The sequence below is a fragment of the Megascapheus bottae genome, chromosome 1, assembly GCF_031878675.1.
Source record: "Megascapheus bottae isolate mThoBot1 chromosome 1, mThoBot2.hap1, whole genome shotgun sequence".
Taxonomy (NCBI): Eukaryota; Metazoa; Chordata; class Mammalia; order Rodentia; family Geomyidae; genus Megascapheus; species Megascapheus bottae.
In genome coordinates, this window is record NC_143509.1 from 54321260 (window position 1) to 54539258 (window position 217999).

The window sequence follows — 217999 nt, forward strand, 5'->3', positions numbered from 1 at the left end:
AGTGCTAGAGTTCTAGCCTTGAGAAAAATCCAAGGACAGTCTTCAGGCCCTGAGCTCAAGGTCAGGACTGGCAAAAAAAAAAAAAAAAAAAAAGAAACATCTTGCCGGGCATACCTGTAATCGTAGGAGGCTGAGATCTGAGGATCACAGTTCAAAACCAACCCAGGCACTAAAGTTGGTGAGAGACTTATCTCCAGTTACCCACTAGAAAACCCGAAGTGCAGCTATGGCTCAGGGGTAGGGCAGTAGCCTTGAGGTAAAGAGCTCAGGGACAGCGCCCAGGCCCAGAGTTCAAGTCCCACGACCAAAAACTTACAGGGATGACACTGCTCCCTGGTGCATGCATTTTATCTAATCCCTAAAAATCTCGCAGCAAACCGAAGTGGTAAGAGGGAGAAGGCTGCATTTTAGCTTGGATTTGGTTGTTTTTTCAAGTCTTAGTGACCTACTGGGAATGTCCAGCAGTCAGCTGAACATTGGAGCCTAGGAGGACAGCCACAGGGACATAGCATTCTATCAATGTGGATCTAATTGCTTCAGAAGTAAGGAGTAGAAATGAACTGACTAGGCTGGTGATGGTCCAGGAATGGGCTTGCCTAGGATGATGGTATTTTGGGAACAAAAGTATAGGTAGGGATTGTTCACCATCTACACTATAAACTAGAAAAGTTGAAGGAAAGGAGCAGAAATGAGACTGAAAGGTTACCTTTCCACTTAAGAGATATTTGTTGACTACTAATTTCTACACTCAACTGAGGAAGCTGTATTTTAGAAACAAATGACTTAAGTGAAGAATAAAAGGAACCAGTTGCTTTGAGTTAAGAAATCTTGGGGGTGGGAATGAGGCATCATGATAGTGATTAATTACCTAGCGTGCTTGAAGCCCTAGGTTTGATTCCTCAATACCACATAAAAAAAGCCAGAAGTGGCACTATGGCTCAAGTAGTAGCAGACTAGCCTTGAGCAAAAGAAGCCCCAGGACTGGTTAAAAATATATATTTTTTTGATAGGTCCTAGGGCTTGAACTCTGGGCCTGGGCACTGTCCCTTAAACTCAAGGCTACCACCTTATTGAGCCTCAGCCTCACTTCCCTTTTTCTAGTGCTTAATTGGAGATAAAAGTCTCACAGACTTTAGTGCCCCAACTGGCTTTGAACCGTGATCCTCAGACCTCAGCCTCCTGAGTAACTAGGATTACAGGTGTGAGCCACTGTGCCTGGCTTCAATTTTAAAAAAAAAAATGAAAATATTGATTTCCTTCCTCGAAGGAAATTTAATTGTGTGTGTGTGTGTGTGTGTGTGTGTGTGTGTGTGTGTGTGTGTGTTGCACTCACTGGCTCTTGAATTCAGGCCCTAGAGTCTGTCTCTTACTTTTTTTGCTCAAGGCTGGTAGCCACTTGAGCTACATCACTACTTCTGGCTTTTTGCCGGTTAATTGGATGAACATAAGAGTCTCACAGACCCCAGTCTGGCTTTTAACAGTGATCCTCAAGTCTCAGCATCTGGTGTAGCTAGGGTTATTAGCTTTAAGTTTCTTGGTTATGTGGATTGGGTCATAATCTTAGAAGATCATGCCCAATACTACTGAACACCCAGAAATCTTCTTCACCATTTGTTACCAACCCTAACTCTTCTAAGTGTCCACCAGGGGGCGTCAGAACCTAAGGTTTCATCGCTCTTGGCTTTGAGACGAGCCCTTGGTGACCTCAGAATTTGTAATCACATGGCTCATTTGGCTCTTATCCACTCCTGTTGGGAGAATGGGCAGTCGTGTGGGAGAAGTTGGCAGCAAACAGCTCCTCCCATGCCCTAGTAAGGTTCTGAAAACTGAATTGCCTGGGGGCATATGAGGTGGCTGGCTTAGCAGCTGGAGGCTGGGGACCTCTAACCTCAAGTTAGGGTGAAGGCACAGTCTGTTCTTGGCCCTTAGGGAACATGGATGGGTTGGCAGATATTCCCCACACCTATTTCCTTCAGAAATACTTCCCTTCACCTCCACTAAAAGGCTAGGGACACTTTCCTGACAAATCTTGTCTTTGTCTAATTGGACCATTGGCTCCAATACCAGTCCTGATCCCCTCACCTCACTTTCCCAGGACCTCAGCTTAGGCACATTCCAGGCATTGAGAGTTCACTAGGGAACAATGACCAAAATATCTGGACTCTTCCCCCTCCAGGCCCAAGTCTACACTTAGCCAAATTGTCCATTTCTGGTTGTATTCAGGAATTCCCAGGGTGCTTTTCAAAGCCATTGACACTAAGTCCTATCCCAGAGGTTCCAAATTAGTCTCTCTATATTGGGACCCAGGCATTAGTACAGTATTATTCAAAGCTTTCCATGTAATTCTGAGCCACAATATTGAGAATTTGAGTCTAAGGCCTTATTACTTCAAGTAGTGGTTATAGACCAGAGCTTAAAAGCTCACTAGAATGCCAGATCTGAGAATCCTTACCTAGTTAGTAGCATTCACCTTATTTGTAGTTTGTATGTCCTCTTCCTCTTCTTCCTCTTCCTTCTCCTTCTCTTCCTCCTCCTTCTCCTGTGTGTGTGTTAGTATTGAGCAATGAACTCAGGGTCTCATGCCCTTACTTGGCTTTTTCACTCAAGGCTAGCCCTCTTACCATTTAAGCCACAGTTCTACTTCTGGCTTTATGCAGGTTAATTGAAAATTAAGAATCTCACAGACTTTTCTGCCACTCTGGTTTTAAACTGTGATCTTCAGATTTGCTTCTTGAGTAGCTAGGATTATAGACTAGAGTCACTAGCATGAAAAAGTCATATGACTTTTTAGGTTGTTGTAGAAGCTTTCCTATTATTTTTTAGCTAGAAAACTTTTTCAAGAAGAGATCTTACATAAAGGTGTAGACCACATATATGTACATATAATGAAACAAAAATGCCATAAAACAATACCTGTACTGCCTGCAATGCACTCATTCATTCCACAGATATTTTTGGCATCTGTTTTGTGCTGGGCCTTGTTCCAGTTGCCTGTTCCTAGAACAAATTTTAGTGTTGTGAAGTTTTATATTGGGAGTTGGAGGGGGAAGGAACGGTGTAAGAAAGCCAAAAAGTAGGCAATGAATCCAAAAAGACATACTAGAAGATTAATAAATGTTATTAATCTTAAAGGTTGGTTATAGTCTGGATCCTGATCTGGGAGTTGGATGTATTCGCTTTGTAGCGTTGAAAGTCTTTGTTTTCTCTGGATATAATTTTGTGTTTCAATGACAAGGAAGAAAGGAAGAAGGATAGTTGCTCAAGCCTATAAACCTAACTACTTGGGAGATGGAGATTGAGGGATCATGATTCAAAACCAGCCAGGGGAGGGAATAAAGATGTTAGCAAGACTCCATCTCAACCAATGGCTGGGTGCTATGGGATGTAAATATTATTCCAGCGACAAGAGAAATGCAATGGCTGGGTGCTATGTTATATGGTAGTCGTCCCTTGTGACATAGGGAAGAGTAGGAAGATGACAGACCAGGCCACCCTGGAGTGAAATGAGACCCTACCTCAAAAGTAACTAGTGTTAATGCAAAAAGAGCTGGAAGTGAAGCTCAAGTAGTCAAATGCTTATGTCGAAAGTGCCAGGTCTTTAAATTCAATTTCTAATACTGAAAAAAAAATCTAGTCTGTTATCTTCTTTTCATGGGGTAGTGGTAGTGATATTAAGAGCCAGTAGAAATCCCTTAGAGGGTCAGAAGTATGGCCAAGTGGTAAAGTGCTTGCCTAGAATGCATGAAGCCCTGGTTAAATTCCCTGGTACCATACTGGAAAAGAGCAGGAAGTAGTGCTATGGCTCAAGTGGTAGAGTGCTAGCCTTAGAAAGCTCACGGATGGTGCCCAGACCCTGAATTCAAACCCCAGGACTGGCAAAAAACAAAACCAAAAACACCATTAGAAGCCAGGAGCTGGTGGCTCATGTCTATAATCATAGCTACACAGCAGGCTTAGATCTGAGGGTCTTGATTTTATTAAAGCCATCTCAGGCAGAAAAATCTGTGTGATGCTTATCTCCAATTAGCCAGCAAAAAGCCAAAACTTTTATGAGGTGTGAATCAAATGAAAAAGCAGCAGCTTTGGGGCCAGGAGTTTGGCCTAGTGGTTAAAGTGCTTGCCTAGCATGCACAAAGACCCAGGTTTGATTCCTTGGTACCACATATATAGAAAAAGCCGGAAGTAGTGCTGAGGCTCAAGTGGTAAAGTATTCTAGCCTTGAGAAAGTCCAAGGACAGTGCTCAGGCCCTGAGCTCAAGCCCAGGACTGGCAAAAAAAAAAAAAAAAAAAAAAAAAAAGCAGCAGCTTTGAGCAGAAAATGCCAAGTGAGACCATGAAGCCTGCATATTTGAGCCCTAGTAATGGCACCAAAACAAACAAAAATCTATTTAGATTCAACTTACCTCTACTAATCAGTTGCAACAGTAGTTTAAAATATTTTGCTCTATTTAAAAAGGTAAAGCAGAACGGGGGAAAAAGATCCTTCAAGCGGGACATGGTGGCTCACGCCTGTAACCCTAGCTAATCAGGAGGCTGAGGTATGAGGATCAAGGTTCAAAGCCAGCCCAGCCACAAAAGGACCTGAGACTCTTATCTCCAATTAACCTCTAGAAAATGGGAAGTGGGACTTGGTCAAGGGTAAGGAGATAGCCTTGAGCTGAAGAGCTCAGAGACAGTGCCCAGGCTGAGTTCAAGCCCCACAACCCACAAAAAAAAAAAAAAAAAGATAAGAAAAAAGATCCTTCCACTTAATCCCTTCGTAGTATTCTGTTATTCTCTCTTTTTGGCTAAGTGTGAACCTAGCAGGCAGCCATCTAACCATGGAGATTCTTCACCAAATCCTCCCTCTTTGCTTAGAACTAGGATTGACAAGTCTTCTTATTTGTTTTTGTTCCAAATGGAACTTGAATTTGCTATCTGATACTTCATGCTCATTGGCAAGCACCCTCTCTCCTGAGCCATGCTGCCAATTCTGAAGGGTTGTTTGTTTTTGGTTCCTGGTTTTTATTTTTCCTCAAGTCCTTTTTTTTTTTTTGCAAGTCCTGGGGCTTGAATTCAGGGCATAGGCACTATCCTTGGAGACTTTTTGCTCTTCCATTTGAACCACAGCGCCACTTCTGGCTTTTTCTGTGTATGTGGTTCTGGGGAATCAAACCCAGGGTTTCATGAATGCTAAGTGAGCACCATACCAGTAGACTTCCAGCCCTTTGTTTATTTATTTATTTGCTTACTTACTTATTTACTTATTTTTTTTAAGTCGTGGGGCTTGAACTCTGGGCCTGGACACTGTCCCTGAGCTCTTCAGCTCAAGGCTACTGCCCTACCCCTGAGCCACAGCCCAACTTCCTCAAGTCCTCTTGCTGCCCCTCTCACCTAAAGTTCTAGATCTGAGAAGATGAACATTACAGGGTTATCATTGCAGCTTCCTCTGAAATCTCTGATGCCTCCTGCTTCTGTCTGTTGTAAAGCAATCTCTCTTAGTGTCAGTACACATGATGTGGAATAGAGACAGCCTAGAGACATCAGGTGGTGCAGCCCCCGTGTGCAATAACACCACAGTTGGTGAAAGACAGAGCAGGGTAGAAGAGGAAGGAAAAAGACTTCCTACTTCTCTTGAGTCTGAGGCCCTTTATAACCTTGCAACAGAGGTATGAAAATGGCATGGACCTAGTTGTTGAGGGAAACAAGAAGACTGGGGGTAGGGATGGGAAGCTAGGAGATAGGGAGCTAAGAGAATCACCTAGCAGGACCTTCTGGGAGGGAGCTGTTTTTGACCCCTTGCTTTGTTTGATTTGGACCTTGATTTATTGGAAGAAATATTTGTTACCAATCAATTGTTTGCATCTCCTGCCCACTAAAATCTAGTTAGTCCTGATGCTTCCTGTGGCAGAGCTCCTGGTTTGTCCTTGCTTCATTGCATTTAATGTTTCAGAAGATAGACTATGAAGAAATTGGATTCTATTTCTAGCCTTACTGTCAGTGGGATCCTGACAAAGTCATTTAATCATCTGGCAAGAGTGGAGAACCTTTTTCTTTTTAGAAAAGGGGCCATTTACATATTTATTACAGGGCCGGGAGGGAATATGGCCTACTGCTAGTATGCTTTCCTAGCATGCACAAAACCTTCAGTTCCATTTCTTGGTACCACATACACAGAAAAACCTGGAAATGGTGCTGTGGTTCAAGTGGTAGAGTGTTAGTCTTGAGCAAAAGAAGCTCAGGGACAGTGCCCAGGCCCTCAAGATTGGCAAAATAACTAAGCTGGATGCGGCGGCTCACGCCTGTAATCCTAACTACTCAGGAGGCTGAGATCTGAGGATCAAGGTTCAAAGCTAGCCTGAGCACAAAGGACCTTGAGACTTTTATTTCCAATTAATCACTAGAAAATGGGAAGTGGGGCTGTGGCTCCAGGGGTAAGGCGTAGCCTTGAGCTGAAAAGCTCAAGGACAACATCCAGGCCCAGAGTTCAAGCCCCATGACCCACCAAAAAAAACCCTAAAAAATACTAAAAAAAATTTATTACATCATTGAGGGAGCATACAAAATTATCAATACAGGTAGATAGTAGGCAGCCAAGGATATGCATTGAAGGGTAGGTATCTGCTGTCCTACCAAGTATCAAGTGATTTTGAGAGCTTAATAATATCTTGAGAGGTGGATGTTCTCAAACCTTGATTCTAACTTGAGGGCCATATACAAAAAGACAGTGGACTCCCTCTCCTGACTCTAGAGTTTCAGTTCTTTTTTTTTTTTTTTTTTGCCAATCTTGGATCTTGAATTCAGAGCCTGGGTGCTGTCCCTGAGCTTATTTGTTTAAGGCTAGCGTTCCACTTGAGCCACTTCTTGAGCTCCACTTGTGGTTCTCTTGGCAGTTAATTTGAGATGAAAATCTCACTGACTTCCTCGCCTGGACAAGCTAACTGTGAGCTTCAGAACTCAGCATCCTGAGCAACTAAGATTATAGGCACTTTACACCAGTGCATGGCCTTTCTGTGTTTTTTAAATCTAAACAATCTCGTGAGATTCTTACTGCAAATTAACCAGCAAAAAGCCGCAAGTGGAGCTGTGGCTCAAGTGGAAATAGCTTCAACCTTGAGTGGCCCAGAGCCTGTGGGTTCTAAGCCCTACTGCCCAGACTGCGTCTACTTGGGCTAGGATCCGAGTCTGCTTGCTGCTTTGTCTCTGGGATTCTGACTGAGCTCGGAGTTTTCAGCTCGACAAGAAGTTTTCTGTGTGCAAGAAGGGGGAAGGCTCTCTTTGCTGGGGGCACTTCCTGCCAAGTCTTTAGTGAAAAGTGTGGCAAGCTGCACCCACTCTTCCTTGTGCTGGTGGAAGCCCGGGTTCCTAGGCTTCGGGCAGCTAGGAGGATTACCTTTAGAGTTCCCGGGAAACTCACTGGATGTCATCCTGGAAATCTTCACGTCTGCCCTCCCCATTTTAGGGCAGAAGCAACTGAAGATAGCTGGAAGTGTTCGTTTGTTTGTTTTTAATATTCAATAATCGAGTTGCTACTTAGTACTTCAGCGCTCAACTTCCAGGTTCATTTCGGCTCCTCTTGCGTGAGGGGCGGGGCCCAGAGCTGTAATGGGTTTGGGCCCTTTAAGAGGGCGGAGCGACCTCACAGGGCCACGCCCCCTAGGGCGGCGCAGGCGCGTGCAGGTTTGGGGAGTCCGGCTGAGAGGGCGGGCGCTCCGGGGCTGGCGGCCGGCGCGCGGGGCCGCAGCACCTGCGGGGGCCGGCGCGGTGGAGCGCCGGGCGGCCAACGTCGACGCCCGGAGGCGAGGAAATCGGAGGGGCCCGGGGGGTGGGGGGGTTGAAGGGCCCCCCCCTGGGGCTGAGGCGGAAGGGGCCGGGCGGGGGCCGGCGTAAGCGGGCGCCGCGGGCAGCACCATCTGGAGGGGCGGGAGCGCGCGGCCTCTGGGGGGCGGGCGAGGGCTTAGGGCTGTGGGCGCGGGGGGCCCCCGGCGGGGGACGCGGGAGGAGCGCGGCGGGCTGAGTCCCGCGCTGCCGGAGCAGCAGCCGCAGCGCGTCGGGGTTCTCAGCTGGGGCCCGCAGCAGCTTCGCGGGCTGAAGCTCGGCGTGGAGGAGCAGGGCGGGGTGGGCCCGGCCGTGGAGGAGGAGGGCGGCGTGGGTCTGGGGGTGCAGGAGCGGGGCGGCCGAGGCCACGAGGCCAGCCTGGGGGTGGTGTGGGGGCCGTCGGACGGCGCGGACTGGAGGCTGCCGCCGCGGTGGACGGGCTCGGCCGGGTGGCCCGTGGCGCAGGAGGAGGGGCTGGGGCCCCGCGGGCAGCACCAGGAGAAGGGGGGAGGCAGCCCCGCAGTGCAGGAGCGGGGCGAGGCCCGCGCCGGGGTGCAGGAGCGGGGGGAGGAGGGGAGTCCGCGCGGGCTGCTGCGGCATCCGGAGCCGCAGACGGAGTCCCGAGACGGCTCCTGCGCGCGCGGGGAGGAGCCCGAAAGTTCCGGGGAGCAGAGTTGGGAGAGTTGCGGGCACCCCGGACGGGAGGCGGTGGTCCTGGGAGCGCCAGGGGCGCAGCGGGACCGGCTCGAGGTGGTGGGGAGGGCTCGGCCCGTGGGGCCCCAGGGGCCTGACGGAGAGGGACGTCTGGGGGTGCAGGAAGCTAATTGGCTGCCCGGAGTGCAGGAAGGACAAGTGGTGCGAGCTATCCAGGAAACGTACCTGAACGGGAAGGGGTCTTCGGGGACAGCGGGACCCCCCGAGAGGCCCAGGACCTTCAGGCGCCGGCGAAGGAGGAGGTGGTAACTCACTAGAGGCCGGCTGCTCCCAGGATCCTTCCTGGGCCAGGGTGACACAGGATGTAGGGACCGAAGGTGTAGGGAGCAGTGGCGCGCTGCGAATCTGACAGCTTTGGAAGCTGCTGCCGGAGGGCAGGCAGTGGCCTGCAGAATCGTCTGCTACTTCCGTCTGAGTGTCATCTGCCTGCCAGGGGCTGCTGAAGCGACAGGTAAGGAAGCCCAGTTTTATCCTCATCTAGTAGGGTCTGTGTGTTTCCGAGCACTGGGGAGATGATGGGCTCTGAACAGCCCCTGTGCTCTTTCAGGTTGACCAGCTCGTGGTGCAGGATGCCTCCCTGCAGCCCGCAGTATTGCATGTGGCAGCTGGAGTGATGGAGAATTGTCTCCTTCAAGTCTAGACTGGAGTGAGACCGTCTGGGTGGCTTGCCAGGGCTAAGCAGAGGGATTATAGGGGCAGCCCCAGGGCTGAAGCTGTGGAGGAAGTAGTCAGCCAGCCCTTCACCTGCCTACTGGTGGAATCAGCAGTGGCTCCACACTACTGCTGGCAAGGTGCAGTGAGTACTGTTGCCTCAAGTTCACCAAAGGGAAGTGTTGCATTATCAGAGCCTTATCTTGTAACCCTGTTGGTCACATGAGCCAAGATGTGAGTGTGGCTGCCAGTGGCTTGGGCACGAGCCTGACCTGCTTCTGCCACGGGGTTTTGTCACGGTTAATTTATCTGAGGGCTCAGAGCCAAGGATGGGCAGAGGAGCAGAAAGCAACTGGTAAGGCCTTTGGTCTCTTTAGGAAGGGGCTTTGTGGGCCAGGAGTTTAGCCTAGTGGTAGAGTGTTGGCCTAGCATGCATGAAGACCCGGGTTCCATTCCTCTGTACCACATACTTAGCAAAAAGCCAGAAGTGGTGCTGTGGCTCAAGTGTTAAAGCTCTAGCCTTGAGAAAGTCCAAGGACAGTGCTTAAGCCTTGAGCTCAAGCCCAGGACTGGCAAAAAAAAGGGGGGGGGCTTTGAGACCCCACCCTATACTGCCACACCCTGAATAGTCTCTGTGGCCCCACTGTAGAGGTTGGCAAAGGGGCAGCTGTATGTATTATCAACTCTGTACCTAGTAGGCCTTCTGTTGCCCTAGCCTCAGAGAGGGACTTACAGGGACTAAGAGCTCTCAAATTCTCTCTTAGCTTCTGGGTGTTCTGGCCCAGAGGGGCTTGGTTGACAGCTTACAGTTTCACAAGGTTGTTCATCTCTGCCTGGCACTGTCAGTACTCTTGACCGTTCTACCGTTCTAGCCTTCTGGTAGGGATGGATGGATGTAGTCACTCTGTATCCATCTGTATCTGTAGCCTTAGCTGGGACTTATCTCTGCTTTGGGTCAGATAGTCCTCATACCCTAGTCCTGAACCACACTGGGTGGAGATAGCACTCTCCTGTGGGGGCAGAGGGAGTGGCTGTGGTGGCTGGGACTGCTGGAGGAGCCGGTTAGCCTGCTCCTTAGTGCAAACCTAACCTAAACCTGTCTGTCAGCTTCATCTCGTGCCTGATACCTGTCTCCTAAACACTAGTGCACCCGAAGATCAGTTGCTGTGTCCTTGGTGCCTGACTTTGCTGGGATGACTGAAGAGCTACGTCTGGCTCTCTGAATTCACTGAAGGGCATTGCTTGTTCAAGAGCCTAACTCCCAAGCACCTATCTTCACCCACTAATTTTTAGGTCACCTTTTTTGAATTTATAGAAGATCAAGAGAAAAGTTTTGGCCTCAAGCATATGATCAAGCATATTGTACTAACTGTTGTAACTTAGGCAGGATAACATGTCTAGATGTCAATTTCCCTGTGTGTGCAGTGGCCATAGCTTTCCCTACAGTGTCCTCAGTGCAGAGAACTCATTCAGATCCTTCTTGTCAGCCTGGCTGCCACCTCCCCCAAGAACCCCAGCCTGAAGATGTTGAGAAAGGATCAAGGTTTTCAGGTAGTTTGCTTTGACCCCTAAGCCCAAGATTATTTCCCTGCTCTGTGCTTATTCTGGGAGATAAAGTGTTTTTTATGTGTTTGTTTTGTCTTTTGTTTTTAGTATATTTTACTCAGGAATGACCTGGTAGGTTAAACAAGCTTAAAATATTTAGTTTAATAATACGTGTGCATGCGTGCTTTCGTGTGTGTGTGTGTGTGTGTGTGAAACCACTAGTTATGATAGGAAACAGACTCTTATTTTTCCAAATCTCTCTCTCTCTCTTTTTTTTTTTTTTGTGCCAGTCCTGGGGCTTGAAATCAGGGCCTGAGCACTGTTCCTGAGGTTTTTTTTTTTTTCTCAAGACTAGCTCTCTACCACTTGAGCTACAGCTCCACTTTCAGCTTTTTTGAGGCTTAATTGGAGATGAGAGTCATGGATTTCTGTGCCCAGGATAGCTCCAAACTACATTTCTCAGATCTTAGCCATCTGATTAGCTAGGATTACAGGAGTGAGACAACATTATTGCCTGGTTTCCAAACTCCCCTGGGAATAGGCAGTTTTGCTTTCTGTTGCTATGTCTGAATTGGCAGTACTACTATTTTGTATAAATGAAAATCAAAGCTGGGTAAAGTGGTTCATGCCTATAATCCTAGCTCATCAAGAGACTGAGTTCTGGGAATCTAAGTTTAAAACCAGCCTAGGAAGAAAAGTCTGTGAGATTCTTATTTCCAGTTAACCATAAAAAAAAAAAAAAAAAAAGCCAGAAGTGGAGCTGTGACTCAAGTGGTAGAGCCAAGCCTTGAGCAAAAAAACCAAACAACAACAACAAAAAAACGTAGGAGTAGCACATAGGCCCTGAGTTCAAACCCCAGGACCAGCACAAGGAGAAGGAAAAATATGTCTTTTGGGGATCTGGCTACTTACATTTAGTGTACTTATTTTGGGGTTTCATCCTTGTTGCATAAGTATTCTCTTATATTTGTATGCCTTAGTCTTTATACCCATTTTCTTCTTGATGGCTTTTTAAAATTTTTTTATTTTTATGCCAGTCCTGGCCCCTGAACTCAAGGCCTGGGCACTGTCTCTGAGCACCTTTTGCTCAAGGCTAGCACTTGAGCCACAGTGCTGCTTCCAGCTTTTTCTGTGTATGTGGTATTAAGGAATCAAATTCAGGGTTTCATGCATGCTAGGCATACATGCTACCACTAAGCCACATTCCCAGTTTTCTTGATGGATTGCTTTAAAGTTTTTTTCCCTCCTCCTCCCTTCCGCCTCCTCCCTCTTTCTTCCTTGTTTGCAATAGCAGTAATAGCAGAATAGGGCCTTATGGTTGTTAGGCAAGAAAAAATTTAATTTTTTTTTTTTTTTTTTTTGGCCAGTCGTGGGGCTTGAACATAGGGCCTGAGCACTGTCCTTGGACTTTTCTCAAGGCTAGAGCTCTACCACTTGAGCCATAGCGCCACTTCTAGCTTTTTTCTATATATGTGGTACTGAGGAATCAAACCCAGGGCTTCGTGCATGCTAGGCAAGCACTCTACCACTAGGCCAAACTCCTGGCCCTAACATTTAATTTTTTAAGATCCTTACAGGCCCAGGCATGGTGGTATCACATACCTATAACCCCATACCACCTAGGTGGGTTGGGGGTAGGAGAATCAAGATCTTAGGCAGGCCAAGCAAAAGCTTGAGACTATATCTGAAAGACAAAATACAAACAAAAGGATTGGAAGTATGGCTCAAATATTAAAGCCCTTGATTAACAAGTTCAGTCCCCAGTACTAAAGAGGAAAGAAACTTCCAATCTGACTATACCTTTTCCCATTAATAGATGCAACTTTTTTTTTTTTTTTTTTCTGGTTCTGGGGACAGGGCCTGAGCACTGTCCTTGGGCTTTTTCCTCAAAGCTAGCACTCTGCCACTTGAGCCACAGCACCACTTCCAGCTTTTTCTATGTATGTGGTGCTAAGGAATCAAACCTTGGTCTTTGTGCATGCTAGGCAAGCCTTTTACCACTAGGTCAAACTCCCAGCCCAATAGATTGAACATTTATGCTTTTTCTTTGAGCTAAGCAAAAATAAATTTAACTTAAAAACTTGAACAATAAGCCAGGCCCGAAGGCTCATCCCTATAATCCTAGCTACTCAAGAGGCTGAGATCTGCTGCTCATGGTTCAAAGCCAGCCAGGGCACTAAAGTCTATGAGACTCTTCTCTCCCATTAACCACTAGACAACCGGAAGTGTCACTGTGACTCAAGAGGTAGGATGATAGCCTTGAGCTGAAGAGCTCAGGAACAACCCACAGTCCCAGAGTCTAAGCCCCACAACTGACACACACACACACACACACACATAAAGAAGGAAGAGAGGAAGGGAGGGAAGGAGAGAGAAAAAAAATCTAAATAATGGAATTGGGAGTTTGGCTTAGTAGTAGAGTGCTTACCTAGCATGCAGGAAGACCCAGATTGGATTTCTTAGTACCACATACATAGAAAAAGCTGGAAGTGCCACTGTGGCTCACGTGGGTGAGCTCTAAACTTGAGACAGCCCGAGGACAGTGCTCAGGCCCTGAGTTTAAGCCACAAGACTGGCAAAAAAAAAATCTAAACAAGGTAGCACTTGCCTTATAGCTGCTTAGGAGGCTGAGAAAGGGTTGCTCAGCTTAAATCTGAGCAGGAAGCCAACTTGACAACATAGTATGTTAAAAAAAAAAAGAGAGAGAGAAAGAAAAACAAGAAAGGAAGAAGAAAAAGAAAACTTCCAGACTGTTTTCCAAAGTGGTAGAACAATTTTATTTACCTTTTGACACTTAGTATGGTTAGTCTCTAAAATTTTAGCCTTTCTAATATCTCTGTAGTGGCATCTGATTATAGTTTTAATTTGCATTCCCTTAATGATAATGATGTTGCTGTAACAACACGTTGTTGAGCATCTTTTCATATACTTATTTGCCATCTGTGCATCTTTGGTGATATATCTTTTCACATTATTTACCCATTTCTAATTGTGTGGGAATTTTTCATGTGGTCTTTACATGGTCTGGATATGTGCTCTTTATCAGTATAGGACTGGACTGTTAAATAATTTCTCCCGTTCTGTGATATGCATTTAAATATTCTCACTCCATCTTCTTCCTCTCCTTTCCCCTCCTCCCTTTTGGTGATGCTTTTATTGAACTCCAGATTTCACCCTTGCTAGGCAGGCACTCTGTCTTCTGGGCTGTGTTTCGAATCCTTTTTGCTTTACGTTATTTTTCAGATGAGGTATCTTGTTTTGTCCACAGCTGGCCTCTAGCCTTGATCCATCTGTTTCCCAGGAACCTCTCATCTGACTTGCTTTTTGTTGAGATGGGGTCTTGCTAACTTTTTGTCCTGGCTGGCCTTGAACTGTAGTCCTATCTCCACCTTTCTAATTTTTATTTTTTTGGCTGGTCCTGGGGCTTGAATTCTGGGAGTCAGTTTTGTCCCCCCCCTTTTTTTTTGCCAGTCCTGGGCTGGAGCACTATCCTTGGGCTTTCTTAAGGCTAGAGCTCTACCACTTGAGCCAAAGAACCACTTCCAGCATTTTCTGAGTAGTTTATTGGAGATTAAGTGTCTCAGGATTACAGGCTTGAACTCAGGACCTTGTGCTTGCTAAGCAAATTCTCTTCCACTGAGCCATGTCCCCAGTCTATACATTTCCAATATTATGTAACCATCTGCTACTCAAACATCTCTAGCAATTCCTTTGTCTTGCAGAATTGCAGAATTCTGTACCAGTTAAACAGTGATTCCTCCTTCCCTCCTCTCTGCACAGCCGTCTACTTTCTGCCTCTACTAATCTGTCTACTCAAGATGCCTCACAGGAGTAGAATGATAGTGTTTGTCCTTTTGTGAGGAGCTTATTTCACTTATCATAAGTTTATCTATGGTGAAGCATGTCAGAATCTTCTTTTTAGAGGCTGAAGAATTCTGTGATTCTAGCACATTGTTTATTCTTCTATTTGACAGTTGAATTGCTTCTATTGTCAATAAAACTGCTATGAGATGGTGGTGGTTTTCATTATTATTTGCAGTGCTGGGATTAAACTCAGGATCTTTAGTATCCTAGGTAACTTATTCTACCACTAGCTACATTCCCAGACCTATTTTCTTGTTTTGTTTGTTTTTGTTTTTGAGACAGAATCTCAAATGTAGCCCAAGTTATCTTTGAATTTGAGTTTCTCCTGCTTCAGCCTCCCAAGTGCTGGTGTTACAGGCATGCCCTACCATACCTGGTTTATTCTTGTGCTTGTTTGGGGGTGACAATGGAGATCCAATCCAGGTCTTCTGTCATGCTAGGCAAGTACTCTACCACTGAGCTACACCCCCAGTTCTATATTGTTGTTGCTGTTTTTCAGAGAAGGTCTTGCCGTGTAGTAGCCCATGTAAGCTTCAAACTCAAGATCCTTCTACCTTAGGCTCTTGAGTACTGGAATTATAGGTATGAACTACCACATCTGGCCTGATATTATTTTTTAAAGTTCAATTTCCAGTCATTCCTAATATGTATAAATATTGTTGATTTTTTAAATATAGTACCTGAATCCTGCACCCTTGCTGAACCCACTTATTCTAGAAACTTTTTTTATAGTCTCCACTCAATTTTCTTCATAAACTGATATGTCAACTGCTAAAAAAAATTAGTTTTCTTCTTCCTTTCTGGCCTTTCTTTTTCTTTTTTCTTTTTTTTTGCCAGTCCTGGGCTTGAGCTCAGGGCCTGAGCACTGTCCTTGGATTTTCTCAAGGCTAGAGCTCTACCTTTTGAGCCTCAGCACCACTTCTGGCTTTTTTCTATGTATGTGGTACTGAGGAATCGAACCCGGGTCTTCATGCATGCTAGGCAAGCACTTTAACCACTAGGCCAAACTCCCGGCCCCTTTATTTTTCTTTTGGCATGACTTGGATTTAAATTTAGGCCTTGAGCTGGCTAGGCCTGTGATTTACTACTTGAACTACATTCCCTTTCCCTACGCTTTGCTTTAGGCATTAAGTCTCACTTTTTGCCAAGGCTAGCCTCAGACTATGATCCTCAGACCACACTCTTCCTACATCTCCTGTATAGCTGAGATAGCAGGCATGTATCATTATACCTGGCTTTTTTTATTGAGATGGGAATTTTGCCAACTTTTTACATGGGCTCTTCTGGAACTGTGATCTTCCAGTTCTCTGCCCGCCTCCTGAATAAGCTTGTGATTACAGGCATGAGTCACCACACCTGGCCTGTTTTTGACAGGCCTATAATTTCTTTTTCTTGCCTGATTGCTTTGGCTAGATCTCAGGTACAATGTTGAATAGAAAAAAAGAAACCTTGTTCTCCTCAGTCTTTTTCCATTGAATATGATGATATAGGTTTTTCATACAAACATGAATGCTTTCTGTGCCCTTTGGTTACCTTTAATAAGGATCAAATGGTGGATTTTGTCAAGTGTTCTTCCTGTATCTTTAAAAATCATTATTACGGGGCTGGGAGTTTGGCCTAGTGGTAGAGTGCTTGCCTAGCATGCACGAAGACCTGGGTTCGATTCCTCGGTACCACATACATAGCAAAAAGCCAGAAGTGGTGCTGTGGCTCAAGTGGTAGAGCCCTCCCTTGAGAAAATCCAGGGACAGTGCTCAGGCCCTGAGCCCAAGCCCAGGACTGGCCAAAAAAAAAAAAAAAATCATTATTGAATTTTTCTTGTTTAGGGTTTTTTTTTTTCTTTTGGCCAGTCCTGGGGCCTAAGCACTGTCCTTGGGCTTTCTCAAGGCTAGCACTCTACCACTGGTATAAATCCCACTGGGTTAAACATATGTATGTGTATGTATGTATATCCAGTTAAATTCTGTGAGTTAAGGAATTGTTAAGTGTCTTTTGTTCTTTTTTGAGGTTTGAGGCTGGATTTAGATCTGTAGCCTACAGTGGTCTTGAATCTCGTATCCAGACTGACATCAAACAAGACTCTCGTGCCTCAAGCTCCCAAATACTGCAATTATAGAACCAGCATGCCTTGTTCATAAGAATTTTTTCAGTGGCTGTCTGTAATCCCAGTTACTTGGAGAAAGAGAGGGCAGTATCTTGGTTTGAGGCCGCCTTGAGCAAAAAGCAGAAGACACTATCAGAAAAATAGTAGAACAAATGATAGAACCACTAGGAGGTTTAAGGCCATGAGTTAAATTCCTACCAAAACTTCTAGCATCTGTGGTTATTGGTAGGTGGGTAGTTTTGTTTATTTGTTTTTGTTTTTTGTAAAGTTTATGGCATTCATAGTGTACTTCTTAATCTAGGATAATCTATTATAAGAACCTTAAAAATTACATTATAGGGCTGGGAGTTTAGCCTAGTGGTAGAGTGCTTGCCTTGCATGCACAAAGACCCGGAACCACATACATAGAAAAAAGCCAGAAGTGGTGCTGTGGCTCAAGTGGTAGAGCACTAGCCTTGAGAAAACCCAAGGACAGTTCTAAGGCCCTGAACTCGAGCCCAGGACTGGCAAAAAAAAAACAAAAAAAACAAAAAAAACCCGTTATAAACTACAGGCTGCATTGGTATGATTAATAATCTATTTACTAAGTCATTTTTTTTGGCAGTACTGAATTTGATTATGAATTTACAGCACCTATTAAGCAGGTACTCTTATCATTTGAGCCACACCCTAGTCCTTTGATTAATTAATTAATTAATTGTCAATCATAGGCTTGATTTCTGGGCCTACGCTCTGTCCCTGAGCTCTTCAGCTCATGGCTAAGTTGAGCCATAGCACTACTTCCAGTTTTCTGGTGGTTAATGATGCTAAGAGTATCATAGACTTTCATGCCTGCTCTGGCTTTGAACCAAGATCCTCAGATCTGAGCCTCCCTGAGTAGCTAGGATTACAGGCGTGAGCCACCAGTGCCCAGCTTAATTTACCTTTTAAAGTTATTTAAATATGAGGGGACAAAGTGGATGAATCTAGAGCGAATCATGCTGAGTGAGACAAGTCAAGACCAAAGGAACAAAAGGCGTATGGTATCCTTAAGATGTGGCTATTAGATCCAAACAGTACAAGAGCAAGGACTCAATATTTGCCTACCCAATGCTATGGACATGGTATTGGAAATATAAACATAACTACATAGACATAAAAACCTATGACTCTATAGACATAATGTTTTATTTCATAAATTAATATGCATCTATGATATACAAACCCTTAGCCTAATTTTGATTATGTTCTAAAAACGAAGTGCCAGTGATTGTAAATGAGATTCCCTTCTTGAACACTTGGTTGTTAAGCATGTCATTTGAAATATGGTGTAAAAATCAATGTTAATAAATTCTATAATAAAATATGAGGGGAAAAAACAGAATATTTTGGTTACAATTTCTAGTGCTGCTCATTTCATTGCAGGGATCCATATTTATGTTACCTTTTTTTTTTTCCTAATAGTAGGGTTTTGACTTAGGCCCTGGTACTTGCTAAGGTGATGCCTGTTAACTGTTTTTATTCTGCCTGATATCTTCTTTCTTTCTACATTTATTCTAGTGAGGTTTGCTGGTGATGAAGTTTTTCAGCTTTGGTATGTCTAAAAGGGTTATTGTTTGTAGGGGTTTTTTGCCAGTCGTGGGGCTTGAACTCTGGGCCTGGGCATTGTCCTTGGACACATTTTGCTCAAGGCTAGCACTCTGCCACTTGAGACAGTGCCACTTCAGCTTTTTCTGTGTATGTGGTACAGAAGAATTCAACCCAGTGCTTTGTGCATGATAGGCCTGCACTTTACCACTAGGCTACATTCCTGGCCCTATTGTTTGTTATTTTGTTTTGAAACAGGGTCTCCATGTACCCAGATGGACCTCAGTTCACAGCGTAGTCCATTGCTCTTCTCTCTCTCTCTCTCTTTCTCTCTCTTTCTATTTCCCTTTCTTTTTTTAGATACTTAGAGTAGAACTCAGAGTTCTTGGTTTCTTTCAATAATATGTTAGATTAGTCTCACTTCTGTTGATTTTTGCAAGAAATCTTGTCATCCTTGTCTTTGTTGTTTTGTGCATTATATGTTCCCTTTTTTCCTGCTACTTCTAACATTTGTCTCATCTCCAATTTGAGTAATTAGTGTCAGTTTTATTATGTTTATTGTTGGGGGTTTGAGCTTCATGGATCTGTGGGCTAAAGTTTTGATTATTTTGAAATTTTTTTAGGTATCATTTCTTCTAATAGTTGTCCTTCCAACTCTCTGTCCTCTTCTCAGAAATAGTTATACTGCTTATAGAAAGCCCAAGGACAGTGCTCAGGCCCTGAATTCAAGTCCTGGGACTGGCAAAACAAAAAACAAAAAAAAAACAGACATTTTCTTTTTTTGTTGTTGGTCATGGGACTTGAACTCTGGGCCTGGGCATTGTCCCTGAGTTCTTCAGCTCAAGGCTACCACCCTAACCATTGAGACACAGCACCATTTCCAGTTTTCTGATGGCTAACTGGAGATAAGAGTCTCACAGACTTTAGTGCCTGGGCTGGTTTTGAACCGTGATTCTCAGATCTCAGCCTCCTAAGTAGCTAGGATTACAGGTGTGAGCCACTGTGCCCGGCAAATCAGACATTTTCTATTTTAAGTTTGCTTTGAACCTTTACTTCCTTCTCAGCATTTTTTTTTTTGGGGGGGTCAGTCATAGGGTTTGAGCTTGAGGCCTGTATGCTGTCCCTGAGCTCTTTGCTCAAAGCAAGTGCTCTACCACATTGAGCCACAAGTTCTACTTCTGGTTTTCTGATTGGAGATAAGAGTCTGACTTTCCTGCATGCTGGCTTTGAACTGTGATCCCTAGATCTCAACTTCCTGAGTAGGTGCGATTATAGGCATGAGCTAACAGCACCCAGATCTTTCTCAACTTTTTGAAAATAAAGAATATAGTTATAAAGACTGTTTTAATCAAAACATGCAAAGCAAGTAGTCTACCACTGAGCTATACTCCCAGCTCATGCCTACTAATTCAGACATCTAGTTGATTTGGGCTACTTTTGATTGATTACTTCATCTCCTTGTTGTGAGTCAGTTTTCTGTTATTTTGCATGTCTGGTAATTTTGATCGGATGCCCAGTAATGTGAATTTTGTCTCGTTGATCACTGTATATTTTCAAATTCATGTAAATATTGGTTTTGTTTTGGAACACTCTTTTGGGTCTTGTTTTTAAGAAATTTCAGGTGAGATCAGAGCATACTTGATCTAAGGTTAATAAAATCTCATTGCTAAGACAAGAAGATCTTTTTTTTTTTTTTTTTGCCAGTCCTGTGCTTGAGCTCAGGGCCTGAGCACTGTCCTTGGACTTTCTCAAGGCTAGAGCTCTACCACTTGAGCCTCAGCACCACTTCCAGCTTTTTTCTATGTATGTGGTACCAAGGAATCGAACCCGGGTCTTCATGCATGCTAGGCAAGCACTTTAACCACTAGGCCAAACTCCCGGCCAAGAAGATCTTTTTGTGTATTCTACACAGTGCCTGCTTTTTCCATTGTGGCAGTAAGAACAAGTGCTTTTCCTTGGCCTTGGTTCTTCATGTTTATGTTCATGTTTATGTTTATCTGTTCCGCTGGTCTTATGGGGGTGTGGGGTAGGGGTGGGGAATTCTGTGAATTCTAGCCCCTTGAGTCTCCTAGGTTATTAATCTCATCAGACTGTCCTGAGATCTGGATTCTCTTCCCTGTGCTATAGCTAGTAAACTACCAACTGTCATTGGTACAGTAACTATTTCATTATGTTCTACTATATGATGGCCAACAAACATGTTATGTAATTTTATCTATTTTTGTTAGTGTTTCAGTCAGGAGGGTCCATCTGATTGCTTGTGATTCCGTTGTAGCTAGTATGGCAAGGATTTTAATTTGACTTTTTTTTCCATTTCCACTCCTCCTATCTGTCATCCCTTTCCTTTAGATGTGTCTTTCCTTTATTATTAGGACGTGGCAAACTATGGTACTTTTCCTTTCCCGTACAACTTTTGTTCTTTGAGGTTTTTATTTTATTTTATTTATTTATTTTTTGTGGGTAATGGGGCTTGAACTTGGCCTTGGAGCCTTCCCTGAGCTCTTCAGCTCAAGGCTACCGCCTTACCAATCCCCACTTCCCGTTTTTCTAGAGGTAATTGGAGATAGAGTCTCTGGTTCTTTTGTGCCTGAGTTAGCTTTGATCCTTGATCCTCAGATCTCAGCCTCCTGAGTAGCTAGGATTACAGGCGGGAGCCACCATGCCTAGTGGTTTTTATTTAATTTTATTAATCTTCTCTTTCTTCTCTTCCCTTTCTCCAGCATTGCCTCTCCCCCTTCCATGTTTTTGAGATTCTTGGGGTCAAACCCAGGACCTAGTGTGTGTCCTACCACCAGGCTCTCCTTCAGCCATGCTTATTTTCATAGGAAAATACCTTTTGATTAGTCAGAGTCTTAGGAGCTATCTAAATTTCCAGACTGTTGATTCCTTTAGGTATTCTGTCATCAAATTCACCTTGTTGAGGTCACATCCTTTTGCTCTCTATCACCAGTGCTATCTTCCTAGATCTTCACCATGGACATTATCCTTCACTGCCCTTCTTTGTTAGGTCTTCTGTTTTCTGCATTTCCAGTCTTCCTCTTTGTTGGTTTTTACTTTCTAGTTTTGGCATAGCATATCCTCTGTAGTTTCTTGCAGAGGAATGTGTATGGGTGTAGGCTTTGGGTCCTTGCCAGCTTGATTCGTGATCATCAGTTGATGTTTACATGAATAGAGAAATGTAGGTTAGAAGTTGTTTTCTCAAACACTTGGAGACATGCTTGGCTGCCTTTTAGGCCCTAGAGTTCACATTTGTATCTCATTGGGACAAAATACTTGAGAAAATCATGGTTTCAGTCTGTGGCTGGTTATTCCATTGCTTTGGGGCTTATGGTAAGGCACAGCATTATAGTTGAAAGCCAGAGGCGCTGGTGACAGGAAGCAGAGAGACTGAGAGAGGCAGTGAGAGACAGAGACAGAGCGGGGCAGAGAGATATCCTTCAATGGAATTCTCCAGCAGCCCACTTCCTCCAGCTACGCTCCACCTGTAGTTTCCACCACTTCCCAATATGCCATCCATGTGTGATTCCATCAAAGGATGAATCCATTGGTTAGGTAGGTAGGAGCCTTCACGATCCAGCTAACTCTTAATAGCACACCAACCCAGGACCAACCAATCCTTCAATGTATGAGCTTTTTGGGGGAGATACTTTATATCCAAACCATAACAATGTAGTTATTTCTTTGTGTGTGAAATGAACCTTTGATTCTATTTTATCCCATTAGAGAACTGCACATCTCACTAATCCAGATCTTCCAAAGAAGGGGCTTGATTTACTAAAACTTCAGAGGTTTACTTTTTTAAAAATTGGGAAAGGAGGGCTGGGAGTTTGGCCTTGTGGTTAGAGTGTTTGCCTAGCATGCACAGAGACCCAGGTTCGATTCCTCAGAACCACATACATAGAAAAGCCGGAAGTGGTGGTGTGGCTCAAATGTAGAGCACTATCCCTGAAGGGAAAATATAAGTCCAAGGACAGTGCTCAAGCCTGAGTTCAATCCCCAGGACTGGCAAAAAAAAAAAAATTGGAAAGGAAAAAAAATCTTATATTAAATCTCTTTGGATATTGGTTGGTTTTTTGTTTTAATGGTGGTGGTTGTGTTTGTTTTGGTGCCAGTCCTGGGCTTGAACCCAGGACTTGGGCACTGTCCCTGAACTTTTGTGTTCAAGGCTAGCCTTATACCACTTGAGCCACTGCTCCACTTATGGCCTGGCTTCAAATGCCTATTCTCATATCTCAGCCTCTTAAGCAGTTAGGATAACAGGCTTAAGCCATAGGTCTTGGCTTTTTATGATTTTCTTATCCATTAAGGTGTGGATAGCCTTATGAATTAGCATTTGAATAATAGTCCTTTAAACTGATGATCATTTTCCTTCTAAAAGAGGGCATGCCCAAAAAAGCAGTTCTCCTTGCACAGAGATAATACCTCACACTCTTGGCCGAGATAATATCTGAAAACAGGACTCTTCTCGCTAGGAGAAATTATAGGCTTTTTTCAGAGCTGTGCTTCTCAATCTAGTTTGGATTATTTGAAGAGGTTTCAAGATATGATACCCAAGTCTCTCTTGGACTAAGTTATTTAAAATATTATAGGGGACCCAAACATTAATACTGCCTAAGCTTCCAGGAGATTTCAATGCCCAGCAGAATAAGAACCTCTACTCCAGACTCTGGGAAGGGATTCTTTTCTTTTCTTTTCTTTTTTTTTTTTTTGCCAGTCCTGGGCTTGAGCTCAGAGCCTGAGCACTGTCCTTGGACTTTCTCGAGGCTAGAGCTCTACCACTTGAGCCTCAGCACCACTTCCAGCTTTTTTTCTATGTATGTGGTACCGAGGAATCGAACCCGGGTCTTCATGCATGCTAGGCAAGCACTTTAACCACTAGGCCAAACTCCCGGTCCCGATTCTTTGCTTTTCATATTGCGTTTTATGAACTAGAGCAGCAGCATTACTTAGAAATGCAGATGGTGGGGTGAACACCTGCATTTGTCATTAGTATGTATATGAGAATGTGAAGGACAGTGAACTGTACCTCATGTATCCGTGCAACAAGTATATACACCAGTGCTTGCTTTGGCCAGATTGTGCTAGGTAGTGTGGGGTGGATCCGTTTACTTCTGTCTACTGTCTTGTTTGTAATTTCTTGTTTTCCTCAATTCTAGAAGAAAAAAAAAAAACACCTTATTTTGTGGACATAACATTGAATAGCCCTGAGGATGTCACTGAGGATTTTCCATCTGAATTTTTTTCCTGCAGTCTGTTTCCTGTTGGTATTTTGTATGTTTGCCCTCTCCCCTGTTAGAGGTTTCCTTGGGTGTTTGGGAATTTTAGTTGTCTTACTCTGGCTAAGGGAAGGACTTGTAGGAATGACTGTCTGGTTGGCCTTGTTGACTAAGCTTTGTAGGTGTCCCAGATGGGCCATTGTTGGGAACCTTGAGTGTTGGTATAGTTACATCTTCTTTGGTCTGGTCAGAGTCTCTAGAGAAGACACTGCTTGTCTACTGCCAGAAGATGGAGGCTTTTAGTCAAGAGCTTGTACATGATGTTCTCATGTGGGTCTAGACTATAATTTGTCTTCCTGTACCTTAGAGTGAACACCTAGGAGTGACTGATGGGTTGGGGGGAGGACAGGAGATTTGGCTTGATCTCTCCTTTTGGTAGCTTTGCCTCCTGGGAGCCTCAGCAGAACATGCCAGGTGCATGCAACAGCATGCTTCTTTCTGTCTCTGCCCCCCCACCACCTTTGCCATGTTTCCAAGTGAAGTGGGGTTTCCTTTCCAGGCCCTGAACATCAGCAGTTTCTGACTTTGGCAGTGAACTTTGAGCATTATGCTCTCCCCAGCCTCCAGGGGGTCTACTTGTGATGACAGCTTCATAATGCCTTGGACCAGGCAAGCCCCTTCCCCTTTCAGACTCATGTTCATTGGTCACATGGACAGGCAGAATGCAGTGGGGTTTAGGTACACATCTAGAAACCGTTCACATTTCTCTCACTCCCAGGTTCTCTTCATTGGCTCTTCTACTTCTAGCCTTTTAGTGGTTAACTGGATACCAGAGTCTTGCTGGCGTATCTGCACTGCCTGGCTTACATCCTCCCAGCTCTTGGGAGGTTGATGTATACATTGTCCAAAGTACATGTTGCAGAATAAATGTTCTGCAGTGCGTAGCTCTGATGGATCCTCACCATTCCTCCTTTCCCCACCCCACCTCCAAGGCTGACAATAGGGCTCTTCAGCTTGTGCCTCTTGCTGAGGGAGTGGGGGCTGGGTAAGGCCTGTGCTGAGGGAGCAATGGGCAGTAGGCAGGGTAACAACGGTTTGTCCTCTGCCCAACCCTGGAAGAGCTGGCAGAGGCTGGCTGCTGGGACCCTGACTACATCTTTTCAACTTTTTTTTTTTTTTTTTTTTGCCAGTCTTGGGGCTTGAACTCAGGGCCCGAACACTGTCCTCGGGTTTTCTCAAGGCTAGAGCTCTACCACTTGAGCCACAGCACCACTTCTGGATTTTTCTATGTATGTTTTACTAAGGAATTGAACCCCAGTCTTTGTGTGTGCTAGACAAGAACTCTGCCACTAGGCCAGACTCCCAGCCCACATCTTTTCACCTTTTACTCTCCCTTCTCTGGAGCCATTGCCTTACTCTGGTGCCTTGACGGTGCCTGGGTGGGTTCCAGACTCTGTCTCTTCCCAAAGGAGAGCCTGAATTGTCCTTGGATCTGAAACAACTTTGTGGGCAGCAAAGTGGATTAATGAGTCTGGGACAAGAGTGCTGTAATGGGATTGGCCGTCCTTTTCCATTTGAAGGTGCTGGCTTTTCTGGAGTAGAACTAATGGGGAGTTGCAGACCTGGGTAGAAAGAGGGCAGTCAAATGGCAGTAATTCAGAAGAAAAGAAGCAGGCCATCAGGCTGGGAATGAGACTTGGTGGTAGAGTGCTTACCTATGATGCACGAAGCCCTGCGTACTTAGAACTACATAAATAGAAATGGCTGGCAATGGTGCTGTGGCTCAAGTGGTAGAGTGCTAACCTTGAACAAAAGAAGTTCAGGAACAGTGTCCAGGCCCTTAGTTCAAGCTGCAGGAATAACAAAAAAAGAAGAGGGTGGGGTGGGGGGAGAAAAACAGAGAGAAAGGAAAAGCAGCAGCAGCAGGTCACATTTCTCTACTGTCACAAAATCTGAAGTCCTTTCACCAAATTCTAACCAAGTCCCTTGCCAGATTCTAGTTGCTCTGCAGTATACAAACCATATTAGAGATGTGTACAAATGACTTCCTCTATAAAATTATGTATGGGGGGGATAAAGAAATAGTGATCCTTCAAGATTTGGAACATATGGGGACCAAGACATGAGAAAAAGGGTATCAATGTTTGTGAAGCAATGCACCTTCTATCTGGTGAATATAATGTAACCCTTCTATTAATTACAATAAAATATATGAAAAAAAGAAAAAAATTGGAACATAATAGATAATTTATTTCTGAAGATTTCTTTATATTAAGTATATAAATTTCACAGTACTATGGCATAGTTATATTTAGCTAAAGTCACAAGCACATTTTAATGTTCACAGTGATAAACATCGTACATAGCTTATGAATAATGAAAAAATAGAAAAACCTAAAATTTTACGAAAGAAAAATGTTTAACTCTATGAACATTAACAATCTATAAAAAAACTATTTCTTCCAGATCAGGTGATATGTACATTTCTTTTGCTTAGTATCAGCTGTTCTCTCTCATTCCCTCCCTCCCATAAAAAAAATCAAAAAATGATTTTTTTTTTGGTTGGTAGTGGGTCTTGGCCTGGGTGCTGCCCTGAGCTTTTCAGCTCAAGGTTAGGATTCTACTACTTAAACCACAGTGCCACTTCCCATTTTCTGGAGATTAATTGGAGATAAGCATCTCATGGACTTTAGTGCCAGGGCTGGCTTTGAACTGTGATCCTCAAATCTCAGCCTCCTGAGTAGCTAGGATTACAGGCATGAGCCACCAGTGCCCTGCAAAAAACGGTTCTGATTGCCTTCTACATGTGCCGTGTGTTTATACCACTGTTATTTATCAGTATTCCTTTACTGGAACATCATTGGAGTTTGATAGTTTTTCTATTCCCATTTAAGGATAGGAAAAGGGAATTTACAGAAGAAGTGACATTTGATTAGGTTCTTGGAGTGTATATAGGAGTTTGTCTTATAGACAGAGACCATTACAAGAGTAGCTCAGAGACATTAAAATTAAGGTATAGCTAGAGAAAGTCAAGCATTTGATGTGATTGGGACAGAAACATTAGAAAGGAATGGTAAGAGGTGGAGGATGGAGAAATAAGCAAGTAGTGGACCCTAAGGATGTTGTATGCCAGCAGGGGTTTGGTTTGGGAGTTACTGAAGGATTCATGCAGGATAGGGAATGTTCAGGTGACAAAACAATAGACACATGCCTGTTGCTGAGCTGAGTGAGCTAGTCATTATCTGGCTTTCTATAATTGCTCTGTGAAGGAGATTCTGCATATCCAGATGAGGAAATGGAAGCTTAGAAGTTGGTGATTTACCCTGATGTTGCCTAACTCGAAAGTGAGGAAGCCCCTTCAGCCATGACTGTCTGATTCCTGATCCTGATGGTATGGGTGAGCTGAGTGCTGAGGTGGTTGAAGCAAGGGACTTGGTGGCAAGCCCAATGGAGCAAGCCATGGGTGGGTGGGCATGTAGTTTCTGGCCCCAGTCAGCTTGTGGTGTTTGCATTCTGGTGCAGGAACACAAGGTAGCAGAGTTTTAAGGAGCTAGAGATGAGCTCCCTTTGGGCATCTCTTAGTGGAGTAGCCCTGTCTGGAACGTGAGTCAAGAGCTGTTGGAGCTCAGGAATGGGGACAGCACAGAGTGGGAGTAGAGGCCTGAGAGGAGAGGAGGTGACCCCCAGGAAATTGAATGTCCTGTGAGAAGGAAGGATGAGGTCAAAAGTCTTAGGAAATACAGTTAGAGAGGGGCTTTAGGGCTGGCCTGGGCCTGTGAGCCCCTACCTCAGCCATACACAGCTCAGCCTTTCTAGTCCTAGCCTAGCCTGTCCCAGGCTAGCAGGCTTCTTTGAGCATAGAGAAGGAAGGGGGAGGGGAGAGGAGGGCAGCCCTGTGTCCTGGAGATGGAGAGGGTGTGGACAGTGGTAATGTGTCTAAATCACACCCTTCTTTTCATTGGACCCTGGCCAGCCTCCTCAGACCAGTGTGATGTCAGAGCAGGCTGACCTGAAGGTGCCAGGTTGCCTGCTACAGTTCCTTTTGGGATGACAGTCTGAGAAGAACCGGCATGGCCTTGATCCAGAAGCTTCCATCCTGTACAGAGATGAGTTGAAGAGGCAAAATAATCCCCTGGCTGGGAGAAGGAGCTCTAAGTCCTCATCTTTTCCCCAATAGATTTATTCCTACAGAGCCTAGAGAAGTGGGGAGCAGAAATGGAGAGGATAATCTTGTAGGTAGAGTTAACATCTATTCCCAAGAATACGGTAGATTGTTTTGGGGAGGGAGAACATCCTCTTGACCGGAAATTGCATGCCATATCTATTCCTCTGTGGGTTTGTCACTTCAATGATGCTGTGGGAGGGGCTGAGAAGGGGGGGGCCGGTGTAGTGGAGGTAGGCTGTCCCCAACCACCCCTGGCTCCTTTTAGCTACATAGTGTAGAGTTAAAGGGGCAAGTGAAGACCAAAGGGGGTAACATGTAGGTGAATTCCCCAAGTCCCAAAGGTAGTTTTCATCCTGAGGGTGTCACTCAGAGTGTTGGGAGGGGGGATGTCTGGGAGCACAACCCAGGTTGAAATGGGGAGGAGGAATGTTTTAGGTCAGTGAGATACTTCATCCAGGGCAAGGAGGAGTGGGCCTGGCATTTTCAGCCTTGTTTTTCCCTAAACCCCTCTGACTTTTTAATTCTTGAAGCCGCTCCCAATGATTTTTGCCATTGCCACAGCAATTTTAAGCTTTTGCTTAAAATAGAACCAAGTGTCCCAGACTCCGCCACCCTAATGTCTTCAAACTTGTCTGAGAGCTACGAAGAATCTGGGATCTGTGCTTACTTAGCTTTAAGGCCTAGTGGGGAGAAGGTATTTCAGTGTCTCTCTCTGCTTTGCTCTCGCCCAGGGATGATGAAGGTACCTGGAGCTCAGCCCTAACTAAACACATTGCAGGATGGAGTCAGTGGATGCTTCAGATGCCATCAGAATGAGAGGTTGTGCCCGGCACATGGGAGCCCTGGGGGCTGGAGAGAGAAGAGGAGCTGGCTGGCTGTAACCTCACCCCCAGCTGAGGGAGGTCCACTTATGTGGGCACATATTGTAGCCACCCTTCCTGAAAAGCATGGGCTCTAGTCACTCTGAAATCACAAAGGCCAGACCCTGGTCACTGGCCTGCCCCACTTCCAGGCTTCTGTTGTGCTGTCTGGTGAGGAAGGAGAGATCCAGGCCTGTTGAGAGGTGAGGGTGAGCTGGGGTGGGACTGGGGTGGGCCAATGGGCAGACTAGCCAGCGAGGGAGGCGTGGCTTCCACCACTGCTCAGGAGTGGTGCTGGCTGCTGGGCAGGTGGGCCCCCCGACGTTGTTGGAGCAGAGGAGTAGAAACCCGAGCAAGCAAGCAGGTGGAGGAAGAGAATTCAAGCCCGGAGATGGTGAGATTTGTGAGATCGCTCAAGTCGAGTGGGACAGAGCCTTGTCTGTGGCTTTTTAGGTGAGGAGTATAGAGGCGTTGGGATCCCAGAGGACCCAATCGGTGGTGGCTCTGGAGGCTGCCGAGGGCTAAGAGCAGCAGTGGACCCGTGGTCAGCAAGGTGGGGCTGCTCTGAGGGCCACCGCCTGCCAGCCGGCTGGTGGGGGCAGCGCTGCGCAGGCCAGCGCGGGCCCGGAGGGGGTGGGGGAGGGGCCGCACAGGCCTGATCAGGCCGCGGGGTGTGGGCGCGTGGATTGGAGCCGCCTCCCTGCCCTCCGGGAGGATGCTCAGAGCTTCCCCAGCCCTCCCCTCCCTTCACCCCCCCTTCCCGCACAGGGACGCAGGGCAGCGACGCCGGTGCCGCCCGCCAAAGGGCGGGGGCTGCTGGCAGGCACTGCTTCCCTCCCTGTGGTTGCCGGGACTTAAGACTGCATGGGAGAGAGACCCACTTACAAGCGCCTGGCTGGGGGCGAGGAGGGACAGCAGGTAATAAGGACAAATAGAGGGTAGCCAGGCACCTGGGGCCCAGGTCTCACCCTCTGCCCGTGAGCAAGGGGCCCCGCCTCGCCCTCTGGAGCAGCCTCCTAGAAGTCCGGGGTGACTGTGCTGCTGGGCCCGGGTCTGATCTTGGGTACAGGCAGGGTGAATGTAGAATGGTGTGTTTGCTGGGACTCACCAAGCCGACCTTAGGACTTTCTGCATCTCTCCCTAGGAGCTTAGGAAATACTACTTAGTATTCAGGTTGTCTCCTAGGGGAACTGAATCTTTGTTTGTGGCCATTTCCATTTACTGGTCTATTGAGTATATATATATACCAAGCAAAACGTTCCTTTATGCTTTGGCAAATATGGTCACATTTGCTTTCTTTCCCTTTGGAGAGCAAGCACTTCCTTTGCTAGCCAGCAGATGGCAGTAGCTGACAAGAGAAAAGGTGTCTACTGGGGAGTTTTGAAGCAGAAAGGTCAGGTGAGTGAGAAAGGGGTTCAGGAACAGACCTAGCTCTACCCTTACCCCCTGTCTCCTCAAATATACATTATTTCTCCTCACAGCCTCTGATAGCTGAATTTTTAGGTAAGCTGTTAGGTTTGTTCTTGCATAAAAGTCAAGGTCAGACAGAGCTCTTGGGGATTCTGGTCACGTCTTTCTGGGGTAGCTAGAATTTCAGTCTGTCCATTCTAATCAGGTTCATCTTACAGCATAAAGAATATTCCTGCTAAAGTTATTTCCTAACCTCAGGTCCCTGGGTCTGTTTTGGGGAGATGCCTAATGGAGGTGAGAAGGTCAGTAGTCTTCCTTGATTTGATTTATGCAGCTTCAGCATGGCCTTGTCCATTAGCTTTGACTTGACCCTTAGACTAAAGCCAGGCTGCACCTGGCTGTCGCTACAAGCTTGTGTGATGGATGATGACAATGGAGAAAAGAAACTGATTGCTCAGTGCCTGCCTCACCCCCCCCCACACACACACCCCAGGTCAGACTAAGATATGGCTATTCTTTCAGGCAAGGAGGTTAATAGCTACAAGAGACTTGAAAAGAGAGCCTGGGATACTGTCTCCCCAAAATTCTGAATGCTTACCCACAAGCCATCTGAAGTTCTGTACTGGTGGCCAGCTACATAGGGACAAGAGAGCAGTGTGCAAGAAACAGGGGCTCTTTAGGCATGACCAAGAGGAGGGGTTAGGGAGCAGGAGGAGACTTCCTGCAGCTGTCAGGTGTGTCTGGGGGCTGCATAAGGGGGGGGGTATTAGAGCAGCTGGCATCCTTTGAAGAGGGGCAGAGGGACCATTTGTTAGCTCTCGGAATGTGGGGGCCCTTGGGGACTTGATGGAGTAGCTCTAGCCCTCTTAAGCTGAGTTTGTTATCTGGGGGGAGGTGCTATTGAAGAGATATCCTGCAGCTTTGGGATGGGGCATCCCAGCAGAGGTCTTGGGCATACTTTTTTCCCCCCTTTTTTAGGAGGTCTTGGACTTTTGCCAGCTAATCTGGGGAGAAGGCACACAAGCAATCCTAGGGAGGAGGTGGAGATTCTCATCCCCCCCGCCCCTGCTCTTGGCTGGACTGCCCCACACTGGCAGGCCGCCGGCCTCCTATTTCCGTCGGGCACCAGGGTAACAGGGCCACATTAGGGTCTGAGCCAGGAGACGTCCAGCCAAGGCTTGGATTTGGGGTGGGGGAAGGTCCCTGAAGGATTTGTCTGCAGGGTTCAGGAAATACTCTGGCATCCAAGCCCTCAATACAGGCTATATTTTAGCACCCGTAGCCCCTTTGGATGCATGTTGTTGGATTCATACCCCCTCCACACACACACCCTAAAATCCTAGGAATTGTCTGTAACTATTGAGAGCTGCAGTAGAAGCCACAGACAGGAGGCTTTGTGTATGGGGAAGCAGGGGGGCCAGTGAGGGTGACTGGGAGGAAGAGTCCCCCCCATTTCTGCCGTCCTCTTGGCAGTGTTTCAGAAAGGTCCTTTTTCATCCAGTGTCAGAGCTGCTCAGCTGGGGAGGGAGGGACAGAGGGAAGAAGGGAGGGCGGGCCAGCGAGCAGTCCGGTCGGGTGGGGGAGCCCGGGAGTAGGGATAGGGTTGTGACCACTGCACTGGAGAGAAGACAGAAACAGGACGGAAGACTGAAGCTGTGGCCAGCTGTGAAAACCTAGCCAGGCTTGCCACAGAGCAAAGGGACCACCCATTCTTCTACCCTGTTTCCCACAACAGTGGGGCTTTGGAGCAGAAAACTCTGGGAGCTGAGGCTCTTGCTTGCCATTTAGTAGGCCATAGTGACCTGCTCAGGGGTTTGGTTCCGTGGAGATGCCGGTAGTCCGTCGGTTCCCTGGCTTAGAGCTCTCCTTCCCTCTCCTGGCCAGACTGCGGCGACGTTTGTACACAGTGAGTGTGGAGCCGGGGTTGGGATCAGCTCCTCTGCCTTGGTGTTTTAGTGAAGGCCAGAGCTTGCTGGGGATGACCATTGAGGGCTTGATTGGATAGTAAGGGCTCACTGGCCTTCCTTTCCCTGTGTTTTATTCATTTTTGACCATGTGTGTGTTAGAAAGGTGTATGCAAGGGTCAGGAGTTTGCTTGTCTAGCATGCATGAAGACCCGGGTTCGATTCTTCCATACCACATACATAGAAAAGACTGGAAATGGTGCTGTGGTTCAGGTGGTAGAGCTCTAGCCTTCAGAAAGTATAAGGACAGTGCTCAGGCCCTAAGCAAAAACATCAAACAAACAAAAGTGTATGTAAGAGCCAGGTTATCTGTGTGTCCACACTAGCCACAGAACCACATAGTCAGACACTGGTGTGCCCTGTGCTGTGCTGGGGTTTAGACACATGGAAATTGATGACTGAGCTGAGGAAGCTACAGCAATGCTCTGTACTTTGTGGACAAAGAAACAGGCTGGAGAGGAGATCTTCTGGGGTCTCCCTGGCCTAGACATGCTGGCAGGTCTGGGCCCATGACCCCTTTTCCTCACCACGAGACCAGTGTTCTTCCCATTCTTTCCCCACATACCCCGAGCTTGTGTGCTGTGCTTTCTAAGTAGCTTCTGGGAAGGGTCCTCTGGGTTTTCCTAGCCTTCACCATCCAGGGCCTACATGGCTTTAAGCTGCTTTCTAGAGCCCAGAGGAGGGTAAAAATGGGGACCTGAAACACAGGGATTGGAGTCAGTAGGGGAGAAGAAGACCTATAGTCTACTTGAGCCCTCCCTTTAGAGCAAGCATCCCATCTGGAAGTGGAGCCCTATGTAGCCAGTGGGGTCCCTGCTCCAGAGGCATGGCAGAGATGGTGATGAAGCTGGCTGCCTCTTCCTGGCCAGGCTGAGGGGAGGAGCTGCTCACGGCTAGTGGTTTTCACACAGTGCTCCTTTGGGTTTTATTCTGGAAAGCAGTGGTCCCCCTTCTTCACCTAAGTTTTTGTTTTTTGATAATTGAGGGAATGCAGGGAATGTTTAGAACAGGCATAGAACACAGTTTTGAAGTGTTTTATTTTCGCTGTTATTTCACAAGTAAAATTAATGGAAATGTCCACATTAACTGGGTATAGTGAAAAAGTCGTTGAAACACCAGCTGCAATATATTGGAGAAATAAAAGATCTTCTAATGTGTTAGATACCTTATGAAAGAAGTGAGGTTCTAAAACCTCAGGCAGTATCTTTGAGGAATGTTTTCAAACAAGGGTGGATTGTCTCCATTGACATCTACCCAAATAGTAGACTTGTGTTGTGTTCTAAACGCCAAGTCTAGTTTCTCTCCAATGTATATATGCATAGTTCTATTCCAGGAAAATTTGGTTTATTTTAAAACTACAAAAATATTGCCTTGTTCATATGTGAAATGGAAATTGATTCGAGGTTTGAATGATTACAAACAAGTTTTTCACCTACATAAGTTAAATTGGGTGGGATTTGGGATAGTGGTTGAGACTGTCCCATGGATTACAGGATAATTCACGTTTTCCTCCAACCATCCATTCAGTGTGATTCCTATGACAATCAAAACTTCCCAAGTGAGATATGTAGCCCTCATGTAACTCAAAGAAAGCGTTATATCTCAAAGTTGGGCAGCAGGCCTAACTGCCTAGCCTAGCCCTTGGGGGCAAATGGCAGGCTTCTTGTTCCCATTTGTCACTCTTTGTACAGCCGCGAGCTGTCTGAAAACGCTGAGCTCCTGACACTGTGTTGGCTGTGTTGGCTGCCTGTAGGAACTCATGTTGGCCCTGGCCTCTTAGTGCCTATTCCTTTTAGAACATCTTATACTGAATTAGGAGCTGAGGATGAGACCATATTTAGGTGGGGAGAAGGTTGCTTGGCCCATAGCCTAATTAAGCTGGCTTTTTCCCAACATCTTTCCTCCTCCTTGGAAATAAAGGCAGGATCAGAGATGTAAAATTTGCATTGAACTAGGACCAGGAATTTGGCCTACTGGTAGAGTGCTTGCCTAGCATGCACGATGACCTGAGTTCGATTCCTCGACACCACATACATAGAAAAAAAAAGCTGGAAGTGGTGCTCTGGCTCTAGTGGTAGAACTAGCCTTGAGAAAGCCCAAGGGCAGTGCTTAAGCCCTTAGTTCAAGCCCCAGGACTGTCAAAAAAATTTTGCATTGAACTAGATGTTGGTGTGTCATATCTGTAATCCTAGTTATTCAGTATGCTAAGACTTAAGGATTGAGATTCAAAGTCAGTGCAGGCAGACAAATCTTAGAATTATTGTGGTGATATAGAATTAGCAGGAAGCTAGAAGTAGAGGCATGGTAGAGTTCTGGCTATTAGCAAAAAGAGTCAAAAGAAAGCTCAAGACCCTGATTTGAAGTCCTAGTATTACCACCAAAAAAAAAAAAAGCCCCAAACAACAACAAAAAATAGTTATACAAAGGAGTTTCATTCTGGCATATCCTTCATCCATTTAGAGTATCTTGATAAAATGACCCCCCCCCCCCCGTGTGTGTATTATTTCAAACTGGAATTTGTTGCTATCAAGAGGAAGATGAAAATGAGAAGCAGAGCAGTATGGGTAACATGTGACTATTTGTGTGAGATTAAAAACCAGGTCTCAAAGGGCACATAAATGACATTATTAGCAGCTGGCTTTATATAGAGATGAATGTACAGAAGGAATAAGACTGTTTATGTACCTTTTGAGTACATATACATATATCACTTTTAAAATTAATAGCAAAATTTTACATGAATTCAAGTGTTTGGTATAGAAAAAAATAGCAAGCACTGATAACACTGAGCTATGGTATAGTCTCTTGTGAGAACCATCAACGGAAGTGAGGGTAACCCATTGATGGTGGTGTCTGAGCACCAACTTGAGTGCATCTCCCTCCCTCTGTCCCGAATACTTGTAGCCCTGCAGGCACCTGAGTAGAAATGGCATAGCCATTAGAGCAGGAAAGGCTCTTGTGATGTCAGGCTCTGGGAAGAACTTGACTTCAGTCTTCCTGTGGGGTCCCTATGAACTGAGGAACCTTGTCTTGGATGGTCTCCAAGACACTAACTACTCCCTGCACCACCAGGTTCCTATTTAAAATTTTGGAAGTAACATGTACATTTCCATGAAGAGATAATTGATAGTTTTCAATTCGATCTAGGGTTGGGGGAGAAAGTGTGCGTGCGTGCGTGTGTGTGCGTGTTGGTCCTAGAGCTTGAATTCAAGGCCTGGACTCTCTGAGCTTTTTCTCAAGCCTAGCACTCTACTACTTGAGCCACAGCTCCACTTCTGGCTTTTTTGGTAGTCTATTGGAGATAAGAATCACATGGACTTTCCTGCCCAGGCTAACTTCAAACTGCAGTCTTCAGATCTTAGCCTCCTGAGTGTAGCTAGAATTATAGGTGTGAGCCACTGGTGCCTGGCTTAAATTCAGTTTTTAAAGGGCTGTGCCTCCTGGAGACTTTAAGAGCAGACGAGAAGCCTACGCACTGAAGAAGTTAATCTCAGATCATTCAGTTGTCAATCACACATTTGGGAGTAAGACTCCTGATTATTCTGGGCCCTGGGCTGGGTCCCAGCTGCTCTAAATCTGCCCTATTTGCTGGTAGGAATAGGGGAAGTGGACACAGTTGTTTTGGGGAACAAACTGCATTTTGAGTCCTTTCAAGTAGCTAAAGCCTAGATGTAGGTGAGCTAAGGGCCAGCTCGCCTTACCACCTCCCTGTATCCCTTGGTCCTTCAGCTACTCTTCCTCCTCCCTACAGAGGCTGGGGAGCAGCAGCATGCAGCCAGAGGAGGGCACGGGCTGGTTGCTGGAGCTGCTCTCCGAAGTGCAACTGCAGCAGTACTTCTTGCGGCTCCGAGATGACCTCAATGTTACTCGCCTGTCCCACTTTGAGTATGTCAAAAACGAAGACCTGGAAAAGATCGGCATGGGCCGGCCTGGTAGGTGGGACATGGGCCTTACTTGTCTTTTCCCTCTATTTACTTCTCACATTTCCAGCACATGGAAGAATCCCTTTCTGGGCGCTGGAGCATGGCCTAGTGGTAGAGTGCCTGCCTAGCATGCGTGAAGACCCAGGTTCGATTCCTCAGTACCACATACTCAGAAAAAGCTGGAAGTGGTGTTGAGGCTCAAGTGGTAGAGCACTAGCCTTGAGAAAGCCCAAGGATAGTGCCCAGGCCCCCTGAGTTCAAATCCCAGGACTGGCAAAAAAAAAAAAATCCCTTTCTGAGCCTATGATTCCCTGGGGCAGCAGCCTCAGTGTCTCAGAGCCTCTGCACAGGGCAGGAAGCACACAGTGGATGCTGCTAATGGGCACATTGGGAACAGGTCACGTGTTTTAAAGGTGAATCAGAATTTGAGGAGAATGGAGTCAGTTTTAAAGTTCTGGATACCTACCCATTTTGCTTGATCAGACACTATAGAATGTATTTTCTCTATCTGCTCACATTTTAAAGTGAGGCGTTGAACCTTCTCTGTTAATCACTCTGAACACCATTGGAGTCAATGCCAGAGATTTATAGGAGACGACAAAACTCTGAGACAAAGTAGGAGACAAACCCTAGAGTTTTGTCATTTCCTATAAATCTCTCAGATGATTTGCTAATGCATGCTTGCGGGGCTTGAACTCAGTAACTGGGCCCTAAGCTTCTTTTGCTCAAGGCTATAACGCTCTGCCACTTAGAGCCACAGAGCCACCAGTTTTGGGGTGGTTAATTGAAGATAAGAGTCCCATGGTCGGGGCCAGGAGTTTGGCCTAGTGGTAGAGTGCTTGCCTAGCATGCACGAAGACCCGGGTTCAATTCCTTGGTACCACATACATAGAAAAAAGTCAGAAGTGGTGCTAAGGCTCAAGTGGTAGAGCTCTAGCCTTGAGAAAGTCTAAGGATAGTGCTCAGGTCCTGATCTCAAGCCCAGGACTGGCAAAAAAAAAAAAAAAAGAGTCCCATGGTGAGATCTCTACATGGCTTTGAACCACAATCTTCAGATCTCAGCCTCCTGAGTAGCTAGGATTGTAGGCATGAGACACCAGCACCCAGTTTACATGCATATTCCGTTCTCAGTTGGACTCACTTCTCTGTGTTTATCCGAAAAGTAGTGATTGTCATCCAGAAGCAATCACTAGCTTCCTTAACATTAAATGTTCCTTGTAGGACATTAGAAACTCACCAAGTTAAAATAGCAACCTGGCCATTATGGGCCAAATTAGACACTACCTTTGCTATCTTTGGCCTGGATAGTTAGTGCCTTATGCTAGTAAGACTTTTTTTTTATGGGGGGAGGGACAATTCAAAATTGAGACAGTTCTATCCATTTGATTTTTCTGGAGAGTTGGAAATCATGGACCACTAGTGTTGAACTGTTGCCTAAACACCTGCATCCATGTGCCTAGAAGTGGAATGCAATGACTGTCTGGTTGAATGAAGCTCAATGAAGCTGATTGGGTTAGATGAGTGTCATTGCTCAGGGTTGGCACCAGCCTCTTTGGGGTGCTGTGAACTGCCTGACAGCACTAAATTCCCGTCCTTCTTGTAGGTCAGCGGCGGCTGTGGGAGGCTGTGAAGAGGAGGAAGGCCATGTACAAACGCAAGTCATGGATGAGCAAGGTAGGGAGAAGGTGTGTGTGTGTGTGCGCGCGCGCGCGTGCGCGCGCGCGCGCATGCCTTCTGCTGCTGGCAGTCCTAGAAACCTTCCCCCACTCCCTAGCAGGTACAATCTCACAATGTTCCTTTGCACTTTGTATAGACTTCCCTCCTCCAGGGTCTTATCAGGCAGAGTACTTGTGGCGCTGCCCAGCTAAGTGTCTGTCTCTGCTAGAGACAGACACATGAGTAGCCTGGATGCAATGTGTTCTTTATAGTTGCTCTTGGCATGCAGGGAGCTGGGGCTTGTTGACAAGAATGCCTTCCTTTGAGTGTTGAGCCAGTGTCCAGGGTGAGGTGGTGGAGACTGTCTGGACATCTTTGATTTGCTTCCTCCCCCACTCTCTTTAGCCTGTAGGTTTCTCTGGTAATCTGCCTGGCTGACAGCTTCCTTCCTCAGAGCCGGTCCCCCCCTCACCTTGTCCAAATTTGGGTCTGTGGTGTAAAGAGTCCCTGATCTGACTCAGTGGAACTTTGCCCATTGTCTGGAAGACAATGGGAAAGGAAGTGAGGCAGTCAGGGCCTCCCTCCCTACTTCTGGCCTCAGGGGTAGAGTGGGGTGGAGGGTGAGCTGGGCAGTACAGCTGGACTGGGATTGGGCAGTAGAGATTTCCTGGATTCAGTCTGGCAAAGGGGCTGTCTCTTGGGATCCTATGGCCTTTTCTGGGGACACAGTCCTGGCCCCTAGCCCAGATTTTAGGGAAGGATGAGTGTGTTGGGGCTGAGAAGCCAGGCAAGAAGAATTATGTGAATGAGATCTTCCACTGTCTCACAGTGGGTCTCTTAATGGCCAGTGACCCTCTCTAAACTTTAGTCATTCCTCCAGTTAAAGGTGCTAGAGCTCACCTTTCAGGGTTGGGAAAGGCCTTGTGAGAGGTGAATTTTGCATTCCAGTTACTTGTTAGAAGGAAAGAGCAGAAGCCAAGAAGTGGTTCTTAGGCTGAGATACCCACTAGCGCATACAGATAAGACTCAGGTTCTAGGGTGGAGGTAGGGGATCTAGTCTGAGCTAGAGCTTTGGTGCTGTGGCCAGTTCCACAGTTCCTGGTTTCCTTCTTCCTACTCCTTGACTTTCTGGTGCCCTCCTTCAGCCCAGGCCTTAAAAACTCCTTCAGTCTTACTTCTTTCTCAGCCCTCAGCTCTAGGCACCTCTCCAGAAACCCAGCTGTCTTTCTAGGCCCTTCTCCAGCAAGGAATAGCTTCATTGTACCACATACACACTCTCTCCTTCTCTCCCTCTCTCCCTCTCTCCCTCTCTCCCTCTCTCCCTCTCTCCCTCTCTCCCTCTCTCCCTCTCTCTCCCCCCCCTCCTCTCCTTCCAACCTCAGACTAAAATTATCCTCTCCCCTGGGCAGGATAAAGGGCAGCCGACTCCCTGGGGAGGGTAGAGACAGACAGCGCCAAATGGTTAAAACCAGAGAAGGGGCCAGGGCTAAAAATGGACAGGAAGGTGTTTGTGGAGGGCCCCTCAGTCTCCTACTCCACCTCTGTGGGTTAGGGTCAGGAGTCTGTGCTGGACAGTGGGTATGGGAAGGAGGATGAGTAGGAGGATCAGATCGGCTTGGGGGAGGGGTTCCTAGAGGGTTTTGCCTGGGTTTGCCCCTGTAGTTGAGCAAAAGGCCATTGTAGCCACAGGTGGTTTGCGACACCAACATGAGGCCATTCTGAGGCTGTGGTTCCTGGTTGGCATGAGCTCTGGGGGAAGTGTAAGTTTCTCACCAGACTGTTCTCTAGCACTTTGGCAAAGTCAGGATTTATAGGAGCCTAGCTGAGGACCTCCAAGTAGACCCCGTAGTGTGTAGGGGGGACTGGACTGAGGGACTGGCTGTGGAGCCCTGGGTTCCATCTGGCCCCTGGCTGCCTTCAAACAGGTGTTCAGTGGAAAGCGGCTGGAGGCTGAGTTTCCCCCTCATCACTCTCAGAACACTTTCCAGAAGCCTTTGCCCACCACTGGTGGCCCAGCAGGTGAGGGGTCCCTGCAGAGCCTCACCTGCCTCATTGGGGAGAAGGATCTGCGCCTCCTGGAGAAGCTGGGAGATGGTTCCTTTGGTGTGGTGCGCAGGGGTGAATGGGACGCCCCTGCAGGGAAAACGGTAAGCCTAAGCCCCAAGGCTTGGGGACAGCCATGGGGAGGTGGGGTGGACCCTGAGAGCGGGAGGGGCTCATCTCTCCCTTGTCTGGGGACAAGACTGCAAAATTGCTCACTCTGGAGCCCATGTTCGCATTTAAGCACATTTGTTTCTTGTTTGAATTAAAAAGTCATTTCCTTGCTATAACAATTTGGATACTATTTGGGAGGTAACTGCTTATAATCCTACTACTTGGGTAGCGTTTCTGCCCTCCCCCACCAGCAGTTTTTTTGGGAAACAAATTTTGGATATAACTTTTTTGGTTTTGTTGTTGTTACTGGTTTTGGATTTTTTTGGTGCTGAGCCTGGAGCCTGAACTCAGGGCCTGGACACTGTACCTGAGCTTTTCTGCTCAAGGCTAGTACTCTACCACGTGAGCCACAGCTCCATTTAAAGCTTCTTTTTTTTTTTTTCTCTCAGTCCCTGGGCTTGAGCTCAGGGCCTGAGCACTGTCCTTGGGCTTTCTCAAGGCTCATGCTCTACCACTTGAGCTATAGCACCACTTCTGGCTTTTTTCTATGTATGTGGTAATGAGGAATTGAACCTGGGTCTTCATGCATGCTAGGCAAGCACTCTACCACTAGGCCAAACTCCTGGCCCCAACTTAAAGCTTTTTAATTCATTAGAATTAGGAGTCTCACAGGCTTTCCTGCCCAGGCTGGATTTGAACCATGATCCTCAGATCTCAGATTCCAGAAAGTCCTAACTGGATTATAGGCATGAGCCATCAGCACCTGGCTAGAAATAACGTTTTAAATCTCAGTCTTATCCTTTTCCTTCGGTATCACTTTAAAAAAAAATTCCTTTGGAGGTGACACATATCACTTAAGGGGAACAATTAGGTGACTTTATATTGGCTCATAGACCTGAGTCGGCATGGTCTAGGTCGTGAGGTCAGCAGCCTCAGACTCCCCTCAGGCTTCTGCCAAATAAGGGGCAAGGATGTTTGAGCCAAATTGGAAGGAGGAGCCGGTAGGCTCAGTGTTGGGGGCCAGACAGGTCCTAACCCCTAGCAAATCCCACTCCGGGCAGGTGAATGTGGCTGTGAAGTGCCTGAAGCCAGATGTGCTGAGCCAGCCAGAGGCCATGGACGACTTCATCCGGGAGGTCAATGCCATGCATTCACTTGACCACAGAAATCTTATTCGTCTCTACGGGGTGGTGCTCACACCACCTATGAAGATGGTGAGTGTGAGGGGCAGGAAGGGGTGAGGAGGCCGGGAGCAACCTGAAGGTATTATGCCTCTCCTCCTGCCTGTACTGTGGTTACCGTCTCCATGCTGATGGAGGTCAGAGGCCTCCAAGTCCTGCTGTGGTCCCCCCTGACATGGCAGGCGGCCTGGCCCCTGAGGACATTTTTGAAAATTCTGGCTCGAGTCTTTTTGGACGGTTTCTCTCTGTCCTTAGCTTCCCACATGTCCTGGGCATCCTTATGCCTCTTGAGGTCTCCAGAGAGCGCAGGAAATGAATTAAGTATGGCTGTGGCAGACCTTCAAGAAGGAACAGGAACTCTTCATAAGGGGCTCAGAGTGGTAGGGCTCATGTCAACTCCTCCTGTCTTCTCCATGGCCTCAGGTGACAGAGCTGGCACCTCTGGGATCCTTGCTGGACAGACTACGGAAGCACCAGGGTCACTTCCTCCTTGGGACGCTGAGCCGCTATGCTGTTCAAGTGGCTGAGGGCATGGGATACCTGGAGTCCAAGCGTTTTATTCACCGTGACCTGGCTGCTCGAAATCTGCTATTGGCTACACGTGACTTGGTCAAGATTGGAGACTTTGGCCTGATGCGCGCACTACCCCAGAACGACGATCACTACGTGATGCAGGAACATCGCAAGGTGCCCTTTGCCTGGTGAGAGGCATTTGTCACAGATCTGTAGGGTCCATCCTGGTTCTTGTAGACCTACGCTCCAAGTTTCTGGTGTCTTCTATACCCATTACTTGGACCAGTCTTTACCTGTTCTGGGCCTGGGGTACCTTTCTTGTGTACTTATTTGTCCCCTAACCCAAAGGAGGTTATTAGAAGGTACATGCATAAATACTGTAGAGACTCGAGAGGGAGTCCACTCCTCAGTGGGGCTTTAAGTCTTTTTGGATGTTGTGTTCCGAACCTGGGTAAATCTAATAAAGAAAAAGGAAAGAAAACCCTACCTTGGGCAGGGTGGGGGTCTGGGGGGCAAATCTTTCTGTAGGACTCAATATTGAGCTCCTAAAATAGAGTAGTGAGGTAAAACTGGTTGGTCAGTGTTTTCTAGGTAGTTAGTGGCAGGCAGGCCCACACACTGTACTGGTGCCTGACCCCTATGTTAGTGTATCCTGTACTGAGGTTATTGTGGCCGCCTGCTGTCAGAGGATCTCCATACATCTTTATCTAGGATTCTGTACACCCTAACTGATAACTCTGTCCTGAGTGACCACATGGCCTGATTATACCTGCTGCCCTGCAGTAATTAATAGTGTGACTTTTGCATCCAGCCATCCTGATTTGGACGGTTAATGACAGGGTCACTTTTACTTTTTTTACTTTTTTTATTTTTATTTTTTTTGTCACTATAAAGGCAATGTATTGAGCACTTGTCTTTTTATTATAGCCTCTTAAAACACCCCTAGGAGTGCATAGGTCATTGTTCCCATTTCATAGATGAGAATGTGGCTTAGAAATCTTACGTGACCAGCCTGAGCCAGTGCCTTTTGAGTGGCGTAGGAGATCGTTTGATTGCATCCAGGCTGCTTGCTCCTCACTCTTCACTCAGCGCACCTTGGGTAGACCCTTTCTAGCATTACTGCAATAACATGCCTTCCTTCACTCAGGTAGAAGACCCACAACAAGTGTGGGTAGATTCGGGGAAGACTAGTATGACCATTTCCTCCTATTTTGGCTCTTCCTCAGGCACTGTCTGAAAATCCCACCCACACCTTCTTGCTGAAATGACCCAAATCCCAGGATCTTCCCCAAATCTGGAATTGTCATCCTCATACCAGATAGAGAACAGCCTATCTCTTCTGTACTGAAGCCTTGTGATCTTCCTCTTCCTGTTCTTTGGCTGAGAAACTCCTCCTTCCTCTTCCCATCCCAGCTGCATAAGGGACCTGAGCATAGATGATATTCCGCAAGGCTGTGCACCATGTAGTCAAGAAGTCTTGCCGGGTGCTGGTGGCTCACACCTGTAATCCTAGCTAATCAGGAGGCTAAGATCTGAGGATCGAGGTTCAAAGCCAGCCTAGGCACAAAAATCTGTGAGACTTACCTCCAGTTAACCACTAGAAAACCAGAAGTGGCGCTGTGGCTCAAGTGGTAGAGCTCTAGCTTTGAGCTGAAGAGCACAGGGACAATACCCAGGCTTACAGTTCAAGCCCCACAATCGACCAAAAAAAAAAAGAAGTCTTGCTCCTCGCTGTGCACTCCTCACCATGGCCCTCAATAGAGCTTGGCAAGTGTGGCAACAGTAAATGCTTATTGAATGAGTATTTTATATCCACTGGGGGCTAAAGCAGGTTTGAGGTCCTGGAGAGGTTTTCTCTGACTCCTGTCTCTGCTAGGTGTGCCCCTGAAAGCCTGAAGACTCGGACCTTTTCCCATGCCAGCGATACCTGGATGTTTGGGGTCACATTGTGGGAGATGTTCACCTATGGTCAGGAGCCCTGGATTGGCCTCAATGGTAGTCAGGTAAGTAGGCTGGGAAGGAGTAGGTGTAATTCCATCCCTAGTTCCCAAGCTTGCTGGCCTTGTGAGCTTACTTTCATCCGATGGACTTGCATCTCCCATAGGCCCCATGTCTTCATGCCCCTGGAGAGCTGAGTAAGAGTGGCCACCCCAGTGGGTCAGACGTCTTGGCTCTTGTTGCCACATCCACTTGTTATCTACCTGTTCTGAGGCCCCACATGTGGCAAATAAAGAGTCCAAAGAGCTATGAGTGAGACCCTCCCCAAGAGCAGATATTTCTTTGGAGTCCAGGCATGCAGCCAGTTGCTCAGATGTCATACTGCTAGAAAGAAGGCAGGAGCTGAACTGTAACTGCACCTCCCTGTGGCAGATTCTGCATAAGATTGATAAAGAGGGAGAACGCCTACCTCGGCCCGAAGACTGTCCTCAGGATATCTACAATGTCATGGTCCAGTGCTGGGCTCACAAGCCAGAGGACAGACCCACATTTGTGGCCCTGCGGGACTTCTTGCTGGAGGTGAGAGGCAGATCTGCCCACAGGAGCTGGGAAGGAGCGAGGGGCCATCTGAGGCTTAGTCCTGGAAGGTCAGTGACCTGTTTTCTGTCCTCAGGCCCAGCCCACTGACATGCGTGCCCTACAGGACTTTGAGGAACCAGACAAACTGCACATCCAGATGAATGATGTCATCACTGTCATTGAGGGGAGGTAGGGCTCTGCTCATCTGCACCTGGGAGAGCACAGGTTGCAGGAATACCTGTAACAGAGATCTCTTCCTCCTGTAAGTCTCAGGGCAGCCCGCAAGCTGCGCTGGGAGGCACTGGTGTCATCAGGGTGAGGGATGACAGGCTCAGTGAGGCTCTTGAGAGCCTGGATTCAGGACCTGCTGCTGCACACATGGGATTTTTCCCTGCCTAACTCATCAGTTACCTTTTCCTGGTGGGCTTCGGCCTTGCCTGTGTGGATCAGGCCAGGCTGCCATTGTACTGAGGACTCAGCAGAAGCCCAGCCTAGCTTTGGGACTGCAGAAAACCTTTAGAATTCTAGAGTGTTCCTCTACTCATTCCATCCCCTACCCCCATCTCCTCCAGTATACGAACTCATGACTACCTATTGGGTACCTTTGAGAACCCCCAAAGCAGCCTGCTGTAGGCCCATCTTCTTGTCACAGTTCCATCTTTCCTGCTGAGCCTCACACCTGCCTCCCAGGGCTTCCCAGTCTTGAGCCTACTTCTTTTTTTTTTAATTAATATTGATTTTTACATTATATTTCAAATGACATATTTAACAAACGAGTATTCAAGAAGGGAATCTATATACAGTCACTGGCACTTAGTTTTCTTAGAACATAATCAAAATTAGACTAAGGGTTTGTATATCATAGATACATATTAATTTATAAAATAAAACATATCTATAGAGTCACAGGTTTTTATGTCTATGTAGTTGTGTTTATATTTCTAATACCATGTCCATAGCATTGGGTATGCAAATATTGAGTCCTCGTTGAGCCTCCTTCTTTTGAGGCTTCTCACTATCATCCTTTCTTCCCGGTGCCTCCTGGTAAGGACTTCATCTCAAGTCAGCTTCCTGCAATGCAGTCATAGTTCCTCTCTTAAGCCCTGCCCTCTGCTGGCTCCACTTCCTGTCTCCTGTGCCCCAGGGTGTTGGAGGAACTGGTTGGGACAGGATGGCTGGAGATGCCGTTGGGGCAAGGGGTGAGTGTTACCACCAGGAAGAAAAGTGAGGTAGAGGGAATTCCCTGTACTCCCCTCCTCTGACTCAGAACCAGGCTGTGATGCCTGTGAGGATAGTCAATTATACCTTGTGCCCCCCAGGGACTGGTGAGTGGGGCTAGCTTCTGTGTCACTGGTGAGTGGGCTCTAGAAGCTGAATGTATAGAACTTGCCAGCCCCTACTATGGGTGCTTGCCTGTATGTCCCCAGACAGGAGCTTCCTCACATTGGGCCCAGTGACTAATTAAGCACAGGAATAGCATTCTATTCTAGCAGGTACAGAGGCTGAGTGTGCTTGGGAAACTGGTGGTAGAAGGACGCAAGAGCTAATAGGAAGGACCTGGGGACCAGAAAGAACAGCGTATGTAAGTCTGTAGCGGAGGGGCTGGGAATGGGGCTGGAGCCTTGGTTCAGAGCTCTGGGGAACAGTCTGGACAGAGGCAGGTTAAGGTTAGCAGCTCCTCCGGAAGTACCCAGCAGATCCTTATGCTGTAAGTCTCAGCCTATAGCCATTCCTGCCTCTGAGCTAGAGTGCCTCAGCCCTAACCAGCTCTCTTGTGTTCCTGTAGCCTTAGGTCTTTACCTGCCCCCATCTCCTGCTCTCAAGACAGGCTGTGTTCCTTAGAGGTGTCTCGGGAGCTTCTGTGTCTCCGGGTGTGGGCCTCTGGTGTCCTAGGTCACCAGGATCAGGGCAGGCCCCAGGAGGTGCCAGGGGAACAGTTCTTCCTGGGAGGCAGTCGTGGGTGTGCCCTGTGCCACCCTTCCGCCATAGGCGCTGGTTGGCCCCAGTTGCTGCTTCTACTACTGGCTGTTGCTGCCAATGGTTCAGCTCACAGGGCTCCTCCTCCACCGTGTCTGTCCTCTGTCCCTGGAGCTGCTCAGAAGGTGGGAGGTAAGGGGAAGGAGACCACAACAGCCGGTGCGGTTCCAGGAGTGGGCCTGTGTGTCGGTGGTACCAGAGCTTTCCTCTGCCTTCTCAGTCCCCAGATAGCTCTGTTTGTTTAGTTTAGTCTGTCTCCATGTCTCTATTCTTGAGTGTTTTGGTCTGGGTTTAAGTGGGTGTCTTTCTCTGGCTCTTGTTTTTTTTTCCTTATCCATTCTCTATTCTTGATGATTCCTTCTTGCTGAAGCTGTCTTTGGTATGTCTTCTAAACCAGAGCCTTGGCAGCCATTTGTCCCCAGCTCTGGCAGATTCTGTAGACTCAGTGCTGCTTAGAGAACCAGGCAGTGAGTAGAGCGAGAACCTGGCAGTGAATAGAGAAAAAACATCTAGCTATTTATGAACTGAGCTAAGGATGTACCATCCACATTCAGAGGGACAAATGACAATTAGTCTTTCCTGAAGGGCTTTATTTGGAGGGAGGTGTGGCTAGCTGCCTTTTGTGTTGTTTTGTATAAATGGTATAGGGCTTCAGAGTTTTAAATCCAAGTTCCTGGGCCCTGGAACATCTGCTTTCTGTTGCAGTTGGAGAGAAAGGTACGAGGATCTGGGCCATCCCTCAAGCCTGAGGACACAGAGATGGGGCTTGGTGTAGGGGTATGTGTTTTCGTAGCCAGACATTTAGGTAGCATCATTGCTCATTAGTGAAGACAGGAACAAAGTACAGCCTTAGGAGCAAATCTCAACCCAGGCATCCTTTTCTGTTCTCTGTATTCCAGGGAACAGCAGAAAGTTGAAAGTTCCCTGCCCTCTTCTTACTCACCCAGGGCCTCCTTGTTCTGCTTGTCTACTTTTGTCACTGGATGGCCCACTGTCCCCATGGAGACTGGTCTGTGTATGGCTGGAGCAGGAGCAGGCTTGTGGAAGGCCCTCTGGATTGCTGGCATCTGGGCCCCACTGAGCCTGGAGGGCATATGTAGGCAGTGAGACAGCTTGGCCATATTGGAAGTCTGCTTGAGTATTCCTGGAGGAGACTGCTGTTTTAGTGTGTCTGGATATAGTCCCTATGCTGTAGTAGCTGCATGATTTTGAAGTATCTTCAGGACTTCCAGTGGCTGGGGTTCTGCCAGGCACATCCCCGTTAGAAGGGCAGGTGTCTTTTACTCTCAGAAGTAGTCCCAGGAAGGCATTGGTGTGAGGAGCTGAATTATGATCTGGAAGAGGAAGAGTACCACTCTTAGAGGAGTGATGGGAGCCATCGGGAAGCCAGTAGTGTCGACGACGAGCAGCAGCAGTGTCCACAGTGCCTGGGAGACATCACGGCCCCACGGCCTTTATGGGCAGCCTGGTGCTGTTCCTTCCTGGAATAGCTCTGCTATTTTTGAATAGATCTTGTCCCATCTTGGGGTGTTGTGCTCTCTTCTTCCTTCCTTTCCTGCCCTTCCCTCCCTGAAGGCAGAGAGTAATGACAGGGTTTCTGTGTCTGGTGGTGGGCTGAGCCTGTTTACCAAGGAGCATCTATGAGAACCCTGCCCTGACCCTGATGTCCCTAAGGCTGCTGCACTCATGGGGGTTGACTGTTGGTCTCTGGGATAGTCCGTCACCCCAGCCAGGCCTCAACACCTTCTGAAGTGGTAGGTCCAGTGGCTCAGCTATGGCTTCTTCCTCTATCCCTGCCAGACCCTCTGACTGGCTCCATTTTGGAGGAGGCTCTTTGTTTCTTTTGCCAGTCCTGGGCTTGGGCTCCGGACCTGAGCACTGTCCTTGGGTTTTCTCAAAGCTAGAGCTCTACCTCCTGAGCTACAACACCACTCCTGGCTTTATTTCTATATGTGGTACCGAAGAATTGAACCCGGGCCTTGGTGCATGCTAGGCAAGCACTCTACCACTAGGCCAAACTCCCGGCCCCTGGAGGAGGCTCTTTTATGTAGTTTTGGTTCTGGTACAGATAAAGTGAGGAAGAGGAGGTGATGTTGAGGATAGGCAGCTTGGTGCCACACATGCATGAGATGGTCACCCTTTGTGCCTTAGTCCACATTCTGCTGTGTCAGCACAGGGAGAGCAGGTGCAGGAGCCTTATAGCCTGTCAGAACTCTGGGGCATGTGGAGTATCCGCAGACAGTTCTGTCCTTCCTCCTTGCTCTCGTCTTCGCCCCGTTCCCTGGCCCTGGGTCATAGTTTAGCCTGTGTCAGCATAGGGTTTTTGTCTACCATCAGCATACAGGACTGAGAGACCCACCATCCAGACACAGTAGGAGCTCGAGTTCCCTTCCGCGCTCCTCGGTGTAGTACAAGGGCAGGCCGGTCCTGAGGCAGTGGCTGCGGTTCGGCAGTGCTCCTCCACACGCTTGAAGGGCCGCATGCAGGAGGGCCTCATACTAAAGCCAGTGGTGCATCCTTTGCCGCCTGCACCCCTTAATACTCCTGGAACGTGGTGGAAGAGTAAATTCAGTGGCCAGAAGAGGCCCAGCACCAGGCCTGCCACCAGAGGAAGGAGAGAGGCAAGGTGGTGTAGAGAGGCACTGACCTGATGACTGGTTAGAACCCTGAGTCTGCTACGATCATCTGACAGAACATGTCACTTGTTGGGACGTGTTTCCTTATTTGTAAGCTGTAGGGAAAGTTGACTGACCCACTTGGGGAGCTTAGGATAAGGCTGTGAGCAAACAGCCAGGCCCTGGCCCGGGAGTGGCAGGTCCTGGAGGTATCGATGGGGGTTGAGGAGACCCCATCCTCCACACTCCCTCCCCTGAGGGGACCAGGTTCCATAGGTGAGGCTCACTTGCTGGGATCCTCCTAGACCTGCTGTTCATTATGTTCTCTGTTGAGCAGAGCTGAGAACTACTGGTGGCGTGGGCAGAACACGCGGACACTGTGTGTGGGGCCCTTCCCTCGCAACGTGGTGACTTCTGTGGCTGGTCTGTCAGCCCAGGACATCAGCCAGCCCCTACAGAACAGCTTTATCCACACGGGACATGGCGACAGTGACCCGCGCCACTGCTGGGGCTTCCCTGACAGGATTGACGAGTGAGTATGCAGAGGCGCTGACCTCACTGACCCCTTTCAAGGATTCTGGCATCACACACAAGTTCTTATAGCTCCTCACCCTCCTCATCCCTGCTTCTTTCCCCAGCCCTGGAACCCACTTTTCACCTCTCACACACCCTGATCCTGGCCTCACTCTAGGAAGTTCTGGAACCCTGGAACTTAGCTTGTAAAACAGTTCTGGACCAGTGTATGTCCATTGAGTAGGTTAAAGTTTTCAGTGTACTTGAGTTAGTACTGCTCAAGCCAGGTGCTATGGCTTATGCCTGCAATCCTAGTTTGAAGTCAGACAGGTTAGACAGGTCAGGAAAACCCATGAGCTCTTTCTTTTGGCTGGGGGGGGGAAGGAGAGGCCATGGTACTTGAACTCTGCCTTGGTCCTGTCCCTGAGCTCTTCAGCTCAAGGATACCACCCTACCCTTGAACCAAGCCCAAGTTCCAGTTTTCTAGAGGTTAATTGGAGATAAGAGTCTCAGGTTCTTTTGTGCCCAGGCTGGCTTTGAACTTGAATCCTTAGATTTCAGCCTCCTGTGTAGCTAAGATTATAGGCGTGAGCCATCACACTCTGCTAAGCCCATGAGATTCTTGTCTCCAGTTAACCACCAGAAAACTGGAAGTTCTAGCCCTATGATTGACGAAAGTGCTGCTCAAAGTAGGGGACATAAACAGCACTTCTTTTGGGGGGCAGGGGTGGGGTGGGGTGGGTCATGGGGCTTTAACTCTGGGCCTGGGTGCTATCCCTGAGCTCTTCAGCTCAGGCTGCTGCCTACCCGGAGCCACAGCCCCACTTCCCATTTTCTAGTGATAAATTGGAGATAAGAGTCTCAGGGTCTTTTGTGCCGGGCTGGCTTTGAATCGATCCTCAGATATTAGCCTCCTGAGTAGCTAGGATTACAGACATGAGCCATGGTCGGCTCAAACACCACTTCTGAAGGGCTGGTTCCAAGTCTCTTTCCCAAAGCTAATGTGAAGGGATGATTTGGGTGTTTTTTCCCCCGTAGGAGTTGGGCCCACTGTGGCAGCTCCTGACCCAATTCTGCCGACAGTGGAAAGTCATCAGGCACCCAGACACCCTGTGTTGCTCCTTTGGGGTACTGCAGTCCCCTGCAGAGAACCCCATTACCACCTTGAAGCTCACACATGCTCAGCCTCCTGACCCAAGCCAACACAGACACTGTCCCTTCAGCCACACACAGGCACTGCTCACCATGTGGCTACTTCCCTCTCCCCACAGTCTGCCAACTGCAGGGCACAGGTACATGCTTCCCCCACACTGGGACTTATAAGTTGTCCTCTGGAATCCTCCTGTGTGGCACTTCACCCACATGCAGCATGGCATTGTTTTTTCTGTGCTATTACATTGTCCATTCTTTTCACTGATCATCTGCCTCGCTTAGTACTCTGGTGTGGCACTGGGGGCCATGCTGGGTTAATTATGCTTGGAACCAGCACTGCAGGCATGCCCTGCAGAGAGGAGCTGCAGACTGTGGCGATGCATTTGCTCTGGATTAGGTCTGTGGGTGTGTGAGGCATGAATGACCAGTGTCACTTACTGCATTTTCTCTCCCCTTTGCCCGCACCATGTTCTCTAGCTCTGCATGTGTTCATTTCTCTTGGCATTTTTCTGTTCCAGAAGCCTACATACTAGAATAGGATGTGGAGGCAGAGTGTAGATGTAGGTGCAGTGTAGGTGTAGGTGCAGATTCCCTAAAGGGGAATCTGGCTGTTCGTGCCAGGCTGCTTTGGGAATGAGGAATTCTGGTTGTCCTCACTGAGCCTTTAGTACCTCTTTTCTCTGCCACAGCATGGGGCTGAGGGCTCTGGTCTGTAGCTTTTCCCTGTAGGAAAAGTAGATCAGGAGACTCCAGAGTGGACTCCCATTCTCTCTTGGTGAACAGCTGCCAGCTCTCCAGCGTTCAGCGCTCCTGGCACACTGGGAAGCTGACTTGCGGCTCAGTATGGAAGGCTTCCGTCAGTGCACCCAGAGTACTACAGATGTGAGCCTGTGGGGTCAAGAAGGCTCACATGAGTGTGCAGCCCAAGCTTCCGTCCCGGGCCCATATGAAGGGTGCACATGTGGCACAGTGCTCCCCTACCCCTGCATTCCTCAGCAGAGCTCACTCTGCTGGGAGGGCCTCGCAAACTCTGTAAAGGGTGAGGTCACTGTAGGGACTGTGGAGAATTAGGCACTTTCTAGGTGCCCCCCTTCCCTAAGGAAGCCCCTAGAGAGCTCCTGCCAGCTCATCTCTACCTTTGGTGCCCCATACACCCAAACACCAGGCTGTTGGAAGATTTGGCCTGGGTCCCTTGCCTCTCACAGACCAGGTGAGAACCCATGAAAGCTGGAGCAAGGGAGTGCAGGCCCCTCCAGGAGGCTGGCGCCCTCTGCCCTACTCCTGGCATGCTGTGGCCAGCCCAGCCCCATTCTTCCGGGCTTTAATCAGCCCCAGTGACTAAGCCCCAGATACTAACAGTTGGCACAGGGGCAAGAGTGAGTGGGGAACAAGGCAGGTGGCCCAGCTTATCCTCACCTCCTGAAGTACAACAGAGGCTGCCTCCCGCATGGCCTGCTGGAGGCCAAGAGCCTGGATGCATCTGTCCCTGGCTTCCTAGCAAAGTCTGCAGGGCTGAGGACAGTAGGCAAGCAAGTGGGTGCCTAGCGTGGGTTGGGGTGTTATGGGAGTTGTCTGGGATAAGCTTTGTGCTTGTTGGGTGTAGTTGGAGACCCCTGAAGTCCTAGGCTTTTCAGCGCAGGGTCAGGTGTCCTTTCTATGCAATTGTGTGTTAGGAATCAGATCTATAGATGAAGAGTCCGAAGCCTGGTGCTCTCCCCTGCAAATCCAGGGGATAGACTAAGCATTCCTGCCAGATGTTTCCTCCCTGCCCTGTTCTACCCTTTGTCCTGGCTCTACCCCACAGGCTGTATCTGGGAAACCCCATGGACCCTCCTGACCTGCTGAGCGTGGAGCTGAGCACCTCCCGAGCCACCCAGCATCTAGGAAGAGTGAAAAGTAAGATCCCTCCCACCTTTGGTGTCTCCGGTTCATTGGCTACCCAGCATGGGACAGTATCTTCTTGGGCTACCCTGAGCCTGCTGTTGTGCTCCGGGGACAGCTGGGTCCCTGGCTCCAGCTGGGCCTGGGGTGGGAGCAGAGGCAGCTGTATCCGCCGAGGAGGGCATCCTTCAGTTGGTTGTGCATTGTCCCTGCCCGCCTCAGCTTCCTCCTCCCTCCTTCCTCACCATCACTCTAGATCCTGGCTTCACTCACTCCCCCTAATCCTGCTTTTCTCCCTTGAGCCAAAAACCACCCCACAGGCTGCATCCCAGCCAGGAGCCTCATCCACCTCAGATCCTCTGCCTCTTGCTCTGGAACACAGTCGACCCCATCCTGTGGCCCCATCTCCTCTCATTTGCAGTTGGAGTTTTACATTTGCTCACTCCTGTTCCCCTCTCTCTCTCTCTCTCTCTCTCTCTCTCTCTCTCTCTCTCTCTCTCTCTCTCTCTCTCTGTCTCTCTGTCTCTCTCTGTCTCTGTCTCTCTCTCTCTGTGTCTCTCTCTGTGTCTCTCTCTCTCTCTCTCTCTCTCTCTCTCTCTCTCTCTCTCTCTCTCTCTCTCTCTCTCTCTCCCCCCCCCCCTTTCCTCTCCCTCTCTCCAAACTGCTGTTTGTTTGGCTCTGTCTTCCTTCCTTGTCTTCTGTCTTGTTCTGTTACTCTCCTCTCCTCCCTGTCCGCATGGCCTTTCTTGCAGGGGAGCCTCCACCTCGCCCACCTCAGCCTGCCATCTTCACTCAGAGTAAGTGGGGTTGCTCAGGACGCCTTGACCCCCGCTCCCGCCCTCTCTCTCCTCTATATTCTCCTCTCCTCCTGGAAGGTACAGCGCCCCGCTGGCTGGCTGGCTGGGAGGGGAAGCGGGTGTGTGCTGTGAGCTTTTGCTACTGACCTGGCCCGGCATGCCTGCCTCCCTCCCCACTCCACACCTCAGAAGCCCGGGCTTTAGAGCGGGTGTGTGGCCTGCTGCCTACCTGGACCTTGATGTGTGGGGCCCGGCCCTGACCCATGCCCGTTGGGGGCGTGTCTCTTCTTTCGCTACGGTTGGTCAGTGGGCTAGCTCCTGCTCCCTGTGCCTACACTAGAGGTGCACCATGGTGGGAGTGGGGTGAAGGCTCAGGAGTGAGGGTTGGGATCTTGTGTTGATGGAAAGAACATCAGAGACAGACAGGTGGCGGAGGCGGGACTTTCCAGCCTGCACTGAGCACTCAGGACAGGTGTAGGTTCTGTCGTCCTGTTTAATCAGAGTCAGCTTTGCACTGAGCATTTTGGCAGCTTCAGGCTGACCTGTGGCGTTGTGGCAGTGGAGGGTTAGAGGGGGTTATTTACCCTGCTTTGCTTTGTCCCCCACTTCTCCCTGACACTGTCTCCCTCTTGGGGCCTCCCCTTTTTCACCACAGAACCAACCTATGACCCTGTAAGTGAAGACCAAGACTCGCTGTCTGGCGACTTCAAGAGGCTGGGTCTGCGGAAGACAGGTCTGCCCCGAGGGCTGTGGCTGGCAAAGCCTTCTGCACGTGTATCTGGCACTAAGGCAGGTCGAAGTAGCGGGGGCGAGGTGACACTCATTGACTTCGGCGAGGAGCCCGTGGCCCCTGTTGCACGGCCCTGTGCACCCTCCCTGGCACAGCTGGCACTGGACGCCTGCTCCCTGCTGGACAAGACACCACCTCAGAGCCCCACACGAGTTTTACCACGACCCCTGCATCCCACCCCTGTGGTGGACTGGGACTCACGCCCACTGCCTCCACCCCCTGCTTATGATGATGTGGCTCAAGACGAGGATGACTTCGAGGTCTGCGCCATCAACAGCACCCTAGTGGGTGCGGGGCTCCCCGCTGGGCCCAGCCAGGGCGAGACCAATTACGCCTTTGTGCCTGAGCAGGCACCGCTGGCCCCTGCCCTGGAGGACAACCTGTTCCTCCCGCCCCAGGGTGGGGGCAGGCCACCCAACTCAGCCCAGACCGCAGAGATTTTCCAGGCTCTGCAGCAGGAGTGTATGCGACAGCTGCAGGTCCCCTCGGGCTCCCTGGGCCCCTCACCCAGCCCGGGGACAGAGGACAAGCCGCAGGTGCCCCCCCGGGTGCCCATCCCCCCTCGGCCCACACGTCCACGTGTGGAGCTCTCTCCAGCCCCCGTGGGTGAGGAAGAGACAGGGCGGTGGCCTGGGCCTGCCTCTCCTCCCCGGGTGCCTCCCCGGGAGCCCCTGTCCCCTCAAGGCTCCAGAACCCCCAGCCCCCTGGTGCCACCAGGCAGCTCCCCGCTGCCACTCCGCCTCTCCAGCTCACCTGGGAAGACAATGCCCACCACCCAGAGCTTTGCCTCAGACCCCAAGTACGCCACACCGCAGGTGATCCAGGCTCCCGGCCCACGGGCTGGCCCCTGCATCTTGCCCATTGTCCGGGATGGCAAGAAGGTCAGCAGCACCCACTACTACCTGCTGCCTGAGCGCCCTCCCTACCTGGAACGCTACCAGCGTTTTCTGCGTGAAACCCAGAGCCCGGAAGAGCCAGCTGCCCTGCCTGTGCCCCTGCTGCTGCCCCCACCCTGCACCCCTGCCCCCGCCGCCCCCACCGCCACCGTCCGCCCAATGCCCCAGGCTGCCCCAGACCCCAAGGCCAACTTCTCCGCCAACAACAGCAACCCAGGGGCCCGACCACCAGCCCTGAGGGCCACGGCTCGGATGCCACAGAGGGGCTGTCCTGGGGATGGGCCCGAGGCTGGACGGCCATCAGACAAGGTGCAGATGGTGAGTGTCAGGCCTGCCTCAAGGTGAGGGGCAGGGGCCCAAGGGACCCAGAGGTGGGCCCAAGTGGTGCTGATGGGTGGGTATGCCCAGCTGCAGGCCATGGTGCATGGGGTGACCACAGAGGAGTGCCAGGCGGCCCTGCAGAGCCACAGCTGGAGCGTGCAGAGGGCTGCCCAGTATCTGAAGGTACCACCTCCGACCACTCTGGCATTCAGGGGCCCTGAGGATCGGTCTTCCATCCCCAGCCCCATCCCCTGGCTCTGACTTGTGCCCTGGCCTATGCCCTTGGGTCCTGTGACATCCCCTTCCACCCCTCAGGTAGAGCAGCTCTTTGGGCTAGGTCTGCGGCCACGGCTGGAGTGCCACAAAGTGCTGGAGATGTTTGACTGGAACCTGGAGCAAGCTGGCTGCCACCTGCTGGGTTCCTGTGGCCCTGCCCACCACAAGTGAGTGAACCCCACACTGTCCCAGGAGGGGCATCCCTTGCGGTGCCACAGTAGGACAGCTCCAGCATGCATGTGGCCAGAGACACGGGTGAAAAAGAGTTTCTCCTAAGTGAACTCATTTACCCTTCGTAGTTGTTTGGTTTCTAACGTGCTAGCGATAGTGAGCAGGGGTTGGGGGTGGAGGTGGAAGGCCGCCTCCCCAGCTCCTCCGCCATCTCCTGGGAGCAGCACTGCAGGCCTTGGGGCTTACCAATTTTTTTTTCCTTCGTCAGTCCCAGGGCTTGAACTCAGGGACCTGGGCACTGTCCGTGAGCCTCTCTGTACTCAAGGCTAACACTCTGTCATTTGAGCCACAGTCCCACTTCCAGCTTTTTTAGTTTATGTGATACTGAAGAATCGAACCCAGGGGTTCATACGTGCTAGGCAAGAATCTACCACTAAACCACATTCCCAGCCCATCTCTTTTTTTCTGTTTCTATTTAAGAATTAAAATGCTAATGGCTGCTAAAAGTGCTGTCTGCCTCCCTAAAAATCCATTACTTCTTTACTCTAAAGCTTTGAATTGTAAAATATGTAGAACTCAAAGCTCATGCTTGTGATCTTGGCGGCTTGCAAGTACGGGACAGGTCAGGAGGCTCAAGGCAGAAATCTCATCTCAATCCCTAAGCCGTGTGGGCAAGGCCGTGCAAGCCTGCGGTGCGCGCCTGTGATCCTGCCTTGATGGGGAGGCTAAGCAGGAAGGCCTTGGCTTGAGACCAGGCCCAGGCAAAATAAATAAAGCAAAAATGGGCCGAGAGCATGGCTCAAATGGTAAGAGCATCTCCTTACCAACCATGAGACCCTGAGTTCCAGCCCCCAGTGTATATATTTATATATGTATATACATACTGTGTATATGTGACCTAGAGTAGGTGCCTTCTTTCTCCCTGACGTGAGTCCAGAGAAGCTTAGGCTTTATTGTCCTTGTAATACACAGTAGTGGTCTACTCTTAGTTTATTCAGTATATGAAAATAAAAGGACATTTCATGCTAACTTATCACTCCACAGAATGTTCTAAAATCCTTACCTGGAGCTAGCAGTTTCCAGCCTAGACGGCGGTGCTTCCCGCCACACCGCTGCTCTAGCCTGATTCACCAGCCCACAGTGATGGTGGGCTCTGTGGTTATTCCTGTCTTACAGGCGCTGACAGGTGTCTGGAGAGCGAAGGTCTGTCCTGAAGGAATCACTTGAGCTTGTCCATGTGACGAGGATGGGGCAAGCTTGGAGGACCTGCTACTGCCTGCTGCTCCCAGTAGACAGTGAGGCCAGGGCAGCAGGGGGCGGGAGCCCCGCCTGCCCACCTCGCTCCCCAGCACTGTCCCCGCACACCTGGTTCCGCCCTCCGTGTCCCAGCCAGCAAGTGGGGAGAGCCCGAGAAGCAGATGGAGAACTAGTCACTCTGGCCGGTCTGTGGCTGGAGTGGCCGGCTACAGGGGCCCCGCCCAGTGGTGCCAAACTGACCGGGAGCCAGGCTTGACCTGGACCAGGAGGACGTGTTGTTCACAGAATGGGCCTTCCTGAACAGGGCTTGGCCCTTTTTTAGAGAATTGGTGGCAGATAGTTGGGGTGACTTGTAGCCTTGCAGTGGACATGTTAAGGGGTTTGACTGTTGTCGATCTTGCTCCTGGAAATAGCCTGAGGTGGCTCTGGAAGCAGAGAGTGGGTGCCAGGCTGTGTTCTGGCAGGGACCAGGGCCTAGGGCTGTAGCACTGGAAGGAGACCAAGGAAGCAGCTGCCCTGGAAGGAGACGGCCGCTTCCTGGTGGACTCTAACTCTTCCTTTGTGCCATTCCATGTTTTCCCGCCAGCCCATTGCCAGAGTGCTCTGCTATGGATATGCGCTTCCTCCAGAGAAATACACTTCGTTTGATTTTATGTAACTTACTCCTGCCTGTCTGCTTCTTTGCCTGTTGGTCAGCTGCTCCCAAGCCACTGCTGCCTGTCCACACCAGGTCTTGTAATGCCTCCTGTAGCGATGGGCGGAAGTGCAGGCTGGGGGACCCACACCTATGGATTGCTCCGCTGACTTGTGTGAGGCAGGTATACCTCAGGACAGTGCAGCAGCTCAGTTAGCTGGAGGCAAGCCAGAAACCTAATTAACAAGGAACGCTTCAATATGAGGAAATATTCATGGTTCAAATTCATAATTCAGTGCAGTGCCCCTACCCCAGCTGCACCTCTCCCTCCCCGGAGACTGCTGTGTCCCCCTTTGGTTTTGTTTTGACAGTCCTGGGGCTTGAGCTCAGGGCCTGAGTGATGTCCTTGGGCTTTCTTAAGGCTAGAACTCTACCATTTGAGCCACAGCACATTTCCATCTTTTTTTACATGTGGTACTGAGGAATCAAACCCGGATCTTTGTGCATGCTAGGCAAACACTCTACCACTAGGCCGAACTCCCGGCCCCTTGTTTTTTTGTTTTTAACTGGCAGTGTTTGGAAGAGCGCCACAGTAGTACTGGGAGAGCCACCTCCCCCCATTCCTCCATTCTTCTTGTGTAGGGTTACATGGGTGCCTGGGTTACTGTAATTTTCTTACCCAGACTTTTCCTGATGTGGGATGTTTTGTTTCCGATCCTTTGCAATTACAATCCCTGCTGCAGTAAGCCATGACCTGGGCTGTTTCCCACTGGCAAGTCCGTCTGATGGACAGGCCTCCAGCAGCTGGGCTCCTGGGTCAAAGGGTGTGTGGGGTGATGGTGCTGCTGCTCACCGGGCCTCAGCAGTCAAGGTAAGTTGTCATGCCAAGAGTGTGGGAGGGCCAGCCACAGGGTAGGGAACTTTCTGATCTTTGTCACAGACTGGGGGGAAAGGATGTTTCTGGAGTTTACATGCGCATATTTTTTGTGTGTGACAAATGAATAGACTAAAAAATAAGTTGAACTATTTGTATTTCCTTTCCTATCAATTGCCTATTAATAAAGCTCATTCTCAAAAGTGAGGTTATGTGTTCTTTTTGTTTGTTTTGTTTTTACTGGTTTCTAGGAAATTGCTAAATCAAGGGGATTAGCTCTTGGAGCTCTTGCCATTAGAAAAAGGTATAAAATCATAGAAAGTTCATGGCTTGGATTTGTTAACAGACCACTAGCTGTGCCGGGTCATTGTCTGCAGTCCCAGTACTCTGAGGTAAAGAGGATTGCACGTTTAAAGTCACCCAGGAACACAGCAAGATCTAGTCTCAAAAAACAAAAACAGCTAGGTACTGATGGCTCATGGTAATCCTAGCTACTCAGGAGGCTGAGATTGAGGATTGTTGTTTGAAGCCAGATTCAGTCAGAAAATCCTGGAGACTGCATTAGCCTTCAAAAATGTTGGCTGGCAGAGCACATCCCGGAGCACAAGGTCTTGAGTTTTAGCCCCAGTACTGAGACAACACACACTAGCAAAACCAGATGAGGTCATGAATTTATACTTCCAGATATGAAAACAAAATCTCACAGATGCAACAAAACAGACAAAGCAGAGACCATTCAGAGTGCTTGGGCCAGCCCTGCGGGGCTCTGAGCTGACCTGTGCACTGGGCCCCAAGCTCAGAAGAGGCCTAAAGGCCTTGCAACATGTCCTGTGGATGCTGTTTGTCAAGGGGGATTAAATTATTTTCAGCTGCAACTAAGAAAAATAGAGTGTCATTTAAAGAGGAGAAGTTAAGTAAGCTAAATGATTTACCCTTTCTGGGATCGCTCAAATGGAGGGAGAGGGCATTCTGCTTGATGCAATGAGGGCTAAAGGTCACAGGAAAACATTTTGTTCAGTACATGAGCCATGACCAAGTACCCACTACACTAGTAATAATCGCTATTTTTCCATGTCCCTTCCTGTACTAATCAGTGCCTTGCATTATACCCTACTACACTGTACCGATGCCATCTACTTCTCCCAGTTTTCTCCAGTTTTTAGCTGTTTTTTTGGGGGGGGGGGCTATATATGTAGTCATTTATACAACACATTCATTTCTGAAGCATTGGAGTGGTATTGTTTTTTGTGAATGATGGCCAATTGTGTCATATGAGGGTCTACCCTCATATAAGAATCTTATGGGGGGTGGGAGTTTGACCTAGTGATAAAGTGCTTGTCTAGCATGCATGAAGAACTGGGTTCGATTCCTTGGTACCACATATATAGACAAGGCCAGAAGTGCTGTCGCTCAAGTGATAGAGCTCTAGCCTTCATAAAGTCCAAGGACAGTGCCCAGGCCCTGAGTTCAAGCACCAGGACTGGCAAAAAAAAAAAAAAAATTAGAGGGGGCCGGGAGTTTGGCCTAGTGGTTAAAGTGCTTGCCTAGCATGCATGAAGACCCCGGCTCGATTCCTCGGTACCACATACATAGAAAAAAGCCAGAAGTGGTGCTGAGGCTCAAGTGGTAGAGCTCTAGCCTTGAGAAAATCCAAGGACAGTGCTCAGGCCCTGAGCTCAAGCCCAGGACTGGCAAAAAAAAAAAAAAAAAAATTAGAGGGGGCTGGAAATGTGGCTCAGTAGTAGCATACATGAAGCCTTGGGTTCCGTTATTCAGTACCATATAAACAGAAGGAACTGCAAGTGGCACTGTGGCTCAAGTGGTAGAGCATTAGCTTTGAGCAGAGAGGCTCAGGATAGTGTCCAGGCCCTGAGTTCAAGCCCAGGCCTGGCCAAAAAAAAAAAAGCCTGATAGAGAGCACAATTCAGAAAGGTGTTTTTGCAGAGGGTAATGGGTAGCTGCTCAGCTCTCAGCGGATATAGTTTCCTTGCTATGGTTCCTCAGCCCTGGAGTTTCATGCTGGTTTTCTTGTAATGAGCCCGCCAGCCTGTGCCAGCCCCTCCTGAGTTCACTGAAAGCATCTTGCGGGAGGGATGTTGAAAAAGCTGGCCTAGGTCTCCCAGCCCGGGGAATCAGGGGAGGAAGGGCCCAGCAGCCCTCGTGTGAACCCCTGCTAGCCAGGCACAGGGGACTTGAAGAGACACTGGGCCCCCGTGGAGTTCAGTCTTTCCAGAGATGAGCGCCTGAGGAGGTGACTCCAGAAGGTGACATTGTGCTGGCTTGATGGCCTGGGTGGTAAAGTTGCTGGGCTTTCACAGACAAGGAGACAGCAGCCGTGATGGGTGGGGGGCTCTCTTGTGGCCAATGAAATTGCTTTAAAGTTGCCACTGCTGCATTCCAGAGAGAGAGAGAGAGAGAGAGAGAGAGAGAGAGAGAGAGAGAGAGAGAGAGAGAGGTGCCAGTCCTAGGACTGTCCCTCAGTGGTTTGTTGTTGTTGTTTTTTTTTTTAAGGCTAACACTTTACCACTTGAGCCAAAGCTTCATTTCTAGCTTTTTGGTGGCCAACTAACTAGAGACTAACTAGAGATAAGTCTCAGGACTTTCCTGATTGAACAGCAATCCTCAGATCTCAGCCACCTGAGTAGCCAGAGTTAGATGTGTGAGCCACCAATGCATGGCCACCAGTCATCTCTAGTACAGAACTTTGAACTTGAAAAGTGGAGGAACCTGAAGTTCTGCAGAGTCAGTCCAGGACCACTGCCCAACTCTGGTCAAGTTTCACCATCTGAAGTGAGAAGATAAAAACTAGGAAACATCTCACTGAGATGGCATTCCATTTCAACCATCATCTTTATTCTGAGGTTTTTTTTTCCCCCTTCCTTTACTTACAGTTGATCCCGAGTGATAATAGTTGCAGTACTGGATGGTGGTGTTCCCTCAGCCCCCCCCCCCCCCACACACTCTATGCCTTTCTAAGAAATGTGCCTCCAGCATGCACAACAACCTGGAAGATCCCTGAAATCCATCAAGAACCCCTGGACAGGAGTACTTTTGTGTTGACAGTGACACCCACTGTCCAAATGTGGCATTGCACGCTCAGGCTAAATTTCAGAGAGTGAAAAGGAGGGATGAAATTCTGTAGTCTTGCTGAGTAAATTAAGAATATTCATTGTTGCTGGTTCAGGACCATGGGTGTTTAAGGGGACTTAGCCTAAGGAATCTCAGAATAAGTTTGTCTACCATCTAGAGCCAAACAAAGACCACCTGGGATCAGAAAAAAAAATGGGAAAAGGGATGGCACTGAAGGAGGCCATGTCTAAACATGGGAAAGAAGCCAGCAGCCCAGGGCCACCTGAAAGGCACATCTCTCAGATCCTGAGGCTTGATCATGGCCCACAAGAGAAGTGGGGGCTGTGCACAGAAGCCATGTCAGGCCTGAACTTGGGTTCTAGAAATTTGGTCCCCACAAACTTTGAGGATGGAAAGGACTTGGGTTGACCGAGGTCGCGCAGCTATGTACGTTCTGCCTGCCTGGTGTAAATTCTGTTTAGCTGCAGCCTTATCCGTGGCTGGGAAAAGCAGACACTTCCTCTAGCTAATGTACCTCGATTTTTCTTCTCGTGACTACATAGTTCCCATCTAAGTCCCATTTCTAGGTCCTTTATTTCTCTAGTGGAAATGTTAGGGCACAGGGTGGTAGAGAAAGCATGGGACCTTGAGTTCAAGTTCTGGTACCACACAGTAAGTTTTAAAATTTACAATGTTCCTATCTTTTCAACTATGTCATTCATGTATCCATCAACAAATCAATTAATTCTACCTTCCTGTCATATACTAGGAGACTCAGCCAGAGTCTTAAGCACTAGTCACTAGAAAAGTGTTCTTATTGGAAAGCCATGAAAATAAAACACTGCCTCTTTCTCCACATTAATCATTTTCTTTGCTTGCCACAGGAAAATTTTCAATATGAAACTTCTAGAACAAAAAAGAATTAACACATTTGGAGCTTTTTGCTTTTGCTTTTTGTGTTTGTGTTGTGGTATTGGGGATTTGAACCCAAGACTTTGTGCTTCACTAGGCAGACACTCTACCACGTGAACCAGCCTAGTCCTCATTTGTAGGTTGGACTGTTGAAAAGAGCATGAGCCTTGCAGGGGAATTGGTTTCTGCATCCAGGGAGTCGCTGTGCCAGGGCTGCTAGCAATAGAGACAGGGCTGCCTGCTGCCTCCTCCCTCCCAGCCCAAGCTGGAGGAGTGACTTTTCCCAGCTGCCTCTCCCTGTGCTACAGAGCTGACACTGTGTGTGAGCGCCCTCTACAGGAGACAGTGAGGAATGTGTACTTGTGTTAGAGTACAAGTATCCCCAACTCTGAACTGAGCCCGTGGGCCCCTGTGGGTCTCCCAAGCCGCTGGGTTTGGTTCTGGCCTTCTTGCCCCTTTCAAACCTGAGTTGTCCTGGGAGCTGCCCGAGGCTCACTGTGTTATTCTTAGCCAGTAAATATAAACGTTGGTCACGTTTGCATTCCCAAGCCTGGCAAGGTGGCTTGTGCCTGTCATGCCTGCATTTGGGAGGTGGGGACAGGAAGATCATGAGTTCAGGCCAGCTGGGGTTACATAGCAAAGCCTTATCTCAAAAACCAAGACAACAAAACAAAACTCCATTGGTTTATTTCTTTTTTTTTTTTTAAAGGATCCATTGCAACTTTATTATTTCCTTGACTTCTTGAGCTCAGGGCCTGAGCACTGTCCTTGGACTTTCTCAAGGCTAGAGCTCTACCACTTGAGCCTCAGCACCACTTCCAGCTTTTTTGTATGTATGTGGTACCAAGGAATCGAACCCGGGTCTTTGCGCATGCTAGGCAAGCACTTTAACTACGTGTGTGTGTGTGTGTGTGTGTGTGTGTGTGTGTGTGTGTGGACTTCAAAATATTTATTCTCGGACATGGTAATCATACTGCCTGGTAATTCCAACATTTGTCTCATCTTGGACTTGCCAGGTCTGAGTGTCTTTTCTCCTAGTGAAATCAAGATTTCTCTGGCTGGCTGAGCGTCAGTGACTCATGCTGTTATCCTAGCTACTCAGAAGGCTGAGATCTAAAGACTACTGTTCGAAGCCAGCCCAGGCAGACAAATGCAAGAGACTCTTATCCCTAATTAACCAACAAAGGATTGGAACTGAAAGGGAGAATCAAGTGGTCAAGCTCCAGCTTTGAGTGAAAAAGCCAAGTGACAGTGTGAGGCTCTTGAATTCAAAACTCAGTACTAGCATCTATGCACCCATCCAATGCCTCCCTCCACCCCCCGCCCCTCACAACACACAAACAAGCATAGATTTCCCTTATCATTTGTATAGCCAGTGGTTTGAACTGAATCCTAGACATTGGAATTACTGTTATGAGACTCTGGATCTCATAGAAGCCAATGGAGGGTATTATTGTTTGCATATTTTACCATATAGTTTACTGAGGTTCAGGCCACAAGTTCCTGTGTGCCTTCTGTGAGCCATGGTCCCCTGACTTTTTCTAGAGCTCGTTAGTCTGGCTCTGTGTGTGCCACCTGGTGGCCAGTTTGGGGTCTTGCTGCTGCTGAACTACACTAGCAGTCTCTCCTGGGCAGTTTCCCATCCCACAGATTCCTGCATGTCTGATGGCGTGGGCCTAGGTGTTCCGCAGAACTTCCGGGGAACTCTTCACAATCTCCTCTTTGTTCTCAGCACCCCAGCCCCTGCCCACCCTTCAGGGCTGCTCCTCTAGCTTGGAAGCTGTGACTTCTGGTTGGGTTCCTACTCTTAGCACATATTTCCTGTACCTGCAGCTGCCCGTGGGGCCTGGACTGTGGCCGATGGAGAGAAGGAAGCCTGTAGGGATTCCCCTCTGCTGTGGGAACCACAGATTCTGTGTCAAAGAAGGGGTCCCCTCCCTGGGAGTTTTAGGCACATGTGCAGGCTTTGTGGTGGCGTCACTGAGAACTGGACACCAAGGCCTGAAACCCACACGGTGCTTCGAGTCTGACTGCTCCGTCACCTCCACCAGCACAGGGCCTTTGTGGCTTCGTCCTCTGGGATCTCCAAGCGCCTAAAGTGCTGCCTAGGCCCTGGCAGGCACTGAGTCAATATTTGTCGAGTCGGAAGAAGTATCATTTCTGTTTGCAGAAACCTTGGTCTCTTGGTGTGTATTGCCAGCAAAGGTACGGGCAAGGCCTTTTTCTTTCTCTTTCTTTCTTTCTTTCTTTCTTTCTTTCTTTCTTTCTTTCTTCCTTTCTTTCTTCCTTTCTTTTCTTTTGCCAGTCCTGGACTTGAGCTCAGAGCCTGAGCACTGTCCTTGGACTTTCTCAAGGCTAGAGCTCTACCACTTGAGCCTCAGCACCACTTATGGCTTTTTTCTATGTATGTAGTACCAAGGAATCGAACCCAGGTCTTCGTGCATGCCAGGCAAGCACTTTACCCCTAGGCCAAATTCCTGGCCCCTGGCAAGTCCCTTTTCACGAAGGAGAAGCAACGCCGGCCTTCTCTGTGGTGATTACTTATAACGGGGTGAAGGGGGCGGCTAGGATGTGTGGTCCAGGGACCTCATCATGGCCGGCTAGGATTTATGGCAGCTGCCAAGTCATAGACATGAGGTCTGTGCCCGCCGAACCCTGGTGTCCCCGAGACCCTGCTTTCTCCAGGTGCAGGAGGGCTGGCTGCTCCCAGCAGAGCCAAAAGGAAACAAGTCATTGTTGCTTTGGGGAGGGTAGCATAGATTTCTGGTGGCTGCATGATCCCTGCCCCTGCTGCTGCTTCAGTTGGGGACATGTCTAAAGGGCCACCTCAGGGCCAGGTACCTGAGGGACAGGTATGACCATCTCACAAATCCACTTCCTCTGCCCACTCCTGGATTTTGTGTCCCTCCCAACTGTTTCTGAGATCAAGCTCTGCTCCCCATTTCCCCATGGCTCTATCTCACTGTCTCCAAGGCAACTGGACCCAAGCCAGTGCCCTGTCACACAAAGAACCAATACTAGAATTGTAGGGATGTGTGTGTGTGTGTGTGTGTGTGTGTGTGTGTGTGTGTGTGTGTATGTGCTCACACGTGCACATATGTGTGCTGGTCCTGGGGCCAGGGTGTTGTCCTTAGATATTTTGTTCAAGGTTGGCACTCCACCACTTGAGTCACAGCTCCATTTCTGGCTTCCTGGTGATTAATTAGAATAAAAGTCTCACAGACATTCTTGCTCGAGCTGGCTTTGAACAGCAGTCCTCAGACCTCGGCCTCGTGAGTAGCTTGGCTTACTGTCATGAACCACCAGCTCTGACTAGAAGCTGTAGAGCCTGCGTTTTGCGTTCATGGCTGGAGCCTGACTGCACTGGGCCCTTGCAGCATCGGCATCTCCCAGGGGCTCAAGAGAAACGCAGAATCTCAGGCCCCCCAAGGTGGACATTGCATTTTGACAAGGTCCCCAGGCAGGGTGATATCAGCCCTGAAACTTCCCAACTTGTCCCCTAGGGGTCACTACTGTCCTCAGTGAGAGATCATTGTCTCAGATAAACAGCTGTACTTAGAACTGTTGACCTTCTTACCTAGGCCCCTAATAAGCTTAAGCAGCCAATGTTATTACTCTCTGCCTATGGCTAAGAAAATCAATTTCTAAGACACAATTTGCCCAAGATTTCACAGCTGGTAAATGGGAGAACAAGCTAGATTGGAACCCAGGTTGGCATTCACCAAAACCCATGGGTTCCTGTTTTGCAGGATTATTATTATTATTGCCAGTCCTGGGCTTGTACTCTGGGCATGAGCACTGTCCTTGGGCTTTCCTTTCTTTTCTTTTTTTTTTTTTTTGCCAGCCCTGGGCTTGAGCTCAGGGCCTGAGCACTGTCCTTAGACTTTCTCAAGGCTAGAGCTCTACCACTTGAGCCTCAGCACCACTTCCGGCTTTTTTTGCTATGCATGTGGTACCGAGGAATCGAACCTGGGTCTTCGTGCATGCTAGGCAAGTACTCTACCACTAGGCCAAACTCCCAGGCCCTGAGATTGTGTTCAAGGAGTTCCATGGGATGCACATCAGTGGCTCACTCCTGCAATCGTAGCTGCTCAAGAGTCTGACACTTGGAGGGTCTCAGTTTAAAGCCAGCCCTGGCAGAAAAGTGTGAGTTTCCATTTTCAGTTAACCAGCAAAATGCTGGAGTGGAGGTGTGGTAGAGCAGCAGCTGTGAGCAAGAAAGCAGAGCAAGATCAAGAGGCCCTGAGTTCAAGCCATCGTACTGGTACAAAAAAAAAATAATTAAGGGGGCCAGGAGTTTGGCCTAGTGGTAGAGTGCTTGCCTAGCATGCATGAAGACCCGAGTTCAATTCCTCAGTACCACTTACATAGAAAAAGCTGGAAGTGGTTCCATGGCTCAAGTGGCAGAGCTCTAGCCTTGAGACAGCCTAAGAACAGTGCTGAGGCCCAGAGTTCAAGCCCCGGGACTGGCAAAAAAAAAAAAAAAAAAGGAAAAGCAAAAGGTGAAATGTGTTGAGGGTTCACCCTCGTGTGTGGGCACTACAAAGAACTACAGGAACTTGAGGCTGAGGACAGCTGGGGACCTTCCTGTGCCCTCAGAGCCTGGATTGGTAAGTGCACCAATCCCTGGCCCCTTCTCTCTCAGGCACCTTCAAAGACTGCCTGCGCCCCATCCCCACACACACCAGAGACAGAGAGTTGGGGGCCCAGGAGGGTTCCTGAGACTTGAGACGGACAGCAAATCCATCTCCCTGAGCATCCACTGCTCCTCCCTTCACCAGCTACCCCGCCCTCTGGATGCATGCGGGCATCCTGTTCTTGGTCCAGGCTGCCATCTCCTACCTCCCCAACCCCTCCCACCCAATCGTGCCACTTGAGCAGCCCATCCTGGTGGGCACCTGTGGGCCTGCCCAGGACACCATGCGGTGACTTGGCCACTGTGCTCCTCCGACTTAGAACAACCCTGGGGAATGGCTGTTACCACCCCATTTGACATATGCCCTGGTGGTTTCCTAACAGAGCCAGTGGTGGCCACGGGGCCTTGGGTAAGGAACTGAGAGGCACATTGTAAGTTCCGGACCTGTAGAGAAGAATCTCCCAGACTCCCGCCAGAGCTGGCTCCGGACCTTGATCTTCAGATCTGAGCGGCCTATGAGTAGCTAGGATTTACATGAGCCAGAGGCAGGCGTGGAACCCCGGAGAGAGAGTGGTTCCCAGGTGCTGCAGGAGACAGAAGCAAGAGCCAGTGAAATACTTGAGTCACTGAGACAGAGACTAGTGATTAGCACACGCTGTGGGGGAGCCACTGCCTAATGTGTACGAAGTAGATGGGGGTGAGTGTGAAAACATGTTCTGCAATTAGTAGAGGTGGTTGTACATTGTAAATATGCTCGAAACCTAGGCTTCAAAGTGGTCCAAACAATTTTATGTTGGATCACTTTTATTTCATAAACAAATGTCAAGTTTTAAACTTGGACACTGGTGGCTCACACCTATAATCCTGGCTCCTTGAAAGGCTATATGGATCGGGTTCAGTTTGAACCCAGCCTGGACAAGAAGTTTGTGAGACCCATTCTACCTGTAGCTCACTGGGATGGTGCATTGTTGGTATTCCTAAGGCAGCGGGAGTAGAAATAGGAGGATTGCTGTCCAGGCTGGGCCAAGACTCTGTCTTCAAAAATAACACTTGGGTGCAGGGAGTTTGGCCTAGTGGTAGAATGCTGGCCTAGCATGCATGAAGACCTGGCTTCAATTCCTTGGTACCACATACATAGAAAAAAGCCAGAAATGGTGCTGTGGCTCAAGTGGTAGAGCTCTAGTCTTGAGAAAGCCCAAGGACAGTGCCCAGGCCCTAAATTCAAGGCCCAGGACTGGCAAAACAAACAAACAAAAATAACACTTGGTGTTGTCACCCATGCTTCAGCAGATGCCTTGCAGAGCTCAGGGCCTGGAGGCTTGGCCGCTATAACTGTGTGTGTTACTGGGATTGGAACTCAGGGCCTTGAGCTTGTTAGACAGGTGCATTTCCACTCAGCCCTAGCCCTCTTTTGCTTTAGTTTCTCAGGTAGAGTCTCATGTTTTTGCTCTGGGTCTACCTCAACCTTTAACCCTCCCCTGCAGATGGAAAGACAGGCGTGCACTACCACAGCCAGGCTTATTGGTTGAGATGGGGGAGGGTGTCTCAAAATATTTTTGAACTATCTGGTTTGAACCATAATCCTCTCCATTGCTACCTCCCAAGCAGCTGAGATTACAGAAGTGTACCACAGTGCCCAGCCCTACCTCTAGTCTTTAGCGATTACGCCGTCTCTGGTATTTTGTTATAGCAACAGAAACCAGGGAAGAGGGAGGAGTTGTGAGCTGCTCCTCTCTTGCCTGCCATCTTTCCTTCTTCCTCTAGGTTCCTCCTCCACCTGTTCCAGTCCTTCGCTATGGGAGCGTGCGGTGGATGAATTAGTCTCCCTTCCCTCTGCAGTCCAGATGAGGATCGGACGAGGCAGGAGCCCTGGATGTGCACCCTTGGGGTCCAGGCTCTTCCCACAAGTGTGGGGAAGAAGGAAAAGCTGGGGGGAGGGGCTTTCTTTATTGACCTTCCTTCCTTCCTTCCTGCCTGCCTGCCTGCCTGCCTGCCTTCCTCCTTCTCTTCCTCCTCCTCCTTCTTTTTTCTGATTTGTCATGGGGCTTGAACTCAGGACCTGGACACTGTCTCTGAGCTCTTTTGATCAGGCTTACTGCTCTACCATATGGAGCCACAGCTCCACTTCAGGTTTTCTGGTGGTTATTGGAGATAAGAGTCTAAGACTCTTCCCTGCCCGGGTTGGTTTTGAACCTTGATCCTCAATCTCAGTCTCCTGAACAGCTAGGATTACAGAGGTGAGCTACCAGCCCCCAGTTCTTTAGGTAAGCTCTCTCAACTCTGGCCACTCGGGGGTGGGGGGGCAGCCCCTCAGTGAGGAGCCATTCTCAGCTCCTGTCTCCTTCCTAGGCTGACCACTGGGGAAGAGGCGTGGTGGTGCCAGGCCTGCAGAAATAACAGGCATAGAGGTATTAGGAAGCCAAGCCTGGTGGCACACACCTGTAATCCCAGCACTAGGAGGCCAAGGGAAAGGTCAGACCAGGCTACATAGTAAGTTCCAAGCCACTTGTTGAAACAAACACAGCAAGTATATAATTAAGCAAAGAAAAAAAAGATAATAGTAGTAGTAAGAATAAGAGGGCTTGGAATGTGGCTTAGTGGTAGAATACTTGCCAAGTATGCATGAAGCCCTGGGTTTAATGTCTCAGTACCACATACACAGAAAAAACCAGAAGTGGAGCTGTGGCTCAAGTGATAGAGCGCTAGCCTTGAGAAAGCCCAAGGACAGTGCGCAGGCCCTGAGTTCAAGCCCAGGACTGGAAAGAAAAAGTATCATTTGTTGGTTATGCATTCAACTATAACTAGATGTGTGTGTGTGTGTGTGTGTGTGTGTGTGTGTGTGTGTGTGTGTGTGTGTGCTGGTCCTGGGGCTTGAACTCAGGGCGTTGTCCATGGTTATTTTGCTCAAGGCTAGAATTACAGGTATGAACCACAATACTCAGTGATATTGTAGGCTTTTACTGGCTAAATCCAGCTTCTCCTTTGCATGTTTCTACCTTCCCCTGCCCTTCCAGAACATTCTAGCACTCAACATTCTGTCATTGTGTATATTGGAGCAATTCTGATCTCACCAGACCTCACCTGAAAACTTGGTCTGGGTCCCACACCTGCAGCCCAAGTCCCTTGAAGACGCTGCGCTTTCCTTAGCTTGGACCATGTACAGCTTGTAGGGGTTTCCTTTCATTCCTTCCACCTGTTCAGAACTAGCTTTCTCTACCACGCAGATATGGAAGCCACCTTAGGAGAGAAAAGCTCTGCAGGCTGACAGGGGCGTGGCCGGTGTACCTGACCAGGCACCCATAATAGGGATAAGAAAGAAGTTGCTTCCTAGCCTCCTGGGTGGGCTGAGATCTGAAGAGAGCAGTCTACACCCAGCTCAGGCAGAAGAGTTGGGAGACTTTTTTTTTTGCCAGTCATAGGTCTTGAACTCAGGGCCTGAGCACTATTTTGGGGCATTCTCAAGGCTAGCACTCCACCACATGAGCCACAGCACCACGTCCGGCTTTTTCTATGTATGTGGTACTGAGGAATTGAACTTGGGTCTTTGTGCATGCTAGGCAAGCACTCTACCACTAGGCCAAACTCCCAGCCCGAGTCCAGGAGACTCTTATCTCCACTAAACTACCAAAAAGACTGGCAGTGGAGCTGTGGCTCAAGTGGTAGAGTGCTAGCCTTGAACGAAAGAATCTCAGGAACAGCACCCAGGCCCTCAGTTCAAGCTCCAGGGCTGAATCGAGCAAAGGGAGGGGAGGGGAGAGGAGAGGAGAGGAGCCATGCTGTCACAGGCTGGCAGGAGGACAGGAGTGGGGATGTGCAGGAGTGCAGGCCAGGCAGGCAGCCCGGGGTGCTCTGCTGCTCTGGCAGATCTCACCTCATCCTTGGGTCACATTAGGAAGAGCAGTTTCATGGTCAAATACGTTTGCAAAACCTCTCGTGGACCTGTGTCCATATCAGACTCAGGAACAGGCCAGTGCATCCATAGATTTCCAGTGTCCGGGGAGACACAGGGGCTGCAGGGAAAGCAGCTTGCACAGGACTGCTTTGCTTTGGGAAATGTGGCCTCTCGCTCTCTAGTACCCAAATTCCTAATTCTGTTTCCAGGCTCGTCCTGCCTGCCCCCTGTCCCCCGTAACTTCAGATGCCCAGAGGCTGTGAAGGGCACCCCTGACATTGAACCCAAACCAGGGAGGGAGGTCAGGAGTCACGGGGAGGCACTGGGCAGTGTGAGAGGTTTTTGTTTTATTTTGGAGGGTGTGTGTGTGTGTGTGTGTGTGTGTGTGTACTGAAACTTGAACTCAGGACCTGGGTGCTGTCCCTTGGCTTTTTGCTCCTGGGTGGGGCTCAACCACTTGAACCACAGCCCCACTTCTGGCTTTTTGGTGGTCAATTGGGGATGAGAGATTTGTAGCCTTTCCTGCCCAGGCTGCCTCCTAACCCCAATCCTCAGATCTCAGCCTCCAGAGTGGGAGTGCTGGGGGTTTTTGCTTTTTTTTTGGTTTTGATTATGGGTCTTGAACTTTGGGTCTGGGCACTGCCCCTGAGCTCTTCAGCTCAAGGCTACTGCCCTATCCCTGAGCCACAGCCCCACTTCTATAGGTTAATTGGAGATACGAGTCTTACGTCCCTGGGCACCGGGAAGTGCCTGCCCTCGACAGCAGCAGGCTCTCTCTCTTGTACAGAGCCTCCTCCTCCCTAAGACAGTGGGATCTAGGCCCAGGGAGCAGCTCCAATGTGAAGCTTGCTGAAGGCCCACAGGACCTGCACCCTAGCCAAGGGCGAAAAGACAGAGGCATGGCAGGAGGGAGACAGGGGATGAGGAGGAGGGAAGAGGAGGGGAGGAGGGGTGAGGCAGGGAGGTGACAGCAAGCACATGGGTGGGTCAGGTGCTTGCAGGGAAGCAGCCCAAGGACCACATGGTCACCTGGGAGGGCTGAGATAGCTGAGACCATGGGGCCTCTGCCTGCAGACTGCAGGGGTGGACAGAACACTCGCTCGGTGCCAGGAGAGACTGACTGCGGGGCTGGGAGTGATCTTGCTGGGCTCTAGGGGTGGCGACAAGAAAGCAGCAGAACTTGAGCCCTCAGGCACCTGTCTCCCCATTTTGGCTTGTTCCTCTCCCATCCCTCCAAAACCATCCAGATAAAGATAGAAACGTCTCGAAAAGAGTCCTACAAGGGAGGCCGGGAGTTTGGCCTAGTGGTTAAAGTGCTTGCCTAGCATGCATGAAGACCCAGGTTCGATTCCTCGGTACCACATATATAGAAAAAAGCCCGAAGTGGTGCTGAGGCTCAAGTGGTAGAGCTCTAGCCTTGAGAAAGTCCAAGGACAGTGCTCAGGCCCTGAGCTCAAGCCCAGGACTGGCAAAAAAAAAAAAAAAAAAAGTCCTACAAGGGAGACTACATCAAAATACAAAGGTTCGGCATGGCTACGGACATGCTTACTAAACTAGAAAGACAGCCAATAGGCTGGGAGAAGATCATTTACCAGTGATGTGGCAGACAAGGGCCAGTACATATCAGACAATATGTCTATTGTTGTCTATCTATCTATCTATCATCTATCTATCTATCTATCTATGTCAGCAATCTATCAGGCGAAACTGCTGGGCCTCGCTCCCCACCCACCTCTCGGAGTAGCTCAGATGGAAAGTGGATTCTTACTTCCTTATTCCTCTTGGCAGCTGGGTCACCATGGTCCCAGCCCAAAATACCTGTTTTGTGCCAGCACCCTTCAGAACTAGAGACCCACTGAGACAGGCTCAAAGTCTGCCCGTCTAGAGCTGGGAGGGGCTGGCAAGGTTTCACTCATAGCACAGAAAAGGAAACAGCAGGGTGGGAGCCACTACCTAAGGTGGCACAGCGGGTTTGGGGGTGTCAGTAGCCATCTGAACCAAATGGCTCTGAGAGAGAGAGAGAGAGAGAGAGAGAGAGAGAGAGAGAGAGAGAGAGAGAGAGAGAGAGAGAGAGAGAGAGAGAGAGGAGGGAGGGAGGGAGGGAGGGAGGGAGGGAGGGAGGGAGGGAGGGAGGGAGGGAGAGAACCAGAGAACCCCCTGGATCTGGCAAAGGCCCACCAGTCCCACCCCTTGAATCCTCCTCTGTCCACCTGTCTCTCAGCATCACTTGCAAATCAGATTCATGAGTAGACTAAAATCCAAAGCTCTGTGGAGGGCATGAACCCCCGCACTGAAATCAGGGACCCGGTCCTACCCTGCTCTGAACCCTCATCTGATTCATCCCTCTCCCTTTCCTGCAGTCCTTCTAGATAATCTTTCTGATTCTTAAATAGGCAGGTTCCAGCTACTGCAGGACATTAGCAGATGCTACATGCTTACAGTAAGAGTGAGAAGGCTGTGGAGAAAGGATTCAGTATTAATTCTGGCTATGGTGAATGCAAATAATGTATCACATATGAGAGGAAGAACAACCATCAGGTCACTGTCAATAAACAAAAAACCAGAAGTTTTAGACAAGAGCAGAGAGCAGAGCCCTGGTGACTCACACCTGTAATTCTAGCTACTCAGAAAACTAAGATCTGAGGATTCTGGTTCAAAGCCAATCCAGGCAGGACAATCCCTGAGACTCTTATCTCCAATTAACCAGCAAAAAAGCCAGAACTAGAGGTATGGCTCAAGTGGTAGAGTACCAGCCATGAGCAAAACAGCCAAGGTAAAGCTTGGGATCCTGAGTTCAAGCTCCAGTACTAGTGAGCATGCACACACATCTACACACACACACACACACACACACACACACACACACACACACACACACAAAGCAGAGGGAAAAAAAGTAGTCTGGGATGTTGTTGCTGAGCGCAACCAGGGAGAACATGACTGGATACTGGGGGCCGAGGAACTGAGAAAGGAGAGAGAGGATAGGAAAACAGGGCAGGTGAGGTCCAGGGCTCACTGACTTCTGAACCTTGAGTTTCTGTTAACAAGCTTATTTATCTAGCTCAGTACAGGGGAGGTGAGTACAGGTATCTGCAGAAACTAGAGTATCAATCTACCTTTGTGGTTTGTATACGTAATAATAATCGATTCCCTTCTCCCTTCCCACCAAGGAGCAGAGGAGAGCAATACACATTCCAGCTTCAATGCAGACTTTCATCTTATCTCCAAGGTCTTAAACTTTTAGTGTCCAAACAGACCTAACTTAAATACAATTAAGGTAGTAACCTAAATCTCAGTCTAGCCTTGACATTTGACCTTTCCAGGGCTCAGTTCTCCCTTCTCAGTGCTATTGCAATGGCATTCCAATCCCTTAAACCTTTTCAGGTCTCATAGCCAGCTGATAAGGTAAAGTAGCTGGGTGAGAGGCCCAGAAGGCAGTGTCCCTGAGGCGGCTGGGGCCTGTGGAAGATAGCAAGTTAGTTCAGGGGCACAGAACACAGGCTTGTGGTATCTGTGTCAGGTCTCCCAGACTCCTTCTCTTAGCCACAGCGCCTAGGTTCTGAGACACTCTCTCAGCAGTGTCTCAGACTCTCCCTTATGAGAGCAGCATCGCTAGCTTTAAGTATCAGCATCTGTCAGCACCTGCAGACACCAACCATGCCTTCTGTTCTGCAGGCCCAGGGAAGGACTCTATTTTTGGTAACGTGCCCTCAGTCCCTGATTTATACCTGTGGTCTTGCTGCATACACTTGGGTGTGTTCCTGAGTGCTGGGTTGATGGGTACCCTGTGGACACATTCATATAGAGCAACTTCCTCTTCCACAAGCACCAGATGAAAGGGCTCACTGCTCCCCCCACACAGTTCAACTGAGCCCCAGAGAAATGCAACACATGCCTGCAATCCTAGCTACAGGAGAGACTAAGACCAGAGGACTCGGCTCACACACGGCCAGGGCAGGAAAATCATCTTCAATAAACTACTCAGAAGGTGCCAGTGGAGACATGGCGCCATTGGTAGGTGCCAGGCAATGAGTGAAAGTAGCAGGTACTGAGTCTGAGTACTGATCTCAGACCTAAAAAAAAAAAAAAAAAGAAAAGAAAAAGAAAAAGCCAAAAGTGGAGTTGTGGCTCAAGTGGCAAAGCACTAGTCCTTGAGCAATAAAAAGACAGCACTCAGGCCCCAAGTTCAAGCCCCACACCAGCACAAAAAGAAAGAAAAAAGGAAGGAAGGAAGGACTGCAAGGCCATCATTTGCAATGTCTCCTATGTGCTCCATCTATCTCAGCCCACCACAAGCTTCCCGTGGGAGCCTCCTCCCTCCCCTCTGCACAACAGCCACGGCGGCCAGACACCACGTCATATTCACGTGTCTCTGGGGGTATTTATCTGTGCACCTATGCTAGTATTTTTATTAGGTATATTTTTATGCATTACTGATGAAGACTTTTATCTGTTTGCTCATCTGCTTGTTTTGAGACAGGGCCTTGCTAGGTAGCCCAAGCCTGCCTCAAATTCACAATTCTCCTGCCTCAGTCTCCCAAGTGACAGGATTACAGACATGGAGCACCACGCCCAGTCACTAATGAAGTTGTTGAGTGTGATGCTCAGATCTCAGCCTCCTGAGTAGCCACTGGCACCCAGAACTTACCTGTAGTTTTTGTTCTTGTTTTGTTTTGTTTTGCCAGACCTGGGACTTGAACTCAGGGCCTGGAACTGCCTTGGACACTGTTTGCTCATGGCCAGTGCTCTGCCACTTGAACCACAGTGCCACTTCTGTCTTTTTCTGTGTATGTGGTGCTGTAGAATTGAACCCAGGGCTTCGTGCATGCTAGGCAAGCACTCTACCACGACGCCATGCTCCCGACACTTACCTATAGTTTTTATTCCATGATTCTGCATAGCATTTTTGGAATGTATACGTAATGTTATGGCCAATACCAGATACATTTTGGGGGGGGGAAATCTCATCATAAAACTAAGAATTTCAGGATAATGTTTCAAAAGTAATGAACCAAGTGCCTTAGTAAACACCAGGCTCTGGCCACGTGGGTCACACGTGTTCATCAAGCCAACTCTCACTGCAGCAGAACTGTCTAGATGGGCAGACCATTTCTTTGTGTGTGGGGGTGGGGTCTTTCACATTTTATGTGCCTCATGCTCTCAAAGCATGTTAGAGTCGGAAATATCTTGAAAGCTCGGGTATTGAAGGATTGGCCCTCTCCTGATGGAGCCTTAAGTGATTCCACTGTGAGGGCTCTGACTTCATGAAGAAATGAATCCATTAACTCACTGATGGAGTCAGAATTGATGGCACTGCCAGGAAGTGGTAGGAGTAGGAGTAGAATCTAGTTTGTTGCTAGGGAGGTACCCTTTGAGGGCTTACTTAGTCCCTCCACCTTTTGGAGTCTGCTTCCTGACTACCGTGAGATGGTCTACCACGACATTCCCCTTTTTTTTTTTGCCAGTCCTGGGCCTTGAACTCAGGGCCTGAGCATTGCCTTTGGGCTTTCTCCAAACTAGAACTCTGCCACTTTAGCCACAGCACTACTTCCAGCTTTTTTCTACGTATGTGGCACCGAGGGCTTTGTGCATGCTAGGCAAGCACTCTACCATTAGGCCACACTCCTGTCCCTGCCTATAATTTTTGTCACCTGAATGATCATTCCATTCTACTCTTCGTTTTGCCTCCATCACTAGACTGTCAACACAGTGTCCCAGAAAATGGTTTACTTCCTTCAGTCTGCTAATTTGTCTTCATTGACTTCTTGATGTGGAAACAGGAAGGAAAACAGTTTGGATCTATGAAGCAAAACATACCAGATGTGACTCTAGCAAAGGGAAAGGGGCCCAGATACAGAAGAAGAGCTGGGCACAAAGACTGTCATCCCTGTGCCACTTTCATAGGTATCACTGTAAATAATTCAAGTGTTTAATGTAGCTGAAGAAGTCATGGCGACATACATGGAAATGATGGTACTCAATGGAATATTATGCAGTCTTTAAAAATACGTGAATGAGCCAGGCACTGTGGTGCAAGCCTGAAACGCTATCTAGGTGGACTGCAGAGAGGATTGCCACTCAAGGCAGGACCTGGGGAAAAACTGGAGACTCCATTTGAAAAATAACTAAAGCAAGAAGGGCTGGAGATTTACACACTGAGAATAATGTGAATAAAATAATGGGAATGAAATGTTTGCAATAATAGAAGACATTTTCAGATTAAAAGTTGGTGGAAAATTGGAGATGAAATTGTCTTAATGTATGGTAGATGAAAACTGTGTCCATGAATTACTCCTGGAGAGAGTGCAGAGACTTGCCCGAGTGCTATCAGAGGCTGCTCTTGGATGGTCAAACATGGATGATGTTCATCTTCCCTTTAAGAACTTTCTGTATCTCCATAATGAACATGAACTGCCTTTAAAATCAGAAAAAGCATGATTTGAAAAGTCAGCATTGAGCCTGGGTTGTGCCCGTGTCAGAGTCTGCATTGCTGGTATAGTGATACATACCTGTAATCCCAGCACTCAGGAAGCCAAGGCAGGAGATGAAGAGCTGGAGGCCTGCCTGGATAACATAGTGAGACCCCATCATAAAAAAAATTAATAAAACACAGGAAATGAGCAACCAAGCAGCCCAGGAACCTGGGTTCAAGGGCCTGTGCTGCTATCTACAGCTGTGGACCAGACCCCCTCTTCTTGGTAGGATTGATTTGGACTTCGTGGCAGCCAGTGTCTCTTACAGTTTGCAGAATAGTTTATGATTTCAGGTTTTAAAAGGGAAAGGCAAACTGCAAGCATAGGCAGGAGATCTGGGGAGCTGGAGGCGGGGTGTCCCTTTTATTTTTCTGCCTAAAACTGAACAGATAGATCAGGTTGAGATCCCTGGGCTTGAAGCCAGCCTGGTCCCCCACGCGTCCCCTCGGGCACCCTGAAAGGCCCTTGCTTTGTCCGCAAAGGATATAGGTTGAATAGGCGGAGAAACTCCCCCTGGAAAGGTAAGATGAGAAGAGAAATGAGCTAATCAGCATACGTATGTGCTATACTTTTAGAGGAAGGGACGGGAACCTAATCCTGGGAGAATGACGGTGGCCTTTGTGTTGGTCTAAATGCCAAGGCTCTGCCATCATCACGGCCTAGGCGCCAAGGCTCCAGGCATGGAATGTCTCCATCACCTATGCTCCCTCCTTTGCTGTGGCCCAACCCACAATAAATCCCTATGGAGGGACCCAGCCACGGACTGCAGGCATCCACCCCCCAGCTCCGTCTTCTGCCACGTGAGGGTCTTGTCTTCACAAGTAGGTCAAAAATTTGTCATGAACAGGGACTGTGAATATCGGGGCACCTGCCCCGCCATGCCTCACTCCTCCTGGCTGGACTGTCATTGGGGTAAGCTTTGAGGCAGGAGGATCTAGGGGGACAGCCCCTCTTAAGATGGCTGCAGGCTGAGGACTCTGGGAGCTGAGATGGCACTAGGATGAACACACGCAGTGGGGGTGAAGGGAAAGGGAAGGGTAAGCAGGGGACATGGCAGCTGACATCACAAAGCCTCAGCTCTGGCTCTGGAGCGGTGATGGCCGGCCGGTCCTCACACTGCCACTTTGCTTTGTCATTGGCTGCAGGGTCACTCAAAGGACAGCAGTCTCAGCTTAACTGCTGGGGTGTGGCTGGCAGGAGCCAGCCGCTGGGGGCTGCCTTTCAGACCCAGCTCCTGGCCACCGGGAAGTGACTAAAGGCACAGTGAGTGCGGGCCCTGCCTAATTCTCTTCTTTGCTTTGGGCCCAGGAAGACTTGGCTTAAATTCCAACACTGTGACTTAGCATGTGATGGGACCATTGCGATGGGGGAAGGGAGCAGTCTCCTTTTCACCTGATCACCCAGCCGTGGTGCCTGGTGGGGAACGGGGTGGGGGGTGGGGGTGCCACCGCCCAGGATGTGAGCACTCACACGGCCTGACACTAGTTATAAGTCTTTTCACTCAAGACTTCACCAACAGATTTAACACATGTCTACTTCCTACTCTAGCTCAGCCTACTTAGCCAGCCTGCATTAACCTCTCCTCTCCCCTCCTTGCCCTCCCTCTTCCCTTTCCCCTCCTATCCTCCTTTCCCTTCCCTTTCCCCTTCCCTTCCTTCCCCTCTCTACTTCCCCTTCCTACTCCTTTCCCCCCACCCTTCCCACTACTCCCGTCTCGTTCTTTCTCTAGCTCCTCTTTCTCTTTCTCCTTCCCTTCTCTCTTGTCTCTTCTCCTTCCCTCCCTCCTTTCCTTTCCTGGAAATAATTTCATGAGCAGCACAAAGTTCTATGAAGGTATAAGCCATGTTAGGGGACTCCCTCCAAAATTACTTTTTTTTTTTTTGCAACCCTCCCCTCATGTAAACCTGAGTTCAGATTCTGATCAGCAGGTCTAGGTCTTCACCAGACCCCTCTTACCCCATCAAATGTCTTGGGAGGATAAAAGAGAAGACAAATAGGTGTCTCCCCCCTGGGTAGAGGGAGAGGCTGAGACATATCCTGACACTAGGAAACAGGCCAGTTGAACTGGGCTCAAAGGGAAAGCAAGAAAATTAGAAGTGGGAAGGAAAAAGATGAACAGGATCCCACAAATCTCCTTATCCAGTATCTTCAGTTCCTCATCATAATATCATAAACACTCAAAAGGGAACTAGATAGATGGATACGCTGGGTTCACTTCTAGACACTTATCCTCCCTCGGGCTTTACCTAATTTATATCCACCTTGTGCATTGACGTCAGGATGAAGTGAAGAGCTTGGTACCCTTTTAAACTCACTTCAGCCTCATATCCTTTGGGGTGTTATTACCCCCAGGTTGTAGATAAGCGTCACAAGGCTCAAAGAGGCTATGACTTACCATGGATGGCAGAGCTGAGATTTGAGCCAGGTGCTTGAATACCCACTTGGACTCTTGACTACCATCAGAGCATTTGGAGAATGCTCTGCTCCTCTGGCCTTCTTTGCATTGGAAAGTAGGAGGTTTTGTGGGTCAGGCTAATAAAATATCTAACTCTTACTTTGGTGTAACCTAGACTGCTTTGATTCTCCTCTGTAGATGGAGAAGTGTCGTATGAAGAATGGTGAGCTTCCCCCCAAACCAGATGCCAAGTTAGTAGGGAGAATCCATGAGCAAAAACAAACACAGGCACAGAGAACAAGTCAAGCTGGGCCTTGGTAGCTATGCAAATTCTCTCTAGTGGTATCCTCATACTATTCTTTCCAGGTGCTCAGGGCTCCAAATCTCACTTTACCTTTATGTCTTTGCTACATCTAGACAATAATGGGATCAAATTATCCATATGGTGGCGGAGGGGAGGGAGCCTGGTTTTACCTTGCCCTGTCTGCAGCACAGTGCAATAGCTGCACCATAAGGGCAAGGGGCAGCCTTTGAGCCTGGCCTGGAACTGTAACTGGACTTCAAGAGGTCAACCACAAGGTGGTAGGGCGACCGTGGACCGCTGAGATAATAGCAGTGTCACTCTGCCCTTCTCCCCTTGGCAGGCTGGCTCTGCCTGAAAACCAGAAATGCTGATTCTGGGGAGCCTGAACCCCTGCTCTGGGGACAGTTACTCCACAGATATCTCACACCCAGAGAGCGATTCATTGGCAACGAGTGTGGGGAAAACTACCTTGTTTTCCTTTAAACAACTACACCACCTGCCTGCCTTCCATCATCTTCATAAATGCCTGGTACAAGCAGCTTGGGGTCCCCATCTTTTCTTTCTTGTACCTGTGAGTCATAAGAGATCAAATATGGGTGACCAGAACTCCATATATCCAGAAGCACCCCCCTACTTGTTTCTAGATCAGACTGACTCACTGTTCCTAGCTGTACCTACGCCTTACCACGTCAAGGTACTTTCCCAGATTGCCTTGGGCTCTCTGGACCCTGCCCTGTGCTCCCTGTTGTGAAGAGAAGACATCTAATCTTCCCTGAGCTGAGGACTTCCCATGTGCTCACCCTGAGCAGATGCTCTCAGCCCATCAATTCTCCCTAAAACACAATCTACTGGAGATTTCTAATCCCTACCCCTTAGTCCACAGGGTCCTTCCACTTCCCATGTTCCTTAGTCTCCATAAGCCTTACTCTTTCCCCTATTAGCACGGTGCCAAGCTCCCTCCCTCTGCAGTCTTTTTCCCTCATTGTCCCCGCCTTTTCTTCTGCAGTGGTCCAGCTGCCTCCTGCTGAAGCTGGTGCCATCACAGGCCTCAAGGAAGAAGGAAAAGGCTCAGCACCCTCAGGGAGGAGGTGTCTGCTCATTTCCGGTGGGCCTTGTTTCTCTTTCTCCACATCCGCCTTCTATCCTTCCCTGCAACTTGGCTCAGGCTGACAAGGAGAAGGGCAATGGGTGTACCGGTACTTTTTCCTGGTGGGGGAAGGAGGTGGAGATTGAGGAAAGAAAAGAGCTGGGAAGGATGATTGGCATGGGGCCCCGCCTTCTTTTGTCCTCCTCCCCTGGTACTTACTCTGGCCCCTTCAGGAAAGTACACCTGTTTGAGGCCAGCAGCAGGTGGGGACAAGACTCACCTCTGCGCCAACACTGTGTGCTGCGGAGCTTCCCTGGGGAGCCCCAGGGACGCTTCTGGAGCCATGAGCCAACCTCACTGGAGGAGGGTCCCCTGGGTGCTCCTGAGCTGCTTATGTTCCTGCCTCCTTTGGCCAATGGTCCTGGGTAAGTGATGCAGCTGGGGAAGCATTCTGGAGGCAAGAGAGGTGTGTGTGTGTGTGTGTGTGTGTGTGTGTGTGTGTGTGTGTGTGTGTGTGCACGCCAGTCCTGGGGTTTGAACTCATGGTCTAGGCACTGTCTCTGCTATCGAGGATAGTGCTCTACCACTTGAGCCACAGCTCCACTTCCAGCTTTTTGGTAGTTTGTTGGAGATAAGAATCTGACAGACTTTCCAGCCCAGGCTTGCTTTTAACCATAGTCCTCGGATCTCAGTCTCCCGAATCGCCAGGATTACAGATGTGTGCCAGCAGCCACCTGGCAAAAACTGGTGAAATAAATGGAAGAATTCATCCAGAGATGTCTAGTCAGACAACAGTCTGTTGAGAAATAAAGCAAAGCAAAATGGACAGAGAAAGAGAAAAGTCGAGGGAGATGAGCAGTGCTGAAGGGAAAGGGCTTAGGACAAGCCAGCTGGTCTTGAGAATGGTAGCGAGAAGTCAGGCTGGAACAAGAGGCATCCCAAATCCTGAGCACAGTCGCTTGTTACCATGACATTGGATTTAAAAGCCTCCTCTTGGAGCTAAGTGCTGGTGGCACACACCTGTAATCCTTGCTGCCTGGGAGATAGTTGGGCTTGTGGATAAAAGTCAGCCCAAGCAGAAAGAGGTTAGGAGTCTTTCTTGAGGAAGAGCTGGATTGAGCAGCTGTACCTGCTATCCTAGCTACTGAGAAGCACGAAGTAGGTGGATCACACTCAGCTGTGCACCAGATAGGAACAACAATTTTACCTCAAAAAAATGAGGAGCAAAAATCAGGGCCAGAGATGTGGCTCAGCAGTAAAAGCACCCTCTTAGGAAGTGTGGGGCCTAGAGTTCAAACCCCCAACCTGGTGAGGAACAACCCCCCTTCTCTTGAACCCATGTCCTATACCTGGATGTGGCTTCCTGCACACCCCACTTCAGCAGATAGAGTTTAGTCCTAGTGAGGACCTTCTGTGTTTCTGGGTGTTTGGAGCTTCTGCAAGGGTCTGGAGTCCTGGAGAGAGTGAGCATAGGCGCATAGAGCGAAGTTGGAACTCTTTCCTCACCTCAGCAGACCTGAATTCCACTGAAGAAATGGGTCAGAAGGGACACACCTTCTTCTAAGACACAATGTTGGAGAAGTAGAACACTGCTTTCTTTAACAGACTGTGTGTGTGTGTGTGTGTGTGTGTGTGTGTGTGTGTGTGTGTGTGTACCAGTCCTGGCGGCGTTTTTGCTCAAGCACTCTACCACTTGAGCCACAGCCCTAGATTTTTCAAATGGTGATCCTCAGATCGCAGCCTTCTGAGTAGCTAGGATCACAGGCGACAGCCACTGGTGCCCAGCTCTCTGTGACATAAGAGTTTGTCTAGGATCAACTGAAACTACCACCCCAACCTTCCTGCTCACCTCCCAGTCCCTGAACTCCAGGTGAAGACCAGGAACCAGGAAGAGTTAGCAGGGGCCAGCTCCTGAGGATAAGGAAAAAGGGTGGCCAGGAAGCCATGCCTGTAGGGCAGTAGGAAGTGGGGTGTGTGGGAGGTGACTTGGCTTCAGGAGTCCTGGTTGTCCTGGCTTTGTGGCTAGGTGTTCTGGCTGTTGTGACCAGCCCCTACCCTAGCTCTCCTAGCTTTGGTTCTCCTATGTCAAAAGCACAGTGGTGAAGGGCATATCCTCCTGATTCCCCAGTTAAGTAAACCCCAACAGTGTTGGGTACCAACTCCACACTCAGCCCCAAAGGGTCACAACCATCAAACTCAAGAGAGCCAGGAAGAGGGGTTGACAGATCAAGAGTTGGAGTGAATGGCAGGAAAAGAGGATGAGTGTGGCCAAGAGAAGGGGGTGGGAGGAAGATGGAGGGTGAATGATCTGAAGGAGAGTGGGCATACCCTAGAGCTCTGAGTCCTTTGACAGCACGAAGCAAGGCCAGGAGAGTAGATGGGAGGGGCATGGAAGGAGGTACTGGAGCACAAGATGGAACCTTAGGAGGGCTTGGTGGAGGGGAAAGCAGGCAGTTCCACTTCCAGGAGCAGCTTCTGTGGCACTGGAGGCCTGCCCCGTGGCTATCCTACCTTTGAAGCAGATGTTGGAGCCACCTCTGCTCTAGGCCAGAATAAAGCCCAAGCTTTCATCAAGAAGCTCCATGGGAGGAAGTTTCTTCAAGGAAAGTTATGATGAAAAAGTAGGACTGGACATGGAGGAAATGGAAACTGTTGCTGGTAGTCCATGCAGGAATCAGCCATTGTACTGGGCCCATATGAGCCTATATCTCCGATAGACCATTAATGGAGGGTTACCACTCTGACCACTCTGAAGTTTAGCAGACCATAGCAAGTACAGGGTACACGGACGGGCTTACTAGCTTCCTCTCAAGAGCTTTGCCACCACATTAATCAAATTCATCAAATTGTCACCTCAGACTTATCTGTACTCCCAGGGTACCCTGCTCTGTACCCAGGGACAGCCAACAGGAGGAGATCCGGAACTAAAGTCCTGCCAGTCAATGATGAGCAGATGTGTAGCACCGAGCAGAAACTTACGATCAGAAGACAAGTGTCTGTGTTGTTACTTACCAACCCCGAACACAGGCCAAATCCTTTTAGCTCTAGTGTCTCATCTTCAGTGGCAAACTAGTGGGATGGAAGGAGCCATTACAGAGGGTTGTCCATTTGTTTTAGGAGATCAGGCCTCACTAAAGCCACACATCCTTCCTGTGGGTCAGCAAAGGCTGCTGAGTTTATAGAAATGGTGGCTGTATTTGCCTCAGCAGGAGCTGAAGTAAAAGCAGGCCACAGCCATGGAGCAGAGCGGGCTGCGTTGCCCTCTGGTCTCCTCCACACCTTCGTTTCTGGGCTCAGCTCCAAGGCAGAGGCTGGCCAGGCACTGTTTGCCATGTAACTGGTTTGCAGCTTCATTGCCAAGAAAGGCGGAGGAGCGCTTGGCCTTTTATATGCTTGAACAAGTGGTTTGATAGTGCATCTGTTGTCTGGTTTCATGGTGTGTTAAATGCCTCCCACAGGCAGAGCCCAGCCCATGCAGAGGCTTCTCTCAGGCCAGCACTGAAACGCGGTCTCCTTTCTCTATTTTCCTATTAAGCTGAGCTCATTCCCTGACATGTTACTGAGTTGCTGAATCAAAATGAAAACAGTATGTCAGCACTTCATTGATGTTTTCCTGGAGACTCTGAAGGGGTCCTGGGAACAGCGGGCCATCTACACGGCATTAGGCCTCTAAAATGGCGGCTATATTCCCAGAGGATGTGGTCTGAGCAGCAGGCAGCTTGGCTTTGCACAGGCACATGGTTAAGGCGTAGGATGGTCATAGACTCTCTGTATGGTGTTCCCAGCTTACCTTGTGGTTTGGGTTCCAAAAGACCAGTCACAGTGGGTTTAGGGGACTTCAGAAAAGAAAAGCATTCAGCCTTTGATTTGCTCACTCACTTTCTCAATAGTAAGATTAATAAGGCATGGTTCTTTTCCAAAGCACTCTGTATATGCCACATGACTTATTAAAGGTGACATGACCCAGAAATGAGTCATCCAGGACTAGAACCCAGGCTTTTTTAAATGTTTATGTTTTTAATGTTATTTTGAAGGTAATGTACACAGGGTTACAGTTACATCTGTCAGAGAATGCATACATTCTCTCCCAGTTTAGAATCCAGGATTTCTTTTTAGTAGTACACTATGTCCACAAGCACACCTTCCAGCAGTCCATTCCTGCTAAGAGTCATTCATTAATTCTTTTAATTCAAAGACCATTTAAGGAATGCTACCATTGTTTCAGGGCAGAACCGCGTGTCCACAGTGAAGCATGAACTACAGTGAGCCGGCCTCTCCTCGCTGTGAGCTCACCATTTGCAGATTAAGAAATAATTACAGAAAAATTCCCAACTCCTCAGGGAAAGAAAACAGTGACAGTGATGTGCTCTCTGAGGCCTGGGTGTGTGAGTTGAGGAAGCTAGAGGTGGAGGTGATCCAGGCTTGAGCAGGCAGAGCAATGAATGGCTCGTGTAGGCCAGGAAAGAGCTCAGTCCCTTAGGTGGATTTAAAAGAGTAGCAGGGCTTTACACAGCTTTGTAGGCTATGGAATGGATTGTGGAATTTAAAGTAGCTTAAATGGATTGACATAGAGAGATTTTAGATAAAGGAGTGGTGTGTTCTGACTTTGAAATGAACTTTGGAATGATGGAGTAACAAAAATGGATTGGGGTAGCCAGGTGTGGTGGCTCACGCCTGTAAAATCCTAGCTACTCAGGAGGCTGAGATCTGAGGATCAAGGTTCAAAGCTAGCCCAGGCACTAAAGTCCAAGAGACTCTTAACTCTACTTAACCACTAGAAAACTGGAAGTGGGGCTGTGGTAGGAGAGTAGGCTTGAGCTGAAGAGCTCAGGGACAATTTCCTGGCCCAAAGTTCAAGGCCCATCATTGACAAAATAATAATAATAATAATAATAATAATAATAATAATAATAATAAATTCCCCAATCCAGAGATGAGCCACCCCTCTCAGGCTATAACCATCATGTAGTCTCCTTTTGTCCCTGGAACCACCATGACAATCTTAGAAGAAACAGGTGCAACCATAACCCCAAAACAGCCAAGAACCAGGCTCTGGGATTTGAGTGTAGTCACCCAATTGATGTTTATGGAGTGCTTGCTATAGACCAGGCGTGGCACCTGTCCCAGAGCTCAGGGCATGGAAGTTGGCGCCTTTCCTCATCTTCAGCTTTACCAACACAGAAAAGTCACCCCATGGTGGATAGAACCCCACGCATGGGTGATTCTGGGGTCAATACAGGCACAAGTAGCTGCTGCTGTTCCTGCTCCCTCCCTCTACTGCTTCACACCTGCCAGGGCACTGCTGCCCAGATGGGAATGTGTTTCCTTCTTCAGGCTGATTTATAGCACACGGCTGGGCTTCTCCTCTGCCCCAGGCAGCAGCAAAGAAACACATGATGGGAGACATGTTTTATGGCTATGTCACCTCCGTGGAGTTCCAGGAAAAAGTCAAGACAAACAATGTAGGTGCTAAGAACTTTGTTCGCCAGGGGAGCTCTGCTCAGGGCATGGAGGGCACAGGCTTTGTTTTCTCTCCAGGGAGTGACTTTGCTGCTCTGTTGGAATGTAGGCTGCCGCAGAGATCGGCCACCACTCCTCCTCTTGAATCAACAACACATCTATCACTCTCTCATACCCAGTAGAGTCACCAGAGGGTCACTGGGAACCATGCCTAGCATCACTTTCGACTTCACCATCCTGGGAGTCCCGAGAGACACAACATGGATCCTGGCTGTCTCCCGCCCCTCAGCCCCGCAGTTCAAGGGGAGTAAAGCAGTGGCCTTGCTCAGCCTTGCTGACAGAAGTGGGAGCTGAGAAATGATGAAGTCTCAGGGCCTCCGGTGTGAAGAACTGCTCACCTCAGGGCCAGCTCTGGGAACCTCCTTCTTGAGGGACCCCCTCCTCTGAAAGAACGTCTCCACCCTGTCCATTTCTGACTCTGTCAGGAATGTATTGTCACACAGCACGTTCATCATCCACGGGCATCAACAGCCTTCACAGCTCACTCTGGCGTCATCACAGCAAGAATGTCCTCAGGTCACATCGTTTGTCCCTGAAAGTATACCAGACTTGTCCCCAGGCCAGGCCATCTGTCACTGCTGCAGGACCAGGTCAGCTCCCCAAGCACTCAGTGACAGTCGGGAAGCTGAGCAGTCACTCACATCTTCCGTACCTTGGCCCCTTGTGTCGGCGATGCCAGGCCTGCTGCTCATGCCATCCACGATGCTGGGCAGTGTGTTTAGCTCTTACCTCGCCTATGAAGTGGAGGCTACCATTAGTGAGAAAAACTGGAGAGCAGTATATAAATATGAGGCATCCACATTTTCATTAGTTAGAACGTTCCTCCTTGGACAGCACGGAAGCCATCTCACAGGAGGGGATAGGTCAGGTAACCAGGAAGGTGATTAATCTGAGCTAACACTTAAGAACTCAAAGTGAAGACAACGCCTCCCGCTGAGATTTTTGTGGCGTAGAGATGCTTTCCTTCAGCTCTAGTGAAACGATCCTCAGACACTCAGCCACAACTAGAGGAAGTTCAACCATCACCAAGTAGCCTTCCTTTAAGGAAGACTGCGTTGGCAACCTGCTCTCCAGCATCTTAAAGTAGTGTGTGTGTGTGTGTGTGTGTGTGTGTGTGTGTGTGTGTGTGTGTGTGTCTGTGTGTGTCTATGTGTGTCTTGTGTGTGTGTGTAGGAGGTGGAGGTAACAGGAGAAATTCTGGTTGGTTGTCTACATAACTCTAAGGCAACTAGTCGTGCCCTCAGCATCTAAGCAGCTACCTTCCAAGACAGAACTATAGTCCATTTTCCAAATTAAGTCTTTGCTAAGGATAAGATGGGAGATACCCTCCTTGCTGATCCCCAGAGCTGAAGATGAATCCCAGCGATGCAGTGGTTTGATGGAAGATTAGAATGCAATATATTAGTCAACTTTGCATTCTAAAATAAAATAGCAGAAACAGGCTAACTTTGTAAAGAAAGAAAGTTTACTCAACTCACAGTTTGGGGTGCGCGGGGCAGGCTCTAGTGAGGCTCTCATGGTGGAACATCAGGCACACATATGGGAATGAGCAATCAGATCAGCAAAACAGGAAGCCAGAGAAAGACAAAAGTCCTACAATCCTTCCCCAGGGCATGCTTCCCTAAAGGCTTCTTAAAGATCCTCCTACTAGCTGGATGCCGTGGCTCACGCCTGTAACCCTAGCTACTCAGGAGGTTGAGATCTGAGGATCCTGGTTCAAAGCCAGCCAGGCACTAAAGTCCGAGAGGCTCTTATCTCCATAACCACTAGAAAATCGGAAGTGGCACTGTGGCTCAAGGAGTAGGGTGGTAGTCTTGAGTTGAAGAGCTCAGGGACAGCACGCAGGGCCAGAGTTCAAGCCCTATGACTGACCAAATAAAATAAAATAAAAAGATCCTACTGTTGAGAACCTCCCAGAGACTTCCCATTGGGGAGGACATCATATCCAGACCACACAGGGGGTGAAAGAAATGGAATCAGGAGTGTTAAGAGGCTGCCGCCATAGCTGGAGTGATGGGCGTCATGCAGTAAAGTGAAGAAGACAGGAAATCATTTAGAGAAGCAATCACTGCTGCCAAACTGTGATGCTGGGGACAAGGAAGAGGAAAGAACTGAAGATGACTCAGAGTTTCTGGCTTGAACTGTTGTTAACAAGTAACAGAAGGAAGAAAGATGGAGAAAGACACAGCTGGAGGAACATTTGACATGGACGTGCTGCAGGGGACCAGCTAGACAGAAGATCGCTGGATGGGCAATCTGGAATATGGAATATGGATGAGAGATCAGGAAGAACTAGAGATTCATAAGGCATAAAGTAGGGGAGAGAGAAAGAGAGAGAGAGAGAGAGAGAGAGAGAGAGAGAGAGAGAGAGAGAGAGAGAGAGAGAGAGAGAGAGAGCCAGCCTGAAGATGTCACCCAGAAGCGCAACTCCATTCTAGTGGTTGGGAGGCAACGCTGTGAGAATATCAAGATGACCCTGGCCAAGAGATCACTGTTATGATTGACACACCATAAATGTTGGTCAAGTGAATGATGGGTAAATAGACTGCCAGATGGTACAGGCATCAGGAGAGACCTGAGAAGAGTGTGTCCCTGCCAAAGTGGCTGAGGTGGAGCATAAGGAAGGCATGTTTTATAGTATAGATGCTCACTACACTAGATCTCAATGGTGAAATGAGAAATAGAAAAAGGAGCAAGATAAATGATGGGCTTCTGTTTATTTATTGTATGTGTGTATGCGTACGTGGGTGCCAGTTCTGGGGCTTGAACTTAGGGCCTACGCACTGTCCCTAAGATATTTGCTTAAGGCCAGCACTTTGCCATTTGAGCCACACTTTCATTTCTGGCTTTTTGGTGGTTAATCAGGGATAAAAATCGTATAGACTTTTCTGCTCAGGCTGTCTTACAGTTGGTATCCTCAAATCTCAGCCTCCTCAATAGTTAGGATTGAGGATGTGAGCTACCAGTGCCCAGAGATGTTTCTTAAAATGTGTTCCATAAGCCACCTATACCAGAGTTATCAGAGTTACTCTGGGTACCTGGTAAAATTGGGAATTCTGATTCATTCATTCTTTTTCTTTCTTTCTTTTTTTGCCAGTCCTGGAGCTTGAACTCAGGGCTTGAGCACTGTTCTTCGGCTTTCTTCAAAGCTAGTGTTCTACCACTTGAGCCTCAGCACCACTTCCAGCTTTTCTATGTATATGGTACAGAGGAATCAAACCCAGGTCTCAGTGCATGCTAGGCCAGCACTCTACCACTAGGCCAAACTCCCGACCCCAGGGATTCTGATTTATTCTGTTGCTCCACAATGGCTTTCGTACCAAAAGGAACTTCTCTCTCCTTCCCAAGAATCCTTACCTAAGAACATTCATTTGCAAACTATTTCTCTGAAGCATTAAAGAAATCTGTTGAAGGAGTGGCCTCAGATTTATTGTTTAAACAGTGGTGAAAGACAAATATAATAACTGCAGCTTTGTTGTGATTAGTGCACATCATTTCCTTTAACAAATCCAACAATAAATGAAACTACACCACCCACCTGAAATGGTTCCCTTCCCTTCCCATCCAATGAAGCCAGTGACACTTATCAGTCAATCAGGATTAGAAAGCTCTTTACATAAGCACTGAAAAGGGGGACTTTCGGGTCACAGGTCTTTTTGAAAAGATTCAAAATCCATACTGGCGAGCTGAGAGTTTTCCCAAGAAGGGCGATGATGGAAAACAGGACCCTTTCAAGCACTGCCAATGAAAAGGTAGAGTGGCTCCATCTTTCTGCCAAGAAATATCTGGAAAAGTGTAGGAATAATGTGAAAAATTGTACAGCCCTATTGGCCAGGAATTTTGTGAAGAAAAATTGACATCCAGGAAGTAGGCTGAAATAGTGAAACAAAACTGAGCATAAATTGCAGCCCTCAAAGCTTTCTTTGTAATAGTAAAGAAAATAGCACACCGGGGACAGCCCAGAAGGCATCAGGAAGTCATTTAGTAAGCTTCCCTAAGGTGAAATATTATTTAATGAATCTTTTATTCAGTGTTCTAATTTGGCTATATGTTCAATTTGGGCCAGACATTTGACCAGTGTAATTATAAATATTTAATACCTAAAGGCTCATGCCTGTAATCCTACTTACTCAGGAGGCTGAGATCTTAGGATGGAAGTTCCATGCCAGCTTAGGCAAGAAAGTCTATGAAACTCTTGTCTCCAACTAACCATAAAAAGTAATGGAGGTGCAGCTCAAGTGGTAGATCATGAGCCTTGAGCTAAAAAGCTGAGGGATAGGGCCCAGGTTCTGAATTCAATTACTAGACCACCCCTGCCGCTCCCCCCAAATCCAAGACATAGACATAAATATTCACAGCACTACACATAAATACTAGAAACACAGAATGAGCATTTCATTTTATTAAGGAACATTTTGCAAGACACAAGCAGTGGAGTGCCTGTGAGCCTGCGTTCTCGTCCCTGCAGAGACTGCCTCACATAGCCTATTCCTGTGTTACTGTGCCATCTCCAGAGACCTGGAATTTAATATTGCAAGTTTCCAGTTAGAAGGGCAGAGCTCAGGTAGGAAGTGGGTTTTCTAGACCAAGACATTGCCTGAGCTAACCCAGTCCTTCCAGGCCCTTCCATGCTCCAAAAGGCAGAAAGGAGCAAAGCAACAAAGACTGGCTTTCCTGTAGCTATGAGCACAAAAATAATAACATGAAAAAATGCTTATGATGTCAGGTAAGGTTGAAATTATGTATATTGTCTATACTGGGTAATTTTAAACATACTGGTAAATTAAACCCCGTATGGATTATAGGAAATATCTTGGGAAAAAAGCCTAGCAATGTAGTTGTCTTAGTGGCAAGTTATAGATTTTTTGCCCTTTCAACTCTATGTTTTTCAAACACATAAAATGAGTGTGTATTCTTTTAAATTTTTCAATGGGGGAAACACACTTTTGTACATTTAAGTATTTTTTACTTTTATGTTTTAACTTTATTCTTCAAACACTTATTTTGTTCCAGTTCTACAGCTTGAACTCAGGGCTTGAGTTTTTGTACTCAGTGCTAGTGCTCTAGCACTTTGAGCCCATAGCTCCATTTTCGGCTTTTTGGTGATTGATTGGAGATAAAGTCTCATAGACTTCCCTGCCCAGGCTGGCTTTGAACAATGATCCTTAGATCTCAGCCCCCTATGTAGCTAGGATTTCCAGATGTGAGCCCCAAGTACCCACTAGTATTTATTTTCGTTACTTCAGTTTTTTTCAAAAATATTTTTATTTCACCAATGTACAAAAATTGAGTTCTTCTTAAAATTTTGGTCATATATTAAAGAATTTTGTTAAAAATTTATAAAGTTGAATAAATAAATAAATAAATAAAAATTTATAAATTTGAGAACATTTTTCTCTTTTGGTGGTCCTGGAGATCAAACCCAGAGTTTCATATATCGTAGGCAATACTCTATCACTGAGACTCACCCTCCATCCCTGACTGGCTTTCTTTTGTTGTTGTTTTGTTTTGTTATTGTCCAAGACTGGGACTTTGGAACTCAGAATCTGACATTTCCACTCATTGCCGGAAACTCTATCACCTAAGCCACACGTTCCCTACCACACTACCCCTTGACTGGCTTTCTTATATAAATGATTATAGTATCTGCCGTGTAAAAAAGAAATCTTCCTGTATATCCTCATGCTTTTTTTGTTGTTTATTTTTCTTGCCTTATTGCTTTGGTTAAGACTTTTACCCAAATGGTTCAGTAGATTTCTGGCATGTTGTTCTTGTTTCTGACTTTAAAGAAAATACAGCATTGTATCTTTAAGTGTTTACACTGAAGTTTTATTGAAATTGTTGATTAGGTTAAGGGTGTTAATTTTTGTTTGCTAGGCCAGGGAATGCATGCTAATGGGTATCAAATATTCTATCTCTGAATAGTTATATTTTCCCTTCCATCCTGTTTATATGATGATTTATATTTATGAAGTCATATTCATCTTGAATTTCTGGTTTAAGTTCAGCTTGACCATAGTATTTGTGTGTGTGTGTGTGTGTGTGTGTGTGTGTGTGTGTGTGTGTGTGTGTGTGTGTTTAGGAAGGGACACTGTTCTAGGGTTTGAACTCAAAGCCTAAGTGCTGTCTCTGACTTCTTTTGCACAAAGTCACAGCTCTACTTTCAGCTTTTTCAGTAGATTTTTGGAGGTAAATGTTTCAGACTTTCAAGCTCCTGAGTAGCTAGAATTATAGGCATGTACCACCAGTGCCTGGCATATTTTTAAAATCCAATACAGGCATTTTGCTTGAGTCATTTCTATTTTATTTGTTTCTAAGATTTATTAACCCATGTTTTTATTTCTTTGAGTATTAAAATTTTATCAACACCATAAAATTAGTCACAGAGAATCCCTTTTTTCTAAACTGCAGCAAATTTTTGTATAAGGTTGAAATTACCATCAGGCACAGGTAGCATGCCTGTAATCCTAGCTACTCAGGAAGCTGAGATCTGAACATTTGAAGCCAGCCCAAGCAGGAAAGTTTATGAGACTTTCCTCTCCAAATAACCACCAAAAAGCCAGAAGCAGAGCTGTGGCTCAAGTATTAAAATACTAGCCTTGAGTGCATGTGTGTGCACGCGCGCACGTGCGTGCGCACGCGTGCACACACACACACACACACACACACATTGAAATGACTTGTTCTTTGAATGTAAAATGACCATGCTATATAGTTAAATTTTCTCTCTTTCTTATCTCTTCTTTTTCTTCTCTCTTCCTTTTCATTTCTTTCTTTCTCTTTTACTCTTGCTAGAATTTTCCATTTATCTTTAAAGAACTCAAGAATTTAGCTTCATTGATTCTATTTTTAATGTTTTATCCATATTATACCCTGTATTTTGCTTTCTTTTCCTCTGTCCTTCCTGATTCTTCTGGTCTGTCCATTCCATTTGGGACTTCTAGCTTAATGCAGGAGAAACACAGCTAACAGGGTCCTGACTTAAGACCCTTCTCACTTACCCTTCCTTAAAAGCCAGAGCTATACTGGGTGTGGGGATTCAAACTTACAATATTAGCTGCCCGGAAGGCTAATTTAAAAGGATGGAGGTCCGAGACTGGCCTGGGCAAAAGTCCAAGACCCTATCGAAAAATGAAGCAAAGGGTCAGGAGTGTGGCCTAGAGGTAGAGTGCTTGGCTAACATGCACAAAGCCCTCAGTTTGATTCTCGGTACTGTGCATATACACAGAAAACTGGAAGTGGTGCTATGGCTCAAGTGGTAGAGTGCTGGCCTTGAGAAAACTCAAGGACAGTGTCCAGGCTCTGAGTTCAAGCCCCAGGACTGGCAAAAGAAAAAGAAAAAGAAAGCAAAGCTGGGATTATAGTGTAAGTAGGAGAATATTTTAATCATCAGACCCTGATTTTGAACCCCAATATTGCCAAGAACCAGCCAAACAAACAAACAAAACAAAATTACAGCTGAGGAACATTCGTTGACTTAACATTGTCTAATTCCTGACTGTTCCCTTTTCCTTCTGATCCCAGCCCTGCATTGGAAAGCATCTATTAAACAAACAGAAACCTTCACATTTAAAATGGCTCTATGAGCAATGACTCAATACTCAGATATTCCAGGTCATTGATGTGACTTTGGTGATATAAATATATCTATATAGACATATAAGTACATGATAGGATATATATTCTATAGACATATATTGATCCATATGTATCTATGACACACAAAGGCAGCCTAATTTTAATTATGTCCTTAAATTTATGTGCCAGTGATGATATAGAGAGATTTTTTTCTTGAATACTTATTTGAAATATGATGTAAAAACAGTGTTAATAAAAGCTTTTATTATATTATTTTTTTATTTAAATAAAATAAAATGGCTCTATGAGATCAGGAAACTTTTGCTGCCAATGTTGATGACAACACAGATGGCACAGCCTCTGAGAATGTGTCAGTGGCTGAGAATCTGCAAGTTTAGGAAGTTCAGCATGGAGCTAGCTTCTGTCTAGACTCAAAGACTGATGACAGAGCAATATTCTTTATTATGTTCTTAGGAAAAAGAAACAAGTTTATCAGAATTGCAACGAGAATGCATCTTAATCTAAATTAAACCTTATTTGCAGAAATGATGGTCATTTTATAAAGGAGAGAGTGAGCCTAGAGTTCCAAGCCCTCCCATGTAAGTCTACCCATGGGATTAAGGAGGGCTTAAGAAACTTGTAGTCTTTCTCTGAAGTTCAGTCCCTGCCTGTATCCACTTCAGTTTAGAAATGTCTTCCCAGGAAGTACTTACTATTAATAGGGTACACAAATGTGTCAGTGAGTCACTTCCTTAAAAAACATAAATTAAGGCTGATTCATAATCACTCTCACTTGAAAGTCTAAATGGTTCTCTTGCAAAGAGAAATGGGTTGCTGGCAGTGGCAGTGGTGGTGCAAAGCTATTATCTCAGTACTGGAGAGGATGTCACTGAGACTGTTGGGGGGAAGGGCAGAGAGAAAGAGAGGCACCACGAGAAGGGGAGAAGGGAGAAGGGGAGAGACAGACTGCAGTTAACGCTAAGAACTGTTCTTGAGCCTAAATCCTCCATCCCTGGGAGCTTCTTTCTGAGTTTCTTTCTTTCCAACTCCTTGAGTACTGAGATTAAGAAAAGCTTGAAGGACCTGGGGTATTGGCTTGGTACTAGAGACTTCCTTGCCATCTGAGAGGACTTAGGTTTGATCTTCCTTCCTCAAATGTTTTTGAAAGCTCCAAACAATAAGTTCGCATGCAAAAAAAATAGTTTTATTCTTGGGTTGAAAACTCAGAGAAAGATCTGGGAATATGATGTCGTGGTAGGTGCTTGCCTGGTATTCATGAAGCCCTAGGTTTGATTCCTCAGTACCACATACATAGAAAAAGCCAGAAGTGGTGCTGTGGCTCCAGTGATAGAGTGCTAGCCTTAAGCAAAAGAATCTCAGGGACAGTGCTCAGGCCCTGAGTTCAAGTCCCAGGTCTAGCACAAAAAAAAAAGAAAGAAAGAAAGAAAAGAAAAGGAAAGAAATAAAAGAAAACTCAGAGACAGGAGTCAGAGAGAGAATGAGATTGATTAGACTCAGAGACCTTTAAGAGAATGGCACCCAGCTAGTATAAGTACAGACGAATACTTTGAACAAAAAAAATTAGCATTTAAGCATTCTGTTGGGGATATAATGTTTTTTCCAAGCAAGAATAGTTATGACTGCTGAGCCCAGAGGCTCAAGTCTGTAATCGACATTATTTGGGAGGCAGAGATCCAGGGATTGCAGTTTGAGGCCAGCCTGGGCTAAAAGTATGAAACTCCATGTGAACTAATGGCTAGGCGTGGTGGCGCCTTCCAGTTTAATCACACCTTTTTTCCTCCTGAAGAAGACAAGCAAAAGCCAGGAAAGTCTTACTGATGATTGTCTGAAGACTTTTTTTAACTGGGGAGGGGGAGAGGGCTTGGATTGAGCCAGGACCTTAGGCATGCTACCCTCTTTCGAGAAGTTCTGCCCTTTGGGTGAGGATCCTGTGCCTCCATCTCTCTTAATATATTGCAGTCTTCTAGATGTTTCTCTCCAGGCAAGTGTCTAAACCTCTGACCCAGAGCAGGCCTCAATACCAGCCTTAGGGTGCTCACTTAGGCCTCGCCATGCACTGTGTGTAAGGCACAGCAGTACCCAGATCTACAGAAGGAAAATCATTCATGGTGGAGGAAATCACCTCCATCTTTTTGGACCTCTGATGGCTCTTTGAAAAGAAGTATTTGGAGACTGTAGGAAGGAAGGCTGGCTTATTTTACTTCTAAGTTCTTTAGGGTAAACTGATGATGTCTTCTCAACCTGAAAAACATTGTAACACTCATCTACATAGTTGCAAGACTTACTCAGAGGCCCTGAACACATAAACTAGGACTCTTAGCTACCCACAGGTGAATTCAGACTGCTAGGCTCTGAGTTCTTTGAATTTAGCCACTTATGAAAACAGTCATCTTTGTGATGATAATCCTTTGTGGTTTTTGTTTTGTTTTGTTTTGCTAGTCCTAGGGCTTGAACTCAAGGCCTGGGCACTGTCCATGGACACTTTTTGCTCAAGGTTAGAGCTCTGCCACTTGAGCCACAGCACCACTTCTGGCTATTTCTGTGTATGTGGTACCGAGGAATTGAACCCAGGACTTTGTGTGTGCTAGGCAAGCACTCTACCACTAGGCTACGCTCTCGGCTGTGCAGTTATTTTTATTTCATTACAGAGTAAAATTTTTGAACGTGTGTGGTGCGTACAATCAAATCCCTACAATCAATCCCTACTCTATTCAGGAGGGATGAGAAGATGAGTTTGAAAGAAAAATAAATGCATGGAAGCCTTAGGTTGAGATGAACAGGAGGCTGCAAAAAGAAAGTCAATCGTTTCCTTGTGATGCTTGAAAACTATGTGTATAAGGAAAGGAGTGCGTTGAAATTTGCTTCGTTTTGAGAGTCTTCCCAAGTATCCTAGGATGGCCTTGAACTCTCTATCTTCCTGCTACATCCTCCATAAAGCTGGGATTACAAGTGTATACCCTACACTTTAAGGCTGTTGTGTTTTTTGTTTGTTTGTTTCTGTTGGTCATGAGGCTTAAACTCTGGGACTGGGCACTGTCCCTGAGCTTTTCAGCTCAAGATTAGCATTCTACCACTTGAGCCATCGTACCACTTCTGATTTCCTGGTGGCTAATTGGTGATAAGAGTCTCACGGACTGGCTTTGAACCCTGATCTTCAGAAAGCGGCCTCCTGAGTAGCTAGGATTACAGGTGTGAGCCACCAATGCCCAGCTTAAGTTCTATTTTTTTTATTATGTGATGTTTGTATTTTAACTAAAGAATGCTGTAAGGCTGAGGTACATGATTCTTGGGCACATAAGGGAGTAAGAGAGTGCAACCAATTAATCATTCCACAATCATCTTTAAAAACTTATCCCAGAAACAAAATACTGACACAGGTATTTTCACAGCATTATAAATGAGTAGGCTTGTGCAGAATTTATGACTCAAGAAAATAAAGCTAATAGATATTACTATGTATGAAAGTTATAGGGGAGCCTTATGCACAAGTGAGAGTCAAAAGCTTTGATATCACTGAACTACACTCTCCAATCCCATAGAGTTTTTGTACCTTGTACCTAATATTTAAATACATCACCATTCCAGGCACACACCATACATCAACCGCATCAGAAGTGTCAACCAAGATAACTTCTACAGATGCAACATTAAGAGACAGATCAACACAGGGAATTTCCACTCCAGTCACAACGGGGGCCTCAGGACCGTCCATGGCAAATGAACAATCAGTAGTAGAAATAAGCAGTACGTCTACTCAAAACTCACCAGCATTGTCTCAAACCACCCAAGTCCAAAGTCAGGAGACCACCAGACCTGAAACAGAGCCAACCACCTTAACTCATTCATCCTCTTCAACTGGACACACTCCAACAGAGGCACCCTCTCCCAATACACAAGACATCACAACCCCATCCTCCTCCACAACTGGGGACACTCTGACAGAGACAGTTTCTCCTGGGACATCCCCTCAAAGTAAAATGACCACCTCAAGCCCTTCCAGTGTAAGCAACACACCCTCCACAACATCAGAGGTGTTCACCACGACAGCCTCCACTGACTCCACTCTAGGAATCTCAGGGGACACACTATCACCACAAGTATCTAGAAGTGTAACCCCAGTCACTATGGGAGTCTCAACAACACCTGAGTCCAGTGGACTCCCAACTGGACCCAACCCCACCATCTCCACTCAGGAATCAACTACATTTTCTCAGAACAACCAGACACAGAGTTTGGAGACCACTTCCCAGTCTCAAATGACTACCCTCACACCAACAGTCACCTACAGTCTTTCATCCTTCACAAATGGACACACTGTGGCACAGACAACACTGCAAGACACATCAACTACAGGTAACATAACTACCCCATCCTCATCTGGTATAGCAAACACACCCTCAGCAACATCAGGCCCATTTACCATGACATCCCGCACAGACTCCACTACAGGAAACATAGAAGACTCATTACCTCCAAATGCACCTGGAAGTCTCACTTCAGTCACTATGGAAGTCTCAACTACACCTGTGTCACATGAACTGTCAACAGTACCAATATCCAGCACCTCCACTCAGGAACCATCTTCACCTTCTCACAACACCCAGACTCAAAGCAGTCTATCTCAAATGGGTACCCTCCTTGAGACAAGCACCCCACCCCCCTCCTTCTCCACAACTGGGGACACTCTGACAGAGACAGTTTCTCCTGGGACATCCCCTCAAGGTGAAATGACCTCCTCAAGCCCTTCCAGTGTAAGGAACACACCCTCCACAACATCAGAGGTGTTCACCAGGACAGCCTCCACTGACTCCACCCTAGGAATCTCGGGGGACACACCACCACCACCACAAGTACCTAGAAGTGTAACCCCAGTCACTATGGGAGTCTCAACAACACCTGAGTCCAGTGGACTCCCAACTGGACCCACCCCCACCATCTCCACTCAGGAATCAACTACATTTTCTCAGAACAACCAGACACAGAGTTTGGAGACCACTTCCCAGTCTCAAATGACTACCCTCACACCAACAGTCACCTACAGTCTTTCATCCTTCACAAATGGACACACTGTGACACAGACAACGTTGCAAGACACATCAACTACAGGTAACATAACTACCCCATCCTCTTCTGGTGTAACAAACACACCCTCAGCAACATCAGGCCCATTTACCATGACATCCCGCACAGACTCTACTACCGGAAACACAGAAGACTCATTACCTCCAAATGCACCTGGAAGTCTCACTTCAGTCACTACAGGAGTCTCAACTATACCTGTGTCACATGAACTGTCAACAGTACCAATATCCAGCACCTCCACTCAGGAACCATCTTCACCTTCTCACAACACCCAGACTCAAAACAGTCTATCTCAAATGGGTACCCTCCTTGAGACAAGCACCCCACCTCCCTCTTCCTCCACAACTGGGGACACTCTGACAGAGACAGTTTCTCCTGGGACATCCCCTCAAGGTGAAATGACCTCCTCAAGCCCTTCCAGTGTAAGCAACACACCCTCCACAACATCAGAGGTGTTTACCACGACAGCCTCCACTGACTCCAATCTAGGAAGCTCCGGGGACACACCACCACCACCACAAGTATCTGGAAGTGTAACTCCAGTCACTATGGGAGTCTCAAGGACACTTGTGTCCAGTGGACAACCAATAAGACAAATTCCCATCACCTCCACTCAAGAATCAGCTTCATTTTCTCAGAACACCATGCCTCACGGTCCAGAGCCCACCAGACAGGCTCAATTCAGTACCAGCACAGAGGTGGCCAACTCAGCTCCCTCGTCCTCCCCCAGTGGTCAAACTCTGACAGAGACAGTTTCTTATGGAACATCCCCTCCAGCTGAAACAGCTACCTCACCTCTTTCTAGTACCAGCAAAACCATGACAATCTCAACAGACTTCACCCCAGCAAACACAGGGGACATATCATCACCACAGGCAGCTGGTAGTCCCACTCCAGTCACCTCAGGACTCTCAACAACACCTGTGTCAAATACAGTGTCAACCCCAGAGACACCCAACACCTCCACTCAGTATTCGTCTTCATCCTCTCAGAACTCCAGCACAGGGGTGACCAGCTCAATGCGTTTGTCCTCCACAAGTGGACACGCTCTGACAGAGACAATATTTCAAGAGACATCAACCACACGTAACATAACTACCCCATTCCCTTCTAGTGTAACTAACACACCTTCGGTAACAACCGACCTGCGAACCATGACAAGCCATACAGGCTCCACTCCAGGAAACACATGGGAAACATCCTCACCACATGCACCTGGAAGTTCAGTCACTACCGGAGTCTCAACAGCACCTGAGTCCAGTGGACTCCCAACTGGACCAACCCCCACCATCTCCACTCAGGAATTAACTGCATTTTCTCAGAACAACCAGACTCAAAGCAGTCCATCTCAAATGAGTACCCTCCCTAAGACCACCACCGCACCTCCCTCCTCCTCCACCACTGGGGACACTCTGACAGAGACAGTTTCTCCTGGGACATCCCCTCAAGGTGAAATGACCTCCTCAAGCCCTTCCAGTGTAACCAACACACCCTCCACAACATCAGAGGTGTTCACCATGACAGCCTCCACTGCCTCCACCCTAGGAATCTCAGGGGACACACCACCACCACCACAAGTATCTAGAAGTGTAACCCCAGTCACTATGGGAGTCTCAACAACACCTGAGTCCAGTGGACTCCCAACTGGACCCACCCCCACCATCTCCACTCAGGAATCAACTACATTTTCTCAGAACAACCAGACACAGAGTTTGGAGACCACTTCCCAGTCTCAAATGACTACCCTCACACCAACAGTCACCTACAGTCTTTCATCCTTCACAAATGGACACACTGTGACACAGACAACGCTGCAAGACACATCAACTACAAGTAACATAACTATCCCATCCTCTTCTGGTATAACAAACACACCCTCAGCAACATCAGGCCCATTTACCATGACAACCCATACAGACTCTACTATAGGAAACACAGAAGACTCATTACCTCCAAATGCACCTGGAAGTCTCACTTCAGTCACTATGGAAGTCTCAACTACACCTGTGTCACATGAACTGTCAACAGTACCAATATCCAGCACCTCCACTCAGGAAACACCTTCACTTTCTCACAACACCCAGACTCAAAGCAGTCTACCTCAAATGGGTACCCTCCTTGAGAGAACCAACCCACCTCTCTCCTTCTCCACAACTGGGGACACTCTGACAGAGACAGTTTCTCCTGGGACATCCCCTCAAGGTGAAATGACCACCTCAAGCTCTTCCAGTGTAAGCAACACACCCTCCACAACATCAGAGGTGTTCACCAGGACAGCCTCCACTGACTCCACTCTAGGAAGCTCGGGGGATACACCACCATCACCACAAGTATCTGGAAGTGTAACCCCAGTCACTATGGGAGTCTCAACAACATCTGAGTCCAGTGGACAACCAACAAGACCAATCCCCACCATCTCCACTCAGGAATCAACTACATTTTCTCAGAACAATCAGACACAGAGTTTGGAGACCACTTCCCAGTCTCAAATGACTACCCTCACACCAATAGTCACCTACAGTCTTTCATCCTTCACAAATGGACACACTGTGACACAGACAACGTTGCAAGACACATCAACTACAGGTAACATAACTATCCCATCCTCTTCTGGTATAACAAACACATCCTCAGCAACATCAGGCCCATTTACCATGACATCCCGCACAGACTCTACTACAGGAAACACAGAAGACTCATTACCTCCAAATGCACCTGGAAGTCTCACTTCAGTCACTATGGAAGTCTCAACTACACCTGTGTCACATGAACTGTCAACATTACCAATATCCAGCACCTCCACTCAGGAACCATCTTCACCTTCTCACAACACCCAGACTCAAAACAGTCTATCTCAAATGGGTACCCTCCTTGAGACAAGCACCCCACCTCCCTCCTCCTCCACAACTGGGGACACTCTGATAGAGACAGTTTCTCCTGGGACATCCCCTCAAGGTGAAATGACCTCCTCAAGCCCTTCCAGTGTAAGCAACACACCCTCCACAACATCAGAGGTGTTCACCACGACAGCCTCCACAGACTCCAATCTAGGAAGCTCAGGGGACACACCACCACCACCACAAGTATCTAGAAGTGTAACTCCAGTCACTATGGGAGTCTCAAGGACACTTGTGTCCAGTGGACAACCAATAAGACAAATTCCCATCACCTCCACTCAAGAATCAGCTTCATTTTCTCAGAACACCATGCCTCACGGTCCAGAGCCCACCAGACAGGCTCAATTCAGTACCAGCACAGAGGTGGCCAACTCAGCTCCCTCGTCCTCCCCCAGTGGTCAAACTCTGACAGAGACAGTTTCTTATGGAACATCCCCTCCAGCTGAAACAGCTACCTCACCTCTTTCTAGTACCAGCAAAACCATGACAATCTCAACAGACTTCACCCCAGCAAACACAGGGGACACATCATCACCACAGGCAGCTGGTAGTCCCACTCCAGTCACCTCAGGACTCTCAACAACACCTGTGTCAAATACAGTGTCAACCCCAGAGACACCCAACACCTCCACTCAGTATTCGTCTTCATCCTCTCAGAACTCCAGCACAGGGGTTACCAGCTCAATGCGTTTGTCCTCCACAAGTGGACACGCTCTGACAGAGACAATATTTCAAGAGACATCAACCACACGTAACATAACTACCCCATTCCCTTCTAGTGTAACTAACACACCTTCGGTAACAACCGACCTGCGAACCATGACAAGCCATACAGGCTCCACTCCAGGAAACACATGGGAAACATCCTCACCACATGCACCTGGAAGTTCAGTCACTACCGGAGTCTCAACAGCACCTGAGTCCAGTGGACTCCCAACTGGACCAACCCCCACCATCTCCACTCAGGAATTAACTGCATTTTCTCAGAACAACCAGACTCAAAGCAGTCCATCTCAAATGAGTACCCTCCCTAAGACCACCACCGCACCTCCCTCCTCCTCCACCACTGGGGACACTCTGACAGAGACAGTTTCTCCTGGGACATCCCCTCAAGGTGAAATGACCTCCTCAAGCCCTTCCAGTGTAAGCAACACACCCTCCACAACATCAGAGGTGTTCACCATGACAGCCTCCACTGCCTCCACCCTAGGAATCTCAGGGGACACACCACCACCACCACAAGTATCTAGAAGTGTAACCCCAGTCACTATGGGAGTCTCAACAACACCTGAGTCCAGTGGACTCCCAACTGGACCCACCCCCACCATCTCCACTCAGGAATCAACTACATTTTCTCAGAACAACCAGACACAGAGTTTGGAGACCACTTCCCAGTCTCAAATGACTACCCTCACACCAACAGTCACCTACAGTCTTTCATCCTTCACAAATGGACACACTGTGACACAGACAACGCTGCAAGACACATCAACTACAGGTAACATAACTACCCCATCCTCATCTGGTATAACAAACACACCCTCAGCAACATCAGGCCCATTTACCATGACAACCCACACAGACTCTACTACAGGAAACACAGAAGACTCATTACCTCCAAATGCACCTGGAAGTCTCACTTCAGTCACTATGGAAGTCTCAACTACACCTGTGTCACATGAACTGTCAACAGTACCAATATCCAGCACCTCCACTCAGGAACCATCTTCACCTTCTCACAACACCCAGACTCAAAGCAGTCTATCTCAAATGGGTACCCTCCTTGAGACAAGCACCCCACCCCCCTCCTTCTCCACAACTGGGGACACTCTGACAGAGACAGTTTCTCCTGGGACATCCCCTCAAGGTGAAATGACCTCCTCAAGCCCTTCCAGTGTAAGGAACACACCCTCCACAACATCAGAGGTGTTCACCAGGACAGCCTCCACTGACTCCACTCTAGGAAGCTCGGGGGACACACCACCACCACCACAAGTATCTAGAAGTGTAACTCCAGTCACTATGGGAGTCTCAACAACATCTGAGTCCAGTGGACAACCAACAAGACCAACCCCCACCATCTCCACTCAGGAATTAACTGCATTTTCTCAGAACACCCAGACTCAAAGCAGTCCATCTCAAATGAGTACCCTCCCTAAGACCACCACCGCACCTCCCTCCTCCTCCACCACTGGGGACACTCTGACAGAGACAGTTTCTCCTGGGACATCCCCTCAAGGTGAAATGACCTCCTCAAGCCCTTCCAGTGTAAGCAACACACCCTCCACAACATCAGAGGTGTTCACCAGGACAGCCTCCACTGACTCCACTCTAGGAAGCTCGGGGGACACACCACCACCACCACAAGTATCTGGAAGTGTAACTCCAGTCACTATGGGAGTCTCAAGGACACCTGTGTCCAGAGGCCTACTAACAGGCAGCAGCTCTATGGAGTCGTCAACTGCATTTTCTCAGATAACCCCCATTCCAACCATGGAGACCACCAGCCAATCTCAAATGAGCACCCTCAGGAAGGTGACCACATCAAGCGTCTCATCCGCACGTGGACACACTCGGGCAGAGACTGTTTCTCAGAGACCTGCTTTTCCAGGTGAACCAACTATCTAGTCGTGTAAGCAGGGGCTGGGGCCAGGGTCACACGAGCAAATAATGAATAGTGGTCTATTTTGAGTATATTTCCATCCTTTTTTGAATAACTAAACAATGCTCATGTAGAATGGATTTTTGGGTGACCTCAGAGGAGCAAGTTTGTAACTTTCATTTCTAACTCCTAATTTTCTTAATCTTGTGGTTCTGCTACTGTTGGTAGTTTTAACTTATGTCTTCTCTCCCTACATGTGCAGGAGTGGTGACAAGCTCTCTGGGCCCACACCGTACCTCACCACCCTCCACATCCCCTCCCACACTTCCTGCCTCTACTCCCAGTATGTCCACAAGCTCTCTCTCAACAGCTCCCCCACGCCCCACCCCGTTGTTAGGAGGTAAGTGATGCCATTAAGTTGGGGCATTCCTAGACTGCAACTTAGTAGACATAGAAGTTGAAGTGGACTAAACTTTTTCTTTCTATCTCTCTTTCTTTCTCTCTTTCTTTCTCTCTTTCTTTCTCTCTTTCTTATTTTTTGTGTGGGTCATGGGGCTTGACTCTAGCCTGGGCACTGTCCCTGAGCTCTTCAGCTCAAGGCTACCGCCCTACCCTTGAGCCAACCCCCACTTCCCATTTTCTAGAGGCTAACTGGAGACAAGAGTCTTTTTGTGCCCGAGCTGGCTTTGAACCTTGATCCTCAGATCTCAGCCTCCTGAGTAGCTAGGATTATAGGTGTGAGCCACCGCACTCAACTGAAGTGAACCAGATTTTCTAGGGAAGGTCCTTGTGTGCAATTAAGGGAAATGGTTCTCTGTGCACCTCTACTTGGGCCAAGAGAAATTCAGTTGCTCACATATTTCTTGTTTTTGTTCAAGTCATGGGACTTGAACTCAGGGGCCTGAGTGCAGTCCCTGAGCTGTTTTTCTTCAGAAAAATGTTCTACCACTTTGAACCACAGCACCATTTCTGGTTTCCTGGTAGTTAATTTGAGGTAAGGGTCTCACAGACTTTCCTGCCTGGGCTGGCTTTGAATCATGATTCTCAGAGGATCATGCAATCCTTCCTAGGATTATAGATGTGAGTCATTATTTCATTTTTTTTTTTTTGCCAGTCCTGGGCCTGAGCTCAGGGCCTGAGCACTGTCCTTGGGCTTTCTCAAGGCTAGAGCTCTACCACTTGAGCCTCAGCACCACTTCCGGCTTTTTTCTATGTATGTGGTACTGAGGAATTGAACCCGGGTATTCGTGCATGCTAGGCAAGCACTTTAACCACTAGGCCAAACTCCCGGCCCCGAGGACAAACTTTCTTAAACTGGAACCCGACGACCTTGAGATCTTTTGACTACTAATCTCCACCTGTTTCTTCATTTGTTTTTGAAATCTTTAGAAATATTCTGACATCAAAACTGATGCAAAGGGACCAGGAATTTGGCCTAGTGGTAGAGTGCTTGCATAGCATACAAGAAGACCCAGGTTCGATTCCTCAGTACCATATACATAGAAAATGCCAGAAGTGGTGCTGTGGCTCAAGTGGTAGAGCTGAAACCTCAAGAAATGCTCAGGGACAGTGCTTAGGCTCTAAGTGCAAGCCCCAGAACTGGCAAAACACACACACACACACACACACACACACACACACACACACACACACAATTGATGCAAAATAGTTTTAATCCAACCTAGGAAATAGGAAAACCAGTGGATGGTGTAAAAGAGAGGTGCTCAGTGCAAATGCAGAAGCAGAGAATGGCTCCCACTGAGGGCCTACTGGGGACAGGGTGAGGGACAGCTTCGGGGAAGTTCTCTGGGGGCCTCTGAGTCTAAAAGAAGGCCAGGGTGCATGTAGACTTGATGCTTTTCCTTGTACTGGTCCAGGCATTCCTCTCTTCCCCTATGGATCAAGCGCTGGAGACCTGTGGTTGCCTAGCAGGGGTGTGGATGTTACCTCAAAGCTCTTCAAACTCCAAATTGGCTTCCCATTTGGCTCCTCCCTTCGGGATTCCCTCTATGTGAGTCTTGAACTGTAGCCCAAGTGGCAGGACCTGTGTTTTTGACCTCACTTTCCTTTCCAGCTTGGAGATAGCCCTCTAACAAGGACAGAAGCATCACCTTTACCTTCATAATATTTAAAAAAAATCTACTTAGGGCCTTGTATGCTTCTAAGCAGGTGTCCTACTACTTGAACCACATCTCTAGTATCTTTTTACACTGGTTATTTTTCAGGTAGGGTCTCCTATACTGGTGCTATTCTGGGCCTACTTGTGCTTCTCCTCAGCCATGTGCTTTCTGGTAGCTAGACATAACACACAAGTACCACAATTCCAAGACATTTGCTGAGATGGAGGCTTTCAGATTTTTATGGCCAGGCTGGTCTTGAACTGTGATCTGCCAGTCTCAGTCTCCCAAGCAGCTAGGATTATAGGCTTGGGCCAGTATACCTAGCTATAGACTTCTTTATTGGTAGAGCTCTGGGTGAGGAAAAGAGAGAGTAAGATAAAGCTTCCTACCTGTGTGCACAAAAAATGTCCTCACCCCAGAGAAAAGAACTCAGCACTCAGTATCTCACCATTGTTTTCATGGTGCTTTGTTTTGAGTAAGAAGCTTATTTAGTAAACTTGACAGGCTCATTCTCTTTCCATTTTTCTGTGATTACTTTCTGATTCTCTGGTCCATGTGTCCAAGAGTGGACTTGGAGTGGAATCCCAGCCCCTGTTGTGCTCAGGAAGGGGATTTTAGGACACAATGACAGGACACCACAGTGAGGACATGAGGCTATGTACTCCTTCAGTTCCCTCCCCTCCGCCCTCCGCCCCCCCCCCCCCCACCATAACCCAAGCTTTAGAATGGATAAGAGACTTGTCTCTGTGAAGGGCAAAGTTATCACCAGGGTTCAGCCACTGAGACAGAACACAACTATCAGCTGTGGACAGGTGTGAGGAATGCCAAAGGGGGAAGGAGACAAGGTTACTAGGTAAACGGGAAGGTAGCAAAGCAGATGAGGCAGCCTTCCAGGAGCTGTTGACATCTCTAAGCTTCTGCTCAGAGGGGCCCAGAGGGGGAGCACTTTTGAAGAGCAGGACAATGAATCACCTTCTCCTCTTTGAATGCTAAACCGGAACCTTATGCTCAGTTCACAGATGATGGCCAGATCATTTTCCCAGAGTCAGACTACCATATCTTCTCCTACCCCAACCCACCCTCACAAGGCTTCACAAGATGGGACTCTGTGGCCATGGTGGCTCCATTCTGGGATGTTGCTGATTTTTCCAGCCAGAAAGGGACCATATTTTACCAGGTGGGTGTTTACATTGGTAATGTTTTTTTATCATTACAGCATAAATTCATGTGAGCAGGGACTGAGGCTTAAATATGGGGAAGGGAGAAAATTGACTCAAGAATTCCTCAACCCAACTGTAGGAAGACCTGCAAGGTGACAGAGATAGGTGTAGCAATTCAGTGTTTGATTTAAAAATAAGGCTATCAAAGGTTTATCCTGATTAAGACTTCTTAATTAAGCAGACTTAGAGCCTGTTGGTGTTCCTAAATTAAATAAATGATTCCAGACAATGTAAACCTATACTCAGATCTCAGCCTTCTGAGTTACTAGGATTACAGGCATGAGCCACTGGCACCCAGCTAGTAAATGTGTTTTGAGTCTTTACCATGAACAAGGCACTCTAGATTCTCCAACAGTGGAAAGCCACCTGCCTGACCCAAAGGAGCTGTAAGTTAAACATGGGATGGTGAATAGACAAATGTGGTCACGCTATCTTTAGTCAGTTTGAACTATAGAGAATGGGGAATTCTAGCCTGGGACCCTCTAGTCTATGTACCCTAGGCTTCCTTACAGCCCAAATTTAAACGGATTTTTTTTTTTGCCAGTCCTGGGGCTTGAACTCAGGACCTGGCCACTGCCCTTGAGTTTTCTCAAGGCTAGTGCTCTACCACTTGAGCCACAGCACCAATTCCAACTTTTTCTGTGTATGGAGTAATGAGGAATCAAACCCAGGGCTTCATGCATGCCAGGCAAGCACTCTACCACTAGGTTATACTTCCAGCCGCTTAACTGATTTTAAATGAGAAGAAGTCATTGGAGGCACTCAGACCTAAGACATGGAAGGACAGGTGGCATGATATACTAATATGAACAAGATCCTTAAGTAGAAAGTCGGGGGCAGGGTACCCCAGGGTGTTGAGTGGGTCCTAGCTTGATCTTATCTGTCTTCCTTTTCCTAGGAATATGAGACACTCTATGGTGAATATGACTTACTAGTTAGGCAAGTGGAAACTTGGATTCAACAGTTCACAAATTCCCGGGACTACTACGCCAAGTGGACCCTAAAGATTACTTGGGTCAAAGTACCCGCCTATCCTGCCCAGTCGACCCTGGGGGTGAGTGGTCCATGAGCAGCTCCACGTGAGCCATCTTCAGACATCCTGGAATCCTAGATAAGAGCTAGTCTCCTGAATCCCCTCTGTCTTGAGGAAAGATTGCTAATCAGAGTTAACACCCCCGCCTTCACTTCCACCCTCAGCTCCACCATTCAAACATGGTACCAGGCCTGCCTCAAGTCTTCATGTACATAACATTACAGCAGCTCAGACACATAGGAAATGGCTTTTTGTCCCCTAGTTCTGGGGCTTCAACTCAGGGCTTTTTATCCTCAAAAAATATCTGGCTATTGGTAATTTCACATGAATTATATTGGTCAGATTTTGTTGTTATAACAAAATACCAGATACAGTTTAGTTCAGTTCTGTAGGCTGAAAGTCCAAACAGCATTGCTCATGGGGTTATGTCCAGTAGCAGATAACGGATTACATCTTGAGCCAGGAGCAGGGAGGATGGCTGAGGCCAGGCTTGTTTTTTCTATAATAACTCTATTGGGAGAACTCAAGGTGTCACTCAACTGTCTGTTGACTCCAATGACCTAAAGACATCCCACTAGGCTCCACCTCTTAAAGGCTTCACCACTTTTTTTTTTGCCAGTCCTGGTCTTGAGCTCAGGGCCTGAGCACTGTCCTTGGTTTTTCTCAAGGCTAGAGCTCTATCACTTGAGCCACAGCACCACTTCTGGCTTTTTTTCTATGTATGTGGTACCAAGGAATCCAACCCAGGTCTTCATGAATGCTAGGCAAGCACTCTACCACTAGGCCAAACTCCCGGCACCTCCAGCACTTTTTAATACCACCATGCAGAGAATCAAGCCTCCAAACAAAGAGGAGTGACGCAATGAAATCATAGCTGAGCCATAACATGCATCAGCTTCCGACATTCATGCACATTTTAGAGGTCAGGAAAGCAGAAGATTACAGTTTTCTCTAAGTTACCCAGCTAGCAAACGACAAAGCCAGAACTGAGGCTTATGTAGCCTATGCTCCCAAATCTAGTCCTTAAACACAGTACCATCCAAGGGGAATGGGGTACCACACAATCTCCTCAGTTCCTTCTGAGGGCTTCCAGTTCATACGGCATCGAATTCTTATGTAAAGTCATTGTTCAATCTCTCAGCAAAGAAATGACTTAATTTGGACAAGGCCTGTGCCTTCAGAGGCTCCCAGTCTCCCACCCCAGCAGGCCCTCCACACCGTTTGGGGGAGGGGACATCTGGATAACGTCTTCAAATCTCTAAAAGTTCATGAAGCTCCCAGCTCTGGTGTCTCCTCTAGTTGCTTGGGTTCCTGTAACTTTCTCTCACAAAACTCCTAACTGGGATGTACCCCAGAGCTTTTCATCTCCTCTCTGTGAAACGAGAGTCACAAAGAAAGAAAATCCTCCATGGTAAGTAGTATTATACCCCATGGACGCTCAAACCAGCTTCACACTTACCCGTGTTTTAAATCCACATGTCTTGTGTGTCAGGGCAGGGGTGTGGGGTAGTTATGGGACACAAGGGAGGAGAACCCAGGTTTCTCATAGGCATCTTTACTTTTGTCTCCCACCAATCTCCAGACCAACACCTACCAGGCCATCCTCACCACAGATGGCAGCAGGTCCTATGCCCTGTTTCTCTACCAGAGAGGTGGGATGCAGTGGGATGTGACCCAGCGCCTGTACAGCTCAGTTGTCATAGGCTTTTCCAGGTAGGACAGGGGCAGCTACCAGGACTGAGGGGGAAACCTAGAATACAGATGGCTAGTTGGGCTCAGTGGCTCATGCCTGTAATCCTAGCTACTCAGGAGACTGAGATCTGAGGATCATGGTTTGAAGCCAGCCTGGGCACTAAAGACTGTGAGAAAATTATCTCCAATTAACCACCTGAAAACAGGAAATAGCTCTGTGGCTCTGGGGGGTAGAGCGGTAGCCTTGAGCTGAAGAGCTCAGGGACAGCGCCTAGCACCAGAGTTCAAGCCCCCTGACCAAAAACAAAAACAAAAAAAAAGTATGCAGGTGGCTACAAACCACACACACTCCCATCCTGGGAACAAGGTAGTGTGTGGACGGGTCCCAGTAGTCTCAGTCTCTGAGACAACTCTTCCCAACCAAATGCTAGCCATGAGCATAAGAGCTCAGGAACAGTGCCCAGGGCCAGAGTTCCAGCCCTACAACTGACAGAAACATCACATCAACCTGAGAACACCTAACATAGATGCCATACACTGGTGTATAAATAGCTTGTGTGACAAAGGAGCAAAATGCAAGAGCTACTATCCAGTGACACACCCACCGTGAGTTGAGCCTTGGGCCACTGCCGTAGCCTCTCCTCCATCCACAGTGAGGAAGGTAGAGGTGACAGCTCCTTCACACCCGTCCCTGCTTGATGCTGAGGAATTCTCAGATGTTACTGCATTAAATCCGCACATCTGTCAGGTAGATGCTGCCCTCATCTCTTTAACCAGATATGAAAACCAAGAACAAGGGAAGTAGAGTAACTTCTCTTGTCTGGCCATCCAGTAAATGTGGCAATGTGTAGTTGAATCCATGACTGCCTCATTCTAAAGACCAGCCCTGAGCCATTGCAGTGTTCGATCTACCCCAGTGTGTCCCTCTCCTTTTCTAGTTAAGAGGCCGGGAGTTTGGCCTAGTGGTTAAAGTGCTTGCCTAGCATGCATGAAGACCTGGGTTGGATTCCTCGGTACCACATACATAGAAAAAAGCCAGAAGTGGTGCTGAGGCTCAAGTGGTAGAGCTCTAGCCTTGAGAAAGTCCAAGGACAGTGCTCAGGCCCTGAGCTCAAGCCCAGGACTGGCAAAAAAAAAAATAGGAACAGGAAAGAAGCCTGAACTCTGTTGTTTCATACATACCTACCTCATGAATGACCAGGAAGTCTTCCAGTTCCTTACAATCATGAAACAGAACAGAGTCCTTCTACCCTTGCCCAGTGTCCCCTCTTCTCTTGTCCCCTCCTGGGACTCAGTGATACTGGCTAGATGCCCAACTGACCCACTTAGTAGCAGCCTGCCCCCACTGACTGCAGACTGACCAGCTGGCCTGAGTGCTGGCTGCCTGACAAGCTGAATGAGTAGCTTTCAGCTAAGAGTTGAGAGCCTTTGTGTGACACAGAGAGGACTAAGTGTCTTTCCTTTGCCTGCAGTGGAGATGGGCATTTTGAAAACAGCCCACTGATGTTCCAGCCAGTGTGGAAAAAATACCGTCCAGACCAGTTCCTGCACCCCAAATTAGGTAAAAATGAATGTCATCTGTCACGCATGTTCCTCCACGTCCTGACAGTCCTCACAGGCAGTCCCTAAGCTTGCCTCCACTCTGAAGGCATCCTCACGGGCTCACCACCTGCAGGTACTCTCATACCTAACCTGGCTCAGGGAGCAACTAGTACCTCCCATAGCCACAGAGTACGGCCTCCTCTCTCACAGGAGCCCAACACGGGGGATCTGTCCCTTGGGGCCCCAGGAATGATGGAGGTGGGGATAGGAGTGGGCAGTCAGGACAGGTGATGCAATTGTCACGAGAGCCCCAACGATTCTATAGAGACTTCCCTCAAGGTTTCTTCCAGTAGCTTTTCCCTTGCAAAGATGGCATCTGGAGCATGCCTGTAATCCTAGATACTCAGGAGACTGAGATCTGAGGATTGCGGTTCAAAGCCAACCCGGGCATTAAAGAACTTGAGACTCCAATTAATCTCCAATTAATCACTAGACAATGGGGAAGTGCAGCTGTGGCTCGAGGGGTAGGGTGGTAGCCTTGAGTTGAAGAGCTCAGGACAGAGCCCAGGCCCAGAGTTCAGGCCCCATGACGGTTCCCTGCCCACCCCCCCACTCCCCCCCTGCCAAAAAAAGAGATGGCATCTGGGCCAGAGAAGGCTGCCTCATCCACTTGGTATTGGAGCAAGCCCCCTACCTTCACATGTCAACTTTTCTATTGCTCCTAGCTGACCCCTGGACTGTGTCATAGTTGGTTTGGCCGCTGAAGGGTCTGTGCAGAGTGAAGCATGTGGGCGGAGTGCCTGATTGCATGACTTGATGGCTGGTATTCCCTAAGACTTAGGGTACACAAGAAGAATTGGTGTAGGGGGAATTTGGAGGTACTGAAACTTCGAGGGAGCATACCAGAAGGAGAAGCCAGAGTTTAGCTCTGAGATGGATTGAGGAGAGCTCTCCCCAAGTTACAGTTGTCCCAGAGTTTTGCCTTGTAATTCAAGATTTGAAGACTTTTGGAGCTCACAGCAATTCACTGGGCCCCCTCCTAGGAAGAGGTTCTCAGGGGCTGGGAGTGACCTAGGGTGTGCAGCCTTAAGGCTGAAGCTGAGGCAGGCTGTATGGTTCCCCAACCCTGAAAAAATTCTGCTTCTCTTGCTTCTCCAGGTCTCTACGGGGTGCAAATTTACAGGCTCCACAGGGAAGAAAGGCCCAACTTCAGGCTCAAGTGCCTGGAGTGGTTGAAGAGCCAGCCTCAGTGGCCCCGCTGGGGCTGGAGCCACATCTCCTGCCCTTGCTCCTGGCAGCAGGGACGATGGGACTTTCGATTCCAACCCATCCACACAGGTAGTACCTCCTTCCCGTCCCTCCCAAGTCTACCCATCATCCCCTTTGCTCATACATGTCCTTTCCCAGAAGCACTCCAGCCCCGCCCCCCACCCTACCACAGGCTCTGCAGCCTGGGCCTGAGGACATTCGCCCTTCACAGGTTGGTGGGACTCCAACAGCAGGAAGCTGTGTAGTTTCTCCTCTTGGCGAGGGGGTGTGTGCTGCAGCTACGGGCCCTGGGGAGAGTTCCGAGAAGGCTGGCATGTGCGGAGTCCCTGGCATTTTGGTATGTATCCACGAAGACTTCCCCCTCCCTGCTCTGGAGCCAACTGCCCTCCCAAGCCAAGCCCCAGGTACTCTGCCTCCTATCCCCATTCCTTCCCAGCTCCTTCGCTCTTGTAGCAATTCCATGATTCTGGGAAAACAGGAAGCTTCCACCCAGCTTCCATCAGCTGCCAAGTGATGTTCCATCAGTTTAGGACTCAACTCCAGCCTGAAGTGGGGACATCTTTCCAAGCAAGGGAGAGGATCTAATCTGACCCTGGCCTGCAGGGCCCACATTGGCAGGCTACATGGAGGGAAGATTCGATCTAACTCTCCACAGAGACTCACAGGGGTGTGAGAAAGTGGCCAGTGGCCTGATGTGCCCATCCTCCTACCTGCTGCATCTACCCCGTGCTGTTGACTGCATCCCCGCCACCCAGCCCCTTGTGCTGCGGAGTATCCCAGTTGTCCATCTGTGATCATGGAGCAGGTTGAGACGTGAACTGTGCTCTGGCTGATTCCAAAGTCATACCTCTAGCTGCGTGCCAGTGGTTCACGACTATAATCCTACATATTCAGGAAGCTGAAATTTGAGGATCATCGTTCAAAACTAGCCTAGGCATGAAAGTACTTGAGTCTCCTATTTCCAATTAATTACCAAAAAGACAGAAGTGGAGATGTGGCTTAAGTGGTTGAGCTCCAGCCTTGAACCAAAGAGCTGACAGACAGCACTCAGGCCCCAAGTTCTAAACCTGAATATACACACGCGCACGCATGCGTGCACGCGCACGCGCAGACACACACACACACACACACACACACACACACACAGAGTCATGCTCTTGCCCAGCGATGCCTTCTTGCCCTACCAAACCTTCCAAGTAGTTTTCCAGGGCTTCTACCCCTCCCCTCAACTCCTGCTTCTCTCTGCAGACCAGGACCTGGAGCCACAGAACTGGTGCTGCCGCTGGAATGACAAGCCTTTCCTCTGTGAGCAGTACTGGCAAAGGCGAGGCCGCATCAGCTGTGCTGGGTACAGACCTCCACGACCCGGTGAGTGCATTAGGGGAAGGAGCTCTTGACCTCTTGTAGGACACGGAACCTGCCCTGGCATAAGGCCAGCTTCCTGAGGCAGAACCAAAGCCACAAGGGGAGTGGGGACAATTCCAGGTGGAGGCTGATGGCACACAGGGGGGTTTTGTACATGACACTGGAGAATAGATGAAGAGGGGAACCAAGTATAAAAGGCTTTCTCTACCCCGTGAGTATGTGCCCAGGCTTGAGCCCACAAGGGCCTGGTGAGTAATAGTGAAGCCCTGGCCCTGCTTTGCTAATGCATTACCTCCTTTTCTTCAGCCTGGACATTTGGGGATCCCCACATTGTCACCTTTGATGATGCCAATTACACCTTCAATGGTCTGGGGGACTTCCTGCTGGCCCGGGCCTGGGATAGAAACTCCTCCTTCCTGCTGCAAGGCCGCACTGCCCAGACCAGCTCAGCCAACGCCACCAACTTCATCGCCTTTGCTGCTCAGTACAACTCCAGCACCCTGGGCCCCATCACGGTGAGGCTAGGGAGTGTGCAGGAAGCTCCTGCATCCCGTCCCTCCCAGCTCCCTGAGAACTTCAGCTGGACAGTGAGGCCCTAGAGGGACAAGAGAACAGAGAAAGGGGGGAGTGGAGCAGAGGGAGGGCGCAGCCTAACAGGAGAGCCATCTGAGTGAACTCTGAAATCCTGGAACTGGGAATTAGGGTTCTAGCTCCACCTTTTTCAGCTGCTTGACTTGGAAGAAACTTTTGCACCTCTAGTGTCTCTGTTGCCCTATAGAGAAAGGAGGATATAGTAATACCTCTGCCCCACAGGGCTCCAGTAAGACTTACGTGAGATGATCCCAGTTGTGCCTGGCACAGAGCCTGGCACACACTGAACACTCCACAGATGGCGCTGGCAACCTCACTACCACCCTGTCCTTAACTTTCTTCTTCCTCCAACCCTGGCTTCTGGCCTAGACCTGTTCTCTGGACCTTCACTTCTAGGCCTCTGCTCAACTCATCAGTCAGGCTGAGGCCTATGCCAATTCCCTTCCAGGTTCAATGGCTTCTTGACTCGAATAACACAATCCAAGTTCTACATAATCACCATAATGTGACATTTGAGACCAACAATGTCGATGCAGAAGGTAGGCTGGAGGAAACTGTCAGCCATTGTCCCCCATGTCCGTAGCATGGGGTTTAAGAGGCTATTTACTACCTGGGAGTGGGCAGAGCGGTGGCTGCGATGGTCAGGAGCCCCACCAGCCCTGCACAGGCTCTGCAAGCAGATTCTGTACCCAGGGAACTGAACTTTCTGTCTTCAGTTCTCTCCTTCCCTCCAGGCTGTCACTCACTTTCTGGATAGCTTTGTCTTCAGTCCCCAGAAGGTAGGCCTTGAGGGTGGTCTGGTGGTCTGGAGCCGCTAGACAAGGCACCCTCGGATATGCCAGCACAGCCCTCGGTCTCTTTGTGCCATGGGCTTCTACAGCCGCGGAGTCATGGCTCCCAGCAAGCCCATGCTAGTGGGCTCTTCGCTTCCTCCCTGACCTCTAGGCCTGCACATATTCAACACCACTGGCCTCCTGTTGACCCGCAATGGCTCCCAGGTCTCAGCCAGCTTTGATGGGACCGTGACTATCACAGTGGTCGCTCTCTCCAACATCCTCCATGCCTCCTCCAGCCTCCCAGAGGAGTACCAAAACCACACAGAGGGCCTCCTGGGTAAGAGGCAGGGGCTGGCGCCATGGATAGGGGCAGCTGGTCTTCCGTGAGCTATGGGCCTCCCTGCCAAGTTCTGTTTCACAGCCCTTAGGCATATAGCTAGGAGGGGACACTTCCATCATCCTGAGGCTTACTTTCTGCCCTCCTCCAACTTCCTCCTTCATTTCCTTCTCCTTCCTCTCCCTCTCCCTTTTCCTCTCCCTCTCTCTCTTTCCCTCCCCTCTCCCTCTCCCCTCCCCCCTCTCTGGCTCTTTGGCTCTCTACATATATGGCTGTCTCTATCTCTCCGTCTCTGTCTCTGTCTCTGTTTCTGTCTCTCTCCTCCTCCACCTGGTAGCTGACCTCCTTTGTCCTCTAGGGGTCTGGAACAACAATCCGGAAGATGACTTCAAGATGCCCAATGGCTCCACCATCCCTAGAAACAGTTCTGAGGACATGCTTTATCACTATGGAATGACCTGTGAGTCACGGGAACCCCTCAGCAGAGCTCCCAGGCCTCTGTCTCCTGAAGGGGTCTGAGGAGTTGGCCACCACCCCAGATTTGTGCCCCTACCCTTATCCCACTTGCATGTCTCTACTGGGGAAGGGGTTGGGCAGGTAGCACTCACTCACTGAAGCAGTTATTTCCTGACTCAGAAACTGGAAGCCACTCTGTTCCCACGTCCCCTCCTCGACTGTGCATGCAGGGGTGAACTCAGCTGAAGGATGTCTAGACTCCCAGCCTTGGTATCCCCCTCCTACACACACACTAAGCCCCCATCTTACGTTATAGGGCAAACCAATGGAACGGACCTCCTTGGAAAGAGGACTGATTCTCTGCCCTCCAATTTCACCCCTGTATTTCTGTCCCAACTATCAATGAGAAACAACACGTCTCTCGCCTCTGAGTGTAATGAAAATATACCATGCATCTATGACACCCTGATCACAGGAAACACGGACACTGGCCGTCACACCAGGATGGCCTCTGAAAATTACCGGCAGATGAATGCCAGCCTCAGTAAGTGTGGTGAGACCCAGGGAAGGGTGTGCTGGTCTGGGGAGCAGATGCCTTCAGGGGATCATACAGCTCTGCTCAAAACTCTCTCACCTACTCAGCCTCTGTTGTGCCTGATACCATCCTATTGAGTCTGTGTCCTTTGTCTCTGAGGACTGTTTCCCCATTGCTCACCAAGTCCTCTCCCTCTACTCCTGACCCACTGGGCTCTCTTAAGTCTGAATTTAGCACAGGCTTCTCCTACTGGGAAGGCTCTTTCCCTGGACAGCCACAGATTGTTCTTCACCATCTCCCTTTTAGTGATGCCCCTCAGCTACCCTGGCTAAAATTCCATCTTCATCCACCACTCCCACTCGCCTTAATTTTTTCCTTAATATGGACAACTACTAGACAATTTTTTTGTCCAGTCCAGCAGCTTGAACCCAGGGCCTGAGCACTATCTTTGGGCTTTCTCAAGGCTAGAGCTCTACCACTTGAGCCACAGCACCACTTCCAGCTTTTTCAATGCATGTGGTACCAAGGAATCAAACCTGGGTCTTTGTATATGCTAGACAAACACTCTACAATGAGGCCAGATTCCCAGCCCTAAACAAATTTCATAATTTTCATGTGTCTTTTTTTCTTCACATATCCACTGCTGTATCCTAGAATGGTGCCATCCATATGTTAGGTGCTCAATAAAAAATAGTTACTAGGGCCAGGATTTTGGCCTAGCAGTAGTGTGCTTACCTAGCATGCACAAAGCCTGAGTTTAATTCCTTGGTTACCACTTATACAGAAAAAGGCCGGAAGTGGTGCTCAAGTGATAGAGTGCTAGCCCTGAGAAAGCTCAAGGACAATGCCCATGCGCTGAGGCCAAGGCCCCAGGACTGGTAAAAAAAAAAAAAAAATAGTTGTTAACCAGCTGGTTTAGTGGATGAATGAACAATGCAATAAAAAATAGCAAGGCTCTATGAAACAAACGGTTGAAAGGTTTGCTTATTTCTGTCTCTCTATCTGCAGACAAATGCACTGGCTGTCTAGCTATCCCTGTGTGGTTTTGGGCTCTTCTCCAGAAATAGAAAGGCCTGAGGGTCTGAACAGCCTGTTCTCTGGGTCACTTTGCCCCAGACAGAAAAGAATGTGAAATGAGCCCTGTTTTGAAAAGAGAAAGAAAGAGACTAAAGTTTTGGGCAGGTGGATAGAGTAAGCCTAACCTGCTCTGAGAGGTGGGGCTCGGATCTAGGAAGGCCTTCTGAGGTACAGGGGCAGGAGAAAGGGGAAAGACTAAGCCTGAGGGCCCTGCCTCAGCTCTAGCCTGTGTTGCAGATCAGAAACCACCCTCAATCAATGGCCCCAGGAGGATTGAAGCCTACAAGGAAAAGACCAAGAAGATTCAATTCTCCAGCAACTCTGAGAACATCACATTCACCCTCAGAGACCAGTGTAGTGACTTTAAGCTCTTTGGTAAGAACCTTTGGCTGGGTGGGGAGTGAAGAAGTAGAACATGTGGTATTCTTGTGTGCATGTGTGTGTATATGTGTGTGCACATGTGCACGGGCATGTGTGTACTCACACCAATACTGAAAGCCTCACGCTCCTGCTCAACTTTCTTGCTCATGGCTGGTCCTCTACTACTTGAACCACACTTACAGTTTGGCATTTTGCTGGTTAATTAAAGATGGAGTCTCACAGATGTTTCTATCTGCTTGGCTTTGAACTGCAGTCCTCCATGTTGCAACCTTCTACGTAGCTGAGATTATAAGCATGAGCTAGTACTGGCTCATGCCTGTAATCCCAGTCATCTTACATCTATTTTCCCTGCACTACAGTTCAATTACTTTTTGTCTGAGTAGCCAGAATGATTTGTTTTCTTTTCTTTTCTCCTCTCCCCTCTCTCTTTTACATAGTCATACAGTTATTCGGGGTGGGTTTCATTGTTACTTCTCCTCCTATGTTTATGGTGTCTTCTCATCAGTTTCACTCCCTTCTATCGTGTTCCTTGCTGGAGACTGTCTTTGTGTGTGTGGGGGGGGGGGGAGTGTCATGGTGCTTGAACTCTGGGACTGGGCTCTGTCTCTGAGCTCTTCAGCTCAAGACTACCACCCTACTCCTGGAGCCCAGCCCCACTTTCCATTTTCTAGTGATTAATTGGAGATAAGAGTCTCACGTTCTTTAGTGCCCAGGCTAGCTTTGAACCTTGATCCTCAGATCTCAGCCTCCTGAGTAGCTAGGATTCCAGACATGAGCCACAGCTCCGGGCTGGACCAAAGTCCTAGAGACCATGCTCCAAACTGTGATCCCTCACAGCCTCACCGCCTCTCCCTGTGCATAAGGAGTGCCTGTCCTGGCCGCAGCTCTTTTTGACTGCTCAAGGCCCCTGCCCCGGTGCTCAGCTCACTCCAGACTTCACGGATGCCACTCCTCAGGAATCATGCTCTGGAAGTTATTCCTGTTTACTCCGTACTATGTGCTCCTTTCAACCTGCTCTTTGGTGGAGTCTTTCCTATTTCAATTGGGAAAAAAAGGACAAATTTGTTGAAATTATACTGAACAGCTTACTCTAGGATCTGGATAAAGGTCAAGTGTAGCTCAAGGGACATGAAAGGAGTGATAAGAAGTTAGGATAAGGTGGGGTGAGCTGGGGTTTGAAGAAGCACCAGGAGGATTCTGGTCCTCATCTTTCAACTCCACAACACCGATCCTGGCTCAGGATTTAGGCACACTTGTCTTGGGGTGGGCCTTTTGCTTTGTACATTTCCCCACAGTCAGTAAATTAGTAACTTCCTCCAGTTTGAACATAGGCAAGATCACCCCAAGTTATCAGTGCAGCTCAGGCTGTTGATAGTTGAGGGGTAGGTGATATGTGAGGGGGATGGGAAGAGACAGCCTTAGCAATCAGGGTGTAAGATGCCAGGATGTGTGGGACTACAGAGCAGAAGCCCCCAGCCCTCCGCCATCTCATCTTCCCTGGACAGAGAATGGAACCTTTCTGTGGACACCAACATCCCTGAGACCATGCACTGTGGAGATTCTAGCAAGAGACAGCAGGACTGGTTTGACATCTGCGCTCCAACTCCAGGCTGTGGTCTGCTTCTGCAATGCAGAGAGCCAGTGCTTCTTCAATCAGACCAGATGGGTAGACAATTCCTTTCTCGAGGTGAGTGTTGGGATAGCATAAGAAGGAGATTTCCAGGCTGAGAATGTGGGTTAGCATGTATGAAGCCCTGTGTTCAGTTCCTCAGTACCACATAAACAGAAAAGGCCAGAAATGGTGCTGTGGCTCAAGTGATAGAGTGCTTGCCTTGAACAAAAGCAACTTAGGGACCATGCTCAGGTCGTGAGTCCAAGCCCCAGGACTGGGGGAAAAAAAAAAAAAGATTTCCATGATGTGGGGAAGTGGGAATAGAAGAGAGGTTGTGACTCAGTCTCTCTTGGGTAAGGGCCAGGTGGGTGGAGCCATGATGGATGAGTCTAACAGGTATCAAACTCAGGTGAGTTCATGTGTGAAGAACTAGGATTCTCTTTATGACCTGCAGCTCCAGTGGATTTTTCTTTTTTGTGCCAATACTCAGGCTTGCATTCAAGGCCTGGATATTGTCTCAGGTTCTTTACTCAAGAAAGTATAGCTACCATTTGAGCCATATCTCTACTTCTGGCTTTTTGGTGGTTAAGTGGAGATAAGAGTCTCACAGACTCCCCAGCCTGGGCTGACTCAGCTTTCTGAGCAGCTAGAATTACAGGCATAAGCCGCCAGCACCCGGTTTCAAGTGAATTTTTATGTCTCACCTCGCATTTGGTAGACTATTTCATATCTGCCTCCTTACTCAGGAAAGACATTGAGATGTTGGGGAGGGGGTGGTATCCCTGTGCTCTTTGGGCCCAAAGGCGACTTAGCCTCCAGCGCAGTTATGCCCTGCCTTCCTCCAAGCCCAGGGAGGCACCATGCCTTGCTGTGGAAGGAGATAAGGTATGGGAAAAGCCCAAGCAAGGTGGGACTCAGGGTAAAGAAAGGGCCTGGGATGCTGAAGGACAGGAGAGCGGTGTGACTGGAGAGGGCTTGCAGGCTTGGCCTGATCAGGCGGGTGTTCAGCACTCGCAAACAGGACTAAGACAAGAACTTGAGGCTCCTGGGTTCTTGAATTGGGAGGGTGTCAGTTCAGAATCACAGACGTCCTTCGTAGTTCAGGCCGGTGGCTATCTGGTGATCTACAACTTGGGTTACCATTCCAGGTGGCCAGCTGTAAGTGTGACGGGGACAGCTTTGGCCTCTCCTGTGAACACACCAAGGACCCCTGTGACCAGCAGTGTTTCCCAAACGTGCGCTGTGTTCGTGGGAAGGGCTGTGAGGCCTGTCCACCCAACATGACGGGGGACGGGCGTCACTGTGCAGGTGAGCCAGGGGCAGGGACCGGGCAGGAGGAGGTTCAAGGACCGGTAACGTCTTCTAGGCTTGGGCAACCAAGGAAAACGAAGTCTCCTTTCTCCAGGAAGTCGTTTGTGAGCTTGTTCCAGGAAGTCAAGGGGAGAAGGTGTGGGAGGTGCAGGCAGAGGGCGGGGCCAGGCACAGCAGCCTAGAGGTGTTATTGGGGAAAACCCAAAAGACTAAACTAGATGCAGGAAGAGGCCTGGGGCGCTGCAGTGAGCCACCTGAGGGTCTCCAGAGACAGGAAGCAAGGCACCTCACAAGTTGGGACAATGGCTAAAGGAATTTCATTTTTCTTTGTGATCCCCCCAACACCCTCATCTGCTCTCTACCTTGGAGCTATTACAGTGACAGTGAGAGAGCTCACAGGAAGGACTTCCCCAAACCCCAAAACAGTCAGGTACCATCAGGAGACCATTGGCTTCTGAGCAAGAGCCAGAGTGAACTGAACCAAAGCCTAACCTGCGGCCTTCTGTTCCTTCCAAGGGTTTGATAAACCTGGCACTCAAGCTGTAGAAGGAAAACAAAAACAAAAACAAAAAAACCCCTGTGTAGCAGAGTGGGGGGAGGGAGGGAAGGTTGCCTTGTAGAGAAATGTCTAGAAAAGGAAAAAGAAGATACAGTGTGGGGTTCTGAGTGGCCCACAGACAGGACATAGATGGGGCAGAAACCAAGACATCCTGTGAGCAGGTTCCCGGGGTCACCTCTCCCCTGGGCCCCTCTGCTGCACCAGTGTGGCATGGCTGACTACATTCTCTTTCTGCAGCTCTGGAGGATTTGTTCCACTGTGCGAACCACTCCTGTCCTGTGAATTACTGCTATAACCAAGGCCACTGCTACATCTCCCGGACCCCGGACTGCCAGCCCTCTTGTATCTGCCCCCCAGCCTTCACCGACAACCAGTGCTTCCTGGCAGGGAACAGTTTCACTCCAGCTGTGTATGGAGGTACAACAAAACACCCCTGGACAACTGGGGTCCTGGGCCAGCGCCTCAAAGTCACTGGTTAGAAGCCCTGAGTTTTCCTAGCACGTACTGAGTTGTATGATGGCCGTCAGGGCAGTCATAAAGCTGACCCACAGGCTGGGCCATGGCCTGGGGACACACTGAGCAAAGGCCAAAAAGCTGGCAGTCTTGGGAGTCACAGGTGTCCTGGTCATCCTAGAGCGAGCTCAGCAGTGAGGGTCACACATGCCAGGCAGGACCTTCTATCTCCGTCTGGCTCAACGCCATCTCTAATTAGTCCCATCAGTTTGTGAGGTGATGATGAATCTGTTTCTTCCATCTCCAGATCTTCCCTTAAGAGTCATCCACCTCACACTGAGAGAAGGGGACAACGCCTCCGCAGCCGACGTCAACGCGTCGGTCAGTGCCAGTGTCACATGCCCAGCCCCACGGGGTGGGGCGTAGATCTCATCAGGAGCAAGCAAGGGCCAGCCATCACTGTGATCTAGCCTAACTGCCCATCTGGCCTCACCCCAGCCTTTCCCAGAATACCCCACGAGACTCTCTGGGTATTGTATGGAAGAGGCACACCCACTGACTTCCTCGAGGGAACTGGGTCTGTCCTCTTGGCTGCCACTCCTTTGCCCACCCTTCAGTCATGGGTAAAGCAGCCTGCTGATTGAGTGGTTGAGACTCTACACTCCGATGTATGCATGGGGAATCAAATCTCTGCCCTTCAGCTTAGTTGAGCAGATGTAATCATTACAAAAGCTAGCTTGACACATTCTTATTGGCATATATTTAATTGCATATATTGCATTAAATATTCTGTTTTTAATTATGTATTAAATATTAGATTGGCATGTATGAACTTGTAGTGAAGGGGTTCATCATGAGCCTCCCGTACATGCCAAAAATGTAACTTAATCATATTAGACAAGCTACTGCGTGACTCATCTATTGAAAGGGATGAGAGTGGTGCCTACATCACTGGGTTGTCACCGTTTGGATGAGATTGTGTAGAGATGGGTAAGATCTCAGGAGGCTAAGATCTGAGGATCGCTATTGGAAGCCAGTTTAGGCAGAAAAGTCAATGAAACTCTTATCTTGAATTAGCCAGCACAGTAGAAGTATGGTTTAAGTGACAGAGAGCAATTGAGAGTCTAGAACCAAGCAAGAGTGGGAAGCCCTGAGTTCAAGCCCCAGGACTGGCAAGCAAGCAAGAGGAGGGAAGGAAGGAAGGAAGGAAGGAAGGAAGGAAGGAAGGAAGGAAGGAAGGAAGGAAGGGAAGGAAAAGAAAAGAAATGTACATAAAACACAAGCATTCACAGACTGTTGATACTCTTACTACTACCAGAGCACTTCACACCCCAAGTGGTAACACCTGCTGGCATGTGTTCATTGCATCTGTGATGAGGACTGTACAGGCTGTCCCTCATTCATCCTGACATCCCTGGCTCCTGGCTGGCCCTGGACCTAGCTAAGCAACTTCTCAGTCTACACAGGGGGAGGAAATGAATTGCAACAGAGGCAGGTAGGGATGGTACATTTCAGATTCTCCCTGAAGTATGAGGCAGAGGAGGGAGAAAGAAGGTAAATTCCAATCATCAGTGAGGATTTAAGCAAAATCCAGGCGAGCTGCTAGCCTAGAAGTACTTGGGGATGCCAAGATGGTGAGAAATACCTTGGGGGGCAGGCCTGTATTCATGGGCAAAGGTGAAAGCAGTCAGGACACATTACAGTGGGAAGGGTCTCCTCTCTGGTCACTACCCCACTTTCTGTTCCCCTCTCTTCTGTCTCAGGTGGCATATAGACTGGAGACCCTGGAGGTACGGGCCTTTCTCCGGAACAGCCAAGTACAATCAATGTAGGTGAGACTGTCTCATGCCTCCACCTCACCCATGTCTTCTCCTCCTGCTCTTTAACCCTTGTCTGTCCCCTGCTCAACACAGCTCCCAGTCAATACTAGCCCCAGGACGCACAATTCAACACTGGTTAGTCACCTCTGAGTTCCAGTACCGCGCTAAGGGCCCCGTCATCCACTTTCTGAACAATCAGCTTCAGGAGGCCATCGTGGAGTTGTTCCTCCAGGCTCCGAGAGGGAGGCACAAGAGGAATGAGGAGCCCAGGAACAACGTGTTCTTCTACCCCATCTCAAAGGAAGATGTGCACGATGGGATAGCTGGTGAGTCACTGCCTTAGTAACAGTATGGGACAAGGGGAAGGAGGACATGAGAGAGGGCCTGTCATTGATCTTCAGGCCGCACAAAACCTATAGTAAAAGTGCTCTATAAAGGTCCACAAAGGAATAAGAAACACATTAATTTTGTTGCTTTTAATCTGAAAAAAATTATAAACACCTTATCCATCACCTTGAGATTCAGAGCTGGGAGGGACCAAAATACTCCTGATATAACAATAGGAATTTCCACACCAGTCACTCTAGACCTTGCCACATGTTGCAGCACTTTCCCATCATTTAATAAAATTACTCACAGTATTCTTTCTTCTTTTCTTGGGGTACTGGGGCTTGAATTTAAGGCTTGCCAGCACACTACCACTTGAACCATACCCCTTGGCTTTTTTTTGTTCTTGGTGCAAGCTGATCTTGAACTACTATCCTCCTATTTCTACCTTTCAAGTAGCTGGGATAATAGGCATGTAGCATCATACCCAACCACTCATGGCTTTTTTTTTTTTTTTGTAGGTCATGGGGTTTGAACTCTGGGCCTGGGCACTGTACCTGAGCTCTTCAGCTCAAGGCTACTGTCCTACCCCTGGGCCTGGGCGTTGTCCCTGAGCTCTTCAGCTCAGGCTACCACCCTATCCCTTGAGCCAAGCCCCACTTCCCATTTTCTAGAAGTTAATTGGAGATAAGAGTCTCAGGTCCTTTTGTGCCCGGGCTGGCTTTGAACCTTGACCCTCAAATATCAGCCTCCAGAGTAGCTAGGATTACAGGTGTGAGCCACCACACTCAGCCTCACGGTTTTCTTAAACTGCCATTGTACTTAAATACATGCTAGGACCCATCCTTCACCTTTGTCCTCCAGCTGGAAGATCACAAGTTATCAAAAAGAGGGAAAATAATGTCTAATCCCAATCCTGAGATAACACTACTTTCTACATATTCTTTTGAACGCTCTGTTGTAACTTAAGAGACCTTCACATTTAATGCTTATGAAGGTACCAATTTCTACTTAATGTTGGATAGCTTCTTCATTAAATAATTGCAAGTATATTACCTTACATTGTGTACATACTACCATTTGCCATAGTTTATAATAACATTTGATTTAGTGTTTTGGGCTTTTTTTTTTTTTTTTGATGGGAGGAACTCAAGAACTATGTGCTTCATAGATTGGTGCTACCACTGAAACACCACATCCCCCAAATCTTTTTTACTTCTCAAGAAGGGTCTTGTATTACTGTCTGAGGTCAGCCTCAGATCCAATCATCTTCTTTTCTGTTCCTTTTACCTGTGGACAGTACTGTGCCCGGCTTGGTAGTTAAGATAGGGGCAGTCCCACTAACTTTAGCTGGCCTGATCCCAAGCCTCAATCCCCCTAATCTCTGCCTCCTAAATGGCTGTGATTACAACCACAAGCCGCCACACTCAGCTCAGTGTTTTATGTCTTAAACATGTTGTAGTAATAGTAATTCTCTATTGAGCGCTATGTGTCAGGTGCCTGGATATAGTAGTTCATTTAAATCCCATAGCAAAGGAAGGTCTCTTATTACAATTCGCTTTGAAAGATAAGGAAACTGACACACAATTGGTCAGTGGTAGAATTTGAATTTCAATTGAGGTCTGGGTGACTTAGAAGCTTATGCTAACACATTTGCCATACCTCAAAAATTGTCACTGTCGATTGTATATAGAGATTCCCTTCCTGAATACCTGTTTGTTAACCATGTCATTTGAAATATGATGTAAAGATCAATGTTAATAAATTCTTTAATTAAAAAAAAAGGTCACATTTCTTTCTCTGTAACTGGTTGCTTCCTGTGTGAATCTGTGTCCTGCCCACCAGTGAACCTGAGCACGCTGGAGACTTACTTCAAATGTGACGGCTACAAGGGCTACCGCCTGGTCTACGACCCCCAGCGTGGCTTCACCTGCGTGTCCCCCTGTGGCGAGAACTACTGTCACCACGGAGGCCAGTGCCAGCACCTGCCCGACGGGCCCCGCTGCAGGTGCGTGGGGCCCGGGGCAGAGGGTGGAGAGCAGTGCTGGGGGGACATTGCAGGGGCTCGGGAACGGGACGCCGCGGCCGCCTGCAGGGCCCCGGCGACGGGAGGGGTGAAGGAGCGGCGCTCCCGGCCTCGGTCTCCCCTTGAAGGGCGGTGGGGGGGGGGGGGACCCCGCTTGTCTCGGCAGCCGGGAAGGTGCCGCTGACCGCCCCCTCTCCCCGTCCGTCCGTCCTTCCGTCCGCAGCTGTTTGTCCTTCTCCATCTACACGTCGTGGGGCGAGCGCTGCGAGCGGCTGAGCGTGAAGCTGGGCGCGTTCCTCGGGATCCTCTTCGGGGCCCTGGGCGCCCTCTCGCTGCTGGGGGTCGGGGTGTTGGTGGGTCTGTGCTGCTGGGGCCGCATCCCGGCCAAGAACTCCTACCCTCTGTTCCCCGAGTCCTGAGCGCCCCGCCGCGCGGCCCGGGCCCCTCGGACCCTGGGCCCCGCCGCCGTCCGCACGCCGGCACGCGGGCACCCGCCGGGGAAGACTGCGCCGGGGACGGCCGGGCAGGGCGACTCCCGACCCGCGAGAGCCGAGGCGAGGCCGCGCGCCTACCGCACCCAGGCGCTCGGCGAGGGGCCCGCGGGCCGGCGGCGCGCCTGGCCGGGAGGGGGCCCTGGGCATGCGCTCTGGAGGACCCGGAGCCGCCGAGCCGCCGCTGCGCACGCGCGGGTGGCTGGCTCTCCCTCCACCAAAAGGCTCTGCACACAAAACTATCCTGTTTACTTCTGACTATAAAGTCTATTTAACTAAAAAACAACAACAACAAAAAAACCGTAGTCATGTTTTATTTGTCTCTGAATCCTGCATTCAGCGTTCTTCTTGCAGCTCGAGCGCCAGGCACAGGGCTCGCGTCTGGAGGTGGAGGATTCGGGAGCCGGGTGGACCTGGTCCACGTTTACCTCTGCCCTCAGTCACTCCGTGGTGGGAAGCCCTGACTTGCAGGCACCCCCCGCCCCTGCACCGAGGACCAAGCCTGCCACGGGTTCTTCTTCTCTGCCGTGCTGGGACCTAGCCAAAATTATGGACTGAAACACATCTCTTACTGTGCATATTTGCTTCAGAATGGATATTAAAAAACGTTTCCATAACTCTCTACCTATTAGACACACAAAAAGTAATACCCTGCTATACTGATGGATATGCCCGTTGCTAGCCAAGTCAAGCTTTCTTTTTCAAGGGGAGCGGTATCAATATTCCTTCTTTCTTCTGCATCTTTATTTACACATATTAATGTACACTATGTGGAGTTCCATTGTGATATTGCCATGAAAATACCTTGTAGTATGACTCCTCTTCCTTCTTCTCTCAACTATATTCTTTCTCTTGTGAATTGTCTGTCTCTGACATTTGTCTACTTGGTCTTTTATTGTTTTCTGGGAGCTCTCTATATAGTAAGGATGGTCTGTTTTTGTTGTTTGTGGTGCAGATTGGTTTTTTGAGGGCTATTTTTGTTGGTGTCTAATCTCCCTAGTAACTTCTCTTTCTGTGGGAAGAGACCTTTTTTGGGTGGTGAGGGACAGTCCTGGGGCTTGAACTCAGGGCAAAAGCACTGTCCTTGGATATTTTTTGCTCAAGGCTAGAGCTCTGCCACTTGACCCACAGTGCCACTTCTGGCTTTTTCTATGTATGTGGTACTGAGGAATCAAACCCAGGGCTTCGTGCATGCTAAGCAGGCACTCTACCACTAGACCACGCTCCTGGCCTTCCCCTCTCTATTTTTATTTTTGCTTTTCCATTTTGAATTTTTTCAAAATTTTATATGCATAAACAAGTTTTGTTTTATCATACAAAAAAGAAGCCATACTTAATTAAAAATAATAATGACATATGAGTTATGAGCTATGGAAGAAATAATTGCAATGTTATAGACTTTCTTTTAAATCTGTTTGAGTCTAGAACTTGACATTTAAATCATTTCAGCATTCTGTGACCTTGCCACAGACCAGGTTCTCTGATAGATTTGAGATCTGAGGTAAATATGGTCCTGCCCTGAAGGAACTGGCTGAAGCTTGTGGAAATCCCCCGAAGGCCCTTGTGGTAAGGGCTTAGCCCTCTCAGTGGCGATGTTGGGAGTTGGTGGGTCTTGAGGAGGTGGAGCCTAGTGGGAAGTCTTTAGGTCATTGGCATATCATTCAAGATGATTGTGGTGCTCCAAAGCCAGAGCTCTACCTGATTTTGTACTCAAACATCCAGACATAATATAAAATAACCCCTTTCTCTTTAAAAATGTCAATACAGAAAGCCTCTGGGTCACACAGTATAATTTTATTACAAAACAAATACTCAGGTAGGCGATCACATCTCTCTGTACTGAAACATCCAAGCACCAGAGGAAGTGAAGGACACCTCTGGAGACAGAGTGGCCTCCTCCTAACACACATACAATCAGGCACAAGTGGGGCAGGGATCAGTGGCCACATCTGAAGTAAGGAGCTTGGGCCAACTGGCTTCCATGGGAACTTTCTAGATCCATCAGTAATGTGGCTTCTGCCTATTGGTAGGAGCCCAGACCATGGGTAGCACTGATCGTCTTTGGCACACAGTTGTACCTGGCTATAGCTGGTATTCCTTAGCCCCTCTTGACTCGTAGTAAGGAGACCTGGACGAGCAGCTTGTGGGCTAGCAATTCACAGTGGAGCTGTGAAGAGAAGCAACCAGAGATATGGCCAGCCTATCCTGAGCTTGCCATAGGCCAAAGACAGGGAGGGACAATGGAAGTCAGCAACACTTCTGAGCCCTCATGTGACAAACATGGATGAGAGCCTTCACACACCTTACAAAACAATTTGTAAGGCAGGTGTTATTTTATAAAGAATGAAAGTAGCTCAAATGGTAGAATGCTAGTCTTGAAAAAGAGAAGCTTAGGGACAGTGCCTACACCCTGAGTTCAAGCTTCAGGACTTGCACAAATAGGAGGATGGGAGGAAGAGGATAAAGAGGAGGAGGAGAAGAAGGAGGAAAAAGAGAATGAGGAGGAGGAGGAGGAGGAAGAGGATTAAAGTATACAGACTAGCTCACCACGTCACACTCAGATCTAATAAGCCACAAAGCTCATTGTCCACCTGAGCCCCACACTCTTGGTTGGACCCCCCAAAGAACCAATGCCCAGTTTCACATGGTCCAGCCTCTGCAGCTCAACTACCAGAACTGCTCTAGAGCAGTTCTCCCTAATTGCGAACCATTCTCCCTAATTGCTTTCTGGTCTGAAATCCTTTTCAGTGTGGGGGGCTCTAGTCTACCCTCATGGCTTCTCTCTCACACTTGGCCTCATACTTCCTTCTTTGACTTTTCTGGAAGAAGGTGTTCGTCATTTACTTGGTGGTACCACATACAACCTCCACATACAGCAGTCTTGGTAGCCCACTCTGCCACCAAGAGAACTTAGTGACCTAGTCCTTCTCTCCTCCATCTCCTGGCAGCCATGAGTACAAGAGCTAAGCTCAGCCTCCTGGATGTCAGAACTTGGACTCTGGGGCAGGTGATGCATGTTGGAGCCACTGTGGTCATGCATGCAGCCTGCACAATACCCAGTGGCTGTGATAGCATCTGATAATGACAATGTCCCAGCCATCTTCCTCCTGAACTTTCTCTAATTATGCACATCTAGAACCCTGGCAACAAATCCTCTGATTTATGACCAACAGTGATTTTCTTTTTCCTGCAATACAATAAAGGGACTCTGTGTGTGGCAGCGGGGAGGGTGGGGGGCGGGGGCATTGTGGGGCTTGAATTCAGGGCCTAGGCATTGTCCCTGAGTTCTTCTGCTCAGGGCTAGCACTGTACCACTTGAGTCACAGCACCACTTAAAAGTTTCCTGGTGTTTAATTGGAGATAGGAGCCTCACAGACTTTCCTGCTTGAACTGGCTTTGAACTGTGATCATCATATCTCAGCCTCCTGAGTAGCTAGGATTACAAGTGTCAACTACCCTCACCTGGCTACAATGAATATCTTTTGGGGGCAGTCCTGGGGTTTTGAACTCAAGTCCTCATGCTTGATAGGCAGGCATTCTATTTGAGCTAATGACTGTAACCCTTTCTACTTTCAATGTTTGATTGCTTCTTTGGTTGCTTATTTTGAAGTAGTCTCAAGTTTTTGCCCCAGCCCTGCCCCCTAGTTCCTATGTTACTGGAATTGCAGGTATATGCTATCCTAGCCTGGATTTTTGTTTCTTCTTTTTTCTTTCGTCAGTCCTGGGGCTTGAACTCAGGGCCTGGGCACTGTCCTTAGGTTTTTCCTCAAAGCTATGCTTTATCACTTGAGCCACAGCACCACTTCTGGCTTTTTTCTGTGTTTGTGGTAATCAAGGAATCAAACCTGGGGCTTCATGCATACGAGGCAAATACTCTGCCACTCGGCCATGCTCTGGCCCCATGCCTGGCTTTCCTGTTGAAGTAGGTTTGCTTTTTCCTCAGATTTATGCCTCTTGAGTGGCTTCGAATACAGGTGTGAGCTACTGCACCTGGCTACAATGAATACCTTCTGTTTTCATCTGGAAATAGCAAGTACCTCACCTGTCCAGCCTGGAAATAGTCTTTAAACTTGGTATTAAGACCCCCAGACAGTACCTCTGCAAAGACTTATCTTTGCAAGGAAGGACAGCAAGTCTGGACTGCTAGGTTGGGGCCCGGTTGGGGCCCTGCTGACAGCACAAGGTGCTAGATGTAAACCTGCAGCATAATTGGAGCACTGCTGCAGGGATAGTTTACTCTTAGACTGTGCACTGGGTCTGCACTCAGTGGTCACGTGGTGGGCAGAGCGTGGGCGCTCCCCACCCCTTCATGCTTCATCGCTCCATCTCTTACGCTGTGAACTCCACACTCAGCTGATGTTTACTGACCTTCCAAAGACTCACACTGTCCCAGAACTTCACCACTGGAAGTTCTGTCCAACAATCTGAGTTTAAGAGAATTTTCCCCAAATTATTATTCAAATATATCCTACCCAGCAGCATTTCCTCTGCAGCCTGCCTCTTCCCCATCTCAGCCCTGCTCACAGGGCTGCCAATCTCAGTATCTTGCTGCCTGCCTTCTCTGGGTGATCTGCTTTGACTACCGGGAAGGAGGTATCTGGGGAATGTGGGGCTGTCAGAGCCAGCCATATATAAAGAGAGAAAAAAGATGAAGAATGAGCCGAGCGCAGTGGCTCAGGCCTGTAATCCTAGCTACTCAGGAGGCTGAGATCTAAGGATCTCCGTTCTAAGCGAGCCCAGGCACGGAAGTCTGTGAGACTCTTATCTTTAACCACCAGAAAACCAGAAGTGGAGCTGTGGCTCAAGGGATAGGGCAGTAGCTTTGAGCTGAAGAGCTCAGGGACAGTACTCAGGCCCAGAGTTCAAACCCCATGACAAAAAAAGAAAAAGAAAAAGAAAAAAGGAAAAAAGATGAAGAATGGAGGGAGTAGAGTTGAGGGAGAATCCCCATGGGCTACTAGATCCAGCCATAACTGAAGCTGAAAGCCAGACCTTGCCTTTTCCCTAGAAACTATTATTGGTTGCTGCCACTTCCAACCAAGTCTTGCTTACCTTCGCATCAATACCACTGACTTCCTCCTTGAGAACTAGAACGCCTATATTTCCTAAGACCTTAAAACTGGAAGGAAATTTTCATTTACATTGCAGTGGTCCCCAAGAACTTCCCACTGTCCTCCTCGGCCTGGATAGGGGCTGCTGCTCACCTGTTCCATCAGCTTCTCCACCACGCTGGGCTCAGTGAGATCTTCCAGGTAGGCCACACGCAGTCGCACGAGAAGGAAGCCTCCATCTCCATCTATGAGTTGAGAACAGAGGAGGATGGAAAGATGCTCAAGTCAGTTCCAGCCTCACCCCCTCCACATACCTTTGTATACTCCCATGTGTAAACATGCCTCTGTTTACATGGGATCTTACCTTTGCTCACCTGGAGGAGACAAAGAGGATTCCCTCCCTGGGATCCTCGGCCCCTGAAGCATCCTCCCAACCACAGTGGAAGACAGGAAGTGTGAGGAAAGGAAACAGAAGTGCCCCAAGAATGTTCTCAAAACCTGGAGGTCCTACAGTGCAATAAAGGCTGGCTCCCATGGGGATGCCCCCAAGCTCTACATTGGTGGTAGGTAAAGAGATACAGTCCAGCTTTCCTGGATTACCCACTTTTCCAGAAGATTCTTTCGTTGAGCCCTAATCTGTTGGTCTTTAGCTGTCACCTTACAATTGTTTAGTCCTCTCACAGTATTATAAGAATTGAACTAACAATTGCTCTTCTAGAACTTTACCCTACAAAAAGTGGCACATGTGTGACAAGTATACTATATATTGCAGTGCTGATAGTTCAAAACCAATTCTAAGCGCACGAGTACTCAGGAGGCTGAGATCTAAGGCTTGAGGTTTGAAGCCAACCCAGGAAGACAAATCTGCAAGACTCTTTATCTCAAACTAACCAGAAGAAAGCCAGAAATGGAGATGCAAAAGCTGAGAAAGGGGCAGGAGTTTGGCCTAGTGGTAAGGTGCTTGCCTAGCATGTACAAAGACCTGGGTTCAATTCCTAGGTACCACATACATAGAAAAAGGTGGAAGTGGTGCTATGGCTCAAGTGGTCAACACTGGCCTTAAGGAAAGCCCAAGGACAGTACTCAGGCCCTGAGTTCAAGCCCTAGGACTGACGGAAAGAAAGAAAGAAAGAAAGAAAGAAAGAAAGAAAGAAAGAAAGAAAGAAAGAAAGAAAGAAAGAAAGAAAGAGAGAAAGAGAGAGAGAGAGAGCGAGAAAGGAAGGAAGGAAGAAAGAAAGAAAGAAAGAAAGAAAGAAAGAAAGAAAGAAAGAAAGAAAGAAAGAAAGGAAGGAAGAAAGAAAGAGAGAGAGAAAGAAAGAGAGAGAAAGAAAGAGAGAAAGAAAGAGAGAGAAAGAAAGAGAGAGAGAGAAAGAAAGAGAGAGAGAAAGAAAGAGAAAGAGAGAAAGAAAAGAAAAGAAAAAAAGAGAAAGAAAAAGAAAAAGCTAGGAAAGAGAATAAGGCCTTGAGTTCATGCTCCAGTACCAGCATGGGGTAAAACAATTACCAGAAACAACCTACAGTCCATCTAACTAAATGTGGGGAGTTTCTGAACAGTGAGGCTAAAGTTTTAGTTGTATAAGATCAATAACTTCAGGAAATCTACTGCACACAGTGCCTATAGATGACAATACTGCTTGTGAACTTAAAAATCCAGGAAGAGATCTGGGCACCAAAGGCTCACACTTGCAGTCTTAGGAGACTGAGATGTGAGGATTAGCAGTCTGAAGCCAGCCATGGCAAGAAAGTCTCTTGAGACTCTTGGCTACAATTAAGCACCAAAATGCCAACGTGGAGCAAGCTGTGGCTCAAGTGTAGAGCACTATCCTTGAGTGGATGCAACTGGCATCTAGAAGAATGTAGTTCAAAGCCAGCCTTGGCAGAAAATTCAGAGCGACTCCATCTCCAAGATAACTAGCAGAAGCCATGCTGGAGATATGGCTCCAGTAGTAGAACACCAGTCAAGCAAACAAGCAAAGAACCACATGTTCGATCCCTGGTAAGAAAAAAAGAAAATCACACTGGTAGGTCATGTCATTGAGCAATGTTTTATCCAGGCTCCTGCTGGCTTTGATGGTAATACTTTGTGGGTTTAGTAAGGATGACACAGATTACTTTTCAAACACTAGAGGGCCACTTTTGCTGAAATCACTGCAAGTGTCTGATGAGTGACTAGAACAGAGTGATCACCTCAAAGATGAAAAATCACTTACCTGCAGTAACTCCCATGGTCTGCCTTGACCAAAGAGTGGCAGATGTTGAGGTCGGGGGCCTTGTTGGGGTCACTGGTGAGGCTGTGATCTTGAGGAAGGTGGTGTCTGTTTCTGGACTGCTGGTGGCTGTAATCAGGTGGTCAGAAGGGTGAGGGCTCCCACTGGCTGTGGTTGGATGGGTAGAAAGGAGAAGGCTCTGGCTGGTGGAGAAGGACCCGTTGGTTGTACTGTCTGTGGTAGAACTCCAGTCCGAGGGGCTGGAGTTCTTGGTGGCAGCTGTGTCAGAGACAAATGGGTGTGTTCCAGGCCTGGTGGGGTGTGGTGGGGTAATGGTGGGAGGCATGGTGTTTGTGAAACCGGTCCTTGTCTCTGCTACAGGGAAACTTGTTGGGGTCTGTATGATCTGTGTTGCAGCAGAAATTGCTGGGGTCTTCTTGGTCTCTGCTACAGGGGAAGTGCTAGGGGCGTCCCTGGGCTCTGTTACTGGGGAAATGGTAGGGATATCCCTCATCTCTATTGTAGAAGAAACTGTCAGGGTCTCCTCAAGCTGTGTTATAGGGGAAGTGGTCTGGGTCCTGAGGGTCTCTGTGTCAGGGGAAATGAATAGAGTCCTAGCCGCAGTCTCCACCGCAGAGGAAATGTGGAGAGTCTCTGTGGCCTGGGTCTCAGCTTCAGGGGATATGGCCAGGGTCTCCACTACAGGGGAAATGTTGGGGGTCTCTGCGATTCCTAGCGTGGGGGAAATGGTGTGGGACTCCCTGACATCTGCTTCTGATACACTACCTGCTGTGATTATGGTGTTAGGAATGGTGGTAGTGCTTGGGGTTTGGGTGAGGAAAGGAACCTGGCTTGGCACTGAGGACTCATGGAGGTGGGCAGTCCAGAAGGTTCCCTCTGATGTCAGACTTGGTGTTTGGCTGCTGGCGGTTGTATGTGGATGGGCAGAAGGAAGAGAGCTCGTGCTGGCTGTAGCTGGGTGGACAGAAGAAGAAGGAGGGCCCCTGCTGTCGGCCGCACTGGCTGTGGTCAGCTTCTCTGAGGGGGTAGAGTCCTTGATGGTGACTGGGTCTGAGGGGCTGTAGACTGAAGCTGAGGAACCAGCAAAGGAAGGCACTTTGCCCCCTGTTGATCCAGCTGCTGTGGAGACTGGAAGTGCTTCTGGGACTTCAGTGTGGTTTGATGTCTTGAAGGACAGCATGGACGTTCCTTCCAAAGGCTTCCCGGTGATTGTCACCGAAGTTCCCCTGGGGTTTGAGACCTCATCTGCTCCCAGAACAGCTGACACTGAGGCACTGGCTGAGGAGGAGGCCTCAGCCAAGGCCGTGGTGTTGGGGATAAATGGTTCTGCCTCAGAGGAGTGGGGCAAAGAAGCTGGTGACTCAGATGTGGACAAGGCCACCTCTCCCTCTGTGGGTCTGGGACCTGTGTCTGAGGTCTCCGAGATGATGGCAGCTGTTTCTTTGGTGATGCTACAATTGGTAAACTCCGCGTGGGTGATACGGTAGGCAGCTAAGGCCTTGGCTTGAGTGGAGGTTCCAGGTGCCAAAGCCTGTGAAGAGTTGCGTCTGGACACTGAGCTGCCAGAAGAGGAACTGTTCTCTGAAGACAGGCTCTCCACTTCTGTTGATGTGTCAATTGTGATCCAGTGGGCCTCTTCAGAGCTGTCAAAGGTACAAGGGCTGGAAAAGGTGGCTTTGGTGGGATCTCTGCGTGTACCATTCCTGTGGGGTGTTCCACGTCCTGTGGGGCTGCCACTTGCCCTTGAGGTAAGAGTCTCATTAGGGGCAGTCATCCCAGCCACAGTGGTAGGAGCTATAATCTTTGAGAGGGTCCAGTTCTCTCCTAGGGGTGAAATGGTGGGGGTCTCCCTGAGCCGTGCTGAGCGGGAAGTGGTCCTGTTTCCCTTGCTCTTGACTTCGGATCTATTATTTGCTGTACTTAAAGTCTTAGAAATGGTGGGAGAGCTCAGGGTTTGAGTTTGCAATGAAACGTAGCTCATAAAGGGTTCTTGAAGGTCCATGGTCTTCTCTGAACGTGTCTTGATCCCCTCAGGCATGGCAGGCACTTCTGTGGTATTTGTTGTCACCAAAGGGACTGGTCCATGGGTGCGAGGGCCTATGTTGGGTGAAGACAAATTTGATGAGCCAGTGGAGTGACTCTTGTATTTAGGTCCTGAGCATTATAGGGAAGAGGGAGAGGAAAGGTCACTGTCAGGAAGTAGAATATGATCATGGATGTCAGCCACGGAGCTAGAGTTGCCCTGACAACTTGAAACCAGCTAGCTCCAGGATTTTAGCTGATTGTCATAGTGGTCAGAGGCAAGGTGTGGGGCCAGGATATACTCTTTTTTTTTTTTTCCTTTTGTTGGTTGTAGAGCTTGAACCCAGTTCCCTGGGTTCTGTGCACTACCACTTTGCTCTAACACTTTGAGCTACAGCTCGACTTTCTGATCGCTTATTGGAGATAAGAGTCTCACGGGGCTGGGAGTTTGGCCTAGTGATAGAGTGCTTGCCTAGCACCCATGAAGACCCGGGTTCAATTCCTCGGTACCACATACATAGAAAAAGCCAGAAATGGCACTGTGGCTCAAGTAGTAGAGCTCTAGCCTTGAGAAAGCCCAAGGACAGTGTTCAGGCCCCGAGTTCCAACCCTAAGACTAACACCTCCCCCCACCAAAAAAAAAAAAAAAAAGAAGAGTTTCATGGCCTTTCCTGCCTGGGCTGGCTTCGAACCACAATCATCAGATCTCAGCCTCCTGAATAGCTAAGATGACAGGCATGAGCCACTGGTGCCTGACAGGATGTATTTCAAGGGTGAACGGGAAGGTATTCTTGCATCCATGGGATGCATGATTTGCAGAACAGGAAGCAGGACTTTGAGAACTCGGTGAAAGAATCCTTGTGATTAAAGTTAGTCACTCTCCTCGTATAAAAGATGCTTCCAGGGCCGGGAATTTGGCCTAGTGGTAGAGTGCTTGCCTAACATGCACGAAGACCCAGGTTTGATTCCTCGGTACCACATACAAAGGAAAAAGCTGGAATTGGTGCTGAGGCTCAAGTGGTAGAGCTCTGGCCTTGAGAAAGTCCAAGGACAGTGCTCAGGCCCCGAGCTTAAGCTCAGGACTGGCAAAAAAAAAAAAAAAAAAAAAAGATGCTTCCTATGTACACCCTTTCTTAGATTTGTTTTTTCTTTTGGGCAGTACTAAGGTTTGTTTTTTGTTGTTGTTGTTGTTTGTTTTTTTTTGTTTTTTTGTTTTTTCCGCCAGTCCTGGGCTTGAGCTCGGGGCCTGAGCACTGTCCTTGGACTTTCTCAAGGCCAGAGCTCTACCACTTGAGCCTCAGCACCACTTCCGGCTTTTTTCTATGTATGTGGTACCGAGGAATCGAATCAGGTCTTCGTGCATGCTAGGCAAGCACTCTACCACTAGGCCAAACTCCCGGCCCCAGTACTAAGGTTTTAACTCAGGACTTTATGCCTGCTCATGTTTTACCACTTGAGCCATACCTCCAGTCCTTTTGTTCTGTTTTTAGGATAAAGTCTTATGTTTTTGTCCAGACCAGCCTGGAATCCTCCACCACACTCTATGCCTCCTAGATAATGTCTACTAGGATAATAAATGTGTGCCACCTCACCCAGATTATTTGTTGAGATGTGGGTCTCATTAACATTTTCTCCAGGCTTCCCTCAAACCCCATTTCTCTTGATCTCTGCCTCCTATGTAGCTGGGATGACAGGCAAGAGTCATCGTGTTCAATCATAGTTCATCTTAGGGTAACTGTGAATAGTGGGGAAGAAAGATCCCCAGGGTGAGTATGAGAATGCTATTGTAAAAGCCAGCATGACACGCAGAGTCTTGGAGCTTCAGAGGAGAAAATGAATCTTCCCCTCTGGCCAAGGCTCTTCTGAACATGAATCTGAGCACTATTCGGATGGACACACCTAAGCTGTGGGCCAGGTCTTCTCCACCTGCCATGGCGAACAGGAGGTGCAAAACCTAAGTGCCAGTGAAGCTGCTCTACTTCTCCATGGAGCCTGGCCCCTGAGGTGGAGAATGGAGAGCCAGGAGCATGCCTCCTCTGGAAGAAGGCCATCATTGTCAGGCCATAAAGGACCCTACTGTGGCCTTCTTCCAGAGGAGGCATGCTGCTGGCAGGTACAGTGGCTCACACTTGAAATTCCATCTACTCAGGAGGCAGAGATTAGAAGGAGGGAAGTTCAAGGCCAGTCTAGGTTTAAAAAAAAATAGGGAGAACTCATCTCAGCGAGCAAGCTGAGTATGGGAAATGTACCTGTCACCACTAGCTACTCAGGAAGTATAGATAGGATTGATATCCAGGCTGGCCTGGGCCTAAAAACATGAGACCTTATTTGAAGAAGAGCTAAAGCCAAAAGAGCTGGGGGCATGGCTCAAGGGGTAGAGTACCTGCCTAGCAAGCATGAATTTAAACCCCAGTACTGTCAAAAAGAAAATTTGTGACAAGATAATGAACTTGGCACAGTTGTTAGTGACAGATTAAAGCCCTGTGTTGTTCTTCTTCTATCCAGTCCAAAGAGTTCTGAGGAGAGTTCACACAAAAGCCCTATTTGGAAGGAAATCTGTGCTAGGCAAGAAGCTTGGAGGAGTCAGAATCTTGTTATACTGCATTCTTTAGCTGTAGGCAGCATTCTCACCAGCTACCACCTTCTTTAAGCCTTCTCACCCCACTTATACTGCCACAGATAGACACACAGCCATTCATAGAGACTCCTAGAATTGGGACTACAGTGTCATGCGTGCTCAAGCTGCATACTCATTCCCAACAATAATCAATACTTAACATATAACCTGGGGTTAATTATGATTCCTGAAAGGGCCTACACTTGCCCAGGAAAGGTTGCCTATACTAAATTCTTACCCAGAGCCCTCCTAAGGAGAATCCCTCTTACCTGCAGAGCTCCTAAAGCCCCCTGCATCCCCGCAGAAGAGAAGAAGGGGCAGAGCCAGGCCCCAGGTAGAGCCCATCCTGGCTGGGTACTGGTCACCACTCACTGCCCAGCAGGCCAGCTCTCTGCCTCTCCCCACCACATTTTCCTGGTTCCTGCACCCAGGGAGAAGGGGCGGGCCCTCTGCACAGGAGGGAGTGACTGGGCAGTTTCCAGGGTGCAGCCAGGTGAACACAAATGTACAAGTTGAGAGAGGGCAAGCAGAGCTGTTCAGCAAGCCAACCTTCCTGTCCCTCCTTGTTCAGTGACTTCTCTTCTGAAGGCTGATTGGAGGCATCCGAATGGTTTCCTGTCACCCCTGCCTTCCTGCTGCAAAGGAGACCAGGCAATCCCAGGCTGGACTTTCTTGGGTTCCATTCCTGACCTTGTTAGCTCTAGGTTTCTGAACCTCAACTTCCTGGTTCCTAAAGTGGGCACAATGTCTACCTCAGTAAGCTGTTGTTGTGAAGAACAAGAAGGAAAACTCTCAGACAGTTCCTGTTCTGCAGTTGGTACTCTTCGAAAGCACCTATGTCAGCTGCATGGCGAGACTCACACCAGTAATCCCGTCTACTCAGAAGGCAGAGATTAGAGAACTGCAGTTTGAAGGCTGCAAAAGGTCATTGTGGAGGAATGGTAGAGTGGTAGAGATAAGGAACAGTGCCCAGGACCTGAGTTCCAGCCCCAGGAAAAAGTGGTGGAGGGGTGGATTCCCCTTGGAAGGTTCCAGATACAAACAGGAGGCTGGGCTGCCACAGTGATGTGGAGATTCTGCCTCTAATCCATGCAGAGCTCACCTTAAGAATGCAGCTCCTCTGCCACCTCCCTCTCCTCCCCTGCCCCACCCCAGCTAAGCTGTGTGAGGGGCTTCCTCATTCCAGGACCAGGTGGGTCTTAGATCAAAACTTAAATCAGTAGACAGACACCCAGACTGGGGGCACTCCACTTCCTTTTATCACTGAGATGATAAAAGAAAGTGAGAAGAAAGTAGATGAGCTTCTAGAAGTTGAGTATGTCCAACCTGGTTGGTAGCTGTTGGAGGCCACAACAAGCTTCTCCAGAAAGTTCTTGAACCATTTCTTTTCTTTTCTTTTTCCGGTCATGGAGCTTGAACTCTGGGCCTGAATGCTGTCTCTGAGCTCTTCAGCTCAAGGCTAGTGCTCTACTACTTGAGACAGAGCAGACACTATTCCATCCACTCTGAGTTGCTGCATAGAACAGTTCTTGTTTTTATGAAAGTGACTAAGTATCAAAGAGATGGCAAACAGTAGACATGACAAACAGGTGCATAGATAAACATTGCACAGATAAGGCTGAGTTCTATGAGAAAGATGGGGAGGAGGAATCAAATTCTAGTATTATAGTGAGGTGGAAAGACAGTGAGGATAGACCCCTGAGGAAGTGTCCCAGACAATGAGGTCCACTAGAGCAGTGTCTGGAAGCCTAAAGCAGCAGCAAATTCAGCAAGCATGAAGAGCCAGGGAGTCCATGAGAGAGGTAAGAGGTAAGAGGTGGGGTAGATACTAAAAGCACTTGGTGGGCTTTTAGGGAAAGTATAGTTGAGGTTAAAGAGCTTAAATGACTTTGTTTCTAGAACTGGTCACACTATTCATTCCAATCAGATGAGTCAAAATTGCTAAGGAAAACAAAACATAACAAAAAACAGTAAGGGAGGGAAAGGAAGGAAGGAAGGGAAAGCAAGGGAGAAAGAAAGAAAAGAATCTGAGCACTAGTGGCTCATGCCTATAATTCTAGCTACTCAGGAGGCTGAGATCTGAGGATCACAGTTTGAAGCCAAATAGGACAGATAAAGCCTCAAGATTCTTATCTCCCAATAAACCAGGAAAAAAGCTGAAAGTAAAAATGTGGCTCCGAAGACAGAATGTGCAAGGTGTGGGGGGGGGGGGCGGAGGGAGGCGGGAAGGAAACAAACGAGTACAAGGCCTTAAGTCCCCCCAAATAAATAAATAAATAAACAAGAACAGGAACCGGGGGACGTGGGGTGTAGCTTAGTGGTAAAAGCTCTTGCTTTTTACAAGGGCATGGCCCTGGGTTCAATTCTCAGCCTTGCAAGAAAAAAATGTGGATCAGACAGTTCAAAGTTGCTTTTCTTATAAAGTGGCAACAGGGAAACAGACCCCAGAGAGATGGCTAATTGTTTAATATCTTGTTCTTTTCATTTGTAAGGATTAACGCAGGGAATATTTATTATCATATCAACTGGGTATGGGAAATCTGGCTATTGTCTTCCTTTCCGGATATGTCCAAAGTCAAATACCAACTTAGTTTCCAGGTGGCAAGGAGGAACTCTAGCCTGGTGACTTCGTTTTGGCCTTCAGTCCGGTGTGTTTTGGACCTAGTATAGGAGCTTTGTCCAAAACAATTGCCCTCATTGGGAGTGTCCATGGAGGGTTTTGACTGAAGAGTGAGAGGGATTAACAGGTTTTTAGAGGGTTCACCCTGGAAGTTGTGTTAAGAACAGGATAGAAGTTAGGTGCCAATGGCTATGCTTATAACTGTAGCTACTCAAGGCTGAGTAGTCAATCACGACCTGAGGATCATGGTTCCAAGTCAGCCTAGCCATGAAAGTCCATGAGACTCTTATTTCCAAAAAAATCTGGAGATTAAGCTATGGCTCAAAACAGTACATCACTAGCTTTGAACAAAAAAGCTCAGGGATAGTGTCAGGCCCCTAGTTCAAGCCACAGTGTTGGCACACACACACACACACACACACACACACACACACACACACACACACCATTAACCCAAGATAGAAATAGGAAGCTTTTACCCTAATCTAGGTGAGGCTTGGTGGATAGAGGGGTGGCTCTGACCCCTGTCAGATAGAGTAGCAAGGAGGAGAAGTATGCTGTCAAATTCACAGTGCATTTTGAAAGTAGAAAGCCTGGGTGATTTCTATCTACCTTGATGAGACACATCAAAGAAAGTAGAGCGTCCAAAATAACAGCATACTTCTCAGTTGGCACCCCGAAGCAGTGAGGTCATCGTCATCAAGGATCTCCCGCTCCCCCCAGGGTCCCTACAGACCCATCTCCCTGTTGAACCTGAGCATGATGGAGGGATGATTTTCACTCACGACAAGGCACTCAAGAACAGCCCAGAGCACTGGCCTGCTAAAGGCCTGAGAGAAGACTTAACTTCATAAAATGCCCTTGGAATCCAAGGTCACAACTTGGCTGACCATTGAGCTGGATCACCAAACTGCTGTGCTTTGCTGGAAGGACAGACAGCCTTTCTTGATGGCCCTGAGTCCTCGCTCTGGAATGGGAATGTTGGATATGTTACACATAGCCTGTTTTATTCTTTTTGTGCAGGGATTCATACCTAAGAGTCATCTTGAGCCTCGGAGACATCTTTGAACGCGGGCTTTTGAACAATGCAGGAAGAAGAAGGATATGTCCTTACTGGCTGGATCTTGTCCTGGGACTTACTCTCTGCTCTCTGCCTCTTTCTTGTTTCTATCCCTACAATAGCTTCCTCTTCCACATGAATCCACTATAATACTTGGATAAAAGCCCAAGTCCAGGCTGGGAGTGTAGCCTCGCAGTAGAGTGCTTGCCTAGCATGCAGGAAACCCTGGGTTTGATTCCTTGGAACCACATTTATTGAAAATGCTGAAAGTGGTGCTGAGGCTCAAGTGATAAATCCTTGAGAAAGCCCAAGTACAGTACCCCAGGCCCTAGTTCAAGCCCCAGGACTAGCAAAAAAAAAAAAAAAAAAAAAAAAAAGCCCAAGTCCCCAGGACCAAAATAAAACCTTCTTCCTTTCAGTTGCTCTCACAAGTATATTGGTCACAGCTATGAATAAGTAACACACCATATCCCTTCCAGTCCCTTCTCTGTCACCCTCAATGAGCTCTATTTCTGAACATAATATATATTAGATCATTTGGGGCCGGGAGTGTGGCCTAGTGGTAGAGTGCTTGCCTAGCATGTACAAAGACCCAGGTTCTATTCCTTGGTACCACATACAAAGAAAAAGCCAGAAGTGGTGCTGTGGCTCAAGTGGAAGAGCGCTCGCCTTGAGAAAGCCCATGGACCGTGGTCAGGCTCTGAGTTCAAGCCCCAGGACTGGCAAAAAACAAAAAAACAAAAACCAAGGAATCGAACATGAATCTTTAAGCATGCTAGGCAAGCACTATCCCACTGGGCCAAACTCCCAGCCCCAGGATCTCACATTCTTGCTTGGCTTTTCACTCACAGTTGGCATTCTATCACTGGAGTCGCACCTCCACTTCTGGCTTTTTGTTGGTTAATTGGAGATAAGAGTGTCATAGACTTTTCTATTCAGGCTGGCTTTGAACCCTGACCCTCAGATTTCATTCTCCTGTGTTGTGGCATGAGCCACCAGTACACCACGTTTTTCATCCTTTTGTAATGTTTTGGGTAGTTTTCTGTTCTCTAACTACACCACATTTCAGGTGATCCATTTTCCCACTGATGGATATTGGATCAATTCCAGTTTTTCGCTTTTCTAAGTAAAACTGTTGTGAGCTTCATTTTTGTGCATATCTAGGACCATGTGGAGCTGGCAGACAGATTTCTCTGCAGGACAGACCACTCTTATACACATTTCCAAGGGTATCTTAAGGAACCCACAAGACCAAGCTATCAGTCAGTTGTGCCAGCAGCCAAATTAATAACATATGTTTATACTGGCTCCACCTTCATTCCTGTCTCATTTCCCTTTTCCTAACCTCTGATCTCTGGGATTATGTTCCTAAATAAATTATTCAGTGAAACTAAGCCAAGACAAGTCCATGAGTCCAGCATGGAAATCCACGACGCTAACAGTGCACCTTGCTGTAATCACCTCCCCAGTGTTCAGATTAGTGGAGGCCTGGAGCAAGGCCTGAGGCCCTTGAGAGCTTGGGTGGCTCTGCGCAGCTGCAACTCAGGGGTGGGTCAAAGGGATTTGCATGAGAAACACTGTGCTTTGGAGTGGAGGCCCTGGCATACCCTGCCAGGGAGTGTATACCCAGGAATGCAGCCATGGTAGATGAGGCCTGTGATAGTGTCCATGCAGGAAGCTGGTAACCCCGGGCTCTGCTTTGGACTGTACTGTCTGGGTAAAGACCTGTTGGTAGGGAACAGAGCAGACAGAAAGACGGTCATCCTGAGGACTTCAGCAGTGGAACTCTACCGGGGCGGATGTGACAGTGTTGGGAAGACGTGGCAACTTGGAGAAGGAGGCCAGGGACAGAGAGACGTAAAAGATGTCCTTAGGATTTGAAATTGGGAGGCTGAAAATAGAGAAAACACTTTATTTTTTAGATCCAAGACCAGGACTCAAACTTGATACCTGATGCTTTTGTTCTTCAGCTGGCATTCTACCAACTGAGCCATGCCTCCAATCCCCAAGAAAAATGATTTTTGCCCAGAAAGAAACATGGAGAGAGACAGGAAGAATTACTTAGCCAAACAAAGGAGTGCTAGATTCTTCCTTTCTGCTTCCAAGAAAATTACTATATTTGCCAGGAGCTGTGGCTCATCCTCATGTACTTACAAGGGAAAGATTAGGAGGATAGAGGTTTGAGGTCAGTCTAGGCAAAAAGTTAAGGAAATTCCATCTCAACAAGCTAAGCGGGATGATGCAACACACCTGTAATCCCAGCCACATAGATAAGTCGAGTATGACTCTATCTGGAAAGAGAGAGAGAGGGGGAGGGCTCAATTGTAATCATAACACAATAAATAACACCATAAACCAAACATATGTTTCAGAATTTATCTGGCTGTTTCTAAGCACATTTAGATGTGATTGTAACCATTTCCATTGGCCAACAAGGATGAGAACAAATTTCCCCTGTCCCAGTGGTCCTGGTCCAGATAGGCCCAGGATAGGGTCAGGTGATGTATGCTGCTCCAGGGACGTCCTCGGGCATGGGGTGGATGGAGGAAGAGCCTTGGTAAGGAGTCAGGCTCTCTTCTTCATTCCCTTCACAGCCATGGACAGTGGCCTTCCCACAAGGCTGGTGTGGAGAAGCTGATGAACCTAAATGACAGGAAGCAAGAGCCTGGCTCCTCTCTCCAATGGATACATGCATTCCCAAACATGGCAATCTTTTGTATACAACAAGAGCCATGTTCTTCTACAGTTGACCTGAATTAACTCTGGACCACAAGCCCTATACAGCAAGTTCTAAGACACAGAAGCACAGAAATGGTAAAGAAGTTATTTGTGTTGGCTGGATGTGGTGGCTCACACTTGTACTCTTAGCTACTCAGGAAACTGGGTTCTGAGGATCGAGGTTCAAAGCTAGCCCAGGCACTAAAATCCACAAGATTCTGTCTCCAGTTAACTACTAGAAAACCAGAAGTGGCACTATGGCTCAGGGGGTAGGATGGTAGCCTTGAGCAAAAAGTGTCCAAGAGCAGTGCTCAGTCCCTGAGTTCAAGTTCCAGGACTGGTGAAAAAAAAAGGAGGAAGCAATCAGAGAAAGATTTAGGGCAGAAGTTAGGGGGACAATTTGGCCCATTGTTTCAATACAGAAAGATATGAATGTGCTCTACATTCTTTTTATTTTTCTTCGGGTCAGTATAGGACTTAAACTCAGGGCCTCACGTTGGCACTCAGCTTTTTCCACTGACTTTCTGGTGTTCTACTACTTAAGCCACACGTATCTTCAGTTTTGTTTATTTTTAATCATTTTATGTTATTGTTATTGTAAAGGTGATGTACAGAGGGATTATAATTACATGAGTCAAGTCACGAGTCCATTTTCTTTTGTCTTCTGTTCCCTTACTCTCGCCCAGTAAGTATGGCTTTTTGTTGGTTACATGGAGCTTGATTTGTCTGCTCAGCCTACATCAAACTTCAATTCTCAGAACTCAATCTTCTGAGTAGGATTATAGGCATGAGCTCCATGTCTAACTTGCTTTTCACATTCTTAAACGGTGGGGGTGGAAGACAGCCAAAGAAGAACAGCATTCGTATCGGATGAAAATGGAGTGAAATTCACATTCTTATGTGCAAAAATTCTGATTCTTCTCCCTTAAAGCCATCACTGCAGTGGAGCAGTGTTGCTCTAGCTCGGAGCTCTTTGTTCCCTTTTCTGCATTAGGATCTGGAGGAGGTCAGGAAAGGCCCTGGGAGGGAAAATACTACGGCACCTACCATATTCTTCACCCAGTCTGGATTGCTTCTGGGGGGACCAGGTGGGCTCTTCACACTCAGCACCATCTGTAGCACTATCTTGGTAGTCTGAGAAGAAGCTGGAAGAAACACAGACTTGAAAGTTTTTGTCCTTGTCTCCCACCCTTCCTGTAGCTATCCAACACTGCCAGCGCCTGTCTGCCTAGACTCCTGTCTCCCCAGGAGATACTCATGCTCCAAGAGAAAGTGGGGCAGTAAGGCCCAAATGCCTCATCATCCCACCCTGATCTTCACCACCAACAGCTTAGCTTCTCCCTTTGCCATCTGGAAAAGAGGTCCTAAGGGGAGCAGCAGATGCCAAGAAGCACCGGAGAAACAAAGCAGGGAGGAACCTGTAGTCACTCAATTTATAGAAGTGTGAGGAACTTCAGATGGCTAGGGGTCTTAGATGCCATCCAGTCCACATCCTAATGTTCAAGCAAGGGCCTTTCCTGTGTCAGTCACAGTATCCCACTCTACTATGGAAGGAAATGGGCCTGGATGCAAAGTACCAGGGTTGCAGAGGGAGTGGTAGTCTGGGCAGCAGTCTGGTACCACCTGGCAGAATTCATCACAGTAGCAGCTTCCTCTCCTGCAGCGGTGATCAGTTCCAAGGCAGCAGAGAGACTGGGGTTGAGAACAACTTCCTGGAGAAAAGGGACATTAAAGGCAACAAATAGAGAGCTAAGGGTGACATTGTCCAAAAAGAAATGTACTCTTTGGACTGGGAGTTTGGCTTAGTGGTAGAGTGCTTGCCTAGCATACATGAAGACCCAAGTTCAATTCCTCAGTACCACATACATAGAAAAGGCTGGGAGTGGTGCTGTGGCTCAAGTGGTAGAGTTTGAGAAAGCAAAGAAGGAGGAGGAGGAGGAGAAAAGAAGAAGGAAGAAGAAAAGTAGTCTTTTACCTGACTTATGTAACTAACTGTAACCCCTTTGTTCATTACCTTTGTAATAACAATAAAAAATTAAATTAGGGTCGGGAGCATAGACTAGAGGTAGAGTGCTTACCTAGTCTGCACAAAGCTCTGGGTTCTATTCTTTGGAACCACATACACAGAAAAAGCTGGGAGTGATGCTGTGGCTCAAATGGCAGAACACTAGCCTTGAGCAAAAGTGTCCAAGGACAGTGCTCAGACCCAGAGTTCAAACCCCAAGACTGGCAAAAAAAAATTAATGGCACTGTGATAATGGGATATCCGCATGCAAAAGAATGGTTTTGGATCCCTACCTCATACCAAATATTAAAAAGTTAACTCAGAATGGATTATAGACTTAACAGTAAGAGTTTAAACTATGAAACTTTTGAGAAAAGAGTAGGTTCAAAAATCAGAAAATGTGTGGGTGGGAAATGGGGACCATGTCATGAGAAAGGGTATCAATGTTTCTGAAGTTATGCACCTTCTATCTGGTGAATATAATGTAACCTTTCTATTAATCACAATAATAAGAAAATCAGACTGGAAAAAAATCAGAAAATGTTTATGAAGTTGAAAGAACTCCGTGATCCCTATTCACAAAAGTTTTTTTCCAAGCCAGGTGCTGGTATCTCACACCTGTAATCTTAGCTACTCAGGAGGCTGAGATTTGAGGTTCATGGTTCGAAGTCATCCCAGGCAGGATGAAAAAATGCAGGAAGTGGAGCTGTGGCTCAAGTGTGCTAGTTTTGAGCAAAAAGCTCAGAGTAGTGCCCAGACCCCAGAGCTTTAGTTCAAGCCCCAGGATGAGTACACACACACACACACACACACACACACACACACACACACACACACACTTCCCCAGGTTACTCAACTCAATAATCATCTGATTTATTATTATTCATCCGCTACAAGATAATGGCCTATCTGTAAGAGATGGGAAAAGCTACAGCCTGTGGATCAGTGTCCTCGTGGGGCTGTGTCTCCGGTGAGATGGGTCTCCCATATTGTTTTCACTCCCCCCCTTCTATTCTTCTCTCCTTCTGCTCTAGCCTCTCCTTCCAATTGCCTCGTGTAAGGTTAACACCTGCCTGGGGCTTTGTGTAAGGATAAACCTAAAGGCCTTTCAAAGTTGACAGGCTCCACAGAGAGCCAGGCTCTGGGAGAATGTGGGGCTGGGTGGGGCTGACCTAATCTGTTGTGGGAACAGGGCCTGCAGGTGTTGTAAAAGGAGTGGAGCTGCTGAGCTGGGGGCCTCTCAAGGTGAGGACGAATGGATGACTGGCACTGAGACAATAGCCTCTGAGTTTGCCTTGGCTTCTGCTCATGTTCAGCTTAGGCGTCTCCCACAAATGAACTATTTCCCTTCTCATATCATCCCTTATCCTATATGGCTCATCTAGTATCAGTCAAAGAGAGTGAATCCCAGGGACCAGTTAAACTAGGCTCGCAGACCACTTTTGAGGCAGAGATGAATTCATTGGTGATTATCAACATTTATTTTAACAAGATGGGATGGGATAGGATGAAATAAGATAGCTCAAATAGGGCCGGGAGTTTGGCCTAGTGGTTAAAGTGCTTGCCTAGCATGCATGAAGACCTGGGTTCGATTCCTTGGTACCACATACATACAAAAAAGCCAGAAGTGGTGCTGAGGCTCAAGTGGTAGAGCTCTAACCTTGAGAAAATCTAAGGACAGTGCTCAGGCCCTGAGCTCAAGCCCAGGACTGGCAAAAAAAAAAAAAAAAAAGATAGCTCAAATAGATTCATTTATATCACACATGAAAAAAGTGAGTTGAAGTTCTTTTTGAAATATTTGCTGGTTTTCTTTACATAGCTATGCGTATTGAGTTATGGCATTAAATATATTCATTAATGTGAACTGAGGCCAGAAATGTTTGAAAGCCTCTAGGTCTAGAGAGATGCTCTCATTTTAAAGATGGAGGAAGAGCATTTGCTCAAGGACATGGGTGGGGTAGGGAGCAGAAGCAGAAACCTTGACTTTCTCTCTGCTTTCCCACCACACCATGCTCAAAGGGCTCACTCAAAAACAAACAAACAATAACAACAACAAAAACGCTAAACAGAAGTAGTGCCTGGATCAACTGTTAGAGCACTGGCCTTGAGCACAAAGTGGTTCAGGGACACCACCCAGGCCCTGAGTTCAAGCCACAGGACCACCCCCGCTCCAAAAAACAAAACCCCAAAACAGAAAACTCAAACCTGCATGTGCCTACTCCAAGTTATGGCTTAAACTGTTTCCTCTGCCTGGAAGGTTCCCTCCGTCCCAAATACATTAGCTCAAAACATTGTTAGATTCAAGGCCACTTTTAAACCCTGTGGCGGCTAAGAAACTAGCTTATTATGAACATGTTAACTAAAGAATCAAAAAATTTGCTAGGAGCTGGTAGCTCACTCTTGTCATCTTAGCTACTTAAGAAACTGAGACTTGAGTATTGCAGTTCAAAGCCAGGTAGGTCAGAAAGGTCCATGAGACTCTTATCTCCAATTGACCACACACAAAAAAATCCAGAAGTGAAGGTGTGGCTCAAGTGGTAGAGTACTAGCTTTGAACAACAACAAAAGCTCAGGGAGAGTACACAGACTCAGAGTTTAAGTCTCAGGACCAGCACACATGAAAGAAAGAAAAGAAAAGAAAGAGGGGCCCTGATTTTGGCTTAGTGGTAGAGTGCTTGCCTAGCATGAAGGAAGACCCAGTTTGATTCCTTGGTACCACATACATAGAAAAAAGCTGCAAGTGGTACTGAGGCTCAAGTGGTAGAGCTCTAGCCTTGAGAAAGTCCAAGGACAGGGCTCAGGTCCTGAGTCCAAACCCAGGACTGGCAAAAAAAAAAAAGAAAGGAAGGAAGGAAGGAAGGAAGAAAGGAAGAAAGAAAGAAAGGGGGGGGGATGGAGAGAAGAGAGAGGAGGGGGGGGGAAGGAAGCCCAGCCTTTCCATACAAGCCAAATAATTAACAAGGGAATTTTTTTTTCTTCATAGACCTCCCACTAATAAATGCTGGCAGGGCTAGGTGCTGTGGCCCAAGTCTCCCTACCTACTTAGCAAGTATAAATTCCTGACTTCAAACCAACCAACCATCAAACAACTACCAACAGGCAGAATGATGACTAGAAAATCACCCCCTTGACAACCTGTAATGGAGAAAAGGAAAATCTTTAAACAATAATAATCAAAGAGATCAAAGAGAGCTAAAATCACTGGACCAGGAACATTTATAAGGGAGTTGCTCTTTGGAGCTGGGAGTGGTGGCTCACATCTGTAATCCTAGCTACTCAGGAGACTGAGATTAGAGGATCCCACGGCCACTAAAGAGCCAGAGACTCTTATCTCCAATTAATCTCCAGAAAACAAGAAGTGGGGCTGTGGCTCCAGGGGTAGGGTGGTAGCTTTGAGCTGAAGAGTTCAGGGACAGCACCTAGGCCCAGAGTTCAAGCCCCACGACCCACAAAGAGAAAGAGAGGGGGGGGAGTTGCTCTTTGGATGATCAAGTTTAACACCAGTAAAAGTGGGAACAGTAGACATTGTGTGGCATGGGTCTCCTTTAAGGTTCAATAGGAAGCATAGCATGTACCCCATCTGTGGAGGACTTGGCAAAGAAATGATGTGATTGTGGTCCGAACCTCACTTCCAGACTTTAGGAAACATCAGGGGTATGAGACCCCTTCAAGGATTCAATCCAAATCCAGGATGTAGGCTATACTTCAGGATAAATTCCCTGGTTTGTTCAATAAATGGTGCGGGCTGACTTGTAGATGTAGACATACTTTGGGACCATGCCAGTTATGAAACTAAAGGTGTGGTTCAAGAGGAAAGTGGGAAGAGCCAAGTGGAGTGGGGCGGGGGGCTAGCAAGAGCATGATTCAAATAAGCCAACAGTAAAAGGACATTTTTAAAATTATTTTTTATGTTGGTCCTGGGGCTTGAACTCAGGGCTTTGGCCCTGTCCTTTGAGCTTTTTTTGTCCTTGAGCACTAGCCTACCACTTGTCACAGCTTTCCACATTCTGCTTTTTGCTCATTAATTAGAGATAAAGGTCTCTCAGACTTTTCTGCCCAGGCTGGCTTCAAACCATTATCCCCTGATCTCAGCCACCTGCATAGCTAGGATTATAGGTGTGAACCACTGGTGGCAAATTGGGCAAATTCTCTTTTATAAGAAGCCCACTGTCAACAAATAACCCAATTCAGTGACAATGACATTCATCTATCATGAGGGCAGAACTCTTGTCATTCCCCAAAGGCCCCATCTTCCACTACTGCAGTGTGTATGGGGGGGGGCGTTCAATACCAACCCATGAACTTGGGGTTACACTAAAGCCATGGTAGTTACCAATATAAGTGCCAGGCAGGGGCCAGGGCCTGGATCCAAAAGGGGCTACATGAAGCAATGACAGCTAATAATGATCCCTCCAGAGCACCACCTTTAAATGTGTGTGTTTTCTAGAGAAGGGAAGCATGGAGAAGGATAAGGACACTTCCTCTGCTGCTCTGGGCAGCTTCTTCCAGTCCTCATTCTAATTCAACTCAAGCTCCAAACTTGCAAGTCTCACTCAGCAAAGCAGAGAGCTGGCCATTCCCCTGAAGTTCTTGGAGAAAAGGGATTCAATAGCCCTTCAAAAGGGGAGAATTTCCCTCCATAATATCTAGTTTTCTCCCAGTGAGAAACTCAGGTCAATACCTTTGTTGAATGTCCATTGCAGTTCCTCGGAATATTGAAGCAAACTTAATGCATTTGGCAGGCAGTTGACTAGTGAGTCGCAGTTAATCTGGGTCTGGGCTTGTCTCTGATCTTTTCTTCTGACTCTTGCACCCAACCAAGTGCACATTCTAGAGCTCCATGCTGCCTCTACACACCAGAGTCGCAGCTGATTCCACACCACCCTGCTTTCCGGGACACACAGACCTCCCATCCCAGCAAACCTCTGAAATGGAGTTGTGGATCAAGTGGTAGATCACCAGCCTTGAGCAAAAAAACTACTAAGGGGCAATGCCCTGAGTTCAGTTCCTACTACTGGCACAAGATGGGGGAGAGGGGTGGGGAGGAGAGGAGAGATAGAATCATAAATGAATGAGTTAGACTAGATGCTGGAATCCATTTGACCTCTAGCACAGGGCCAAGCCAGCTCCTCACCTGTCTTCTGCTTTGAGGTCACAGGGCTCAGCCACAGCAGAAGGAGAAGGACCGGCCACATGGCTGCAGGCTGGACAGAGACAGAATTCTGTACTTCAGGGATTAAATCCCTGCCTCAATCCCCACCCTTCCCATAAACTCAGCTGGTATCTGCCCAGTGGAGAAGCCAGTTCATACCTGGATGTTCACTGGCAGGAGATGTGGTGGCAAAGCAGTGGCACAGGTGTCCCAGCTGCTTGGAACAGCTCACCCAAACAGATAGTTTTCAAATTTCCTGGGGACTCTAGGCTCTGGGACAAATAAAAAACTGCAGAGTGACAATGTTCCAAGGACCTTGAGATAATCTACTCTGACCTTCACATTTGATAGGTGAAGACCCTACAGCCTAGGGATAACCAGGGACCCTCTGGCTTCACATAGCTTGGTTGTGCCAGAGCTGAGGCAAGAACCCTAGTCTCCTGGAGAGACCTGAATGCTGGGGAGATAGTAAGACAGACCCAGGGAATGAGAATGAGCTAGGTGTTGTTCCAAGTCAACCTGAGTTGTCTACAGCAAAAGGCTGCTGGAGTAGACATCTTTTTCTTGTTTCCTACAAGAAAACGTGAAGTGCACGCTCCATTGGACATTTGGAAAACACTTATGATCTGGTGCCAGTGATGCTCAACTGGTGGGCCCAACCAGGTCCTGATTAGTACTTGCAGATGATAAGCTTAGAAACAGACAGTGAGTGCCTAAGACAGACCCAGTTTCAACCTACCAACTTACCTACATTGTCACCTCCCACTCCAGGGGCTGCAAAAACACAGTCTTCACGTGGTAACCAGTGATGTTTCTCTCTCCCTTTTTATTGTCTATTAACTGCACAGAGGGGGTTTTATTGTGATATTTCCACACATTCATAAAATATACTTTGATCAAATTCACCCCCTATATTTCTTTCTTATCTTCCCACTTTTCTTCCCCCAGTTCTGGGGCTTGAACTCAGGGCCTGAGCACTGTCCTTGGACACTTTTTGCTCAAGGCTAGTGCTCTGCCACTTGAGCCACAGTGCCACTTCCAGGTTTTTCTTAGTATGTGGTACCGAGTGATCAAACTCAGGGCGTCATACATGTTAGCCGAGCACTCTTAGCACTAGGTTATGCTTCCTGCCCTATCCTCCCCAACACCACCCCGCACCCCCCCTTTTTTTTGTCAGTTGTGGACTTGAGCTCTGGGCCTAGGTGTTGTACCTGGGCTATTCAGCTCAAGACTACTGCCCTACCACTTAAGCCACAGTGCCACTTCTGGTTTTCTAAGGGTTAGAGATAAATAGTCTCATGGACTTTTTTAGTGTCCATGCTGGCTTTGAACCACGATCCTCGGGTCTCAGCCACCTGAATACCTAGAATCACAGGCATGAACCACTGTACTCAGATATCCTCCCACTTTTAAAAAGTCATTTGTGGGGCCGGGAGTTTGGCCTAGTGGTAGAGTGCTTGCCTAGCATGCACGAAGACCCGGGTTCAATTCCTTGGTACCACATACATAGAAAAAAGCCAGAAGTGGTGCTGTGGCTCAAGTGGTAGAGCCCTAGCCTTGAGAAAATCCAGGGACAGTGCTCAGGCCCTGAGCCCAAGCCCAGGACTGGCAAAAAATAAAAATAAAAATTTGTGTGTGTGTGTGTGTGTATGAGAGAGAGAGACAGAGACAGAGACAGAGAGAGAGAGAGAGAGACAGAGACAGAGACAGAGACAGAGAGAGAGACAGAGTTTAGGACTTAAACGCAGGGCCTGGACACTCACTGTCCCTGAGCTACAGCTAGGGCTCTACCACTTAAGCACAGCTCCACTTCTGGCTCTTTTGGTGGTTAATTGGAAATAATCTCAGGAACTGTTCTGCCCAGGCAGGCTTTGATCCCAATCCTCAGATCTCAGCCTCCTGAGTAGCTAGAATTATAGGCAGGAGCCATTGGCACCTACCTTTTAAACAATTTTTTTTTGTGGGTCATGTGGCTTGAACTCGGCCTGGGTGCTGTCCTTGAGCTCTTCAGCTCAAGGCTACCACCCCACCCCTGAGCCTAAGTGTTGTCCCTGAGCCCTTCAGCTCAAAGCTACTAGCTCCTTGACCTACCCTTGAACCAAGCCCCACTTCCTGTTTTCTAGAGGTTAATTGGAGTTAAGAGTCTCAGGTCCTTCTGTACCCGAGCTGGTTCTGAACCTTCATCCTCAGATCTCACCCTCCTGAGTAGCTAGGATTACAGGAGTGAGCCATCACACCCAGCTTAAACAATTTTTATGGGTTTCATTATTCTGTTTTCATAGGTATGTACAAAGTATTTTGATCATATTGTCACACACATATTTAATTGGGGCCAATTAAATGTAGATGGAAATATGGTGGAGACCTTTCGGTAGTTTTGCTTTCTCATAATCAAGATAGGCAGAAGAGGAGAATTTGTCATCATCCTCCTGCCTCAATTTCCCCTTCTACCTGTTTTTAACATGAGGTAATAAGTACCAGGATATGTATGGAAAGTACATTGCACAGTGATCTGGAGAATCTTCAGACACGCCCACTCCACAGCAGATGCTCAGCAGCACTCCTGGTCATCAAGCACACAAATAGAAGGCAGGGTTTATTTTCCTTAGTTTATTCAAGATGGTCAGGTGCATCAATGACAGCAAGTGGAAATCCGGTTCAAAAGAGATGTTTACACACATTAAACATGTCTATTTGGACTCTTGCTCTATGTTCATAAAAGCTCTAGAACCTTGGCAGAGAAAGTCAATGACTGCCACATTTAAGTGGAAGACATTTGCCTTCCACTCTTCTGTAATGTCTTGAATCTTGTCTAGACCTTGTAAGCAAATGGTTTCATTTCCCTCCCCCCACCTTTTTTTCTTTTCTTTTTGCCAGTCCTGGGGCTTTAACTCAGGGCCTAAGCACTGTCCTTGGGCTTTCTCAAGGCTAGCACCCTGTCACAGCACCACTTCCAGTTTTTTCTGTGTATATGGTACCAAGGAATCAAACCCAGGGCTTCATGCATGCTAGCGGAGCACTCTACCACTAGGCCAAACTCCTGGCCCAGTTTCTTTCCCTTTACATGCAGAAAAAGAATATTTCTTTCCTCCCTGCCACTTAGCAGGAACTCTTTTCAGTGCATTCAGAAACTTCTCCCCTCAACAGCAAAGGATTCTCAGATTCTGTTAAGTAGCAAAAAAAAAAAAAGTGCTTTCAACACATTCCCCACTCTTCCCTCTCCCTCCCACTCCCTAAGTAATAAATTAATGGAGATCTGAACAGTGATGGCAGCAGCATAGTGTCAGGGATGCTAACACATATGCAGCCTTCAGGATGGGAGGGGAGGGGTGGGAAGAGAGTGAAAGACCAGGAACATGGAAGACGGTTGAGTCCAGCTTTGATCCTATGTTGGTATGAAATGGGTAGGATCACAAGACAGTAATGTCTCTTCTCCAATGTAGTCATTTAGATGAGCTGGACTCAAAATTTAAACCAAAATTGGAATTAAAGCTCACCATTTTATTTTTGGTGGTACTAGAATTGGAACTGGGGGCTTTACATTTATTAGGTGAACATTCTTCCACTACAGCCATGACCCAGCCCTAGACCTCACCATATATATACTTATTTTTACAAACCTGAGTCTGAATCTGAGGCATACCTTAGTGAGACTTGAGTTCTGTGGGTTCATTCCCAAAGCTCCTTGAAAGGATGAAGGAGCTTCTAGTCAGCCCTTCAAAACTGGGCTGGGCCTTGGCTTTCACCATGAGCCTGGTTCTTTCAGCCTGAGTGGAGATATCAATTCCCAGGTGTTAGGCAGAACCAACATTGTGAGCCAGTTCCTATGGGCTCCCTCTTGCTCCTGCCGAGTCTTGGCTTTGGCTATTACCTCCTTATGAGAGCCCATGTCACCTCCAGCTCAGGTACTCATCTGCTTCCACCAATCATGTGCAACTTTCTATTTGGCTTCCTGGAATAGTGCCTAAGCCAGTATTTTTTCCTACTACTAATAACTACATGTATAAGAAAAAAGTTAGTTCTAGCAAAATGATGTGGGCTTTAGTATAGCCTTTGGAAAAAGCAACCCACACCAGTGTTTCACATGGAGGTTAGGGCCTTTAGCAACTTAAAGAACATCACAAACATATGGTTAGTCTTGCCTAAGGACTTTCCCGTCAAAATCATATTAAAGTATGGGGGGAAAGTGTGTTAAAGTGACACGAAAGGGATGATTCCACATACATTACTTGGTTAAAGAATTAAGTGCATAATTGGCTTAACAGCTCTTGTTATCCCAAGAAAGCAGGAATAGTCACATTGGCATCCACAAACTGTCAAATTCTCTAATACTACTACCAGCAGGAAAGATTTCCCAAAACGTTGAGAAAGGAAATGAAGGCAAGAGATCAGCCTGCATGGAAGATCCCAGCTCTGTACAGGAAGGGGTAGGAAAGACCAGAGAATGGACTGGGGCCATTCCTTCACTCAGGACCACAATGGTCAGGTCACAGGACAGAACAGTAAGCACCCCCACTAATAAGATGGAACATGGGGTTTCTGTCGTTATCTTAGGATGAGCTTGAAAGACCATAACAAGAGCAAGGCTAATCAGGAGACCATAATGCCCAAGGAGAGGCCAACAGCTACTCTGACTGGATAAAATCTCCATAAGCAACAGCTGTAGCCTCTGTTATTTTACAAATGGGTCTGGCCTGAGCCTCAGCTATGTTCTTTTGCTTTAGGCTCACCACAGTATGTGGTCTCAGCCTGTGCTTCCATCTATGCCTTCAGTATTTCAAACAGGGAAGTCAGGGCTGCCTCCTTGAGGTCTCTAATGATTCTAGGATAGTAATGATTCCACCTTTATGTTTCCTTCTGCCCCAATCTCTAAACAAGCTCCACAGAATGCCCACAGTGCAGCCCATTCTCTGCTGCTTCTCTTCAGGGAAGTCTGGGAGACAGCAAATTCCATATCCCTGTTTCAGCAGCAAAGGAAAAGGTTGGTTAAGAAAAATCTTGAAATGATAGTGAAGATGCAGCTGCCACCAGATCTCGTCCACAGGTGTCAGAAGACTTGGGTCTCTACCTGGTCCCCTGACAGAGGCACTTGAAGCTTCACTTAGAGACTATTTGTCAGTTCTCATGAGAAATGCTGGGTGCCTACAAATATCTGTCACATGGACTGGACCCATCAAAGGTTGATTCTATCTGGATGTCAGATAAGTTATTAAAAACAATAAGAATGATAATAATTTAAAAAATCCCCAAGTGGGGAAGGTCCTTGAGAGGGTGGCTCAGTTCTGCATCAGACAGAGGGCTGGCTCTGCCTTCTTCAGGTGGTCCCCAGAACAGTGGCTTCCAGGGCCAGGGCTTCAGTGGGTTCTTCTTCGTAGTCTGACATGTAGGATTCCAAGCTCTGCTTGGCCAGTAACTCCCGCCGGGCCTGTAGCCGCTCACACCGGGGACAGCTTCCAGACTTGAAACAAGCCTTATGGTAACAAGCTTTACATTCTATTCAGGTTAAAAAGGGGGGGAGGAGAGGAAGAAAGAGTGAGGGGGGGGAGAGAGAGAAAGAGAGAAACCACTGCATTATCTCAGGTGGAAGGAAGCAAGTCCATAGCCACTATCATGGCTCAGTGTTTTCCATGGTGAAAAAGAGAGATGCTCAATCAACCAATTTTTGTTTTTTTGATGGCAGGGGGATTTGAACTCAGGGCCTTGTGCTTGCTAGGCTAGCACTCTACCACTTGAGGTATACCTCGATTTGTTTTTTACTAGTTATTTTCCAGAGTCTTGCAAAGTTTCCCTCCCCTGCTCCCCAGGCTGACCTCAAACTAAAATTTTTCTCTGCTCTTAGGCTCTTGAATAGCTAAGATTACAGGTGTGAGTCACCAGTATGAGGCTCAAACCAAAGAGGGCTGTTCCTGAGTAGTCAATTAACTGTGTCCAGCCTTGCATGGCCACTCCGAGTGCTGGCCCTCACCTTCACAGGTCCTGCACTTATGGAGCTCAAAAGGAAAGATGATGTCATCCTCATTCTGACAGAACTCACAGATGAAGCCCTTGGCTTGGCAGAGCTGCAGAGGAAAGAGAGAGCAAAGTGAGGAACTGGCACAGAAGAGTAGACTCCGGGGTTAGACAAGACATAACTAGAACTATGAGTGCAATTGATGAACTTTAAGGTCTATCATAAGCCAAAACAGGTTCAGGGACCACGTTTCAAAGTAAGGAGAGGAAAAACATTCAGTATGCTTAGGAAGAGAAGGTATGTGTATCCTCTTGTATGTGGAAGTGAGGCATAAGAACACACCTGGGGATTAATGCATTTACACACAAACTGACTACAGGAAGGCACACTTAGAGGCAGAATCTGAAGACATAACTCCTTGGAACAACTACAGTACTGTTTATCAAAACCAATACCAGGAAATGGAAACTTTTTTTGGGGGGGGAGTTACAATAAAGGGGCCACAGGAATGGAGGGGAAAAAGTGTGAGCAAATGCAGTCAGTGCATTCAATGTATACAATGTATAAAATAAACAAATACAATTATTGCAGTCAATATATACTATGTAAAATATGAAAGATGCAACTTGTAGGTTGGGATAGGAGCGGGAGGATAGGGGAGAATGAAGGGAGAGGTTACATTGTCAAGAAGTATTGTACTAATAATCTGACTTACCAAATTATAATCCTTTAATACAACTACTTACTACTAATAATTTTTTTTTAAAAAAAAGGCAGAGACACAAGTCTGAGAAGCCCCAACTATCAGAGGAACTTCTCAGTGAAGAGAGAAAAAGGATGGTCACACCGAGGGCCTCCAGTCTGGGTAATGATCTTATTTCAAAACAAATGATCTTATTTCAAAACAGAAAACACTATTACTGAAGATAAAATCTGAAAACAAGAATGTTTCCCCAAAATAATACCCAGCTTCAAGCGAGATTATAATTCCCTCATCTACACACAGGATTCTCCACCTGAGTCTACTTTTTGTGTGTGTGTGTGTGTGTGTGTGTGTGTGTGTGTGTGTGTGTGTGTGTGTGTGTGTGTGTGTGTGTGTGTGTGTATATGCGGATGGCCTAGTCCTGGCCTTGACCTCAGGGCCTAGGTACTGTCTTCAGGCTAGTACTCTATGACTTTAGTGGTCAAGGCCAGCACTCTATCACTTGAGCCATAGGTCCCCTTCCAGTTTGTTTGTTTGATTGGGTTTTTGTTTTTTTTGTTTTTGTTTTTCAGTTGCACAGAATTTGAACTCTGGGCCTGGGCACTGTCCCTGAGCTCTTCAGTTCAAGGCCCACTTCTAGTTTTCTGGTGGTTAATTGGAGGTAAGAGTCTCACAGACTTTCATGCCCGGGCTTTGAACCGTGATCCTCAGATCTCAGTCTGCTGAGTAGCTAGGATTACAGGTGTGAACCACCAGCACCCAGCTTTTGTACCCTATTTTAAGCTCTAATTCCAGAACTGCCATAGGAATACAACCTGTGCAGAATCTGAGACAGGAAGATCTAAAAATCAAATTTTTGTATTTCTAGTAAGGTGAGTATATCACAAACAATAACAACTTGCCCTTGTAGAATACTCAAAGATTATAAAAATGTCACAATGAGGGTCATTTAGTCATTTCCTCTCAAACCACACAAGAGGCAAGGGCAATGAAATAATTATTATATTCAATTGAGAGACAAGACTTTAACTAAAGCACTTGAAATGCTGAGGAGGCAGCAGCATCTTGATTCTGAGGCCTGCCTGAGTTATAGAGAAGGTTATTGCTTCAGAAACATAACAAGACAAAAATTTAGATTATCTTAGAGAAGGTAAATCATTTCTTTTAGTCACAATTATTGGCAATAATAAAGCCACAACTCAGATTAGAATCCCTTTCCAGATTTGAAATGAGGATTATTTTGCCCACATGTGTGTGACAATTCTTCAGTGAAGCTTGATCAATCTTTCTCAGAGCTATCATAGGCAATGCCAGCACCAATTCCTATTCTAACACCTGTCTATTTTTGTGTTTTTAAGACAGGGCCATACTATATAGTTCAAGTTAGCTCAGCTTCCCAAGTGCTTCTTTTAAAAAAATTCTTTGCCTTAAAGTTTATTTTCTCTTCTACTAATAATGTTAAGTCACCTTGCCTATTTTTTTTTTTTTTGCCAGTCATAGGGCTTGAACTCAGGGCCTGGGCACTGTCCCTGGGATTTTTTTTCTGCTCCAGGCTAGCATTCTACCACTTGAGCCGCACCACTTTCATTTTTTCTGTGTGTGTGGTATGAAGGAATTGAACCCAGGCCTTCACGCATGCTAAGTGAGCTCTCTAGTACTAGACCAAGCTTCCAGCCTCCCAAGTGCTTCCTAATGAATTGTCTGGTTTCACTATTCACTAACCTAGGATACAACAGCCTCTAGAGCCACCCTGTCTCTAAGTTTCGACTGGAGCTAAGTTTCTAAGTTTCTGGAACTAAGTGGCAAGAACCCTGGGTCCACCTATTCCTGTATCCATAAATAAGGACTCAGTTGTATGGCAGAGTGCCATCTTCTCACCATGCAGCGCTCTACATGGGCAGCCCCTGCCCGAGTGAGTTCAGCCAGCCGGGGGCCCAGCTCCCCCTTCTTGGTTGCAATCAGATCATTTACAGAGTACAGATGGAGATCCTCCGTCAGGTGGCCAGGGACTGTGTCAAAGGAATCCAGAAGTCTACAGGAAATGAAAGCAAGGAAGTACAGGATGGAAATGAATATTTTGGATCATAGAAGCAGAAGCAATAAGAGAATGAGGGTAGGCAACACTGAGCCAGCCCAGGTATTCCAGGTATTCCCTCACACACCATGAATCTGGATGACAGACATGACATACTTATAATCCCTGAAAGATAGTAGTGGTCTTCCACAGAAAAATCAGATCTCTCCTCTAGAGAGGCCACAAATACAATTAGTGCTATGGCTTCTCATTTACCTTTTCTTTTTGACATTTCTGCAAATCCTTACTCCCCCTTCTCTCCCCTCCCTCCCCCCCTCCAACCTCCCCACCCCCACGCTTCTTCATGTAGCATTAGAGCCAGCTGCTGGGACACATCTCTGTCAGAGATGTTAGCTCAGCCTAGGACCTTGGCCTCCACACAAGACTTACTCTTTAGCCAGTCGGCATGTTTTAAACATGTTCTTCATATGATACAGCTGGACGCGCAGCAGCTGCAAAGAAAGACATGGGGAAAGGGTGGAGAAAGAGTTGACTGTTAGAAGGGCCAGTTAGTGCTTTCAGACTCTGGGTCTCAAGCACTTTACATGTCACAATCAGATCATCCTCTACTTCCAATTTAACAACTCTTTTCCCTAAGCTCCGTCCAGGGAGGATGACTCTGCCGGGCCAGTCCACTCAGTCACTCACACAGAGCTGGCAGCAGCTGAGAATTCTGGAGTTCACATTCCTACCCTATCTCTCTTCAGTACTATCTCCAGGGAAGGAAGAAAGTCTGTCTTTACCAGAATTTGAGGCTTTATGGCTGACCATACAGGTGCCTGATGAATGTAGAAAGAAAGTACCTATGAAGCTGGGATTGTAGTTCAGTGGTAGAGTGCTTGTCTAGCATAAGAGAGAGGAATAGAGAGATGGGGAGGGAAGGGGGAGGGAAAAGAAGACAGGAAGAGAAAGAGGGAGAGGGAGAGAGAGGAAGGGAAAGAAAAGTATATAGGCAGAATATGAATGATGAAATAACATGGCACAGCTTTCCTAAGATCTTAGGAAACCTTATATAAGCAGAGAAGGGGAGGAAGGGAAGAGAGGAGGAAAAGCTAAAATGCATTTTTTTCAGAGGTCTTACCCGGACTTGGTTGAGTAGTTTGACCTTCCTGTAGAGGGCACTGTTAATGTCCTGCACATTGAAAAGAGGATCATTCCCGATCTTAATGAGCAGGTCCTTGGAAAAATTGCTGATGTAGTACTTGCTGAAGTCCCACTTTCGTAGAATTCGGCTGGGGATGACCATCTGGGCATTCTCATGGCAGCACTGACAGAAGTACTTGCCCAAGTACTCACAGTACCGCAGCCTCTTGATATAATCTGGAAGAAAAACAGAAAGCCAAGGCCCAGATGTGACTTTCCCACCTATGAGGTAATGAGGCAGCTCTGCTGATCTTTCAATAGGTAGGTTTTTGGCCGCTGCCCTCTTTCCATCTCTGTGTGAGCTCCTAACACTAGAAGTAACTCATTTAGTGGGGACTGTGGTTCCTATGTCCCATCCAGAAAGCCACTGAAGAAACTAGTCTGTCAGAGCTGGTGAAGCAAAGTCTCTCAGAACCTCAATGAAATGACACAGTTTTATTCAATAATCCTGGTAATAAGCTACCAGAGACTATTCCCCTATGACTGCCCATGCTCCTGCCTAGCAGGCACAATTCCCACAATTCTGCCCTGTCATCTTCTCCTATTAGCTCTGATCGGTGTGGAGAGGATGAAGTATATTGGTAGAAAATACCCACCAGGATCAGTACGAATGCCACATCCTGCACAGCGGTAATTCTGCTTGGCCACAGCAATCTTCCTCCTAGAGAAGTCGAAGGAGAGGAACTTGCAAATAGCAGTAGCATGGGGCATTAAGGTACAAAGGATAGGACATAACAGGACTCTGGTTAAGGACAGGAGGAGAAAGGACTTCCTCTATTTTTGTTTTTAAAGAATCAGACAAGGGCCGGCAGTGTGGCCTAATGGTAGAGTGCTAGCCTAGCATGCATGAAGCCACGGGTTCAATCCTCAGTAACACATATACAGAAAAAGCCAGAAGTTGTGTTGTGGCTCAAGTGGTAGAGGGCTAGCCTTGGGAAAGCGCAAGGACAGTGCCCAGGCCCTGAGTTTAAGCCCCAGGACTGGCAAAAAAAAAAAAAAAAAAAAAGAATCCTAGATACTCAGGGGGCTGAGAGCTGAGGATCATGGTTCAGAGCTAGCCTGGGCAGGAAAGTCTGTGACCCTTTTTTTTTTTTTGCCAGTCCTGGGGCTTGAACTCAGGGCCTGAACATTGTCCTTGAGCTTTTTTCTCAAGGCTAGAGCTCTACCACTTGAGCCACAGAACCACTTCCTGTTTTTTTTTTTTCCATGTATGTGGTACCAAGAAATCCAACCTAGGTCTTCATGCATGCTAGGCAAGCACTCTTAACACTAGGCAAGACACTACTCAAAAATCTGGAAGCTGAGCTTTGGTTCAAAGTAATAGAGTGCTAACCTTGAACAAAGGAAGCTTAGAGACAGTGCCCAGCCTAAGTTCGAGCCCTAAGACTGGCACTAATGAATTAGACAAAATAAACTTTTGAGAATAAATTCAAATTGAGAATTAGAAAGTTCTGATTTAGGTTATACTGATGATTCCCCTCAATAATGAACCACATTTAAGAAAATAGAGCCAGCTGCTAGTATCTCACACCTGTAATCCTAGCTACTCAGGAAGCTGAGATCTGAAGACCATGGTTGGAAGCCAGTCCAGGGACAGGGTTCAGGCCCTGAGTTCAAGCTATACAACCAACCAAAAAAAATTTTTTAAAAGAAATGTAATGGATGAGAAACAGTAAACAGAAAAAAAAAACAACAATTGACACTAGATGAGAAAAACATATACCTTAGAAAAAAAGAAGAAAATCCAGTGAGCTCACAAATTATTGTTTGTATAAAAGCCTTATTTCTAGTTAGCAATGGAAAGAATGAAAAGATGCAAAGTAAGAATTTAAGGTCAAGAATGGATAAATCTCTTCATCTGTCTTTTCTCTCTTTTTTTTTTTGCCAGTCCTGGGACTTGAACTCAAGGCCCGTGCTCAGCCACATGAGCCACAGTGCCACTTCAGGATTTATCTGTATATGTGGTACCAAGGAATTGAACCCAAGACTTAGTGCATGCTAGGCAAGCACTCAACCACTAGGGCTATACTCCCGTCCCCTTCATCTGTCTTTTTAAAAGGTAGATAGAGGTCATTATGAATTTATTATGTACACAATTGTTAAAGTACACGAATACAGTGGTAGTACAAGTACACAGATCAGAAACTGGTCACTAAGACACAGGTGATACACACATTCTAACCATGTTTTCTGCAAGTGATGATGGGTATTAAATATTAGGCAAGAACCATCAAAGCCATGTCCTCAACTATTTGGAATGAATCCACTTTCAGCACAATCTGGCAGTTCCAGACCAAACCAGTATGCATTTGCAGGGATACCTGCACCATCCCTCTGGCACCAGGTATCTACAATGCATACTTGCTATGCTGGGGCACTGCTGCTGGCAGCTCACTGACAGGGGAAGCCCATCTCCAATCTTCACCTGATTTTAAGTGAACAGAACCGTGTGGGCAGTATAGCTGAAGGTAGAGTCGGGATAGTGAGAAGACAGCCCAAGACTCCACAGGGTGTATTGTTGGGGGCCAAGTAACGCCATTCTAATAACTTTCTGCTGAGACCTGTAGTAGGGGTAAACAAGTGGACCTCTTTATCCTGCCCACCTGTTGTGCTGATAGGCTCCTGCACCCAATATAAGGGGGGGGGAGAGAGAGGGAGGGGGAGGGGGAGGGGGAGGGGGAGGGGGAGGGGGAGGGGGAGGGGGAGGGGGGGGGGAGGGGGAGGGGGAGGGGAGGGGGAGGGGGAGGGAGGGAGAGAGAGAGAGAGAGAGAGAGAGAGAGAGAGAGAGAGAGAGAGAGAGAGAGAGATTCCTGCCTTGATGAAGCTGGGTGGCGTTTCTGTTCGTGCTCCGGAGAAGCAAGGCTGAGAGCGGGAGGACAGTGGGTCCTCTCCTCTCGCGGCTTGGACTGGTTGGGGTGTGTTTTTCCCATCCCTCCTCAAGAGGGACTGGGGATGAAGGACCCCGACATACTGGCGCCCAACGTGGGGCACGAAAGAGGCATGAAAGGGGCACAACTGTGAGTTGAGCCAAGTGAGAGATACATGGAGGAAAGACTGAAAAACCAGAGAAAACCTGAAAGGCACAAAAGACTGAACCAGGGAAACCTGAAGGGACAATGCAGGCTGAGGTCACTCACAGGAAAAAAGAAAGAGAAAGAGGAACAGAGAAAGAAAAAGAAAAAAGGTGATAAACAGGAGAAAGGGAAGCAACTACCTGCAAAAGTCAAAGAAGAAAAACCAGAGAAACCTGAAAGGAAGATAATGCAAAGAAAAAGAAAAAGGGACTGAAAGGCCAGGGAAACCTGAAGGGAAAATGCAGGCTGAAATTGCTCACAGGGAAAGAGAAAAAGACAGGGAGGAGGACAAAGTTAAACTCCTCAAAGACTGAAAAACCAGCGAATGTGTGTAAACCAGAGAATGTGTGTGTGAAAGAGATTTTAATCATTCCCAGATCACCTCCGAAGTGCAGGTCACTTCGGGCATGGTAGGGAGGAACCTCGTGGGAGTCTCTGGCCAGAGCAGTGTAAGGGTGAGGATATTTTAGAATAGAACAGAGATGGGTTCAAACCGGAACGACCGCGAATGTGTGTATGAAAGGGAACAAATGTGTGTAACGAGATTTTAGAATAGAACCGAATGGGTTCAGACTGGAACTACCATGAATGTGTGTGTGAAAGGTAAATCTAAGTTTATACGGGAGTAAACAGTTTAAGAACAGGTGAAAAGCGCAGACGAGAAAGACAATTAAGTGGTAGTGATTTAGAAATCTAGTGTTTGGGTTCAGAATAGTTGAAAACAGGCTAAAGCTTTTTAAAGTCCCTGACAAAATATAGAGACGACGTCCCTGAGTCAGCTTGAAGAAGTTACAGAAAATGGATCTTCGCCCATAACCCCCTTAAAATGAAGGGACCAGAGTCATTTTTGGACAGTAGTTTAAAACAAAAAGGGGGGGACTGGAAGACTAATTCTTCCACTGCCCTGCTATTCCCTATGACTTGTGTGAATGTTTTCTTAGTTAATGTAGGAATGTTTTCCTATTTTCTCTGTTGTAGTCAGAGCCACTCAGTATATACTAGTGCTTGTACAGGCAGAGGAGAATGCTTTCCCACTCATCAGTAAAAGACTTTGGTGTTTTCCTGCTCTTACTGCTGCGAGTATTGTCCTTGCCACTGTGGTTCCTACAGAGAATGCTTTGAATGTGAGGACTGGAGTTGTTATGTGCACAAATGACAATATTCTAACTTTGGGTGATATCTTGAATGTCTATTGCCTGCCTACAACGTCAATGCAGAAAGTGTTCATGAGACAGGCATCTGCTCCCATGGAAGTAGGTGCATCCACTCAGGTCTGATTTGCTTAAATGGACGGCTGGTAATCAAAGACTGGCAAGTCCCAGCTGTTAGCCTATCAACCTGAGACAGGAGCCAAGTAAAAAGGACTTGGTGATCCCATGACGGGTAAGAAGACTAATGAGCTTGGAGACACCTAAGACAGGCACAGCCGATCTAATATGGTAGTAGCCCCACATATCCTAAGTTTTGTCTTTTTTAAGATAAAAACGGGGGAGATGTTGGGGGCCGAGTAACGCCATTCTAATAACTTTCTGCTGAGACCTGTAGTAGGGGTAAACAAGTGGACCTCTTTATCCTGCCAACCTGTTGTGCTGATAGGCTCCCGCACCCAATATAAGGAGGGGAGTTTTAGAGAGAGATTCCTGCCTTGATGAAGCTGCGTGGCGTTTCTGTTCGTGCTCTGGAGAAGCAAGGCTGAGTGCGGGAGGACAGTGGGCCCTCTCTCGCGGCTTGGACTGGTTGGGGTGTGTTTTTTCCCTCCCTCAAGAGGGACTGGGGATGAAGGACCCCGACAGTGTATTTGTTCCCCAAGAGCACAAGCACTGGTTACTCACGTTGGGGCTGGGTGAACATTAAAGATGATTTGAGGCCGGGGTGGAGCCCATTCCAGGTTGCCACGGACTCGAATTCGCAGTTTGTAGATGTCTGCATGCTGCCCATCATCTGGCGAGATGGGCAGTGAGTCAGGAATGGGCAGGAGCTGTGGGAGGAAAGCACAGCTTGAGCTCACCTGGACACCTGGGGAAAGATAACTGCTTGACCCTTCTGGCCATGACAGAAGCATGGTTAATAGGAGACCCGTCAGAAGTACCACAGACTATGGGCTGCGGGGAATGTTGGCCTCAAATGAGAAGCATCAGAGTCCTAGGAAAGAGGGCTCGGGTTCTAAGAAGCAAATGGAAATAGAATCTAAAGGGTGGTGCACCAATTGCTGATGCTGCCCCTGAACTCACCCTAGGACTCTAGTTATACTAGGGGTCCTTACATCTTTTAGAGCCAACTGTAGAAAGAACAATTCATATCTGCAGTGTCTCAAAGAGGGCCCCAAAGTAGCACTCTCATTTCTAGGCTTAGAGAAAAAGTCAGTGAAGAAGCTATCATAACCTATTTTGACAACTGCTAGGGAACACCTCACCAAGCAAGCATTCACTTAGCCATTTATCACATCTGTAATGAGTAAGGAAGGAAACAGAGGCTCATTCCAGACTGGGACCAAGTAGGGCAGGAAAAGTAACCAGAAAGGCCCACAGCCTCCAGGGCAGAGAAAAACGCTGAGCAGCCTACCTTCTGAGGGGCATCGTGCTCTGGAACTAGCCACTCTAGCTCAGAGGCCGCTGGAAGCTGCATCCCCTCAAACTGCTTCAGGAGCCCCATGGCCACTGCCTCTGCAGATGTGGAGTGCAGGAAGCAATGGGAGCTGGAACAGAGAGCACCAATGAAAGCTAAGAATGGGAAAAAGACTGGGGCACTCTATCATCCCTCAGGGCCTGGGTACTAGATTCAGTAACTCGTCAGCTGAGGAAACACTTGTAGCACCCACATCTGTTCAGCCTCTGGATTCATTTTCAGATTCACACGTATAGTGAATACTTTTTATAGATTCAAATTTCCTTTGCTCGCATTACATGGCACTGTCAGTCAAGGATTCTGGGAATTCCTTTCTCTAACCACCATATATATATAGATAGATAGATATAGATATATATATATATATTTTTTTTGCCAGTCCTGGGCTTAAGCTCAGGGCCTGAGCACTGTCCTTGGACTTTCTCAAGGCTACAGCTCTATCACTTGAACCTCAGCACCACCTCTGGTTTTTCTCTATGTATGTGGTACTGAGGAATCAAACCCCCGTCTTCCTGCATGCTAGGCAAGCACTCTACCACTAGGCCAAACTCCCGGACCTTAACCTTCAATATTTTTACCTTAGAAATGGAGACTCTGATGCCTGTTTATGAAATCACGTGAATAAAACAGCTTTGTTGGCTGTAAAGGAAGAGCTAGTTTGGATCAATGACCTGCTGGCTTCCTTTCCCTGGGTCACCACCATGGGGCAAGACCCTCACTTGAACTTCTCACCTTTCCCATCCATATGCCAAGAACCAGGTTTGTTGCTCCATATAACCCACAGTTACTAAAGATAAAACAGAACTCACAAGGACTGGGAGGGAATGGAACACTTGCTGTTTGAGGCTGCTCTCCTCCTGATATCAGCATCTAAAGGAAACCAGAGATAAGAGGAACAGGAGATGAAAAGGGAAATGGGAAGGGAAGGAGAATGGACACTCCCAGGTATTACAAGCTATGCAGGGTAAGAAGCAGGTGAAGCTCTAAACACAACTCCTAGTTTAGTTCTATTCAAGTCACAACTAGGGAGAATTAGTGATATTACACTGCACTGAGAAAGTTATAAAAGTGGTTATAAATCCACACAGAAACACAACCTCAGCTTTGGTGTAATGCAGTGAAGGAGAAAAGGAAGCATCTTAAGGCACACAGGAACACAAACCCCAGGATCCAGGAGTGTAGCCTAGTGGTAGAGTGCTTGCCTAGCACACATGAAGCCCTGGGCTTGATTCCTTGGCACCATATATGTAGAAAAGGCCAGAAAAAATACTGTGGCTCAAGTGGTGGAGTGCTAGCGTTGAGAAAGCCCAAGGACAGTGCTCAGGTCCTGAGTTCAAGCCCCAGGACTCTCCCCCCCTCCGCCCCCAAAAAGAAAACAACAAAAAGCTAGGCAACAGTATATCAGAGTTTCATAAACTATCTGGTTTTTAATGATCATTTGAGTAAAACCATACATACATTTCCTCTTGTTCTACTCACCTTCAAAGTGTTTTTGTACATAATAGGCTCTCCAAAAATATTTCCTAAACAAATGATTAATTGGCTAAAAGCAATGAAAAGCTTTTTACAAATTTCAAGGAAAAATGAAAGAAACTCTTAAGATAGATATTCTTGAATTAGGAGCGAACCAATTTTGTTACTTTAACGAGGTTGTTAGAGAAAACACTGCACCAGGGAGAAGAGGTAGGTAGAAAAATGATAATTCATCATTTTTAAGAAATCAACTTCTATAAAAACTACAATTATGTGCCACATAATGATACTTTTGTCAATGGTGGGTCAGACATTTGACAGGGGTCCCTTAAGGGTATATATTGTCCAGTGACAGAGTCGCTATCTTACTTTGGTATAAGAGTGCCTTACATTCCTCAAAATTATCTAATGACACATTTCTCAGAATATAACCCTGTATTTAAACAAAGCATGACTATATTTAGCAGTTCTTCATCTGCACACAGAGGAAGACTTCTTTTTAAATGTTGGAGAGAAAAAAACTCTTTTAGAACCTATAATTAAATCAGCAGAGGTACAAAGAAATCAGGGGTATGTGGCAGGGGAGTGGGGACAATGCTGCTTAGGAAAGAGCCTTACGCTGGGGCACAAAAGGAGAGCAGCACCTGATACCATGAAGGACATAGCACTTGATATTAACAAGATCCCCATGCCTCTCCTGGGCCTGCACTACATTGCTACAAAAAGTTTGTTTGATTCCAGCAGATGACTAAGTTCATGTAGGTGGAGTACTAGTTGAAGATGTAGATAAATATAGAACAAGGTCTAACATAATTAAGGAATAAATAGAAAAGAGGCCGTTACTCAACTGGTTGGATTAAATATACCCTGAATAACAGCACTTGAGAAAGATGTCTAAGAATATCAACTTTCAGGAATTTAACAATTATGAAACTTTTTATTGATCCTTTGACACAAATATTTTTCTCAGACTGATTGTAAGGGCTTCTGATACTATGGCTAGAATAGGGAAATTATTATTTTATAAACAAGGAAAAATTAGAAAATGTAAAAACAAAAAAGAGCCGGGCACAGTGCCCTATAATCCTAGCTACTCAGAAGGCTGAGATCTGAGGATCGCAGTTTAAAGCCAGCCTGGGCACTAAAGTGTGTGAGACTCTTATTTATTTTTGTGGGGGGGGTCCTGGGGCTTGAACTCGGCCTGGGCACTGTCCCTGAGGTCTTCATGAGCCAAGTCCCACTTCCTATTTTCTAGTGTTTAATTGTAGATAAGAGTCTCAGGTCTTTTTGTGCCCGCTGGCTTTGAACCTTGATCCTCAGATCTCACCCTCCTGAGTAGCTAGGATTACAGGTATGAGCTACCACATCCAGCTAAGTGTCTGAGATTCTTACCTCCAATTAACCACTAGAACACTGAAAATGATGCTATGGCTTCAGAGGTACAGTGGTAGCCTTGAGCTGAAGAGCTCAGGGACAATACCCAGGCTGAGTTCAACCCCCATGACCCTCAAAAATAAACAAGAACAATGAAGTTGCCACTAGACTGGACACTGGCACTGGGATGACCAGGACAGGAGGGAAAAACTGGCATACAGCGAGGAAAAGGGTGACACTATCCAAAAAGAAATGTACTCATTACCTGACTTAGGAAACTGTTATCTCTCTGTATATCACCTTTGTAAGAACTATAAAAAATTAAAACAAAAAAAAAACCTTTGGAATCTTGGTAAAATCTGAAAAATTGTATTAAAATAACTCAGCCTAAGAAAAGTTACTGGCCATTTTCATGTTTGTTTCATCCTGTTTTTCTTCCAGCAGGTATGGTAATACCTGGGGATCTAACACCACTAAATTGCTCATTCAAAGAGAAAATAAGTTCAAATGAAGAATCTTTACTATTACTGTATAGAGACAAAAAATGTTTAAAACTAGGGTAGAAGAAGCAATGGATTACTTGCATTGTATATGTATATTATATTCAACACAGGCTACCTTAGAACATGGAGGCCATTGACACCGAGTCTGTTCTTTGATATGTGAGTTAGGTTAGATCCTTCGCTACCATCTGTGCAATAATTTTAAAAGAGGCCCTTTTCTGACAGAAAGTAAACTGATAAAACACGTGTTCTTGGGATCAGGACCTGACTCCTGTTCCAAAAAATGAAATATATATAGTAATATATAATATACATATATTACTATATGTATATAATATATATAAGTTGAATTTTAAAACTTGTCAAAACTAGAGGTCTTGAATGTTCCTCTTTATATTAGGCCAGCTCTTAATTGATTGAGTTTAAGTCCCAAATCTGCCCTTCTTTTTACTAGGTCTGTGATAGTGGAGCTGAATCCATAAACATTTCTTTGGCCCACGTGCATAGTGTTAAGCTTTGTCACCAGAGGGCACTGGAGTGACACAGAGGAGGAAGGAGGCTCTGTGGCAGCAATGACTTCCCTGGCAGCTGGCTTCCCCCAGCACTTCTGGGAGAGCTTTCAATGAATGCCAGAGGCCAAGTACCTCCCCAGGGGCTGCTTCTCTCAGTATTGCTGCATTCTGAAGCCAGACACCTCCCATGGCCTCTGAGAATGGTTTCATAGTGAAGACTGGTGGCCTGGCAGTGCCCTGTGGATGGCATCCCACGATGGTATCTCAGACAGCTCTCTCTGAAGTTTTAGAACTTCTCTACTGTCTAGAGAGCTAGGAGATCTGCATCTTAGACCTGGGCCTCTTTTATATTTGTTCCTTCTCTAGTCCCAGGGAGACTGACTGACATCAGTATCTGCCCTTCAGAAAAGTTGTTTTTTTTATTCCTTATGACCCAATCTTCTATAATCTCAAACATGCATTATGGTTCCTTTTTTTTTTTTTTTTTCCAGTACTGATGTTTGCTACCACTTGATCCATGGCCCTCCACTCCTTTTTTTTTTTGGTTGGTCACGCGGCAGCTTGAACTTTGTGGCCTGGGCACTGTCCCTGAGCTCTTCAGCTCAAGGCTACCACCCTACCCCTAGAGCCACAGCGCCACTTCCGGTTTTCCAGTGGTTAATTGGAGATAAGAGTCTCATGGACTTTAGTGCTTAACTCAGCCTCCTGACGAGTTAGGACCACGGGGCACCCATTAGAACTGAATTTCTTTATCCGCCTATTCTTTCCTCAATGTCCATTACCTGCATCTGCCACAAAAATACTTCACCTAAAATGACCACTATAGGAAGGATCAGCAAGGATAAACAATATGAGAGCTGCTGGAGTCCTATGAGGGATATCTGAATAAATCGTGACTGGCTTCTTGTTCGGGTTTAACTCTGGGTTTCCCAGTAGGTTCTCCAGACCAGGTAGTCTCAAACTTGACAGAAACCACACAACTAAATACATACAAAAGCTTGTGCAAACACTTACACACATGCATGTATAAGCACTTCATACTTTCAACACAGGCTACCTGAGAACATGGAGGCCATTGACACCGAGAGTCCGTTCTTTGATATGTGAGTAAGGTTAGATCCTTTGCTACCATCTGTCCAATAATAATTTTAAAAGGGGCCCTTTAGTTTTCTGATAAAGTAAACTGATAAAACATGTGTTCTTGGGATCAGGACCTGACTCCTGCTCCAAAAGATGAAATGGCATTTAGGAACTTACCATAACTTAGAAGATAGTTACTGCTACTTCCTAAAACCAGTGTATCCTCAAGGACCTCCTAAGACACTATGTGGGGATATTTTTACTGTTGGGTGGAGACTAGGACTGGACGAGAGCGCTGTTGGTACTACTGTTGTACTACTACACCCATCTAGTGGATGCGGTGAGAAAGGATCCTAAAGATTTTACAGGACCCAGAGGTTGAGAAAACATCTTTAAGGCTGCTATTCTGCACCCAACCAGGGAATTGTCCACTGAACATCTCTTGGGGTTCACCACACTGCAGCAACAGTTTCCAAGAATGCACTTCACGACTCCCACCAGGCAGCTTCTTCTAAACTAACTAGCTTCCCCTGACTGCCTGTTTCCACGAGCAACATGACATTTAGTCAAGTGCACTGTCCCACACCTAATAAGACAGCAAGCTGTGAATTTACCTTATTATTACACTTGAAATTCTGCAGTAGATCCTGACCAGAGGAAGGAACCCTCTTATTTTATTTGGAGATCAAGTCAATCACAGACTGACATGATAATAAATACTTACTTGGCTTTTGAATCTAGTTCCTAGCGGAGAACTCCCTAAACCTCTGGATTTTTCTGAATGATAGAAATGTCTTTTACATTTAATTTTTCATAAGGAGTCCCTTCAATCAAATCTAAGTATGTACTAATGAAGTAACTTTTTTTTGCTTAGTCCAGTTTGGAGACAGAATCTGGCCTTCCATTCAGGCTTCTCCTCAGCCTTCCTAGTGCTGGGATTACTCGTATGAACCACCATGCCTGGCTTGAAGTGATTAATTGGCTCTCCAAAAGTTTCAGGACAAGCTTTAGGCACCAGTGGTTCACCCCTGCAATTCTAGCTACTCAGGAGGTTAAGAGCTAGATGAGGATCATGGTTTGATGTCAACACAGACAGAAAAATCTGTGAAACTCTTCCCTCTAATTAACTACTAAAATGCAGGAGGTAGAGCTGAGGCTCAAGTGACAGAGAACAAGCCTTGAGCAAAAAAACTCAGGGAGAGCACCCAGGCCCTAGGTTGAGGCCCTAGGACCAGCACAATAAAAAGAAAAAAGCTGGCCGGGAGTTTGGCCTAGTGGTAGAGTGCTTGCCTAGCATGCACAAAGACTCAGGTTCGATTCCTTGGTACCACATACTTAGAAAAAGCCGGAAGTGGTGCTGAGGCTCGAGTGGTCGAGCTCTAGCCTTGAGAAAAATCCAAGGCTAGTGCTCAGCCCCTGAGCTTAAGCCCAGGACTGGCAAAAAAAAAAAAAAAGAAAAGAAAAAAGCTTCAGGATAGGAGCTGGCCACTATAATAAGCCACAGGACTTCATCCCTCTGTCAGTCCAGACAGGGAGAAGGATTGAAGATTGAGTTTAATTACTAATGGCCAAACATTTATTCATGCCCATATTATGAAACCACAACAAAAATCCTTGTAACACCTGGTACTTGTGGCTCATACTTGTAATCCTAGGTACTGAGAGGCTGAGGTCTAAAGTTTTTGGTTGAAAGCCAGTTCGGCTTTCCAACCAGGCAGGAAAGTTTGTAAGACTCTTAGGGCCAATTAACCACCAAAAAGCAGGAAATGGAACTGTGGCTCAAGTGGGTGAGTGCCAGCCATGGGCAAAAAAGCAGGCAAATAATCAATGTGGTGTATCAACTCCACAGAGTTTCCTATGCTGACTCTTTAGGACTTTGTTCTAGGTACCTCCTCATGAGGCTGTTTATTTGTATCTTTTATATAAACCATAATCATTAAGTACAGTGACTAAGTTCTGTGAATCATTCTCAAAAATTTTCTAGCCTGGGTGGAGGCAAGTCATGGGAATTCCTGAATTTGTAATTAGAGGGCAGAAGTGAGGATGATTCCACTTGCATTTGGTGTCTGAAATAGGAGCAATGTGAAATTGAGCCCTTACCTTGCAGATCTGTGCTTGTGCTAACTTTAGGTAGTTAGTGTCAAGTATGAATTGGAGGATAGCAGGTAGTGTGTGAGACTTGAAGACACTGCAGGAAAAATCATAGTAATGAAGGGAGAAAAAAGATTTTTGTTTGCTTGCTTGGGACAATATTAGGGTTTGAATTCAAAGAATGCATTCTACCACTTGAGCCATGCCCTCAGCATCTTTTCTTTTCTTTAATTTTTCAAATAGGTTTTCATGCTTTTTGCTTGGGTCGCCTAAACCACAATCTCCTTCCTTATATCACTCTAGATAATTTGTTGAGAGAGGGTCTTGCTACTTTTTATTTTGGCTGTCTTCAAACTATGATCTTCAATTATGTCTTCAAACTATTGCTGCCATGATTAGCAATCAGGAACATTAATATGAATACAGAAAGGCTTTCTGGAAACCTGGGAAATATGTTGTAAAATGTTATTTTAGGGGGTGCTGGTCCTACAGCTTGAACTCAGGTCCTGGACACTGTTCCTGAGCTTTGTTGTTTAAGGTACCACTTGAGCCCACAGCTCCCCTTCCAGCTTTTTCTTTTTCCTTCTTTCTTTACTTTTTTTTTTTTAGTAATTTAATGAAGATAAGAATCTTACAGACTTTCCTGCCTGAGCTGAGTTTGAAATATGATCCTTAGGTCTGTCTCTTAAGTAGCTAGGATTACAGGTATGAACCACTGGAACCTGACAAAATCTGAATTTTTGAATGGGGAAAAAAAGCTGGCTACTTCCTTTAGAGGTCTTGGGCAGATGAGCCCACCATTTGATGAGGATGGCGTATTGAAGTCTCCCACTATGACTGTGTTTGAGTCTATCTTGTTCTGTAACTCTAAGAGGGTTTGCTTGGTGAATTGAGGTGCTCCTGTGTTGGAGGAGTAAATGTTTATAACTATAATATTATGGTTATGAATTGTCCCCTTTACTAATATGCAATGGCCACCTTTACCTTTATGTACTGATTGTACTGAGAAGTTAATTTTGTCAGAGATTAAAAATTGCTACTCTTGCTTTTTTGCACAGTGCATTGGAGTGGAAAATTCTTTTCCATCCTTTCACTTGGAGTTTGTTTCTGTCTTTGGCATGAGGTGGGTCTCTTTCTCTTGGAGGCAGCATATTGATGGGTCTTGTTTCTTAATCCAATCGGCTCTTCTGTGTCTTTTGATTAGATTGTTCAGCTCGTTCACATTTAGGGAAATTATGGAGAAGTGGTTAGGGTCCTTTGTCATTATTTTTACTTCTGAGTTTTTCTCTCTCTTTTTTCCCCCTTTATGTTTACTGATTTAGAGGTAATAGCTTCTTGATGGGAGTTCTTGCTATTCTGCAATTTGTTCTTGATTATTTAATATTTTTTTGTAATGCTGGTTTAGTGTGCATCAATTCATATAGCTTCTCTTTGGAATGAAATATTCTTATTTCTCTCTCAAATGTAAATGCTAGTTTCACTGGATATATCAGTCTGGGTTGGCAGTTGTTGGTCTTCAGGTCATGAATGATATTTTTCCAAGCTTTTCTTGCATTTAGGGTTTGTGTGGAAAGGTCTTCCGTTCTTGAGGCTCAAGTGGTAGAGCTCTAGCCTTGAGAAAAATCCAAGGATAGTACTCAGGCCCTGAGCTTAAGCCCAGGACTGGCAAAAAAAGAAAGAAAAAAAGAAAAAGCTTCAGGATAGGAGCTGGCCACTATAATAAGCCACAGGACTTCATCCCTCTGTCAGTCCAGACAGGGAGAAGGATTGAAGATTGAGTTTAATTACTAATGGCCAAACATTTATTCACGCCCATATCAGTCAGTCTGTTGCGTAATGCTCCCATTTTCGTTGGCATTGTGGACACTGGGCTGATCATGTCTGCTCTGAGGGTGTTCATCTTTTCATCTAGGGAAGTATAAGTGTTGTCTAGTTTTGTCTCCATTTCTCTTTTGAAATCGAGGAACTCCTTGTGATTTCCTGCTTATGTTCCTGGAATTGTTTTTGGAGTTCTGTTTTAATCTTGTTAGTCATGTCCGCAATCATCTCCTTGATCAGAGTCCTGTTTCGAGACTCTTCATGAAGGTTTCATTTCTTTGGATGGTGACATTTCTCTTGTCTCTTCACTCTTGTTTCCTTTGGGGATTTGTATGGGACTTTATATATTTCGTGATTTGTCGCTGTGATTTCCACTGCATTGGAATTGAGACTGTTGTTGTAGGTTCGCTCTGTGGTCAGTAGGTGGTGGTCTTTATTTAGTTTGGGGCTGGTGGTTCTGGGAATGTGTGTGTGTGGTTTTCAGCCAAATTAGTTCCATCGATGACGGATCAGAGTATGCAGCTTTTACAGGTGTGTCAGCCCATTCCCAAAGGCTGTGTGCAGCTGCACAGCTAGCTCTCAGCCCAACCGCTGGTTTTCTGGCCCTGTTCCCAGGGTTGGGGCCTAGCTGAGGGCCTGTGGTTTGGGAGCTTCTGTAGTAGGGTGGGGCTGTGCACCTAGGTCTCAGCTAGCCCAACAGCTAGTTTGCCCGTCCCAAAGGATGTGGGCTTGGGCTGAGCCGCTGGCTCTCAGAGTAAGCTTGGCCCTTGCTGCTCTGCCCTGCAGTTCCCTGCTATGTTTCAGGGAAGTACTGGGCTGCTTTTGGCTGTAAGTCTTTCTGTGACTCCACGGGGGCCCCCAGGTGCCCCACTTAGTTTTGGTTCAGTCAGATGTGGACATGCAGGCTCAGGCTCATGCACACACCCCACCCGCTGTTGGAAGGCAGGGTCTTAGCGCCCCTCAGTCTCCAGTTTCAGTGACCTGGGAGAGGAGGCTGTTAGGCAGGTGGAAGCAGGAACACCTCCACACCTGTTGGGGTGCTGTGCCTGACCGCCTGTCAGTCTCCAGTAAATGGCCTAGGGGAGGGGGCAGTTGGGGAAGGGACAGGATTCTGAATTCCTTGCCCCCCTACACTTGCCAGTCTTTCTTGGGCAGGGTTGAGAGAGATCTGGGTTAAGGTCTATAGCTTAAGGTCTATAGCTCGCCACCAGCTCTGCTTTCCCAGTGGGGTTGGGGGAACCCACTGGACTACTTACTTATCGGGGTTTGGCTGTGAGCTGCTCCGCAGTGTTGGAGGGTCCTTCGCCTCCCCTCTGGTCTCCACCACTGTCTGTGCTGTCGTGTCTGGTCTGTGTGGGATTCCTGCATCTGGATTCCACCACTTGCTGGAGTTCTGGACTTCCCCGGCCCAGCGCCCCGCAGCCACCACTTTTGCAGCTTGGAGCCAGCAGGGAGGGGTGGGGAAGGGTCCTTGTGTTTCAGATTCTTTGAGAGCTTAGATATAAGCTTTATCTGTGTTTCTTTTCCCGTTTGTATACTTCTCCGTTGCTTCTTAAATTTGTAGTTGTTGATTTAAGATAGTTGGCTTATGGGATTCCCTGATTCTCTCTTTTTGTGGGAGCGAGCTAGGCTGGGTCCCTATTGTTTCCGGGCCATCTTGCTTCTCTGTCCCCCACTCTTTAACATACAACAAAACATCTATTCATAGTCATGTTACAATGTAGCTGAATATTCTAGATATAATTTAGTTCTGTAAGGAAATCATTGTTTTATCCATGATAAAGTCTGTTCCTGACTGCTTTTTATGTTTGTCTCACAGTTTCACTGAGAGTAACTTTAGGAAGCCCATGACTTGCAGGAATGGGACATTCAGTTGGCTGGACACATTTGCCATCCCAGGCCCTCTCCTTCTCTATGTTAATACTTCCAACAGCAGTGAGTCTGTGATTCTGCTACGCAAGTTAGCATTAGCAGGGCAAAAAGTAAAGCTCTACTTTGTAAATATGTTGATGTTATTTTCCCTTTTCTGTTTCTCACTCAATGATTCCTCATGTCCTGTTAGGATTACAATAAACCACCCTTTGAATACTTTGCGACAATTTCAGTTGTATTATGGAGACATAACATGTCATTTCATATGGCATAGGTCAGCTAAACAAGCTAGAAGGAATCCAGGCACTGGTGGCTCACGCCTGTAATCCTAGCTACTCAGATCTGAGGATCAAGGTTCAAAGCCAGCCCAGGCAGGAAAGTCCCCTGAGATTCTCATCTTCAATAAAACGCAAAAAAGCTAGAAGTGGCACTGTGGCTGAGGTAGAGCACTCATTCTGATCCAAGAGAGGCACAGAGATGGGGCCCAGGCCCTAAATTCAAACCCCAGGACCCACCAAAAAGAAAAAAATGCTAGAAGAATCAGAGTGAGAACCCAAGAGAAAGATGCAAATGAGGAAGAAGCACCACTGTGACTTCCCACCACACCAGCCTACCCAGGACACTCTCAGTTACTGTTCTTTTCTTCTGAAATTTTACAGGACTTCTGTTTTTAGCAAGAGAAGTTGTCCCTTATAATAACCTGTATTTTATAATAAAATGTACTAAAGTTCTGCTATTCAGGAACTTTCTCAGTCTATGATTCCAAATTGAAAGAAACAAGTAATAAAAGGCCCCTTGTAATAAAGTGTCATTTCTTACCTTGGATTTCAAATTCAACAACCTCATCAACAGAGCCAGAGTCAGAGAACTGTGTAGAATCATGAGAGCTGAACTGAGAGCTGCTGGAGGTGACTCGAAAGCCTATTAAAATAGTAATAATATCTTGAAAACTTGTTTGTTAAACATGACACTTGAAATATGATGTAAAAATCAATGTTAATAAAATCTGAAAAAAAAGCATTCCTGGGGCCGGGAGTTTGGCCTAGTGGTTAAAGTGCCGGGTTCGATTCCTTGGTACCACATACATAGAAAAAAGCCGGAAGTGGTGCTGAGGCTCAAGTGGTAGAGCTCTAGCCTTGAGAAAATCCAAGGACATTGCTCAGGCCCTGAGCTCAAGCCCATGACTTATTAACTCTACTTCATTTGTGAAATGCTTCTAAATGTATTTCAGTGTGCATCATTTATCATAGTGAAAAATTGCAAACAGTCTGAATGTCAACCTGAAGGATACCAAATTATTATATATCCCCTCTGTAAATATTATAGAGCCATTAAACTATTTAAGAATATGGAAAAGTGATTGTCCTGATAGTAATTTTTGATACAGAAGAGAATACTGTATTGTTTCTTTAAAAAATAGCAATAACAACAACAACAATAACAGGATAGAGATGAGTGTCTTACCCCTTCCAATTTATCCCTTAGGAAGTACCACTACTTGAGAAATAAATCTGAGATTAATTCTCTTAGTTCTCACATTTATTTTGGAAGGAGGTTGTATCTTTTTCTTTTTCTTTTTTTGGCAATACTGGGGTTGACATCAGGCCTCACCCTGGCTAGGCAGGCATTCCACTGGAGCCATGCACCCAACCTCTGGGAAGCTATTTCTAATATAAGAAATGAAATTGTGAGTCACAAGCAAAACTGTCTGCAGGCCTAACTCACTTCCATGCTCAACCTCCTGGTATACCGGGAGCAAGTTCTTGGTGCGGATCTGCTGGCGTCGAAGGCGGATCTTCTGCTTCAGTTCCTGGATCTCTCGATCACTGTCTTCTTCCTCTACCTCCTCCTCTTCCAGACATTGGCTCATCATGTTGCATTTCATGAGCTCAATGGCAGCGATTAAGGATTCTGAGATACTGAAGTGGGCATTCTCCTGGAGTAAGAAGAGCACCAAAGAAATTGTTTGACAAAAAACTAAAAGTAGCCAACACTACACTGAATATCATAAGGAACAGCAGAGCTCCTAAGCTCCCAAGACCTGTGCTGCTCTTAATGAAAACATCAGGGGAGATGCACATAGCTTCTGTGAGGAAAGAAAATGGCCAGAACACCTGTTCAGATTTTCTTTGTTCTCTTAGTTAATCATGCCTGTCCTTCCTTTAGTCCACTTTCTACATCAAAATGAAAAGAGAAACTCAGCTAGTTGACCCAAGACCCCCAAATGTAAACATTAATCCTCATTATTACTCTAACAAAATGAAAAACATCATCAAACTATACACACAGTGTGTATTAGTAGAAAAGGAACAAGTCAGAGAGAGAAGAATTGGGTCACACACAGAGCTATAGCAAATGATTTAAAACAAACAAAACCCATATCCAGGTACTAGTGACTCATGTCTGTAATCTCGGGTACCAGCCCAGGAAGAAGAATCTATGGTATTTTTATCTTCAATTAACGAGCAAATAGATGGAAACAAAGGTGTGGCTCAAATGGTAGAATACAGCTTTGGCCAAAATAACCAAGCAAGAATGCAAAGTCCTGGCCAGGAGTGGTAGAGTGCTTGCCTAACATGCACAAAGACCGGGGCTTGATTCCTCTGTACTACATACATAGAAAAAAATGGAAGTGGTGCTGTGGCTCAAATGGTAGAGCTCTAGCCTTGAGGAATCCCAAGGACAGTGCTCAAGCCCAAGACTGCCCCCCCCTCCAAAAAAAAAAAAAAAAGAAAGAAAGTAAGGTCCTTTCCAGGTGTTGGCAGCTCATTCCTGTAATCCTAGCTACTCAGGAAGAGGAGATCTGAGGATCATGGTTCAAAGTTAACCCATGCTGGAAAGTTCATGGAACTCTTATCTCCAACAAACTACTCAGAAATAAGAGCAAGTGGAGCTGTGGCTCAAGTGGTAAAGGACTAGCGTTGAGCACAAAGACGCTCAGAAACAGAGCCTAGGCCCTGAGTTCAAGTCACACAACTGACAAAAAAATGCAAGGCCCTGTTTTCAAGCCCCAGTACTAGCACAACAAATAAATAAAACCTCTCAGGCTGGGAGTTTGACCTGGTGGTAGAGTGCTTGCTTAGCGTGCATGAAGACCTGGGTTCGATTCCTCGGTACCACATACATAGAAAAAAGCCAGAACTGTGGCTCAAGTGGTAGAGTTCTAGCCTTGAGAAAATCCAAGGACAGTTCTCAGGCCCTGAGCACTGAAAATGGGGACAAAAACATGAGAAGGGTTATCAATATGTGAGAAGTAATGTACCTACTACCTGGTGTATAACCCCTCTATACATTACCCAGACAAAGAAAAAAAGAATGACTCCCCCAAAAAAGAATTTGAACTCAGAACCCTGTGCTTGACTCAACTGACCCTCTACTACTTGGGCTATGCCTAATTTTTTTTTCTTTTGATTATTTTGATTATTTTGGAGATTGAGTCTCTCAGACTTTTCTACCTCAACTGGCTTTGAACTATGTTCCTCCAGATCTTAGTCTTCTGAGTAGCTAGCATTAGCGTGGTGCTTTTTAGGTTTTGCTTACACATAATTCATTCTTTGTAGCTAATGAAGTTGATAAAGCCTAGGAGTAAAATCTTGAGTAAAATCTGGGAGATTAGTCTAGTGGTAGAATGCTTGTCTAACATGTATGAAGTCCTGGGTTCGATTCCTTGGAATCACATACACAGAAAAAGCCAGAAGTAGTATTGTGGCTCAAGTGGTAAACTGCTAATTTTGAGAAAGCTCAAGGACAGTGCTCAGGCCCTGAGTTCAGTCCCCAGGACTGGCAAACAAAATAAATAAATAAATAAATAAATAAATAAAATAAAGTTCTCTTTTTCAGTTAAAAAGAAGAGGGAGACATCAAGGGAAGGGGTGACATTGTCCAAAAAGAAATGTACTCATTACCTGACTTATTTAATTATAACCTCTCTGTATTTCACCCTTATAATAATAATTTTTTGAAAAGTGGTAAAAATGAAATGTCAAGTGTTTTTAATCAAACTTTATTGAAGATACCTAGTAATTTCAGTCAGGCTCTTTTCTAAAATCATGTACCTAGTAATAAAACATTTAGGTAAATATAATCAAACAAGATAAGACTGCTTTGTAAACTATAAAATACTGTATGGGTATTATCACATATCTGAGCCGTAGAATAACAATAGAAAGCTAGGCACCAATGGCTCACGCCTATAATTCTAGCTATTCAGAAGGCTGAAATCTGAAGACCACCGTTCAAAACTAGCCCAGACATGGAAGTCCCTGAGACTCTTATCTCCAATTATCCACCAGAAAACCAGAAGTGGCACTGTGGCTCAAAATGGTAGAGCACTATCCTTGAGTTGAAGAGCTCAGTGAAAGTGCCCAGGCCTAGAGTTCAAGCCCCATGACCCACTCCTCCCTGCCCCACACACACACAAAAAAAGAAAAAAGCTGGGTGCAGTAGCTCACACCTGTAATCCTAGCTACTCAGAAGACTGAGATTGAGAATCAAGATTCAAAACCAGCTTGGGTGTGAGACTCTTATTTCCAATTAATCACCAAATAACTTGAAGTGGCACTGTGGCTCAAGGGACAGGACAGCACCCAGGTCCAGAGTTCAAGTCCCATGACCGACAAAAAAAAAAAAAAGAATAATATATAGAAATTGTTTCTGGAGCTCGGTGCAGTGGCCCACACCTTTAATCTTAGGTACCCAGGAGGCTGAGATCTGAAAATCCCAATTCAAAGCCACCCCGAACACTAAAGTCCAAGAGACTCTTTATCCCCAATTAATCACTAGAACACAAGAAGTGGGCCTGTGGCTCAAGGGGTTAAGCAGTATCCTTGAGCTGAAGAGCTCAGGAACAATGCCCAGGTCCAGAATTCAAGTCCCACAACGGACCTCTCAGCCCAAAGTAGTTTCTAAGATAAAAATCACTAATATTCTGGACTCAACAAGGAAGTGTGTGACCTTATCTTTTTTTTTTTTTGATGGGCATTTTTTTTTTGGCTTGAACTCAGCTGGGGGGCTATCCCTGAGCTCTTCAACTCAAAGCTTCTACCCTACCCCTGGGCCTGGGTGTTGTCCCTGAGCTCTTCAACTCAAGGCTACTGTCCTACCCTAGAGCCAAGCCACACTTCCTGTTTTCTAGTAGTTGGAGATAAGAGTTTCAGTTCCTTTTGTGCCTGGCTGGCTTTGAACCTTGGTCCTGAGATCTCAGCCTCTTGAACAGCTAGGATTACAGGCACGAGCCAGGACACTCGACTGACCTTATCTTTACTACAGAAATTATACCTAAGTCTCTGTTGTGCCTGAAACTTCACTTGAACAAAGAGCACCACTGCCCTCAAGACAGTTCTCCCAGCACAGGAGCTCTTCACTGGCTTGTTTCATAGCTCACCTTTTCCAGATCTGCACAGCTGCCGAAGTCTTGCTCAGAGAGGTAGCTGATGAGAGACTGTCCTTCTGAGGGTCTTCGAAACATGCCTTCTGAGCACAGGTACTGACCACCCTCTGAGGGAAAATGGGAAGCAGATGTAAAAAGTTCTGACTTGAAATGCCAAGCTCTCATGGCAATGCTTCCTCAGGAAAAGAAGATAAAATCCAGAGGATCTTATCTTTAACCCTGCTTTCAAGTCTCAAGTGAGAATCAGAATTGGAAAGAAGATGTGTATCATTGTGTAAAATTACTTGGTTACTTAGAGTCCCAGAGTACTAAGCCAAAGGATTGGAGAACCGTGAAACAACTGGAAACAGCCCAGAGGCAATTCTTTTACTATCTACATTTATAGAAGACATTCTGTAACTCTTAATCCAAGAAGAAGGAAGAGGAAGAGGAGGCGAAGGAGAAGAAAAAGAAGAGGAGGAGGAGGAAGAAGAAATTAAAATTCTGTGCTGAAGTAACAAATTCTGTGCATGATTTCTATATATATGGCACTTTGTCTTCTGATAGTTAAACCCAGATACTCAAATGTTTCAAGATGCCTCTCACCACTAAGAGAACCCATTTGGACCAGGAGGCACACAAGTTAACACCCAGAGCACAAGATGGGGGTAGAGAGATTAAGAGAAGTGTTACATACCTGTGATTTCTAGCACAGGGATTGAAAATGACAAAGGATGGGTGAGATTGCACAATATGTATCCTTTCTCCACAGAGCTCAAAATTAGGCATGAAAGGGGAGCGGGGTGAAAAGAGAACTTCAGCCCTAGCCTGCTTAGTACTCTTTTAGCATACTCCATGTTCAGAGAATTAGTAATGGAAAGAAGACATCTACCTTCTAGTGAAATTACTTGGTCACTTAAGAGTTTGATGCTGACTTTACTGCTTTGATTAGAGTATGGCCAACGGCCTCTTAACTCTGACTTCTTTCTGATGACAGGACTCTCTGGTCAGTGACCACATCAGCAAGTAAAACCTACATACAAATGAACAGCAGCTACAACTTGAGCTCTGGAGTTTCAACATTTCACTGTTCTCATTCTCTAAGCAATTCCAGAGAAAAGTATGCAGGAGGCACACCAATATTGAACAGCCTAAAAATTAAGAATACATGGAGGAAAGGATGTCAGTGTATTGTACAGGGAAACAGAAAATATAGTCCAAAAGGAGAAAAATAACCAAAATCAAAGTGGATTTTTTTTTTCATTTAGTTCGCTTTCCTTACATCTTAGGACTAAATGTTACAGGACTATCAGCCAATTTCTAACCTCTTGACAAACTAATTTAGAAAACAGTCTTCAAAAACAAGCACCTTGGAATTTTATGATCCCTTCATAATCAGTTTTAATACAAATTCAGGTTTACATTTACTAAGGAATAAAAATTAAAACCAGTAACATCCTTTAAAAGCAACACCAAGTGATGCTAAAGGAACTGGGGTTGAGGGCCTTGAAACCAAAACGGCTCAGTCACTGGGGAGAGAAGGGCGGAGCTTTGGGAGAAGGCAGATAAAACTGGAGGCCAGTGCCTGGGAATGGGAACAAGTGCAGGCTAGGAATAAAGAAATAGCAACAAGCAGGGTTCACAAGAAAATTTTAAAAATCTGACATTGTTCAAAAAGAAACACAATTTCCAGTGCCACAGAAGGCAAAACAGGTGTGTGCCTGAGAAAAGAGCAGGGTGCTCTGGGAAAACAAATGACTGACACACATTCAATGCATTTCTAGAAAATGGTGCCAATGTGTCAGCTGCTCCTCTCAGGAAAAAAAAAATTCACTACATAGAAAATACAATTTTAGAGGCCAGAAGCATGGCCTAGTGGTAGAGTGCTCACCTAGCATGTGCGAAGCTCTGGGTTGGTGCCTTGGTACCACATACACAGAAAAAGCCAAAAGTGGTGCTATGGCTCAAGTGGCAGAGCACTAGCCTTCAGCAAAAAGTGTCCAAAGACAGTGCCCAGGCCCCTCTGAGTTCAAGCTCCAATGTGTGTCCAAGCTGGCAATGTGTGTATGTGTATAATTTTATATTTTCCTGGGGTTTCAGACTACTGGTGATCTTGATAATAGATTCTATTCAACTAGCAGTCACCACAATGTCTTGGCAGGAGAATTTGAGGTCCCCACCTAATAGCACACAACACAAACAGGTACACCAAAATATATATATGTGTATGTGTGTGTGTGTGTGTGTGTGTGTGTGTGTGTGTGTTGCCATTCAGTCCTCTTTTACTGTGCTCACTATCTCTGATGGTGCCCATTCACTAACTCTCAGCATTTCCTTACATTCTGAATCTGTATTGTTATGATGTCTCATCTCTATAAGGTTTGGCAGACTATCTTCATCTATAATCTTGGCTTTCTCAAGCTAATATACCCAGCAGCTTCACCCACCAGAAGACCACAGTTTTTAGTCCTTCCTCACTATTGTGACTGGTAGACACATTCCTGCAGTGTTAGTATTTCCATGAATTACAGTGTCCAGAATGGAACACAATCTGGTTGAATACCACTATAATAACAAAAGAAACAGGCTCAAGTCACCAGAAAAATGTGAGGTGACTAGAAAAGGGACACGAAGACAGATGAAAGAAAAAAGGAAATGGGGACTTGAGCAGGCAAAAACATGCAAATACATCCAAGACCACAGAAAGGGATAAAACACATTCTGGTGTTAAGTCAAGGAAAAAGAAGTAATCCACAGTCAGCATTCAGTTATAAGTAAGTACTCATTCTGCCACTGATTCATCATAAGGCTTAGACAAAGGGCAGGCTTCAGTTACACCTTAGAACGAAATTGAATTGCTAAGTCTCAATTCTGCCTCCCAGAAGCTGTTGAGAGCAGCACGCAATATCACATTAAATACTGATGTCATTTTAATGACAAGTTCTCAACTTTGCACTAGGAACAGTGGCCAGACTTGATTTGACACCAGACTGATAAAAAAGGAGAAGTTGAATTAACAAGGCGGTCACAGAGGAACAACAGGAAAAGGAGGTAGGGGATTGACTCCCAAACCTGCAACAGGATCTTCAACTATAATGGTGATATTCCTGGGGCCTCCTGTAGAGAAACGGATAGGTGCAAAGGAGAGTTCAGACAGAACAAATGCGATTAAAGAAAGTGAAACTTTTACCTGGTGAAAGTGGTCACATAATTTCCAAGAGGAACCACAGTGCTAAATAAGCCTTGTAGGAGAAATGATATATAAGCCAGAAGTCAGTGGCCTCACACCTGTAATTCTAGCTACTCAGGAGGCTAAGATCCAAGGACCATGGTTCAAAGCCAGCCCGGGCACAAAAGTCTATGAGACTCATCTCCAATTAACCACCAGAAAACCAGAAGTGGCACTGTGGCTCAAAGTGGCAGAGCACTAGCTTTGAGCTGAAGAGCTCAAGGGCAGAGTTCAAGCCCCAGAGTTTAATCCCACAAAAAAAGAACCCCCCCACACACACAAAAGAAACAAAGAAACAATATAACCATACTTCCTTAGACCCTTGGGCATTCTCAAGCAGGTTACCATGGTTTCTGGACTCCACATGGATACAAGAATGGGAGTTGATAGAGTGGCTTGCATAGCATGATGGAGTCCCATGGTTCAAACCCTAGTACTACAAGCAATATTAAGAAATGGAGACCAGAAGTTTTACATGCTCAAAAGCCAGTGACCTAGAGGAGAGGAAACACAGCCTGTAGAAGAAATGATGTGGAAATAACCTAACCACTCTTCACATCTAAGAAACTTATAAGAAGGTAGGTTTATTTTAAAGAATTTTTTTCTTTTTCTTTTCTTCTTTCCTCTTCCTCCTCCTCTTCTTTTTTCTCCTGCTCCTCTTCCTCCTCCTCCTCCTCCTCCTCTTCTTCTTTTTGTGGGTCATGGGGCTTGAACTCAGCCTGGGCGCTGTCCCTGAGCTCTTCAGCTCAAGGCTACCACACTACCTTTGAGCCAAGCCCTACTTCCCATTTTTTAGAGGTTAATTGGAGATAAGTCTCAGGTCCTATTGTGCCTAGGCTGGCTTTGAACCTTGATCTTGAGATCTCAGCCTCCTGAGTAGCTAGGATTACAGGCGTGAGCCACTCCATGCCCAGCTTGAAGAATTTTTTTTCTAAAGAACTATAATCAAATCAAATTTGAGAGAAGAAAGAAACAAGTTTTTCATTCAAGAGGTTTCAGTTATAGCCATTAGATTCTTCTTTCTAGAATTATAGAAACAATGGTAGCTACAGTTGTTAACAGAAATCCTTTTTTAGTCTTACTCAGTGCTTGGGCACTGTCCCTGAGCTTTTTTGCTCAAGGCTGGTATTCTACATCTTGAGCCACAGCTCTACTTTCAGCCATTCAGTGGTTAACTGGAGGTAAGAGTTCCACAAGTTCTCCTGAGCTGGCTTAGGGCTGTGATGTTCAGAGTCAGCCTCCCTCCCAGGCATGAGTCACCAGCACCAAACCTTTTTTTAGACTTACTACATATTTTATATTTCATTTTAATATTTTATTTGTGGGACTTTCCTGATCTATAATGGCTTTAACCACAAAAGTCCATGTTATACTTGCTGTAATGGAACTTCCAGAGCCCAACAACCCAGAGAGATGATGGCAAAAGCATGGACTCACTTTCTCCATGGAAGGTTGTCCCTTGCTGACAGCAAGTATTTCTGTGAGGAGGTTCCAGGAGCAAGGATGCTTTACCTGACTGCCTCAGTCTGAATTCATGCTGCAGCAGGTAATCTCATCTACTTGTTTACCAAGTCACATCACCCCATACTTACTATATCCCCACATTTACTTAGGAAACTCTAATATCTGTTTCTCTCATTATATTCTGATCAAACTTCTGAGGAATCACAGAAAGAGGAAGAATAGAATGAGATTATATAAGAATCCAGGAAAGCATTTAGTATTTAACGTTATACAAGAAAGAACAAGCATAAATACACTCAGTTTGTTTCATTCTGTTTTTGTTGAAGTAGGATCTATGTAGCCCAAGCTAAACTTTGAACTCACAACCCTCTTCCTTCAGCCTTCTGAATGCTAGGATTACAGGCATTCAGCATCATATCAAGCCTCACAAATTTCTCGAGTATATATGTATTACATTATAAACTTCTCTCTTTCATCATAAAGCAGAATGTCATGTCATCAGACACATAACTTCTCTTTGTACAACTTGAAAAGTCTCAGAAAGAAATCTTCTCTTCCATCCAAAAATTAGGGGACTCCTGCTACATACAGTTGGCATAGAGACAAAAGGCGCACATCATTACCTGGGGTTCCTCTAGACGCAATGTTGGTATCCGAATGGGAGCGAATATGGCTCTTCTTTGTCCCAGAGGAGACAGTGACCGTCTGCCCTTCTGAGAAGCTGGATCTTCGAAGGATACTGGATGGTTGGCTCTGCCTATCTCCCTCTTGGTCTACTAAGGAAGAAGCAGCTGAATCTGGCTTTTGAGAGCTGCTGGAGGAAAATAAATTAGAGTTGCTACTCTCTGCATTGCTGCTTTGACTCTGACAGCTGGAGGTCCGGCCATGAGGGTCCAGGTTGCCAATTGCCAGGTATTCGGGCCCCTCACTGGCATCACTTGGGGAGTCATTTTGGCTGCTGACCCAGGATGCCTCTAAGGGACTAGTCACAGTGCTTGAGCTCATCTCAACTGGTGTTGATGGGAAATCCTGCACTTGTGCAGAATCTGAAAGTAGTGGGACTTGGATGGTTTGATGCTCTACTGGTAATGGTTGTCTTCTGTCTTCTTGAAGATTTTGGGGAAGTCCAGAGAGTGAAGAGGAAGTAGATCTTCTCTCTAGGATACAAAAAAAGAATGGGCTTAAAAAGATGAGCTGGGTTTGGGAGCCTGGCCTAGTGATAGAGTGCTTTCCTAGCATACATGAAGCCCTGGGTACAACTCCTTAGTACCACACACACAGAAAAAGCTAGAAGTAGAGGTGTGACTCAGTGGCAGAGCACTAACCCGGAGCAAAAAATGTCCAAGGACAGTGCCCAGGTGGAGTTCAAGCCCCAGGACTGGCAAAAAGAGAGAGAAAAAAAGCCGGTGACTCACGCCTATAATCCTAGCTACTCAGTAAGCTGAGATCTGAGGATTGTGGTTCAAAGCCAGAAACTACCAGAAGACCAGAAGTGGCACTATGGTTCCCTTGATCTAAAGAGCTCACAGACAAAGCTCAGGCCCAGAGCTGACAAAGAAAAGAAAAAAGTCAACTGTTACTAGGTATAAGATACCTGTTGGCTCCAAAAAAAGTCAGTAAAAAGTGAAAAATTATTTAGAAGCAACTAGTCAAAAATATGGGTTCTTAAGACTATGGCCATGTTTGTTATGCATTCCTCATTTGTAAAATGATCAATAATAGTAATGCCTACCTTACATGACTTTTAAAGATCAAATGAGATAATATCAACTGATTACAACAGAGTCTAGTATGTTGTTGGCATTCAATAAATGTTAGCTACTATTTAAATGCCTTCTTTGCAATGCAGATTAGAAACTCAAGAACCTAAAAACATCTCTTCGCTGCTGCTACTTTACCGATTCTACTGAACTATCTTTGGGCTAGCTGGTTTACAACTTTTAAAAGATTTCCATTATTTAGAAGCTTTGAGCCAGTTATTCAGGAGTCTGAGATCTCAGGATCAAGGTTCAAACAGTCCGGGCACAAAAGGACCTGAGACTTTCTTATCTACAATTAAACTCTAGAAATTAGAAAGTGGGGCTTGACTCAAGAATAGGTCCGTAACCTTGAGCTGAAGAGCCCAGGAACAGCACACAGGCCGAGTTCAAGCCTCATGACCCACAAAGAGAGAGAGAGAGGGAGGGAGGGAGGGACGGACAGACGGACGGACAGACAGAGACAGAGACAGAGAGAGGCAGAGAGAGAGAGGGAAAAGAAAACTTTGACAAGCTACCAATCTAAGGCTCAATTGTCAGCCTTTCAGCACTCACAAATCCGGTAACTATTAGATGTAAACACCAACTATTCCTGCCCCCATACCTGAATTGTGGTTGGACATAGACTGGTAGAGACTGGAAGAGGATCCAAAGTAGGAATGCTGAGTATAGCTGGTTGGAGGAGTATATGTGGAACCAGGAAGTGCTGTCAAGCTCTGGCTCTTTGTTACCAGCAGTGGACTTTCGTGCTTTCTGGCAAACTAAAACAAAACAAAACATGGGTCAGAGTTGAGAATAGAGGCCCTCAGAGGAGGGTGCTCAGTATCATAGAAATGCTGATAGAAGCTAGCCTTTGAGAATTCAAGTTCTACGAATGACAAAAAGAAAAACAGACAGAAAGAAGCTAGCCTTTGACATTACACTTTGACATTACAGCCAGAGCCAGTAGCTATGCTCTATAATATAACTTTGAAACTATGCTGTCCTGTTGTACACACTGGAATCTTTGTAGGTGGTCAGGTAGAGTTGCTATCTCCTGAAGGTGCTTACAACTATGTGCGTGGAATCAGAGGTCAGACAGATGAGGGCTCTAATTTATACTTGCGACTTACAAGCCATTCTGTCAGAACTTTGGACAACTGATTTACCTTCAGTGGAGTGCTTGCCTAGCATGTACAAAGACCCAGGTTTGGTTCCTCAATACCACACACATAGAAAAAAGCTGGAAGTGGTACTGTGGCTCAAGTAGAGCACTAGCCTTGAGAAAAAGTCCAAGGACAGTGCTCAGTCCCTGAGTTCAAGCCCCACAACTGGGAAAAAAAAAAAAAGATTAAGCTGAGTAGGTGGCTCACACCTGTAATTCTAGCTACTCAGGAGGCTGAGATCTGCAAAGCCAGCCTGGGCACTAAAGTCTGGAACTCTCATCTCCAATTACCACCTGAAAATGAAATCAGGAAGTGGAGCTCTGGCTCAAGGGGTAGGGCGGATAGCCTTGAGGTGAAGAACTCAGGGACAACACCCAGGCCCAGAGTTCAAGTCCCACCACTGACAAAAAAAAAAACAAAAATAGGTTAGAGCCATGGCTTGGTGGTAGAGCATCTACTTAGCAAGCAAAAGGCAAAAGTTCAAAACCCAGTGTTGCCACACCCACAAAAAAAGAGATTAATACCAGCTACCTATAGTTGTGAGGATTAAATGTGGCGATTCATGGTTTATATATAAATCACTGTGCCTAACACATAGAAATTATTCAATGGATGATAATCCATAAAAATTTAAAACCAAGCAAAAGGAGATTCCCTGACCTGAAAGGAATATGGGCTGTGATTCCACTCTACCTAAGGCATTGAATGGAATATTGGCAATGTGATGAATTACAGGCAATAAAATCTTCTTTGTAGTACAAAATTTTTATTATACCAAAAGACAAAAATGGCATGATCTATGTGCCACTAAGTCATACCAAGTATGGCACTGTGAATTCTACATATCTCTTCTCCCCAGCTCTGTGTCAAGCCTGCCCTTATGGAAGCATATGTAGGAAAGCATAAGTAGGAAAGTCTGTAAGCTCTTATTTCCAATTAACTACCAAATAGCCAAAAGTAGAGCTGTTGTTCAAGTGGCAGAGTGCTAGACTTGAGCAAAAAAAGTTTGGACAGTGATTAAGCCCTGACTACAAGCCCCCCAAAAAACACCGAAACACCGATACAACCATCTTAGATCTAAGCTTAGACTCTTCATTTCAATAAGTCCTTAATCTTCTCCCCTTCTTCTTAAGCTTTAAAAAAGACAAAAGCCTTTCAGCTCCTAACTCCCTAGTGAAGAGGTCATTTGCTACTCAGGGTTACATCATGGTGAAGTCCAGGGCCCAGCACACACATAATTTCTTATCCATTTTACCATAGATGCATCAATCTGAGCCAGGAGGCGAGGGTTGTTCTGTTCCACTGCTTCCAGACATTGGAGCATGGCGGTCACGTGGGCGTCACTTAACAGGAAAGCAGTTTCTAGGAGGAAAAAGGCTACTATAGTGATGAACTTACTCTATGGCTCTGGGAGAGAGAAGCTTGAGGGAATAGTAAAGGAATTGAGCAGGAAACATATGACTGTGGGGAAAGGGAATTTAGAGACAAGTAAAATATAGGAATTAAGATTTGTATAATAAGATCAAGAATAGAGGCACCAAAGCCAGAAAGACCTAGAACTAAATCCTGGCTGTGGGTAACTGTGGCTATCATTCAACTTCTTTGAACTGCTTTTCTGGTTGAAAAATAGGATGCTAACATACAAGTCTTGTAGTTGCTATGACAAGTATAATTTAACAGTGAGTGGCACATTATTGGCAAGTGGTGGTTATTCTTATTGACTTATGTGTATCAGCATAGGGGACTATCTTATATATAAAGTATGAGGGAGTTTTTCAAAGGAGGTGAGAGAAAAGGCTAGACACATGTTTCTGAGTAGAATCTATAGCATCAAATGTAAAATACGAGGCTCTAGCAGGTTGTCTACAGAGGAATAGTGAGATAGAAGGCAATAAGGAAGTGTGTCTGTGTATATATATATATGTGTGTGTGTGTGTGTGTGTGTGTATACATACATATATACATATATGTATATATACATACACATAGACAAACTCATATATGCAGCAACCCTAAATGACCTCTACTTACCTGTGTAGAATTTTCTGATATACTGTCTGTCCCCGAGCAAAGGCCGGAGTTGGGCTGAGAGACAGTGGGACTGCAGGCTGTGCTGTAACCACAGCTCTGCCACAGCATGCTCATTCACACCATCAGTGCTGCTTTGGCCATTCTCATGCAAGCTGATGAACTAGGAGACAAAGAGGCACGAATCAAAATATATATCAAAAAAGTACAGCTGGGTGTTCGTGACTCATGCCTTTAATTCTAGTGCTACCTACTCAGGAGGCTGAGATCTGAGAATCTGGGTTTAAAGCAGCCTGGGCAAAAAAGTCCCTATGAGATTCTTATGTCCAATTAACCACCCCACAACTGGAAGTGGAGCTGTGGCTCAAATGACAGAGTGCTATCCCTGAACAAAAAGAAGCTCAGGGCCAGGCAGTAGCTCACACCTGTAATCCCAGCTACTCAGAAGGCTGAGATCTGAGGATCAAGGTTCAAAGCCAGCCCAGGCACAAAAGGACCTGAGACTCTCATCTCCATCTAACCTCCAGAAAATGGGAGTGGGGCTTGGCTCAAGGGTAGGGCAAAGATGAATAGCTTAACTGCTATACTGGATCTCCAATAAGGCACTGAACAGTAAAGTCCAGATAGGCAACTGTGGGAGAGACAACACTGTTCTATCTTTATGTTCTAGCTTCAAAGAGGCAATTGTACAGGAATATCCTCTTGAACTTTCTCACAGAGTTCTCTATTTCAGGAGACCTCCAGAAAGCAATGCAAGAAAGCTGTTACGGAGAAGAATCTAGGCAAATGCCACCAAGGCTTTTCACTAAAGAGAAGTCAGCTGGTCACTTGCTTTTGATTCTAGCCATGTTATTCTCTGTTTGAAACTTCCTCTTTGAAAGTTTCTAAACTTAAGATTTCATAGTCTAAAAAATCATATTAAGTGAAGTAAACCAGACTCAAAGGAACATAGACTCAATGGTTTCCCTCATTTGTCATAATCAGTATAAACCTTGGGCTCTCCTAGCAGAGATTTACAATAGAACAAAACCTAGATATATAAGGCCATATAGTATAAGGCTAAATTAAAGGACCTCCAGGATATAAAAACGAAAGCCATACAATGAGTGATTGTTGTCCTTAATGTACTATGTTATCTCTCATCTCTTTTGTTGTCCCTTGGTTATCACATATTGTTACAATATTTCACCTTGTTATCTAATATACTGAATATATTCGTATTTGGTCATTTGAAATTGGATAGGGAAGGGGGGAAAACAAGATGGGGGCGGGGGAAAGGGAAATGGGGACCAAGACATGAGAAAGGGTATCAATGTTTATGAAGTAATGCACCTTCTATTTGGTGAATACAATGTAACCCTTCTATTAATCACAATAAAAAATATATGGAAAAAATACTAATAAAAAAAGATTTCATAGTCTAGTAACAGTGCAATGAAATGCATGAGTGGCAATTTCTGGCAGCTTCCATTAAGAAATGACTGCAGCAACCTATTTTAGAAAAGAAATTCAAAAGGCAGATGTGGTGTTACACACTTGTAATCTAGCACTTGAGAGACTGAGGCAGGAAGACTGCATGTTTAAGGCCAGCCTGGGGTACAGAACAAGGCCTTGTTTCAAAACATACAAACAAATGAAAAAAAAGGGCAAAGTTGGAAAGAGGCTTAATCAAAAAAATAAAAATAAGAACAAAGATAAGCCTCAGTATAATACTTGTAAGTTGATTCCCTGCTCATTTGAAAGTTAATTTTAGCTGGGTACCATTGGCTCATGCCTGTAATTCTAAATACTCAGGAGGTTGAGATCTGAAGATCACAATTGAAAGCCAGGCAAGGCAAACAAATTCAAGAGACTCCTATCCAGTTAATCAGCAAAAGCTAGAAGACTTGGCTCAAGTGGTGGAGTATCATCAGCCTTGAGCAGAAAAGCCAAGCAAAGCTGTGCACATGTGATTCACACTTATAGTCCTAGGGACTCAGGAGGCTGAGATCTGAGAATCACAGTTCAAAGCTAACCTGAGTAGGAAAAACTGTGAGAACTTTGTGTGTGTGTGTGTGCGTGTGGAGCGTAGAAAATATCTACACATATATTTTCATAAACCTATGTTAACCATCATTTGTATTTTTGTATTGTATTTTTTCATTTGAATTTTTTTGTATTTGTATTTCTTTAACTTGCCTTTCTGCTTCTGTATATCTGCTTAAAACCATGAAAAATGCAACTGCTGTCCTTGTGGCTAATCTACAACCATCCATTTGTCCTTGGGTCCCAGACACTGAGCTACAGTCTAGCAAGGAGAATACACATTCCAAGCCGGGAGCTAGAGATAATAGCCATCTAGTACCTACAAGGCCGGACTTATGAGGGCCAGCAAACTAGGGCAGATGTCAACCAATCACAAGCCTGTTACCACGGAGATCCCCCTAGACTCATATCTGGCCTAAAATCATCCTCCTAAAATGACAGCCAGCTAGACTGACCAATGATTAGCCACAACTCCTTTCCTGCTTTGTATTGCACCAATCATTCAATGGAATCACAGTATAAATTTCCCGCATGGTGTATTGATTTGTTGCTATCACTTACTGGGGCCTTCCCCCTACCAAAGTATGTATAAAAGGTGCTGTAATCTTGTGCTCAGGGCCTCTGGTCAGCACTTGACTATCAGTGCGCAGAGACCCGTGCTCGAGCTCGTCAATAAACGACTCATTGCAATTTGCATTGGTCTTTAGTCTCTGGCTATGAGGGGGGGGGTGTTCAAGTTTCTGGGCACAATGTGTGTGTGTGTGTGTGTGTGTGTGTGTAGGTCATGGGGCTTGAACTCTGGGCCTGTGCACTGTCCCTGAGCCACTGCCCCTGACATGTGAGAACTCTTATCACCAAGTAACTACAAAATCAGAAGTGTAGCTATGGCTCAAAGTGGAAGAGACTGGCCTTGAGTAAAAAGAGCTCAAGGATCGTACCCAGGCCCTGAGTTCAAGTCTCACAAACCAGAGGGGGCAGGGGAGGAGGAAACTGTTCATACTCTATCCGAAAGAAGAAGATTTTACCAACAGATTATCAGATAATGAAGACTTGCAGCTACACACCAGTATACCAGCTCTTTTCCATTCTTACCTTCTCCACATGAAGGGCTGAGTGGGGACTGAGCCAGCGTATATCTTTCACAAACTGCCAGTAATCTGTCTGGCGGCAACACACCTGCTGGAAGAAAAGTCAAAATGAGCAAATCACTAGCATTTTGGAACAAACCTAGTTTTATTATTGATTTTCAAAGAAAGATTTTTTTTTTTTAAAACCAAGCCCCAGGCCAGGAGTTTGGCCTAGTGGTAGAATGCTTGCCTAGCATGCACAAAGACCCAGGTTCAATTCCGTGGTACCACATACACAGAAAAAAAAGCTGGAAGTGATGCTGAGGCTCAAGTGGTAGAGCTCTAGCCTTGAGAAAGTCCAAGGACAGTGCTCAAGCCCTAAGCTCAAGCCCAGGATTGGGGAGCAAAAAAAAAAAAAAAAAAAAGCCATGCCCAGGGCACCAGTGGCTCTGTAATCCTAGTTACTCAGGAGGCTGAGATCTGAGAATCCCAGCTCAAAGCCAGCCCTGACACTAAAGTCTTGGGGCTTTATATTTTCTTTCTTTTTTTTTTTTGCCAGTCAAGGGACTTGAACTCTGGGCCTGGGCGCTATCCCTGAGCTCTTCAGCTCCAGGCTATTGTCCTGCCCCTTGACCTACAGCCCCACTTCCAGTTTTCTAGTGGTTAACTGGAGATAAGAGTCTCATGGACTTTTCAGTGCCAGAGTTGGCTTTGAACTGAGATCCTCAGATCTCAGCCTCCTGAGTAGCTAGGATTACAGGTGTGAGCCACCGTGCTTGGCATTTTTTTTCTTTTGTTAGTTGTAGGGCTTAAACTCAGGACCTCGGTGGGCACTGTCCCTAGGGCTCTTTTGTTCCGGCCTAGTGCTCTAGTGCTCTTTGAGCCACAGTTCCACTCTAGTTTTTGAATGGCTAATTAGAGATAAGAGTCTCACACAGACTTTTCTGCACAGGCTTGCTTCCAACCAGGATCCTCAGATCTCAGCTTCCTCAGCAGCTAGTATTAAAAGAGTAAGCCACCAGCACCTGGCAGCAAAATGTTTATATCAGCAGGGCACCAATGGCTCATGCCTGTAAAGTCCTATCTACTCAGAAGGCTGAGATCCAAGGATCACAAGTCAAAGCCAGCGAGGGCAGGAAAGTCCATGAGACTCATATCCAATTAATCACAAGAAAAAGAAAAAGCCAGGTCAGGCACCAGTGGCCTGTTTTCTGAGCTACTCAGGAGGCTGAGACCTGAGGATCGCAGTTCAAAGCCAGTCCGGGCACAGAAGTCTGTGAGACTCTTATCTCCAATTAACCACCAGAAAACCGGAAGTAGCACTATGGTTCAAAGTGGTAGAGCACTAGCCTTTAGCTGAATTGCTCAGGGACAGTGCCCAGGCCCAGAGTTCAAGCCCAACAACCCAGACCAAAAAAAAAAGAAAGAAAGAAAAAAGAAAAAGTCAGAAGTGAAGCTGTGGCTCAGTTGATAGAGTGATAGTTTGAGCAAAAAAGCTCAGGAACAGAACCTAGTCCCTGAGTTCAAACTGCACAACCAATCAAAACAAAAACAAACAGAAACAAAAAATTCTCAACAAAATGCTAGCTTGCCAAATCCAAAAGACTTATCTATTGAATGAGCACATGGAATTCATCCCAGGTATACAAGGCTGGTTTCATACACATACATCAATAAACATGATACATCATACATCAGGAAGAGGGATAAAACACACATGATCATCTCAATAGGAACAGAGGGCCAACTTTTGAATTTCTCTGCAGAGTGGGGGATATATAGGTCACTGGTAGACTACTTGCCTAGTGTATGGGAAGCTCTGGTTCTGAAAAAAAAAAAAGCCAAAATACCGAAATGCATATCTGAAATACCACAGTGAAACCCCTTGGTGCTATTAATACACACTAAAACAAATGAAAGGCAGGAAAGTAAAACAGAATCTGTTGAGATGGATGCCCACAGGAGTAGGGAGGATAAATGAGGATGAGTATGGCTGAAGTAGTTTGTTTGCCTGTATGAAAATAGGACAGTGAAACTGGTTCAAATTGTCAAAGAAAGGTAAAAGAGAGTGATAGAAGTAGTGACATTGATAGGGTACTTTATATACATACATGGAAATGTCACAGTGAGACCTCTTAGTACAATTAATGTATGCTAATACATTTTTATTGGAATTATGCTTCCAAGTTGCTTCTTGATAGTAGTGGAAGGGAGAATCCTCTTCACTTTCATCAGCTAAGCTGTCTAAGAGATTGGGTTGTTATAATGTTTGCTCTTAGGGAAAGACTAAAATCCTAAATGCAGGCTGCTCAGGAAAAGTGAGACCCATCTAAGAATATGGTCATGATGTTATAGCTTCCCCAAAGCCCTGGATAATTTGAAAAACAAAATACAACTGACATTCTATGACATTCTTCTGAAAATAAAAAAGACAAGGCCAGCATGAATAAATAGTTTATAAAAAAAATAAAAGCCACATACTCTTGACAGTTTTAATATTGGGGAAAAATAAAAGGGAAAATGAAGTTTTTGACACAAATACTAATTCTTACATCTTTACAAGGCAGACAGAGCAGCAATGAAACAGACATGAAGCTTCTGTTTCTGATTCTTTCCACTAGATCCTCTATCTGCTAAGTGTGTGTATATTACAGTGCCTGATTTTCTTTGGTTCCACTTGTTAACAATACTGCTGTTTTATAAATGACCATATACTTGAGTATTTTTCATTCTCATGACAAAAGGCTTGCACAAATATCATCACTTCCAGGAACTAAGTAAGACATATTAGTTGTATGGCACAAACATCTTTCATGGGAGAATCTAAAAATCAATGTATTGACAAATAATTTTTTTAAATGATGATCATGCCAAGCGTCAGAAGGTTACACCTATACCCTAGCTATTCAGGGAGATGAGACACAGAAACTACAGTTCAAAGACAGCCCTGGTAGAGACATCCAAGAGATAACATCACCAATTAACCTACGAAAAGCCAGGACGGAAGAACCACGCAAATGAAGAGTACCAGCAATAAGCAAGCAAGCAAATAGAGAATGAAACAGAGTGCAGAGTCAAGTCCCATACTGACCAAAAAAAAAACCACAAAAAACATTGAAGTGGCACTGTGGCTCAAGTGGTAAAGAGCTAGCCTTAAGCCGAATCAGAACTCAGGGACAGCACCCAGACCCAGGCCCCACAACAGTCAAAAACAAAGAAACAAGCAACAACAAACAAACAACCATTGAGCTCTTTTAAGGATAAATTTTCTCTTTGGTGGTTCTGGGGCAATCCATGCCTCCAATATTTGGCCTATTTTAGGCTTCTCATCATTTCTGGAATGACATGAATGTACCACCATGCCCCGCTTATTCTATTGAGATAACTTTTGCAGACGTTTCTGCCCCAGCTGTCCTGAAACCTAAAACTCAGATACTTCTGACCTCATTCTGTTCTGTAACCACGGTGACAGGGACATATCACCACACCCAACTATTAGTTGAGAAGAGGTCTTGCAAAATGTTCTGCTGGGACTAACTTTGATTCTCCTGCGCTCAGCTTCCCAGGTAGCTATGATGACTGGTGTGTGTCACCAAAGTAGGACAATCATCTGTCTTTAAAGTCCTGTCTTTAAAGGACTAACCTTCAGAACTTACTCTTTTTTTATTGAAGAATTTATTAACATTGATTTTTATATCATATTTCAGATGACATGTTTAACAAACAAGTTTTTTTTTTTTTAGAACAACTCAGCAAAATAAAATTCCGGTTTATTGTTGGACAACATTGTTTCACACATACATGTATCAAACAGGCCAAAAATAAATAAATAAACAACAACTTCATAGACAAAAAAAAAAGAATCGTTTTTTATCATCTTTGGCCTTTTTAACCATCTCATACACAAAAAGAAGTTACTAGAATGCACGGAATAAGATTGTTTTTTTGTTGGGCTTGAGCTCAGGGCCTGAGCACTGTCCTTGGACTTTCTCAAGGCTAGAGCTCTACCACTTGAGCCTCAGCACCACTTCCAGCTTTTTTCTATGTATGTGGTACTGTGGAATTGAACCTGGGTCTTAGTACAGGCTAGGCAAGCACTCTACCACTAGGCCAAACTCCCGGCTTGTTTTTGTTTTTACAAGGTTTTTTTCTCCTTTGAGATTACAATGAACATGATCACACCACAGGTAGTCAGAAGTAAGAAAGAATGTTTTGAAGGCTGGTTTGGTCAACGGAGATCATTAAAAATGGCTGACCCCTAACAATATGTACAAAAACATAAATTAAAAAATACAAATTTTCCTTTTTAAAGTACTTTTAAGAAAGAAAGCAGGGCCTTAGAAGTTTTGGTATTTTCCTCCCCTGCTGCAGATTCCCGTGGTGGTTTTGGAGGGGTGATGGAGAGCCTCTACTAGAAGGTGACCACATTCTGAGACAGGAAGTGGAAGGTGCATAGGTCACGGTGGACATTTTAGTTACCCTTTTCCTTTTTTGCTGTCTAGTCCTCCTCATCAGTCTTGGTATAACATGGTCATCCTCATCATCTTCAGCTGCCCATTTGCCTAGGGCTGCCTCTGCCTCCTCATCTCCATCCTCCTCTTCCTCCCCACCTTCTTCCTTATCTACCGTATTATCAGCTTCCTGCTCCCCATTTTCCTCATTAGCATTCCCATTGGCAGCGGCATCTCTTCCATTCTCTGCCTCCTCCACAACTTCCTTCTACAAGGCCTGAGCTGGGACTTTGCCCCGCAGAGCCCCACACCCCCTCTCCCCCCCCCACACACAGTGAGCGCTGGGGACTCCACAGGCCACCTCTGCCCACTCCACAAAGGCGCACACACACCCCCAGAACATTTTTTTTTTTTTTGCCAGTCCTCGGCCTTGAACTCAGGGCCTGAGAATTGTCTTTGGGTTTTCTCAAGGCTAGAGCTCTACCACTTGAGCCACACAATATCATTTCTGGCTTTTTTTTCCCCTATGTGTATGTGGTACCGAGGAATCGAACCCGGGTCTTCGTGGATGCTAGGTAAGCACTCTACCGCTACGCCAAACTCCCGGCCCCAAGAACTTATTCTTAAAAGTCTAATCTGAACTAACTTCTCCACTGAGTCCTGAAAACATCCAATAAGAACACCGATTTAAAGATACAACTCAGATAATATTCTATTTCTCGACTCAATAAAAACACTTTCATAAAGCTGGTTCAGTCTTTTCTGAGGTGACTTGAGCTAATAATAAATTCTGATTACATAAAGCTGGCTGGGCAACAGTTGGGCAACAGTAGTTCATGTCTGTGAACTTAGCTACTCAGAAGGCATCGAGGTTCAAAGCCAATCTGGGCACTAAAATCCCTGAGCCTCTTATCTCCAATTAACTATCAGAAAACCAGAAGTGGCGCTAGGGTTCCAAGGGTAGGGTGGTAGCCTTAAGCTGAAGAGCTCAGGGACAGTTCCCAGGCTCTGAGCTCAAGCCCCAAGACCAACAAAGAAAGAGAGCAAGAGAGGAGGGAGGGGGGAGGGACAGAAGAAGGAAGGGAGGAAGGAAGGAAGGAGCTAGCTGGACACTGGTGGCCTATGCTTGTAGCCCTAGTTACTCAGAAGGCTGATATCCAGAAGATTTTGATACAAGGCCAGAGGGCCTGGGCAAAAAAATCCACTAGAGGGCTGGAAGTTTGGCCTAGTGGTAGAGTGCTTGCCTAGCATGAACCAAGACCAAGTTCGATTTCACAGAACAACAAACATAGTAAATCTGGAAGTTGTGCTGTGGCTCAAGTGGGAGAGTGCTAGCCTTCAGGAAAGTCCAAGGACAGTGCTCAGGCTCTGAGTTCAAGACCCAGGACTGGCAAAAAAAAAAGTCCACTAGACTTTATCTTCAAAATAATTGACAAAAGGGCGGTAGCCTTGAGCTGAAGAGCTCAGGGACAATGCCCAGGCCCAGGGGTAGGGTTGGTGGTAGCCTTGAGCTGAAGAGCTCAGGGACAGTGCCCAGGCCAAGTTTAAACCCCATAACCCACAAAAAAATAAATAAATAAAAATTTTAAAAAATAATTGACAAAAAGGTAGCCTACAGGAAAGGTTCAAGTGGTAGAGTGCCAAATGCAAGCACACTATGCCAATATAAAGCCAAATTTTAACTCCAGTACCAATTCCCCCCCCACACACACACACAAAAGATACTAAAGCCCAGTGATTCACTTGACAATTTTAGCCTGAATCAAACCTGTAAATGGAACTGGGTGGTAGCCTTGCACTGAAGAGCTCAAAAACAAAACAAAACAAAACCTGCAAATAGAAAAACTATGATGGATATAACAAAAACAAACAAAAAACAAATTCTACTGAATTCCATTTTCAAAACACAAAGCTTATCAGAATAGTTGAATAAAGAAAAAGAAACTCAGTGTCAACAAACTTTATACTGAAAAAAATTATACTATAAAATCATTATTTGTGTGTGTGAGGGAGGGGTTAATGGGGCTTGAACTCTGGGGCCTAGGGGCTGTCCTTGAGCTCTTCAGCTCAAGGCTACCATACTACCCCTTAAGCCTCAACCCCACTTCTCCTTTTCTAGTGGTTAATTGGAGATAAGAGTCTCACAGTCTTTAGTGCCTGGGCTGGCTTTGAACTGAGTTCCTCAGATCTCAGCCTCATGAGTAGCCACCACACCGGCTAAAATCATTATTTATATCATCACCAGATGCCTACAAAGGATTGTTTAAAGGATATTCTAAAAATGAAAGCATTTTGTATATTGTAGGTGTCCTGGAATGATTCTAAGAGGAATCATTATACCCAATCATTATCTATTAAGCACTTGTGCTAATCTTTGCTTTCTTTTACCTTTTACTTTCAGTAGTAACTTCTATATATACAACATATTTCACAAGTATTTAAAAGATGTATTTAGTCTTACAAGCGAAGTATTTCTTTAATGCTATTATAAACTTAAAGTAAAGATAGTAATAACGGGTTAAAGGTGTGGCTCAGGTAGTAGGTACCAGCCAATGGGCAAAGGCAAGTATCAGATACTGAGTTCAAGTCATGGTCTCAGACATACACACAAAAAAAAAATGACAGTAATTATAATGGTCTAAATTTAAGGAAAAAAAATGTAAATGAAAGGTAGTCAGAGGGAAAAAGAATTTTGCACCAGGAAAGAAATATATTACACCAGTCTTACCAAGCATAAACAATTACTTAGCACTAGAACAAACAATGGTCTCTAGGCAAAAGTATTTCACCAAGGACAGTACATTCAGTATACTTAGTAGAGCTGGTGTTTCTTATTAAGTAAAAACATTTCCTGAATGAAACAGACTGAACACATTTTTAATTTTTCCTTTGTGCAAGTCCTGGGGCTTGAACGCAGGGCCTGAGCACTGTCCCTAAGCCTTTTTTGCTCAAGGCTAGCACTCTACCACTTAAGCCACAGTACGACTTCCAGCTTCTTCTGTTTATACAGTACTTAGGAATCAAACCTAGGGCTTCATGCATGCTGACAAACACTCTACCACTAGGCCACATTCCCAGACCCCACTTTCTGCTTTTTGATGGTGAGTTGAAGACAGGAGTCTCAAGGATTTTCCTGCCCGGGCTGGCTTTGAACCACAATCCTCAGATCTCGGCCTCATGAGTAGCTAAGATTACACATATATGCCACCGGTGCCCAGTAAAACCAAATACATTTTTTTTTGCCTTAGCTCCTTTTCTTCTTTTATTGTGCCCTTAAGAATTTATAGATTACAGGGGGTGGGAGGAGGGAAATGGGGAACAAGACATGAGAAAGGGTATCAATGTATGTGAAGTAATGCACTTTTTATCTGGTGAATATAATATAACCCTGCTATTAATCACAATAAAAAATAAATGAAAAAAAGAATTTATAGATTACATAGGAGGAATAATCTGAGATCAGAGGATTGTAATTTTGAAGCCATCTTAGGCAGGAAAGACTATGAGATTCTCTTTTTTTTTTTTTTAACCAATCCAGGGGCTTGAACTCAGGGCCTACTCACTGTCTTTGAGCTTTCTCAAGGCTAACACTCTACCACTTGAACCACAGCAACACTTCTGGCATTTTCTGTGTATGTGGCACCAAGGAATCGAACCCAGGGCTTCACACTTTACCACTAAGCTGTGCCCTCAACCCCAAGACTCTTATCTTCAATTAACCAACAAAAAACTGGAAGTAGAGGTATGGCTCAAATGATAATATTGTCTGCCTTGTGCAAAAAAGCTAAGGGACAACACCCAGGTCCTGAGTTCAAACTTCAGTACTAACACACACAAAATAAATGAGCTCAAGATTAGTGATCTTCAACTTCTTCCTGTTAACCAACTTAAAGCAACTGTCATTCCTAAACGTGATCTATCCATCAGGCAAAAAAAGGAGATTTCAACATACCTGGTCATGGATGAGCCCATGATAGAGAATGCTCTGCATGTCCCTGCAAAGCCGTTCCAGGCCACCATACTTAGACCAAACATTGGGGCAGTTGGCTGACACCAAACCTTCTACAGTAGTCTTCAAATTTCCCAGCAACTGCCAGTGCTCCCTCCTGCAATGGTACCAATGGTTAGTTCACTTCACTTCATCTAATTCTGATCACGTCAAAAAAAGCCAAGGAACCTCCTATCCCACATTCTCTCCTCTTTTAAATTTTCACAATATAAGACTCAACACTGCGAGGTAAATCCTCTTAGCAAGAAGACTAAATCAAAGAAGACTATAATTAAAAACAAAACAAAAAGCTTGGAGCATAGCCAAGTGGTGAGTGCTTAACATGGGTTTGATTCCTCAGTACCACATACACAGAAAAAGCCAGAAGTGCTGCTGTGGCTCAAGTGGCAGAGCATTAGCTTTGAGCAAAAAGTGTCCAAGCACAGTGCTCAAGCCCTGAGTTCAAGCCCTAGGACTGGCCAAAAAAAAAAATCTCCCATTACTTGTGTTTTCTAAGTGATTTTTATGGATTTTATCATTCAATCATAAGTGGAATATACTTTGTGTCTTTTGTAAAAACAAACAAAATTTCTCATTTACTTGGCATGTTATGTTTTCTAGGTGATTTTTATGGATTTTCTCATTTACTCTTAAGTGGTATATACTTCGTGGTTTTAGTTGTGTGACCCATAAAGATCCACTTCTCTTTCTTTTTTTTTTGGGGGGGGGGGTCATGGGGCTTGAACTCGGCCTGGGCACTGTCCCTGAGCTCTTCAGCTCAAGACTACCACCCTACCCTGAGCCAAGTCCCACTTCCCATTTTCTAGAGATTAATTGGAGATAAGAATCTCAGGTCCTTTTGTACCCAGGCTGGCTTTGAACCTTGATCCTCAGATCTCAGCCTCCTGAGTAGCTGGGATTACAGGCGTGAGTCACTGCATAGGGCTAAAGATCCATTTCTAAACAGTGATAGTACAAGGGCAAAAAAATGAGAACACCTTCACACAATCATACCAAATAAAACAAGACTCCCTTTATTCATTATATTTCCTAATAATAAATACACCATGATGGACAGTGCAATATATACATATATATATGTATAGATATTCACACATAAACATTATATAGATGAGAAAGATAAGATTGCAACAAAAAATGTTAAGTTATGCCTTGGATTACCTTTGGACATGCCTTCCATCCAGCCACCTCCCAGCTCATTTTGCTAGACTATTTGGTATACTTTAGAGCAACTATTGTTTCCAACTTTATTAATTCCCAACATTCTATTAACACAGCTTCTTAGCCAATAAAAACTTTAAATTGACTATGATTGAATGAAAGTACCGGATATAATGAATTAAAGCAGGTAAGGAAAATGAGATAATGTGTCAAACTCTGTCTCTTGCTGTGTTGCACACTTTTTCTTCTTTTTATTTCCTTTTGACAGTTCTAAGGTTTGACCTCAGGGTTTCCTGTTTGCTAAGCAGGTGCTCTACCGCTTGAGCCAATCCCTAGTCCTCTTTCTTCTTTTCAAGGATAGTCATAGGAAGTAGCAATTATTTCTTCAGAGACTATTCACCATAACTACTTTATCACATGTTAAAATACCTACAGAAGTGAAGGATGGTGGCTCATGCCTGTAATCCTAGCTACTCAAGAGGCTGAGATCTGAGGATCAAGGTTCAAAGCCATCCAGGGCACAAAAGGTTTAGAGACTCTTGTCTCCAGTTAACCTCTAGAAAACAGGAAGTGGGCTTGGCTCAAGGGTAGAGCAGTACCCTTGAGCTGAAGAGCTCAGGGACAGCGCTCAGGCTAAGTTCAAGCCCCAAGACCCACCAAAAAAAAAGGGGGGGGGCGGGAGTTTGGCCTAGTGGTAGAGTGCTTGCCTAGCATGCACGAAGACCCGGGTTGGATTCCTTGGTACCCCACATACATAGCAAAAAAAAAAAAGCTGGAAGTGGTGCTGAGGCTCAAGTGGTAGAGTGCTAGCCTTGAGAAAGTCCAAGGACAGTGCTCAAGCCCTGAGTCCAGGCCAAGACTGGCAAAAAAAAAAAAAAGAAAGAAAAGAAAGAAACTATAGATGTGGGAGGGTCTTAAATAATCATTTCTATCAGTATTCAAACTAGTATCCTGTATTTTCTAAGCTATTTAGGAAAGTGAATGTTTAAAAGTAAACAAAATCCACAAGTAAAAATGATGATGGATATGGTAAAGGACTATCATCTAAAAAAGGGAGAACCAGATGGACTTCACTCATTCTGGTCTATTTACTCTGGTCTTCTTGTGTTATAAACAAGACTTTATTCAAAGACATCAAGTTTCTTTAACTTTATGCCATTAAACATCTGAAGCTCCAGACTTCTCTTGCTCTAGTTACAGAACAAGAGAAATATCTGGAGATAACTAAAACTTACATGGGACTAAAGGAGTCACTAAAATGCTATTTACTGTTACATTGTGAAAGTTGCCACCCTAGAGACCAAGTGAATGCCAACTTTTGCTCGGTGACTGCCATCTCTATGCGTCCTCTGGACTAACTTCTGCTCCTCTGACTGACATAATTTTTACATTCCACTAGGCTATATAATCGAGTAATACAGGCCTGACAACAAGTCTGTCTCAACAGGTGACTGCGTAACTGTGTTCTGATTCATTCTGTATTAATCTCAACATTAACTGTCAGAGAACAAAATGATAAGTTCCAAAAGCAGACATCAAAATACTCTAGCATCCTTTGTCTTTTCTTCTAGAAGTATACTATACAGAGCAGTAAAATCCAAGATATGGAACATTTAAATCTACTAATAACTTCCTCTGAACAAAGCTAAAAAACTCCCTCACTATAAATTATCACTGAGAAGCTGGGCTCAGTGGCTTATACCTGTAACCCTAGCTACTCAGGAGGCTGAGATCTGAAGATTGAGGTTCAAGGCCAGCCCTGGCACTAAAGTCTATGAGACTCTTATCTTCAATTAACCATTAGGAAACCAGAAGTGGCACTGTGGCTCAAGGGGCAGGGCAGAAGCCTTGAGCTGAAGAGCTCAGGGACAGCACCCAGGCCCAGAGTTCAAGCCCCACAACCCACTAAATAAATAAATAATCACTGAGAAAGATGTCAAAGCTACAAAAAAAATATGTGGCTCTTTATTGCACAGCAAATGTGTACATTTCTGCCTGAATCCTTTTCATCAACTCACACTAAAGCCAATCGCAGAATAAAGTCCCTCCTATTTTCTTCTGTGGGAATTTTGACCATATTCCTCCTTTAAAGAAGAACAGAAACTGCTTAAGTGACTCAAGGATATGTGGAAGAAAAGTGTTCCTAAATGCCAACCCCGGCCTAAGCTTGCCAGATAAGAAATGACAATCAAAATGAAAATGAAACAAGTTATGAATGTCATGCTATATTTAAAATTACATTTACAATTCCATTATAAAAATACTGCAAAGATGTCATTACCATCAGTAATATGAGGGGAATACAAGAAGAATATTGTTTAGGCCTTTTCTGAGACTAGATGAAGGAATCAGATTTGAACAAGAAACTAGAATCTACTCATAAAGGATTTTTTTTTAAAAATCCAAGTGTCGGGGCCGGGAGTTTGGCCTAGTGGTTAAAGTGCTTGCCTAGCATGCATGAAGCCCCGGGTTCGATTCCTCGGTACCACATACATAGAAAAAAGCCGGAAGTGGTGCTGAGGCTCAAGTGGTAGAGCTCTAGCCTTGAGAAAGTCCAAGGACAGTGCCCAGGCCCTGAGCTCAAGCCCAGGACTGGCAAAAAACAAAAACAAAAACAAAAAATCCAAGTGTCAGGGGCTTCTTATGACAAAAGACTATGTGTGGGGGGCCGGGAGTTTGGCCTAGTGGTAGAGTGCTGGCCTAGCATGCACAAAGATCCAGGTTCGATTCCTTGGTACCACATACTTAGAAAAAGCCGGAAGTGGTGCTAAGGCTCAAGTGGTAGATCTAGCCTTGAGAAAAATCCAAGGACAGTGCTCAGGCCCTAAGATTAAGCCCAGGACTTGCAAAAAAAAAAAAAAAAAAAAAAAGACTATGTGTGATCAGGCAAGGCCCTGGGACTTTCAATGCCAGAAAGGACTTCTTAGAAAGGCCTCTCCCTCCTCAAAATAGAGAAAAACATAATTATAAGTAATTATTGGTAATACTAAGGTAGCAAGAGACTCCCAAAGTTAAACACTTAATATATGTTTACTATTTCTCTCTGGTTATATATTTTCTGCTTTAATTATACATTACTTAACTTTTGGACTGTATAGCTAAATATATATGCTGATTTTTAAATAAGTAATGTGCTTAAAGGAAAAACATACTTGACTCTATTGTACAGTCTTTCAACTCTGAAGCACACAAGAGGACCTAATCTCAGGCCAGTCCATCCCTTTAGTGTTTGAGAGCAGAATACCTGCAAGGAAATAAGCAGTATTTTGACATGCTTTGAAACTTTATACCTAACTCCACAATTGCCTCACCAACCATACTAAATTTGAATGATAGAGAATTTATTAAATTTTAACATCTGAATAGACTAAACAAAAGGCCAGAAAATTCTTATACTAGAAACTCCATAGTATACAGTTCAAAGATTCCCATGACTTTGTCTCAATCTAAATATTAACATACTCCACTATGAACATGTCATCCTCACTCCTATAGCTGTATTCCTGCACGCCTTTCCACTTAGAAAGTCTCTTATCTTGTCACCTCCTTCAGGAATTCAGGTCCTGCTCTAGTTCAACTTCCTCTCAGAGGAACGTAGCATATGTTGTCAACATACCATTCGTCCTGCTAATCCTTAAAAATTGTTCTTTAGGAGGTGGGGAGTTTGGCCTAGTGGTAGAATGCCTGCCTAGCAAGCATGAAGACCTGGGTTCGATTCCTTGGTACCACATGCATAGAAAAAGCCAGAAATGGTGGTGTGGTTTAAGTGGTAGAGCTCTAGCCTTGAGAAAGCCCAAGGACAGTGCTCAGGCCCTGAGCTCAAGCCCCAAGACTAGCAAAAAAAAAATGAAAATGAAAAAAACAAATTGTTCTTTAAATCACTGCATATGGTTAGGGGCCAGCATATTGGACAGAACAGGTTATAATCACCCAGACAAGATGATGAAACTTGTAAAGGAAAAGATTTAAAGGAGAAAGTAAAAAGAGAAGAGGGAGAAGTCAGAGAGAAGATAAGGAGGAGAGGGAGAAGGGGAAAATGGGAGGAAAAGGAAGGATGAAAAGAAGAAAGAAAAAGAAGAAAAATCCACTTACTGATAAAAGTTATAAGAAGCAAAAACAGCTGTGAGGAGAAAGACTCTGAGAAAAGCTTCAGGCTTAGGATTTGCTGCAGTCAACTGGTACACCCTCCCACTCCTGGCTCCTGACTACAGCAGTTTTTCTAAAAGCTTCAAAGGTCTATTTGTGCTTTTTGTACTAATAACTGAAATGGCAGTGTGGACTGCTCAATTTGTGATCATCTTGCTTTGCTACCAGTTCTGTATTACCAATCAACCTTAGCATGACCAAGAGAACAGGAAGAGATATGAGTGGGAAATAAAGATAAATGTAAAAAAATGAAAAGTGACCAGGGAAAGGAGAAAAGAAGAGGCCCTTTCAATGGCAAGAGTAGTAGTGGCATCTGCCCAACTGTAAGAGGCATGACCAAACTGTTAATGCTTTCATCCCTTAAACAAACATTCATTGAGCAACACATGTATGTGAAGAACTAAGTGAGGCAACGCGGCGATGGTTGTTAAAGAGGAGGGGCCCCATCTCAGAAAGTTCAGAATGTAATGGGGAAAACTTGAAATGAGAAGTGCCATAATAGAGAGGTGGAAAAGAACGCATCATGAATGTCTTCTAAAGGCGTGTCAGTTGAAGGATGACTAAGTGTTCCTCCATGCAACACAGGAGATACTGAAGGGAGTATACAGACTCAAGAATGAGAATAATGAGAAAGATGTGACTGTCATAGTTCTATGACTAGCAGTTCATAGGGATTAATGTACAAACTGAGTACTAACGTAAAGGGGTTTTGATTACATTGTCTTTTCAATGGGAAAACCAATTAATATTTTTGAGCAAAATACTGTTTGTTTCTGCATAATTAAATTCATAGCAGTTGAGGTTGTTTGGAATTAGAAGACTAAATCTAAATAGAAAGATAGAAAGGTTAATTAAGCCAGGCACCTTCATGCCTGGACTCCTAGCTACTCAGAGAGGCTGAGATCTGAGGATGCCAGCCCAGGCATGAAAGCCTGTGAGATTTTTTTTTTTTCACCAGTTCTGGGGCTTGAACTCAGAGCCTGGGCACTGTCCTTGGCTTTCTCAAGGCTAGAGCTCTACCACTTGGAGCTGCAGTGCCACTTTTGGCTTTTTCTGTGTATGTGGGTACTGAGGAATCGAACCCAGGGATTTGTGCACACTAGGGGTTGTACACTCTATCACTAGGCCATACTCACATGCCCCCATCCCCCTGAGATTCTTATCTCCAACTAATCACCAGAAAACAAAGTGGCCACTGTGGCTTAAGTGGTCGAGTGTTAGCTTTGAGATGAAGAGCTCAGGGACAGCACCCAGGCCCAGAGTTCAAGCCCCACGACCGACAAAAAGAGAGAGACAGAGACAGAATGAGAGATTAATTAAATAATCCCCCATGAGAGATAATGTAAGTCTGCAATGAATACATTGTTTATGATCCTTGACTTTGAGAACAGGACTCTGATTCTCCACAGAGGAGAATTCTCCCCATTTACCACTTACTCTGGTCCATAGGGTCTGAGGTCTTACCCTATCATAGGATGCAGCATTGGGGATATAATTTAATCCTGACTTAGCACATTGAATGCCTTGATCTCAGGAACAGGGCCATAAATTAGCCAATCCCTCAAATTTTTGCTGTTGCTACAGTTTTGTTGTTGTTATTTTTTGTTTTTTGTTTTTGTGGGTCATGGGGTTTACTCAGTACCTGGGCACTGTCCCTGAGCTCATGAGCTCAAGGCTACCGCCCTTCCCCAGGAGCCACAGCCCCACTTCCCATTTGCTAGAGGTTAATTGGAGATAAGAGTCTTAGGCTTTTTAGTGCCTGGGCTGGCTTTGGACCTCGATCCTTAGATCTTGCCCTTCTGAACAGCTAGGATTTCAGGCGTGAGTCACCACACCCAGACTTCTACGGCTTTTTTTTTGCTAGTCCCAGGTTGCCAGAGCTTTTGAGGCTGCACTCTTTCTGTTATTGTTATTGCCAGATTTAGAGTTGCTAAGGATTTTCCTTTAAAAGAGTCTGCCTGCCAAGGGAGCTAAAAAGAGACTTCTCAGAGGAAAGTAAAAATGGCAAAGAAACACATGAAGAAATTTTTATCATCCCTGGCCATAAAGGAAATACAAATGAAAGCAACCCTGAGATACTCCAGTTAAACTGGTCAATATTCTGAATTCAGACAATAAATCAATGCCAGCGAGGATATGGAGAAAAAGGAACCCTACTGTACTGCTGGTGGAAATGTAAAATAATACAATCACTCTGAAAAGCAATCTGGAGGCTCCTCAAAAATCTAAATATAAACATCCCCTACAACCCAGGCCTACCACTCCTAGGCACCTACCCTGAGCATCATGAAAAAGGACAAGGACAAGGACACCTGCACGTCCATGTTCACTGATGCACTAGTCACAACAGCCAAGATATGGGAACAGCCCAGATGCCCCACAATAGATGAATGGATCCAAAAAGCATAGGACCTATATACAATGGACTTTTACACAGTCATTAGGAAGGATAAAATAATGGCATTCACAGGGAAATGGATGGAACCAGAACAAATCTCTGAGTGAAGTGATACTATCAACTGAGAGAAGAGAGGTAGAGAAAGGTGGTTTATTATATTCTTTTTTTATTTTTGTGGATCATGGGGCTTTGAACTCAGGGCCTGAGTGCTGTCCCTAAGTATTTTTGCTCAAGGTCACCTCTCTACCACTTCTCCACTTCCAGTTTTCTGGTAGTTAATTGGAGATGAGCCCCACGGACATTGTGCAAACCACAATCGTCAGATCTCAGCCTCTTGAGTAGCTAGGATTATAGATATGAGCCACCAGCACCTGGCATAGAGAACGTCTGGGTGGCTTTAAAGCTTATACAGATTTCTATCAACCACTTTCAGAAAAATACAATGAAAAGTTTATTCTTCTATTTAAAAATGATGTCATCTCATCAGTATGCCTATGTCTAGCTGGACACTGGTGATCCTACCTATTTAGGAGAGTGAGATACTGAAAATTGCAATTTAAAGCCAGTCCTGGCAGAAAAATCCTCCAGACTCCAACTCCAAAATAACCAGCAAAGAGCAGGAGCTGGAGGCATGGCTCAAGTGGGAGAGCACCAGTTGAGCAGGCAAGCAAAGTGCAAGGCCCTGAGCAAGTCCCAGTACTACACCTCATTCAAAAAAAAAGAAAAGAAACGAAAGGAAGGAGGGAAAACGCTATCTCTTGTGTGTTACTGTGGCCACAGAAAGTTTATGTTTGCAGAATCATTGACCCAGCCACAATGCCTCTCAATTCTCAAACACAAAGCAAGTATTAACCAGTTGAGGATCTGAAGCCAGTGAAGCCATCAGTACCATGAACCCTCATCAAACAACATATTCAGTGTTAACCAGCCACCAGTAAAGAATAAGCTTGTAACAAAATTTGAGAGACTTCACATGGGAAAACCCCACTGCTTAAATTGATTTTACTTTGGTTAAGAAGCAAGCATAGAAAGAGTAATAAAATAGGCTGGGAGTTTGGCCTAGTGGTAGAGTACTTGCCTAGCATGCACGAAGACCCAGGTTCAATTCCTCGGTATCACTTACATAGAAAAAGCCAGAAGTGGTGCTGTGGCTCAAAGGGTAGAGCACTAGCCTTGAGGAAAGCCCAAGGACAGTACCCAGGCCCTGAGTTCAAGCCCCAGGACCAGCAAAAAAATAAAGTGCAGACTAATGTGCTAAACTTGAACTCATTGTCAAGGATTCACTGTATGGCATGGAAAATTACTTATACTGCCCATGTCTCAGCTTCCTCATCTGTGAAATGTTAATTATAGTACCACCTCATATCACTGTTAACACAATTAAATAAATAAGTGAACATTTGGTAAGGCTCTTAAAACACTGCCTAGAATATGATATACAATGTCAAATAAGTAACAAATGCAGCTTCAGCTAAATAGGGAAGGAAATTGACCTAGACTGCTCACATGAGGTAGTTACAGGAAAATCATAATAATCTTGTTTAAAATTTACATGACACCTTTTACATGAAACACTTCGAAGACATCTGGAGGAAGAATTAATAGCCAAATATACTTAAACAGAAGCTGAAATATGGAAAAAGGAAGTAAGATGTTCAGTTTCACTTGGTATGCATCATTCTAAAACTCAAGCAAGAACTCCAACGCCTGGTAGACCAGGCTTTATTCAACAGGCTTTGTGCATACAAAGTGGAGTTTACATTAAAAACAAACATCTCCAACTGGACACAACATAGTAATTCTCCCCTGAGAGTATTTCCATAGAGATAAACATTTTGCCTATACAGCTTTGGATTTCAGTGGCTCCTGAGACCATAATTATATATATGTTCAACCTAAATGTTCAACGAAGACTACCTTTTACCATATTCCTGCTGCACCCTGTGAGCTCAGAGCAGTTTTGGTGGTGGTGGCAGCAGTGGAGGTAGGGGGTGAGGGGAGGAGGGAGGATCCAGAGTCTCCTTGTAAGTACTCTATCATGGAGCCACACTCCTCCCAAGTCCTCAGGTCAGTTATTAATAAAGCAAACATTAAATATGGGAAACACCTCCACAGAGTCCAACTGATCATTTTAGCTAATGTAGCTTCATAAATCTTATGTCTTCTAATTTTTTGAAGATATGGACTGACAACAGTTGAACTAAGGGCAAGCCTGCTTAGTTTGCAATATGGGGAAGAAGTGAAAGGCCTGAAGATGAAAAAGGAAACGTGAAAGAGGTCCTGTCACTCTCTTGGCTGGGATCCAACACTGACAAGGACATGCACACCATTTCTGTCTCATCAGCAAGCCCCCACCTCCACCAATTGCCACTGAAATTGCTTGCTTTCTGACCACAGACCTCCTCTCCTTCCTCCCCACACTCATCCCTTTCTAACCTTCCCAAGCTAGTCACAACTCCAAAATCTTTGCTCCCAGAAATTCGCACATCACCTCTCGATACTGCCCTGGCTCGCTACAGCCACGAGTTTTAACCGAGGCACCCAGCCTTGATCTATAGAATCTGGCCTGTACGTTCTCACTGTCTCTTTACAGCCCAGTCCTTTTCTCCCAGGCTCTCCCAGCCATTGCCAGTTCTGGATTCGGGTTTCACTTCCTCTGTTCCCCTACTCGCCTAGAATCCGACCCTCCCTCCCGCCCAATTACTAAGCCCCCTTCCCACCAACGCCCTGCCAGTCCCTCTTCTATGAAATTCTTCCCAAACAAGTCCCCGGCCGGCCGCTCCGGCAGCCTTCGGGTCTGTGGCTCCCAGCACTCCTCCAGATGCCCTCCGAGCCCTGTCAAGCCTCCCGAAGCTCCGGCGCCGCTGGGAGCCCCCTGCCCTCCACACCTCCCCAGCCCACCTGCTGTCCTCAGGCAGGTGCTCCTCGCAGCCGCCAAAATCCATTCCCGCGCCCTCCGGCCGCATCCGGGACTAGGAGGCCGCCTCCCTGCTGGAGAGAAGCGTCCTTCAGGGAACTCAGTTCGTCGCCAGGGACACCCACAGCTGGTGGGCTCCGAGTCATGCACTACACCCAGGCGGCGTCAACGTCAATGACGGGCTGCCTCAGCTGTAGTTTCTGCCCCCCTCACTTCCGTCTCCGAGAACTACAACTCCCAGCAAGCCCTGCGAACGTCCGGTCACTCCCGGCATGCATCGCCCTACCCTATCTGAGGCTGCGTGCGCGCCGTGGAGGCAGACCTGGGCAGCGTGCGTGGTACTGGTTTGTTCTGGGTTAGGTTTCCGATCTCTGACTGGCTGTTCGCCGGTGTTTTCGTCTCAGGAATCGGTTGGTGAGGGACCTTACACAGCCTGCTACTCTCCACCTTGAGAATGTGACCTAGAGGTGTAGGTTAGGAAGTAACTCCGTTCCCATTTAAGTTGTATCCGTGCCACTTTAGTCTCCCAGGCCTCACGCCTGTTGGTGGTGCTCGGAGACCTCAAACATTTAAGTAGAGTCCACAGACTCCGGAGGACACGGTTGCCTTTGGGGTCGCAATAAAAGAGCAGGAGGTTTCCTGGAGCAGAGTTTTGGTGCTTGTAAAGGGAGTTTATATAAAGAGAGTAGCTAGCCCTGGCCAGCTTCGAACTCTAGATCTTCCTGCCTTAGCCTGCTGAGTGCTGGGATTACAGCAGCGATGTACAACTATGCCTGGAATACTTTTTCTTTTGTTTTGCTTTTGCAAGCCCAGGGGCTTGAACTCAGGGCCTGAGCACTGTCCTCGGGCTTTCTCAAGGCTAGAGCTCTACCACTTGAGCCACAGTGCCACTTCCAGCTTTTTCTATGTATCAAACCCGGGTCTTCGTGCATACTAGGCAACCACTCTCTACCACTAGGCCAAACTCCCAGCCCTACTTTTTTTTTTTAAGAGGACAAGTTAAAAAGAAAAAAGGTGAAGAGAAGATGAAGAAAACAGTACAGACATAAGGAAATGTGCTGTTGGCTTCAGTAGTAAAGAAGGGGAAACGGGCACAAAACAATGGTATAGGCACTTGGGTGCAGGCAGTCCACATCAAGTGCCACAGTGAGGAGTTGGTGTTTTATCCTAGCTTATGAGGGATATGTAGACGAGGTAACTTGAGCAAACAAGCCTGGGGGAGGTGGTTGAATGTCAGTTTCGAGCAGAAAAGCCAAGCAAGAGCCCAAGGGTCCTAAGTTCTAGCCTCTGTAAGGATGCACACAAACATATCCACACGCTTAGGAAGGAGTGGGCGTGAAAAGAAAGTATAGAAGGGAGAGAGAATCCTTAGAGGGGCAGATGGTTAATACCAGTGAGTGAACGCAACCATTTATAAGGAGAGAATGCAGAAATTCCAAAGTGAAAAGCTCAAACCTGATTCAAGAGGGGAGGCTCAGTTTAACTGTTCTGAAATGGGCATAGTTGCCAGATATTCTGATTTTATTTTTAAGCTAGAATCTACACTTTTAAATTACAATTAAAGGGGCTGGGAGTTTGGCCGAGTGATAGAGTGCTTGCCTGGCACGCATGAAGACCCAGGTTCAATGCCTTGGTACCACATACATAGAAAAGG

The 217999-nt window shown here is 46.5% G+C and overlaps 6 protein-coding genes, 1 long non-coding RNA gene and 1 other non-coding gene across 20 annotated transcripts; 4 read left to right on the plus strand and 4 right to left on the minus strand.

Moving 5' to 3' along the window:
* The first annotated feature begins 8373 nt into the window (after positions 1–8373).
* Tnk2 (tyrosine kinase non receptor 2) lies at positions 8374–57109 on the plus strand. Of its 11 annotated transcripts, none has more exons than XM_090344610.1 (16): positions 8374–8962; positions 35608–35788; positions 37383–37453; positions 39361–39582; positions 40651–40803; positions 41194–41471; positions 43160–43286; positions 43654–43800; positions 43895–43989; positions 48730–48924; positions 51862–51953; positions 52691–52735; positions 53391–54739; positions 54830–54925; positions 55058–55185; positions 56366–57109. In XM_090344610.1, exons 2-16 carry the CDS (start codon positions 35626–35628, stop codon positions 56370–56372), a joined length of 3168 nt encoding a protein of 1055 aa, XP_090200736.1. In that variant the 5' UTR covers positions 8374–8962; positions 35608–35625; the 3' UTR covers positions 56373–57109. The 11 variants fall into 11 exon arrangements, with proteins under 11 accessions (XP_090200736.1, XP_090200727.1, XP_090200746.1 ...); XM_090344601.1 differs by lacking the exon at positions 8374–8962 and adding an exon at positions 28821–28876; XM_090344620.1 differs by lacking the exon at positions 8374–8962 and adding an exon at positions 28867–28935.
* A 33156-nt stretch (positions 57110–90265) lies between these two features.
* Positions 90266–90331, minus strand: LOC150069198 (small nucleolar RNA SNORD78). The gene has a single exon (XR_016538621.1). It is a non-coding gene; the product is annotated as a small nucleolar RNA SNORD78 (small nucleolar RNA).
* A 7220-nt stretch (positions 90332–97551) lies between these two features.
* LOC150069199 (uncharacterized) lies at positions 97552–104448 on the plus strand. The gene has a single exon (XM_090330673.1). The coding sequence runs from the start codon at positions 97552–97554 to the stop codon at positions 104446–104448; it is 6897 nt and encodes a 2298-aa protein (XP_090186799.1).
* Positions 104449–104767: 319 nt separating this feature from the next.
* Positions 104768–127973, plus strand: Muc4 (mucin 4, cell surface associated). The gene is given in 24 exon segments (XM_090330686.1): positions 104768–104822; positions 106300–106433; positions 107555–107719; positions 108661–108816; positions 110378–110508; positions 111960–112048; positions 113188–113367; positions 113510–113635; positions 114547–114666; positions 114970–115178; positions 115703–115793; positions 116200–116367; positions 116726–116827; positions 117140–117367; positions 118673–118810; positions 120322–120503; positions 121577–121736; positions 122536–122715; positions 123059–123132; positions 124515–124591; positions 124665–124897; positions 126744–126906; positions 127148–127277; positions 127770–127973. Coding segments are annotated over 24 exon segments (3495 nt in total).
* Positions 127974–129423: 1450 nt separating this feature from the next.
* On the minus strand, positions 129424–139749 carry Muc20 (mucin 20, cell surface associated). Of its 2 annotated transcripts, XM_090332197.1 has the most exons (5): positions 139603–139749; positions 135460–136791; positions 134677–134802; positions 132620–132711; positions 129424–129582 (listed from the first exon to the last, which is right to left on the minus strand). In XM_090332197.1, the coding sequence occupies exons 1-5, from the start codon at positions 139676–139678 to the stop codon at positions 129514–129516; spliced, it is 1695 nt and encodes a 564-aa protein (XP_090188323.1). In that variant the 5' UTR covers positions 139679–139749; the 3' UTR covers positions 129424–129513. The 2 variants fall into 2 exon arrangements, with proteins under 2 accessions (XP_090188323.1, XP_090188317.1); XM_090332191.1 differs by having other exon boundaries at positions 134677–136791.
* Positions 139750–145448: 5699 nt separating this feature from the next.
* On the minus strand, positions 145449–153217 carry LOC150069202 (uncharacterized). The gene is made up of 5 exons (XM_090332205.1): positions 153048–153217; positions 152871–152940; positions 147309–147443; positions 146779–146876; positions 145449–145656 (listed from the first exon to the last, which is right to left on the minus strand). The coding sequence occupies exons 2-5, from the start codon at positions 152929–152931 to the stop codon at positions 145579–145581; spliced, it is 372 nt and encodes a 123-aa protein (XP_090188331.1). The 5' UTR covers positions 152932–152940; positions 153048–153217; the 3' UTR covers positions 145449–145578.
* A 2271-nt stretch (positions 153218–155488) lies between these two features.
* Positions 155489–216541, minus strand: Rubcn (rubicon autophagy regulator). 2 transcript variants are annotated; one of them, XM_090344669.1, is made up of 21 exons: positions 216330–216541; positions 205667–205820; positions 197289–197372; positions 194175–194334; positions 193399–193505; positions 191603–191759; positions 189865–190398; positions 187621–187665; positions 184564–184676; positions 180906–181116; positions 180000–180101; positions 173377–173451; positions 169267–169327; positions 168395–168527; positions 167665–167810; positions 163355–163419; positions 162697–162935; positions 162006–162067; positions 161420–161573; positions 158854–158947; positions 155489–158381 (listed from the first exon to the last, which is right to left on the minus strand). In XM_090344669.1, exons 1-21 carry the CDS (start codon positions 216392–216394, stop codon positions 158203–158205), a joined length of 2940 nt encoding a protein of 979 aa, XP_090200795.1. In that variant the 5' UTR covers positions 216395–216541; the 3' UTR covers positions 155489–158202. The 2 variants fall into 2 exon arrangements, with proteins under 2 accessions (XP_090200795.1, XP_090200787.1); XM_090344661.1 differs by having other exon boundaries at positions 197289–197375.
* On the plus strand, positions 188124–190082 carry LOC150069204 (uncharacterized). The gene is made up of 2 exons (XR_016537589.1): positions 188124–188355; positions 189813–190082. It is a non-coding gene; the product is annotated as an uncharacterized LOC150069204 (long non-coding RNA).
* Positions 216542–217999: the final 1458 nt, after the last annotated feature.

What these genes read in the sequence shown, in the direction of transcription:
- Tnk2 (XM_090344552.1), top strand. Translation starts at nt 31,721, where the DNA reads ATGCCGGTAGTCCGTCGGTTCCCTGGCTTAGAGCTCTCCTTCCCTCTC. An exon ending in CGCAAGGTGCCCTTTGCCTG is followed by an intron (nt 41,472 to 43,159) that starts GTGAGAGGCATT and finishes TGTCTCTGCTAG; the next exon opens with GTGTGCCCCTGAAAGCCTGA. An exon ending in TTCCCTGACAGGATTGACGA is followed by an intron (nt 48,925 to 51,861) that starts GTGAGTATGCAG and finishes TCTACCCCACAG; the next exon opens with GCTGTATCTGGGAAACCCCA.
- LOC150069199 (XM_090330673.1), top strand. Translation starts at nt 97,552, where the DNA reads ATGGCAAATGAACAATCAGTAGTAGAAATAAGCAGTACGTCTACTCAA.
- Muc20 (XM_090332191.1), bottom strand. Translation starts at nt 139,678, where the DNA reads ATGGGCTCTACCTGGGGCCTGGCTCTGCCCCTTCTTCTCTTCTGCGGG. An exon ending in GGGCTTTAGGAGCTCTGCAG is followed by an intron (nt 136,792 to 139,602) that starts GTAAGAGGGATT and finishes CACCCAACATAG; the next exon opens with GCCCTCGCACCCATGGACCA. An exon ending in GACCATGGGAGTTACTGCAG is followed by an intron (nt 132,712 to 134,676) that starts GTAAGTGATTTT and finishes CTCAACTCATAG; the next exon opens with ATGGAGATGGAGGCTTCCTT.
- LOC150069202 (XM_090332205.1), bottom strand. Translation starts at nt 152,931, where the DNA reads ATGTGGCCGGTCCTTCTCCTTCTGCTGTGGCTGAGCCCTGTGACCTCA. An exon ending in GACCTCAAAGCAGAAGACAG is followed by an intron (nt 147,444 to 152,870) that starts GTGAGGAGCTGG and finishes CCTTTTCTCCAG; the next exon opens with GAAGTTGTTCTCAACCCCAG. An exon ending in CCACTCCCTCTGCAACCCTG is followed by an intron (nt 146,877 to 147,308) that starts GTACTTTGCATC and finishes TGTTTCTTCCAG; the next exon opens with CTTCTTCTCAGACTACCAAG.
- Rubcn (XM_090344661.1), bottom strand. Translation starts at nt 216,394, where the DNA reads ATGCGGCCGGAGGGCGCGGGAATGGATTTTGGCGGCTGCGAGGAGCAC. An exon ending in CCAGGAGGTTGAGCATGGAA is followed by an intron (nt 180,102 to 180,905) that starts GTGAGTTAGGCC and finishes CTATTTTAATAG; the next exon opens with GCTTTCGAGTCACCTCCAGC. An exon ending in ACATGCCGACTGGCTAAAGA is followed by an intron (nt 161,574 to 162,005) that starts GTAAGTCTTGTG and finishes CATTTCCTGTAG; the next exon opens with ACTTCTGGATTCCTTTGACA.